Source organism: Argopecten irradians, chromosome 12, assembly GCF_041381155.1.
Source record: "Argopecten irradians isolate NY chromosome 12, Ai_NY, whole genome shotgun sequence".
NCBI classification, from domain to species: Eukaryota; Metazoa; Mollusca; class Bivalvia; order Pectinida; family Pectinidae; genus Argopecten; species Argopecten irradians.
The window spans coordinates 6,113,246-6,362,928 of NC_091145.1; the positions used below are offsets into that span (position 1 = coordinate 6,113,246).

Here is a 249,683-nt window from a genome sequence, read left to right on the forward strand (position 1 = left end):
AGGGATCTCTTGGTGCAAAATTTTAATGAAGGCGGTCTAAGAATGGTAAATGTAAAACTATTTATTGATTCCTTGAAACTTACTTGGGTAGGCTGGCTTTTAAAAAAGTCATGCAAGTGGCGAATTATTTTTAAATCACATACTGATTTGCAAAAGTTATCAATATGCGGTAGTGAGTATATTGAGGAATGTAGGTCATATTGCAGGAATAATTTCTGGAAAGATGTCGACGTAAATGGGGTGAGAGAAAAAAAAATAGATATATTATCATGTACACAGACAAAGCCATTATGGTATAATAAAGATATAACTATTGGAGGAAAGGTAGTTTTTTTATAAGTCCTGGTATGATAGAGGTGTAACAATAATTAATGATTTAGTAAAAGATCCCACTACATGTTCTTGCGTATAATATCAATATAAATTCCTTCAATTTCAGGGTATAATCTCATCTATCAAAAGACTTTTAACGAGACTTAATGTTGTAAATATGAACCATGATAATATCTTACTTTTTATGAAAAATTTAAATGGGACAAAAGATTTTAATAATATTATGGTTAAAAATAATCTCATTTCAACTGGTAGAAGAAAATGGGATGATCTATTTGAAGATATTGAACTAAATTGGGTCAACATATATAATAATCCTTTCAAGGTTACAAAAAACACAAAACTACAATGGTTTCAGTATAGGATAGTACAAAAATATTTTAACAACAAACACGTTTTTATGTAAAGTAGGATTAGCCAATAATCCAATATGTAACTTGTGCAATCTTGAAAGAGAAACCATTGTCCATATTCTTTGGGAATGCAGAGAAACTCAGAGATTTTTGCAAAGCGTAGAGACATTCCTGGATGCACTCTATATCCCGTTTCAATACAGTAAACAAAGCTTTCTTTTTGGTTTATTTTTACAAAATAGATATCATACTATAAATAGAGTAGACAATAAAATTTTGATTATTATTAAGTATTACATGTACAAAACCAGATGTTTGCATAAAATTTTAAGTCCACATGCTCTACTCAACTTAATTAAAGAACATTACATTTCTCAAAAACATATTGCCAATAGTAAAGGTGGAGGTGCTCAGCGGAAATGTGAAAATGAATGGAGAAAATTGGAAAAACTTATTGATTTAGCTGACTAGTTAACTATTTGTATGTTTCTTTAGTTAATGCGACAATCTATGATAATCTTATCATGGCAATATATACATGTAACTATGTATCATGTACTATAACGTTTTTACCATGTACATAAATTAGTTATCCTTCATTGAGCTCCTGGAGTTTATAACACCACATAAATCTTGTTTCGATCTCTAGTCCTCTCTCTCTCTCTATCTCTCTCTCTCTCTCTCTCGATCTCCCTCCCTCTTTCTCTCCTTCTCTAATATGTATCATACCCTTTTCCTTAGAGTGCTTGTGTAAGAACTTGCGTGCGAGGGTGTGTATGTAGGCGTGTGTGGCGTATGTGTGTCTGTGTGGATGTGGGAGTGAGGACCATGTTCGTAAATAGAAGCTGCTACTGCAGATGATGATGATGATGATGAATGATGATGAACAATAATGATGTAGATGAATGAAGCTGATGCATCAGACAATGATGATGGTGTATGAAACTGCGACTGTAAATGATGATGATGATGATGATGATGATGATGATGATGATGATGATGATGAATGGTGATGATGATGATGATGATGATGATGATGATGATGATGATGATGATGATGATGATGATGATGATGATGATGATGATGATGATGATGATGATGATGAATGGTGATGATGATGATGATGAATGGTGATGATGATAAATGGTGATGATGATGATGATGATGATGATGATGAATGGTGATGGTAATGATGATGAATGGTGATGAAGATGAATGATGATGATGATGATGATGATGATGAATGGAGCTGATTATGATGATGATGGTGAATAAAACTGCTGTGGCAGATGATGAGTGATGATAATCTTTTGTTTTGTATTTGTAAAATTGCTTTGGAAAAATAAAATAATTATAAAAAAAAAATTTGACCTATCACAGGCTAGCAAAGATTTCCTTTGAAGACTATAGAGAGAGCGACGCCTAACTTCAAAACTTCATAGTCAATCACAGTGTACCGTTATACGGCTCTTTTGATGTACGTAAAATGACTAAATTACCTGTTCTGTTCTGTTGCCTCCAGTTTTACTATGAGATAGTCCAGGGGTGTAGAGATTGTAAGTGATCGGAAGCCCTGGAGTATCCAGGATGATGGCGAACCTGATAAAGCTGTCTGTTTACGATGTCTGATTTAGGTATAAATAACCAGTAGCAGATTTTCAAGTAATTTATACAGGCTAACGTGTAACAGCATACCAAACATGGTGTCTCAATCTCACTGCCCTCCAAAGGTTATGTTACGCGTTAATATTTACAAATATACATGAATTATAGAAATTTGTAAACCTTTGTTAATACAGACATTAGGTTATATAATTCATCAGTTTATTTATCTTATCTAACTGATAATTTCGTTTTTCAATATTTTTCTCAGAGATAAATTAGGCCTAACAGCAAACTTAAACGTATATAACAGAACTTTTGGAGGCCAGTTTATAAGGATAACTAACAAATATGTGCTGATACTTTTCTACCTATAATGCATACAAAATAATAATTAAGATGAATACATTAAAGCATTTTCTTACCTGAACGTATGCCCCGCTCTCAACGAATGTAACGTGGTGACAAGGTTACTTAGATATGCGCAATGGTGGGTAGACAGCGAGTGTAACCAATCATGAAAACTGTATGTATTCCCTCGTAGTTTTACAAGTTTTGATTACTGATTTATAGTTACATAAACAAACTTTCTTTCCTGCCAAATATTTATCTTGATATCGTACACAATTCTATATGGAGCTACCATTATTGTTAAAATATTTCATATTTTCTTTTTGTAAATTCGCTGAGATCCCATGAAAATCATTCAACGGCACGGACAAACAGTAGCTTTACAGGCATCCATTACAACACAGCATTTATGCACCGCATTAGTTCATGTTTTTATGCTTTATGTATGTTTAGATGAGAGCATATGTGAAAAGGTCACTTTATAATCACTGATACCACTGTAAAAATGTAAAATGAAATACCAGTACCACTGTAAAAATGTAAAATGAAATACCAGACCACAACTTACCTTCATATTAATGCTACTGCACTGAAGACTCAAATATCATGAACTTTTGGCTGTTCTGCTATTAAAATTAATTTTGAAGTCTTAATTGACCCCTCTAACCGTGAATTAAGGTCAATGTCAATGAACAGCATAACGACTGTAGACATCTGTCCATACTATGTTTATGCGAAAATTCAAGCACATATTATCATCTATTTTCGAATAGCAAATAGATGCCGTTATTGAAGGAAGGCAGCTAGAGTAGTTCCCCTTTCATCTTAAATATATTGGATTAATGCTATTAGGGGAAAAGGGACATAAGAGTAATCTCCCTTACTGTACAGGAAGCAAGCACAGCGCATGTCCTTCCTTGAACTTCCTTTTCGAAAAGCAGCGCTGCTGAAGTAAATGTTTAATATTTGGTAGAAAAAGGTGTTGGTACAAAAAATATTGATTACATTATCTAATTTAGGTTATTATTATTACATTTAAGCATCGTTGAGGTAATTTAAAGCTTTATTAAGTACGATGTTTACTGATGTAGAATGGCTAGATATTTTCTGCCATGTTGGGCCTTTTGACCATGCCGGATACGGCACGTGGTATGAAAGTTTTGGTCATTGGTTAACTTGAATGTCATTTAATTTGCAAACTGTTTTAATTTATTTAGAACGAATTATAGTAATGATTTGATTTGAGCGAATGTTATGCTCTAATATGAATTTAAGGCAAAGCCTCACAAGAGCGCAGCTACGTGTAAAAGATTATAACATCATAACTTTATATTGTCTATATTTTTTTACGAGATTAACAATAAAATATTTCACAGACATGTACATACTATCGATAGTTAGAAAGAATTAAAAATAATCCAAATGGAAAAGTTCAATATACTTCAATCTTGTTTTTATCACATGCTGATGCTATCAAAAATACGCGCGAATCTGTGCCGTCATCTTTGGCGTCAGGTTTTGTAACGTCACTGCTGACGGTGCTGTGCGCTTGAGAACATACACAGTTTATATTGGACCGGTACATTTATTGCGTTGTTCTTGTATATGTGTAAATTAAAACTACTTACAGTAATTTTAATGCGTATACTGATAACACATTTAGTCAAGTACAAAAATTTCAAATCTCGTCGTGCTGATAACGAGAATTAAAACATGGCTGCCTACATGGAGGCGCGAGACTTTTCCCGCGGGACACAATTTCAAAGTCCAAGGGGTACTGGAATGTATTGGAATCTGTATGCTCACACACGTGTTATGGTTAGTAGAGCTTCGCTCTACGCGGCCTTCGGCCGCGCAGAGAGCTGCGCTCTTATTAGCACGATATCTTACCGTTTCATAATGGCTTGAGATTTTCTGCCATGTTGGGCCTTAGGTCATGCCGGCTACGGCGCGTGGTATGAAGGTTTTGGTCATTTATTAATTAAATGTCAGTGGACTTAAACAACTGGATATAATTTATTTAGAAACAATTATTTTAATGATATAAAAAAAAAAAAAAAAAAAAAAGTTAACTTGACATTGAATTTGTTTTTGAGCTGTGGCTAATTAGTCATGGGGAGGACAAGGAGGCCGTCTACAAGCCCTTACGCAAGAAATGAACCAGCCCCTCAACTAACCAGTATGCCAGCCCCTCAACTAACCAGTATGCCAGCCCCTCAACCAACCAGTATGCCAGCCCCTCAACTAACCAGTATGCCAGCCCCTCAACTAACCAGTATGCCAGCCCCTCAACTAACCAGTATGCCAGCCCCTCAACCAACCAGTATGCCAGCCCCTCAACCAACCAGTATGCCAGCCCCTCAACAAAACAGTATGCCTACCCCTCAACCAACCAGTATGCCAGCCCCTCAACCAACCAGTATGCCAGCCCCTCAACTAACCAGTATGCCAGCCCCTCAACTAACCAGTATGCCAGCCCCTCAACTAACCAGTATGCCAGCCCCTCAACCAACCAGTATGCCAGCCCCTCAACCAACCAGTATGCCAGCCCCTCAACAAAACAGTATGCCTACCCCTCAACCAGACCCTACACCGACAGTTACGATGGGAGGACTAATTGGACACTCAGGTCAAGCTCTCGAAAATGCAGGTTGTTTGGTCAGTGAAGGACCAAACCAAGGTACACCTACTTCCATACCTAGTATTCATAGTATTCTGGGTGAGAATGTGTCGTCAAAAAATAAGAGCAAAATTATAAATGGAGAATTCATTGATTTAGGTATCTTATTAGATAACTCGTTGTCTGCTAGGCAGGACACTGCCCCAAAATCACTATACTTGGACGTTAATGGGCAATTAGTAGCTAAGGATAAGAACGCAAAGAGAATCAACAATATAGCTGATTGGACTGATGCGTTCATTATCTATACCAGTATCTACTCAGCTGCTCACCCTGAACGGGTTCATGAATTGTTAAAATATATACAAACAATTAGGCTGGGGGCGGGAAGATGTAATGGCATGGGATGGAGGTCCTATGACGAGCAATTTCGCTTAAGGCGGAGTCAAGACCCATGTAGCTCATGGGCTACTGTAGATACTGAGCTTTGGCTCATTTATCTATCTCCAAGCATTAGCACGACGCTTAACACAGAGAGAAAACAGTCTCCTGTAGGTAATTTAAAATGCTTTGACTATAACTTTAAAGGTTTGTGTACCCGTCCCACTTGCAATTATGCCCACATTTGTATGAGATGTGGAGGGGTCACCCTAAAATAAACTGCATATCTCCAGGGACCATGGGAATGAATAATTCATTTCGCCCCCCAAATCCTAGGGGACTTGCCCAGACGGGGACTTCCCAGACAGGAATCCGTCCCAGGTTCAGCAACCCAACCCAAAATGTCCGCCAGCCAAGATATATGGGCCCTAGGCCATTCCCCAATTAAAGTGGGACCCCTCACAGAATATTTAGAGAAGTACCCAATAGAAACAGTAGCAAAGGAATTAAAGGACGGTTTTACATATGGTTTTCGACTTCAGTATACAGGCCCTAGAGCAGCTGGTTTTTTTCAAAAAAATTAACATCAGCAAATCAGCATCCACGGGAGGTAAAAAAGAAATTAGAGTCCGAGATAAAATTGGGTAGAATTATGGGCCCTTTTTAAAGTCCTCCTATGGCAAACTTTCATATCTCGCCTATAGGGGTCGTTCCCAAGTCAGATGGGGGTTGGCGAATGATTACACATTTATCATTTCCCCCTTCAAAGAGCATTAATTATTTCATTAACGCAGAATTGTGTTCAGTAAATTATGCTTCATTTAATTCTGTAATTGAAATGATAAGTAAACTAGGTCAAGGGGCAGTTTTGGGCAAAGCTGATATTAAATCAGCTTTTCGTTTAATACCAATATATCCTGGCGATTTTGACTTATTAGGTTTTCAATTTGAGGGAGGTTATTACATAGACAAATGCTTGCCCATGGGATGTGCCATTTCTTAATAATATATTTGAAAAATTTTTTAACTTTCATTGAATGGCTTGTCAAGTATAAATCTGGGGTGAACACTCTATCTCATTATCTTGATGACTTCATATTTGCTGGTAAGAGGGCCTCTCAGGACTGCCAGATTATTATGTCTTCATTCAAAGATACCTGTAATGAATTGGGAGTTCCCATCGCTGTCGACAAAACAGTTGGACCTACTATGGTCCTTATTGTTTTAGGACTGGAGATGGATACAGAAGAAATGGTTATCAAAATCCCTTCTCAAAAGGCAGTGGAGCTTACTGATATGCTATTTAGGTTTCTCAGTCAGAAAAAAGTCACCTTAAAGGAGCTAGAGTCTTTAGTAGGAGTACTTAAGTTTTTCTGTAGGGCGTTAAAGTCGGGGAGGCCATTTTTGAGGCGTTTGTATGATGCGATGAAGGGCGCAAGCAAATCATATCATTTTGTCAGGGTTAGTAGGGCAATGAGGGAGGACCTTATGGTGTGGCTACAATTCATTCAGAATTCCAATGGAACATTATTTTTCCCAGAATCGTCCTGGTCAGAAAGTGATGTATTGCAACTTTTTACAGATAGTGCAGGTAATTCATCATTGGGTTGTGGCGCTTACTTTCATGGGGAGTGGGTCTACTTTCCTTGGCCTGAAACATGGGCACACTCTGACAGAATGCGGGATATTACTTTTTTGGAGTTTATTCCAATAGTCCTTGCAATCTTGATATGGGGACATGATTTAGGGAATAAGAAGGTAATATTTAACATAGATAATAGTGCGTTAGTCAGTGTCCTGAATGCTCAGTCTTCCAAGGATAAGTTGGTAATGGAACTTATGCGCCCATTTGTATTAGAACTTTTGAAATATAACATTATTTTCAAGGCAAAACATGTTCCTGGTCTAGAAAATGTAATTGCAGACTCTATTTCTCATATGCAGTGGAGGCGGTTCCGGTCGGTGGCGCCTCAAGCTCAAGCTCATCCAGCTCAAATCCCAGAGAAATTCCATCTGCTGTTATCAAGGATGAAGTAGATAGGTTATTGAGGGCCTCTATTTCTAGGAATACTCATAGGTCATACAGTACAGGGTTGTCAGCATTTGATACATTCGGAGCGTCTAATAGGCTGCCAAATGTCTGGCCCCCGATGGTTGAACACTTAGTTAGTTTTGTTGCCACATTATCACTTAGGGGGTTAACTGACACAACGGCTCGCTCCTATATTTCTAGCATTGGGTTCCAATGCAAAGTATTGGGGAATTGTGATACGACACAGATTTTTTTTAGTAGGCAAAGTTCTTGAGGGGATGAAAAGGCTAAAACATAGGGTAGATACAAGGCTACCTATTACAGGGCCCATCCTAGCTCAGATTGTTAAGGTTCTGCCATTAGTGTGTTTAAATAAATTTGAGGCCTTACTTTTTCAGACAGCATTTACAATGGCCTTCTTTGGATTTTTCAGGGTTGGGGAGTTGTGCTTGTCTAAGGGATGTAATCCAAGCCATGTTGTAGGAAGGGGAGATGTAACATTGGTACAGGGCCAATATGTACAAGTACACTTAAGATATTCCAAAACTGACCAATCAGGAAAAAGAACTATAATTCAACTTCGGGCGTCTGATAATGAAATATGTCCTTTGAAAGCCACGGAAGCTTTTCTGAAAGTTAGACCAGGGGTGGGGGGGTCCTTTACTGTGTCACTTTAGTGGGGAACCTGTTGCCAGATACCAGTTTTCATCAGTTCTTCAAAAGGCTCTTAGGTATCTAGATATGGATACGGCTTCTTTTAAAACGCATTCATTTCGGATTGGGGCCGCTTCTGCAGCATTTAAAGCTGGTCATACAGCTGACGCTATTAAAGAGGCTGGTCGTTGGAAATCTAATTGCTATAGTCATTATATCCGTATCCCCATAATCACATTTCCAGATCTGTAATCGAGCATGTCAAAATAATACTATGTTTTCTAACACAGTATTGAAGATATTTCAGGATTGGAAGTTTGGTTTCTGGGGTCTTCTATAATTAAAAGAGCGGGAATTGCAGCACGATCAAGGCCAGGGGGTCTCAACTTAGGATTGCAGAGAATGAGAGCCAACATTTTCTGGCAGGGCTATGGTGGCCTTGGTATCCAACAGGTAGAGAGTAAGATCAGTCTCCTGCAATCGGTAGCGGAAAATCCAGACATCTTGCTGCTTGATTGTGGAGGGAATGATTTAGGGAAAATTCCCATTGCAAAGCTTCGATCAGTATTTCGGAGGGTGATTAGGTTTTTGTATTCCCAGTTTCCAGGTGCAAAACTAATATTTTCACAGATTCTACCCCGAATGGTAAAGATATGCGAAATGCATATTAGTCATATCTTTACCACCGCCACACCCTAGTGGCTTACAGACAACTTTCGGCACGGCTCCAGTTTCGCACAGGCATTGGTCAACATTGGCAAAGTTTACATACCTTGGACTTCTGACTAGTTCCCGGGAGAGACTTTTGCGTTAGCGCATCGCACAACTACAACTTGTCTAGATTATTTATCCGCTGTTCCCAGGGACAAATATTTTAGGATATCAACTACTGAACTTTGACCGCTGACACTCTCTTGAGTATCCAGGGTCAGATCATCTTGTGCCCTCTTGAACTTGTGACCTTGAACCTGTGAACTTTGAACTTGTGAAGTGTTGAACTTGTGAAGTGTTGAACTTGTGAACTTTTGAACTTGTGAATTTGAAACCTATGAACTTTGCCCCCTTTTGACTTTGTGTCTTTGAACCTGTGTGCTTCCCTTTAGGGCTTGCCATATTATTTGTCGGCAGCCCGATTTTAATCTTCATAAAACAGAGCCGTGACCATTTACGCCACAATAATAATAAAAGTAATTAATATGTTTTATTAGTTATGTTTTTATTGGGCTTATCTTCGATAAATAGACAAAATTGCCCTTGCTTAAGGGCGCTATCTCCGCCATTTTTAATGCGATGACCTTGAAATCATAAATAAAATTATGATTCTAGCTGCACATGGGTATTTATGTGTTATTCCTGTCATCCGTTTGTAGTCTGTCTGTGCATACGCCCTTATGCGAGACAGGACAGACTTCCAGATAAATTTCATGAAGTCAGTCAGACAAAACTACAAACACACGAAATGAATGGGCGAACATATTGTTGGATGGACAGATAGACAAGCACGATATATGATCAGAATTTGCACACAAGGACGAACGGACAGCGCTAAAAAGACATCAGGGGCCCAACTTGGTAGCCATTCCATTCAAGCATGTCATAGGCCTCATATCAGGTCTCTATGCATCTTGGTTATTAAGAAGTCGTTTAAAGATTTTAACCTATTTTACCCTGTGACCTGGAATGAAGGTCAAAGTCATTCATTTGATCAAACTTGGTAGCTCAGCATGTCACAAGTCCAATATCAGGTCCCTAGCCCTCTTGGTTATTAAGAAGAAGGCATTTGAAGATTTTAGCCAATTTGACCCCTGTCACCTTGAAGGAAGGTCAAGGTAACTCATTTGAATAAACTTGGTAAACCTTCGTCCCAGTGTACCACAGGCCCAATATAAGGTCTCTAAGAATCTAGGTAATTAATAAGAAGTTGTTTAAAAAATTTAGCCTATCAATCCATGTGACATTGAATGAAGGTCAAGACTATTCATTTGAAGAAAGGCGGTAGCCCTTTATCCCAGCATGTCACAGGCCAAATTTCAGGCCTCTAGACCTTTTGGTTATTATAAAGAAATTGTTTAAATATATTTCAGCCTATTAAACCCTATGACCTTGAATGAAGGTCTAGGTCAATGAAAAGCATAACTTCTTTAGACATCTGTCCATGCTATGTCTATGCAAATTCAAGTATATATGGTATGTATTAAAGGTGCTGAAACAAAATCTCCATTTTTAAAGGCCTATATATCCGCCATTTTTAATGCGATGACCTTGAAATTGGTCATTTTATGTGCCTGAGAGAATTTTCTTTCATATGCACTCTTCAAAACATTTCTATGGTAATGTTCATTTTGACCTTTGCTTGACCTCATTTGACCATCTAGCGAATTTGTGACCTTGACATAATCTCTGATAACATATAGTGAGAAAAAAAACGTTAATTATCGCGATCTACCTGAATAACGAAACGTACACGTTGAACAACGTATGATTTTGAATTTATGAGCATTTAAAGTTCGTTCGAAAAAAAGTAGTTTTTTTTTAATGTGACCTTGACCTTGAACGTTTTCGTGTAAAATCGAACGTACGTTTCAAGAATTTGTGTACATACATAACATGCCCAAAGTTGAGAATCGTACCTTGTTCCGTTCGTTTGATATTCTGCTTACAAGATTTGCGGAAATAAGAAAAAAAAACTAGATTTGATCGCGATCAAAACACGGGATTTCCATTCAGGATGGAGAGGCAGACACGCACGATATGATGATCACAATTTCCACACATTGACGAAAAACAGCGCTGAAAAAAGTTGAAAGTTAAAGAACGGATAACGACGAAATCAATATGGACATAAATAACACATAAATAAAATGGCGAATTTTTTCATTTTGCCTGCTGTAAAAGTACATTAAAATCTAAATCAGTAAAGTTTGGAGGGATTATCTTAAAAAGTTCTACTCATCTGGACTACGCATATACTGTAGACCATACTTGTGCTTTAATTGATGTTGTCACTTAAAGGATTTTAGTTTTAAAAGACTGTTCAAATTACATTTTAATGGAACTGATGCAATAAAATCAACTGAATGGATCATTACTTGTCGTGTCCTTGGACTTCCAAACTTTAAACGTTATTAAGTTAGTCTCTTTATAAAAAAACACTGTATAGAAAAACATATTCACAACATTCAACAATGATGGAGGACAAATTATATAACTTTTTTGTGAAGCATACATATGCATATGCATTGAACGGATCACTGGCTAAGATTGGATAATAATGTATACTATATCTATAAATAAAATCTCAACATTTTATGCGATTTATGTGAAATGAAGTCGCCACTTTTGTATAAACAAGTTCTGTATATTTTATATGTGGTTATTAATACGTAACTCTGCGCGTCTCAGTGGCGGCTAGATCTAACAGCATTTAAACAACGGTGTATTTGTTAATATTATGAAAACGTGAAAGCATATCTTTATTCAAAATTTTTTTCCTTATGCTATCCCGTAAAAGCATTCTATACCCTTGGTTTCAGTAACTAGTACGTAAGTTAACTCTTGGTCAAAAAGACGCAACTCGAGATGATCTTGGCGACCGGTCGCGATCGTATTAAACTTTCATGATCAAATTATCAATTTCATGAGCCAATATCTCTGCCATGTTGTATGATGTTATGTACAAAAAATGACCATTAAACACCAAATTGTAAATGCGCTGAGATCCTGTGAAAATCATGAAGCTTTAAGGTATTCGTTACAACACAGCGTTTATTCACCATATTAGTTCTTGTCATTATTCTTTGTGGCTGTTTAGATGAGAGCATATGTGAAAAGGTCACTTTATAATAACTGATACTGCTGTAAAAATGTATCAAATGGAATAGCAGACCACAATTTAGCTTAATGATCGGACCGTGTGTATTTGTGTGTGCACTGAAGACGTAAAGATCATGATTTTTTGACAGTTCATTTACTGCTAAATTTAATTTTGAACACTTCTTTGACTTTGTAAAATTAAGCCTATGCATTGTTAATATTGCAATTCTCAAAATGTTGGTAACTTTCGTTGGTGAATAACGTATTAAAAGCTCTTCTTGTTTCGTGAGTATGAAACTTACGACACATATAACTTGAACTATGTTGTGCCCGCGGTGCAAAATGACTGCATATATAAATCGATTGATTAGACCATAGTGACCTTGAATGCATGCCAAGGTCATTCGATTGTAAGCGTATTCATTGATACCATACATGATAAATACCTCAGCTGATGTTTCAATGAATTGTTTTAATGTAAAATGATATTTAAGCATATTATTCATTTTACTACCGTGACCTGTAAGAGTGATAGGTCACACATTGTAATGGAAATAAGTTTGTTGTTATTTGTTTATGAATAATTGTGATCAAGGCGTTGTTTTATTTTCATGCTTTTATTTATTTGGTTCGATATGCATAATTAGTATATTGGATAAAGGATCGTATAGCCCTATACATCCTGACGTAAATTACAATAATATTTCACCGTCTACTCAATACATGTTCATAAAATTATTTCAATGCTGTGGTGTTTGTAGAATTGTCCTGTTAAGTGTGTGGATTGTGTCGTGTCTGTTGTGTTTGTAGTGTCTGTAGAAATGTCCTGTGGAGTGTGTGGATTGTGTCGTGTGTCGTGTCTGTAGTGTTTGAAGTGTCTGTAGAATTGTCCAGTGGAGTGTGTGTCTTGTGTCGTGTGTCTTGTCTGTAGTGTTTGTAGTGTCTGTAGAGGTGTCCCGTGGAGTGTGTGGATTGTGTCGTGTCTGTAGTGTCTGTAGAATTGTCCTGTAAAGTGTGTGGATTGTGTCGTGTGTCGTGTCTGTAGTGTTTGTAGTGTCTGTAGAGATGTCATGTGGAGTGTGTGGATTGTGTCGTGTGTCGTGTCTGTAGTGTTTGTAGTGTCTGTAGAATTATCCCGTGGAGTGTGTGGATTGTGTCGTCTGTCGTGTCTGTAGTGTTTGTAGTGTCTGTGGAGATGTCCCGTGGAGTGTGTGGACTGTGTCGTGTGTCGTGTCTGTAGTGTCTGTAGAATTATCCCATGGAGTGTGTGGATTGTGTCGTCTGTCGTGTCTGTAGTGTTTGTAGTGTCTGTGGAGATGTCCCGTGGAGTGTGTGGACTGTGTCGTGTGTCGTGTCTGTAGTGTCTGAAGAGTTGTCCCGTGGAGTGTGTGGATTGTGTCGTGTCTGTGGTGTCTCTGTAGTGTTTGTAGAGTTGTCCCGTGTCGTGTGTGGATTGTGTCGTGTGTCGTGTCTGCAGTGTCTGTAGTGTCTGTAGAGATGTCCCGTGGAGTGTGTGGATTGTGTCGTGTGTCGTGTCTGTAGTGTTTGTAGTGTCTGTAGAGATGTCCCGTGGAGTGTGTGGATTGTGTCGTGTGTCGTGTCTGTAGTGTTTGTAGTGTCTGTAGAGTTGTCCCGTGGAGTGTGTGGACTGTGTCGTCTGTGGTGTCTATAGTGTTTGTAGTGTCTGTAGAGATGTCCCAAGTAGTGTGTGGATTGTGTCGTCTGTGGTGTCTATAGTGTTTGTAGTGTCTATAGAGATGTCCCAAGCAGTGTGTGGATTGTGTCGTGTGTCGTGTCTGTAGTGTTTGTAGTTTCTGTAGAGATGTCCCGTGGAGTGTGTGGATTGTGTCGTCTGTGGTGTCTGTAGTGTTTGTAGTGTCTGTAGAGATGTCCCAAGTAGTGTGTGGATTGTGTCTTGTGTCGTGTCTGTAGTGTCTGTAGTATTTGTAGTGTCTGTAGAGATGTCCTGTGGAGTGTGTGGACTGTGTCGTGTGTGGTGTCTGTAGTGTTTGTAGTGTCTGTAGAGATGTCCTGTGGAGTGTGTGGACTGTGTCGTGTGTCGTGTCTGTAGTGTTTGTAGTGTCTGTAGAGATGTCCCGTGGAGTGTGTGGACTGTGTCGTGTGTCGTGTCTGTAGTGTTTGTAGTGTCTGTAGAGATGTCCCGTGGAGTGTGTGGACTGTGTCGTCTGTGGTGTCTATAGTGTTTGTAGTGTCTGTAGAGATGTCTTTATTGAAGGAATGCAGCTAGAGTAGTTCCCCTTTCATCTTAAATATATTGGATTAATGCTATTAGGGGAAAAGGGACATAAGAGTAATCTCCCTTACTGTACAGGAAGCAAGCACAGCGCATGTCCTTCCTTGAACTTCCTTTTCGAAAAGCAGCGCTGCTGAAGGAATCAATTGAAATCATACGAAATTGGTTTGTTTAATATTTGGTAGAAAAAGGTGTTGGTACAAAAAATATTGATTACCCTCCCACCTCTCCCTATACATTTTTATGTTTTACAAAAATACTGCGCAGTGTTTTATACAAGTTTCAGATTTGGTAACAATCCTGATGAGAGAAGGCTTACAGACAACTTTCGGCACGGCTCCAGTTTCGCACAGGCATTGGTCAACATTGGCAAAGTTTACATACCTTGGACTTCTGACTAGTTCCCGGGAGAGACTTTTGCGTTAGCGCATCGCACAACTACAACTTGTCTAGATTATTTGTCCGCTGTTCCCAGGGACAAATATTTTAGGATATCAACTACTGAACTTTGACCGCTGACACTCTCTTGAGTATCCAGGGTCAGATCATCTTGTGCCCTCTTGAACTTGTGACCTTGAACTTGTGACCTTGAACCTGTGAACTTTGAACTTGTGAAGTGTTGAACTTGTGAACTTTTGAACTTGTGAATTTGAAACCTATGAACTTTGCCCCCTTTTGACTTTGTGTCTTTGAACCTGTGTGCTTCCCTTTAGGGCTTGCCATATTATTTGTCGGCAGCCCGATTTTAATCTTCATAAAACAGAGCCGTGACCATTTACGCCACAATAATAATAAAAGTAATTAATATGTTTTATTAGTTATGTTTTTATTGGGCTTATCTTCGATAAATAGACAAAATTGCCCTTGCTTAAGGGCGCTATCTCCGCCATTTTTAATGCGATGACCTTGAAATCATAAATAAAATTATGATTCTAGCTGCACATGGGTATTTATGTGTTATTCCTGTCATCCGTTTGTAGTCTGTCTGTGCATACGCCCTTAAGCGAGACAGGACAGACTTCCAGATAAATTTCATGAAGTCAGTCAGACAAAACCACAAAACACACGAAATGAATGGGCGAACATATTGTTGGATGGACAGATAGACAAGCACGATATATGATCAGAATTTGCACACAAGGACGAACGGACAGCGCTAAAAAGACAACAGGGGCCCAACTTGGTAGCCATTCATTCAAGCATGTCATAGGCCTAATATCAGGTCTCTATGCATCTTGGTTATTAAGAAGTCGTTTAAAGATTTTAACCTATTTTACCCTGTGACCTTGAATGAAGGTCAACGTCATTCATTTGATCAAACTTGGTAGCTCAGCATGTCACAGGTCCAATATCAGGTCCCTAGCCCTCTTGGTTATTAAGAAGAAGGCATTTGAAGGTTTTAGCCAATTTGACCCATGTCACCTTGAAGGAAGGTCAAGGTAACTCATTTGAAGAAACTTGGTAAACCTTCGTCCCAGTGTACCACAGGCCCAATATAAGGTCTCTTAGAATCTTGGTAATTAATAAGAAGTTGTTTAAAAAAATTTAGCCTATCAATCCATGTGACTTTGAATGAAGGTCAAGACTATTCATTTGAAGAAAGGTGGTAGTCCTTTATCCCAGCATGTCGCAGGCCAAATTTCAGGCCTCTAGACCTTTTGGTTATTATAAAGAAATTGTTTAAATATATTTCAGCCTATTAAACTCTATGACCTTGAATGAAGGTCTAGGTCAATGAAAAGCATAACTTCTGTAGACATCTGTCCATGTTATGTCTATGTAAATTCAAGTATATATGGTATGTATTAAAGGTGCTGAAACAAAATCTCCATTTTTAAAGGCCTATATATCCGCCATTTTTAATGCGATGACCTTGAAATTGGTCATTTTATGTGCCTGAGAGAATTTTCTTTCATATGCACTCTTCAAAACATTTCTATGGTAATGTTCATTTTGACCTTTGCTAGACCTCATTTGACCATCTAGCGAATTTGTGACCTTGGCATAATCTCTGATAACATATAGTAAGAAAAAAAGTTAATTATCGCGATCTACCTGAATAACGAAACGTACACGTTGAACAACGTATGATTATGAATTTATGAGCATTTAAAGTTCGTTCGAAAAAAAGTAGTTTTTTTTTAATGTGACCTTGACCTTGAACGTTTTCGTGTAAAATCGAACGTACGTTTCAAGAATTTGTGTACATACATAACATGTCCAAAGTTGAGAATCGTACCTTGTTCCGTTCGTTTGAAATTCTGCTTACAAGATTTGCGGAAATAAGAAAAAAAACTAGATTTGATCGCGATCAAAACACGGGATTTCCATTCAGGATGGAAAGGCAGACACGCACGATATGATGATCACAATTTCCACACATTGACGAAAAACAGCGCTGAAAAAAGTTGAAAGTTAAAGAACGGATAACGACGAAATCAATATGCACATAAATAACACATAAATAAAATGGCGTTTTTTTTTGTTTTTTTTTTGTTTCTTTTTTTAATTTTGCCTGCAGTAAAAGTACATTAAAATCTAAATCAGTAAAGTTTGGAGGGATTATCTTTAAAAGTTCTACTCATCTGGACTACGCATATACTGTAGACCATACTTGTGCTTTAATTTGAAAATTAAATGAGACTTACCTGTAAGTTGAAATTTGATTGGAATTCTGTCTTCACTCCTGATTGTACGTAGAGATCACGTGAGATGCGTGCGCATCGTTAGCAGTCATACTTTAACCAGTGAGTGAACACTTGGCATAAATACAAGAAATGTAATCAAATTTAGACTAATAGAAAACTTGAATGCATATTAAGCCCATGTAGAACAGGGAGGGAAACCCCATAACCAAAAAAAAATAATTACATTGTACATCAATCCCCTAAAAAGGGTGGGCACGTGATATCTACGTACAATCAGGAGTGAAGACAGAATTCCAATCAAATTTCAACTTACAGGTAAGTCTCATTTAATTTTCAAATTCTGTCTTCACTCCTGATTAGTACTACGAGATCCCGTGAGATGTTCAAAGACAGTGTTCACGAACAAAAAATACAAATACCATAATAAATAGATAACTCATACTATGTATTCAAACAAAAGTTATATTACAAACAATCAAAGTTCATAAACATTAAAACTTCATATGGTATACACACATATATTCACTTTAAAAAGTCACGATAAACAAAAAATACACATACAGTGTAAGTCAAAGTAAACACGCGCGAAATCACCAAGAAGATATATATATATGTCCATGAACTGGATGAAACTTCCAAATCTACTCCAGTAATGCTTTCTGATAAAATTTGGAGAAAGTCGATACGTTGCTCCAACCTGCAGTTTTCATTATTGTTGCGATTGGAACATTGGCCCGATAAGCAGCCGACATAGACGCAGCTCTTGTGCTGTGTGGTGTAAACATGTTCATGTCGATTCCAGCTTTTTCAAGTACAGTTTTTATCCATCTGGAAATGGTGCTTTTGCAAATGGGCAAATGTGGTTTTTGGTAGCTAAGAAACAGCTTAGTATGTTCTCCTCTAATTTCTGCTGTACATTTCAGGTATTCCTGCAATTGTGTGACAATACAGAGAGAGGGATTTTCCTTGAAGGCCTCGAACGACAGTCCACTTTGATGGAAATTTGGTCTTGATTGCTTTAACACTTCACCAAAAACGATATACACGCTATTTTGTCGGAAGTAGATGTTCTTAGTGTCCATCACATGAAGTGATTGGGCACGCTGTCCTGTCACTAATGCCAGCAAAGTTACCACTTTCAATGTCAACATTTTTAATGAAACACATTCAACTGTATTTAAATAGTCAAGAACTATTTGCGGGTCCCATATTGAAGTATTTCTTGGTAAAGCTGGTCGTTTTTGAAACACGCCTTTTAAAAATCGTCTCACTAAGGGCAAAGTTCCACAAGACTGTCCATTTATAACAATAAATGTTGATAAAGATGATCTGGCAGTGTTAATGGCACTATATCCTAATCCAGAATTAAACAGTTCAGTTAGGAATTCAATAACGTTTGTCACAGATGGTGAAAATGGATTAATTTCCCTTGAAGCTGCATATGAAAACCACTTCCTGGAGTAAGTGTCATACTGTTTTTGTGTCCCTGATCTCCATGACGACAACAATATTTCCTCAGCTTCTTTTGAAATTCCAAGGTTTGTGATTGTTTGCCGGAAAGGCGACAAGCCATTAACTGCATCTTCGGAAGAGTTTTCTACTGCTCTGCTGGGGTGTGACAAAATGTTCTTCTTCCTAGGTAATAAAAACACACAATCAATGAGTAATCTTAGCAAAAATGGAAACCATGTTTGTGTAGACCAAAAAGGAAGTATCATTATTACCTCAGCCTCATCTTCTCTTACTTTTTTAAGTATTTTCCCAATTAATGAAAATGGTGGGAAAATATACACAAACTTGTTCCATATCATAGAAAACGCATCAACTGCCTCAGCATATGGATCAGGCTTCCAAGAAACATATCTTTCTATTTGGCAGTTAAGTCTAGATGCAAATATGTCTAAATCAGGCATTCCCCAAATATTTACAATCATTGTGAATATATTTGGATCTATTTTCCACTCAGTATTGTCATGGTCAAGCCTACTCTCTGTGTCTGCCTCAATGTTTTGACTACCTGGGATATGAGCAGCTGACAGCCATATATCTCTCTCACTACACCAATACCAGATTTCCCTAGCTAACAAGTTACACTGGGAGTTTTTCCCACCCATGTGATTAATGTAAGCTATAGCTGTGGTGTTATCTAAGTTCATTCTAATGTGGACACTTTTAAGATTTTTACATAGTGTCAGTAAAACAAACCATGCTGCTCTAAGTTCAAGGTAGTTGATATGATCAAGTGATTCAGTTTTTGACCAATTACCACCTGTTTTCTGCATGTGACTGTTAGTCATATATAACACTCCCCCCATCCTGTTTTGGATGCATCAGAAGTTAGAGTGACAGAGGGTGGGCCATGTGATATGACATTTTTGGCAGACATAATATTGTTAATCCACCATTGTAAATCTATTTTACTTTGAGCAGATAACTGTGTCCTTGCATTGAAGTTCCCTTTGTTCTGCTTCAGTGCCGTTATTTTGTTTTCTTCAAGATATCTATAATGTAACGGGCCATACTGAACTGCAGGAAAACTTGATACTAGTAAACCAATACATTGCGCAATTTCCTGAATAGTCGGTGTTCTACAAACCAACAACTGATTACAAACACTTTGAATGTTTTCTGATTTTCTGCTTGGTAAAGTTACAGTCATGGTTATCGAGTTCAATATAAACCCTAGATATTCAATGATATGTGTTGGTTCAAACACTGATTTAGTAGGATGCACTATGAAACCAACTTGTTCTGAAAGTTGAACAGTGTCTTTCACATTTTGCCGACATTCATCAAGAGAATTACCTAATAACAAAGAATCGTCAATATATGACGTATTCATGTGACCCATTTTCCTCAATTCCGAAAAAAATGGCTTTGTAATTTTAGTGAATATTCTTGGTGCTGATGACAACCCATTAGGTAAAGCTGTGTATTGATAAAGTTTACCTTCGAATGTGAATCTCAAATATTTTTGATACTCTTTGTGAATTGGCACCGAGTAATAAGCATCCTTCCAATCAATTGATGCCATATAACAATTTGGTGTTATTAAATTTAGAGCATTGGTTAATGTGTCCATTTTAAAATGTCGGTACACAATTGACTCATTTAACTGTTTTAAATTCAGAATAAGTCGACAAGTACCATCCTTCTTAGGTCTCATGAATATGTTAGAGATATATTCCCCTTCAACATGATCTACTTCTTCTATGACTCCCTTTTGGATGAGATTCTTAATCTCGGTTTGAATCATTACTTTTTCAGAATTTTTAAACACATATTCTGGCAATATAATGTTATTTTTATAGGCACTAGGGTTATCTGTGTCAGTCTCTTTAAATTCAATCTTGACACCTTTTACATTACTTAATAGTAAAAAATCTGAGGTCAATTTCCTCCATGATGACAAATGATCACCTATACAACCTGCCTGGAATGAGCTAACACATTTTGGCAGTTCATTTTGTATAGTACTTAGAAACTTTTCCCAATCTGTTTGATTTCTTTGAGTTTGTACCCCAATTTGAGATTGTTTACAATTCTTTTCCGGTAAATGTTTTACATCACTTACCTCATTAACTGGGGACAGAGACTGTGTTACTTTCTCTCTTGTTGCTGTCCCTTTTTGTAGTTTTTTGGCTTGTGTTGTTGATTTCCATACTGTGGGCCTTTTCCCTGGTATTGGAAAGCCTGGAAATTTCTGGGGTTTCTGCCATCATATGGCTGGAAACGGCCGCGATGTCCACCAAATTTTCCTCTGTTTGAGTATTTGGTCTGTCCCTTCATTTTCCCGTACTGATAGTTTCCATAGGAAACTTGAGACGCGACCCGATTTGTTTCACTGATCTCTTTCATTGACCTGTGGAGATCGTCACCGAACAGTTGTGTTGTTACAGGATTGTTCGTGGAACACAATGATGAAAATTGGTTGTTCAAATCAGGCTTAATAAGCTCACGTCTTCGTTGACTTATGTCCTGAGAAGCTGTACTTATCAGCATGAAACTGTCGAGAGTAGCTTTCATGATCTCATCCAGTATCGCTTTCGTTTTGTCGTCCGTGATCTCTTTCCGGTCCGACGTTATTTTCTGGAGAGTTCTAGCTAAGGGAACTAACCCTTTCAACATCTTGTCCTGCGCTCTTTGAAAACGCAAATCTCGACTCTTTGTGTTGTGGCTGATTTTTCTCCATATTTCTGGGTTCATTTTAGGAGCCTGTAACATATCAACATTTGCGGGACGGAGATATTCGTCCATTTTCGTCTTCAGTTTTTCGTCGGGCATGCGTTTTGACAGCATGTCGCTCAACAGTTTTGTGAGCTTCTCATTATTCAAATCTGGCCCTGTCGCATCAGAATTTGACAAGTCTTGAGCTATTTCCCTCATACACTGAGGAAGTTCGTCATGATCATCAACAGGTCCCTGGCTAACGTTAGATGCGATTTGCACAGTAGATCTATTGGTAGTACATTCAACTGTAGTTTCGTCGTTCTCAGTTTTGTCGTCATTTTCCGAGTCGGAATCGCCGAGTAAAGCATCAATCTGCCCACACACATCAACAGAATCGTGTTCGCTGTACATACCGTCTGATATAAACGATCTCTGGTCAGACGACCTCATTTCTTCAAACATTTGCATTTGTGTAGCCATCATATGCTGTATGTTTGCTAATACCGATGCCAACGATTCCTGGAAATTATTTCCAACAGGGGAGCATGTTTGTGTACCTGAGGGCCCGGGTAGTTGTTGGTCAACTTCCATTGGCACTGTCCGATTTTGAGACGGTTTGTTTGTTTCTGGGGCCTTGGGCGACTCCCGTTCAACATCAGTTACGGGAGCAGATTTTTCAGCATTACTAGCTAAAACGGTCTTACTACTGCCGTTAGACTGTCCATTAGATTTCTTTGAAGACTTTTCCGTCTTCTTATTTGTTTTTTTCGGCGTAACGGGGCTCCATATTGTTAAGAATTTCCCCTACAAAATCGAATTCTCTGACGATTTTCTGCCGATTCAAGATGGCGGCCATGCGCTCCCGCCAAGGACAGCAGTGCGAGGGAGTCCCTCGAATATTTCACTGCGAATTTTGCCGAGTCGGCCAGTGAATGATCAATAAGCTTATGATCAAAGCAGTACAATGATAATAAACTACACCCTCGAGCGACTCTTGGGTATAAAAAATGTCTAATTACTGCTAATTATAAAAGAATAAAGTCAGAGGTCACAGTGTCCTTCTGACCACTCTGCTAACAAAGCACGCTATGACTGCTAACGATGCGCACGCATCTCACGGGATCTCGTAGTACTAATCAGGAGTGAAGACAGAATTGATGTTGTCACTTAAAGGATTTTAGTTTTAAAAGACTGTTCAAATTACATTTTAATGGAACTGATGCAATAAAATCAACTGAATGGATCATTACTTGTCGTGTCCTTGGACTTCCAAACTTTAAACGTTATTAAGTTAGTCTCTTTATAAAAAACACTGTATAGAAAAACATATTCACAAAATTCAACAATGATGGAGGATAAATTATATAACTTTTTTGTGAAGCATACATGTACATATGTATTGAACGGATCACTGGCTAAGATTGGATGATAATGTATACTATATCTATAAATAAAATCTCAACATTTAATGCGATTTATGTGAAATGAAGTCGCCACTTTTGTATAAACAAACTCTGTATATTTTATATGTGGTTATTAACACGTAACACTGCGCGTCTCAGTAGTGGCTAGATCTAACAACATTTAAAGATGCTCCACCGCTGACAAATGGTATTTTTTTCACTATTAAAACAGGAGCAGACGATTTTGTATTTTTCTTCAGTTACAAAAGTTACTTACTTTACACCATTACCACCATAGAAAAGTTTGAGCTTCAAATTTTACTTCACGTTAAAATATAAAAAAAATAATTAATTTCATCCCGAAAAAATTCCGTGCCACTATATCCTATATGAAATGAAGTACTGATTGCGCATGCACCAAAGGCGAAGTAAATTATTTTATATTATTTTAGTGTTAATTATATATATATATACACCCGATTAAACACCAATTATTGTTCAAATGATGAATATCATTTATGCTCTGTCGGCGGTGGAGCATCTTTTAACAACGATGTATTTGTTAATATTAGGAAAACGTGAAAGCATATCTTTATTCAAAATTTTTGTCCTTATGCAATCTCGTAAAAGCATTCTATACCCTTGGTTTCAGTAACTAGTAAGTAAGTTAACTCATGGTCAAAAAGACGAAACTCGAGATGATCTTGGCGACCGGTCGCGATCGTATTAAACTTTCATGATCAAATTATCAATTTCATGAGCCAATATCTCTGCCATGTTGTATGATGTTATGTACAAAAAATGACCATTAAACACCAAATTGTAAATGCGCTGAGATCCTGTGAAAATCATGAAGCTTTAAGGTATTCGTTACAACACAGCGTTTATTCACCATATTAGTTCTTGTCATTATTCTTTGTGGCTGTTTAGATGAGAGCATATGTGAAAAGGTCACTTTATAATAACTGATACTGCTGTAAAAATGTATCAAATGGAATAGCAGACCACAATTTAGCTTAATGATCGGACCGTGTGTATTTGTGTGTGCACTGAAGACGTAAAGATCATGATTTTTTGACAGTTCATTTACTGCTAAATTTAATTTTGAACACTTCTTTGACTTTGTAAAATTAAGCCTATGCATTGTTAATATTGTGTGTTGTGTCATAATTGTGTGTTCGTGTGTGTGTCTGTAGTGTCCTGTAGTGTCCTGTAGAGATGTCCCGTGGAGTGTGTGTGGACTGTGTCGTGGTGTGTGACCGTGTCTGTAGTGTTTGTAGTGTCTGTAGAGATGTCCTGTGGAGTGTGTGGATTGTGTCGTGTGTCGTGTTGTAGTGTTTGAAGTTTCTGTAGAGATGTACCGTGGAGTGTGTGGTGTGTCGTGTGTGTGTCTGTAGTGTTTGTAGTGTCTGTAGAGATGTCCTGTGGAGTGTGTGGATTGTGTCGTGTGTCGTGTCTGTAGTGTTTGTAGTGTCTGTAGAGATGTCCCGTGGAGTGTGTGGATTGTGTCGTGTGTCGTGTCTGTAGTGTTTGTAGTGTCTGTAGAGATGTCCCGTGGAGTGTGTGGATTGTGTCGTGTGTCGTGTCTGTGGTGTCCTGTAGTGTCATGTAGAGAATGTGTCCCGTGGTGTGTGTGGAATTGTGTTGTTGTGTGGTGTGTCTGTAGTGTTTGTAGTGTCTGTAGAGTTGTCGTGTGGAGTGTGTGGATTGTGTCGTGTGTGGTGTCTGTAGTGTTTGTAGTGTCTGTAGAGATGTCCCGTGGAGTGTGTGGATTGTGTCGTGTGTCGTGTCTGTAGTGTTTGTAGTGTCTGTAGAGATGTCCCGTGGAGTGTGTGGATTGTGTCGTGTGTCGTGTCTGTAGTGTTTGTAGTGTTTGTAGTGTCTGTAGAGATGTCCCGTGGAGTGTGTGGATTGTGTCGTGTGTCGTGTGTCTGTAGTGTTTGTAGATGTCTGTAGAGTTGTGTCCCGTGAGGTGGAGTGTGTGGATTGTTGATGTGTGTCGTGTCGCGTGTCTGTAGAAATGTCCCTGTGGAGTGTGTGGATTGTGTCGTGTGGTCTGTAGAGTCTGTAGTGAGATGTCCGTGGAGTGGTGGATTGTGTGTCGTGTGTGTGTCTGTAGTGTTTGTGTGTCTGTAGAGTGTGGAGTGTGTGGATTTGTGTCGTGTGATGTGTCTCTGTCTGTAGTGTTTGATAGTGTCTGTAGAGATGTCCCGTGGAGTGTGTGGATTGTGTCGTGTGTGTGTCTGTAGTGTTTGTAGTGTCTGTAGAGTTGTCATGTGGAGTGTGTGGATTGTGTCGTGTGTCGTGTCTGTAGTGTTTGTAGTGTCTGTAGAGATGTCCCGTGGAGTGTGTGGATTGTGTCGTGTGTCGTGTCTGTAGTGTTTGTAGAGTTGTGTGTGGAGTGTGTGGTGTGTCGTGTCTGTAGTGTTTGTAGTGTCTGTAGAGTTGTCCCGTGGAGTGTGTGGATTGTGTCGTGTGTCGTGTCTGTAGTGTTTGTAGTGTCTGTAGAGTTGTCCCGTGGAGTGTGTGGATTGTGTCGTGTGTCGTGTCTGTAGTGTTTGTAGTGTCTGTAGAGTTGTCCCGTGGAGTGTGTGGATTGTGTCGTGTGTCGTGTCTGTAGTGTTTGTAGTGTCTGTAGAGATGTCCTGTGGAGTGTGTGGATTGTGTCGTGTGTTGTGTCTGTAGTGTTTGTAGTGTCTGTAGAGTTGTCCTGTGGAGTGTGTGGATTGTGTCGTGTGTCGTGTCTGTAGTGTTTGTAGTGTCTGTAGAGTTGTCCCGTGGAGTGTGTGGATTGTGTCGTGTGTCGTGTCTGTAGTGTTTGTAGTGTCTGTAGAGATGTCCTGTGTGGATGTGTCGTGGATGGTGTGATGTCCGTCTGCTAGAGTTGTCCCTGTGGAGTGTGTGGATTGTGTCGTGTGTCGTGTCTGTAGTGGTTTGTAGTGTCTGTAGAGAGATGTCCCGTGGGTTTGTGATTGTGTCCGTGTTCGTGTCTGTAGTGTTTATTGTAGTGTCATGTATGAGATGTGTGGAGTGTGTGATTTGTTGTCGTGTGTAGTGTCTGTTGTTTGTAGTGTCTGTAGAGATGTCCCGTGGAGTGTGTGGATTGTGTCGTGTGTCGTGTCTGTAGTGTTTGTAGTGTCTGTAGAGATGTCCTGTGGAGTGTGTGGGATTGTGTCGTGTGTGGTGTCTGTAGTGTTTGTAGTGTCTGTAGAGATGTCGTGTGTCCTGTGGAGTGTGTGGATTGTGTCGTGTCTGAGTGTGTGTGTAGTGTCTGTGTAGTGTTTGTAGTGTCTGTAGATGATGTCCCGTGGACGTGTGTGGATTGGTGTCGTGTGTCCCGTGATGTCCTGTAGTGTTTGTGGTGTCCCTGTAGAGTTGTCCGTGTGGAGTGTGTGGATTGTGTCGTGTGTCGTGTGTCTGTAGTGTTTGTAGTGTCTGTAGAGATGTCCCGTGGAGTGTGTGGATTGTGTCGTGTGTCGTGTCTGTAGTGTTTGTAGTGTCTGTAGAGATGTCCCGTGGAGTGTGTGGACTGTGTCGTGTGTCGTGTCTGTAGTGTTTGTAGTGTCTGTAGAGTTGTCCCGTGATGTGCTGTGGAGTGTGTGTGGATTGTGTCGTGTGTCGTGTCTGTAGTGTTTGTAGTGTCTGTAGAGATGTCCTGTGGAGTGTGTGACTGGTCGTGTGTCGTGGTTGTCTGTAGTGTTTGTAGTGTCTGTAGAGATGTCCTGTGGAGTTGTCCCGTGGAGTGTGTGGATTGTGTCGTGTGTCGTGTCTGTAGTGTTTGTAGTGTCTGTAGAGATGTCCTGTGGAGTGTGTGGATTGTGTCGTGTGTCGTGTCTGTAGTGTTTGTAGTGTCTGTAGAGATGTCCTGTGGAGTGTGTGGACTGTGTCGTGTGTCGTGTCTGTAGTGTTTGTAGTGTCTGTAGAGATGTCCCGTGGAGTGTGTGGATTGTGTCGTGTGTCGTGTCTGTAGTGTTTGTAGTGTCTGTAGTGATGTTCCTGAGGAGTGGTGGTGTGTGGATTGTGTGTCGTGTGTGTCGTGTCTGTAGTGTTTGTAGTGTCTGTAGAGATGTCCCGTGGAGTGTGTGGACTTGTGTCGTCGTGTGTCGTGTGTCTGTAGTGTTTGTAGTGTCTGTAGAGATGGTCCCGTGGAGTGTGTGTGATTGTGTCGTGTGTCGTGTCTGTAGTGTTTGTAGTGTCTGTAGAGATGTCCCGTGGAGTGTGTGGATTGTGTCGTGTGTGGTGTCTGTAGTGTTTGTAGTGTCTGTAGAGATGTCCCGTGGAGTGTGTGGACTGTGTCGTGTGTCGTGTCTGTAGTGTTTGTAGTGTCTGTAGAGATGTCCCGTGGAGTGTGTGGATTGTGTGTCGTGTGTTGGTGTCTGTAGTGTTTGTAGTGTCTGTAGAATGTCCTGTGGAGTGTGTGGATTGTGTCCGTGTGTCGTGTCTGTAGTGTTTGTAGTGTCTGTAGAGTTGTCCCGTGGAGTGTGTGGATTGTGTCGTGTGTCGTGTCTGTAGTGTTTGTAGTGTCTGTAGAGTTGTCCCGTGGAGTGTGTAGTGGATTGTGTCGTGTGTGGTGTCTGTAGTGTTTGAAGTGTCTGTAGAGATGTCCCGTGGAGTGTGTGGATTGTGTTGTGTCGTGTCTGTAGTGTTTGTGTGTCTGTTGAAATGTGTTGTGTGTAATTGTGTCGTGTGTTGTGTCTGTAGTGTTTGTAGTGTCTGTAGAGATGTCCCGTGGAGTGTGTGGATTGTGTCGTGTGTTGTGTCTGTAGTGTTTGTAGTGTCTGTAGAGTTGTCCCGTGGAGTGTGTGTGGATTGTGTCGTGTGTAGTTTGTAGAGTCGTGTCTGTAGTGTTTGTAGTGTCTGTAGAGATGTCCCGTGGAGTGTGTGTGTGGATTGTGTCGTGTGTTGTGTCTGTAGTGTGTTTGTAGTGTCTGTAGAGATGTCCCGTGGAGTGTGTGGATTGTGTCGTGTGTGTTGTGTCTGTAGTGTTTGTAGTGTCTGTAGAGATGTCCCGTGGAGTGTGTGGATTGTGTCGTGTGTCGTGTCTGTAGTGTTTGTAGTGTCTGTAGAGATGTCCCGTGGAGTGTGTGGATTGTGTGTGTGTGGTGTGTGTCGTGTCTGTAGTGTTTGTAGTGTCTGTAGAGATGTCCGTGGAGTGTGTGGATTGTGTCGTGTGTCGTGTGTCTGTAGTGTTTGTAGTGTCTGTAGAGATGTCCCGTGGAGTGTGTGGATTGTGTCGTGTGTTGTGTCTGTAGTGTTTGTAGTGTCTGTAGAGATGTCCTGTGGAGTGTGTGGATTGTGTCGTGTGTTGTGTCTGTAGTGTTTGTAGTGTCTGTAGAAATGTCCTGTGGAGTGTGTGGATTGTGTCGTGTGTGGTGTCTGTAGTGTTTGTAGTGTCTGTAGAGATGTCCCGTGGAGTGTGTGGATTGTGTCGTGTGTTGTGTCTGTAGTGTTTGTAGTGTCTGTAGAGATGTCCCGTGGAGTGTGTGGATTGTGTCGTGTGTCGTGTCTGTAGTGTTTGTAGTGTCTGTAGAGTTGTCCCGTGGAGTGTGTGGATTGTGTCGTGTGTCGTGTCTGTAGTGTTTGTAGTGTCTGTAGAGTTGTCCCGTGGAGTGTGTGTATTGTGTCGTGTGTCGTGTCTGTAGTGTTTGTAGTGTCTGTAGAGATGTCCCGTGGAGTGTGTGGATTGTGTCGTGTGTCGTGTCTGTAGTGTTTGTAGTGTCTGTAGAGATGTCCCGTGGAGTGTGTGGATTGTGTCGTGTGTGGTGTCTGTAGTGTTTGTAGTGTCTGTAGAGATGTCCCGTGGAGTGTGTGGATTGTGTCGTGTGTTGTGTCTGTAGTGTTTGTAGTGTCTGTAGAGATGTCCGTGGAGTGTGTGGATTGTGTCGTGTGTCGTGTCTGTAGTGTTTGTAGTGTCTGTAGAGATGTCCCGTGGAGTGTGTGGATTGTGTCGTGTGTGGTGTCTGTAGTGTTTGTAGTGTCTGTAGAGTTGTCCGTGGAGTGTGTGGATTGTGTCGTGTGTGGTGTCTGTAGTGTTTGTAGTGTCTGTAGAGATGTCCCGTGGAGTGTGTGGATTGGGTGTGTGTTGTGTGTGTGTCTGTAGTGTTTGTAGTGTCTGTAGAGATGTCCCGTGGAGTGTGTGGATTGTGTCGTGTGTGTTGTGTCTGTAGTGTTTGTAGTGTCTGTAGAGATGTCCCGTGGAGTGTGTGGATTGTGTCGTGTGTCGTGTCTGTAGTGTTTGTAGTGTCTGTAGAGATGTCCGTGGAGTGTGTGGATTGTGTCGTGTGTCGTGTCTGTAGTGTAGTTTGTAGTGTCTGTAGAGATTGTGTCGTGTGGAGTGTGTGGAGATGTGTCGTGTGTCGTTGTGTGTCTGTAGTGTTTGTAGTGTCTGTAGAGATGTCCGTGGAGTGTGTGGATTGTGTGGATTGTGTGTGTCTGTGTCTGTAGTGTTTGTAGTGTCTGTAGAGATGTCCCGTGGAGTGTGTGGACTGTGTGTCGTGTGTCGTGTCTGTAGTGTTTGTAGTGTCTGTAGAGATGTCCTGTGGAGTGTGTGGATTGTGTCGTGTGTCGTGTCTGTAGTGTTTGTAGTGTCTGTAGAGATGTCCTGTGGAGTGTGTGGATTGTGTCGTGTGTGGGTGTCTGTAGTGTTTGTAGTGTCTGTAGAGATGTCCCTGTGGAGTGTGTGGATTGTGTCGTGTGTGTGTGTCTGTAGTGTTTGTAGTGTCTGTAGACATGTCCTGTGGAGTGTGTGGATTGTGTCGTGTGTCGTGTCTGTAGTGTTTGTAGTGTCTGTAGAGATGTCCTGTGGAGTGTGTGGATTGTGTCGTGTGTCGTGTCTGTAGTGTTTGTAGTGTCTGTAGAGATGTCCTGTGGAGTGTGTGGATTGTGTCGTGTGTCGTGTCTGTAGTGTTTGTAGTGTTTGTAGTGTCTGTAGAAATGTCCTGTGGAGTGTGTGGATTGTGTCGTGTGTCGTGTCTGTAGTGTTTGTAGTGTCTGTAGAGATGTCCTGTGGAGTGTGTGGACTGTGTCGTGTGTGGTGTCTGTAGTGTTTGTAGTGTCTGTAGAGATGTCCTGTGGAGTGTGTGGATTGTGTCGTGTGTGGTGTCTGTAGTGTTTGTAGTGTCTGTAGAGATGTCCTGTGGAGTGTGTGGATTGTGTCGTGTGTGTGTGTGTCTGTAGTGTTTGTAGTGTCTGTAGAAATGTCCTGTGGAGTGTGTGGATTGTGTCGTGTGTGGTGTCTGTAGTGTTTGTAGTGTCTGTAGAGATGTCCTGTGGAGTGTGTGGATTGTGTCGTGTGTGGTGTCTGTAGTGTTTGTAGTGTCTGTAGAGATGTCCCGTGGAGTGTGTGGATTGTGTCGTGTGTGGTGTCTGTAGTGTTTGTAGTGTCTGTAGAGATGTCCTGTGGAGTGTGGGATTGTGTCGTGTGTGTGTCTGTAGTGTTTGTAGTGTCTGTAGAGATGTCCTGTGGAGTGTGTGGAGTGTGTGCTGTAGTGTTGTAGTGTTGTAGAGATGTCACGTGGAGTGTGTGTGGATTGTGTCGTGTGTCGTGTCTGTAGTGTCTGTAGTGTTGTAGTGTCTGTAGAGATGTCCCGTGGAGTGTGTGGATTGTGTCGTGTGTTGTGTCTGTAGTGTTTGTAGTGTCTGTAGAGATGTCCCTGTGGAGTGTGTGGATGTGTCGTGTGTGTGTGTCTGTAGTGTTTGTAGTGTCTGTAGAGATGTCCCGTGGAGTGTGTGGATTGTGTCGTGTGTTGTGTCTGTAGTGTTTGTAGTGTCTGTAGAGATGTCCCGTGGAGTGTGTGGATTGTGTCGTGTGTTGTGTCTGTAGTGTTTGTAGTGTCTGTAGAGATGTCCCGTGGAGTGTGTGGATTGTGTCGTGTGTCGTGTCTGTAGTGTTTGTAGTGTCTGTAGAGATGTCCTGTGGAGTGTGTGGATTGTGTCGTGTGTTGTGTCTGTAGTGTTTGTAGTGTCTGTAGGATGTCCGTGGAGTGTGTGGATTGTGTCGTGTGTTGTGTGTCTGTAGTGTTTGTAGTGTCTGTAGAATGTCCCGTGGAGTGTGTGGATTGTGTCGTGTGTCGTGTCTGTAGTGTTTGTAGTGTCTGTAGAGATGTCCTGTGGAGTGTGTGGATTGTGTCGTGTGTGTGTCTGTGTGTTTGTAGTGTCTGTAGAATGTCCTGTGGAGTGTGTGGATTGTGTCGTGTGTGTGTCTGTAGTGTTTGTAGTGTCTGTAGAATGTCCTGTGGAGTGTGTGGATTGTGTCGTGTGTCGTGTCTGTAGTGTTTGTAGTGTTTGTAGTGTCTGTAGAAATGTCCTGTGGAGTGTGTGGATTGTGTCGTGTGTGGTGTCTGTAGTGTTTGTAGTGTCTGTAGAGATGTCCTGTGGAGTGTGTGGATTGTGTCGTGTGTGGTGTCTGTAGTGTTTGTAGTGTCTGTAGAGATGTCCTGTGGAGTGTGTGGACTGTGTCGTGTGTGTGTCTGTGGTGTTTGTAGTGTCTGTAGAGATGTCCTGTGGAGTGTGTGGATTGTGTCGTGTGTTGTGTCTGTGGTGTTTGTAGTGTCTGTAGAGATGTCCTGTGGAGTGTGTGGATTGTGTCGTGTGTTGTGTCTGTGGTGTTTGTAGTGTCTGTAGAAATGTCCTGTGGAGTGTGTGGATTGTGTCTGTTGTGTTGGTGTCTGTGGATTGTGTCGTGTGTGTGTCTGTAGTGTTTGTAGTGTCTGTAGAGATGTCCTGTGGAGTGTGTGGATTGTGTCGTGTGTCGTGTCTGTAGTGTTTGTAGTGTCTGTAGAGATGTCCCGTGGAGTGTGTGGATTGTGTCGTGTGTGGTGTCTGTAGTGTGTAGTGTCTGTAGTGTTTGTAGTGTCTGTAGACATGTCCTGCGGATTGTGTCGTGTGTCGTGTCTGTAGTGTTTGTAGTGTCTGTAGAGATGTCCCGTGGAGTGTGTGGATTGTGTCGTGTGTCGTGTCTGTAGTGTTTGTAGTGTCTGTAGACATGTCCTGTGGAGTGTGTGGATTGTGTCGTGTGTCGTGTCTGTAGTGTTTGTAGTGTCTGTAGACATGTCCTGTGGAGTGTGTGGATTTTGTCGTCTGTGGTGTCCTAACTATGGCCTGGTTATACCACAACATTTAAAATTTATTTTGACATTGATCTATCATGATACAGACGTAATTGCATGTCGATGCGGCAATCTGTCTTTGATGTAAAGATGTTCTTCAACAATTGTACTGCTCTAGCATATCTGACCTGTATGACCTTGACTATAATTCAACTTTAATCTTAATTCATGCAGGCACACATGTATGTCATAGGTATTTGAAATATGAAATCCATATGATCCGGTTTAATGACGTAAAAGAGTGATAAAGTTTTGGCGTAAAACTGCTGTAGGATGCTGTCCATGCTATGTCTATGCAAAAATTCAAGCATGTATGCTAAGTATTTAAGGCGCTGACACCTTGTACAATTTTTTGCGGGAGAACGACAAAATCACCATTTTTCAAAGTGCTATTATATCTCCGCCATTTTGATTGAGATGACCTTGAAACTTGTCGTAATATATATCTGTGAGCATGCTCTTTCAAATCCTACTTTCAAAACGTTTCTGTTGTAAATTTCGTTTTTGTCCTTTGTTTGACCCCGTAGCGAACTCTTGACCTTGACATAATCTCTGATAACATGTAATGAGAAAAAAACGCGCTATGTTAGGATCTACCTGAATAATTGAACGTGGACGAGGTTAGGAACGTTTAAATTTCGATCCAAAAAAGTTTTTTTTTTTAGTCTGTGACCTTGACCTTGACCGTTATCGTACAAAATCGAACGTGCGTTTCAAGCACTCATGTACGTGCATAATGTCACCGGGGCTAATCGTACAAACCGGGCTAAGCTATTTACGCTCGTGGAAACGCTTCTTTTACATAGAAAACTGTCGTCTGGGGGAACGTATGTGATAAATATTTGCTCGGTCTTCAATTCACGGTCAAGAATCCAAATATGCAAGTTTCCCACGGAACAGTAAAGTGTTTAACCAATGCGTAGAAGCAAAATTTATGTTTTATTGTATTCTACTTTGTCCTCTATTTCGCGCACAGTATAGACGAGTATGTCATATCATGGTTGAAAAATGTGAATTTTGTTATATATTCAAACAGATATATATCTGAACGAGAGACGGAGTTAAAACTTGATTCAGTTCATTAAATAAACATTGTACATATAGGTTTAAAGCCGCTGAAACAACTACCGCAAGGACAAATAAAAATAAAAATTTCGAATTTTGATCTCCTATATCTCCGCCATTTTGAATCATATGACCTTGAAATTGTCATTATATGTGTCTGAGAGCATGCTCTTTAACATCCAATTCAAACACATTTCTCGGAAATTTCATAAAATACGGTAAAACTTACGTTAAAAAAATGAACAAAACGCCACATTCGGAGGGCTATATTTCTGCCATTTTCAAATTCATGACTTTGAAATTAGAACCCTATACAGACAATATGCCAAAGTCTAAATTAAATAAAAATCAACACCCTACATTAAATGAGTAAGGCGCTTCGAGCTCACAAATTACTGAAAAAATGAAGGAAATCGAACAACATACGCGTGAAAAATCAACACTGTACATACCGGTTTAAAGGCGCTGAAACAACTGCCGAAAGGACAAATAAAAATTCAAATTTCGATTTTTGATGTCTCCGCCATTTTGAATAATATGACCCTGAAATTGTCATTATATGTGCCTGCTAGCATGCTCTTTGATATGCGCCCTGCAAATGATAAAGTTCATTTTTGACCTTTTTTAACCTCATTTGAGCCTGTAGCGAACTCTAGACATTATCTCTGATAACATGGAAAAAAAAAAAAAAAAAAGTGATCTACCTAAAAAAACGCGACTGCAAGTCAATGCTCCATACATGAAAATTGCTTGAGATTTTCAGCGCAAATCCCGTTATTTGTATATTTTAAAGTAAATTTTCAATTTCAACAATATTTTATTGATATTATGTACATCAATAGGATCGGACATCAGGCTACGCCTATTTAAGTCCTCTCCAGATCATATTTTAAAGTATAAACATGAATTCATTCTGCAATTCATTAATACATATATTTATATAGTATAGTGATAATAATATTAATAATTACTAATTAAAGGGGATAACTCCAATTTTATTTTTAATAGAAAATGTTTCAGAACAAGTTTAGTTATTCCTTATGATTGTAGTTTTTGGATAGGGATAAGAATCATGCTCATTTATTGACAGACTAACATACATACACACCATGAGATATTAGGCCAAAAAGTCCCTGTGCTTATGCACAATGACCCATCCCCTTGGAATATGTATGAGAGTCTGACAACAAATGAGCATTTTGTGTCCAGTTGAATATGCAAAAAAAAATGGTAGGAGATTGAATGCAATTTTTTTTATACAATTGGAGTTAACCAACAATTTATGGTTCTAATATGTACATAGTTTGATTATTCAATTAGATAATTATTATAGTATAAAAGATTCTCAATATTCGATAAACAGTATTCAGTATCCATCCAGCCAGGATAGTTTAGAGTAAATTAGAAATAAACATTAACATATACAATAGTTTAGATGTTTAATTGCACTGCTAGATAGTATTTTGACTATCAAGTAATTAGATATGGGTACTTGTTACTTGTTATTTGCTTATATATGCAGAGGGCTATGATACATGTATATAAAATATGTTTATCAGAAATCAAATCTTTTAGTATGGCGTATATATTCAATCACGCATTGTAAAATATCTTTGTTAATATCATTATTGCAAAATTTACATCCATTTAATAGTGTTTCAATGTTTAAATTATTATGATTATCTGGTAAACCTAAGTTCTGTATTCCCTCTATAAGAACTGTTGTCTGTTCATAGAAGTGCCTACAGTCAAAGAAAAGGTGATATGAATTTCCATTGGTATAATAACAGGAACAGGCTGGAGATTCTCTTAAATAATCGTGATAAAGATCAGAGTTTAAATTACTTGCTTGGTTTCGTAGCTGGCACAGAATAATGTTATATTTACGGTCGCCATGATATTTAAAAATATTAGAAATTTCTGTAATAGGAATATCATTATCAATTTTGATACTTTTTTAAAATTGTTCTAATGAATTATCAAATATCTAGTTCTATATCTGTTTGATTAAATTCTCTTAGCATTGAGGGAATAAAGCTGTTTATAGTAGTGTTTTTTAAGTATAATTCAGTTCTACAGAGGGGGGATTAAACAGGCGATTATTCCTTAATGTGTAAGGAGTATTATCATTATCATTAAAGAATGGTTCAATCAAATTAGTAAGATATCCAGGGGATTCATTATTTACAATTTTAAACATCAATATTGATTTATGTAGTTTTCGTCTGAATGCAAGTGAATCAAGTCCAACTTCAGCATAAAGTTTATTATGCGATGTTCCTCTTCTCAGGCCTGTTATAATTCTTATTCCCCTATCTGTACAGATTCTAATAAGTGTTTATCTTGGTTTGTACAATTATCCCAAATGACATCACCATATTCTAAAACAGGTCTTATAAAGGATGTATAAATTTTTAAAAGGCTCTTTCTATCTACATTATGTTTTAGTAATCTTAAAATATTTAGTCTTTTAGAGGCCTGAGTATAAATATTATTAACATGTTTGGACCATTTACCATCACTACTGAAAGTTACCCCCAAATGTTTATGAAATAGAACAGAGTTTACAATATCATCTGCATATAAAATATCAGGATTGAATATATGTCTTTTTCTTGAGAAAAGTACAGTTTCTGTTTTTGAAGGATTAAAATTAATGTCCCACTTCTTTGCCCAATTATTGATTTTACTTAGATCATTGGTTAGATTATCTGCGATTCTACATGGTAATCAGTTATTATTTCATAAAGTGAAGTATCATCAGCAAAGAGTTTAGTTTTACTATTTACACATTCAGTTATGTCATTAATGTATAATAAGAATACGAATGGCCCTAAGACAGATCCTTGTGGTACACCGGCATTGACATTTTTTAAAAGAAGATAGGAAACCCTCAGTAGATATTCTTTGTTTTCGATCAGAAAGATAATTTCAAAACCACTGTAACACTCTCTATTTTATACTATAAGACTCTAATTTGAATAATAACCCTTCATGCCAGACTCTGTCGAAAGCTTTGCTAATATCGCAGAATATAAATTTTATTTCATTGTTTTATAAATATCTAGCAACTTGTTAACTGTAGAGTCTTTAGGCAAAAATCCTGATTGGTGCTTTGTTATAATATCACACTCTTTCATATAGTTAAACATATATTCAAAAATTACTTTTTCTATTATTTTACTAAAGCATGGTGTTACAGATATTGGTCTATAATTTGAAGCATTACTCTCAAGCCCTTTTCCTTCATAAATTGCATTGATATTAGCTGTTTTCCAAGATAATGGAATAACTCCAGTTTCTAAAGTTTTATCACACACTAGAGTAAGAGGGTGTATTAGAGAAGGAATTGGGTGTTTAATAATTTTTGGTATCATGTTGTCTGGACCAGGAGGTTTTTTTTCATTAAGTAAGTCAAGTTGATCAATAATATCCTGCTCTTAAATAACAATGTTATCTAATCTAAAGGGGAAGGTATTTTCCAAAGGTGGTAATGGATCTAAATTAGCAGATGAAGTAGATATTGAACTGAAGTAGTTATTAAGACACTCTGCTTTATCCAAAGGGTGATGTATATAGTAATTATTTTCAAATAAGGGAGGCAAAGAATGTGATATAACACTCGAGTTCATAACCGATTTGGCAATTTTCCACCATTTATTTAAAGGAATTGACTAATCTTGAAGGGATTTTTTTAGTTTATCGAAATGGTTTATTTTTTCAGTTCGAATTAAATCTATGACTTCATTTCTACTTTGCCTATAGTTTGCCCAGTCAGTCTGTAAGTTAGTATTTCTGGCTCTTGTATGTAATCTGTTTCTTTTTCTAATTTGTTGTCTTATATTATTGGTCATCCAAGGTTTATCATTTGGGGGGGCGTACAGTAATAGTTTTAGACACAGGGACTTGTAACGTAGGTTGTAAGAAAGTCTGCTGTGTATACATGTGTACTATATATACTATATAAAAGTCCTTTTATATAGTATATAGTACACATATATACACAGCAGACTTTCTCACAACCTACGTTACAAGTCCCTGTGGTTTTAGATGGAATAAACAGATTTATTTGTTCATTTTTAGTATCAGTTAAAAGCTTATTGAATTCATTAGTGTCAAGGTTTTGTGTAATTACATCCCAGTTTACATTATTGATATTTGAATTCATCTGTATGAAATTTGCATTTTCGTAGAGAAAGATAGTTTTCTTATAAGATTTTTGTTTGAATACAGAGTAGGAACAAGTAAAATGGATAACTGAGTGATCACTGCATATTGGTGTACTCACTAAGGTATTTCTAATTAGATTAATGTTATTAGTAAAAAGTATATCAATAGCAGTGGAAGTAGTATCAGTTACTCTTGTAGGTTCATTGATTATACTGGTGAGATTAAATTTTGTTAATAGTCTGCTTAAATAGTGGTTGTCGGGAATATTTAACATGTTTACATTTATATCACCAGTTATAAGGATATCAGTACCTGAATTTTTGTTATAAACCTCCTCAAGAACCGTATCAAGCTTATTCCAATATTCAACATTTGATTCCGGTCTATAAATACATCCTAATAATATTTTTTTATTATCGATGAAAATATACAACCAGATGAGCTCCAGATCCTCATGTTCCAAGTCTTCTCCTATTTTAAAGTAAATGCAGCCTATAGTTTCTGAAAAAAATATTTTAAAATTGTACCGAGAAAATATAATAATTTTGTTAAAACACATCACGAGATTTAATGGCATTGGTACGCAGCCATGCAATACAGTTTCAGACGACATGACTAGACTAGCAAGTATTTCACGTGAAGGTATGAAATAATATAAAACTCTTTCATATGTGGATATGAAGGATAGGGATATTCTACCCGAGGGTCACAAAATGTTTTACAAACCGAGGCTTACCGAGGGTTTTACAACATTTTGTAATCCCGAGAATAGAATATCCCTATCCTTCATATCCACGTATGAAAGAGAATTTTTCCCTCATACTTCGACGATTAATTGCAATTTTACTACTAGGACTTTCCGTCATTTTGAAATGTATTCGAAAAAAATGCAAATTATTCCTCCTTACATGATAATTGCGTGATATTTTCAACGCAAATTCTATTGTTTGTATTTTAACTGTAAATACAGCATTATTTCCTAAAAAAAAAAAAATGTTAAAATTGTAGCGAGAAAGTAGTAATTTTGTTGACGCTGTGACGTCACGAGTCTTTATTGCATGGGAAATACATCAGTGTATTGCCCTAGACCAGCCAGTATTACACGTGTAGGTATGAGAGAAAATGCATATCTTGTAATAAATATGTATCAATGTAGTGTGTCGTAATTTCTTTGATTTCTTTGTAATGATAACAGGAATATACTCACCAGAACCTCATACACGCAACAGACCGCATACGTTGGATGCCATATACTGACATGACACTGGCTGTTCAATAGGACGTTAATTAATCAAACAAACACACAAATTAAATTGATAAGCATAAGTCCTCTAGCACATTTACACACTATCACAACAATGAAATTGAAGCAAAATAATAGATACAGAAGCAAAAGCGATTAATCATAATACAGGTGAAAATGTATATATGATAAGTTAAATAGGAACAAATGGACGCACAATCTCCCCTCTCTTACACAAAAATGAAACTTTATTTAAAACTGATTACGTTGAAACACAATAGTTATCACAGAATTACATTTAATTTAGACCCCAATACACTCACAAAAGTTTTATGATTTTCAAAATATTTTCAAAAGAATTGAGGGTTCAGATTTGACAGATACATGTAATAAGAAAAAATACTTTGTATAGCGCTTAAGTGTAGATATATACAGTACAGTATAGAAATATATACACTCGGCTAATGCATTTTAACCTTGGTCATATTTTCCCATTACACCGGTTTGTTTTGAAATTCAATACCACTTTTACTACACTTAAGTAGCGGTATGGACGGTGTGCTATGATACAGGTATAAAATGTTTACTGCTTTTAAGTCACTTTTATCACGTATGCATGGTATATAAAAGATTCGGTTCACGTAGAGTAAGGTCACATTTTCTACAAGTTTGAAAAATATATTTAAATGAAAAAAGAAAAATTTATTCAATTAATTACATTTAGTAGATTTGTTATAGTTTATATTTTATTCTAATAGGATTCGATTATATATGGTAAAGGTGTGTGTTATAATCTATTATTTCTATCAATTTTATTTATTGAATTGTATTAAATGGTAGTACCTCTTAGTACACACAAACGCAGAAATATAAACACTCGTGTTTAAAATACATAATGTATTTATTTATATGTAATCCGTACATGTATACACACATACAGAAATATACACATGTGTGTGACACACACTTTAGTTCTTTCGGTTAAATGACCATGTCCTTTTACCTTGCTAATCCGGGAAAGGCGCGAAAACCGGTCAGTTTTCAACGGGGGTCCATTTTCAACGTTACACCGGCACTAAAGTGGCAATAAAACAAAATCTTCCATTGTGATTCCATTTTGTTAAGAAGTCTGAAAAAATAATTATAAGCATTGATGTCACGATTTTTAATTTCAACGAGTTATAGTTCGCGGATTCACACAGTTTGCAACCAAAAATGCTTCATATATATTTGAAATTAAATTACAATAACAACTATAATTCAATATGTTTTTTTTATTCTCTTGGTTCCAACCACGTAGACAACAAATGATTCATGCTATGCATTCGTTAAAATCATGTTGCTACATCATTCTATTGAAATGAAGCTATATTGTATTTCAGATAGTAACAACGGTAGCACTTGGTTCTTGCTGTGAGGAGATTTCACAGAATATGTGGAAGGAAAGAGCCGAAATCTTTGCAATATCAAGTTTACTGATTATTCAGTATATAGGTATAAGTATCGTTGTTTGCAAGCAGAATGCAGCATTCTGATCAGAAACTTTTTTGTCCCTTTCATACAACTATAATAAAAACCCAAGAAAAAAAAAACCCGACGTTATCATGGAATAATCATAAGCACTAATGTCACTATTCGGTGATTTCTTCGGGTTGTGATTTTTTTCCAATCTACGTGAGAATCCGCTATATCCGATACTTAAGTGGATTCAGAGATTGCCAACATTTTTCATACCCTGATGGAATTAAAATAAATTGCGAGAATAATGATGAAGTGAAAATATTTCAGTACAAAGTATCTCAATATGAATGTACAATCAATTATTCTCTTGAAAAAAAAAATGTTTTGAAACATGCTGCATTTCAAAAGGCATTAGACAAAGAATTTAACAACAAAATAGACCGAAAAGTGTATTTTTTTCTGTATGAAAAATTCATCAATGAAAGTTCCAATGAAGCAAAATATATTATTGAAGCTTTTCTTACAGGTGCTGAGAATACAATCTCATTAAATGAACATTCATGCGGCAATCAGGTAAAATAAATGTTTTTTTGTTTTTGTTTTTTTTTTTCAAATAATTTCAATCGTTCAAAGCATAGACATAAATCATTTAGTCAAAAAATCATGTATGTTTCAATATAAATGGTATTCTATCATATAATTCAATTTTGCTTGTATCGTAGATTTCCATTGGCTTGAAATGAATCTACCAGCTCTTAATGGTAGGTTTCGCCCAATGAAATATAAAGACTACGAAATTGAAATTCATCCTATACATAGATATAATCTTCAGATCATTTTCAATGCATACAGCGAACGATATGGGTGGTCAGTTGCCTAGCTTGACCAGGAAAATACTCTTCTAAAAATAGAGCGAAGTCAAGCTTTACATAGAACATGACCTATTTTTTCCAAAACGAGGCCGCAGCAACAAACGGAAGCGTGCAACAAAATGTCAAATAGAAGTGACAGTCTTGCCACGGCATGTTTAGTTAAAAAAACAACAACAACAAATCGGAGTGCGAGGGACTGTTTATACATATCATATAATCTAAAACACTTCATGTTACTTACATACGCTCGCTAATTGTGTACACCAAATATACATGTAGTTAGTCTGCGGTTGTTTGTGCGCTGGCATATGTGTTGAAATTTAACTCACCACGTGCAATGCCGTTACACGAGTCCCAACAGATCCCGGCAAGTTCCGCTTGAGATGTGGCTTCTGTTTCTTCTATGGCTACATGCCATCTCTGAATTCAATTCCCTATAGATATCCTAGGGTGCTACCGAATCCATTATAATTTCCTCCACTTTGTTGCCGATTCAGATATATTTTTTTCATCTCACACACTTTCGTTCAGCCATTTTGTTTACTTTTAGTGCGTGACAATGCGCATGCGCCAAACTTCGACAACACAATCCATCGAAGCTTCATTTGCATATTATTTTGTCTGACGGACACCGTAATAAATCAAGGATTTCCTTCAATTTTGGATTCAAGACACATTTGTTCAATCTCAAACACATAAAGAAATTAAATTGAGATATTTTAATATGTTTTTTCATCTTTTCTTCCGCTTATCGAATTTCACAAAAAAAATATTTATTTGGTTTGGCGAAACCTACCTTTAATGGAAAAATGCGTCGGCGTTGTAACGTCGCTTTTGTTTGGCTGAGATAACGGCGTAATTATATCTTAGAAAAGAGTCCTAGAATGAATTTGGAATTTTGAATAGTTTACCTTCAGTAAGATTTGCGGTATATTTAGGGTACATTCATGTTTTAGTGTTATATCTCCATAACATAAAAAAGTTCTTAAAGTCCCACTTTCCGGAGCAAAAATTCAAAAAGATTCTAAATCAAAGACTAGACGAGTTGATTATGAAATTTCAGGGGGGGGGAGGAGTTAAAAATGTCATATTGGAATGCCTTTATCGACTTTAAATTTACATGTCTGCGAGAGATGACTTTCAAACAATGCGTCAATGAATCGGTCTGTAAAATTTTATTTTACATGGGCAGTGGATAGCGTTTAGTAATTTTACATTAACATAATTTACTATTCAGATTTATGACTTAAGACTACTGTCAGCCAACAGTGGTAATTAAACGGTTTACCTTATAAATCTTAAGAGAATCTTTTTGTTCTGGTTTACTATGCATTTAACTAAATAGCAATTAACGTACTTTTCAGATTTATGACTTGGACTACCATCAACGGCTATCGGTAGAGTGGAGGGGACAAATACTACCAAAGACATGTCGTGTTGGAGTTAGAGGAGTTGTCGATAGTGTCACGATCTGTTTTGACGTCACAGCTTTCCGTGTAGAAAACTGCGGGCTTTCTCTTGAGATCTACAAACCTTACAGTGTTAATCCTTTAAAGGTAAATAGCCAGGTTTATATACGTTGTAGATTGATTGATTGGTTTGTTGATTGATTACTGTATAGTTTTTTAAACTTCGCGGGAATTAATTCGCGGGGTTATCTTCACGAATAATCTCAGTAGCCCTAGAAAGAGTCATTCTTATGACAAGCTATAATTCGTTAAACTATGGTTTTAATTAATTTTTCAACGTATTAAATTATTTTTAGATGGATCCGCGAATTCAGTGAAATCAAAACCATCATGAATATTAGCAACAATACATTAATTGCGTATACTAAACTTCCTCAGCTAAAGATTTTGGAAAACGGTGTCATATATACGTGTAATGTTTTTATCTTTAAAACTAAGCCAGACTTGTCTTTAGGAATTAATGAACTAGTTTAATCACCATTAAGGATAATTATATATGATTTTTTTGTGTGTCTTTTTTTGTTGTTTTTTTGTTCGTTTTTTATATTTTTTTTATAACTTGTGTACATTTAAGGATTAATTTGAATATATTTTTTTACGTTATGGAGATATAACATAAAAAATCTATTCAAATTAATCCTTATAAATCAATTTAATAAAGATAATCTCTTCAATAATTAAAATTCATTTTGGGACTCTTTTGTCTTTGAAATCATTACGCCGTCATCTCAGCCAATCAGAAGCAACGCCATAAACGGCGACGCCATTTTTTCCTTTAGGGGCTGATAAAGTAAATTTTTAAGCCAATGAAAATGCTTGTAACAAGCAAAATTGAATTATAGACACACATTGACATATTGATGCTCACTCACTATCATTCACCATCATTATCATTATCAATATCATATTTGTTTGATGTCAATTCTTTACTTATATACCAATAACGTTTATAATGATAGTATCAAGAAGTCTTAACAATTAATTATAAGCATTCTTTATGCGGATTCACACAGTTTGAAAACAATATTTATTTGAAAATATGTTTTAATGCATTCACGTTGTTTGTTGGTTATATATATATCAAAGCACAAAAATCAAAACAGGTCTGTATTCTCTAGCGCTTTCGCAACTTCACTGCTCATCATGAGATTAATTATCTTCAGGAGTGAATGCTATCCGGATGAGCAGTAACTTCTGTTCTTTTAATTCCATCACAAGGAAACTTTATATTTATTTATATCATTTTTATTGATGTGGCGCAGTGGTAGAAGGCGCAGGTATGTTTGGCTAGGCGATTGGGTGCCGTAGATCGTGAGTTCGAGGCCCGGATAGGCCACGAGTCAATAAATTGTCACGCTTTGTTAAATTGTGTTTCTTTGATATTTTATATATATATATATGTATATATTGCACTTTTTCGCAGTGATTCAACTATACTTATATTCAACTATACTTTTATTCAACTATACTTAAATTCAACTATACTTACATTCAACTATACTTATATTCAACTATACTTATAATAACCAATAACATGTAATTCCTTGATATTAACAGGTATATTCTTGCAATGAACTACATCAAAAGGAAAGGTTTTGTCGTTATAGAGAAAAGACACTCTTCATGAAGTTTAGCTCCAACTATATAAGCCTGGAACGATTCGAACCTAATGTTAGAATATCCATCGAGATAGATCCAGGAGATCTGACTGGCTTGGTTGCTCCGGAAAGTAATTATAAATGGATTAGTTGTAATGGCGTCATTTCTCTGCATGAGACGACGTTTATTTTTTATTTTTGTTAAAACTAAATGCTAAACCAATAAGCTGTTATTTTACACGTAAATGCTTAAAGCTGACAATGCAAGTTGAAAAATATTTGATTAAGGTAACTAAGCAGAGCAAAAGAAAAATGGCTGCCACTTCCTTGGATACGACATTGTCATAAATAAGATAAGATGTTTCAGAAAAGAAAAATTGAAAAAAAAATATATTTCATTATATCTATATATTTTTTTTTTAAATTTTAAGTGCATGTTTTTAACTGGCATTGTCAGCTTTAAGGTTTAAGACTCCGTCGAATTAGGTCAAACCAGCGCTCCTACTACATATTATAAACACTAGCAAACATAATAACATAGTTATTTAATGACAGAAAATATGTACTGAACCCCATGGACTTGCAGAACTGAAATGTACAATTTTCCTGCATATTATGCCAAAATTTACAAACAACACATTGGCAACAATCTATGAGTCAACAGTTTACTGTAATATCTAAGATTAGGACGGATGCATAGCCACTTTTTAGTAACTAAGTTATGTTCAACTACACCTAAGAAGTGATATAGGAAAATTAGCTTAACCTGGGTCTTAAACCTTAATATCTATAACTGGGAACTTTCAAAGATGCTGTTAAAATGGCGAAAACTTTGAAGTGAAAAAATGAATGTTCATCTCAAATCTAATTGATAATTGAGGGAGTTTCTTTCTTCATGAAAAATATTCCTTTTTTTTCTTTGCAGAATCCTCACCAGTCAATATCGTAGGATTTATATTTGGCTTTTTATTTTTTTGCGTCATTGTTGCCCTTCCGTTTATCAGGAAAATGTGCTGCACCTCTGGTCAAACGCACCGCTTTTCTTTAAGAGACTGCCAGATATGTTGCAATGAAATGTACAACGAGCGTAATTACCTGCCTTGGTTACGTGAAACGGTTTCACATTATCTAAGCTGTAACAATGAAAAGGAAAGTGAATCTTCCCAACATGATACGGAATATGTAGTGACACCAGATCATACGGAGGCAGAAAAAATCGTGATTCAAATATCATCAGAAGAATACACAGCCGATACGACATCAGCGACAGATCAGCTGGGCGCCATCGGTGTTGGATCGCCGAATTTCCTGGGTAAATGTGACCTTAGTTAGTTAGTTACTAGTTTACCGCCTACATGAATCCGGCTGTTACTATTTTGTCTGTAAATATGAGCAGCCTTTTACAAGTTTACGTTGGAAATATAGATTGATTTGCTACAAAATATCTCATTACATCAATCAATACACATATTCAAAATGTGTCTTGATCACTAGATGCTCCGTGTAAATGTGATAAACTTTTAGAAGTTAAGAAATATGGACTGATTTGCTAAAATATGTCATTACATTTATCATTTGGATGCATGAAATATATAATCAATAGATATTGATCATTTGATGTTCTAAGTACACCGTAAATAAAAAAAGGCTTTTAGAGGTTAAGAAATATAGATTGATTTGATAAAAATATCTCATTGCATTTATCATTTAAATATATCAAAATATGTAATCAATAAATGGTGATCATTGATTTTCTAGGTTATATTGCCAATTAGTAATATTAAACTTATTAATTTGTTGTTTACTTGAAATTGTATGATTTTGCAGATGAATCCATCTCTGTGATTTATGACGAAGATGAACAGTCCGACATATATTACTCACTGTCGGATGATGACAATGTGCCAGATAGCCATCCTTGTATGTCCCAAAAGACCATTAGTGTTGAACATGGGATTGAAGTTCTCCCTCCCGCCGATGAATACCATATTGTATCATTCACGGATGCATCGTTGTCATCTCCAGATGATGAAAATCTGACGGAACAAAACGAAACAAGTGTTTGATAAAGTGTAATTGTCATCATTTAATGTTGAACTCATCCGAACATGATCGGTCTATCGGTATAAATACATCTTGTTCAAACTTCATAGAAGTCCACATTGATTGGAGGATACCATAGAAATACTGTTGACGATATGTCAAAACGGACCAACGAGATAATGTCTTTCATTAATCTTCAAACCAGCCTGAAAGTGTGCCATAAACCTTCAGCAACAGGCCTGGCCTCATATGGATGGAGTTTTAAAACACAGAACCAGACGTTTCTCTGATATGAGCGTCGCACCGCTACTAAAAAGACAAACTGTCAATATAAAAGCATAAACAAATCTGGCACAGAGATAAGAACAAACCAGAATTAATCAAAGCTTGTTTACCATTGACATTTCAAAAATGGTTTCATGGAGGAATGAGCTAAATAAACTATTCCTAACAAGGTACAAAAATGTTAATACCGTAGGCTTGTTTTTCCCACCACACCGGTCAAATACGAAATACAATATACACATATACGTACCTGTATTATCGACCTAAAGTAAGCCATTTCATTGCTTCTATAATTCCTTATTACTCTAAGCTTTAAGTCTTTTTATGAGACTATGACGGCATGACGGTTTATATATAGATTTCATATTATTTTGGTGCATATTTAAATGAACTCAGTGATGAAGCTACTATCGGGGTTATTTTTAGGCGTAAAGTAAAATAAAATGAAAAGATAATTGCTTATTTTATTTTTCGCTAAATGGAATTTATTCTCATTAGACATTAAGTAAAACGTCAACGTATGATCAAAGAATTAAAAAATATATGATTATTGATATTTTATGCCGGTCTAATTATGTTAAACTTTTTGGCTTGTTCACAAAGGAATACGTGTACAAGACTTCTCTTGTGTCAGGTCCGCTGCGTAAGTCGGTAAAGTAGAACGTAACATAGTTGTTTGATAGAGGTTAATAGCCATTGATTAGGAAAAAAACCAATTATAAGATTTGTCATGGTGACAGGAAAACACACATGTATGACGTGGAGGCTCAGGTACTTCAGGTATGTATGTCTTATATAATGTTTACAGTCGTCTGACTACCCATAAATCAAAGTGCATCCAGACTTTTAAAGTCGTCTGCTTAATCAGTATATATAATGATTACTGATTAATGCCCAACATGAATATGTACACAGAAAAGTGTGCACACACACACATTACGCATGATATCAACCGTTTACACATATATATACTTATACCCTAACATAAACACATTGTAATAATGTCGACATGCTTAACGAGTATTAGCTTCCCAAAATGCTTACGTGAGAAGCTACAAACAAAAGGTTTATACATCTTACGAATCCAGTAATGCATTTGTTAAGACAACATGACAGTAATGCATTCTATTATGGCAACTGGTTGAGAGGGCACTATTGCTTCTTCTCTCTTCCTTCTTAGATGTCATAGGAGATTAGTTATTGGACCTATATTCATCGGAAGTAAACACTGTCATATCCAATGTTCATACCGGTCCTTTTACTAGAGGTTAATCTGGGTCCGATTAAATACTATTGTGACTAACCTTTTACTAGAGGTTAATCTGGGTCCGATTAAATACTATTGTGACTAACTATCCTGCGGGAAATTGAATATGGCGTCAGTATTAGGCATTAAAACGCGAAATAAATTTGCTTTTGATACAGTAATTTATTCAATCACTCCTAGGGTGGATTGCGGTCCCCACATTTGAATGTAGGGACCGTAATGAACCCTGGGAGATATTGTAGTTTAATAACTTCTGCAATCATCTTTAAGCCAATGAAAAAGCTCGTTAGAAGCATGAACACATTATCAACGTATAATTGTTATTAACTGTTATTGAACCTTTATATGATAAATTATTTGGCTTGTTATGCTCCATGGTGATGGAGAAATCGTCTGAAAAATAAGTCATTTTACTTTTTCTCACTCTTCCGTTAAGCCACATGGAAATATCAAATTATAGCATAATATTTTTCAGATATTACTAAGACCACGAAGTAGGAGTAGCAGGAATAAAATCTCTGCGGGAAGGATGACACGACAGTCAAGTAATGCTAGATTCTTGGCATAATCAATAGTACTGATGGTGAAGTCCACAGGTATTCAAATACAATGTACTGTATTTATGAATATGAATACTGTAAAGCTGGTTATTTTCGTGGTTTGAACTTTGAACTTACAGCGAATCACAATATCGCGATATCTCTCGGATCAAAATTTCGATGGTGATTACCAGTGAAATGCGAAAATATCGTCCTCACAAAAATAACCAACTATACTGTAAGATATGACATCGGTAGTTAGTAGAAAACTTTGATTCCTGATTAAAAACATACCCACCAGACAATAACAGTGACGTAGCACACAAAACGTCGCTGCGTCACAAAAGATTATCTCGAACAGGCTACTGATTGATAGCATGCCTATTTTTAGATAATGTTAATTCTTCATGTTATCCTCGACTCATTTTAAAGGAAAATAAGAACATTTTTAAATTGCAATGTTTATAACCTATTTCCAAATGTAGCAATATTAAATGTTCAATGAAAATATTTTATTTTGACAGATGCTGAAACAAGACTTTCACTAAATCAGGTGACATGTAATTCTAAGGTAACACATTACGCAAACAGTATTAGAAAAGCTAAGAAGCCACCAGCTATAATGTTATATTTCACAAAATCGAAGAAAAAGAATATCGAATAAATAAATTATGTTCAGAATATTTTAGATAAACTCAGATAAATTTAAGAATTTAGGAATGAGCTACAGAATGCGAGGATGATTGAGTACAGTATGAGTGATTCACAAAATGAATGCACCAACTAATAATATGAAGAATGGGATTTTTATTTTTTTCTATTTTTTTTTTTTTTTTTTTTTTTTGCGTTAAAAAACACCAGTTATTGAAAACTTTATCTCGTATTGACGATTGATGGATTGTTTCCAAACAATTTTCCATTTTTTTTTTGTAATAATCTTTCTATTCAGGATTTTCATTCAATGCAATGTACAAATACACTCAAACACACACACACACACACATACAATGAATAAGCTCATTTATTTGACACATGCATATAGAAACATAGTATTATATTAGTAGAAACACATAATTTATTAGACATATTTTACATTTCTAATTTGCTTGATATTGTTGTTTTTCGAATTTCGATTTTAATGGATGAATTTTGTTGACGTAAAATCACACACATACCCATAGTTTGTCATACTCACGAATTAAGAAGAGTCTTTAATATTTAATCGCCATTAAAATTACCAACATTTTGAGAATTGCAATACTTACAATGCATATGTTATGTTATTACCAGCATAAAAAAGCTGAAAATGATTTTTGACAGTACTGCAAAAAATCTTCATGTTTACATCAACAGTGTAATGAAAAGAGTACATACCGTCATACCATGAAGCCAAACTGTAGTCTGTAATTTCATTTAACATTTTTATTGTGTTTTAGTAATTGTAAAGTGATTTACAGAAGGCATAAAAAGCTAGAATTTTACATTGCGCCAATTTTGTGTTGTAACTAATGTTTATAAGGCAACATACATGTGTGTTTTTGTGCCCTAGAATGGTTTTCATAGCTTAAACTCATCAAACATTATGCCTTTCGGGAGATTAGTAGTATTTCTAAGGAAAAGGTTAGCACGTCAAAGTTTTTGCGCAGTTATGGCACATGTAACTTAAAGATGCTCCACCGCCGACAGAGCATAAATGATATTCATTGTTTGAACAATAATTGATGTTTAATCATGTATGTATATATCTAATTAACACAAAAAATAATGTAAAATAATTTGTTTTGCCTTTAGTGCATGCGCAATCAGTTCTTCATTCCATAGAGGATACAGTGCATGGAATTTTTTCGGGATGCAATTAATCATTTATCATATTTTTAACTTGAAGTAAAATTAGAAGCTCAAAATTTTCAATGGTGGTGATGGTATAAAGTAAGTAACTTTTGTAACGGAAGAAACATACTAAATCGTCTGCTCCTGTTTTTGATAGAGAAAAAATACCATTTGTCAGCGGTGGAGCATCTTTAAAATATTTTTTATTAAAATTATATCAGTAATAAAAATAACTCTATTGTTAAATTAAGATACATTTCGTTGATGGAATGGACTATACAAAAGAACATCATCAACGACAACCGGTAAAAATCTCAATGGACTTTTAGACATAGAATAGTGATATACGTTTGCTTGCATTCTTGAAAGATACAAATACAATCTTTGTTTGATTTTTACACACATAAATACAGTGAACCTGCGAATTTTTAAAAAGTTATTTTTTTTTTCTTCAGTAATCTATATTCAGGTTTGATGAATAAAGCTGTGAGGGTCATTCAAATGGGCAGACAACCGTGTATGCTGCCTTCTAGATATAAGTTACAACAAGTAATCAACGCATTGTAAAATTGCTTGTTATGCCGCAAGTTTTGATGGAAACATACTTGCAGAAATCACCTTATTATTCTAACACGGTAATAATGTGAAAAAAAACTGTAGACCACAATTTGGCTTTATGGCCTGGCCGTATGTAGTAATTTTAATGCTCTGTCTTTGTAAATATAATAATTTTTGGAAGCACTCATTTTCAGCTCTTATTTGTAAAATTTAAACTTATGCATTATAGGTGACTTTATTTTCAGAATGTTGGTATTTTTGCTAATGAGTAAAATCAAAAGCTCTTGTTGATTCTTAACTTTCAAAAATACGGCACATGTAGCCCAGGGATGGATTTAACGACTATTTATAACGCAACACTCATATTCTACTTCAATATCTGATATTCAAAAACTATAAAATGTGACAAACGTAAAATTCAATAAACAGATTTGGTATTTCTTTTATTTTCAGGACCTTCAACTACAGATATTATATTTATCATATTTGGACTGTTTTTATACTTAATAGTACCTACATGCTTTGTAGTTCTAAAAGTTCTTAAAGTAGTATGCGGTTTCAAATGAAATTCACATTACTATTTACGTGAATGTTGTAACTCAAAACGAATCATGGATAAACATGGACATATAAATGTACATGACAAGGGTCGGTCAAGTGTTTTTATACTGGAGATTCAACACAACTTGCGCAACACATTGGTAAAACATCATCGTAATAATCAATTAATCAATCAATACATTTATTCCTCCAAGATGAAATTTACAAAACAAAAGAAATTTCCAAATATTTTACAATATTTGTATTTTATTTTACACATTAATTATTTCATCAGATAGTTTGGTACATAAAATTCTTACTAGAGAATCACTTTTTGTAGTTGTAAAACATTCTGGTTATGTAATTACTAAAATTCTGTGCCGTCATTTAAGAAAAATCTGTATTCTTTCTGTGATTGTAGCTTATTCCTGAATGCTTCACGATACATTCCAAGTAATTTTCTCAAAAAAATGTTCATGTGAAAGATTGCCTATATGCGTACATAATTCGTATCACTATGTTTATATTACTTAATTTGTTATGGAATTTACTATGTCCACTTTTGTAAAATGTTACTTTATTAATATATTATGTAATCATCACGTCATAATCATAATTTTTCGATGTTTTATGACAAAAAATAACATTAAAATCATATGTTTGTTATTTAAATTCAATGGTATTTGAGTAATAAAGAAAACATCAAACAAGATGCAATAAGGATGGATTTTTTGTATATTCTCATACAAGCCTGAGAAGACTGGATATTTGGAAATTTAGCCACCCGCCTGGTTGGTCTTTTTAAAAACGCGGGGGACTTTTATTTTTTGCATAACACCAACATGGGATTTTTCAATCCAATAAATGAAACTTGATAATTATATATTATACAAATATTTCATGGGTTACTGTGCTCTAGTTCATGATATTTAACCCGAGGTGATGGTAATCAACAAATGTTATATTGCACGAGGCCAAAGGCCGAGTGCAATATAACATTTGTTGATTACCATCACCGAGGGGTAAATATTATGAACTAGAGCACAGTAACCATGGAATATTTGTTTTATTACATAATCACCAGTTTCTCAGTTGAATATTATTTTTATAAAACGAATACGACAATCACTTAACAAAAAAATCAACACCGTACCGTACGGAAAAAAACCTTAATATTCTATTGAAGATTGACGTATAGCCCACGTACGTCACGTTGTAACTCCGTTTTGGATGTCTTATTGTCTGTTTTTACATTATTAGACCTGCTTGCAGCCTTTTGATCTAATACATTCATCGTGTCCGTCCTTTACTCGGTACAGTAAACGTCTACATGACGTACTTGATTCGAGATCTATAAATCCAGCGCGAAATTTAGCGTGAACCTTTGTGACGTCATAATAACGTAACTCACTGTTACTCACAATTCCTCGGAAGTTTTCTACAAAACTAGACAACAACAGCGAGGTGTTCCTAAAGCCGTGCAATATAATATCTCGAACCGTGCAATATAACGTTTCCATGGAAGCGTGCAATATAACTTCGAACCGTGCAATATAACAAGGTTTTATTGAACGGTCGGTGTAATAGTTGAAAATATTATATTTCTTCATATATAGATTGGTGTAAACAAATTATGTAATAATTATGATTATATCTAAAATACTACATTATATGCATTTTCCCATCTAAAGTTCTGTATATATTGCGCAGTGGATATCACTTATGGTTTTATCCGATGTGTTTATAACATAGACTTCACAAAACAATTTAATTACGGTTCGTGTATTTTTAACTATGAATGAATTAAGAGAAAAGCATTTATACAATTCAACCAATATTAATTTCCATTTAAAGTTCATATCACTACGTTAAATTAATAGTGATATTGTTCTCTTTCTTAGATCTAGGCCTAATAATGATAACAAAAAATGTCCAATCCTACAAATCGTCGTTTTCTTCTTGTACTGCAACAGCCAAAGTGAATTATGCGGATATAGTTCAAATATTTTCTTGTTTAAATCAAAATTTTATAAACGGAATTATGTACAAGTTGTCATAACTAAGAAAGCCTATTCATCACACATAATATTTACATAAATATGAACGTACAATATAAATATATAATAAAGCACATTATTTGAATTATATAGATAGTTTCATATATAAACACATATAGTGACACGGATGGGCAAGCAAATGTGAAAAGAAATGGTCTATTTATATCACACACAAAAGGAGAGCGACATTTCGCGATTTTATATCCTTACACATTCAGTGTATAAAATATCAATGTACAGTACCGTGCCAAAAATATTCGTAATTGTTATTTTTTCTCAATATATTCTATGTATTTTTCTGTGATTTTTCCTTATTTCATTTATTGAAGTATTTCAACCAAATTTGGTGTACTTATAAAAAAGAATTGTATACACTTTGAGCTCATGATATAACATAGTTTTTAAGAAAGCTATGTTTTAATACCAAGCAAAACTTTTTTGTTGCCATTTTGGTAGGACAGAAAAGAAAAAGACGTTCTAGAGTTTAAGGAATGCACAAAAATGATGATATTTTGAAAACGAAACATTGGAAAATTATGCAAATAATATGAACTGAAAGTGCAGATAAATTTTTACAAGTACGCCAACTCGTACCTGCCGAAACAGAGCTGGACCAGGGATGCTTCGAAGCTCTCTGTTAATCACTATATGCATTGCTGGCATATACATGTAAACAAAACATGTAAACAAAACATGAATGAAACGGAAGGCATTTATTTGTAAAATATTACTGGAAAAATTATGATGCCACTACGTAGAAAACGTTCACAATTATCTTCATAAAGTGTTCTAATTTGGGTAGTCTCACGTATTTTTACATTATATTCTAGGCAGGTATAGCGGACTAATTCAATCGATGTCATTATGAATTATTCTTAATTATTTTCTGTGCCTGAACATGGAAGAAAAATATTTTCAAACAATTTTATCAATACAATATCATTATATGAAACCTTTGTCCTGTCCGATTCTATCCTATCATGTCGATCCTGTCTGTTTTTGCCCGATCACATCAATAGTATGTTAACCGGAAGCGTATTATGGTTAGATAAAACCCGAAACAAGATAAATCCGGAAAATATTGTTCAAGTAAATACAATGTTTGTAGAAAACACTTAATTATAAAATTTAGTTATTAAACATTAAATGTACATGATAATATAACATTTTACAATCAATACACAATTGTTTGATTAGTTAGTAATGACGGAGCATGCATCTTTAATACTTGATAATAAAAGGTCAAAGGTTATATTACACACGGTAACCGAACTACATGTACATACATACTGTGTACTTACAGAGGAATTCATACGTTTTACATGTGTTGACAAGGTGTAAATACGGCATACCAGTCGTTAGTGGTAATATATAGGTAAGTGGATTACAAATCTTAACCAATGAAATGATTTACAGGCAAACAAGGACTGAAGGATATGATCTCGAACCTGATGGATTCTAGCTGTTGTTAAGTTCAATATTCATTATGGTAATAGTATAACAACATTAAATTAAAACATTCTGACCATTATAACAAAATTGTAATAGAGATTTGTTATATAGGTCAGAATATAACAAAAATTGAATATTTACTGTAAAGTATGCTGCTACTTATTCTGAATTACCTCCCCTCATTGAAATTTATTAAGGATGCGTACCCCGTATTTTAAAAGCTACGCTTATGATAAAATTGGCTCATTTTAATGAAATAATTCCACGCCATTCGTCTTTATTATACTATGAAAGTAAGCAAACATTTTTAAAAATTAATCATTTAAAAACCATTTAAAAACATTATCCATATAACTACTGAAATTAGTGTGATATTACATTTTCGACTTTTTATGTAAATTTATGTATGGTCATATATTGTCTCTGATGACCCACAAGCGCTTTATGTATAGTCGAAGGGGTCTACATGACTAAAAAATTTCAATATTATTCTCAACTCGCTCTTATTCTGTATTTGCATATTACAGAGTTATCTGCCCTTGCGGGTAGGTGTTGGTTGTGACGTCATGTGGTTTCGAGCGTAACGTCATAGTTTTCGGAGCAAACGATGTGAATTGCGCTCACAAAATAATGACGTAACAAACAAAATCTACCCGCAAGGGAGCTGACTCTGTAATATTCAAAGACGGAATGGTAGAATCAGTAACATCAATTAATCATTGATGGGAGTGTCGTTAGATACTTTACAAAAATGTGATTTTCACGACCCTAAGTTCTAAGAGTCTGTTATGGTGAAAGTGACTCTTACTGAACCCCGGGGACTGAAAAGGCAGGACCAAAATGGGTCACATTGATAAACCACGCAGAGAAGGAAGTGTCTTATAATAGGCTTTTTGTTTTACCAAAATTTAAATACTGTGACATTGTACCCATTTTATGACATAGATTCACAAATTAGTCCTGTGGGACTGATATCAAGTTGCTGGATATATGAGACTAAACAAATTTGACAGTAATTTTGTGGCAGTACGATTAATTTTTAATGTTTTCATTCTAAATATTGCTTTCACATTGGCCGTTTCTTTTTTTTCATACCACTATGAAAAAAATCCGAGAATGTCGCGAAATCCCGACGTTATTGTGACGTCACAACAGAAACATTGACGTGGCGTATTAATTCGGAAAAAAATAATTTCTTGGAAAATCTGTTGAATCGTACGTGTAAATGTTTGTATTTCATTAGACAGTCTGGAAAATTAATTATAGGCATTGATGTCATTTGAAATTTCATTCATACCCCGATGCAATAAAAAAAATTGCTTAAATAAACTGAACCATGCTGAATAGTCGTAAAATTGTCAAGACTGTTCACTTGTACATTTCAGATGCAGCTTAATCCCTAGTATGCAGAAGTTTTCAATTTGCGATGGCTTCGATGACTTCAGAACAGAGTTATTTAAACAAAATTGTGTATAAAGTACATTTGCTCATCGAAAAAGGCAACTTGACACAGCTCCGAAAAATTTTAGGGAACAAAACTTTGGAAGAAAGACAGAAAATTGTTAACGAAAAGGTTAAGAACAATACCGCCATCTTCGTCGCTTGTTTACATGGACGTATAGACATAGTCCGTTACCTTCTTAAAACCTGTAAGCCAGACTTGGAAGCTACTGGCACGCACATTGTGGAAGAGGATGAAAATTCTGAGCATATCGTGCCACCAATATGGAGTGCTGCAATATCAAATAAGTTAGAAATTGCCAAAGCTCTAATTGAAAATGGAGCAAATGTGCACGGATGTTCAGATACCAAGTCGACAGCGGTACGAGCCGCCTGTTACAGTAACAATATTGACATGGTCAGATACCTGGTTGAACATGGCGCTGATGTCAACATTCCGAACAAAAATGGTGCAACCTGTTTAATGAATGCAATAGAATGTAAAGAACTATGCGAGTTCATCATCCAATCGGGTGCACAAGTAAATGCACAAGAAACTGGTAGAGATAAGCTAACGGCGTTGCATTATGCAGTGAATTACCAGAAACTTGATACAATAGAAGTTTTGCTTCAGCATGGCGCAGACGTGAATCTGAAGACCATTGATGGGGTGTCATCTGTACTGCTTGCCGCTCTACTAAATCTAAAGAAAATAACATACTTTTTCATCAACAATGATGATCTACCTATCCCTACCGGCGATAAGATCAATGCTATAGAAATGCTGGGCGCCAAAGCAGTTGATTATAAAGCATATGATGATGCAAAAGAACTTTGGGCTGACGGGATGAAGATGCGAGATACTCATGGGATACCAAAAGAATTACCAGACTTCGGCGACAAGTATGACGACGCAAAGGAACCAGAGACCCTCGACGAACTGACTAGGCTCCCTCGGACGTCAATGAATATGTATCTACAAGCAGCCTTAGTAAAGCAACGGATTCTAGGGCCTCTGAATCAGGATTCACTTCTTGCTGCTATACAGTATGGATGGAAGCTTCATGATTGTGGAAGATTTCGAAAAGCATTGGAGATCATCTCTGATTGTTACGATGGATATATCACAAGGGAGTGGTACTTACTGGATAACTGTCTGATATCAATATCACAAGTTCTGAATCTGACAGCCATGATAATGAAGGATGAAAAATATGCTGCTATGGATGAATATTTTACCAATACGTCGAGCTTTCTCCATAAACTGGTGGAGCATGTGTTCAAAGCAACGCCAGTGCTTAAGGATAAAACTATCCACCGTGATGACAAGCGGAACTACCAACAATTACTGCTACTACTTCTGGATTGTGTTGCACTTGTGATACACATCACCACAGAGGACGGCAATATCGACCGAATTGTTTTTGAACTTAAGAGGATCCTTAAGTTTGACCCCCGAGGTAAACAAGGACAGACGCTTCTCCATTTAGCTGTACACACAGTCGAGTCAAAGAGACTTTATGATTCTGAAGGATTATATGAGATAAGGAACGATACTGCTTTAGTCAGGTTTCTTCTTGAATGCGGAGCCCAGATCAACGCAGTGGATGCAGACTGCAACTCGCCGTTGCACTATCATATTAAGGCGATCGGGAGGCATGGCGTCATGCATGAAAGGGACATTTTGAACCTTCTGCTAGAACACGGTGCTCACGTGGACATGACTAACAAGAAAGGGGACACACCACTTTTTATTGCCAAACAAAGTGATGTTGTACTACACGAAGTCAAGCATACGAAACTGCAATGCTTGGCAGCCAATGTAATCAACAAATGCAATATACCTTTCCGATTTGAAATACCTGTCAATCTCATCAAGTTTGTAGAGATGCACGGCGCACATTTAAACATTAGATGAAAGTACTATATCCGAAGTTCATGCATCCTCTATATTCCAAGGGTAACTCTCACTCTCGTTATATTCACCCCCTGGGATATGTCATACAAAAACTGAAGGCTCTGTGAGCGACAACAGATCAGCAGGTAGTTTGGTCCCTTGATGTACATCGCTGCCTCTGCAATCGTCAAAGCCTAAGTTTTGCTATGGCATATACCAGGGGTTACTATCACTCGTCATATGTACCCCTGCAGTATCGAGGATGATGTAAATGTAAATGTGTATATATATGTATACAGAGATTTACGTTGACTTCACCCATATGCCATGTCTTTTTTTCGCATTTGATACATGATACTGTGGTTGCATTGAAAGTTCATTAATCATTCGATTGGCTGTAATTCTTAATGCCCTGACTTAGATGAAATGACCTAATTTGCAGTAAATTGGCATGCGCTACAACCGTATTCACTTATCTTTACAACTCTGTGTTACTAAAATAACTGTGTATCTAAAAATATACTACATGTAGTAGCTGACATACCCATCTGCATGTTATCTAACTAAAGTTAAGTTGAACTATATGAAAGCTGTAGGGGTAGGCGCTGCATACCTTATTCTCGGTGATTAGTACTGTGAAATCAAACTTATTAATTTTTCATGGGGTTTAATTTTCGTGAATTTCATATTTAACACAAAAAATGACCAAACTCAACGAATTCAATTAATGTCTATGAAAACTTAATAATTCATGGAATAGTTGGTAGCCACTTACATAAGTTGGTAGTCTATTTCAATGTCAACTGTAATGCGTAAGGTCTTCTCCACAAATTTAAGTCCCAACTGAATTGTAAAATTGTATTATCCACGAAAATTGAGCCCAACGAAAATAAATGATTTCATAGTATTATTTGTAATGAATTCTACCTGCAGAGGAATTAACATGGACATTTAATTCTACGGGTAAGATTATTTTTCAAACCTTAGACTTGCCGAATGTGTGACAGCTTATATTGTTCTTTTATGTATTAAATATTTTTAATAAGCAAAACTTTTATCTATGAAGCATTTGATATGGCAAAACCTGTGATACATGGACTTATCGTTGTCTTTCATTTTTCTGTAATCGTATGAACTCCCGTTTCGAAATTCTTTATGAGAATAAACATTGTACACAGTGTAAATAGACATGTTGATATATCATATGTGCACGTTCTTAGTACGCACTACCGAAGCCAAAATAAAATAGGTAACATCAATGATTTATTTATATTCAGTTTAGTGTGTTTTTAAAGAAAAATGTGATATCATTTTAACATAACTTTTTTTTTTCATACTGGATTTCTAAAAAAAAAATGAAAATAAGTTATTTATCACACATGCTCTTGGTCGTCCATTTTGCCATTCATTATTGCCGGTAATAAATATCGAGAGGATACTCTTCAGACCTAGAAATCGAATGTGACTTTTATCTATTTATTCATGCACCCCTGTAGGCACATTTGGATTGTTCCAGTTCAAAGGCTGGACAAGTCAATTATGAAATCTCAGGGGGTGAATGAGTAAATTGTGAATGACTAAATTAATAAATTTTGATCTTTGATATAAATTCGTCACGCCTGTTTTGTTTAAAGACAAAATGTTGCAAATGCATGTAGACAGTTTTATTATTTTCATAAACAAATAATAAAAAAAATCCGATAAAATAAACAGATAAAAAGTTGATAAACATGCAACACCTGTAGTGGTGACTAAATCAGCGATGAAAATATTTACGAAAATGTATTTCATTCGATATGAATTTAGTGGATAGTGCATATGAGAATAATGCAAATACAAACACAGGTGCAACATGTTCCGACATGAAAACAAAGGCCCGTCGCATCCCATTGTTGGGCATGTTCTGTAGCAAGAGGCAGTAAAACAATTCATTATACACAGTGATTTCGCTTATGTAATCCCTTTCAGCTATATGTCAATTGTCAGTAAACAAAGACATGACGTCACCATTCAAGGAAGTCGTGACAATTGTGCGAAACGTCTGACATAGAATTTCTTCGAAAAGCAGGTTGTAGTTTTGTGATAAAAATATCTGAAAAATACGTTAATTTTATTTGAGATTTTATGAACCTCGTCTCGAATTTTTACGAATCTTTTTGTGAAATATTAAATAAAATGAACACGCATTAAAGGTCTTGTACTGGTACACGTGTATAACTACTGTGCGTAAACATTTATTAACAATACTAAATCTAGAATATCCTAGACACCAGGGCTGTCAAATGAGGGATAAATACCTCTGCAATTCGACACAACACCGTCTGCTAATTTTAAATGCAAAATTTGTACTACGAATACCAACATACAAGTGTTACTCTTTTCAAGGTTTAAATTTGCTTCCCGATATCATATGTATGCAATGTGTTGCTAAATGTATCTTATTAAAAGTAATTTTGAATTTTACCAATGGTGCATATCTCAAAACATATAGTCGGGTAAGCCAAAATTAAATAATGGTCAGATAACTCAAAATGACGAAACATGGTCGAGTGACTCAAAATGATGAAACATTGTTGGTTGACTCTAAATGATAAAAAATATTCAGGTGACTCCATCTGATGAAATATAGTCGGGTGACTCAAATGATGAAATACAGTCAGGTGACTCAAAATGACGAAACATGGTCAGCTGACTAAAACTGATGAAGCATAGTCGGATGACTCAAAATGTTCAGATATCGTCGGATGACACAATGTTGAAATATGGTCAGGTGATTCAAAATGCTGAAACAGAGTCAGATGACTCAAACTGATGAAACACAGTCAGGTGACTCAAAATGATGAAACATGGTCAGGTAACTCAAACTGACGAAACATGGTCAAGTGACTCTAATGATGAAACACAGTCAGGTGACTCAACACCATCTGCTAATCTTAAATGCAAAATTTGTACTATGAAAATACCAACAAACAAGTGTTACTCCTTTTAAGGTTTAAACTTGCTTCCCGATATTATATGTATGCAATGTGATGCTAAATGAATCTTATTAAAGTAATTTTGAATTTTACCAATGGTTCATATCTCAAAACACATAGTCGGGTAAGCCAAACTGAAACATGGTCAAGTAACTCAAACTGAAGAAACATGGTCGAGTGACTCAAAATGATGAAACATTATAGGTTGACTCAAAATGATGAAAAATATTCATGTGACTCCAACTGATGAAACATAGTCGGGTGACTCAATTGATGAAACACAGTTAGGTGACTCAAAATGACGAAACATGGTCATGTGACTAAAACTGACGAAACAAAGTCCGGTGACTCAACATGATGAAACACAGTCAGGTGACTGAAAACAACGAAACATGGACAGGTGACTCAAACTGACGACACAAAGTCAGATGACTCTAAATGATGAAACATAGTCGGGTGATTCAAAATGATGAAGCACAGTCGGGTGACTCAAAATATTCAGATATCGTCGGATGACTCAATGCTGAAACATGGTAAGGTGATTCAAAATGATGAAACAGAGTCAGATGACTCAAACTGATGAAACACAGTCAGGTGACTCAAATGATGAAACATGATCAGATGCCTTAAACTGACTAAACTTGGTCTGGTAACTCAAAATGATGAAACATAGTCGGGTGACTCAAAATAATGAAACACAGTCAGGTGACTCAAAATGACGAAACATGGTCAGATGACTCAAACTTTCGAAACATGGAAGGTGACTCAAAATGATGAAACATAGTCGGGTGACTCAAAATGTTCAGATATCGTCGGATGACTCAATGCTGAAACATGGTCAGGTGATTCAAAATGATGAAACACAGTCAGGTGACTCAAACTGACGAAACATGGTCAGGTGACTCAAAATGATGAAACACAGGCAGGTGACTCAAATGATGAAACATGATCAGATGCCTTAAACTGACTAAACTTGGTCTGGTAACTCAAAATGATGAAACAAAGTCGTGTGACTCAAAATAATGAAACACAGTTAGGTGACTCAAAATGACGAAACATGGTCAGATGACTCAAACTTTCGAAACATGGAAGGTGACTCAAAATGATGAAACATAGTCGGGTGACTCAAATGATGAAACAAAGTTGGGTGACTCAAAATGATGAAACATAGTCGGGTGACTCAAAATGATGAAACTTAGTCGGATGACTCAAAATGATGAAACATAGTTCATAAAAATGAATAAATGGCAAAATCAACCTCTTTCATTCTTCCTAATTGATAAAATCATAACTTTGATTTCTTCGTCATGTCTTGCTCTATTTCGATTTAGTTTTGAATTTACGTTCGTATGCGTCAAAAAGAGTCTGGTTGAATGGAGGAAAGCGGACGGAAAGTCACTAGATTGATGTTTCGCTGTTGGGTTTACCGTGTGTTGTAGCTCGCACATTGTTTACAGTTAGCACGCAGTGCATTTGACAGAACCCAGTCCGCCTGACAATGGCGTGTTGATGTTAGAGGACCCCTACAGACCCTTGACCTCGCTCCTCACCAGTCACGTGTTACCTACATCGTCTGTGCTAATGTCGCATGCTACATGTACAGATGTGCACTTGGTGATTTGTTTTAAATTTCAGTGGTATTCTGATAATGATAAATACGTCAAATATATTTTTTAAAAGTGCTTGAATTGTGAATTCATTTTTTACTGAAATTAAAAAAAAATTTAATTACAGGAAAAACAAATGCAAAAACATGTTTTGGATTAACAACGCGCATATTTTTGGGAAATGAAAGCGAATAATAAAAGAGCAGTATTTTTTAACAAACAAAATTTTTATTGGGATTCCACGAATTCATTCAATGGCATTTACAAATTATAGCTTTATTAAAAAAAGAATTGACAAATATGAAACGTGGTATCAATTAAAATATAAAATATCGATCTTAATTAATCTTCACTTATTTACCATATTTAATATTTTACAATATTTAACAAGCGGTTTCATCGCTTTCAATGTGATTATGCATCAATGCAAATAATGATCAAAATGTCGCTAAAAATATTCAAATAAACCGATCAAAATGTTTTTAACAAACATCCTAATTTTCTAAAGAATGAAATAAGTCAATAACTAACAACAAGTACATATTTAAGCATATACATGTAATTTTATATTCAACGCTATGCGAAAACCTTCCACCAATGGTCTACTATTTCGGCATTTCACTGTATCCTGTTAAGCCAAATAAAAAAGCAATGGAAACTAATATAGATCGCTTACGGCCTTTCATACAGTTTTGCAAAACGGTTATCAGCTCACAGCTGGTATGGATAGGGATGGGGCACGGGATCATAAACACTAATACACATGCACTGTATTTGTAAAATAACAAAGAAAATATATGCAAAGAGTACACAGAATGCCTCTTCAGGACCAACGAACATATGGCAGAACTTATTTATCATTACGTAGGAATCAGAATTATTGTAGAACAAATGTGGCACAACAATAGAATTAGAGAGAATATATGAAGTTTTGATACTGCAGGAATATTACCAGAGTAAATGGGCAATAATTTATTTTAACACCATTTAATAATGTGAACTCGGAAGAAATAAAACTCATTCGCACAGTACATCAATATAGCATATGCCACGCATCCTACCAACTGTAGACCACGAGGCCTCCGTCTGTTGTGCAACCACGCTAAAGCTAATGTGCAGTGAAGAATATGTTAGCCATGCAGTAGGCCAACTCGTGAACCAGTTCTCACATCAATCACGGGTTACCATGAGACAAATTCTATCGGTTCTCTACAAACAATATAAAGCATATAATTCATCAAATAAAAATAGAAGAATAGAATCTTAAGAAACGTGAAAAAAATGAAAATAAATTGCTAAAGGACACGCCACTCTTCCAGGGAAACTGGCAGGAGATATCATAATGGTGAAATGTGAAAAAAAAGAAACTATTTCATCACTTTCATAGAAAATTTCACGAGATGTCATACATATTGTTCATATCTATATGTTGTTATTTCTTGTCCTGTAGACAGTATTTCTGGTTTGTCACATAATAAAAGCAATTTAAAACGTCAACTACACTAACATTTATATATTAGTAACAACAACGTTAACCGCACTAACATTAATATATACTTTAGTAACCACAACCGCACTTATAACCACAACCACACTTATAACAACAACCGCACTTATAACCACAACCACACTTATAACAACAACCGCACTTATAACCACAACCACACTTATAACCACAACCGCATTTATAACCTTAACCGCACTTATAACCTCAACCAGATTTATAACCTTAACCGCACTTATAACCTCAACCGCATTTATAACCACAACCACACTTATAACCTTAACCGCACTTATAACCACAACTGCATTTATAACTACAACCGCACTTATAACCTCAACCGCATTTATAACTACAACCGCACTTATAACTACAACCACACTTATAACCATAACCGCATTTATAACCTCAACCACACTTATAACCACAACCGCACTTATAACCACAACCGCACTTATAACCACAACCGCATCTATAACCTCAACCGCATCTATAACCTCAACCGCATTTATAATCACAACCGCATCTATAACCTCAACCGCATTTATAATCACAACCACACTTATAACCTTAACGGCACTTATAACCACAACTGCATTTATAACTACAACCGCACTTATAACCTCAACCGCATTTATAACTACAACCGCACTTATAACTACAACCACACTTATAACCATAACCGCATTTATAACTTCAACCACACTTATAACCACAACCACACTTATAACCACAACCGCACTTATAACCACAACCACACTTATAACCACAACCGCATCTATAACCTCAACCGCATTTATAATCACAACCACACTTATAACCTTAACGGCACTTATAACCACAACTGCATTTATAACTACAACCGCACTTATAACCTCAACCGCATTTATAACTACAACCGCACTTATAACTACAACCACACTTATAACCATAACCGCATTTATAACCTCAACCACACTTATAACCACAACCGCACTTATAACCACAACCGCACTTATAACCACAACCGCACTTATAACCACAACCGCACTTATAACTACAACCGCACTTATAACCACAACCACACTTATAACCACAACCGCAATTATAACCTTAACCGCACTTATAACCTTAACCGCACTTATAACCACAACCGCACTTATAACCTCAACCGCACTTATAACCTCAACCACACTTATAACCACAACCGCACTTATAACCTCAACCGCACTTATAACCTCAACCGCACTTATAACCACAACCACACTTATAACTACAACCACACTTATAACTTCAACCACACTTATAACTACAACCACACTTATAACCACAACCGCATTTATAACCACAACCGCACTTATAACCACAACCGCACTTATAACCTTAACCGCACTTATAACCTTAACCGCACTTATAACCTCAACCACACTTATAACCACAACCGCACTTATAACCTCAACCGCACTTATAACCTCAACCGCACTTATAACCTCAACCGCACTTATAACCACAACCGCACTTATAACCTCAACCGCACTTATAACCACAACCGCACTTATAACTACAACCGCACTTATAACCACAACCGCACTTATAACCACAACCGCACTTATAACCTCAACCGCATTTATAACCACAACCACACTTATAACCACAACAGCACTTGTAATCACAATCGCACTTATAACCACAACCGCACTTATAACCACAACCACACTTATAACCACAACCGCACTTATAACCTTAACCGCATTTATAACCACAACAATACTAACAATAGTATATACAGTAGCCATAACCTCGCTAACAATAATATATACTTTAGTAACGACAACCGTACTAATAATAATATATACTTTATTAATCACATCCTTGCTAGCAATAATAAAATACTTTAGTAACCACAACCGCACTAACAATAATATACTTTAGTAACTACAACCTCGCTAACAATAATATACTTTAGTAACGACAACCGCACTAACAATAATATACTTTAGTAACCACAACCTCACTAACAATAATATACTTTAGTAACCACAACCGCACTAACAATAATATACTTTAGTAACCACAACCGCACTAACAATAATATACTTTAGTTACCACAACCGCACTAACAATAATATACTTTAGTAACCACAACCGCACTAACAATAATATACTTTAGTTACCACAACCGCACTAACAATAATATACTTTAGTAACCACAACCGCACTAACAATAATATACTTTAGTTACCACAACCGCACTAACAATAATATACTTTAGTAACCACAACCGCACTAACAATAATATACTTTAGTAACGACAACCGCACTAACAATAATAATATATACTTTAGTAACGACAACCGTACTAATAATAATATATACTTTATTAATCACATCCTTGCTAGCAATAATAAAATACTTTAGTAACCACAACCGCACTAACAATAATATACTTTAGTAACTACAACCGCACTAACAATAATATACTTTAGTAACCACAACCGCACTAACAATAATATACTTTAGTAACTACAACCTCGCTAACAATAATATACTTTAGTAACCACAACCGCACTAACAATAATATACTTTAGTTACCACAACCGCACTAATAATAATATACTTTAGTAACGACAACCGCACTAACAATAATATACTTTAGTTACCACAACCGCACTAACAATAATATACTTTAGTAACCACAACCGCACTAACAATAATATACTTTAGTAACCACAACCGCACTAACAATAATATACTTTAGTAACGACAACCGCACTAACAATAATATACTTTAGTAACCACAACCGCACTAACAATAATATACTTTAGTAACCACAACCGCACTAACAATAATATACTTTAGTAACCACAACCGCACTAACAATAATATATACTTTAGTAACCACAACCTTTCTAACAATTATATATACTTCAGCAACCACACTGCACTTATAACCACGATCCTAATATTCATGGGTACCTCCTTGCATATTTTTTATTTCCTGGCTAGCGATCTTCGTAGTTAGACGATGGTATAATAACAATAATACCAATGACTTGAAAAGCAAATTCTGTTTTTATAAACATCGAAAACTGCTTGTTATAGAGTATGGAATTCTTTAGTAATCGAACCGCCTGACTAACAATGATCTTAATACACAAATACCATAATGCAAGGGATCGAGCAACGGATCCACTCACAAATATACTAAACCAATGCCTCCAAACACTCGAAACACGTCGATGCTATTCCCTAAAATACAACCATGCTAATTCTTAAAACAAGGCCATAATTCCTAAACACGCTCATGCTTATCCTTAAAACACAATTTTGCTAATCCATAGATATGACCATGTTTATCACTAAATGCATCCATGCTAATCCCTTAAACATCCACGCTAATCCCTTAAACATTCATGCTAATCCCTGAAAACAGCTATGTTAATCTCTTAAACATTCATGCTAATCCCTGAACACATCTATGATAATCCCATAAACACTTATGCTAATTCTTTAAAACATTCAAAGCCACTCCCTTAATTCATCCATGCTAATCCTTTAAAGCATCCATGCTAATCCTATAAAACATCCATGTTAATTTTTTAAAACATTCAAGCTAATCCTTAAAACATCCATGCTAATTCCTTAAACATCTCTGCTAATTCCTTAAAACATTCATGCTAATCCCTTGAACATCCATACTAATCCTTTAGAACTTCATGCTAATCCCTCAAAGCATCCATGCTAATCCGTTGAAACATCAATGTTAATCCCTTAAACATTCATGCTAATCTCTTAAAATATTCATGCTAATCTCTTAAAACATCCATGCTAATCCCTTTGAATATTTGCGCTAATCCATTAAAATCCATGCTTATCCCTTACACATCCATGTTAATATCTTAAAACATCCATGTTAATACCTTAAACATCCATGCTTATCCCTTAAACATCCATGCTTATCCCTTAAACAGCCATGCTTATCCCTTAATCATCCATGCTAATCCCTCAAAAATACATGCTGATATCTTAAAACATCCATGCTAATTTCTTCAAACATCCATGCTAATCCCTTAAACCCTAAGACACAGGTACTCATGTTTATCCCAGAGTCACTTTAATTTCATAAAATTGTCTTCGATGCGCAATCTTGCATGTACTTTTAACACAGCTATGTTAACCATTTCTGCTACACATTCATTATGTCTTACACACACTAATCCAAGTAAAAACTCTTAATTCCAAATGTGTTAATTCATAATACTTACATGTAACACACTAATTCATGCTGTTACTAATTCATGAATCACGTGATACCCGATAGCGTTTGTGCGGAACTAATATCTCCAAGGGTTATGGAACGTAACTTTTTGTACATGTACGCTAATTATTCCCATTCACAACTACAGTGAAGTTCACTGATTTATAAACCACATTATCTGAGATATCCTCTTTCACTGATACAGTGAATTTTCATTTCTAGAAATATATTTCTTATACATGAAAATAGGGTACTTTTTCCCAAAATATTCCCTTCATATACGATTATTAAATAATCTACAAATTGAATGTAGGGGGAAAATGTAGGGGGAAATATTTGGAAACAATTAGTTTAAAATTTTGTGGGATTTCCCCCATTGTCGTGGTCACGTGCTTGTTGAAGTAAAAAATATCCGGATAAAACAATATAGAAGGTGTTAAAATGCAAAACATAAATGCTCCATTTATAATAATGAAAAATCGAATGGAAACGTGAGTGTTGTTCATAGAATGATAAAAAGTAAACATATAATTTCATCTTTTTACATGAAAATACCACATTTAGATTTTTGGACATAACACATATAATAATGAATAATTTAAACGTTTTCACATTCATGCTCTTTATTCAATTTTATCAAAATCCAAACCCTTATTCCCATTACGTTTTATAGTGGATCTAACAACATTTAAATGGGGCCACAGACTCCACATTTCCTGTCGGAGAAGAAAACGTTTGCAAGAACCGTCAAAATCATAATCCCGGGTATGTGTATAAGGACGACTCGGATTTATTACCCTGTTACATATGTAAGTGAATTTGCAAAAAGAGCACAACAGAGTTTCATGTTTACAGTATAACAATGTTCTGACGAAATATCGTTTTCAGCAGATGTAGGTAGGTGAAGTATTTAGTCTTAAGTATTCCGAATTTGCATATTACAGAGTTATCTGCACTTGCGGGTAGGTATTGATTGTGACGTCATGTGTTTGGGAGCGTAACGTCATACGTTTCGGAGAAAATGACGTATATTGCGCTCACGAAATAATGACGTAACAATCGATACCTACCCGCAAGGGAGCTAACTCTGTAATTTTCAAAGACGGAATTCCGTCTTTGCATATTACAGAGTTACCTCCCTTCCGGGTAGGTTTCGATTATGACGTCATTATTTTGTGAGCAAAATTCGCTTCGTTTTGTATGAAAATGATGACGTAACGCTCGTAAACACATGACGTCAGAATCAATACCTACCCGCAAGGGAAGATAACTGTAATATACAAATGCAGAATAACGAGTATAAAGGTCTTCAGAGCGTGACCCCTAATGGTATGATGTCACATCCTCTAATGAATGAAGTGGAAATAAGTAGTTTGGCTTATTTTGTTAACAAATATTCACTACATGCTAAACCTTATCGACAACAACACAGTTTGTATGATCACTGATTTCAACAACCACCGGGATCCATCCAGAAAACGGATCCTTCATCTTCATTCGCACTTTTATCGATGTTTCCTGTAAATAAATATTCAACACGTCAATCACTGTTTTATCATTGCACCAATAACTGGTTTATTTAAGCATTATTCACAATATATATACAAAAAAACGGACGGACATATTCTCCACAGACGCAAAGCGTAGTTTGTCTATGACTTCATAAACCCAAATGATATTGAGAATCATGCTTATAATTTAATATAATTAACTCAATCAGGTACTAAGACATAAATTTCAGTGATTTTACTTATTTACTCTTACAATAAAACAAATTTAGTTGTGGCGCATCGATATCTTATCCAATAATTCAGTTTGGCCAATGAATGTGCCGCTTTTAAAATATTCCGCGAAAACGCTTCGTATGTATGAAGTCATAACACTTGACGTTGACGTACAATTCATTCGGTCTATTGAAAAATAACCTCAAAGATCTAACCAATAAAAATTAGTGTCACATATGAAATTAAATTATTACTGTACCCCACCTTATTGTCGCGTGCAAATAAATTTCGCGTATAATTCACGTAAGAATCGGAATTTCGGATTTTCATCACCGCAAAAATCTGACAAATAATAGTAAGAGTAGTGGTCATATGCCCCTGTATAGTCCCAACAACGCACAACAAATGAGAAAAAGAGGAAGCAGAACAATATGTCAAAATATATCGTAAACACGTCCAAATGACAACGACAATGTCTCGAAAATGTTTGTTTACATTATAGCCATATAGCCGGTTATATTCACAGATCAATCCATGTTTTTCTTGTCTGGTTTGGACTCAAGCTAACAGTTTGTCTGACTTTAACTAATCTTGTGATTTTGTAGTCGGTGATGATTGGGTTTGTTGGTTGTGAGACTAGTATGTGGTCAGGTATATTCGTTTCAAAGGACTAGGTATGGTAAGGGTCTTTTGTGACCCCCAAATCCGCTATGTTTCAAAGTCTGTTATTTTAAGATGTTAATCTTGCATTTCAAATCTTAACTACATACCTGACATATTTGATAGTGTTATTAGGTAATATAGCATTTCTAGTTGCCATGGCAACCATTTTTATTACACATAAATCATGCAAAATGTGAAAATTTCATCAAAATTGACCTTTTTTATGCAGTTTTTCATCTAGTTAACATAGAGCGCATTCTAGAACAAACTTTATATTTCTCAAAATGATGTATTCTTCGTATCTGCTAATTCCTTTATAAAAAAATATATAAAGTTTGTTCTATGTTGTGCTCCATTGTTTTTAAAAGAAATACTATCAAAAAATATGCCAAAATTGACCAAATTTTCAAATTTGCATAATTTATGCAAAGTTACTATGGTTATAGAGCAAAAACATACTTTCTGTCAATAAAAATATCATTAAGTTTTTATCAGGGCATTTTCAATATTTCAAACGCAGCAACTTAATTTCTAAATACTTAATTTGAATTTTGTTAGATTTAGGGGCCAAAAAGAGTCATTGCCGTATTTAGTCCTTTGTTAGCTGTTAAATAATTACACAGGTTACAATGGTCAGTGGTTGGCCTCGTTAACTTGGTTAAGCTAATTGGTGGTTAGAAACAGCGGTTATAAATGGTTAGTGGTTAGAAACAGCGGTTATAAGTGTATATTTACATTGCCACTGCACAGTACCTATATGTTGTTACTAGGCCCAATGTATGATAATTTCCAATATTTACATTGGCAGTTACGCTCTGGTGTACTAATAGCACAATCAGAGTTCAAGAGGTCAAGAAATGACAGGGTTTAACGTCAGTGTGATAATTCACTGAAGAATATCATATATTCTGAAAATTGTTCAATATAGAAATATATTCTTATGAAAATATTTGAAATGGAACGAATTGTTGTACTTATCGTTGTATATATATCCTGTTTTATCATTGGGACTATTTCATCTACTGTTATTGTTTAGTCGGTTATCCGTGGCAACACGCCGGAAGTTGCTAGAACTCAACTCTTTTTCGCCATATAATTGTCTGTTCCATCAAATGATATTTTTCAATATACAAGCGTATAACTTTTATTTTTATACTTTATTCTTCTCTCCTTTTCCTATTATAATGAGAATGACTATATAAATGTATATCTATCATGATGGGCTAACGCGCACCATTATCGAAATGCTTAATTAGTGTTAGAAACAGCGGTTGTAAGTGTTAAGTGGTTAGAAACAGCGTCTTTAAGTGTTTAGGGGTTAGAAACAACGGTTATAAGTGTTAATTGGTTAGAAACAACGGTTCTAAGTGTTAAGTGGTTAGAAACAACGGTTATAAGTGTTAAATGGTTAGAAACAACGGTTATAAGTGTTAAGTGGTTAGAAACAACGGTTATAAGTGTTAAATGGTTAGAAACAGCGGTTCTAAGTGTTTAGTGGTTTGAAACAACGGTTATAACTGTTAAGTGGTTAGAAAGAACGGTTATAACTGTTAAGTGGTTAGAAACAACGGTTATAACTGTTAAGTGGTTAGAAACAGCGGTTTTAAGTGTTTAGTAGTTAGAAAGAACGGTTATAACTGTTAAGTGGTTAGAAACAGCGGTTTTAAGTGTTTAGTAGTTAGGAACAACGGTTATAAGTGTTAAGTGGTTAGAAACAGCGGTTTTAAGTGTTTAGTAGTTAGAAACAACGGTTATAAGTGTTTAGTGGTTAGACTATACTGGTTAGACAGGATCGTGTTAAAGCAGGTTAACAGAATTTAACTCCCATAGTAACACACGAATGTTTATAACTGATGAACGTGTTAGTGTTTAACTTTGTAATTGGTTAGATTATACATTGGTTATAATCGGTATATAAGATGTATACCTTCAGCAGCTGCTGTAGTTGTTGACATGCGTTAAGTTCTCTTTTTGTTCTGTTTCGCTTTCTTCTCCCAGGCGATTTATCTCTGGATCCGCCTTTGATAGTGTCCTCGAAACTTCTTGCAATTTTAGAATCCTGCTTGATCCCGTTACTCGTTTTATTGACTCCTTCTATGTTTAATTCCAATAAAGATGTTAGATTACTTTTCCCCATCATGAGATCCGAAACGCCTTCCATGTTAATTTTTGTCACCCTGTTATTTTCAGCACCGTCATCATAGTCATTTTCAGCACTCTGATTATAGATATTAACAGCACTCTCATTATAAGAAAATGGTTTTGTTTCACATGCAACATCCACAAGCCGAACACACTTTGATGAAGATGGTCTATATCGGGATTCTTTTTGTCGCTGTTGCTCCGCTTTCACTTTATCAAACACCATCTTCTCAAATAGAGACCCAAGCTCTTTGCTTACGTTTGATGCCTTGTTCGACTTTATAGCTTTGTCGGACTGAACAAGCAACACTTTGTCCTCGTGTGTTGTATGGACAAATACAACCACTAAAGTCAGTGAAGTAATGGACGCCCCAATAATTCCGAGACTGAAACTTAAGGCCAGGTACTTTGCATTATCCATGTCTTTCTTATCTTTTCCATAGCGCGTTGCTCTCTGATATGCAAGTACTGCTAAAATGCCGAATACGGGATTGGAAATAATCGCCAACGCCAAAGACACTGCGGCGTACCCCGGGGAAAATCGTCGACTACAAAAAAAGAACAATTCACTTTTTAACATTCAGTATGGTTGTAATGCATTTTTTCTTTATTTGGAATCGTAAAAGAAGCAGCAAATACATAGAGAATATTCCTTGTTTCTTGATGAATACCAGTTATATATCCACCTCATGAAATGAAATATTACTGGTATTCATCAAGAAACAATAATATTATAAGGGCATGAAGTGCACGAAGTGCGAAGCACTATAAGGAAAAACCCATTCCTTAATATCCAATCGTACATATTGGGAGGGGAATCATGGGTAATCACCAACGATATGTTGCTTATAAGTAAGCTAATAATATAATCGAGTGGTTCAAACGCTTTCATGATCTGACAAACGTAATCTTCATCCGGTTGAAGCTATGTGCTATCGCTCTTTATTTTCAAGCGTTTAAGTGATTTAGGCCACCTTCCAATATAATCAGCTGACCAAAAACGGAATATCTGATACGAAAAGCATTTTCCCCTTCTCTAATGAGGGTTCGATCCTTCTGAAATTGGGGGTTTTGGGACAAGAATAGAGTGTGAATATAAGAATGAAAAATAAACAGAAAATTCTGCTCCATTATTTCCATAAATTGCACTTTTTAACATTGCATAATTAATGGTTACTGAAACATGTCTTCTTTTGCCTTCAGTTTCACTATGATATAGTTTAGGGGTGGATATAACGTCAGTGATAGTAACCCCCGGACTATCGAGGATGTTTTAAGGATGGATCTGTCACTTACCGTTCTGATCCAGTGATGGTGCGTTTAGAATTTCCTTGCGGTTGTTGTGGTAAGTATGTCCCCATGGTAACATTGCTCACCGCTGACATAACGCTATTGGTACCAGCTATTGTCGGTAAAACTGAGACGGTAGAAACAGTTGATGATACTGCAATATAATCCATAGATACAAGTATAGGTATTTAAAATAAGACAAAAATAAACAAATAGACGTTATCATAATGGAAAATTATTAAAATATCAAATCGATTATATTTATGGATCTGCTCTGGTGAAAAGTAAAAATTTCTGATGACTAACTTTTCTTCTAATATAGATTTTTGGAAATTGGACGTTATGCCATAGTTGAAAATGAAGTAAAAGCAATATGGTGATTGTTGATTTTGAGCTACTGTGAATCAAAGACAGCTATTTCACCCCGACTGTGATTTTTTTTTTTTTTTTTTTTTTTTTTTTTTGGGGGGGGGGGGGGGGGGAGGGGGGATTTCACGGTTTTGAACATACACACGAAAAACTAAAACGATATTTTCCAAACTGGTCGTCTGAGAACTATTATTGAATATTTTCAAAATTGACAAAACCGATTGTTTTCCTTAAGAAAATAACAACATCACACAGTAAAAAAACCATCGTTTTTGCTCAGAATAGCAGTAGATATTATCCCTACCCCCTAAATTTTGAAGGTGAAAATACAGGTTCTTCATTTTTTATTACGTTTTTTTCACAGATTCCAATTAGAGAAAAGCTGAAGACCAAAAGCTCATGATAATGTACAAACGACAATTTTATGAGAGATTCGCAATAAAGTTATTTTTATACCACATTGAGAAATGTGGAATCAATTTCAAAGAGAATGGCTTTATTGCGATAAAATTTTAGAAACGCAGAGACAATACTGCCTTTGCAAATATATAATGAAGCCACAGTCCTTATGTGTTTTATTTCATGAATTTTTGGTATGGGATGATCATTAATAAAAATGATATTGAAAACCTTATCATAAAAAAAAAAATGTACAAACGACAAATTTGTTCACGCCCGACTATACGTAAATGTCACCAAACATGTGTGATGTCACAGAAAAAGGCCAAAACTTCACATTGTTATTTTATAACCCTGAGTCTGACCCTTGGTGTATGTGATGTGGTGGAGAACAGATTATTCACAGAACGCATTTCTCTCATATTCACTCCTCTATTGTGTTATAGTTTTACTTTTCACTTATAATAGTTTTCTTAATTACGAAAGCAATAATTAAATATATATCAAATCAGTACTACAATATTAAGTTATTTTTGTTATAAAATAAAGAAGAATGTTCGATATATTTCAATTGACCGATCGTGTACCTATCCAATGTTGAAGCATGAGTCTTAGCACACACAGTGCAAAATGCTCAGCATACAGGGAGTGGGACGACTGGTTCACCCTTTTTCAGTATGTGACCGGGTGGGGTGTGTTGCTTGGTGTCACCAAAAGCAAAATTTTAATTGACCGATCGTGTACCTATCCAATGTTGAAGCATGAGCCGTAGCACAAACATTGCAAAATGCTCAGCATACAGTGAGTGGGACGACTGGTTCGTCCTTTGTGGTTCGTCCTTTGTTAGTATGTGACCGGGTGGGGTGTGTTGCTTGGTGTCACCAAAAGCAAAATTTTAATTGACCGATCGTGTACCTATCCAATGTTGAAGCATGAGCCGTAGCACAAACATTGCAAAATGCTCATCATACAGGGGGTGGGACGACTGCTTTGCCCTTTGTCAGTATAATGTGACCGGGTGGGGTGTGTTGCTTGGTGACTTCGGTGGCATGCTTCAGTGATATATCGCACTATAAAAGGGCAGGAATTCTACATTACAAGAGAGCATACCATGAATATACCGCAGTCTTTCAAAACACGCACCTCGCACTTCATATACATCCCATACATGGGGGGCATCCTTACATGACCCTGGCTGTTCATGGAACGTTAATTAATAATAATAACTTAAAAAAACCAAGTAAAATGTAAAAGCACAAGTGATACCTTGGGTTTTTGATTGACAGCTGGTGAACCGTCAATATTGATAATGCCAAGGCCTGGGTTTTAATTTTACAATATCAAACCTTTCATGAACTTTTCAAAAGTTTTCCTCTATGAATGTTTTTTTTATTTCTAAATGGGAGTTTACAAAATTTTTGAAAATGAAATAAAAGTCATATTGTGGTTGATTAAACGATTTTGAGCTATTGTGAATCAACTATAATTATTTATTTAAAGATGCTCCACCGCTGACAAACGGTATTTTTTCACCATAAAAAACAGGAGCAGACGATTTAGATTTTTTTCTTCAGTTACAAAAGTTAATTACTTTACACCATTACCATCATTGAAAAGTTTGAGCGTCTAATTTTACTTCAAGTTAAAAATATGAAAAATAATTAATTGCATCCCGAAAAAATTCCTTTGCACTATGTCCAATATAGAATAAAGTAATGTTTGCGCATGCACCGAAGGCGAAATAAATTATGTTACTTTTTTTTTTTTTTTTTTGTTAATTAGGTATACATATATTAAACACCAGTTATTGTTAAAATGATGAATAACATTTATGCTCTGTCGGCGGTGGAGCATCTTTAACATTATGTGTGATTTAATATGAATTTCACTGTGTTGGCCATCAACATTACAAGATGAAGCTATATATTCCAAAATGATTGTCTGATAAGTATGATTGTTTGCAGCATTTATAAAACCGGTGTTTTCTTTTAAAGTGATAAAAGTTAAAGATGCTCCACCTCCGACTGTGCACGCATGCAAAAACGTAGTCCGCTTAACCTGTCTATATTATTACGCTTTTTTATTTAATAATATAGGCAAGTTTAGCGGACTAGCAAAAACGATACTCATCATTTGAACAGTAATTGGCATTTATTCGTATATATTATGTCTAATTAAAATAAATAAATAAATCATTTTGCTTTTGTACATGCACAACCAGTACTTCATGCCAAATAAGACATAGTGCCACGGATTTGTTTTCATGGATGCAATAATTATTTTTAATATTTCTATTTTGAAGTAAAGTTAGAAGTTCAAAGTTTTCAATGGTAGTAATGGTGTAAAGTAAGTAACTTTTGTAACTGAAGAAAAATCCTAATTTGCCTTCCTCTGTATCTGATAAAGAAAAAAAATACCATTTGTAAGCGATGGAGCAACTTAAAAACACATTTGTCCTATTCTATTTGCCCATATTAATAAGTTGCATATATATTACTCCTAGCCCTCAATTTTGAAGATCAAAACACCATCATTTTTTGGACGGGAAACCACAAAAAGATTTGATGATTATTTTTTCTCTCAAATTTTGCAGCTTAGAAAAGAAAAAAGATTGGGGATCACTGTATTTTTTGTTTGTCCCACTATAATATTTTTTATTTGTTTATAATCCAAAATACTACAACTACACTAAATTGTAAGCAAACATGTAAACGTGGATATTTTTTTGCGAGTGCTCATTTTCGCGCTTTGTAAGAGTAGACATTTCACGTCGGTCTCACTTTAGCGATATAAATAACTTCAGCCTTTTGACTATAACATAGTTTATATCTTCACAAAACTTTACGCGCGATGGAAATTCTCGCGGTGGAACAACTTAATTTGCGAAAATCCCCCCTCGCGTAAATTTCCAAGTTTACAGTATGATTTCACACTAAGGCTATAAATAGATTCTACAGCAGACATCGTCGCACTGGTGATTTAAGTGAACATTTTGAATTTACAAAAAAAAGTGAAACGCAGAAGGGAGACAGCGGTATGTTCATGGTGTGTCTCTTTGTTATATTGGAATTCCTGCACTTTTTATAGTGCTAGCTCACTGAAGCATACTGCCGAAGACACAGAAAAAGCACGCCCCACCCGGTCACATTATAATACTGATAATGATTTTTTTTTTTTATATTTTTAATCATTATATTTTTCTATATCTGTAACTGAACCGATATGCTTGAAGAAAAAAAAAGCCACACAAATATATATTTTTATGTATAGAATCGAAAATGGAGTTATTAGTTACTGGTATTGAAAAATGATTATTTATGAAATATAAATTTGGACTTACTATTAGAGGTATGGAGATCTCGACTGGAATCCTGCTTCGCCATTGTTGATGGAGGTCTGTGTACAGTTGACTGACAGACAGGCTATAACGGTTCTACCATCATACCATTGTATAAATATTTGGTGACACAAGGACCACCGAAAGGTCACCATCATGTGCTGACGTCACAGCGGTACTCAGTGAACTGGGCTATTTTTGATCGAGACGGAAAAAAACACATACGGCATATTTTTGTGGAAAAAATCATAAATGGAAAAAAAAAGTTTTATACAATACTGGTTGGTTTCTAAAAGTACATTAAATAAACACTTCAATTTGATTTCAAAAAATCTGTCTAGTGGCATTTTCATGAAAACGCTAGAGATTTGACCATATTTTTTTTTTTATTAAATTAACAAGTCCTATTAACAGCCAGGGTCATGTAAGGACGGCCTCCCAAGCAGGCGCGTAGCTACCATAGACTCCCGTGCATCACACATCATTTTATTTTAAAATTGAATCACTCAGATACCGTTTACACAAAATCTATGAGAAATAATATGTTTACCTGCATTGCAAATTACATGGCCATTGTTTTGAAAATTCGTTATAAATCAAATTGTACCCGTTAAAAGTTATACGCCGAACGTAAAAATATCTCCAATGGATGGTGTATAATTTCCTCGCCGATTCATTTCCCGACTTAATTTATTATATTATGAAAGAATGCTATTGCATACATTACGTTAGCAATATTGTGTAATTCAGTTATTTATGATACACATAAATCAAGGGTTTGAGTTAACTCTTAATATATCATTTATTTAAAATACATATGTACAAGAAAATATTATCATATATGTCATCAATTGTTGCCGCTATCGGTGGCGATAATTCGATAAATTACAGGGGTTACTAGTTATCACTAGTATCACAAGGGTATACGGGTATAATAGAAAGAAATCAGAGTTACAGGGATTGCCTTCACAGAGAAAAAATATAAAACGACAAATATCCCAACATTACTTTTAATTACAAGTGACGAAATAAATCCAAGTTAAATTTATTTAATGTTTCTAAACTTACTTTAGAGATGTTGCCCACTGTTTAAAATAATTAAAACGCTAATCTCGGACAGAGATGCAAAGATATATGTATTAAAATTATAAAAATCTAGAAAGATCGATTTTAGTTACTATATATAATGAAGTTAATTTCTGGTGGTATGTTTCTTTCTTCATTCAAACACAGGTACATAATGTACCAAGGTGTAATCAAAGCTCCCCTAACCCCTGATTGGCCTTCCCGTATTTATGACCTGATGCTAATCTAGAGTGTTACATGTACATTGCACTTATACTACACGTACGTCTACGTTTGTCTGTGTCCTTCTTAGGTAGGTGGATGAGAGGTCCCTAATATGTACTGTAGGTCTTTTCTCTATTTCTATCTCCTTTTCTTGGTTTCCCTTTGCCCAACTTCATTCATTCCATTTTCTCCTCATCATCATCTTCAAGTACCACGAAAATATTATTAAATATATAAATAAGCGAAATAAATAAACATAATAATTAAGTTAATAATTGAAAACTTTGAAGAAATGCTGGGTTACTTGATCATAAGTGCATTTTTTGTGAGGTGCTTTGTGAAACAATTGGACTAGGGCAAATAGTTAACAGACAAAACATTGCAGATATATGTAGAACGTCTCCATATATATCAAAACCTTGACCAATTATCATATTGAAAATTTGAACTTTAGACTCCATTTCTAATTACATGCGCACGCATTTTAAGCGCAATGAATATACGAGTTATCTCCCTTTACACAGTTGATGAGTACATCCGTGGTCACAAACAGACGACGCTCATAGCACGTGCGATGCAATTGTTACACGCGCATGGAGGACGTACGCAAGTCGGAAAAAAAACAACTGATTTTTCGCTCAATAACTTCCATGTATTCTTACTTTTTTCTTTCGTTTTTTCTTTGATTTAGCATAGACAATCGTCTATATTTTCAGCTCATCATAATATTTTCATAATTTTCCGAAGTTTAATTTTTAGAATAACAATGTTTTTGTGCTTACCAAAATGGCAACGGAAACGCTTTGCTTGCTGATAGCGACGATTTTCTCAAACAGTATATTAACGGAAACTTATGTAAAAGTCTAGAAAGTTCCAAGTATAACAAATTTGGTTCAAATTCGTGAAAAGATGAAAATAGAGGAAAAATCAAAGAAAAAAAAGTATAAATACATCAAATATACGGGGGAAAGGTACAGTGGGGATTTCGTCACGGCTATAAACGCGGTCTGCACGTTGCGCACGCACTAAAACGTGTCCTAGAAACATTGTATGACGTCCCTCATCGACCATCGACGTGTCCTAGAAACAGTTGTATGACGTCGCTCATTGACGGGTCCTAGAAGGACTGAACAGTTGTATGACGCCCCTCATTGACAGGTCCTAGAAGGACTGAACAGTTGTATGACGTCCCTCATTGACGGGTCCTAGAAGGACTGAACAGTTGTATATGACGTCTCTCATTTAACAGGTCCTAGAAGGACTAAACAGTTGTATGACGTCCCTCATTGACGGGTCCTAGAAGGACTAAACAGTTTTATGACGTCCCTCATTGACGGGTCCTAGAAGGACTAAACAGTTGTATGACGTCCCTCATTGACGGGTCCTAGAAGGACTGAACAGTTGTATGACGTCCCTCATTGACGGGTCCTAGAAGGACTAAACAGTTGTATGACGTCCCTCATTGACGGGTCCTAGAAGGACTAAACAGTTGTATGACGTCCCTCATTGACGGGTCCTAGAAGGACTAAACAGTTGTATGACCCATTACAGTCTAGAGGACAAACGTATGACGTCCCTCATTGACGGTCCTAGAAGGACTAAACAGTTGTATGACGACCCCTCATTGACATGAGTCCTAGTCAGAAGGACTAAACAGTTGTATGACGTCCCTCATTGACAGGTCCTAGAAGGACTAAACAGTTGTATGACGTCCCTCATTGACGGTTCCTAGAAGGACTAAACAGTTGTATGACGTCCCTCATTGACGAGTCCTAGAAGGACTAAACAGTTGTATGACATCCCTCATTGACAGGTCTTAGAGGACTAAACAGTTGTATGACGACCCTCATTGACGGGTCCTAGAAGGACTAAACAGTTGTATGACGTCCCTGCTGTCATTGACGGGTCTTAGAAGGACTAAACAGTTGTATGACGTCCCTCATTAACAGGTCCTAGAAGACTAAAACAGTTGTATGACGTCCTAAAACTAAACGTCCTGACGGGTCCTAAAGGACTAAACAGTTGTATGACGTCCCTCATTGACGGGTCCTAGAAGGACTAAACAGTTGTATGACGTCCCTCATTGACGGGTCCTAGAAGGACTAAACAGTTGTATGACGTCCCTCATTGACGGGTCCTAGAAGGACTAAACAGTTGTATGACGTCCCTCATTGACGGGTCCTAGAAAGGACTAAACAGTTGTATGACGTCCCTCATTAACGGTCCTAGAAGGACTAAACAGTTGTATGACGTCCCTATGACGGGTCCTAGAAGGACTAAACAGTTGTATGACGTCCCTCATTGACGGGTCCTAGAAGGACTAAACAGTTGTATGACGTCCCTCATTGACGGGTCCTAGAAGGACTAAACAGTTGTATGACGTCCCTCATTGACGGGTCCTAGAAGGACTAAACAGTTGTATGACGTCCCTCATTGACGGGTCCTAGAAGGACTAAACAGTTGTATGACGTCCCTCATTGACGGGTCCTAGAAGGACTAAACAGTTGTATGACGTCCCTCATTGACGGGTCCTAGAAGGACTAAACAGTTGTATGACGTCCCTCATTGACGGGTCCTAGAAGGACTAAACAGTTGTATGACGTCCCTCATTGACGGGTCCTAGAAGGACTAAACAGTTGTATGACGTCCCTCATTGACGGGTCCTAGAAGGACTAAACAGTTGTATGACATCCCTCATTGACAGGTCTTAGAGGACTAAACAGTTGTATGACGTCCCTCATTGACGAGTCCTAGAAGGACTAAACAGTTGTATGACATCCCTCATTGACAGGTCTTAGAGGACTAAACAGTTGTATGACGACCCTCATTGACGGGTCCTAGAGAAGGACTAAACAGTTGTATGAATCCCTCATTGACAGGTCCTAGAAGGACTAAACAGTTGTATGACGGTCCCTCATTGACGGGTCCTAGAAGGACTAAACAGTTGTATGACGTCCCTCATTGACAGGTCCTAGAAGGACTAAACAGTTGTATGACGTCCCTCATTGACGGGTCCTAGAAGGACTAAACAGTTGTATGACGTCCTGCTTCATTGACAGGGTCCTAGAAGGACTAAACAGTTGTATGACGTCCCCTTATTGACGGGTCCTAGAAGGACTAAACAGTTGTATGACGTCCCTCATTGACGGGTCCTAGAAGGACTGAACAGTTGTATGACGTCCCTCATTACAGGTCCAGAAGGTCCAAATTGTATGACGTCCCTCAAGGTCCTAGAAGGACTAAACAGTTGTATGACGTCCCTCATTGACGGGTCCTAGAAGGACTAAACAGTTGTATGACGTCTCTTGCCCTCATTGACGGGTCCTAGAAGGACTAAACAGTTGTATGACGTCCCTCATTGACGGGTCCTAGAAGGACTAAACAGTTGTATGACGTCCCTCATTGACGGGTCCTAGAAGGACTAAAACAGTTGTATGACGTCCCTCATTGACGGGTCCTAGAAGGACTAAACAGTTGTATGACGTCCCTCATTGACGGGTCCTAGAAGGACTAAACAGTTGTATGACGTCCCTCATTGACGGGTCCTAGAAGGACTAAACAGTTGTATGACGTCCCTCATTGACGGGTCCTAGAAGGACTAAACAGTTGTATGACGTCCCTCATTAACACGGGTCCTAGAAGGACTAAACAGTTGTATGACGTCCCTCATTGACGGTTCCTAGAAGGACTAAACAGTTGTATGACGTCCCTCATTGACGGTTCCTAGAAGGACTAAACAGTTTTATGACGTCCCTCATTGACGGGTCCTAGAAGGACTAAACAGTTGTATGACGTCCCTCATTGACAGGTCTTAGAGGACTAAACAGTTGTATGACGTCCCTCATTGACGAGTCCTAGAAGGACTAAACAGTTGTATGACATCCCTCATTGACAGGTCTTAGAGGACTAAACAGTTGTATGACGACCCTCATTGACGGGTCCTAGAAGGACTAAACAGTTGTATGACGTCCCTCATTGACAGGTCCTAGAAGGACTGAACAGTTGTATGACGTCCCTAATTAACAGGTCCTAGAAGGACTAAACAGTTTTATGACGTCTCTCATTAACAGGTCCTAGAAGGACTAAACAGTTGTATGACGTCCCTCATTGACGGGTCCTAGAAGGACTGAACAGTTGTATGACGCCCCTCATTGACATGTCCTATAAGGACTTGGCAGTTGTATGACGTCCTGCTGTCATTGACGGGTCCTAGAAGGACTGAACAGTTGTATGACGTCCCTAATTGACATGTCCTAGAAGGACTAAACAGTTGTATGACATCCCTAATTAACAGGTCCTAGAGGACTAAACAGTTGTATGACGTCCCATATGATGTGTCCTATATAAGGACTTGGCAGTTGTATGACGTCCCGCTGCATTGCTGTCATTGACGGGTCCTAGAAGGACTGAACAGTTGTATGACGTCCCTCATTAACAGGTCCTTAAACACGACTTAACAGTTGTATGACGACCCTTATTGACGGGTCCTAGAAGGTTTGAGATTGAATCCTATGTGTGGCAGTAGCTAGCTTTTGACTGCAGATCAAAATCAAAGTTTTTCTCCTGATACTCTGGCTTTTCTCTACCTCCTGAACCTCAGAAGTCCCTGACATTTTATATGATATAGATAAACTAATGATATTGGTTTGAGTTCCATTGTACCTTTGTTAAGACCTTTCATTTCACAATCAATTTTCTTTTTTAAATACGGTATAGACAGTTATATTTTCAGATCAAAATTTTTGCGATTTGATCTAAAAACGAGAAAACGAGAAAATCGACATGGATTTAAGAGAATGAATCATACAACCATTTCTCATTATTTCTCGGATCAAATTTTCTTGATCATAACAATGTGACACAAAAATCGCGAAAATATCATCCCCGCAAAAATAACCGGCTATATAGTATTTCCTTTTCCAAAGCCACACATTGCCAGTATTAACATGACCTTCAATATGAAGAAGGTTGATTACTGTACCAGGTTGATAATCTTGGATTTAAAGATAAAAACAACAAAGCACCTGTTTTCTCCGGCATACTGCAATTTTTATTCTTACTCTGGAAATGATTATTCATGTTTGAAAATGACATAAGAATAGACACAGTATCAGAAAAAAAGGTGAATGAATGAAATATAAATGCACCGGTCTATGAGGGGGTGATGTAAAACCTTATGTGATTGGATGATTCAACAATAGATAAGTGAATGATCATGTAACGCCTGCTGTAATTGGTCCAAAGAAAAATGTCAACATTTGTGCAAAGAAATCATTAAAAACGATTGTAATTATTTTAAATGACCACGTGTAAATAGTACATGGCTAGTTTACTTATTGTCACATGATCGAGTGTAGGAGTCACATGACTGTCATATGGCTGACAAGGTCCAATATGGTCACATGACCACATTGGTGACAGCCAGCTTTCATATAAAATGGGTTTAGAACAACCATAATCCCAAACGTTAAAATGTGTCTGATGAAACTTTTTTAAGAAAAAAAAAGACAAAATTTCCCTATGGAAAAAAAAAACAAAAATCAAAACTTAAAAACAAAAACACCCTACAGTACAAGTTTGTAACTTAGCAGTTCAAATTGATGAAACAACTCAGCGTTCCCATGATTTTTTTTTTTTTTTGGTAAATATTTTAAAAATATTTCTTTTTATAAAAGTCCTGTTTTTTTTATTTTTCCTGAGACATACAAACAAGAAATTTTTAATTGATTTGAATATTCACACAAATGATGCAATAATTTAGCAAGCAAGTATTATGACTAGACAGAAAATACATAGAGCACCCAAGAAACCATACTGGAGAGGGGGGAGGGGGAAGAGAAGAAGGGTGGGGGAGGATGGGGAGGGGATGGTAGTGGTGAGGATGAAGCACTGGACTCATATTAAAGCACATTACTAGCCAGAGGTATGTCACAATGGTCCCGGGTATTTAAGCCCACCACTGAATGGTCCCTGGTATTTAAGCCCACCACTAAGTGGTCCCTGGTATTTAAGCCCACCACTAAATGGTCCCCGGGTATATAAGCCCACCACTAAATGGTCCCGGGTATTTAAGCCTACCCCTAAGAGGTCCCGTGTATTTAAGCCCACCACTAAATGGTCCCGTGTATTTAAGCCCACCACTAAGTGGTCCCGGGTATTTAAGCCCACCACTAAGTGGTCCCGGGTATTTAAGCCCACCACTAAGTGGTCCCGGGTATTTAAGCCCACCACTAAGTTGGTCCCGGGTATTTAAGCCCACCACTAAGTGGTCCCGGGTATTTAAGCCCACCACTAGGTGGTCCCGGGTTATTTAAGCCCACCACTAAATGGTCCCGGGTATTTAAGCCCACCACTAAATGGTCCCGGGTATTTAAGCCCACCACTAAGTGGTCCCGGGTATTTAAGCCCACCACTAAGTGGTCCCGGGTATTTAAGCCCACCACTAAGTGGTCCCGGGTATTTAAGCCCACCACTAAGTGGTCCCGGGTATTTAAGCCCACCACTAAATGAAGTCTAAGGACAGGTGCACAATGATGCCTTCCAAAGGATGTACACAACAATTTCTCCAAAAAAATCTCCAATTTCTTTAGAAGAGCATCGGTGCTACACCTCCTCCCCAGTCATGTTAATCTTTTAACAGTAATGAAGCAGCATGGAGGACAGAAGAAGGTCCATTTAAGGTGGTCACTGATCAGGAAGAAGTATTTTTCTCTTACATAACTAACAAATGAAATAAATAATGATACATATGCTCTCCCCTCTCAGTCAACTATTCATTATCTAAGGGAGGTAATTATCATGAATGAAGAATCTAGAAAGACCATGTCTGTGGCAAACGCAAAGAATGAAAATTGATCTATACAGCGACACATAAATACATTAATGACAAGTAAGAATCATAAAACAACACTTTTCATTAGCTTTGACAATGTCTACGGTTGATTAAAACTCTTTTCTTTTGTAAATTAAAACATGTTTGATTGTCAAATAAATTCACATACAACTCTTAAAACAAATTATAGACCCAGATACACAATAATATACAATGAAGAGGGGAAGTGCCCTATGCTCAGTGCTGAATGCAAGCATAACTTTGTACTTCGTGGGGTTTCGGCTTTCCACACAAATAAAGTGTAACCCTACCGAATTATACACCACATATCTATAGAGTTATCCCCCCTGATAGTGGACCCAGACTACTGATAATCTTTCGTAAAGTAAAAAGTATCAAACCTGATTGTGAATTCTGTCTCCCACATGCTCTATAGTCAATAACTCTTGACTAAATTATTCCATCCGTCTGAACACACATCTAAAGGGAGCTAACTCCGTCCACAACCTACATCTATTATTTTTTATGTTTTACATGTAAACGACACCCTGTGAGCCGTGTAGATTAGATCTACTTCTGAAACCTTGAGGAATCACAAGGAACATTACACATGTGACTATATAACACGGCCACAATTTAAAGTTGGCTTTAATGCTACAGTTATATTTATAGAGGGAATAATGCCACTTTCAGCGCTACATGTAAATATATATCATAGCTGGGTTCCATCTAAAATGTAAATGACTTCTGTTATAAACTTGCAATTTTCAATTGCCAGGTGTGTAATTCACCTGTATGGTCCATAATGTATATCAGAGGTAATTCTTTGGTTATACTAACTATATATACCCTTCTGTATCCATATATACATCACCCTCTGCTTCAATTCATTAAAGCAGACTACCATTCCAAATCAAATTATAGAACTCTTATATTTAATATATAAAGCTACAATAATCGGGGAAATTATTTCCTTTTAATTACAAGGAAATAAAAATGCACTCAGATCAAGTTGTAAAAACAAACACAGTTGTCTTCCCTCTTACATAACAATGAGGAAAGCTGTTTCAGTGAAAAGATTTTGAATACTAAACAAAAATACTCAAATACTGAGAGAGAGAGAGAAGCAGCACTTTCTAATTAAAAGACTTACATATATACACAAGCCACAGGAATATATCAAACCTTAACAGTGTGTCTCCTCTGGTAGTGTTAAAATCCTACTACCAGTATAAATGTTTTAAACTTATATATTTACACCCCACTCATTTAAAAAAAAAGAATTACTGGACTACCATACAAATCCATAGTCAATGCACTTCTATGGAAAAGACTAAAACACAAATTGAGATCCAAAATCGACTTTGTATAAACACGAACACAAAAGAGTTCACACGGAGCATTATATGTACCCATAACTTGGTCACACTCTCCGTCTGACTTTACATAAGTAAGGTAGGGCATCCTCACACGCTATCCAAGACACGTACGATGTGCAAGTCCCTGTCCAAGTGTTGATACAAAAAATATATATATACAATGAACACAGCATTAAATCACACACCAGTGGCACATTAGGAGATAAAGCTAATGATATATTAAAACATTAGCTTCATTAAAAGAATCATTTTGCATTATTTTGATTTTCACATAATATTTGTAGTCATCTACAGTGTTAGACCTACAGGTTTTTAATACAATTAAGTCATGATTCCGACAGCTTGATTTTATATCTACTACCTCGACCAAAATTCCTGAATAAAAAGGAACTTTGGTGTTTGAGAAAACATTCATGGACTTAAATATGTAAAACCCGACAAATTCCTTTTATTTAACCTAATATATGTTCATCAAATCTAATAAAACATGATTTACTGATGTGGCTTAAGGTCCTTGTTTCGAACGGTTATAACCGAGTTGAGGACATACCTAAAAGGACCAAAGAATCAATTTGTTTTGATCCGAGGTATTTTAAAACATTGCTAGCGTGTGTTCCCAAACCAGTGAAAAAAGAAACAAAAACAAAGTAACTTCAATAATCAACAAAGCTGACAACAAAATCATAAGTGTACGAATTCTCAGGTGCTTGCCAGCTATAACATCATATCATAATTTTTAATTTCAAATTTTAATGAAATTCAGTGACTGTATTTCGCAATGGATAAAATTAATGCAGTTTGATATGAAAGGAAAGCTTATTTTTTGTAAGCAAACATAGATTAGGATACAGGCAAGTATTTTTTGGGAAAATTTTGAAGTTGCAGGTTTTTTTTCACCAATAGAATTTAACAGTATGTTTAATGAAATATCAACACTATTATTTAAAAGACAAAAAAAAAATCCAGTAATATTGTTAAAAGGTTTAAACAAAGACTTAGATTTGATTCTATATCAAATGATTTATTACATGAAAACATCTGTTAAAATCCTAAAATACAGAACTATTTTAAGATTAAGAATTTAAAAATTCTTAAAAATTCTTATATATCCCAGCCATAAATAACTTAATATTGTGCTGAAAACCTGTGATGATAATTTTAAAGATTAAGATTTGGTCTTACTATTTCTATGATTGCCTATATTGATTGTTATGGCCAACAAAGATAAAAGCAAGAACATATCAAATTAACAAAATATATTACAGTCTGATATTATTCAAATACAATTAAAATAGCAAAATATAAATTCATTCAGTGCTGCTTCTGTATATTTAATTCCTAAAATAAGTCAATTAAACTGTTGAAAGCCAGGTGCTTTGTTCACGTCAAACAAGTGTTACAAATCAAAAAATTAAAATTTTTGATGTGTCATCTCTCACTATGGCAAAACAATCCTGATTAATTCCAAACTATTTTGCTATATGCATACGCGAGAAATAAATAGAATAAACATGAATTATACACGACAATCCATCAATGTTTCTCGTGTCTATCGATCACCTATCACCTATCTGTCATGCAGTTTATATATATACAAGTAGCACGGCACCATCAAATCAAAAATAGAATACAAAATTAAACAAAAACTTCATTGATGACTCATAAGTAACACTTTTGCACGCGAAGTGCAAATTGTTTTTTCTTTAATAATTACTATGAGATAAGAAGAGATTAAACGATTGCACCAATTATCTTGGATGCCCAACAGGTGTTTTGGGAAGATTAAACAAATGTGCGATCATGACTTAAATATTCAAATTCAAACAAAAACTTCATGGATAAAACTCAACAGGATTAAAGAAAAAAGATCAACAGAACAAAATGAAAAAGAAAGAGCACTGTGAGTGTGTTTATATCATGAAATTATTTCCATAAGATGAAAATTTAAAATAGCAAATTTCAACAATTTTATAGTGAGAGAACAAATCTATTTGTTTTTAGAATAAGAATCTCTCAAATTGCTGATATAAAGCTCAAAAATATTCTGTTAAACCATATCTATAGAAATTCAATTCCAGTGAGGTTTTTTTGTGTGCAGATAATGGCTCTATACCTCAATAATGTAGCTTTTCAGACAAATATGAGATTATTCTAGTAGAACTATTATAACTTTTATGTAATTAAACTTCCCCTTAACCCATTCGACCCAGAAGACATACTTAGATTCTTCTAGTTCAAAGGTTGGAATAGACAATTTTGTAATTTCAGGGGTGACTGAGTTAATTGTGTTTCATGATTTTTTCATTCATGTGAAAGAAAAGGATATAGAAAAAAATAAATAATGAATAAAGGAAAAAAAAAATATTGCAACAGGATTTGGTTGATTATTGCACTCCAAAAACAGCACACATGATGAAAAAAAGAGATGAATAAAATTTATTTAATTCTGTTTTGAAAAGCAAAACATACAACTGACTAATGAATTATTGGATTTGAGCTCAATTACTAGGCCAAAATGACTGTTCATGAACTGAAATTTGTACTAAAACTGATTTCTGTGCAGTTATAGAATCGGGTAATTTTATCAATACATTGTTGAATATAACAGAACATTCTTCCTGTAATTTTGGGAGGTTCCCAAATTAGAATGCGTCTTATTTTTAAAATTGGAATCTGCCTTTGGCCTGAATTAACAATATATATATTATCATGTGTATATAGATAAAACATCCTTAATGATTCAAAATTTAAAATTAACAATCAAATCTACCCAACTGAGAGCACTACAAGAAGAATACACCCAAACATTGTTTACACACGGTAATAAATTCCCCCCCCCCCAAAAAAAAATCTTTGATTGACTTGCACATATATTACACTATAACACACTGCAGTCCGAACAAATCATTAACTGCATCAAATACTCCATAAGTTATGTATCCAGATCTATGATAATAAAAGTCGGTCTAAAAATAAGAGCTAACAGTCAGTATCTGCAGACACGATTTTAGATAAGAAATGTGGTCGTCAGCGTCTCACGATGATTCCATCGTACTGGTGGTAACAGTGTGCGAGAGCACGGTTTCCTGGGATTGCTGCGAAGGCAATGACTGTAAATATAAGTCCTGATTGGGCGATAATTGTCTATATGGAGACACTGATTGTTGTGATTGTGGCACATCCTCACATGCGACATCCATGGCTGCCTCTTCGTCGTCGAACTCCTCCCCCGACCCCGTTAGACCGTCCTCCAAGTCTCGTACTTCCTCACGATCTTCTCTTCGCAGTGGGGAGTGGCTGTTCTCACCTACATCCCTATCAATTGGAGAGTGACCGTTTTCGATGTCTCCATGGTCTCGGTTCACTGGAGAGTGACCATTTTCCAGAAATGGATACGATTCCATATCCGGTTCCGACTTAATCCCTAATAATTCATCCCTGGAAAAAAATGAAACGAAGATTAAAGAGCTAGCTAAGGAAGTGATACAGATTCGGAAGAACTTATATTAAATCATCTCATTTTTCTAAATGTTTTTCAAAAACCTTATAGAAATGGTCAGCATGAATTAAAGGAATAGAAATTTAAAAAAAATTATGAATCAACACATCTGCATTTCAAACCGAATGAATATCAAAATATTAAAAATTTGTCATTTTCTAGAAATTAATTTTTTGATGCCATGCTTCGCAGTACATTTGTACAACTTTGTGGTTAGGACATTCTAAAAACGGCTGATTCAGATATTTTCTCAGGAAAATAAAATGACTCAATTTTAGATTCCAAATAGAGATGAAACATGAAATAACACATTTAATAACATTTGTATGTGTTTTTTATTTCCTTCTTATTTATGAGTATAACATAAAGTGATAAGAAACACTACACTAAGATCAACAATATGTCTCCCTCCCAAACTTTTCTACAGCGTTTTAAAAGCCTAAATAAAAATATTCTCTTCATCTTATCCAAACTGATCTTTTGAATCTAAAATTGCACAATTACCTGTATGAGCTTCAATAGCATTGAAATAAACACTTGGTTTAAAGGTTGTGCTTTTCGATAAACGACAAAAAAATGGGCAAGATTATGGGCCCTTAGGGATCTACGCTTCAGTGGTTTACCGACTTGTGCGCTCATGTGAATCAGACCACAAACATTAGTGTAAATAAATAAACAGAATCTCAGCAGGTGGCGTAGTTCATTGTGATCCATCTCACTTTTTCCTCAATCATTATCATAATGTAGTACTTCAACAAGCAAACATGATTTTACACTAGGCAACGATGATTTTACATTTTGCGTCTTCCTGACATAAATAGCGGCTTTCCAACAAACAATGTGACTTTAAAATTCAGTAAAGAGACAGAAAACCTCCAGAAAAGCGTATATTAATAATTTAAAATATCTGATGGCTTTGATAAATATGGATATTGTGTACAGTTCGGTAAATGTATGTATTTATACATGTACTAAAGTACCGGATGACCTCCATATAGGTGTGTATTTATGTAAATAAAGTAAAATGCTTTAGATGACTTTGAAATGTGAATGATTTGTGATTGTCACTCAAGAAATGCCTTTAAAAAATGGGATTTTTTTTTTAAAATGAAACAGAAACAAATGATCTTTTACTCTTTTAACATGGGTATAAAACAAAAATGTTTAACATCATACAAATCCAAGTATCTTTTTCGTAATTTGAAAAAAATAATAGATTTTTAAAAAATCACAAAGCCTAAAAAGTTTGACACAATGTCTAAACATGAAATGAGTCCATAAATCTCTTTCCATAAAGTGTACAGTTTATCTAGTAATATCATTTTTCACTTTTAAGACAAAGTTTCTAAAGAAAAATACATTCAGATAAGCTTAATAATATCTTGTAATTTTATTTTTCTCTTTTTTATTGTGAAAAAATTTTAAAAAAATCTTTTTTCAAGTAATCTAAGTAAAAAACAACCCAACCATACCTACGATGAATAGAATCATTATTGTTTTTACAAGAGAAAATTATTTTACATGAAGACAGGCGCGTCCTTATTACCTTTTGAATAATAAGATTAAAAGGTTAGCCTTGTATCTGGTTTTTTTATTACACAAAGTATAATGGTTTTATTGATGTTACCAGGGTCAAAACAAGAATTAGACAACCGCCCTCGCCTTGTCAAAAGTCTGTCATAATTTTGTTTCCGCATAAGCACTCATAGAAAAAATTAATTATGTACACGCGTATCGAGATCTCGCTGATAAAAATAGCCTGTCTCATTCATCATCTTAATTTCTGATATTTATGAGATGTGATTTTCCATAAAACTAAGATTTGCCAACTCATCGTTTATCATTACATACCTAAGATATATTTGTATAACATTCAGTATATATAGCTTAGGTATACTCATAACATAGGTGAAATTTTTATTATTTCTCATTAATTATGCGACTGAGCAGGCCAGCAATATGCAAATGTCGACATATCCTTATGAAGTTTATTTATTTGCGATACTTCTCGATCTACATAAAAGCTCCATGACTGTCGTATCGCTGTCAATACTGACCAGGAGAACAAAGTGAAATGTTTGATCCGTATGACACATGATAAACTCAACACGTTCTAATTTACATATTGTTATCAGTAAGCAAAGAACAAGGGTGTCAGCACCGATTTGACATGCCCACTTCCTCTATCCAAGCCTCGACATCCATCAATAAGTGATTGACAGCCAGTTGCCCACCAATGAAATCTGTTTGAATATTCGGCCCTTTGAATCATGCTAATTAATTAAGCCCTAGTCATGCTGCTTTCGTCCATGCTGAATTAATGGATATATTTTGTTTTTATTTTTAAATACCTGTCAAAGCGCATGATTCTCCCCGATGAGAAAAGATTTCCTTTTGAACTCCTTGAATATCAATGAATTCTACTTAACATCGATGACATTTGTTTGTACATATGTGATGTACACCGAAAGCAACAAATCCTGTTTTTTTTACTTGGTAATAAATATCTCATGCAGTCGTTTGAGTGTTGAAATCTGAGCAGGTAAAAGAGTTATTGTTTTGTCGATAGCGCTATGTCATGAACTTGTCACTTAATCGCAGAGATTAAAACCTAACAGGTCAATGAGTACCTTAGCTTATACAGTCGGCATCAATCTTCACCACATATTAATTCTTTTAAGATACCAAATTAAAGATTACCTACGAATGAGAGAAAGACAGAATGGAGAGAATGTGAAAGATTGAGAACATAACAGAGGTAGCATAAACAGAAAGACAGCAAAGTGCAAAAGGGAGAAAGAAATGGATACAGTGTAATTTGTCTATAAACCAGATGTCGCCAGGAACAGCATATTTTGTTGGTATAGCAAGGTTTCCAAATTATGCAGGTTTTAATTACTATGAGTTTAGAAGAAGAATGTCATATATAATGTTGGAACATACAGCGATACATTTTAGACAAGGGCTGGTTATGAGAATTTATACTGTATATGATTTTAGTTGAATAAGAGAGGGGAAAATATGCATGTAATATTAGCTTGGTAAGTAAAATGCATGAATTGAAGAGGGAGAAATGGATAATAAATATTAGCGTGGTAAGAGGAGAATGTGTGAATGAGAGAGGGAGAAACATGGCCATGTGATACATACCTGGCTGGTAGTTCTAGCTTGGCTAGACTGTCTGAACTGCTGTTACGACTGGACTTCATGGAGAGGTCTTCCACACCATCCACAGACACATTACCATTACACAGTTGATGGTTCATCATATTGTTGGCCTGTTCTAACGCCACCTACAAACAAATCGTTGCATTATTCAACAATCTGATATCTTAATATTATTCAATAATCTCAATTCTCAATGTTATTCAACTATCTCAATTCTTAACATTATTCAACAACCTCAAGTCTTGACATTATTCAACAATTTCAAGTCTTAACATTATTCAACAACCTCAATTCTTAACATTATTCAACAATCTCAAGTCTTAACATTATTCAACAATCTCAATTCTTAACATTATTCAACAATTTCAAGTCTTAACATTATTCAACAATCTCAATTCTTAACATTATTCAAGTTGTTAACATTATTCAACAATCTCAATTCTTAACATTATTCAACAATCTCAAGTCTTAACATTATTCAACAATCTCAATTCTTAACATTATTCAACAATCTCAATTCTTAACATTATTCAACAATCTCAATTCTTAACGTTATTCAACAATCTCAAGTCTTAACGTTATTCAACAATCTCAATTCTTAACATAATTCAACAAACTCAAGTCTTAACATTATTCAACAACCTCAAGTCTTAACAATCTCAAGTCTTACTCTAACGTTACCTACAAACAATTCTTAAACATTGTTCAACAACCTCAAGTCTTGACATTATTCAAAAATCTCAAGTCTTACTCTAACTCTTTTCTTAAATTGAAAATCAGATTTTTATACAAAAAACATAAATTCATAATGAAATATAAAACACAAATTTAACACTATTTTTGAATGACTATATCTGAGATACCCACCCTTAGGCTGGCGTTGAGGTTTTCACCAAACACAGAATGTTCACTCTGCATTGAAGGGCTCTTAGACAAATTCCTGGAAAACATGGATTTAAATATTCTAAATTCCGTTCAAACAGAAACAATTGGAATTCAACATGATTCATAATCATAATATATACATACAGACTATTTTATAACCTCCATTTGTAAAGTGTATACAAGTTCTTGAAAAATCGTTGTACATCTCATTACATAATTAGCAATAAATTATTTTTACGTACTTTTTTTCCAATTAATAATTAAGCTTTTATAATTAATAGCAACTACATTATGAATTAAATTCCTCACACACAGAAAATAAATCTGTGACCTAATTAACAATGTGAAATTAATTTATTCTAACACAAATGATGCTTGTTAATTGACAGCATGCTAATGACAAAACCTAGCTTGATAATTACTCTATACCCAATCTTTCGTTATGACAAAAACTCACATCACGCTCTATGTATAGAATTTAATTATTCAACTGAATATAGTGATTTTACACGAATACTAATTAGGGCGCGTCAATATTGATATGTATCGAACACATAAGGTCATCGTTTTGGACGACAGTCTAGAATACAGCCTAGTTTGTGGACTAACCACATCGTAAATAAACTCTAAACTAAGACCCGTTCTACACGGAAATGAATTAATTTGACTCTACTTGTAATAGGGCTAATTTAATATGTAGCAAGGTGATTACAGCCAAAAGCACAACAAATTGAAATAGGGGCAATGATTAATCAGTATTATGGCCGACAGGTGAGACAAACATAAATCAAAGGTAAATTGTTGGTATTTCATATCAGGTGTAGGACAGATCATCAAATCCAATATTACATGTTTTAAATTATTCTTACTAATTCCAGGTCATATTGTACCAGATTGATCATAGAGAAGGTTCATAATTAAGAGAATTTGGTTAATAGAAACACAAGAGTCTCATGACATGCAGAGAGTGATACCTTAATTCATGTGTAATATTTTAGCTGGTCAGCAAGAGGCTTGCCGAGCACCAACTCCCTAAAATATTACACAAAGGGTTATTAAAATATCTCTGACCATTTTATATATCCAGCATTTTATTGCACCATCGTCACAGGAAGAAAATTATCATGCGTTAAAACTGCTGATATTGTACACCGTATGTATCGGTAGTTAATTCATAAATTAATATCATACCCTCCCAGCTTCTGTGGTCTGCGTTTGTAGAATTCAACTTCGTCGACAGTCCATACAGCCCCTTTTACATTCTCAACTCTCATAAAACATTTGTGTAGACTAAGGTTGTGTCGCACTGCATTCTACAAAACCGAACAAATTGTGTGAAAAATTAAAACAAGAACAGATTCGAAAACTTTTATACTACACCAAAGCCACATCATGATGAAAAGTGTAAAACATATCAGCATTCATCACTTGAAATCAATCAAAATTTATTGATTATTTAAGTATATTGATACAAAGAAAATATTATTATCCTCATTTCAGGATATTGAAATATCAATGGCTGACGACTTTGAATCTTTATGTCAATCTGAATACCTTTTTACACTTATAAAAAAAAATGAACCCATAAAATACAATGTTTCAGGAGGACGGAGAATAGAAATACTGGTAAATATGATCAGTCTTTGGAAAAATAAGTAAGTTTCTAATACCTTCCATGTTGCCTCATTTCGGCGGAAGTAAGCGAATGTGTTTTGGAACCATTGGTAGATCTCGTTTAAGGTTAACTGTTTGTGAGGAGATTCAATGATAGCCTGAAACACAAAACATAGATGATGTGTTGTATAGTTTTTCCATGGACAACAAGCTAGTTCAAGGAATTCATATCCTCGATAATACACATCCACTGACCATATTTTGTTGAATTTGGTCAAGATTTATATATTGTATAAGTTTAAGACTGAGGAAACAAATCAGCCATTCAGATTTGAAGTTCCTTTTGAATATACATAGATACTTTAAAAACAAACCTGGCCTCAAGTATTTCATGATACATCTACTGATCAAAATTTGTTGATATCGGTCAATATTTATCATTTTAAGAGAGACAGATACAACAAATAAATCCAAGTTAATATCCCCCATTTTGGTGAAAGTGGCAGGATTTTGTCTCCCTGTGTAATCTTTCCAATTTGATGAAAAGGTGTAAATATAGAAATAAATACATGATATTTACCTGCCGTATAAGCGAGGCATATGTAAACGGTGGACGAACATCCGTGCTTTTGTAGAAGTCTCTGTTTCTTTGGATTTCGGCTGATATGGGTAGGTTACACTTGTCGGACACCCGTCTCCGCATTGGACCGCCGCTGGTAGGCGTGGTCGGTAGAGACGACGCCTGTGATAAGGGTGTCGATGGTTTTGATATGGGCGTCTGTCCGAGGGGAGGGGGGATCAACAAGGGCAGTGACATAGGATTAGCAACGAGTCCCGCAGGCGTGGGGGGAGCGGAGACAGACATAGAGAGCGGGAGGTGGGGAAGCTTTAGCGGACTTGAGGAAACTGGTTTACTGGGACTGGGTAGCTGTGGTAAGAGGTTGGATGTGGGGATCGGAGGCGACTGGGTCGTCAGCGACTTCTGAAACAATTACATCATTATAATAACTTACATCATCATTATAATGTATAATTACATCCTTATCATAACATATAATTACATCATTATTATAACGTATAATTACATCATTATTATAATGTACAATTACGTAATTACCAACTCAATAATTATCTTTTATGTCAACTTAAAGTAATCCACAATATGGTTAACTTTAAGAACTTTTCTTTTAAACATGTTCGGCCCTGTACTTTTGGACACATGAATAAGCTGAGAGTGAATACCTGTGATGCTTCTGATGACCCAGAAGACCCAGACTGAGGCTTGCTGTCGGTAGGTTTCATGTGTAAATGTTTCATCATCTCTTGGAGAAGGTCCTTTTCTCGTGTTAACTGTAACCAAACAGATAAGTCTGGTCTGTACCACATGTCAACGAAGACATTAACTTATTTTTTCCCTCAGAAATATTCTATAAAGTCTGTTAACAAATAAATTCACCTTTAATTTATTCACCCCTCAAGACACATTTGAACTCTTCTGATACAAAGACTGGAATGGTTCATTTTGAATTTTTAGGGGAGAATAAAAGGATACATGATATGTATACCGTATACCCATATATGGCATTCTGTAAAAGTCAATGAATTTTGTCTCCCTGTGTTTTTTTTAAATCTCAAAGTACTCTTCAGTCATATAATCTGGGTTTTTTAAATTTTTTTTTTACTAAAGATGGTTGTGAAAAAGGAAGGACCCTTTTTTTAAATGCCAAAACCCTTCTATCAAGAAATATTCCTGATTAGATACTGAAAATTGAGAAAAATATTTAGTAATAAATCATTCATTTCTTAATGTTAAGTTGATTTTGCAGCCGTGTCTTATAAATTATGGTTTGAAAAATCATACCGTTTATGTAGCTAATTCATTATCGTTTTTCCTGTCTATTTGTTCAGTTAGAAAGATCATAATATCAATCTGTCCTCCATTTTACAGAGCAGGTTCAATATTTAGTTCTATGTATTTAACGATGACGTTATTTCTGCTGCTAATTGGACCAAATTAGGTCAGATTATACGAGGTCAGTAGAACAACGCGGGTCGGAGACAATGACGTCTATGAAAATCGTTATCACCTATCAGAACAGCAGGTTGTTAGCGAGTCAGCAGTTACCGGTACCCACCACAAAGAAACAACACTTTTATAAACAAGATTTCTAAATCTGAGGTGTAAAATACAAATACTCTCAGTAGGTCAACAGACAGGAATCTCCTGCTGAAAAATAAGAGTCGCTAAACTCTGATCAGAATGGGTCCTATTAATGCTAAGGTCGTTTAAGAATGTTATGAGGAGGAAAGCCAGAGTACTTGAAGAAAAACTAACAACTCGCGGACATTACCTAGCAATAGCCCCACGTAGGATTCAAATTCGAACCCCAAAGATGAAAGCTTACCCATAAGAATGATTAAACCAGTGGTTATTACAATCAAAAATGACCGCAGGTCTCAAGGAGGCAGGAAATTCAGATAATTTTATCATGACTGGTTCAGAAATTAGTAGGTTATTTAAAGCAGTTCAGTCCCACATGGAAATCAATAAACTCACAGCTGCAGGTATTCATAGGTTAGTGAAATTTTCACCCGCGATATAAATTGTTATAAACAATTGATGTCCTCCTTCCCACCGAACTATTAGCATCAGCACTCCCTGCTCTGACCCACTGCCCTCAATAATATATAACCAATTTTCACCTACATTATGACCTAGTTACTTTTAATCCACCTGGATTACACATTATACACCTCCAAGCATGCATACCTGTATCTCCAGCTGACTGACAACTTGCATTTGGACACGTGCCTGTGCTGTGCTTCGGTCATCAAGCGTATGCTCAGCACTTAGATGTCTGCAAACAAACAATAATTAAAGTAAACAATTGAAAAATTTAATGTTGGAAATATCAAATTGTTGTTGTCAATCAATACCATTTTTAAAATCTATTATAAATAATTGTAATTTTTTAATGTCATCAATGATTTAATGTTTCAAAATCAGAATGCGTTGGTATAAACTCAGGTGCTGATGTAGTTCAGAACATTTATGATTGAGGAGCTCCTGGTTCCATTTTTCTAGTGCTGTTTTAGGTGTTTATGTATACATGGAGTTTGGGTTATATTCTTTCTCTATGACGTTAATGTTGAAAATCACTTGTTTTAAGTGATTGTTCATGCTAGAGTGAATACTTACTTGAGGAAGGATACGTAATCTTCACAATGTGTATCACAACCTGGCCACTTACAGAGGCAGTGGCGGAATAATGCATGATAGGAGGAGGTCGGGCTTGGCTGCTCCTGCTTTATCTGTGCTGGGGAATGGCTGAGGGAAGAATTGCCTGAAAACAAAAGCAAACATCAAGTAAACCTCTAGAAACATTCAGACACTTTTATTGAGCTTCTTACATTTTCCTGTTAACTTATAAAATTCACCCCTGAAAATTAATAATGGACTGTTCCATCTTTAAGTTGGAAGAGTTCAATGTGTCTTCAGGGGTGAATGAGTTAATGTGTTCACGGTTTTTCTTCTTGCCTAACTCGTACATGTAATGTTCACATTCTGTTTCTTAGATTCCAGAAGATCTTACCTTGGTTGAGGTAGGTGTCTGCAATGCCATTTGATGCCCAGCTGGTGGGCGGTGTAGGAAATGAGAGGGAAGGCAGACCAGCGCCCAGTGAAGTTGGAACGGTGCCGTTAGCGGTGCTCTTCATGACAGACTCGGCATCCACGCCAGATTGACTGGCTACCTCCTTCCATAGCTGCTGTATTTCACCAGGTGACATCATGCCTGGGAAGAGAAACAATTGGCTCTGATAAGCTAATAAAGAAGACAGGGCAAGTCTCTTTTTCATCACAAGTGACATGATTTGCACAGATCACATGTAGTGCTCACAAAAAACAATCTCACTGTTGACCCAAAATCTTTCTCAGATCAAGGCTCTTTTGAGAATTTCCAATATTGAAATTCTTCTAAATGTCTGGATTGGTCAGTGGAGGTTCCTGATCTTTGAACTTTGAACTTCAAAGATCTATTAAACTTCAACCTGTCAATTAATATCCATTTGACGTAACACACATGGTTGCTTTGTTCAAAGACTGTTCATCCTTCACCTTGACCAAGTGACCTAGAAAATATGTAGGTCAAATTCCAAATGACCTTCACCTTGTTAACATATTACAATGCCATGTGCTAATTTGTTCAGCTAATTACAACAAAACGCTGACTTTGCACTTTGTTGTAAAATGTATATAGTTGCTACTCCAGCTGTAAAAAATAAGTCACACTAATTTAGCATCACTGCCCACGGTTGCCCCGCCAGTGTTGAATTTTGTTCATCAGGTGGGGCTCCTGTATCCCAAGCTGGTTTGTTTAATCACAGTTTGGTATCTGTTTGTTTTAAAGCCCTCTGGATTGAATTATAACTTCTGCACAAAGTTAACAAACAGAAAATTACAGATTTCCTGTTTGCTGGTACTGTGTATTTTTCCTAACACTTGGCACAAAGGTTTTTAAATCTATGCTCGGGATCATTACCATCCGACTGACAGACAGGAAAGCCCCGTGATGGCCTCAAGCATACAGCCGGGGTGTGCAAATGTTTCCCGAGTGACAACAATGCTGGAATTTATAGAAATTGTTTATAAGTTGAACTGTTTACAAGATATACACAGGAAAAGGGCTGTCAGATGCTAATAGGCTATGTGTATGGAAAACCAAGCTTTTGTAAACAAGCCCGGTAAACAACCTCTCTTGAACGACTAACAACTGTGTAAACAAATTGTTAGGCCACCCCAACATGGCGTAAACAAGTGCTGGTATAAATAGCTTAGGCTGCACTGGCTCTCTATTGAAGAAATAAACAAGCGCTGATGTGAGGAACTGATGACCTGGAAAAATAATCAGCCCCTCTATGTATTCAGCTGCTCATGTTGTATTTCCTTTCACATGGTTTTATCTTAAAATTCTAGGTGATGTCGGTTATTGATTTCTGTAACATGCTGCTAGTGTAAATAGAAGCAGGAGATGTACTACACCTTCAAATCCATCATAACCTTCACTGGCGTTCATATTTATTATATATAAAAAATGTGCCACAGTATATTCGCCCCGTAGGAAATTTGTAAAAGCTTTTTTCATTATTTTTGACAAACAGACATGAAATCAGACATGCTGACGTTGAAGTGATAATTAAAAAGAGTCTGTACTAGAATAAACATTTAAATCAGGATCCCACACAAGTCGCAGCCCTCCTGTAACGATAGATATTATCCTCTAACTATAGATACCAAACTCAAAACATAACCAACAGATTATAAAAAAATTAATTAATTCTATCAGGATAACATGACTTACCTAATACATTTAAAGAACTTAAAGAAGTAAAGAATGCTCTAGTTCAGATTCAATAAGTTAATCTGCTTTATGAATGAAGGTAACTCTCACTTTAGATATGTTATTGATTTTTTTGCAATTTCATGAAATCTTTGAACACTTTATAAAACTTTATTGAAGTTACATAAAATTCGACAAAGTGTCTATTAAAATGTTTTAGCATCTTAATGAATTTGAATAGTTTTAATTTTAAATCACTTCATTTCTTTAAATGACTTGACTTATTTCATTAAAGGAATTTATCTCTATTTTGTTAGATATAATAAAACTTTGGGAATATTTCCTAAGGATTGTTCAGAATTTTGTTTAGAACTACAGTAAAACCTGCCTTAGCGACCACCTTTGTATAAAGACCACCTGCTTTATAAGACCACTTTCTCAGGGTCTCAAATATTCAATTCAAACACAATTTGACTTGTGTATAGAGTCCACTTGGCCAAAGGACCATTTTTATTTTGTCCCTCGCGTGGTCTTATTGACAGGTTTGATTGTATATTGTTCTACATAACAAGTTGTCTGCTAACAAGACAAAAACAATATTATCTGTTACATATGCAAACTAATGACTATAGTTAGACAATAGCGGCCATCAATCCCAGTAATTGAGGCAGGATAGTTATGAATATTTAATAACTGTAGATGTGTGTGAGTGCAGTACTTTGTAGAGTTATTTGTGCTGGTAATACTCAAACTAGGGTACAGCGACTGGAGTACCTACCGACTGGAGTACCTACCGACTGGAGTACCTACCGCCTGACAGGATCAAACAGGGCAAGGGAGGGATCCGAGTGGGGTAGGGGGAGGTGTGGGGAGGGAGGGATCCGAGTGGGGTAGGGTGAGGTGGGGTAAGGGAGGGATCCAAGTGGGGTAGGGGGAGGCGGGGGGAGGGAGGGATCCGAGTGAGGTAGGGTGAGGTGGGGCGAGGGAGGGATCCGAGTTGGGTAGGGTGAGGTGGGGTAAGGGAGGGATCCGAGTGGGGTAGGGTGAGGTGGGGTAAGGGAGGGATCCTAGTGGGGTAAGGTGAGGCGGAAAATGGGTAGGGTTATCAGATAAACAGGGATGAATTGAGGTGTTAGGATGGTAAATTTGATTGACTACGAGTAGCAGGGAAAATTTTGTCAAATGACTTAAGAGATTCAATTAATTCTTTTTTTTTAATACACTTGTCAAAACAAGCAAGAGAAGGACCTAAAACAAAAGGAAAGGAAAATTTGCTGGGAAAATCGCTAGAGACATGGAATGTCAGAATAGCATACCAGTCTATTGATTGAATGATAAAAGTACCAAACTAAACATGTAAAGTCCAAAATCTTGTCTGAAGTGTCAGGTGGCCCCTAATTATCTTATTATGTACTTATAATCATGCTCGGCCAATCAGGCCACCACATCAACAGTCCAATCAGTCGGTAACATACTTATAATCGGACAGGTGAAATGTTATTGTACTTTTCTTCACCTGTTTGTGATAAAGCCATAGACAATTGCTAACAAGCTTTTTTAGTACAATCGGTTGTATGCAATAACTACTAATAGAATAAAAGAGTTCCCCCGATGAATATTTCATCGTATGTTATGATGCTACTGTAGTTTTTTTGAAAGCGATTGTTTCAACAGCATTAATTTATATGTAAACTTCATGATATATCGATAAACACACAAGCAGGTATTCATATTTAATAAACCTGTTTGTGCAAATGCTTAATGGTGGCGTCAGGAAAAAATGTTAGCAAGTAGTCATAACTATTTGTCATTGTTTCGTCTCCACGAAGATTGGTACTTAGACCAATGTGTATAAATCATTCATTAACACAAATGTCAATTCGAGACTGTCATGATAGTTCGCACATCCTTAAAATTGGATCACCAAGTGCTAGCTATGACGTTTTGTAGGTAGTGATGGAGAAAGCGTTATCACTGAGGGAAACTGTGAAAAAATGACTGACTAGTTACCTATTCAATCAGAACATCTGCTCTTCATACTGCTTCAGCAGAAAGTGATAATTAGAGAAAACAAAATCATAAATCAGTTTTATATATGTTAAGGCTTTCTAACAGTTCATAACTGTATAGACATAGCTTGAACATTTTCAGTACATATGCACTTTTAAGACTTAAATCTTACAGTTCATAACTTCATAGACATAGCTTGAACATTTTCAGTATATATGCACTTTTTTATCTTAACAAGACTTAAATCTACCAGTTCATAACTTCATAGACAAAGCTTGTGAACATTTTCAGTAAGGGCAAAAATTAATGGAGTATTTTAAGTTTTACTAAAAAGTATGTACATAGGCATTCTTACCAAACCTATCATATGTTTTAGACTATTTCTAGGTAAGCATTGTTAAAATCAGGATTGCTATATTGTTAGATGAGAACTGAATAATTTTTAAATAAAATTTTAGAAATGTTGTATGAAAACATAAATGAAGGAGAAAGAAGAGGAAAATGTCATTTTTCTACATGATTAAGTGAAAAGGCTCCTTCATGAAAATCTCTTTGAAATCAAATTAACAAGCGTAAAAAAGCCCCAGTGAACATGGCTACAACAAAATTGTGGGAATATAACATAGCATTATTCATTCATTGTCAAGTTTGCAAGAAGTTGTTTTTATATAATCTGTGTATAATAAACAATGCTGTCCAGAAAGTAATTTCTTTGATCGAAAGATCTGTTACTTTATAACCATATTTTACTGTACACAAGGACGGCTTGTGTCAGAAGGTCCCCAAAATAAGAAGAGAACAAATATAAGCTTACCCTGAGGGATACCGAAGGGATGGCCAAGACAGGCCAAGAGGTATTGTCGCTGCTGAATTTGTATCTGTTGGATCTGCTGGACAAGCTGCTGCTGCTGGAGCGCCAACTGCTGGAGTTGACCTTTCCCGACCTTGGACTTGTCCGGCTGCTGTTGCATCAACTGCGACTGTTGAAGCATGTTCATCTGTAGCTGCTCGTTCAGTTCCTGAAGGACTTGGTCCTGGAGTTTCTGCTGCTGCTGCGAGAGAAAGTCAAGTAGCAGTTTTCTGAACAAAATTCTCGTCATGTATGGAACTATTTAAACATGATAAGAAGATAAGAATTTGAACTTTGCTGCAAAAATTTCAAGTCTTATTCTCTTACACCTTGTGGTAGGTAAAATTTTATGACATAATATTGAGGTTTTGCTTCGATATTTGTTTAAATATTTTTTCACTCAAAATGTGTCTAGTACATTGACAACTAATGGTAATATTGTCATCATGTTTGTTTCAAATTCCCAAGAATAAATTTCAAAGTTTTATAAATTCATATTTTAATTTTAAAGCTTATCATATGAACAAGGATATAACACGTATTCTTAATTCAAAATAATAGCTGAATAGGAATGACAATGAAAACAAATTAGCATTTGGCTATTTTGAAATGTTTCTACTTAAGAAACAATTTTATACTAAAAATCCTTAAATTCAGCAGGAATTATGCAGGCGATGAAAAACATTATTCTTATTTTTATAACTCATTATGAGAAGCCTGGGTATGATTAATTAGCTTGTCTTTACCACAGCGTTTCACCGGACTGTTGACTTTCTAATTAGAATTAAATACTAACTTCATGAGCATAAATTTTGTTTATTCACATAATTATGCAAAAATTTCATTTAAAAAACAAAGAAGGAAATACAAATGGAGTCTAATATCTTAAAAACATGTGTCATTCATTTGGACAGTCTGACAATGAGTCGTATAAATTTTGGTTCATGAGAATAAAATTTTGTTTATTCAGAATTATGCATGTTTTCACGAAAATATTGGCCTGTACTTCTATATTAATGAAGTGAAGCCTTCGAAGTTTTGAATGATGGGGTGCATGGCTCGATGTCATATGCCAGAACATGTATGTAGATTGTAGGCACAATTCTCTTTAATTATCTCATCTTGTGGGCCCTAATTAAATAAACAAATCTAAATATGACGTTAGGAATTAATGTCCATAAGTTTGTGATAAATACCTTGTCCCGTGACACCTAGTATGTAGAGCTAACTTTTACTGCACTTATATGTAATAGGCCCGATTTATGTGCTAGGAAGTTCCACTCATCATCTGACAGCCAGCTGACATGGATTTTGAGAAACTGTTTGTCTTCGTGGCACGCCGGAAAACAAACTTTAAATAAACTGACAGGTTTTACCACATTCTTAACAACTCCTGGACAGTAAATGACAGGTGTATTGTCATAGCAACTAATCAATGAAATACCAAAAATAGAAGGAACAGGATATCTCTGAAGAATCTACAGATGCTAGGATTAAATAATCTATATTGTCTTATGTAAGGCATGCTTTTCTACCATGAGAATCCAAGACATGAAGTCAATTAGGAACTTTCTGAAATAATGAATCTAATGCTCATAATCTTACAAGGGCATTTGGTCAATTCGAAATCACACCCAAAACTCAGTCGATCGACTTTGACTGAAAACTCGTAGAAACTTCCTATGACATCTACAAATTATCTATTAAGGGTTTATACTCTAAAGGTGTCCACTTAACAAATATGAACAACCAGGTATGTTTTTAGTACAAATTAAGCCAAGACAAGAACTTTCAAAGAAACCTTATGGGGTCAACCAATTGTTTTCCTTCTAGGTCCAAAAGTCAACATACCGGGTATGCATCAAAAGTGACCAAAAACATGTTCTTGACACAACTATGACCACTCCAATACATGCTTATTGCCTTGACCATTCAAATGGCCAAAGGAGTGACAATGACCACAAGTTTGACCACACTATTGACAGTTGCCATGAACACTCCAATAAACAATTCTGGTCATCATTAAGTGAGCAGAAAGACAATGAACCAGTGATACACCAGACTTGTTGGTGTGTATGTCAGTCTGACCCGAGGGCTCCTGGAGTGGCTGCTGCACCTCCAGGCTGTGTTAGTATTACATCACGTCTACAAACATTCACCTGTCCTGATCCTACTACAACAGATATTTAGCCTAATACACCACAACAGGACAATGTTCTCGAGGGACCAAACAGGCTAATTCCTCAACAGATCAGGTTCATCACCAAACTTCTGCAGACCAGGTAGCTCAGTAGGTAGAGCATCCCTGGCAACCAAGCAGCTCAGTAGGTAGAGCATCCCTGGCAACCAGGCGGCTCAGTAGGTAGAACATCCTTGGCAACCAGGTGGCTCAGTAGGTAGAGCATCCTTGGCAACCAGGCAGGTTAGCAGGTCGAGCATCCCTGACAACCAGGCAGCTCTGAAGGTAGAACATCCCTGGCATCTCAACCAGGCATCTCAATTAATTGGGAAAACATAGCTGGCAACCAGCTGGCAGCTTATTGGTAGAGAAAGCAGTTCAATTGGTAGAGTATCTGGCTAGTGTTAGTAGGTTCCAAGTTTGAGCCTGGAATGCATAGTCAAGTATTTTGAACAAGTGTAGGTATTACATGGACGCTTAATATGGAAGTTTTAATAATTATCTCTTTTCCTTATAGTGTTGATTTATTATGGAAATTATATGTTCTTATTATATTCTACAATGATGTTTTGGTGATGCTTTGGGCCATATAAGTATGGCTCACATTCAATCTAATCATAGAATCATTTAGCTCTAGGGGATAATGACCAAATCCATTGATTGAGTCATGCATTCAGACATATGCAAAAAATGTAAATTGGAAATTATTTGTTAAATATCTAATGCTCCTAGATGTGGATGCAAGAATATTCTTAAAATAGTACTCTTTCAAGTGAGCTAGCTTTCACAGAAAGAACCTTTTATATCTGAGGTTCATGTGAAATAGCATAAACATCAGGTAAATCATTCGACTTTTTCTACTTATGACAACGGTAGCTGTACTAACACCTTCAAGCTGAGAAGAAACAGACAGCCATGACAGTTTACATGTGTACCTATTGATGGACAGTCTGGCTGACCAACAGACCGATCAAGCCTCTGGCCATAGCTGGTCACCTTTTATGACCTGTCAGGGTCAGTCTGACAACACACTACAGCAAACACCAAGTACACTAGGTCTTATATAACTATTGTTTTACCCTCATATTCTTATCAACAAAAAAGATTGTCATGACATCGTACACAATATCAACTTGTTCTGGGAAAAATCTCAGATTTCTGAGCATATGAAGAGCTTAAGGTATATATATGTGCATTAAAAGTAGATAATGTACACTTGTCAGACGAATGACAGGTTCATACCTATATCTCGTCAGTTGTATGATTTTTGACTGCATGGTGCTTATTCTGTATTAAATATGATAATTCAGAACCATATAAATTTATGACTATATATCATATATCTTGTCCCTCCATCCCCCACCCTCTAACAAACCATATCTCTCAGCTCTTCTCTCATTTTATAATGACCATGGATATTAAATTTCAATCTAACTGTCCCCATTTTTATCTCCTCACTAACTTTTTTCTCTTCTCCCCTTCCATTCCTCATGAAACTCTTTTTCAAATCTATAGACGAATCACGTTTGAATCTCCTTTTTCATTAGCCGACTTAAAACAAATTACTCAAATGGTAATTTCCCCCTGAAAGATACATGTGTAAATTAGCATGCATTTTAATTTTATGATATCTGTCAAAGAAACGTGACACAACTGAAATTATTTTAAACAAGAAAACAGACAACACAGGAACCTATAAAATTCTTAACTGTCGGTTTTTTTCTGGTCTTCCAAACAATTATCAGAAAGGTACAATACTTTATCCCTCCAGGCCGACACACCAGGGCGACACAATGATGAATAAAGCCATTGTATTAAATCTATTCTAAACTCTATTTTCCTAGTAACCAGAACTGAAGTTTAAGCGATAGAAAAATTCAAAATTTAACCAGAACAAAATTAGTTTAATTAATGGAAAATTCAAAATTTAACCAAAAAATTTAGTTTGAATAACTGAAAATTCAAAATTTAACCAAAACAATTTAAGTTTAATTAATGGAAAATTCAAAATTTAACCAAAACAATCTAAGTTTAATTAATGGAAAATTCAAAATTTAACCAGAACAAGCTTCATAAGTGGTCTTATTTCCGTTAGCTTTATATTGTATTTCTACACCTGTTGTGCTAGCTAGATATTTATACTCATGCTATTTCTAAACGTGGTGGTAATTTCCCTGAATGATATAATGTGGTACCATTTTCTAAGATTATGTTTTCTTCCTTCTTGTATCGTATACATGTATATTGAGCTACAAAAAATGTGCTGTTGTATCATTTCAGATGAGTCATTGAAAGATGTTTCTCTTTTCCTGGTGCAACTTTTTGACATGTGTGATTACTTGGTTCTGTATAGTGGTACTTCCCCACATGTGGTTCTGTGTCTTGTTTTTCATTGCCATTTACAGTACTGTCCAATTCCCCACAAGCGGTTCTGTGTGATTCAATTCTTGGCCATGCACATACAAAGCTATTACTGCAAATGTTGTTCAGTGTTCTATCCCCACATGTGGTTCACTGTAATTTCCCCACATGATGTTCAGTATTATTTCCCCACATGTGGTTCACTGTGATTTCCCCACATCAGGTTCAGTGTTATTTCCCCACATGTGGTTCAGTGCTATTTTTCCACATGCAATTCAGTGCGATTTGCACACATGTGGTTCAGTGCTATTCCCAACATGTGGTTCAGTGCTATTTCCCCACATGCGGCTCCCCTTGTTGTACCCACCTGGTGCTGAAGCATCATGGACTGGTGCTGCATGATCTGCTGCAGTTGTTGTGGCGAGAGGCCCTGGTTCTGCTGCTGGAGAAGCTGCTGCATCTGATGAGGTATCAGTCCCTGTTGGGCCGCGGCCATCATCATCAGGGACGGGTGTGGTCCCGAGGGAGTTATACCCACCCCTAATTCCACCATACTGTTAGATTTTGTCTTTCGCTTAGCAGCCCCGCCCCCTGTTGTGGCCTTTGTATGAGGTGAATGTGGTAGTTGACCCTGAATGAGAAAAATTCTCTTCTTCAACTTCAACATTTTAGCCATTATGTCTCATTCTCCAGCTACCGGCTTCATTACAGAGAATCCCTCTCATCCATCGTGATACTTGGATAAGGGGAGGATTCTACAAGTTTTCTACTACTCATGCATGTTTTATAAGATTTTTTATTTCAATCTTGATTCTAAAGATATAGTGAGGCAGTGACCTATAAGACCCAAAGTCAAGAACATTCTTTAACTTAGCTCATCACAAGTTAGCATCACAGACAATAAGGATTTTTTTTCACTTAAGATTATTTCCTTAACTTCTGTAATACTTTAAGTTAAGGAGACTTTCCTTAAGCAAAATGATATCAGTAAATCTTCGGCCAGTATGAGCAGCTTACCTGAGATTCTATATCCCCGTTTTCTGTGGTGTGAGCACTGTCGCCATTATGTGCTGGCGGGGATGGTCCTTCTTTCGTCACCGTGGACAAGTTAATGACACCTTCGTGGTCACTTGCTTTCTCCATCATGCCATTGCTCTGTCAACAAAATAAAATTTTATTTCACTGTTAAAGAATATCATTTACATGCATATTGCATTATACACACATCTCCAGGCATCTACTATTTATATATACAATATTACTGACGCATGTTCACGAGGGGGCCATAACATGCAGGCAGCATGTCGTAATAGTCACAAATCATCACTTGTCCGAAAATATGGATCAAAGTTATCATTGTGAAAATTGTAGGGAAGTGTTGATTCTTATTTTGCATCTGTAGACAAAACATTTATCAATAAGAAAAGTTGTATATGGTATACTGTAATCAATAAAGAATGTTTTACTAATTTTCAGCCAGCGGAGATATCAAAGTTTCCTGGAGTTGCCTTGTGAGGTTATATAATCACAAGGTAGTATCATGGCATCAACCCCAAAGATTTTTCAATTCAAGTGTTTCAAGGATTTATTCACTCTTTCGGAGCAAGATTACACATATATGTTATACCAAGGTCAAAGATAGTATTATTCAAACCAATAGTATCACTGCACCAGGTAAAAGTGCAAGGTCAAAGGTCAATGTTTGAAAAACAGCATATATAGCTTGAAGTAGCCTAGCTAGATGACCCACCAAAACTTGTAGAATATGGCAGCAAGTTATAAAACCTTGAATTGAAACAGATCATTCTGAAATTCCTTGGTCAATGAACTACTCAGAAAAATATACATTAACCATTGTAAGTGCATAGCAAATAGTGTTTCAAATAGTTTTGACAAGCATTATTTAGAAACAAATTTTTTATACGGTATTCAGCCCTATAAGCGCTCATGTCCCTATAAGCGCCCCTTCCCCTTTTTGATGCCTCAATTTCAATTGCCCAAGCATTAATAAAGACCAAAACTACACAAAACCGTATAGATTTGCAGTAATAGCGTCTTATTAGCACTTTTTCATTTTTTTCAATTTTTTAAACGCACTGGGTACTTATTGGGTCGAATACAGTAACGGTAAGTATCTTTCAACATGGCCACCCTTTGCTAATAAGACAAATATCTGAGCGTCATTTGTGTATCTATGTTACACAATAAACCTATATATCCCTCATTATTATCAATCATCAGGACAGAAATAAAATCTTACACAAGAAAACACTGCTCTGTTCACCATGACAAATGCTTTTCTTCGTTATTTTATGGCAATGTATACCGGTACAAAAACGAATCTTAATCAATCAAATTTTAACAGCGTTTAACCCCATTAGCGCCATTTGAAACATCGGCAAATTGTTTTATTTGAAAATCTGTCGTAAACATGTCAGATCAGTTACACTGTTTGTATTAATTACTGGTTTCAAGTCATTTCTTCATTCAGGTCATAAAATCCTCATAACTAATTCTGCATGCTTAAGTGTATGACATTATATATGGCATCAAAAAATTAATACGATAATTAATACATGTAGATACGACAGTACAGTATATTTTTTTCCAATTTTCTGTATTCATTTGATTAAATTTTCAATTCTTTATTTTTATTTGATTATTTCAATAAGTTAAGTTGAAATAGCAAATCTTATTCTTTTGAATGCTTTTATTTTTGAAAATGCATATGATAAAAAAACAAGTATGAGTGTTTTAAATATATTAATTTAAAGTGAACAGTCGGACAAGGATGGCTAAAGTCGGTAAAAATGGTGTGAATGTATCCAGTATATAAAGTTTCTTATGAGACAGAAAAATAAAATCTCTCGCCAAAAATCTGTCTGCGTACGAAGAAATTAATTTAAAGTATAGGAAAAAGTCCTAAAAAAAAAAATCCTAAAAAGTCCTCCCGGCTGAATATGTCCGTGGTTACATTTACACGCAGCCTCGCTTTCAATGCTTTCAACTTTCCTTTACTTTAATGGCCAGAACTAGGAAACTAAGCAGAACTTGGCCGTCGTATCAATATGTGAGAACTTTTGGAAGGCCAATGAACGCATTTAGACTGGTTTTCTTTGCCCGACTATTCACTTTAACATAAGATAAACAAATATTTCAAAAAATCTTACTTTTCACTGTTAAGACCTCCATAGAGCTTTGTAAAGAAATATTCAATTAAAATCAATTAAAAATTATTTTTAAAAATTATTTACTGGTAAACAAATTTAAAATATCAGAATACTAATAGCAGACATACATGGTAATGTAGATAGAAATTTACGTGTATACTTCGAAAATCTTTATATTAATTATCAAGACAGTGATAACCTATATAGTGGTAAAAAGATGGGCCGAGGAGATTGGAGTCCGAGGACACAAAGCCAGTCGAAGACTTTGTATCGTAATTAAATAGGGAGCATTGTTATTGGTTAGTATTGTTTACTAACAGGGTATTTAGTGTGTGGAGCGCGACAGAATGGAGAGGACATCTTATATGTGGTGTGTGTATGTAGCGGGTATACATGGGCAATGGTCCGGTAAATCTTAAGACACTCGATAAAAGATGTTGACTAGATAAAGCACCTATGTATATACACCGCTAAAAAATATCACACACAGTAGGGTATTTATGTGGTATATTAACCATAAGGAGACAACAGATTTTGGAGTATATAGTCGAAATCTATCAACTTACAATAATATAGGTAAAATCAAATTAAATCTGACATTAATATTGCCTGATGTCAAATCCCATAAATTGACAGGTTTAAATTGACAAGCAAAACTGTCTGAAATTGAAATCAAAATGTCTATAATATGTAATTTATCTTCTTAGATTAATATATAATTAGTCTGACAGTGGATAGATATATAAGGACCTTTTATAATTATTTAAGAAAAAGAATAGCATTGAAGCATTAAACGAGAGCCATCACAGGTTTTAGTTATTTTGGTTACAACAGCATGCACTTCAAGGATTCAAATCCGAGCAAAACTATCCTTTAATAGATATGGTTATAACATTACTAGTTTAACCTTGCAAAAGGTGAAATTTTGACTTTATATTGTCATTTAGTGGTGAAGTTTTGACCTTATAATGTCATTTAGCAACAAACAAACAAACAACAACAGCTATTTAGATGATAGATATATATCAGGTCACAAAGTGTCATGTAGCGGTGGGTATAAATGGATGCTTTTATTATATTTGTTTGGTGTAACCGGAGCTGGCAGTTTAATGATATCTAATGAAAAACAATGGACTTATATATATGGATAAATAAGGGCAATGTTCTGCTGGGCATCCTGCGATCTGGTGAGGAAGTGTGTCAGTAGGTCGTCCAAATATAAAAATACAAATGTGAGGATGCTATCGAGATTCTATCCTGAAAGCGGACACCAAGCCACTCAACAGCCAGGAGCTGACTCCCACGAATCTTCATTCATGATGTGAATCACAATTGAAACTCTACACAAACTGGGAGCTACAGGATGCAGTCCCTTGTGTATTTACATTAAGTGGGGTAGTGTAAGGCAGTTGTCCTCATTATCTCATTGATATGTACATTCTTATTCCTAATTAGAACATACTACTTAACATGCCCATTTATTTTAAGAAGGAGGAGCACCGAAATACTTTGTAATGCCGCCTAAATATGTGTCATTCAATTCGACCTCATGTGCACTCAATATCTACCGTATGTATCCAACCTGATTTGACCGAATATCAACCCTCATGTACACCCAATTGCAATATCTACCCTCTGTATCAGACTTTGTATGCACTCGATGATTACCCGGTATCCGACCTCACGTGACCCTTAGTCTATGTATTCAACCTCATATGACCCCAATATCTACCCTATGTATTTGACCTCATATGACCCCAATATTTACCCTATGTATTCGACCTCATACAACCCAAATATCTACCCTATGTATTCGACCTCATACAACCCAAATATCTACCCTATGTATTCGACCTCATATGACCCAAATATCTACTCTCTATATCCGCTGTCATGACTCAATATCTACCTTATGTATCCGACCTCAAGTGACCCAATATCTACCCTATGTATCCGACCTCAAGTGACCCAATATCTACCCTATGTATTCGACCTCAAGTGACCCAATATCTACCCTATGTATTCGACCTCATATGACCCAAATATCTACTCTCTATAACCGCTGTCATGACTCAATATCTACCTTATGTATCCGACCTCAAGTGATCCAATATCTACCCTATGTATTACCGACCTCAAGTGATCCAATATCTACCCTATGTATTCGACCTCATATGACCTAACACAATCGAGAGGTCAAGGTGTTACAACACATTACTATGCACCAACCCATCACCTCTGGGTTGTGAGTTTGAATCCAAGTCAAGGCATATATGAGGCATTGGCTGTAGGTCTGAGGTTTTTCACTGGTACTCCAGCTTGTTTATGAACCAAAACAACATCAATGGGCACTTGTAGTGATTAAAATAACATCTTTCTTGTTTTAAAAGATGTAAAGTTGCAAAAATATTTCCTCAACAAATTGTATACAGGAAATGTAAACATGGAGTTGATCTTGAGGTGGCGGGGGTCGCTGATGCTACCAGGTAAAAAGCCTTTGATCAGTTTGTCTGTCAGTCGTTGACAGGTGGACAATTAATTAGGTGATTATAAAACAGGACAGGTGAGACTAATGTAAAGCTTTAGTGTTTCCGGCTCGATTCTTACCATCAAAATTTCCCAAGTACATTTTAAAGAACGAGTCTATAGGGTAAGAAAACACAGAGCTCCTCCAGTTTCTGTTACAACGGCTGTAAAACACATCTGCTACAAACAATTCTGGCTTATTAAGGTTTAAAGCTCGTTAATCTTTTAATTGTCTGCACATTCGTGTATCTATATAACTAAATATTTTCACAGATGTTGACTGAACGTAGCAAATGATGCTGAATGCAGAAATTGATTTTTTGTATATAATGCTTGAAGTTCAATTAGTGTAGAAAAGTCTTCCTGTAAAAGAAGCTGCAGCAGAAAATTACTCTCTACAAGTCTGTTTGTATGATTTTCTGTTTGGGTTTTCTTTGGGTTTTTTCTTAGCAACAAATCTCAAAAGTCACTTAATGAAACAATTTTTTTTTTTTTTTGAAAATTACATGTCTTAAAATGAACCAAATTACACCTTTTTAGAAAAATGAAATGAATAATAAAAACAAAAACATTAATTTCGGTAGACAGCATCAAGTGGTTTTTATCCCATAAACTGAATGCATATAAATATTACAAAAAATGGTTGTCAATAAATTAGACTAATGTAGTTTGATTCAAACATTACATATCAATTGCAACAGATTTATTATATAATTCAGAGAGAACAGCATGTGAAAGTCCACCCCCTCAATCTCTGGTTACTTATGTAACCGCATGTACTTCATATCATTCGATAGGTTGTGGTCGCTCACAACACTGTGTCGCCGGTAGTAAATACTTCAAAATCTCTTTAATGAAAACCGCCACCGAAACAATAGCACCTCCAAACAAAGTGATTCATAGAGCACTGGAAAACATTCAGGATTAATTAATTTTTCTACTTCTGTTAATGACGTGTAATTATCCCGAAATTGAATCTATCCATCACGGAATACGAAATTGCGGGGGAATCACTAGATGATCTTGTGTCTCTGTATATACCTATAGGGCCAGACATCTGATGTACTTTTAACTCGTTAAAGTGAAAACAAATAAATACCAGTAAACTTACATAGCCTGGAAGACCTACAACAAGTCCTGACTCAGATGGGAGGGGAACAGTGGCGTGATCCCTCATAACATGGACAAATTCATCAACTCTCCTCTCTATCAAATCCTCACAGGTCGTCCGTGAGAGTAAGCTGTCAATCATTAGGTTCGCTATTCTATAATTGTGATCTACCTGAATTATAGTGAATCACTACACACAACACTTAGGACTATTGTTCCCTGTTACATCATTCATAAATTAATGATTGCGCTATGTCATGTTAATTTGTATGTACCGAAAAAAAGGCAAGCCTGCCGTTGATGTGCGTCTGCTCACAAATTTAATTGTGACTTGTCAGACGCTGGGCTTTATTGGATCTTAAAATACAACAGGATGGTTTATCAAGTTTGAGAAATTAAAACGATTATGAATTACTCAAAGTGTTGACAGTAGCAAACACGGCCATAATTTCAACACATCCTGTCGAGGTTACAACTCCGCCTATTATCATGAAAATGAAATAGAATTCTTCAAAACAATACTTTGTTAAAAGTGCACTCATCAATTCTATTAGCTTTTTAGTTTCAGTTATTAGGCTGAATGAAGTGTACATACATCATGAATTACTAATCTTGTTTTCCAAACAATCTGTCAGGTAGATAAGACACATAAACATCCTACCTTCAAGGACCCACTCAGGGGAAATGGATGGAAATCAAATTTTGTATAATCTTAATCATGGGGAAATGGATGGAAATCAAATTTTGTATAATCTTAATCATGGGGAAATGGATGGAAATCAAATTTTGTATAATCTTAATCATGGGGAAATGGATGGAAATCAAATTTTGTATAATCTTAATCATGTAAATAAACTTTCACAGAAGCATTAACAGAAAAGCTATGCCCTGTACAATCTGAATTTCTAAATAAACCTGCAGGCAACTTCCATACCATTAAATACATTTCTATGTAACCCTGTATAATCTGGATACCTGTATAAACCAGACAACTAGGCCCCACTGCATACATTTCTATGTAACCCTGTATAATCTGGATACCTGTATAAACCAGACAACTAGACTCCACTGTATACATTTCTATGTAACCCTGTATAATCTGGATACCTGTATAAACCAGACAACTAGGCCCCACTGTATACATTTCTATGTAACCCTGTATAATCTGGATACCTGTATAAACCAGACAACTAGGCCCCACTGTATACATTTCTATGTAACCCTGTATAATCTGGACACCTGTATAAACCAGACAACTAGGCCCCACTGTATACATTTCTATGTATTCCTGTATAATCTGAAACCTGTATAAACCGACAATTAGGCCTCAAAGTATACATTTCTGTGTACATTTCCCTGTATAATCTGGACACCTGTATAAACCAGACAACAAGGCCCCACTGTATACATTTCTATGTATCCCTGTATAATCTGGACATCTGTATAAACTAGACAATTATGCCTCAAAGTATACATTTCTGTGTAACCCTGTATAATCTGGACACCTGTATAAACCAGACAACAAGGCCCCACTGTATACATTTCTATGTATTCCTGTATAATCTGGACACCTGTATAAACCAGACAACTAGGCCCCACTGTATACATTTCTATGTAACCCTGTATAATCTGGACACCTGTATAAACCAGACAACTAGGCCCCACTGTATACATTTCTATGTAACCATGTATAATCTGAACACCTGTATAAACCGGACAAGTAAACCTGATATGTAGACATTACTCATTCACATGAGCAATTTGAACCTGTGCTGAAACCAGGACATATTTTTTTTCATTAGAGGAATTTCGATTCATTTTGAACTTGAGGAGACCAGAGAATACTGAGTAATAGTTTAAAATAGAATCATGCTTATTTATAGATTAAGAAACATCATTCATACACTGAACTGCCACTTAACATACAGACAACATCTAGATTTTGAATGAATTAGAGGAGACTAATTGCTATAAGGGGAACAAATTTTATTTTAATAGCAAACTTACAATTTAGGAATATGGTTAATAATTTTAATAATTACCTAACTGTATTATAATTTTAGATTAAAATGAATTACACTGCACAATATTAGTCCTAATAATGGTGTTTTAATAATAATATCTGTATAATTTATATATAGCTGTGAATTTATAATTGATTAATTATGAATTTCCAAGACAGGCTTTTATAATTATATTACAAATTAGCACACAACTCTTATTGCACATTTGTTTGTACTTTGCATATTTTCATTATAAATTGTCTCGTATGAAATATTGTGAGCAGTTATAATGTTGAAATATGCCTCTGTATATGTATATCTCGTAGGGGAAGAAATGCCAAGCGTTAAACAAATTTTCGTATCACTAACAGAGAGCATAACAAAAAGATTTGCCAATAATAACAACTTCATTAAGAAAATTTAAATAATGGCATTAATTTTGTTCATATCAAAGTATATTTCAAAAATTACAAATTATACGTTTTTTTTTTTATGAACTTTATCTATATTTCTGCCTCTTAACATATCTATCAATGTAAGGAAAACGTTTGATTGTGTCAGAAAATGTAATCTCACAACTTTTCAATTCCCGTACCACTTCTAAATAAATAAAAAAAAATCTCATAAACAGTAGAAGGACTTAAGGCGTAATTAGGGAGTATTTACTTGACGCTCATGTGTAACAACTTATTATTTGTTTGAAGTCTCCGACCAAATGAGCTGGCCCCAGGTTGAACCTTAACTGCCTATTTCCTCAAGCCCAAGTAGAAGTTGACACTACTGTATCACTTTCTTTTGTTAGCAGCTCACTGGGATGCACTGTGGCCGAGGACCTGTACCATGTAGCGTCATTAAAACTGATACCAAGTGCATGTGGTAGAGGAACATAAGGTCAGCTTTCTGTAATTTGTCTGCTAGCTCCCACCGGTACTTAAAAGTAAAATAGATTTATACCCAACAATAGAGTGACCCTTCCCCCATATACATAATTATGAAATTTAAAATGGGTTAATTAATTTGTGTCACCAAATAATGTCTATGATACTCATCTATGTCTGGTGATCCGAGGAAAGAATTGGTTGCACCAAGATATAATATAGATCTAGTGTAAATGCTAGCTACTAGCTATTAGGATAGCCTGCAATTGAGCTTACATACAGCCTCTCACACTTGGGTCACATAATGTATGACATGTTTTATGATGAATTCAACAATGTACCTTGTAAATTTACTAATTTTTAATCTATAATGAATTTCAGACAAAATTATTTTCATTTTTTTTTTATTCATTTTTTCCCTCAGCTGATTATTCCTATATCAGGTTATGTCCATCTAACTTAAAAATAATCAAACGAATCCTAATACTGGATTATCTCCCCCTAGTTTTACATTTGCAACAAAATAAAGACAAATTTTAACACTGGATTATCCCCCCCTACTTTTATATTCACAGTAAAATAAGACAAATTATAATAATAGGTAATCTCCCCTTAGTTTGACATTTTGTATCAAGAGGCCAACTGAAAACGATAGGGACAAGTTCATTGTTTTAGAAATTAAGCAAAATGCTGATACATTTTCTTAATATTTCATGTACCTTCAACAGAATTATTTACATACTACAATTTGTTTGTCAGTACCATTGTCGAGATCATTAATTCTAGAAATAAAAATATTTTGAATTAAACGGACCAAATATAAAGTTCCTTCAAATGAATGTCTTGGAAGCAAAATCAAAATAAGTCACAAATTATAATGACTGAGAATAGTAATTAACATTAAGTTTCAGCTAAGGTGTATTATTAGTATAATTTGTGGATCAAGGTCTTTAAATTCAGGTGAATGAACCGAGGTAGGACAGATTTTTGTGTATGTGAGTTTCTCGTTTAAATAAACAAGGTTTTAACAGCGATGTGATTTAATGGGGAAATGTATCACTTCAGTAACACAATGTCACTTGTAGCTGGCTTCTTTTAAGTCCGACTCTTACCCTACCTGATAAACGATAATGATAACATATCATAAATATCTCCCCCCCCCCTTAAATGTTTTTCGGCACACATCAACAAGAAAGCAGCTAATAATAACAGGATGCTCTTGCTTGTTTACTCCTCCAACCGTGCATCCCTTCTTTTCAGACAAATTTTAACACTCACATGAAATAGCACATAAATCTCACATCACCAACAAAACATGACATTTACTGACACATCAGAAAGTCGCTTTTCTTACCGCCAGTTAAAACATTCAAATGCACACTTGTAATGCGGTTTTATCACCAAACATGTTTAAAAGTAATTTCATAGACAGCAATGATTTTCAAAAGATTTGCATGCTGATCACAAGACGGTGTTAAATCTAAAATAAGAATGAAAATGTTTTGTTGGACGATTTTTCAGATATTATGAAGCTTAGATAAGATGATTTTTGGACCTGTTTTCAAGACGTACCTGTACATACCACACAAGTTTGTCAATAAACAACTACCTTGGTGGTCTGTTTACGTATTATTGCAGTTTTTTCCACACGATACCTGTCATCTAAATAATTCATCGAGGCTAATAAACTTTACTGTGAAATTCAGGCAGAAAAGGAAATTATCCTTTGATTCCCGAAACAACTTTTATAAAATATTTATCAGAAGCAAAAAGCCTACGTTTACACTGAATAATTAAATACAAAGTCATCGTTCTATAAAGTCTGCTGCATCTGTATTAAGGATGAATTAATTAACAAATTACGATCCTCAAGATTAGCTAATGTCTTTGATGTGCTTACTCAAGCAAGGATAATCTATTTATTTTGACAGATTTTGTCACGTTTCATGATAAAGGATAAATCCCAAGAATTAAATTCTTTACTAAATCAATACAATGAAGACATAGAATAAAAGCATACAATGAATAATTTTACATATTTTTTTGTTTTTTTGTTTTTTGTAATGAAGATATTACCTTATTTCCTATCAATTAATGAAACTTTCACTTTAGTTTTGATGTAGTTGATTTAAAATATTTCAGACATTATATAAAAAATATATCTACGCGATTGATTTTAAATAGTATCTTTTAAATTTTATCAACAAAGATTATATATATGGTAAAACAATTTTTCATCAGTAAAACGTAAGAATTAACCTTCAAAGGGCACAATGTATGTCACACTGCGATGGTTGATTTACATTTCATTCTTTAAAAGATTTTTTTTTTTTAAATTACATTACTGGTTTAACCAAACTATAAAACCAAAAAGCTATAAATCATTTTAAGGTTACAAACAAACATACGACAATAGACTGAAGGAGAAATAAAATAAATCTGAACTTAATTAAAGGCTTGCCTGCAGTTTTACATGCTATCATTACAATACCTATTTCATTGTGATTGAAACAGGTTATACAAAATTGTGACAGTTCTGTATGGTTTTTTCCTTCACTCTTATTAGTTCTTAAAATTTCATAGAATTCAGTTCCTTTGAAACTTTTAACAATTTAGATTTTTCCCACAGTTGACGGGAAAATAATGCTTGAATACAAGATTTAGTCACTATTGACATTTTATATTGGTCAGGTGAAAAAAAAAAATTATCATGAAATAGAATGAAATCATGAAAAATATATCTTTAATACGGTATTGAGTGAAAACACAGCTTATTGCTTTCACCTAATCACATGATTTAAAATATAAGTTTTGCCAGGTGTTCATTATTTTAACCAGTATGATCCATATATATTTTTTTTTGATTGAAGAAGATTGATTTTACAGAAGGTTAACTGACCTGCTTCATTATCTCATCGCGTCATATGTCATACATCAAATATTGGTGTATATCTGATACTAAAAGGACATCCCATTGTGGAGACGGTCCAATTCCTCTCCGTGGGGTGTTCGTATTTATATGTATTGGGGTATTGTTTATGTTTATATAAGCTTACATTACCGAGATAGTTGCAGATTGTCGTTGCGATAGATCGTCCTCTAAAACACACATATCAAGAACTCTTTGCACTATTCATATTATGATATCAATATTAATAATAAAATTTGCAGGCTATCATATTGATACCATCTGTATTCCACAACAATTCTGGCTACCCCATACATGTGTATCCACACAAAGCATCGCCACGCTTTATTGCCGCATAAATACCTGAGATAATAGGGAATTTATCTACTAATCTTGGAACTACCTTTATAAGTATACAAATCCTAATGTCTATAACTACACATGTTTTATGATAAATGATAGCTTCTGCCCGCTTCTGTTTATCATCGTTAATTGGTTATTGTTTAAACAAACTAAGTCGACATAATTAGTAAAGTAAACAGTCATTATTCGGCCTGTTATACACTGCCAACTGATATGACTATATTTATGAATGATATCAAGATGTTGAGTGATTAAGATTGTGATCTGTATCAGTAAAATGTTTTATTAGTTTTACGTTCTGCATGTCCAGTAATGTTTGCTATCTGATTTGTAATTGATATAATATATGATGTAAAAATGTAAATGTTCTAAAAACACGTGGCTATATGTGGTCTTAACAAAACTCAACATTAAACCGCAATCGTGTTTGTCGTACCTTTTGCGGACCTTAGCAAAAAGGCTTCCAAAAAAGTTAAATGTAATTAATACTCAGTGCTAAACGGAAAAGACCCCTTGAAACATTTTTATACCTACAGGTGAAAATATATAATAATTAGATAACTTTTAATCATTTAGCTTCATTATATTAATTTTAATTTTTTTTTTGCAATTCCATCTCCTTGACTGTGATAATTGAGAATATATGAAGTAAAATTGCAAGGAGAAAATAACCATTTAACAGAGTTTAAAAAAAAACATTCTTTTTAAATTACTCTAGTTTCATTAACATATAAAATATTTAACTGTTGCTCAATCAAATATTGTCACACGCACTCGTTCAAAAAAGGGTACAAGATGATATCTGATATATCTTAAACAGATGTAAAAATATACCTATCAATCAACAAATTCATCTGTCTGTAATTACATGCACTAAAGTAACAATACAATAAAATAAATACAACCTAATTGACATTGAAATTAAAGGACATGTTGAATTCAAACAGCTTGATGACACTATTTTTTGATAAATATATATAACTTAGTTTCTTTCAAATACATGTTTACTTTCAAAAGATTAAAAAGCTTTTGTACTTTGACATGATTTTAGTAGGTTTAAAACATTTAAATCATCATATCATCATTGTGATTTAAATGTTTCTGACCTTTCAGGTTTAAATGTACATTAAAATCCATTTAAATCTCCAAATGTTATGCAATATCATATGCTCCAAGTGCTCAATGAATACTTCAGGTAATTACTTTAAACATCAATTGTTCAATTACATTTTTAACCATATGACAATTTTTTCCAAGGTGAATCGTATTCAATGATAATGAGTAAAAGATCACTTTGAAATTAAGAATGTTAAACAACAAAATGTGACGAAGTACAATTCCCTTGAGCACACTAGATATCTGTACCTAATGCCACCAGGGACAGATGTAACATAACACGTTAACGATTACTTAAATCTTCACCTTTTTCTTCAGACAATCTTAACAACCATTAATGTAGCCTCGCAATAAGACCACATAATTATACAAGACAAAGTTTAAGTTCATGTTGTGCTGTTACCGGATACTTAGACAATATTTACAGGCGATGAATATTTTATTTTAATTAAAAAAAATATTAACTTTCACACAAACAACTGTCATAACAAATTTAGACAAGCACAGACTCGGCAGAATCGACTGAAATTACCACGAAAAACAGGTAATTTACAAATATGATAAATAATTTCATATTTTACTTTTGAACTTAACACTGAACAACTGTGCAGCATTTTAAAATGCAATGTAGATAAAAATATCATGATCATTTTATAAACTTCAAATAAAAATATTTCAATCCTTTTCTGTCTCAGCAATTTAATTGTCAGAATAGATAATCTTGAAGACCTCTATATATTTCAAGATTATATTTCTTACTAATTGATGATACAACTAAATAATAATGCATATTTTTTTTCTAGTTTATGACTTTTGTTTCCTTCAGAAGGCATCATTCTGAGAATAAGTTACACTTCACATCCGGATCTTGAACACTCAAAACTTAAGTAATTAGCAGTGATACTAATGAATCCATCATTTCAGATGGTCCAATACCTTAAGACAACAATAGATGAACTACCCTAATCAATATAAACAGAATTCTTGTTTGGCATTTCTACAAGAATCTACCGATTCATGTCATTCAACAGTAACAGCTGAAACATACAAGGGTCACCCAAGACATTTTTCCAAAAGAGATTTTTGCATACGAGACACCAAGGGCGATGGGAACAAGATTTTCAAGTCAAGCAGAAACCTGTCTCAATTAACAGAGGATGGAATATTTGCTCAGAATTGACAGAAAAAACATTTGGAAAAGATGACATCACACAGTAAGGAAGAAAACAAGGTCCAGTTAAGATAAAGAAATCGTGAAAATTTCCAAAATAAGTTGGACAGATATGATTAGTTTTGTTAATAAAGAAAGCATTTGTCTCACCTGTGGGGAAGTTGGGGACTTGTGTTTCGTTACCATGGAGTTGACATCCCGATAGTCCGTATGTCCCAGTTCCTGGCCCCCTAGGGGGCTGGTTCTCCGACTACTCGGTTGGGACTGACTTCGTTCCCAGATTCTCATCACACCTGTAGATTTGGGAAATGGTTCATGGCGGAGTTCACTATAACTGGCTTGACGAGCCAGGTGCTTTTCGTGTCGCTTACGTGTACTTGTGCTGTCATTTTCGGAATCGGATGATGTAGCTAGGGCCGAGAGGGTCTGTTCCTCTTTTCTGAATAATGGTGGCGATACATGCTCCTGAGTCTCGGTCCGAGGTGGAGAGGTCATGTGCTTACTGCGTTTTTTGTGTGGCAGAGTCACATTTGAATTGTTGTGCCACAATTCATCCGCCAGATATGCAAGATGGTTATAAAACTGGTCCCTAGACACATGCATAAGGGGAGGAGGGGGGTTAGGACTGTAGAAAGGAGGAACGTCACCATTAGTAAAATGGGGAGTGTCCAACTTCAAACTCATTTTCACAAGAATGGCTTGAAACAACACAGAGAAAAAGTTAAAGCTTCAGATTAATATGTCAAAATACAAAATTGTCAAAAAGCAATGTCATAATGAAATAACTTTCCTTGAAGGTAAATAATCCAGCTCACAATAAATGTTGAAATTCAGTGTCCTCTCCTTCAAGAAAATTAATCAAATGTCAGACAAATCGGTGATTAATCAGCAAAGTACATTGAAATTATGAACAGTAGCAGGCAGGAAGGAAATGCAAAAAACACAAGACTTCTGATAGGCACTCGGTTAACTGAAGTAGTGTTCACAATAGGCTCTCAAGACTTTAAGCAGAGACAAGCCGATCTCCATCCTGTGTAGCAACCAACTGACCTGCATTTAAACAAATCTCCGTTGAGCTTTTCGAGTGGTGATTTCTTCATGTCACAGTTTGTTGGTTTTATGTAGAACAGATTATTACACAACCGTAAAGAAGTGGAATATCGCACACAAAATACTAATACCTACAAAATGTATAAGTGACCTTTTTAGAAGCCAATCAGCATCTGGTTCTCCAGTTGACAGTATTCTCAATAAGTGAAAGTAACTGTTACACACATCAAGTTCTCCGCAAGATGACATCCAAATGATTTTTTTCTCTCTTCTTTTCTCATTGGTACAGCGTGTATAAGTGATAATGATAATATATATCTATGATTGGCATCACACAGCGCCCAGCGTAATGATGAGAGGCCACATCGTGTGTGTGGATTACAGGTGTGAGTGTACAGGTGTATACACAGTAGTCCTTCACACTTGGCCTAAAGACCTACTGTACTATACCGACCAGCCTAAAGCCGTATGTAATGCACTCAGCTTGTCAATCAGTCGCTAATTTCCGACTGACAGAGGAATAAATACAGCATACAGAGGGAATAATCAAAACTTCCCTGGTTTGTCAGCCGCTGGTTACCATTGGTCAGATTGGACTGAAGGTCAAAGGTCGACTGGGAATTATATATATATATGAAGATATATTTATATAGGTATAGCATTTCCTAAACATGTATCAGATTTAGACCAGTGTACATTAAAAACATAGATCTGTGTTGAATTAAAGTGTGTCTGTCAGAGCAATAGTTAATGAAGTGCCTCCTCCACAATGTTTTATCATGGTAACTATGTTCACCCTCCTTCAGCATCTGGAATTAAAAGCCTGCAGGGCTACCAATAAATTTGAAGGGGGTCAGGTTCCTCAACATCCTGACAGCTCAAGAAACAGGTCCTGTTTCCAAACAGAAAGGCCAGAACATACAGCTATATGATTTTGGTGTATAACTATGTTATTGATTTGTATTAAACTGTAGGCAGCTAGCACCTGTTGTCTCCCTTACCATAAAACATACCTCGCCCCGCACACTATAATACCTATCACTTTAACGAGAAACTTAATAATTGCTTTCAATTTTATCAATAATCACACATTTTTAAAAATTTTAAAAACATTTGTTCCATCCCTCAAATAATACATGACTTTATAGTAATTTTAGGAATACTATTTTCCTTCTTCTAAATTTTTTTTAAGTTGATGTGTTTTCTAAAATATCATTCTTTCTAATTACTACCACTTAATATACTACTTTAATTAAAACTTAATATCTTACAATTCGGATACTGGGGGTATATATTTAAATAGGTAGCAGCTTAAAGTGTAAGAATTCATTTTTATTATATGAAATATTTAAGTTTGGCAAATGTTATTTTCCAGGCACATTTTTCCTTTTACTTGTTAATTACTCTAGTTTTTGTTTACTCCTGTTTTATTTGTTGCTTAATTTCTCTATAATTCCTGTTTTAAAATTTCTGTTTTTATAGCCGTTTAAATGTTGCTATCTGACCATAGATTGAGATAAAACTATATATAAAACAGACATGTCTGTTTTGCATTCATAGAAGGGTTCATCTAACAGAATAAATTGTTCTAAATACCAACATCCTGGCTGTGAAACACTGGTAAAATCAAAACACAGCACGCTATTCTCAAACGATGATTGCCACCGGATTCAAATTAGCCCGGTCTTCCTCCAGATTTTTATGAATTATTTCAATACGCGCCAAAAGGAGCAACTTCTGTTTTACAATGCGGAAAAACTTGGAAACAAGCGTTATTTTGGAGTTAACTTTGTATTTATCAATTTTGTGGTTCATCAGATTTGTATTTGAGGTTACATAAAATGACGAAGCGATGACATAAAACAGTTGTTTGCCAGCTCACACCTCAATCTCCTCGCTCTACAACTTGTTATTCTAAATTTTATTGGATAATATACTCATGAAATATATCATTACAGCAAACATATTTTTCTACTTTACTACAATATACGATAAAAGGATCCAGAAACATGACCTCGAGAATCCATAATACATTTCAGAGAGGTTTTGTTTTGAGATAAAAGTATGAAAGAGAACAGATGATATAGAGTTGTGTTCGGTTGAAATTTCAAAAGCAAAAGTACAAATAGGAAGGAAAAGAAATAATGCTTGGTATATTTCGGAAATTACTTTGTTTTCTCCCAATTTGTATGTATGATGCAAAAATCATTGGTACAAGGATGATGGATCTACATTAAAATGTAATCATGTGAGGTTTATTTAGTAGCGGATTTGAACCGGATCGGTGATCAGGTAGCTCAATCAGTATTCAATAAAGCACCCGGTTAGTGTTTAAAGGTCTCGGGTTCAAACCCAGATAGCTGCTACAGACAGCTTGTGCAGCTGATGGAAGCAGACACCTTCTAACAAACAAACTGATAATGATCTGATATCTATACACATGTTTACATCATCATCTGTGTTTAATTGTATTAGCCACGACAGTTATAGCCACCCTACACACAAATGTATGGGCCCCCGGGGCTGTTTAGGACCATATGTTTACACAACAATTGTCCTGGAATCTCGTCATAATCATGTCTGATGATTCAAATCCCTTCAGGTGACTTTATCTGGTTGATTATAAACAGAATCCGGACTGGTAGTTCTGCAGGATAATAATCTTATATAAATATTCTGAACCAGGAACCACACAATATTATAATATCCTTAACGTGCTGATCACCTTTTCATAATTATGTCTTTTTAAACAAATAATGAATATTTTATGTCATTTTAACAAATGTGGGTATATTGTAAAGTGATCACAAATAAACTTAGAAACTCAACTTCATAATGGTGATTACTCTGAGTTTTCGACAATACCCAGCTCACCTCAAAGGGAAATAACTCCAGAAAATCAACTCGAATTCATAATAATGGTTCTTTGATCTCATGTTCCCTCAACAACCCTCATCTATTCTAAGATAGGAGGGGAGCGTTTATTTTTCACAACAGTTCATAAATTCTCTTAAATGGAAATAACTCTTCTCCCTTAAAATTTTTGAAATCAAACAAGAGGCCAAATTGGCCTTAACGGTCATATGACTATTGATACAATAGACACAAAGTACAACTGAAGTACATGTAGTAAGCTGTTAAAGAGTTAGTCTATTTGATCCCTGTGACCTTGAATGAAGGTCACAATCATTTTGATGAACAAACTTGGTAGTCCTTCATCTCAGCATGCCCGATACAAGGTCCTAGAACTTATAGTTATTGAAAAGAAGTTGTTAAACGATTTTAGTCTTTTTGACCCCTGTGACCTTGAATTAATTTAAGTCAAGGCCATTCATATGAACAAACTTGGTAGCCCTTTATGCCAGCCAGCATTCTGTAAGCCCTTTATGAGTTCCCTGGGCTTTTCGGTTATATAGAAGAAGTTGTATAAATGAAAAAATTACAGATGGCACACAACGCGTGGCAACGAACGGAGCATGGTGACTTCAAGTCATCATGACTTTTTGGGTCAATGACTTTAAAACTGAAAGTCATAACATATTTAGTAAATAATTGTATTTACGTCATTGTTACAGAAATGAAACAGTAAGAAAAGTGATGTGTAAAAGTGTTAATAGTCTGTTCCAGTCTTAAAGATCAGTGGCTTATCGATGACATCATCTGATCGAGAATGATGTACATGTCCAATCTGCCTGTTAATCAATCTTAAATAATTTTCATATAAGTCTCTTCAAGGTAAATACATCATCATTGTAATACATAATTCTTTCATGTGCAAGAATATTACAGAAACTTATAACTATATGTCTCACATAATACAACATGTCTCAAGGTATATGTATTACCAAATGTCACAGAACTTTTTGTCTTTTGTAGAAAAACATAATTCCAAATCTCTATTCTGTATTGGTAAATGGAAAGAAAGAGGGAAAAAACCTAAAAAAGTGACCTATATGGACCTTATCTGTGAATGTTCAAATTGTTACCTGAACAGATTATTACCTGTTACAGCTATAGATGAGATGGCTTATTAACAACAGAAATGTCAAAAGCTCGTTATAATTAAAGTTCAAATAATAAATCAAGCACCTGAATTATTTGATAATTAACTTACAATTGCCAGGTAGCAGTAGTTACAGGGAATCGGTAAAGGGCAGTGGTCATGTTGGCTGAGTGGTGAAAGTGTTCTGACAAGTTATAAGCTACTAGCCCTTCACTTCTAGGTAGAGAGTATTAAAACCTACATCATAGGTCAGTGGTTTTTCTCCTGGTACTCTGGCCTTCCTTCATCTACTAAACCTGACATTTCATCTTTCGCTGTTATGGACTTAAAATACAAACAAACAAACATCTGAACATGTATATGTATGTTACATTAATTTACAAGCTGTGTTACAGAAATCATATAAAATTTGTATATAGTTTATGAGATACACTACAGTTGACAGGTAGCAATCATAAATAATTATCACACATTTCATTCTGAACAAAAATTACTGTCAACAGTTTTGCATACGTAGAAATTACCAATCTACACCTCGTTTCAAAAATCCATTTAACAGTTAATTAAAAGCAGACAATATTTTGTTAGTCCTGCTGAGCTACAAAGCACGAAGAGTAAAACTGTTAGATGTATTCTGTTCTTTCATACCACTAAATATATACATCAAAAGAGGATCTAAACAAACAATGGTCACAGTACATAAAATACAAAAGCTTGTGGGAAACTAAAGCATTTCACTTGAAATCAATATTGATGACGGATGTTATAATTACCTCTAAATATTTCATTTAAAAGTGTACACTGGGTACAATGCGCCTGTACTACAAAGGCACTGTATCCTCTATGTGGTGTGATATATGTGGAAATTTTGGAACCAATAGCTTTTACAGAAAAAAAATTGTAATACTAGTACTATCACCAAAACAAAACGATAAATATGGTTATTTTTCCAACGAGTAAAATTGGTGTGGAACATGAATGAGCCTCAATGGAATGGGACTCATTCACGTACCACATGATACCCGATAACGTTTGTGCAGGACTATACTGTTTCCATTGGTGATGGAATGACGTCAAATGACGTTATGGCAGGATTACGTCATTTCAGCGGGAAGATTACAAAGAGTTACGTTCCATCACCACAGGAGATACTAGTCCCGCACAAACGTTATCAGGTATCACGTGGTACGTGAATTAGTCCCATTAATCCATCCGCCATTAAAATTGTCATTATCTTATAGCATTTTGGGTATTCAATAGGTTAAATGTAAGGTGTAGATACTAATCCTTTCTTTAAACAGATTGACAGATCATTGAACTAGGATATATTAAAATTATGGTTTTTTCGAGACATAACGAAAAAAAATGGGATAATTAACAAACTTTTCAATGAATTGGGCGCATGGTTTTCAGAGCATCTTGCTGATATACACAGGAGATTCACTCCATGTATCACAGATAAAGATATGAGAAAATATGATTGAGGTCAACCAGTTAATATGTAATGATTATTGATAAGCTCTTTCTGAGAACTAATAGAATTGAGAACGTTACATATAAACATCATCTAAACACATCAATGAAGCTAATGTATGCCTGAAGTGGAACCTTTTTTTCTGTAAGGAAGGCTTTTCTCCTAAGTAGGCTAAAAATGAGTCCCTGCACTATTTAAAAATTGTGCTTTTAAGGCTTGTGAGAATTAATCTAGATTCAAGAAGAAATCCTGTGTTAAAAAAATCCACACCATTACTGTATTTATATAGTGTTGGTTATATTTGCTGTTCAAAAGTTTCACAATTTTGATTTAGATGTGAAAACTTAATTTTCACAAATTCACATTTTGCGCTCTGACTATAGGTCAATTTATATCATTTATGCTTTACTTTTCATTTCAGTGCTTATTTTATTTTGTGACAACAAATTTTCAAACGGAATTGATCCCTACAAAGATTAAGTGATAGACTGATGGAAGGTTAATTACATTAGGATATCATATACAAGTGCACAATATCTTTATTTGGGATCTCTGATTATTTCTTTTGTTCAACTGGATTGAAATATATGTCATTCCATTGGTAACATAAATTGAGAAATGCATTAATATATATATATAAATACATACAAAATGATATTACACAGTATAAGTTTGGTTTATAAATAAATAACCTTTGATTTCTAGACAGTACATAGCTCTATACCTAGACTATAATGACAGCACACCCATGCCAAAGAGTAAGATGACAGCTCGAGCTGATGAATGGACAGAAATGCAGGAAGAAGTGTTTTCTCACCAGATATGTGATAAGCACCAGTGCCCAATAAACACTAACAGTAACTGGACACATATGTGATTTATGTCCACTAGTGACCCACTGGCACAGTCGTCCCCATAAAACTCATGATGCTCATTGTCTCATGGTGTGGACACATCTGTACTGCCCCAGGTCACTGCTGGCCAGACTGGGTGACGTAACCCCGGCCACAGAAATGACCACTGGACATAATCCTACTGATATGTTGATTGTTTAGATTGGCCGTAACAAACATCAATACTTCATAAGAGGAATAAGAGATTAGACGAAAATAACAAAGGCAATATGTACAAGACTGATTTCAGACTTCTCAACCTATAGAGGTCGACAAAGTTTAATAATTCAACCTAACTGATTGTAATTTTAACTTGACAACCTAATATAATTCAAAGTATATTTCAGTCCTGAACCCACTTCAATTCAAAAACTACGCTTGAATTCTAGGATAACTCCAAAAGTTAGAGACTTCGCTTTAATTAGTTCTCAAATTAACAGGCTTTGACCATCATTCATGAAAAGTCGTTAGTACACTTTTGTATTTGTCATTTAAAAAAAAAAAAAAACATCCTTAATTATCAAATTGCTCTTTTTTTTTTTTTAATTTTGATAGCGAGTCTTTCAACTACATGATGTGCACTGCATATGGGGTATATAACACAAGAATTTTGTAAGAGCTGAATTTTACTGCATGAGCAAATAGTTGATTTGGTTTGATAATTTACATGTTAAACAGGCAAGGTCATTTAAGAGATGTGCCAAGTTTAGGAATTTAGAGTTAAGCTGGAGTATCCAGAGGAAAACCACCGCCCAGCAGTCAAGCACCTGGCAACTGCCCCACATGGGATTCAAACTCGCAATCCAAAGCAGAGGTGGAGGGCTTGTGGTAATATGTCTCACCACTGAGGCCCGAAACAAACTTCATGAAATTATCTACATGTACACAGTACATTGATCCTATATACCTCAGCTACACAAACACATGTATATCTCTTTGTTAAGAAATCTTATCTGCTGTATTTTGTTGATTAATTTAACTTTACAAAAGGTTTATTAGTTCGGCTGACAAAAAATCAATACCATACATTTGTATAGATCATGTGTGCTGTAAATCCTCATACACAAATGGAATATGTATACATACATGTTAATTGATGCTAATAATGTATATATATAACAATAAATATTATAGTCTATTTGACATAGGATACACTTAGGGAAAACATTCTGTAATACACTAGCTGACACATATATTAAATAATCTTATAAAATACAAAGCTCTGTGATCACTACCTTGTTTTAAAATACCTGGTAACATATTATTTGAAAAAACACTTACAGTGATGCAATAAAAAGCTAGCACTTAATACACCGAATTATATATATAGCTCTTAATACATTGAATTATAATATATTAAGCACTAAATACACTGATTAATAAATATATATTGAACACTAAAGATACTGGATATTATATATACAGCATTATATATATACTGAATCCTGATATTTTGACGGCAACACTAGCTGACTGACATTTGAACAGCGTGCATTTTTTTATTTTTGTTTATTTCTTCATACGATAAATGTTTACATGTAGATAGAATGGTGATAGCTAAAGTTAAGGCTGACATATCAGGTCAGGTAAATGGAAAGTATCAATTCTTTATTACCCCTGGTAGTTTATGAACGGCTATGTGTAGGAGTGCTCAAGTCTGCAGTCATTACAGACTTACCTCCCCTGGTTAAAGCAAACGGTCACAGCTCATATTAACTGAATTTTCATCTATGAGCTTTCATCTTCTAAAATTTCATAAGGCAAATATTTTTCCTTTTTTGAATTTTGATTAAACTGTTTTCCTGATTACAAAAGTAAGACTGGTTTTCTGTTCCTAATAAATGTACACATTTTTTCCAACTTCACCAGAGTAAAGTAAAACTTAATTTATACAACTGTACTATGCACACAAGTATTTGAAGCTTAGTTATAACTGGTACATTACAAGACCATAATCCTCATCAATCTATGTGTACACAATTTTTCATTTGAATAATGATTTTTGTAAAAGATGATAAATAATTCCATCCGAGAAGAAAAATTACCAGCTCTAGAAGTTAAGCTGTAAGTACTCAGATGTGTATGAAGGGCAATTCAAGGATATCTTATCATGATTATGTCACTGTAACATATTGAAATTTACATAACATGGTACATTAACTGAAGTCAAGTGTATTATCAATGTCTTAAATAGCATAACTTTTACCATATTGTTTCTGACACACTGAAATTAAAGATGTTTTTATCAAATTTCAGACAGTGTCTTAGTGTAGATTTGAAGGACTCCATATTGTTTTCAAACAGTACTGCATATAAATTATAGTTATAAACATATTCATGATTAAGCATAAAAACTTCTGGCTACAAGCTGTGCTGTACCCATATGTGCATGGTGTTGTTATGTATGGAGATATTTTCTTTCTGAACAAAATCCTTTGGCGACAACAACATAAATTGTCAAAACATCAAAGTATCAAAGTTTTCACAGCGCAGTGCACACATGCCATAGACAAGACATGTCTATCAGTCAAAATGTGGACGCGTGGTGTCAAAACCAGAAGATCAGGCTAGAGTTATGCTAAACCGTAGATTAGATTAGAAGTTCAATTCAAAATAGATGGTCCGATGTAAAATATTGAATCAAGGCAAAGAATCTGGTCCAAAACTTTACGTTCTTTGATGTAACGTTATAGACAAGTCTTATCATAAATTATAAAAAAAAGTCTTGCTATTTTTTATTAATAATGTCAAAGTATAAATTCAGGTATAAAATTAAGTAAACTAGATTTTCTTTTTGGATCGGAATATTTGTTCTAGCTATCTTTAATTACCAAATTGAATGAATAGCCTACGATACTGTAGTGATAGGTAATGAAAGTCAGACCGCCTAAACAGCAGGTAGAAGTAGGGGTCAGTGGGTCAAACTGGATGAAGAACATGCAGAGAGAGAGGACATGTACAAAGACAAGCTTAAGGAAGACCACAAAAGAAACAACCAATAAATAATCAGAGAGAAGACTAACTGGAGCTGGACCAACATACAGCAAGGCCAATGGACACAGAGATAAACTGAAAGATGAGCAAAATTAATTAATGACCTAATGGGCATATTGATAGAAATAGAAAAAGAAGGAAGGACAAACAAAAGCTTAAGGACAAACAGACAACTAGACAAACAAGAGGCCCATGGGCCTTAACGGTCATCTGACTTTTAGCACAATACAACATAGTCGTTAAAAAGATTTTAGCATATTTGACCTCTGTGACCTTGAATGAAGACCAAGGTCATTCATTTGAACAAACTTGGTAGCCCTTCATCCCAGCATGTCACAGGCCCAATATCTGGTATCTAGGCCTCCGAGTTATTCTCAAGTATAGTCGTTTAAAGATTTTAACCTATTTGACCCCTGTGACCTTGAATGAAGGTCAAGGTCATTTATTTGAACAAACTTGGTAGCCCTTCATCTCAGCATGATGCAGGCCCAATATGAGTATCCCAGGCATTTTATGAGTATTCCGGGCATTTCAGTTCTTGAGAAGAAGTCTTTTAAAGGTTTTAGCCTATTTGACCTCTGTGACCTTGAATGAAGATCAAGGTCATTCATTTGAACAAACTTGGTAGCCCTTCATCCCAGCATGTCAGAGGCTCACTATCAGGTCTCTCTAGGCCTCCTAGTTATTCTCAAGAAGTCATTTAAAGATTTTAGCCTATTTGACCCCTGTGACCTTGAATGAAGGTCAAGGTCATTTATTTGAAAAACTTGGTAGCCTTTCATCCCAGCATGTCACAAGCCAAATATGAGTATCCTGGGCCTTTTGGTTCTTGAGAAGAAGTCGTTTAAATATTTAAGTCTATTTAACCCCTGTGACCATCAATGAAGATCAAGGTAATTCATTTGAACAAACTTGATAGTCCTTCAACAAAGCATGTCACAGGCCCAATATCAGGTCTCTAGGCCTCATAGTTATTCACAAGAAGTTGTTTAAAGGATTTTTAGCATATTTGACGCCTGTGACCTTGAATAAAGGTCAAGGTCATTTATTTGAACAAACTTGGTAGCCCTTCATCCCAGCATGCTGCAGGCCCAATATGAGTATCCTGGGCCTTGGTAGGTTATTGAGAAGAAGTCATTTAAAGATTTTAGCCTATTTGATCCCTGTGACCTTGAATGAAGATCAAGGTCATTCATTTGAACAAATTTGGTAGCCCTTCATTCCAGCATACTACATGCCCAATATCAGTACCCTAGGCCTTCTGGTTCTTGAGAAGAAGTTGTTTAAATATTTTAGACTTTTTGACCCCTGTGACCTTGAATGAAGATCAAGGTCATTCATTTGAACAAACTTGGTAGCCCTTCATTCCAGCATACTACATGCCCAATATCAGTACCCTAGGCCTTCTGGTTCTTGAGAAGAAGTTGTTTAAATATTTTAGACTTTTTGCCCCCTGTGACCTTGAATGAAGATCAAGGTTATTCATTTGAACAAACTTGATAGCCCTTCATCCAAGCATGTTACGGGTTCAATATCAGGTCTCTTGGCCTCTTAGTTATTCACAAGAAGTTGTTTTAAGGATTTTTAGCCAATTTGACCCCTGTGACCTTAAATGAAGGTCAAGGTCTTTCACTTGAAAAAACTTAGTAGCCCTTTATTCCAGCATGCTACAGGTCAAATATCAGTACCCTGGGCCTTCTAGGTCTTGAGAAGAAGTCGTTTAAATATTTTAGCCTTTTTGACCTCTATGACCTTCAATGAAGGTCAAGGTCATTCATTTGAACAAACTTGGTAGCCCTTCATCCCAGCATGCTACAGGCCAAATATCAGTACCCTGGGCCTTTAGGTTATTGAGAATAAGTCATTTGAATGAAAATTTTTACGCACGGCGCACAGCGGATGGTGCATGATGACAAAAAGTCATATTGACCCTTCGGGTCAGATGACCTAACAAAAAGAAAGAGAAACAGAAGAAAGAACACACAGAAAGATGGACAAACAGACAGATGGACAAACAGAAGGATGGATAAACAGAAGGATGTACAAATAGAAGGAAGCTACGACAAACAGAAGGAAGGATAAACAGATGGATGGACAAACAGAAGGATGGACAAATATAGAAGGATGAACAAACAGAAGAATGGACAAACAGAAGAATGGACAAACAGAAGAATGGACAAACAGAAGGAACGACAAACAGATGGATGGAAAAACAGAAGGAAGGATAAACAGATGTCATAAGGAAAAGTAAAGAGCATTCCAAGCAGACATGAAAGACCAATCAAAAGTCAGAACAGCAGGTATCAAAATGACAATTACACCCCCCTTCATTAATAAAAAGCTTAATTACAATAGACAAGTGCTAACTACACATTCACTAATTATATAATAAGGTTTATACAAAGTGGGAATTTCGAGCATCTTATTTTCAACCTTATCAAAATCCCTGGAGTAAGACAGATTCAAGCTCATTCCAAAAAACATGTGGTTCTGATATTTCTGATTTTACTAATTTTGATAATCAGGACGGTACACAGCCTCTCCATCCTGATGGTGTCTATATATTTAGCATGCCTCAGTGAAGGATGTATACATTTATGTAAAAATTCACATCATAAATCTCGCTGGCTACAGGATTTTGTTTAGCTGTTTTTCTAACCCTGTTCCGTATTTACCTTGCAATAGTAAATAATGGCTGAGTAAACATCTAGGCTATCAAACAATATTAACACATGTGTCTGGACCCCTTACTCTCAGCACACGGTTTCAGGTTTTTATGTACTTTTTACGAGATAGGGTTTCAGGCTAAAATACACCAGGGGTTGTCAATGATATCCTTAGTAAACAGAATTGGATCTGTTGTTTAGTTGATAATTCATACACATAAGATCAATTGTTGTGCACAAATAACGTGGATATACAACTTAAAAGTTTCAGTCTTATTGATTTTTGTTTTATAATAAAAATGTCAGACTTAAAAGATGTTAATTCTTTGAGAGTGAAGCTCAATATACTGTCAGATTGTGTACAGCAGGGAAAAGTTTATATTTATTTTTGTGAACAAAACATATGTTTCCACTTCTACTAATAACAGTACAGAGTATTTTCTTATGCTCAAGTGACCTTTGATGTATTACCTTGACCTTTAGCCAGTTGACCCTTGGTTTTATTTCGACTTTATATTCCAATCAATTACAATTTATGATGTCGTAAAAAATATTCAGTAGTGAAGTAATAACAAATTTGATCCTTATCTTTATTTACCTCTGATGTGTCACCTTGATCAATACGAACAATTTGATGCATATAACGAAAGAGATACATTAATATTTGACCTTGACCTATCAACGTGTAGTCTCAATCCGTAAGTAGTGGTTATGATGCTTAACATATTTCTACAAGCCCTCCACCTCTGATTTGCAAGTTCAACTTTCATAAGGGGATGTTGCTAGGTACTGACCGCTTGTCAGTGGTTTTTCTCCGGGTTCCCTGGTTTTCAAACCTGGAATGTCCGTATATGATCCTGGCTGGGTAAAAGGACGTAAACTAAACAAACCTAACCAAGCAAATGGTACAGGTAAGTTGACTAAATTTAAATCGTATCTGCTTCATAATGTCATTAAGAAATCAATCATTTCTAAAATGATGCAAAATTTGACCTTTCCTCAAAAGCCTTGAATGTTGATCAGATGGCTCCTTGTTAAATATTGATCAACTCTGACAAGCTTTATCTAAATATCTTACCTACGAAATAGAAATGACCTGTGACAAAATGTAAAATTTGCACATACATTTGACCTTTGGCCTTAGATCAAGGTCACTTTCAGCGACAGATTAATCTTATCAAAGCCATGCATGTACCATCACTCCCATCTTTGCTTCATGATGTCACATATTTATTAGTAAAATTGACCTTTGACCTTGATCTTCACTCTGTGACTTTGACAGTTGGCAAGTTAACGCCTAGTTTGTTTAATTCTGATGAATTTCTAGACATTTTGTCAAAATATCATTCTTAGTCCAGAAACTATGCCCAAGAATAATTGTAAAACTTGCACTTAATTGACCTTCGACACTGCATGGGGTCAGGGTACACATACTGTGATGTAACGTGATGTTGTGGAATGGAGGTGATGTACATATATATAACCTTAAAGTTCATCTGAGAGTACTATTGACTATTCAACACTTTAAAAATTATCACCAGGTATTTAATTATTGAAATTCTTGGCACTTATTTGACCTTTGACCCCAAGGTCAAAGGCACAGTGACCTATCAGTAGTGCACTAGAATAGCATAGAAAGTTGGAGGAGGATATATCTGATGAAATCAACTCGAAAAGACAAATCAATTGTCTTCAATCTTGCTAAAATTATAGTACCAATAAGAACTGTAACCAGAGGAGACGGCAAATACCCCCGCAAATTTAGTAATAACTTTATTAATAGGGGACATTGCAGAACCCTATCAACTTTAATCAACTCCCCTTTATGTCAGGGTTCTGTGTACAAAATCTTATTGAAATCTGTCAAGTAGTTTAGGAGGAGTTCACCGGACAAAGTTGTGTCAGACAGACAGATGAACAACCCGATTCCAGTATACCCCCACCTTAACTTTGTTGCAAGGGGGTATAACAAGAGGCTGAAGATGACAGCAGTACATATTAGATTATGTATAGGCTGACTGGGGGACTCATCAGAACTGAGATTACACATGACAGAGTTTCTATAACAATTGAAAATGATTGAATTTTAAAAATATCTTAAGACGAAAGGTTAATAGAATATCTTAATATAAGAATAATACGAATAGTGATTGGATTATTCAGAAACTATATTAAAGGTGATTGAATCATCTACACCGAAGCTAGCTGGAGTTTCTATAAGGTGACTGGAATATCTACAGAGATGGTAGGCGAATGGATTATCTACAGAGATGGAAGGTGACTGGATTATCTACAGAGATGGAAGGTGACTAGATTATCTACAGAGATGGAAGGTGACTGGATTATCTACAGAGACTGAAGGTGACTGGATTATCTACAGAGATGGAAGGTGACTAGATTATCTACAGAGATGAAAGGTGATTGGATTATCTACAGAGACTGAAGGTGACTGGATAATCTACAGAGATGGAAGGTGACTAGATTATCTACAGAGATGGAAGGTGACTGGATTATCTACAGAGACTGAAGGTGACAGATTATCTACAGAGACTGAAGGTGACAGATTATCTACAGAGACTGAAGGTGACAGATTATCTACAAAGATGGAAGGTGATTGAGATAATTTATTTAAATATTTGATTATCTAGAGACTGGTATCGTTATTTATGGTCGAAACTTGACTGATGATGAATGAATTGTAATGACTGAAATGTTTAATTGATATGTACATCATTTATTGATTGTTCAATTGAATTTAAGATATAGTATCAATTGATGATTTAGCTTGCACACAAATAGTGATGTCAAATCAGTTGAAAACCATATTCAACTATTATCATAATACATAATAGTCAAACGCGAAAGTAACTTTGCTTAAGTGCCCTGCAGATAGGGTACGACATGTTTGAATTGTACTTTTGCTGTCCCCATTGCAGTGACTAAATTTGGTATCCTGTCTTCCCCCTCTTCCTAACTGACTTTCATCTTCCTAACATCTCCCTTTATACTGCTTTATCTTTTGGCGTTTCAGGGCAAGAAACTTATTTTGAAAACCACTTGCCCAAATTTAAGATTTCAGTCTAATTTTACCCAAAACAGGGTAATTAACATTGAAACTGGGCAAGTTTACACCAATTTTCACTTGCCCGGGACCAAATTTTACTGGTCTAGGGCAATCGGACCTGGGACATTTCTTGCCCTGCGTTTGTTTGAGCATTTACCCCGTGTGCAGGCTCTGGGTTCTGTCCCCTGGCTAAATGACCTATGCCATTGTCTATAAACGCAGTAGTTTCTACTCAGTATAAGAGGGAGTGGGACAACTGAATTGGCCGTTGTCAGCATAATATGACCGGGTGGGGTGTGTTGTTCGGTGTCTTTGGTAGCATGCTTCAGTGAGATAGCACTATAAAAAGGGCAACAGTTCCAACTATAACAAGAATATACAACACAAGATATACTGCAATCTCCCAGAAACATACAGACTTTAATTCACACACACATCACATTGCATACAGTGGAGGCTACCTAACTTTTGTAATGAGACTGAAAAATAATTATTGATGCATTTATTGCTGAACTCCTTATCCATTATGAAATGTTGTAATTGTTTTGAATAAGAAGGGTTGTTAACTGATCATCACAGTTATAGCAATCACCATGTACTACATCTACAAATATCATGGTGAGCTGAATCATTCATTAAAGTTCACATTTTTATAAAGACTTTTTAAGTGCATCCTTACGTGAAATTTCTTTAAAAAAAATATATCTACTAACATGTAATTTATGCTGTGCTATTTTTCGTAACCATGCAAATAGAATTTCGAATTCATTATGATAACACTATATTACAAATTTCGGTCACAAAATGAAAAACGAGAATATACTATAAATCTTGATATCATATAGCACATCGAATGCATTATCAGTTAAATACATATAATATTGATCCTGTTCTGCACAATCAAACGTATTGATCTTCAAATGGTTTGATTTCTCTTATTTCTCGATACACAACGCTCCACGCCCCAAGTGCGAGTGTAAAGTAAACAATGCTAATCGCTGCCTTATAATGATAGCCAATCACATGTGTTAGGAATAAACAGTATTTATAACTGTTTTTACTAGGGATCTAATCCATACTTATAATCAATACTCACACACAACAAAAGCCGACCAACACTATTCAGGTCAATAGCTCAATGCATGTTTACTAAACCAGTAAACAAAGCACTTTCATATAATTTACACTGGACCTAGAAACAGGCCTAAATAAGGCAGTGTTTATGTGGCACCAATGGGTAGTATATATATACCATTGCAGCATTTGTTTGCTGTTCTTTAAATCCAGCCCATTTGTATGTAGTCTTATCCTGTGAAAAAGCCAGTGTTTTGTCTGTGTTTTATCAAGTGGGGACGTTCCACTTATCTCTGGCCAGCGAGAGCCGAGGCAGTAAAACAAACTTCTCTGGGTGGTGGCATTTTCTCCAAAAAAGTAAACAAACACCTGTGGATTCTACCTTGCTTTTAACACTGGGACTACTTTTAAATTCTTTATAAACTTGAGTCATCATGCTAAAAATGATATGTGTCTTTTAAACATTTATTGATTCCCTTTCTAAAAAATTTATGGTAGTTAATACAATTATGATACATGTAATGGAAAATGAATAATTGAAGCTTTGAGTAATTTAACGTGAAATCATAAATTAAACTGCAATAGCATGCATTAGTAATTATAGTATTAATAATAAATCAGTGAGTCTTTTAATGAAATGTCCTATGATTTCAATTAAACTTATTCTTTGATTACTGAAAGAGAATAGATTTTAAAATAAATTCATTTATTTCTTAATGATCTGATGGTTATAAATTCAAGTATTATTAGAAATTATTTAAATATAAAATTTAGTAAATGTTAATCAGCTCTTTATAGTCAGACTGGTGGCAGTTTAAATAAATTGGGAGTGGAGGGAATCAATCCAAAAAGAAATACAAAAAATATAATCAAAGAGTGTATCAATGTAACCATATGTTTTATAAAATGGAATAAGCATAACTTCTGATTGTACTGAGGAGCTGTAAAAGCTTAAAGTTAATAAAAGAATTTGAATTTGATTAAAGCTAAGGTTCAATCCATATTAAACTCTGCAATCGAAAGGTCAACAAGATGCGATGCATGATGTAGTGATCGGTTAAAATACACTATCAAATGCAGCTGTCTTTCGATTTCTTATTCACACCTTCACAAACACACAGTCCTGTATGAAAGGTTGACACCAGTTTGTCAATGATGGATATACACTCACCATATCCTATACAAATAATGCATTCAGCATACAACTATAAAATACTTCACAATCACATTACCATATTAATGTACACTGATTGGCACATGATACATATCTCGAGACAATGATATTACAATTATCCATCAATGAACAGATACAATTATCATGTGTTTCAGGAAATAAATGTTTCTTAAAATAATATTGATTATTTAGTAATTCATAAGATATATCTCCGTCAACTTATATAAAAAGAGGTTTGGTGAGAATTTCATAGTAACAATATATGAATACAAATATTTTTTTTTTATATTCTATATAAATGCATTTCCATATGCCTGATTTGATAAAATAGTCAGTGATAGGCCTAATTAACTGATCAACTTTAACATGGATATTATAAGTAACAATTAATTGTTCTGTATTTAATCAGTAACAATGGAAATAGCAAACTATAGCAGATTCATCACAATGACTTTTAATTTACAAAGTAGTAAACTTTGCACCTACAAGAATAAAAAAAAATCTATCTGTTTTAATGTTAATTATGTTAATCAATAAATCTCGATGTAATTTGCAAGTTATTAATTAATGTCTTCTTAATTTCATTCTTTTAATTCAAAATTTCCAAAATTAGAAATCTAAAATGATTTGTTAAATCATCATTAATGTTAAACTGACACCATAAAATAAATTACCAAAAGGACAGGAAATTTGTAAATTATACATGTATGCTAATTTTTGTAAATTAATTGATCTTATTTAATCTTTTAATGCATTATTTGTATTTTAGTAGGTTGTATGATTCATCATAAATAAAACCCCATGTGTGAATAACAAGATAGCATCTCTTGCTTCCCTGTGATATTATCATTTCTCTATAGTGTTAATGTTGCCTATAAATTTAACGACTCGAGTTACTGTAAGGTCACGGTGGCCTGAACACAATCGACCAATATGCTGACCTTATGCGACTTAAAGTGGTGACACAGTGTTACAAATTAATCATGATCTGTGACAGTCGGCAGATCGCCAAATATCAACATCCTCGATATCACTAGCGTTAGTACAAGACAAAGAGTATTATTCATTGTTAACCCATTCAGAAAAATTTCAGTATCCCATTCAACGAGAAACACAAAAGCTACAAGAAAAAGCATGGCTTTATCTGCAAGGGGCAGTGTGCATTACGAGAATGACAGAATAAACAAATGTCAGGAATATGTAAGATTGAAAATGTAAAATATGACAGCATTGGTAAAATTTGTGAAAATGTATTTTTTCTTGTTACATCGATACGGGGATAAAAACTGCTCCATCGCTTACCTCATTTGCTATGCAAATTGTTTACTATCGGTGGACTATCCCGACCCCAAAAAACAACATGTTCAGCGCACCGATTAATGTCGCTGCAAAAGCACAGATTAACAGCTCAAAATGGCAATGTCATTCACAAATCCTGCAACAAAACATTTTAATTCTTACCTTTTTTCACCGCTAACGTTCTCTTTCTCAACAGAAAAATCGGTGAAAATTACAGCATTGAAAGACAACACTCCAGCACCCAATCACAACCGTAAACATAAATATATTCATACGCACAACATCTGTCCCGTTATGAAAAACGAAGCAACGAGTCGGGCGGGCATTTCCTTTATTTTGAAACAATAAATATACATATACAAACAGTTCCTGATTGTAATAGTGTCGTCTATCTAAGATTCGGTAATTGCGTTTTTTCTTTATTTATGTAGCGCATGTATTCTTTGTTATTTAAAGGGGTAAAGCGCCTTCGCCGGTGACGTCACGGGCACCTGCTGTGTAAACAGAAAATAACAAACAATGGCAAACATTGGAGTTTCGTCGTGTTTAATACCGAAATTACAAACATTGGCATGATCTGATCTGACTGAAATCTGTTTGGAGTTACACCCAAACATAAAGATGTATCTCAAGTGATATAATACAGTAATATAAGATTATTTGATGGTTGTTTTAACCTCTCTTAGTCAAAAGTTATCCCTGTGTACCGTTATCACAGCTAATATAGTGTTTCATATAAATTAATATTAAATTATTCAATCGTCAAAACCCTTCGTCGGGCGTTGAATAAAAAAACTATTTTAAGATGCAGACCAAATGGTATATCTGTTATTTTGTTTGGATCTTAGTTTGTAATGGTGTACATCTCGCCGGGTTGCTTTGTTTATACAGCAGCTGAAAAAGTAGGGCACTGGAACAGCAGACGACACAAGTTTAAAACCCAAGGCAGACAACGCGAATGATTCACGGCGCTTCACATGGATTAGGAGATATTCCAACCTGAATAATGTTGCGCCAATATGGTAATGTATGGCGGGAAAGCTATAAACTACTTATTTTGGCCTTTTATTTCGGATTATTAATATACTAGCTTTATACCGTTTTTCCTCATTATGCTATAAACTACAACAACCAATTTATTAGATCTATTAGAATTACAAGGGGAAATAATTCAGAAATTAACTTTAATGACCATTACATGTATTTGCATAATCAAACTGAATTTAAAATGTGTCACACATTTTGAAAAATAAAAATATGTTTTCTACCCGATGATATATTCAGAAGATTTGTTTCTACTTTTTAATACCTGAAAGTAAATTAGAAACCCACACCATTAATTATTTTTTTGAAATAATAATTAATACAAACTTAGACTATAAATCATCCAAATACCAAATGAACTCTGATCAAAGTAATAGATCTACAAATAACAAGAAATATCTAGGTAAGTTCTTGAAATAACAAGAAATATCTAGGTAAGTTCTTCAGTTCCAGTCGCGATCGTTCTCAATTCCTTTGAGAGTTAATTAATTGTGGTGCGGTATAGATAACTAAAGGTAAATAACTAAATTTTCAGCCCCTGCAACCAACAAATCACAGGAAAATAACAACTAGGTGGTATCATTGGTAACTACATTAGTAAACAACTGAAATACCTGTATCCTAATTAACAAGTCGCAGGTAAAAACCCACGGGGAGTTTACTCAGGTAAGCTATCAATTACCTCTAGCTATATAGTGTAACAACCAAGAGATGTTTCCGACGATATTATGAACAGAATATGCTATTTCTGAATAAATGTTGCATAAAAATCGACTGACTCTTATGATGGACCAAAGCTATAGGATAATGCATGGATATACATGTACGTAAGTTATTGAATTCAAAGAACGTGTTAGTTTATATATTTTTTATATAGGACGGAGAAAATCTTTTTGCTTCCGACCAATATTTTGTTTTTGCAAAAAAAAGAGTAAACTTTGAAATAGAATGCATAAAAAACTATATACACAAAATAAATGGTGGTAATGTCAAGATTTTAATTAATTTATTGATGAAGTCATACATTGTTACATGGATACAAATGTTTTAATATGCAAGAGGATTTCCACATTCTATAGACTAAAAATATTATCTTTTTCTTTTTAAACGCAGATTTATGTTGTAATTAACTAGTTATTGTAAATATGATATTATAGAAGAAATCCTTCGCTTGAAAAGGTTTTAGGATGTGTAAATTCAAGTTCAAGGGTACATATATGTGAATGAAATCAAATGGGGAGGGTGAAGTAATAATGCATTATCAGCAATAAATACAATTTTATATACTCGGTCGAAAGTTCTAAGTATCAAGTGTTGAAAATTTGTGATCTCGACCTGAGTTACTGCTTAAACAGCTTAGATTGACATTATTTGTTGACAATTTCTCGGTTCGTAATAAATGACGTCAGAACATCTACACAAGAATGTGTATATTTGATAACCCAAGATGAAGTTACAACATCAAACAAATTAATACATGCAGGCTAATAACTAATTAACTAAGTCATTTTACCATAGATTTCGATAATATATAAGTCCATGGTTTTATATTATCGTTTAAAAAAATCTGTTTCGGTTTGAGTATGTACCCGTAACATTGATTTTTTGTTTTATAATTATTCTCCTAGATTGAAAATGGGCATTACTGTCTTTCTTAAAACAAAATACTTGTGTCTGTGGGGCTTCAATGAAATCTCAGATGGGTTTGATACTGGTCAAGATTCGTCAATATTTGCAAGAGTTACGGGACTTGATAACTTCACCTAATTATAGGAGATTTCAGAAAAGATGGCGTGACGTCACAGAAAGTTTACATCAAACGCGTGCTACATGATTTATTCATAGGAATCACGATTAAAAAACTAAGATCATGAACAGGATTAGCTTTTTAATATATTGAAAAATAAAAACAAGGACGTATAAATGTATCACTTATAAATCGTTGGTAAAAATCACAAGGTCGAGAATTATATTTTCACAATGAAAAATTGTAAATAATATATTAACAAAAAATTATATTAAAGCCGGTACACTAACTTCCCGAAGTATTATTTTAAGGTTTATTGAAACATTTATAATATATGAAAATACTTATCGATGGCCTAAGATGAAGCAGCAACATCGAAAAAATGCAAAAAATGAAGCAACAACATCGAACAAATACAAAAATTGAAGCAACAACATCGAACAAATGCAAGACTTCCTGCGCAATCGCTGTTACCGTGCTGTATTTAGGACGATGGCGGGAAATATAAGACGACCCGCGTTATGAGAATTAATTTTTTGTTTATTTTAATTAAATTTTTCAGAAGATAATGATGAATGTAGTATTGACGTTAAGTTATTAACTTTTGCGACTCTATAAAATCATCGATCTCATTTTATGTTCGCATTTTGAAAATTAAAAGCCGTTTCGAGAAGGTAGTGGGCCTTTAAATTGTTTGAAGCCAGTAACCTCCGTCGTTTGGCATTGGGAGTGATTTTTATTTGGTACATAATATATGTTACATACTGCAAATGTGGGATGATTATATCGGAAATATGATTCCCTCTATTCTCCTCTCGTTGTAATTTATTGACATTAATTCCCATTGTCCCATTGTCTCTCTATATATGTATGTTTACTGTTTTCATGTATGAATCAGGATATTGTAAACTCATATTTATGTAAACAATTAATTGTAATGAAAAGCGTTCTTGAATTGTACCAACCCTAATCCTCGTTGCTAATTAAAATATGTTTTAACTAAAATTTGTTGAAAGGATGGAGTTATTTTTATGAATTATTCATCTCTTCATATTGGTGTTGTTCATGTAATACCTGTACCTATTCGATAGAAAGTGGAAGTGAATGATGAAAGAGTACTAAGCTGATCTAAAGCTGGCCAAGTTATACGATTTTTTATTATCAGAATCGATGACATATTTAAATAATGATTATCAACCAGCGACAATTGATAAAAGGAAATTCGATCTTCAGTCATTTCCATAACTGAAAAAGTTCATATTCTATAATTCCTATGTGAATTCTTGAATCAAGATAATTACGAAACCATGTACATTCAAAGTCAGTAATTTGTTTATTCGTGAATTATGTAAATAAACAAAATGTAATGGTCCTTTTGAAATGCTACCTTGATATACATTTTCGTCTGTTATTAAGTATAGTAATTATATAAGTCTTTGAATGCATTTGAAATACATTTCCATCTTCTTGTTGACGTCCTTTCTCCACGTGATATCTACTTTTTTCTCCGTGTATATTATCACAGTTTTATATATTCTATATAAATCTATTATCTTTCTTTTTTAATCAAGTAGAACATTAAAACCGCAAATTTGCCTGCACAAAGTCTGCGTTAAAATTTTCGTACCTTTGTCGAAAAAAACGAATTTGATAAAATTTAAAAGAAAATAATCGAAGACTTGTTTACAATTTCTCATTTTAAATTGACGCATTGCTGAATGTGTTTAGTGTCAATAACGATATTCTGACCAATCAGAGCCTTTGTTTCACTCCTTCATTAATTAGTGGTGACGTTATTAAAATGTCATACTTTTTAGCAGAAACAAAATGACAAGCCTACATTTATCTACAAATACCTAGAAATAGATCCACTTCATCATATTGGAGATCATGTCGATAATAGTAATTTGTGGTTATGTACAGGAATTACAGAAAAGAAAAAAAATAATTAAGATATAAAAGATGTGATTTCCTTTATTATTTTTCTTATATTTTTCCAAAAATAAGATATGAAAATGTATTTTTGATTCTCCATGTACAGTTGAAAGTTATCGTGAACAATTAAAAGTATAATGGTATTAATGGAACACCCTGCATGCCCCCGGAGATGGTAGGCGGAATTACTTCTCGGCATGAGGAATATGTAGCAACCGACCCAATGACGTAGATGAGTCTCACTTGTAAATCTTTGACATCCACATTGACTTTTTTTTTTTAATTATCTGAATTATCCTATTGCAATGTACATTATCCAACGGTGATTCAGCAACACTCCATTAATATCTTATGGATTTACCAAAGATTTATAAGTATTTTTATTTATATGACATTATATTTATTTATCTACGTCCTTGGTTTCATAAACCAGCTGGATAATAACTATTAAAGAAGGGGAAACTTTTACCATGAGGTAAAGATATCGATGCAAGCACAATGAAAATCTTCAACGCTTTGGAACACTGTATACAGAAGAACCAGGAGAACTTAAAAAAAGCTCGTAATAACATGTAATTCATTGAAAACAATTATATTTAAATAGTATTCACTTTTTCTATTAAATCGGACGGTGTACATTTTTATCAATCAATTTAGAAGGAGAAATGTAACGTTCATCCAGAAATGTAGATTATATCATCTAAATCTCTAGTTCATCCATAGGTACAGTACATATATGATGGAAGAGTGTTATTTGGCAAAAACATATGTATGTTTATTATATATGTTTCTGGTTTTTTTTTCTGTTTTTGCCATTTTTGTCTTCGAATGCATTTCTTCCAAAAGATTCATTTCTATTAAATAAGGACAGTGTGGAACTTATCCGAAAAATAACGCAGCATTTGACATAATTAATAAATAATAAAATGAAAAACTGGATTATTATAAAAGTATAAAAGCCTATAAGAGATTATATCATAGTGTAATTATTATAAATTTGAATCTTGGTAGAAATTCGTTGTAGCATTCCGCATTTTATTTCCGGACTGTTGATGATATTAGTTGATGCGTTGGACTTCCTGTTAATGGTAAACAACGTGTGCTAGGCGTAGACAGAGAAGGTCTATCCGTTTCATGCGAAGGTACAAGTATTGACAGTTTGAAACTACAATGCCACTAGTCTGACAAATCAAGAAAGTTAACTTACATTAACATTACGTCTCGATGCCATCTTGATAGAGCGCAAAAATGCCAACATATTACCCTGCATATTACAGAGATTGAGTCCCGTTCCCAAACGTTGAGTCTTCTATTATTTTGTCTTGGTAAAACAGCCCTATATAAATTTAATAGTTATAGGCTACTTAGAATTGTGTTACAATGGAAGTGTACAATCCAAAGTTATAGTTAAATGATTATGTGTAATTTTCAGTTTTCACACTACCATCCAACAATCCAACTGTGAGATACACAACTGTAGAGTTATATAAACACCCCCATCCTATGGGTTTAACAATGTTTTACAACATGTGATGCCTCTAACATCAGCATTGTATCCCATATAATATGAACTTGCGAGTCTTTTACATGTGAATTACGCCATGATAATACATTTCAAAGGATAAAAGGCATATACATGTTTACTGTAACTGATCAACGTATCATGAGTACAGAAATATTTTAAACATGATTGACTTTTTTTGTCCACATCTTACTTTTTTTTTGTCCACATCTTACATTTTGGTTCATTAATAACAACTCCCCGCTGGGTCCCCCCATTTGTTACAATTATTTAAGCACCCTGGGTGCTAATTACGGCGAATACGGTACAATGTGCACCAGTAAATGGAGATCAGAAAAAAACATGAATTTTATGATGTGTGCTTTTGGCTGAAAAAAAAATATAAAGATTCATTATCAATGTTTTTTAGAATTAAAGTACACATCACAATTTTTGCTTCAGATTGATGAAAAATAATCATAATTTAATTTCATTGTCGTTACCTTTTTTCACAGTTAACTGATACAACAAATGGCAGCTGTTGAAGGGAGAGAGGAGCATATTAGACTTGCCGGAATTATGAAGGGTCTTCATGCTGACCTGAGAAAGAAGTTCAAAAAATGTAAAGGTGAATTGTGTACTTTATTCAATAATTTCTTGCTTAATGCTTTGAATTCAGTAATTTTGCTCCAAACAGAGACATAGAGTACCACCCAGCATACTTTTCTGGAGAGGGTTAATAGAATCTTACATGGGTCTGTCAAGTGGACAGGATATCTCAACCCGAGTGAAAGATTTTGGCCGTCGACCCTCGGCAAGCCTATTGTCCTACTTGAAGAGGGGATAATTGAAGAGGGGATAATAAAATGCATCTTTCAAAAGATTTCTTGCATACAAATAATTTACCTGATGACATCATGGTAATTTTGCTTTAAAAAATTGGTTTTATAAAACTCACAGATCAATTTGTCTGTGATCCTCTTCCATGTCATTGAATGACATCAGGAAAAAAAAATACCGGTACTACCCTGTATGATGTTGAATATTTTTTTATCATGATTATCTGCTGATCCTCTTGGGAGTGAGACATGGTTGACCTCTATAGAGTTTTGCTTAAAGTCCCATTATGTTTTGGTAATATTTTAATCGTAAAAAATAGTTAAAGGGACAATTCAATCTAAGACAACATTAAAATTTGTACATATATCGTGGAAAAAAACCGGTTCTAATGGAAATTAGATCAGTCGGTTTTACTGTGATTTGCTCGAAAAGCTCATGGTGGTGAAATGTGTGTGAACTTTCAAACTCGCTCGCTGTCCGCCATTACACATTGTGGTCGAACATCTTGTATGCCGAACCCTGTCCCTTGTCCTCGTAGAGTAATGCAACTTTTGTCTAGAACTGCTCAAATCGCTCTGACAGTAGTGGTGTTTACCTTATTAGATGAATTGTCTTGCCTAAAAATCATTTTATTACCTCCTCAGTGGTTATGTAGTTCATTTGTTTAACGTGCATGACTTTAGCTCGGGAATGGGTACAGAGTACATACTGTACCTGCTTAATCGTATTGATCAAAGATTTGTAGTTACAACGGTATCAATTAAAAATACTTAAAAATAACGTGGAATTTGTCAATATATTATTGAGTTAAATGTTTCATAAGAAATGTAGAACAATACATTTATGCCATATTTTTGCATCTTGGTTATGTAAGTGAATTGTCCCTTTAACTATGAAAAGCCAATAACTTGGAAATAAACATGTATTAATATATATATTTTAGTATGCATTTGTGTCGAAACTATACATATTTGAACACAATTAAGTAAAGATAAATTCATAAGGCTTATCAGTATTTAGTTTGTAGAACCTTCATAAAAACATAATGTGACTTTAAAGATATAGCAAACAAATTTGTTTTATAGTAAACAATGCCTGTTGTTTAATCCTTTTTCGTTTTTCGAAAAAAAAATTGTTGAAATGAAAAAAATAGTAAACAAATATTTTTTGAGGCTACTGAATTTCTCATTTTTCCATTCCAATGAAAATGATTTCAAGAACGTTTATCTTTACAGTTTAAAACAAACTGAATGTAAATTCTTTCAATATACATGATGTTGATACATACATATTATTTCATTGAGATACATGTACATACTTGGCATAGCTCATTTAAAACTTAAATTTAGAGATTTATAGTAATTTACAGGTTTTCAACCCTTGTAGGTAAGGCAAAGCCCCATGATTATTTAAATTTTATTACATTTCTCTTTCTGATAGATGCTAAGGACTTTGAACAGATCTGGAAAGAACACTGTGGTGACACAGAAACTCTAAGACAGTATGCAGATGCCATGCATCATTTAGCCACAGATCATTGGACAAAACTTCCCGAGACCAGAATTGATTGGTGTCGAAAAACAATTCTGGAATATTTCCATGGTGGTGGACTGAAAAAGGCCCTAGATAAAGTTTCACGCAGGATTCAAGTTCACAAGGCAAAGAAATTGGAGAGAGAACGTTCGGACCAGTTAAGGAATGAAACAGATGAACAGACAGATGGAAGTTTGGACTGTAGTTCTGATCAAGTCTGTTACGACGTTACTGCTAACAACCGTCTGAGAGTCAGTAAAGAAGTTTCTGAAACTCATACAGGTCTATCAACAACAAAAATAACAACAGACATGTAAGTAGTTTTACATAGAATGTATTTATTGTATTTCTATAGGCCTTTAGCCAATAAACATCCCTTTAGCACAAAACTACCCTGTTTAGCCATGTCATTAATATTGTAAAACGTACCTGTAATAATTCTGTTGTGACGTCACAGGTGATAATGACGTCATAATCAAAATATGACGTCGCTCGATTATCTTGATAGATGGAAACATGAAGTTCGAGCCTGATTTCGCCACTCTTGTATAGAAATGAAATTGAAAGTTGTGTCTATATTTCCATAAATACTAGTTATGCGATAAATAGAATCTTACACTCGTGGCTACGTAGTATGAATTGTGAGAAGGAGCGATTAATTAGTACACAGGTCAGCACTGAAACTAAGTTTATAGAATCAAAACTTTGGTTTAATTTACATAATATCTTATCTCTGCACCGATCAATATTTCCTCCAGTTTATATAGGGATAGAGTTCTAATGTTGATCAGCTCCAAGGCCTGTATAAAAAGATGATAGAGCAATAGAATGATAATGCCCTCATCCCTAGGTATGCAAGATTGAATACATGATGATATTAGAACATACTGGACCAAGAGGCACAACATCAAAATAGCGGACAGGCTTTGATATGTATACAAGCCGGAAGGGAAGAAAACAAATTTTGCTTTTCTGAAGAAGACATTTATACAGTTTGCTTCCAATGTTCATGATTTTCAATATTGAATCAAATTTTAAGAAACATAGAAATTTCAAGTTATTTTAAGTTTTTAAAATATGTTATAGCTTCAACAAAGAAGCACAGTGTGGAATTGAATTGATACATATCACTGCATGGTGTCTCTTAACATTGTTTGTATTCTGATGTAGAGAAAAACATATTATTTTACAAATGTAACAGTGATGTACTTAATTCATTATTGGTGTTGCTTACTATAGTAAGATATTTTTGCGGGAAAGATCTTTTTGCGATTTTGCCGGATATTGCTACGATGACAAAAATATGATACATAATGTACATGAATTACAGTAAAATAAGGTTCTAATGAACCTCTGGGGACCAACAAAATCACTTCGCTATAATCATTGTTTGTTATATGCATATCGCAGATGTCTTTTAGGAACCTTGATGGGGAATGAAAATTCCTACATTATAACCATGAATTTGTCGTAAGTGTGTTCGATTTAGGCTTATTTTACTGTATTGAGAAATGGTTGCATCATACTGTAAAGCCGGTTATTTTCACTGACCAAAATTTTCGCGATTTGATCTAAAAACATGAAAATCATATGTTAGCGGTTTTAAATTTTCGTGATATGGATTTAAGGGTAGATATCATTCAAACATTTCTCATTATTTCGCCGACTAACTTTTCACGATCATAGCAATGTTCCATGAAATCGCTAAAATTTTATCCCAACAAAAATCCTCGGCTGTATGGTATAAGTCAAATTGTGACAATTTAAAACTGGTAAAATTCAATTTCAATAAAATTGTTTTTATTTAAAATCATGAAAAAAGATCTGCATAAAAAGTACATGATATCAATCCTATGGAGAAATGTTTGTTGTTTTTGTCATCAAATGAACTTAATGATATTATCTAAAAGCAGCTGGATGTATAAACATGTAAATTATTTTGTGTAATTCTTATCTTTCAAGGTTCTTATACATATATCTGAACACCTGAATGTTCAATGAATCAAGTTGTTGTGACATACATTCTATTAATGGTGTTACAAAGGCTGTAATGTACATGTTTGATATAAATGTGACATGTATTGTCCTACAAGAAGGACGTTATGTTTCTGAGGACTTAATGCAATCCAGCACGTACACATAGTCCTTGTTAGCAGCTTGTGTTATAACAGGTTTACCGAACAAATTAGCAGATTTCAGAAATTAGTTGTATTATTAGTTATGTAAAGCTGTTAATTTAGTAACTGCATGGCCATTTACTGTAGGTAGAATATTCAGGTTTTTTTTCTCGACTGTTTAGGTTCAGATGACCCTAAAAAGGATAAGAGTTCCACCAGACAAATATACCGCAGCCTCCCAAAATATACAGACATTCACATACACAACACATTGCACACAGGGAAGGCCGTCCTTAAATGACTCTACCTGTTGATAAAACTTTAAACCTTAGCTAAACCATACCATTCAAACTATGTAGCCAGTATATTAATGTTCTTATTAATGATGCATCTGAACTCTTTCCATACCGTTGTCGACTATAGTTGACAGGATTTTACCCTCTCTTCCCTTCCTATGTTGTCAACTATGGTCGACTATAGTTGACAGGATTTTACATTCCCTCTTCCCAGTTGTTGACTATAAGCGACAGGATTTTACCCTCCCTCTTCCTTGTTGACAATAGTCGACAGGATTTTTCCCCCGACAGTTGTTGACTATAGAGTGACAGGATTTTACCCTCCCTCTTCCTGTGTTGTTGACAATAGTCGACAGGATTTTACCCTACCTCTTCCCCAGTGTTGACTATAGTTGACAGGATTTTACCCTCCCTCTTTCCCATTGTATATAGTTGACAGGATTTTACCTCTCCCTCTTCCCCATTGTTGACTATAGTTGACAGGACTTTACCCTCTCTCTTCCCCATTGTTGACTATAGTTGACAGGATTTTACCCTCTCTCTTCCCCATTGTTGACTATTGTTTGAGGATTTTATAGTTGACAGGATTTTACCCTCTCTCTTCCCTGTTGTTGACATTATAGTTGACAGGATTTTACCCTCTCCTCTTCCCTGTTGTTGACTATAGTTGACAGGATTTTACCCTCTCTCTTCCCTGTTGTTGACTATAGTTGACAGGATTTTACCCTCTCTCTTCCCCTGTTGTTGATATAGTTGACAGGATTTTACCCTGACAGGATCTTCCCCGTTGTTGACTATAGTTTGACAGGATTTTACCCTCACTCTTCCCCATTGTTGACTATAGTTGACAGGATTTTACCCTCCTCTCTTCCCGTTGTTTGACTATAGTTGACAGGACTGACAGGATTTTACCCTCTCTCTTCCCTGTTGTTGACCATTAGTTGACAGGATTTTACCCTCTCCTCTCTCCCTCTTGACAGGATTTTAACCCCTCTCTCTTCCTGTTGTTGATATATTGACAGGATTTTACCGCTCCCTCTACCCCAACTATAGTTTGACAAGATTTTATTTTTTACCCTCCTCTCAGATCTCTTTTGTTATCATCATAAATATTTAACCCTCTCGCTTACATGTTGTATATTGACAGATATAACCCTCTCTCTTCTATACAGACAGGATTTTATCCTCCCTTTCCCTTGTTGTTGAGTATTATAAGTCACACTCCCTGTGGTTGACTAATAAACCATTCCCTCTTTCTCTGACAGAGTTGATGCTAAATTTAGTACATATTTATTTATTGACCATGTATATCGATTTTAATGTTGACATAGGAATAAGTAAAACAAACCAGAAGTTGCATCATATTGAACTATATTTACCATAGTAAGCGGATTTTTACAGGAATATACCCTCTCTCTTTCCTCGTTGTTTGACTAAAGCAAACAGGAAAATGTGCGGCTTGCACCTTCGCTCCAAAATAAAATTTTAGCGCAAGTTTTTTTACAATGTTAAGTTTTTAACTAAAGATTGCACTAACCTAAGCAGGTTTAAATTAAATGAATTAGCACAGAAACACTGGACATTTTGTCAAGCATTTTCTCTGCAACTTCTGATGGCTGCCGAGACTAATAACTGCTTCCTGTTCAGAATTCAGAAAAGATACAAAGTACAGAAAAAGTTAAGTAAATATTTTAACGTTACAAGTGCCATAAATAAATCAAATTTTTAACTTTAAGATGGTTGCCACAGCCGCTGTTTTGAAAACAATTTTAGCTCCCCTGATCTGAAGGACCACAGTGAGCTTGCCCGGGGACGGTATATGATGTATCGTAATTGGCCTCCAGCCACTTTCCGTCTCCCATCCTTCAACAATTGACAGCTTCTTCATAACTGCTGGTCAGAATTGAACCACTTTGTAGCATCTTTAAGGGTTTGGGGACTCAATATTGTACAAGTGGTTGGTCCCTTATTGCTATGACATTACTGCATTGTTGCCATGACATTATGCAATCTCTCCCGGAACCACACTTAGAAATTTCACATATTTCATACTCTGAAAAAATTCTTAGATATGGATTTGAAGTTTTCTTTAGTGTCATTTACTTGTAAGCAATATTGCTATTAATGACTGAATATAATTTGATAATTCAATACTTAAACAAACAATATGGATTATTTCGGATATGTTAATATTATGAAATATAAATATTTGCTTGTATAATTTAAATTGTCACGATTTGTATACAACATCCAGATCCTGTGGGTAGAATCTACAGAGCAATGTACTAAACAATCGTGAGACATTGACAGAGGTGAATGATCAAGGGATCACAATGAACCTTAGAATAGATTATGGCATCATGTTGCCTGGTTGTCATGGCATTTTTGCTGTGTCATTGTTGGAATTGTTATCATGGTACTGTTGCTATATGTGAATCACATTTTTAGGTCATATGACCCAAAGTGTTATTTGGCTGAAACATGCATGAAATGATCCTGACAAGGTTCCGACCAAGTGTTGATCCGAAAATCAAAGATGGCCACCACAGCGGCCATCTTGAAAACACATACCGGTATTTAACTTCTTCTCAAGTTCTACTGGTGAGATTTAGTGAAACTTGCATGAAATGATCCTGACATGGTCCTGACCAGTGTTGTTATTTTTCGGGTCTATCAGAAATCCAAGATGGCTGCTACATCCGCCATTTTGAAACCACATTTTGAATTTCTTCTCAAGTTCTACCGGTGCAATTTGACTTAAACTGGCGTGAAATGATCCTGACATGGTCCCGACCAAGTGCTGTTATTTTTCTGGTTGATCCGAAATCTAAGATGGCGGCTATCTTGAAAACACATTTTGAACTTCTTTTACAGTTCTTCTAGTGCGTTTTTGCTCAAACGAGTGTGTGTGTCCTTAAATGATCCTGACATGGTCCCGACCAAGTGTTGTTATTTTTTGGGACAATCCAATATCCAAGATGGCCGCCACAGTCACCATTTTGAAAAAAACATTTTGAACTTCAAATACACTTCTACCACTGCGTTTTGGCTGAAGCTTGCCTGAAACGATCCTGATATGGTCTTGACCAAGTTTTGTTACATCTCTGATTGATCCCAAATCAAAGATGGCTACCATGACACCATATCTAATTAATTTCCTATATGACTATTGCCAAGGTAGTCAGATGAACGTTAAGGCCCTTGGGCCTCTTGTTGTCATAATGTCATATGATTGTTAAAAATGTATAAAGATCTTGTCAAGTTAGTCTTTCTACCCATGATAAGAAAATTTTCTAACAATAAAATTACAGATATGCACTCTTGGACAGTATAAGAGAAGTCTCTGTCTATAAATAGACACCCATCATTGACATGCTCTCCCACCTGCTTGTAAAAAACTGCGAGGTTTTACTCAATTTAAGTAATTATGTTGCTGTTTCCATTTCGTAACATTGTTTTAGGAATAACATTACGCAAGCTGTGAATAACTACATGACACATGTCTTATTTTATACATGTATAACATTTAATTTTGCTCTGCGAGATTATCCTGTGATTCATGTATGAAAATTAGCACCAAACATTCAAACAATGACCAGATGTACTGTAGATATACTTATTTTAGCGATAGCTTTATTTTAGGGCTTTTCCAGTTCCATTCATATCATTGAACTCAAAATTTTCTTCAGAATCATGGTTCTTTCACGCATGAATGGATTTCAACAAAATTAGCAAATTTAAAAAAAATACCAAAGGAATTAGAAAGAATACTAAAAAATGGCAAGGGTTAAAAGGTTGTCTGTAAGTATTTCATACAATAGATTTGTTACTTGAACATTAAGGTCTATGGGCCTGTGGCTATGGGTTAAAGTTAAATTCTTGTGGCCCTACAGTGATTCTTAAGACTGTCTCAAATAGGCCAATTTCTAACTTTTGGTTATACCTAGAGAAAATGGAAAAGGAAATTTACATGCCATCTCCTTTGCCTAGTGATGGACAAAATGGATTTTACCTTTTTCTTTGCATCTACATGTATATAACTTTTATCATAATATCTCCTTTGAACTGTGGCTGTTTGCTGTCAACCCAAAGTAGGGTTGATGGTTTTTCTTTGAGTACTTTGTCTTCTATCTTTTCATTCTAATTCTGGCAAAGACATTTTGATCCTTTGGAATATTCCTGCTGTTCCTATTCTTGGATTTAGTTTAACATTTAGTGGGTGATGCAGCTGTGCTTTTTGCAAGTACATGATGTACACGTATGTAAATCCACTGATTTTTGCATTAGATTATTTTCATGTTTTCAAGTCTCTCAACTTTTTCACAATGATTCAATATGTCATGTGCAATTTCTTAGCGTCTGTGAAATCTAATCTCACCCAGTGTTTGTTTACAGAATGATGTGATGAAGAAGGCTGTTTTGCTTGGTGTCTTTGGGAGTATGATTCAGTGGGATCACACTATAACTGTTCCTGAAATCATGTTCACCCCTGAAATCATGTTTGAGCTCCTCTTAGTCTAAGCTTGGAATAGTTCATTCTGAAATTATAGGGGTTTAAAGAGTAAAATGATCAGAGCTTTTGACAGACGTGGCACCAAACAAATCATAATTAATCTCATTCTTCAAATGCATCTGCCCAAGGTGTTATAAGACCCAGAATACAGGCTTTAAGAACGTTTGACTAGAACAGTAATATTCACCTATATATATCATGGTTTGCAAAGATTAGAATTTCACAGTTGCGACATGTTACCAGTAATGCTGGCAAATTTCACACCTTCATTTGAGAGTGAGCAACGCACTCTATTAACTTTCAGATTACTAGTTTTAAAGTTTAGCTCTAACAAAAATTTTGTTTGATGATTTGTAATCTTGTTTCAGATAATTATATACATAAGATATGAACGGCAAACCTCTTCAATGGTTCGGAAACAATGACGGATGATCTTTTTGAAAGCAGGAATTGTTTAGAGAGAGATAATAGTATCAGATCATGTTTTGTACAGAGTGTCACTCTCACCGTCCTGAGTAAAAGACCTTTTCTACACGAACATTGGACGGTATTGTTGACAAAGTTTATTTAGTTTGTGTACACACTAAAGCCAGAGGACAGTGGAGGAGATATTTTTATTTATTTATTAAATGTGATCGCTGGGATTTTTAGCTCTCTGATCAACACAACAATTGAGACACTCATTATTTTCCATACAGTTAGTTCTATAAGCCCACCAACCGAGCTTTTTGTCCGGGGCTTTTATACTAAAAAATAACGACAGGTTTCATTTAGGTACTACACATTTCCATGTGAATTGGAGATGTCGAACCAACAGTACCAAGGTGTAATCAAGTCTGTTGTCAGGTCTTTATTGGTAAACAATTCAGTCCTAAAAACGTTTGTTGTTTATGGGGTTTTCAGTGAGGAGGGATTTTTTATAGGCTCGTATTTCCTTAGGGCTGGTTTTGGTATCGGTGTGTTTGGATTAATATTGTATTGAAACAGGCAGCTGTTATTAATGTTTACTTAATAAACAAGCTGGCTGCAGTTTTGTTTACTGTTTGTGGGGTTTTCAGGTCTGAAGAGGGAATGTGGGATGGTTACCATGGCAACAACAAGTACAAAGCACAAAAATCCATCTGTGTTATAGGCAGGGCACGCTGGAAACCTCCATTTTCTTATTTATATAAATTGAATATGACACAGCTACCGACACAAAATCGAATTAGGAAAATATTTACTCTCCCGAGCTATATTTTAAAAAATTGACAGCAGTAATTAAGAAAACACAAGATAAGGATTTTGTGTATGAGAAGGGAAAGGTTTCACAGTTAAGATTATGGATCTTTGTTTATCTTGATTCCTATGGGGATCACACTGCTTAGAAATAAGTCTTGGTCTGTCAAATGCTTATTTTTACAATTCTTTCTTGAATAACAAGTATAGATAATTACTTTGTGTGAAGGATCAGTATACACACCAATACTTTATTACCTGTCAGTGTATTCAAATTGAATGTCTATTATTTCCTTCATATTAATCCAAAATAACTATCATATATCAATCTTGGGGCTCTGAACATTTAGTGTAATTATAATATGTGTTTATAATTGTGTTTTCTAGCTGTTTCACTTCTTTACAGCATGTACCGTACTTAAAAGCTCATGATCAATCTTATTGCGTTGTAATTATAGGTACAGTACAAATAACCTAATTATTGTTTGCATTTAATTAGATCTAAAATCTCAGAATTGTAATATTTAACATGTTGTTATACACCCATATTTTTTTTACAAGGGCTCGATCATCAAGTAAAATGAAAGAAAGATACAATTTAAAACTGACACATCATTTCCTATTTTCACCTCATATGTTTTTGTTCATTTTATGGTTACAATAATTAAGTAATCTCTTCTTTGACATATCTTCTGGAAAAAGAATACTTGTTAAAATTTTGTGAAGGAAATATTGATATTTTGTTTCATATTTAATTGCACTTTTTCCCAGTTCTAATCCAAACTCATGAATTGCAAGAAGAATAAATAGCCATAATACTCTCTAAACATTTACTATTAGGGACCATGTAAAATGGCTAGTATAATCACTGTAAATTAGCATTATTGATTGATTAATTGGTTGCTTGCTTGCCTTGCCTTGCCTTGCCTTCTTGCTTGCCTTGCCTTGCTTGCTTGCCTTGCTTGCCTTGCTTGCTTGCTTGCTGGCAACATTTGATTGGTTGGTTGAATGATTTATTGATTTATTGATGATCAATGCAATTGATTGATTTATTGACAATCATTACAATTACAATGATTGATGATTGATTGATTGATTGATTGATTGATTAATTGAATTTTTGACTGATGGATCGATTAATTGATTTATGATGACGATTTTGACATTTAATTCGTTGAATGATTGATTGATTGGTTAATTTAAATCAATTTTTCTTTCGCGGCTTCTAAATTTCGCAACTTCCATTTCAAAACAATTTCTCGCAAAATTAACATTCGCGGATTTGAAAATTGGCTGGACATGCATATCAGTATCAATGATGTAGATACTAATGGGTAGCGATAAACATTTACAAATGTACTTGGATCGCAAAGCTCACATAAATAAGTGGCATGTGAAAGAAAATTTGATTTAAAGTAAATCATTGATTTGTTGATTGATGATAATGATGATGATGATAATGATGATGATGATGATGATTATGATTACAATGATGATGATAATGATGATGATGATGATGATTATGATGATGATGATGATGATGATGATGATGAATGGTGATGATGATGATGATGATGATGATGATGACGATGATGATGATGATTATGATGATGATTATGATGATGATGATGTTGATGATGATGATGATTACGATGATGATGATGATGATGGCAATTGATTGATTTATTCATTAAATTATTGTCTGATGACATCATGCTCAACTCAGATGTGTCATTTCTCTCAGTAAAACATTGCATTTCATTAACTGTCTGTCATATTGCGATTGATCATTTTCCCATTACTTTCTCTCATTGTATAAGATATTCAATATTGATCCCATTGCTAACAAACAAGTTATTAATGCTTTTTAAGAAAGAAAATATTTATACAATATTCAGAACTAAGCTTTATGTATAAGCCATATTCAATACAGCAAGGCTTTGCTGTTGATTTCATCAGAATTGATTTCAATGCACACAGCTCTATCACTTTGATGTATACATGTTAAGTAGACTCAACATACTGGCGTTGTTTACAAAACCAACGCATTGATGTTTACCAATACCAAGTCTGGGACAAAGCTCCGTGTGTAAGGCTGTCATTTACCCATATTCCGTAATATGTCCTAATTCTAGGTGCAACAGGTGCTGCAGGAAAGAAAGTCGAATTAATGAGCAATTCATAAAATATTCACTGTATATTGAATAGATTTCAAAAGTTCTGCAAATTCTGTGAATGAAAAACTCCGATAAAAGAGTCGGGGAATAATTGAAAAATAATTAAAGACTACCTTGTCTATTAAGTTTAAGGTAGAATACATTGTTAACATAGATAAAAAAATTGCATGACTGCTACGGTACATGCAGGGTAGCATACACTCATTTAAAAGTCAAAGGTAGCATAGGAAATCTACATCATATATAATCATCATCTCTTTCCTTTATGCTGAACATCTCTCTTTATCTCAATCTCTTTATGCTTAACATCTCTCTATTTATCTCTTTATCTAACATATCTCTTTATGCTTAACATCTCTCTTTATGCTTAACATCTCTCTTTATGCTCGGCTTCAGCATATCTCTTTATGCTTAACATCTCTTTTTATGCTCTGAACATCTCACTATCTTTTTCTCTTTTTATACTTAAGATGTCGCTCTCTTTTTATGCTTCAATCTTTTAAAAGAAAACAGTAGAGGATGCTTATTCTCTTAAAAAAAAAAAAAAATTACAGATATAAAGATACAAAAACGAAGGAATCATTGTTATGAGGAATTCATGTATTATGTATGGTGAACGAGTTGGTGTAGATGTTGGGACCAGTGCCGGCCACACAGACGTCTGTAAACAAGCGAAAAAAAATCAATAGCCTCACAAAAATGGATGTTTGTTTGTAGCATATCAATGTTTATAGAACAGAAGCCATTAATTGTGGCACACAACAACACCGATATCGACAGACTAGGGTTCTCAAACCACACGGGGCCCAACGCTAGTAACTACACAGCCAAATGTCTATCATTGCTATCAAACTTTATTCCTCTTCTATGTTTATCGTCATCGGTTAATATAACTGGCAGTCAATACACAAAGTTGTTTTTAAAGAAATATGATTTATTTTTTCCAGATTTAGTCATTAATTTCTGTTTTTGCTCCATCATGATTAAAAGTACAGTTTGAAAATTTGTTAACAACATATATTATGGCTATCAGAAAAAATGTCCATATCATGATGATCGAAGTATTATGGATGTTTATTGCAGTTTAAAAGAAACAGATATTTATTTGTTATAATTTTTTCAGTTTGTTGCAAATTATTAACAGGTATATGTAAAACATCATAAAGCTGATATTGTGTGTGTCACGTTTTTCATTTTTTTTTTTTTTAAGAAACGTGTTTGATTATTACAATATATAACATTTTATTTATTCCGACATAACTGAGGTAAATTGATGTGACCCAGTAACCTCGTGAACGTTTGAACCTTACGATAATGGGTTGATATCTGTGGTTACTCGAGGTCAAGGTCGCTGCAGTTTCGGGTTAAAAATCTAAAAGTCAACTAATACGTCAGAAGATTTCTAACTACGTCAGCATATACGTCAGCAGAATGCTGACATAGGGCTCATCTATAACCAAAATCATTGTGTGACAGTACAGTCAATTTTCATACCCTTCCTTTCTGTATTTACATTTTTTTATCACCCTTCCCCCTCCCCAAAATGAAGTTAAGGAGCTATAAGGGTTGTCTGTCTGTCTGCCTGTCTGTAGACACAACTTTGCATAAAAATAAAATATAAAATTTATTTATTTTACATCGATTGTGAAACAAGTTATACAACTTATACAAAATCACTCTCGATGGCCCGGATATAAGCACGCGAGGGATCTTAGTGTGGGAGGAAACCGGAGTGCCAGGAGAAAACCCACGTCATTGGGCAGGTGACCCCTAACCTTTTCACGTCCGTGCCGGGGATCGAACCCCGGCCGACTAGGTGAAGGGCGAGTGGCTTAAACATTACACCACCCCATCACCCTTCACACAACTTTGTCCAGCAAATTCCGCCTAAACTACTTGACAGATTTTGATAAAATTTGGTACACAGAACCTTTGGTACACAGAACCCTGACATCAAGGGGAGTTGCATAGTAAAGTATATATAGAGTTCTGCAATGTCTCCTTTTAATGGGGTTTTTACTAAATTTGTGCAGCGGAGGGTATTAGCTGCCCACTGTGTGACAGTTTTAGTTGTTTTAGATTGCAAAGAGAAAAAAGTCAAACATATACCTGTCTAAAAAGACCACCCAATGTACAAAGAAAACATGATCTCTTTTGCCAAATGGTTTTTATACACAAGTCAAATTATGTTGGTCTATTGGCCATTTGGGCCGCCTAGAAAGTTGTCTTATTGCACAGAGGGTTTTTATACAGAAGTGGTCGCTTAGCCAGGTTTCACTGTAAGTCTTTTTGACAATGATTTAGCAAGTCATTCCATGCCATTGGGCCTACTATCTGTGAGATGATTTGGATTATGTAATGTTTGATTATTCTTTATTTTGTAGTGGTGTTCCTGTTCGAGGGAAGCTCCGACTACTGGACGTTGGCAGTTGCTACAACCCATTCGCAGCTTATATGAAGAGTTTATGTCCATCGGCCTTGACATCAGCCCTGCTAATTCGGTTAGTATGATCTGAAAACTGTCAATTCTGAAATTCTTTAATATGATCTAAAAACCTGTAGGGCACCATATGTAGATATGAAAGAGGTTAATTTTTTTGTTGCCATGGTAACCAGTTCTCTTTTCACTTTAGGTACTGTGAAATGACCAATTTAATTTTGAGATGTTAAAAAATCAGTAGGTTTAACATTTGGATGCCGATAACTCTGGGCCTCTTGTTCTCTTTTTATACTTCAAATGTCAAACTGCTCTCTTTTTATGCTCCAATCTTTTAAAAGAAAACAGTAGAGGATGCTTATTCTCTAAAAAAAAAAAAAAAAGAATTACAGACATAAAGATACAAAAACGAAGGAATCATTGTTATGAGGAATTCATGTATTATGTATGTTGAACGAGTTGGTGTAGATGTTGGGACCAGTGCCGGCCACACAGACGTCTGTAAACAAGCGAAAAAAAATCAATAGCCTCACAAAAATGGATGTTTGTTTGTAGCATATCAATGTTTATAGAACAGAAGCCATTAATTGTGGCACACAACAACACCGATATCGACAGACTAGGGTTCTCAAACCACACGGGGCCCAACGCTAGTAACTACACAGCCAAATGTCTATCATTGCTATCAAACTTTATTCCTCTTCTATGTTTATCGTCATCGGTTAATATAACTGGCAGTCAATACACAAAGTTGTTTTTAAAGAAATATGATTTATTTTTTCCAGATTTAGTCATTAATTTCTGTTTTTGCTCCATCATGATTAAAAGTACAGTTTGAAAATTTGTTAACAACATATATTATGGCTATCAGAAAAAATGTCCATATCATGATGATCGAAGTATTATGGATGTTTATTACAGTTTAAAAGAAACAGATGTTTATTTGTTATTATTTTTTCAGGTTGTTGCAAATTATTTAATTAACAGGTATGTAAGACATCATAAAACTGATATTGTGTGTGTCACGTTTTTCATTTTTTTTTTTTTTTAAGAAACGTGTTTGATTATTAGATTATTTAACATTTTATTTATTACGACATAACTGAGGTAAATTGATGTGACCCAGTAACCTCGTGAACGTTTGAACCTTACGATAATGAGTTGATATCTGTGGTTACTCGAGGTCAAGGTCGCTGCAGTTTCGGGTTAAAAATCTAAAAGTCAACTAATACGTCAGAAGATTTCTAACTACGTCAGCATATACGTCAGCGGAAAGCTGACATAGGGCTCATCTATAACCAAAATCATTGTGTGACAGTACAGTCAATTTTCATACCCTTCTTTTCTGTATTTACATTTTTTTATCCCCCATCCCCCTCCCCAAAACGAAGTTAAGGAGCTATAAGGGTTGTCTGTCTGTCTGTCTGTAGACACAACTTTGCATAAAAATAAAATATAAAATTTATTTATTTTACATCGATTGTGAAACAAGTTATACAACTTATACAAAATCACTCTCGATGGCCCGGATATAAGCACGCGAGGGATCTTAGTGTGGGAGGAAACCGGAGTGCCAGGAGAAAACCCACGTCATTGGGCAGGTGACCCCTAACCTTTTCACGTCCGTGCCGGGGATCGAACCCCGGCCGACTAGGTGAAGGGCGAGTGGCTTAAACATTACACCACCCCATCACCCTTCACACAACTTTGTCCAGCAAATTCCGCCTAAACTAATTGACAGATTTTGATAAAATTTGGTACACAGAACCTTTGGTACACAGAACCCTGACATCAAGGGGAGTTGCATAGTAAAGTATATATAGAGTTCTGCAATGTCTCCTTTTAATGGGGTTTTTACTAAATTTGTGCAGCGGAGGGTATTAGCTGCCCACTGTGTGACAGTTTTAGTTGTTTTAGATTGCAAAGAGAAAAAAGTCAAACATATACCTGTCTAAAAAGACCACCCAATGTACAAAGAAAACATGATCTCTTTTGCCAAATGGTTTTTATACACAAATCAAATTATGTTGGTCTATTGGCCATTTGGGCCGCCTAGAAAGTTGTCTTATTGCACAGAGGGTCTTTATACAGAAGTGGTCGCTTAGCCAGGTTTCACTGTAAGTCTTTTTGACAACGATTTAGCGAGTCATTCCATGCCATTGGGCCTACTATCTGTGAGATGATTTGGATTATGTAATGTTTGATTATTCTTTATTTTGTAGTGGTGTTCCTGTTCGAGGGAAGCTCCGACTACTGGACGTTGGCAGTTGCTACAACCCATTCGCAGCTTATGAAGAGTTTATGTCCATCGGCCTTGACATCAGCCCTGCTAATTCAGTTAGTATGATCTGAAAACTGTCACTGCTGAAAGTCTTTAATATGATCTAAAAAAAACTGTAGGGCACCATATGTAGATATGAAAGAAGGTTAATTTTTTTTGTTGCCATGGTAACCAGTTCTCTTTTCACTTTAGGTACTGTGAAATGACCAATTTAATTTTGAGATGTTAAAAAATCAGTAGGTTTAACATTTGGATGCCGATAATTTAGCCTCACATGTTTCCTTCAATAACTGTTGCCACGCAAATATAAAAGAGACATCTGATTGGTCAAAATTTACATGTCTACCAGATACTGGTAAACTGTGTTGCTATATATAGAAAGATGACAAATACAACTGCTAAAGTTTTCAAAACATCAAATGTTGTATGGTTGCCATGGTAACGTTTGTGAAATTAAACAACATAATGAGCATACACCAATTTGTTTAAGTTAAATGTGCCATGATTTTCATACTCGTGAATCAAGAAGAGCATTACATATTTTACTCACCACCAAAAATTACCAACATTTTGAGAATTACTTAAGTGTTATTAGTAATTATGAAGTGATTTCTGCAGGGAAGATTTCATTGAAACATACTTAAGACAAGAATTTCACAGTGCATAAGTTCTTTGTTGTATTTTATGCTTGTAAGGTATAATACACGTTTGTCCATTTGAATGATTTTTACAGCTAAATTCATCAAACCTGATGCTTTGCAAAAGATAACTGAAGAAAACATATCACATCAAAATTTTTGCCTAGTTATGGCCACATGCAACTAATGGATCATTAGTTTTTAATGATGGCAAATACAATAGTTTATTTATTTTTTTTTTTAATTATTTCTTCTTTAAAAAGTAACATTCTTGATCCCAAATATTAGGTATCAGGAGTTTCAGTTTACTCATTGGCCTACCATTCTACTTTCAAAATCATTAAATAGTTCTATAAGATATTTAAACATATACAAATTATGGATTGTAGAAGAAGATTAATTTTTTGAGAAATGTCTACAAATGACATACTGCGGGTTACAATTTTAGTTAGAATTGATTCAGTGGTCCCAGGGAGGTCATTATTAAGGCAAACATAAATGCCAACAGTGCTTATTGCAATAAAAATAAACTATTTCTGACATCATTCTCAAGTTTGAATTAAGAAGTAGGTTGCTATCAACTTCCTTACCAGTGTGAGCATGGATATTTTAAAACATGATTCCTCCTCGACACGTTTTCTCAGTTTGAGTTCACAGTTAGATATCAAAAATTACTTTATTACGAAAGTATCATTGTTTTCGGAAGGCACACAGTAGTCCAGCTGTGAGCGGTTCACACATTCCTTTAGTGGCAATTGTCATTATAGGAAAATCATAGTTGCGTGTCTATCATCTGAAAAGGACACTGTTGCTTTTTTCTAGAAATCAATTCTCAAATAACAGTAATAACAATTCAGGTTATCAGACAATTACACTTGGTGTAATTTAACCTGCGGCAAATGCGGCCATTGATGCCAACTAGACATCCATCCTCCTATAACATTAGCTGTTGGTGCCCCCCCCCCCCCTAGACACCCATCCTCCTATAACATTAGTTGTTGGTGCCCCCCCCCCCTAGACACCCATCCTCCTATAACATTAGTTGTTGGTGTCCCCCCTAGACACCCATCCTCCTATAACATTAGTTGTTGGTCCCCCCCCCTAGACACCCATCCTCCTATAACATTAGTTGTTGTTGTCCCCCCTAGACACCCATCCTCCTATAACATTAGTTGTTGTTGTCCCCCCTAGACACCCATCCTCCTATAACATTAGTTGTTGTTGTCCCCCCTAGACACCCATCCTCCTATAACATTAGTTGTTGGTGTCCCCCCTAGACACCCATCCTCCTATAACATTAGTTGTTGGTGTCCCCCCTAGACACCCATCCTCCTATAACATTAGTTGTTGGTGTCCCCCCTAGACACCCATCCTCCTATAACATTAGTTGTTGGTGTCCCCCCTAGACACCCATCCTCCTATAACATTAGTTGTTGGTGTCCCCCCTAGACACCCATCCTCCTATAACATTAGTTGTTGGTGTCCCCCCTAGACACCCATCCTCCTATAACATTAGTTGTTGGTGTCCCCCCTAGACACCCATCCTCCTATAACATTAGTTGTTGGTGTCCCCCCCCCCTAGACACCCATCCTCCTATAACATTAGTTGTTGGTGTCCCCCCTAGACACCCATCCTCCTATAACATTAGTTGTTGGTGTCCACCCCTAGACACCCATCCTCCTATAACATTAGTTGTTGGTGTCCCCCCCCCTAGACACCCATCCTCCTATAACATTAGTTGTTGGTGTCCCCCCTAGACACCCATCCTCCTATAACATTAGTGTTGGTGTTCCCCCTAGACACCCATCCTCCTATAACATTAGTTGTTGGTGTCCCCCCTAGACACCCATCCTCCTATAACATTAGTTGTTGGTGTCCCCCCTAGACACCCATCCTCCTATAACATTAGTTGTTGGTGTCCCCCTAGACACCCATCCTCCTATAACATTAGTTGTTGGTGTCCCCCTAGACACCCATCCTCCTATAACATTAGTTGTTGGTGCCCCCCCTAGACACCCATCCTCCTATAACATTAGTTGTTGGTGCCCCCCCCCTAGACACCCATCCTCCTATAACATTAGTTGTTGGTGTCCCCCCTAGACACCCATCCTCCTATAACATTAGTTGTTGGTGTCCCCCCCCTAGACACCCATCCTCCTATAACATTAGTTGTTGGTCCCCCCCTGACACCCATCCTCCTATAACATTAGTTGTTGGTGTCCCCCCTAGACACCCATCCTCCTATAACATTAGTTGTTGGTGTCCCCCCTAGACACCCATCCTCCTATAACATTAGTTGTTGGTGTCCCCCTAGACACCCATCCTCCTATAACATTAGTTGTTGGTGCCCCCCCTAGACACCCATCCTCCTATAACATTAGTTGTTGGTGCCCCCTAACACCCATCCTCCTATAACATTAGTTGTTGGTCCCCTAGACACCCATCCTCCTATAACATTAGTTGTGTCCCCCCTAGACACCCATCCTCCTATAACATTAGTTGTTGGTGCCCCCCCAAAGACACCCATCCTCCTATAACATTAGTTGTTGTGTCCCCCCTAGACACCCATCCTCCTATAACATTAGTTGTTGGTGTCCCCCCTAGACACCCATCCTCCTATAACATTAGTTGTTGGTGTCCCCCCTAGACACCCATCCTCCTATAACATTAGTTGTTGGTGTCCCCCCCCTAGACACCCATCCTCCTATAACATTAGTTGTTGTGTGCCCCCCTAACACCCTCCTCCTATAACATAGTTGTTGTCCCCCTAGACACCCATCCTCCTATAACATTAGTTGTTGGTGTCCCCCCTAGACACCCATCCTCCTATAACATTAGTTGTTGTGTCCCCCCTAGACACCCATCCTCCTATAACATTAGTTGTTGGTGTCTCCCCCCCCTAGACACCCATCCTCCTATAACATTAGTTGTTGTCCCCCCTAGACACCCATCCTCCTATAACATTAGTTGTTGGTGCCCCCCTATAGACACCCATCCTCCTATAACATTAGTTGTTGGTGTCCCCCCTAGACACCCATCCTCCTATAACATTAGTTGTTGGTGTCTCCCCTAGACACCCATCCTCCTATAACATTAGTTGTTGGTGTCCCCCCTAGACACCCATCCTCCTATAACATTAGTTGTTGGTGTCCCCTCTAGACACCCATCCTCCTATAACATTAGTTGTTGGTGTCTCCCCTAGACACCCATCCTCCTATAACATTAGTTGTTGGTGTCCCCTCTAGACACCCAACCTCCTATAACATTAGTTGTTGGTATTGGAAAACACATTTTTGAGCATTTTTTGGTAATTTGTAATAGGAAAAAAGTCAAAGTTTGTCAGAATTATCAGCATGAGATGGCCATTGAATCCTATTAACAAATTTTCCATGACTGACCCCAGAGGTCATAGGGGAGGGTCAAAAGGGGTCAAATAGGCTAAAACTTCAAAATCTTCTTCTGAAATTCTGGGAATGGTAGAATCAAACACTTTTCATAGATGGGAAGGTCTTAAGGTCCTTATGAAAATTGTGAATTATATGACCCTAGGGTCTCACGTTTCCCCATGGGGAGGGGGTCAAGCTTTCTATAGTTTATATTGGGAAAACACATTTATGAGCATGCATTTTTGCTCAATTTTCATAGGAAATGAGTCAAACTTATTTAGAATTATTAGCTCGCAATATAGCATTTAAACAGTGTCAAAATAACTAAAATTTCAAAAAATCTTCATCCGAGTTTACAGGAAGTAAATACTTTTCATACATTAAAAAGTCAAATCGATAAAATCACTGACTGACTTCCAGGGCCAGTATATAGTGTTTATATGTAATTGTTTCATTCTATATCAGAACTCAGGTGACTGTTAAGGCTCATGGGCCTCTAGGTTTTTTTTCAGTTTTACAATACTCGCATACATTTAAAGTTATACTTGAATAATTGTTACTTTGACCTTGATGTATTTGGGTTTTTATACCAAATGCGGGGTGCAGGGGATAACGCAACAATCTGCGGCTCCTTGTTTTTATTTGTTTTTACACTAAATCCGGCTTTCTGATTGGCAAAATCTTTTTCTTCATATTACTGTGGGAAAAAACCTGAGAATGGCACGAAAATCCTACGGTACAAATTAATTCGGAAAAAATAATTCATCGGATAGTCAACGGAATCGAATCAAGTAGTCTGAAAAATTAATTATAAGCTACAATTCTCACAAAAGTTGCAAAAAAATTTATTTCATAACCCGATGAAGTTAAAAAAATAGTGACATCAATGCTTAACCCTGTTATAAAAAACCTCTTTTTGATGGCAGTATATGTAAAAGTATGTTCATTTACTTTAAAAGGTTTTGAAAAAATGCCCTTGAAATTTTCAGTTATATGTCTTTTTCCTCCTAAGGTCCTTATGACCACTATATAGGCACTTTCTAACCTATCCTCTATGCTGGACATAAGGTTCTTATACGCAAATAATACCGCACAAGAAAAATGAGTATACTAGTATGTGGGTGGAGTCGTATGAACAGGTGTAAGGAAGTCAGTAATTACTCAGCTTCTCCAGAAAATCACAGTTTGGGCAGGAATTGACGTCTATACAACGACCTAATAAATAAATGAACTTACATCAATGTTCATATGACATGAAATTTATTACATGAGTTTAATAATTTGATATGCCATGAGCCTGTAAGATACTGTATAACAACTTCCGTTTGTGTGCAATTTACTTTTGCGATTCAAGTTAATTTGGAATGCATATCTTTGCTAATTAATATATATACATCACTTAAATTTAAATTGAGATTTCCATTCATTTATTTTTAGATAGTTGTAGGAAAGCTGGAGTATCAGTAGAAAAACCACCAACCTTTGGTTAATTCCCTGTCAACTTTCCCATGTGGGTTTCATACTGATGATTCAGAGGTGGGGGGCTAGCGGTAATATGTGTGGTCCTCATAACCGTTCAGCTTCTTACACTCTCAAATGATAGTAATTAAGTCATGTATGAATTTAGAAATTTACGTAGTCTTTGGACTTGAACATTCCTGTGCATTTTCTGAATTAATTCTTTGAGCTTACTTTTAATACATGCAGGCACAGATTTAGTTCTAATATGCATTTTCAATCTTTAATTACATTTTGCTCTGTAGTATCTAACATTTTTTACAACTTTACATTTGAAAATCATTCCAATTTAATCAATGGATAGCGAACAACATTCCTGATTTATTTATCTTTGATAATGCTGGAAGTGAAATTTACAAATATAATTTTTTGATGCAATATGAAGATAATTGTATTCTCTAACAGACAAAATCATTAGAAGGTATTCTGAAAAATGAAAAAAAAAATCTATATTTTGAACTTTTGATTTGAGAACATAAAGATTTTATGTTCTTTGAGATCTAACGTTTTGTTTAATTGCAGACAACATGTAATATATAATTAGATTGTGGAGGTAATTTTGTATCTAACTTAAAAAAAATATGAACACGAACTTGTTCCTTGTAATTAATATGCATTTAATAGAATTAAGTTGATCTCAATTGCCTCAACACTTTTGGTTAGAGATGAATAAGGCGATCGGCGACAACACAAGAAATTGACAGTAGGGGGGACATTCGATCCTCAACAAACTGGACCGCAGGATTATCTGAGTAAATTGACAAACAATGTATTTCTATTTACGATCGGGCTTTTCAGCTTGTTGGGTAATTATGATGCCATCAGCCGGACAGTTTTTTCGTGCAAACATATCTGGGTTACACCACTTACGATAAATAAATACTAGTCAAGTCTTCGTCAATACAAAGACTTTGTCCGCAAAAACGTCATGTGATACGATTGCAACCTGATACATAGTCATCAATACGGTTATTATAGCACCAGTGCTATGATATGGTATACGTTTATTTCAAAATCGTATTATTAATTTTGTAACCAATTTTCTTTAAAGTAGTCAAGAGGTGAAATTTGAATCATTAGGTTTAATTTCTTAGTGTATCATGTTTTATTTTTTTTTACGCAAAACGTATTTAAACATGTATTTGATGCAATTTTACCTGCAGATTATCAAAATCTGTTTGCGATTAAGGTAATTAAATTTCTCATTGAGATTAAACATAATTTGTGGTTCTACATTTGGAGTGTCACTATAGACTGGAGGGCTTTACAATGGATCCACAGATACTTTACACCAATTACACGGAATTTATAGAGAAATGTTTTTAAATGATATCAATATTCTTTGTATTGAAGTTTAAAATGGCTTATCTGATTCAAAATTGTTTGCTTAAATTGAATATGTATGTCTGTCTGATATTATTTTCTTTGTTTTCGTATTGTGAGTAAAACTCGGTGCAATGTTTGAGGGAGTCTCATTCGATATAATAACTATATGACCTTGCAGTATTATTTCTGTGTAATGACATTTATCGGCTAATTTAAAGGGTTGGGTGTTTGGGTGCAGTTGAAGAAACACCCTTCAAAATGTTCTCTTTAATTGTGTCTTTTCTCAAACAGAAAAAAAAGGCTATATTTGTTTACAGTGTAGGATTTGTATGAGGCGATAGCTAACAACACAAAAGTATTATCAGATGTAGCCAAAAATAATAAATCCACAAGCTGCGAATAAATGGTAATTATTTATTTAAGTGTCTCTGATCAAATCTATGGTCTATTTAAATGCGTCCTTGTAAATACTGATTTTGAATATGTTTGCTACCAGTGAGTCGAAAGCCTATGTAACTAGATCTACTAACATAGATTATATGTAGCCATGTTGTTGACAAAGTGCCGTCGCTGGCACATACAAACAAACAGCGACCCAGTGGTCTGTTTATCTTCCACGATCGAATTTCAAGTCATCGAACCTCATGCAAACATCGATGGTTTGTGGCTAATGGTCGCAGATTAGGACGTTTTTTGTGATAAACGATTTAATTCACTTATGCCAATAGGGAGCAGTTCTATCTTGCTCTTTAAAAATGCTCTTTGCACCACATCACAAACGAAACACTAACAACCAGAAGACGGTGTAAAAGGGCTGAGGTTATTAAAAGATTAAAGCTTTAGAACTATTTTCGAACTATTTATGCCTTTTGTTTTCGTAATTGATAATGATTACCTAAGAGGCATTGAGAGATATTGATCTTTACTTTGCCTGACAGCATTTAATTTCGATCATGACATTGTGATATATATACTACTGTCACTTCAAGTATCTTTCAAAAAGTTCTTTTAAGTTCACAATAATTTCAGTTGCACTCACTGAATGTGGTTAAATGAAGAAGGTATTGAGCATTTATAGAAAGAAAAAAATTAAATTCACAATCATTTAAGTTGCACTCCTTAAAAATGTTTATTAAAAAATAAATTTACCTAATTTCAAAGTAAAGATATAATGTAATGTATTTGAGGCTGGCCTGAGGTTAACCAGAAGGCTACAAGTTTAAACAGCTGCAAAGAATTTGACCTTCAGCTAACCTTGAAAGGCCACAAAGGCAAATAAATTTGGATTCCGATATTTTTTCTACTGATTAAATATTTTACGATGCTACCATATTACTTTCATGTCTGATCTTAGAGTTTGAATCCCAGGTGGGACAGTTTGCCATGATGTACTGACCATATGTCAGTGGTTTTTCTCTGGGTACTCTGGCTTTCCTACACCACCTAAACCTGGTATGTCCTTAAATGGCCCTAGCTGTAAATAGGGCATAAATCGAACACCAAGAAACTTGTGTTTAAAATTAGTTCATTTTGATCAATAAAAGTTACTTCCCTTTGTTGTTTTCGAAACAAAGGGAAGTATCTCTAATCGATCAGAATGCATTTGTTTGAGAAATGGTCATACTAGGGTCTACCAAAGTTACAGCCGCTATCCGACTTTGTGCCCCTCGAAGAGGAATTAAAAGTTGGATAAATGTCTAACAAATTGGACTGGGTAGATGATCGGTGACCAGGTAGCTCAATTGTCTTATCCGGCTAGTGTTTGGAGGTGCTGGATGTGAGCCTCTGTCTGGCCTCTACATTTTCTCCGCTTCTTTTACAAAATTAAAAACCCCCATTTCAAGGATTTTGAATATGTTTAGCAGGGGGATATATATATGTGTATGTAAACCTAAGACTTGTTGTGTCATTGGTAGCAATGGCCAACTTGAAATTTGACAAAGCTTTTTTATGTACATGTAGTTACTTTATAAAAAGATTACCAGTAATCTTCCCTTTAAATTATCTAGATCCACAAGATTACTCTGGGATCTCTAGTTTACTTTGAAGCTAGAGACAATTTTCTTTAATTGTAATTTATCAAAATTTTTGTTGTATGTTGCAGACGGTTCACCAATGTGACTTTCTACACCTGGAACTGACAGATCCTGATCCAATTGCCTTATCCAAAGAGGATTCATTTGACAACCTCCCTGACAAGATTTCACAACTTCCTCGCCAAAGTTTCCATGTTGTTGTGTTTTCTCTTCTGCTGGAGTATCTACCCTCTGCTGACCAGCGGTGGACATGCTGCTGTAACGCTTATCATCTTCTAGCAGGCAACGGACTGCTGGTCATTGTCACTCCCGACTCCCATAAGCAACACCGAAACGCAGCCATGATAAAAAGCTGGCGACAAGCGATCGAGTCGATAGGATTTGTTAGATGGCGATACGTGAAGTTAGACCACATACATTGTTTGGCCTTCAGGAAACTTCACACTGGGGAGGTGAGAGACAAAGAGGTTGGTCCTGCTTCTTCAGATATGCTATACATACCACAGGATTTCCATGACGATGATCATGAGGATGCTGAAGTTGTAAGACACTCGGGTACGGAGTCTGACAATGAAAACAATTCCAGAACATTTGAAGAGCTTCCAATTTTCTGGGACAGTGATAACAGTAATTGATATTAAATTATTTTATCTACTTCATCTGATTTTGAGTTTTACTTTTTATTATTCCCCCCTCTATAAAAGGATTGAGATTGATTGGATAATTTTCGCTTTGCTTACATCTGGTTCTGTTGACAATTCAATTTCAGTTACACCAACTTTAAAAGAGATCTTAATATGCAGTATATTGGTATCATATTACAGTTTAAACAAGGCTATAACGACCAAACAGGCTTACAATGAATTCATGGTTATAACATAGTAATTTTCATTCCCCTCAAGGCTTCTAATAAATATATATAATATGTGCATAATGAATTATGCTTAATAATATAACAAAATGATTTTGTTGGTCCCTAGAGGTCCGTTTTAAATGTGTTTTACGGTAGAACTATCCTTAATTTCCTTTAGATGATGTTATCCTATCTTTCAGTGATAAACAGCCACCTCTATAAGCCAATCCTTTCTATCACTGGTGAGTACTTAAATTCCTCAGCAAGTTTTCACTTTATGGTTTTTTTTAAACTATTAAACAGTCTTGCCATAGAAAATAAATGCCCAGTCTTTCAGTATGTACATCAGATTAGATAGACCTATGTCAAAATTTAACTATATTTCACACAGTCGATTAAATAAGAAAAAAATATGTGCAAAATATAATGTGTATATATATATATATATATATATAATGGAAGTAAAAAATGTAGTATGTCCTTGTAATAGAAAACAAATCTGTGTTCCTAAGTCCAAAACCCGCTGCTTCAGTCACTCTGCAACAGAATTGTATATGTTTTTATGGAAGGATATGAAAATTCCCATGGAGAAATTTCTGAATATTTTCTTCGGTTTGGAAAGTATAGTTTATGTAATGGTATTGTTACACATCGTATGAAATTGGTATGTGTGATGACTAGAGCAATGTGTTGACTATCATCTTCATCAGACATATCGTATTATATTATTAATACTATTTATGTAACAATACCATTACATATTCCATGAAGAAGGATCCAGGTGTCCCAGAGGAATGAGCCTTCTCTGCTTTATGGTCCATACCCATTATAGAAATCTAGGTAGATTCTGGGCCATGTCAAAATCTCAAATGGAAAGGATATGGTGATAACAGTTTTACAGATGCATTAATCAACAGCTTGTATTAATATGCAAATCAAGGCATTTATTAAATTAATCTGGTCTTGTATCTTGTTCACTCTTTAATTATTGAAAGATTTATTTGAAAAAAGCATAAAGTGTAAGAACATACACTGCAATCATCAATCTTGTTTCTCCCTTTTACAGAAAAAAATAATGTATTTACATAAGGCAAACGTGTTTCAATCATTATTTTGACATACAGGAATGAGTCATATATTCATAGATTTTGGTTTTCGAACCACAGTACTTTCAACTTTTTAGAGGCAATAAAGTCATATATATTCAACTCTGAAATTTTATTAAAAGGTGGAAGGTAGAAAGAAAATATTGTACATGTGGATATTTTCATGGCATAACATTTTCATGATATCTTCATTGGTGGATATTTTCATGGGTGATATTTTCATGGGTGGATATTTTCATGGGTGGATATTTTCATGATATTTCCTTGGTGGATATTTTCATGTGTGATATTTTCTTGGGTGGATATTTTCATATTTCAATGGATGGATATTTTCAGGAATATTTTCATTGATTGACATTTTCATGTTTCATTGGGTGAATAATTTCATCAGTAGATATTCTCATGATAATTTCATGGGTGGGAATTTTCATGGATATTTTCATGGGTGGATATTTTTGTTATGTCAGTTTTAAAATCGTTTTAAAATCGTTTTATATTAATTTAACTCTATATCTATAGTTGACTATACAAAAATTATTCAGATAGAGTAATAAAAGCAGAAATACAATAAACATACCTATTTTGTTGCAATCAAGTTTTAGCAGATAAGACTGATTTTGAACGAGTTAAACTTAGAACAATAATGACTTTGCGATTCCCAATCAATATCGCAACAAAGAAGTACATTAAAACAAGACAACAACGCATATTTTAGTGCAAAGTTTATAGCTCGAAAAAAAATATTATTGCAGCTAAATATATATATACAATCACAATAAATTTTAATTTCTACATCTTGAACAATTAAAATCATTTACCACACAAAAAAAAACTATTAATGAATATGTAAAGCATAGATGTGCATGACAATTCAAAATAAATTACAGCCAATGAAATCAAGAACTAATATGATATCTAATTGATTTGTTCACGAAAAGGGGTTCAAGCATTGTTCAGGAAGAAACCCGAACGAACTGGTGGGGTTAGAAAGTAGAACAGGTTACTTAAGGAAGGAGAAAGGATTAAATTGATCAATAGTTATAAAAAGACCAGACAAGTCAAGGAGTCTGTATTTAAACTTGTTATAGTACTCTATAGAAAATTTTCTGAAGGATTATATAATTTTTATAGAGATATAGAAGTTATAGATTTTTTCGTCAAAAGTCAATTCGGAAGTATAAAAATTGAATTTCAATGCACTAGACAATCACAAGATTAGACAAATCAACAATACTTTAATTGTATAGTTACACTTTAGTAAGAGGAGTGGAAAGATGTATAGCCAAACCAGGGTTCTATCCAGGAACCTCTATACACTAGCTGTCTGCCCAACCGATTGAGCTTCATGATGGTTAGCGATTGTTCATGTCTAGAAGGTCTTTTTGGCTTCATATAAGCAATTCTCCAGATAGATCAAGTCTACAATTTATGTTTTGTATACAGAATTGAGTCCCACTACACAAATGTATTAAAAATATAAGGTATTACAAAACCAAATTCAACAATATTAACAAAATTGAATTTGACAAAATAATACATTACCAAACTCTAATTTAACAAAATAAGATATTAACGAAACGTCTATGTATGAAATTGTATACCGATGCACTAATAAGCTGATGGACTGCTACACAAATTCTAATAAGAAGTACGCTGTATCCATCTTCAGGACTTTAGACGATTCTTCGCTGACAGAGAACATGTCATCCACAGAATCAGATGGTTAATCTAATATGGAGCTGTATCCTACAAGCCCCAACTACTAACGCATATCCAAGGAGGCGATGTCTTCTGAGAGCCAAAAGACTGATCCTGAACAAAAAATTACCTTAGCAAAGACATACAAGTCCACGCAGTCTTTGGATTTTTGCAGGCAATCAACAAAGTCCTGCACCAAAGACGTATATGCAATCACCACTCTCCACCAGAAACAATAAGAGTTTCTCATGAAACTGTCCTCGGATCCCCACTGCTCGATATTCTCATCCCTGATCGTCTACCTTCACTGAACGAGTTCCTCATGAAACTGTCCTCGGAACCTCACCGCTCCCAATTCTCATCACTGATCGCCTAGCTTCACTGAACGAGTTCCTCATGAAACTGTCCTCGGAACCTCACCGCTCCCAATTCTCATCGCTTGTCGTCTGCCTTCACATGTAACATTCACTCATCGTATTTCTACCCATAAACTATTTTCAGAGCTACCAGGACGGGAATTCATTTTAAAGACAATGTTTCAGTTGCACGTCTAAAAGGACGATCGCTGGAATGGTTAAATTGGTTTAAGACGTTACAGAAGGGAAAGCACACGTTTAATGGAGAAACGATATTAAAGAAGTGTTGGTTGAGAAACGATATTAAAGAAGTGTTGGAAATCAAGCAGATGGAGAAGAAGAGAAGGAGGGGCTTTGTCTTTGTGGTTAAGTGTGCTAAAAGAAATCTAACCCTTGGAGAAATGGGATTACGTTGTCCTTCGTCAGTAGAATGTGATCGAGGATTTCTTGTAACATTGTCTTCGACAGTTCACGTAGACCAGGCCAGACGTTTGACAATAAAAAAGAAAACACGACACGAACTGATTGCTGTGTCCCAGAAATGAACTTTAATGCAATGCATGGAACAGAAGTAGGAGTTGGTGGCTTTTCCACAAATGGCTTAAGCTTTCGATGGGAAGATGAGAAAAATGTCAAAACCGAAAAACCAAAGACTTATGAAAACCTTCAATACCGTTTTTCCTTTGTGAAAAAAACACATTTTAGGTTTATATTCAGGTAAATCTGGGGATATTTCCAATGCCTATAAATCAGTATGCATCTTACTGTTGTTTTCAACACAGAAAAAACAATCGAAACAATTCGAATAACATGTCTTGCACCAAATAACCCTACCGTTCTGCTTACTAGCGACAATAGCATAAACAACTATACATGTGCTATTTGCCTGGTTGAAGCATAGATTTTTTCTTTTTCTTTTATTTTAGGATGCAAATGATGGCTGTAAATTATCACAGGAATATACCGGACATGTAGACGTTCAATCGATGCCAATAATACATTGAATCGTACTAACCAGTGTTACGGTATTAAGACATCATAGATACAAGCTGTTGAATTCCTATGAGTCATTCCTACGAATCTGCTGATTTTGCCAGGACGTGTCACGTTATTACAAAACTATGACAAATAGACCAAAGACGCAAGTGGTTGTGTGGGAGTGTCTTCAATCCAGGCGACAAAAGTTTAAATGATACTGTTCACATTTTGAATTCACATGAATATCTTTGAATCTTTTTTTTTTCATTTTTAAATCATGTTAAACTTCCTGACGATGCTTCATCTGTACCTTTAGGGGAATAATCGTTTCAGGAAGGTGTTGGATATTATGTCGCTATCATTACAACGTTCTTTATGGGAAAGACTCTAAGTTTTGTTGCCTTAGAAGAGAGCACTGTTGCTTTGGGAAAGAAGGGGTTGTGTTGCCTTTATTTTAGCATTGCGTTTGATGAAGACTGGTTTGTGTTGCATTTTAATTGAGGCAATTTCTTTGAAAGTTTTGATTTACCTTTGAGGAAGACGTCGGGTTTTGTTGCCGTTAGTTGAGCGTTGTATTTAAGGAATACTTTGGGTTCTGTTCCATTTGATTACGTGTTACCATTGAGAAAGATTTGGGATTCTGTCGACTTTAGTTTACTTTTGAGGAAAACGTTTGACTATATTGCACTTAATCGAATATTGCCTTTGGGGAGGCTGGGTTGTGTTGCTTTAAGTTGAGCGTTACTGAAGTGCCTTGGAGGAAGATTTTGGGTTCTTTCGTGTTTAGTTGAGTGCATTATCGAAAACCCGCGAGTCGCCACTCTGTCGTTTGACAAACGATAGAGCTTCCGACGATGAGATTAGGGTTGCCCTTGAGGTGTCTTTGACTTATGTTGTCTTTAGTTTAACGTTACTATAGTATCTTGAAGAAAGACTTTGGGTTCTTTTGTGTTTAGTTCAGCGTTGTCCTTGATGATGTCTGAGCTATGTTGCCTTTAGTCGAGCGTTGCCCTTGAGGGTGTCTGAGCTATGTTGCCTTTAGTTGAGCGTTGCCCTTGAGGGTGTCTGAGCTATGTTGCCTTTAGTTGAGCGTTGCCCTTGAGGGTGTCTGAGCTATGTTGCCTTTAGTTGAGCGTTGCCCTTGAGGGTGTCTGAGCTATGTTGCCTTTAGTTGAGCGTTGCCCTTGAGGGTGTCTGAGCTATGTTGCCTTTAGTTGAGCGTTGCCCTTGAGGGTGTCTGAGCGTTGCCCTTGAGGGTGTCTGAGCTATGTTGCCTTTAGTTGAGCGTTGCCCTTGAGGGTGTCTTAGCTATGTTGCCTTTAGTTCAGCGTTGCCCTTGAGGGTGTCTGAGCTATGTTGCCTTTAGTTGAGCGTTGCCCTTGAGGGTGTCTGAGCTATATTGCCTTTAGTTGAGCGTTGCCCTTGCAGCGTGTTTGAGTTAAGTTGATTAAACCTGTGGGTTGCGCGTGAATTATCCTAATTGGTGTCCTCTATACATGGTTTAGCAATATTAATTTGGTAGACATTACAAACACTGTCTACAGAGAATAAAACTGAACTTGCTGCAAACTCACAAAAAACTTCTAAAAAAACCAAAATGGAATGAACCTCACTTCTTTATCAAAACTTCTCCTGAAATATCCGACATGTTGATTTGGGATATTTCAAATTTACTGTAAGCGATGATTCAAAATATTCTCCCAGATATTCTAGAACATTTATAGAATTTCGGAATCCTTTTTCAATGGTTTTACGATACTCGTATAATTTAACCTATCAGAAAGTAGGGTCAAATCGTTTCAATAGCACGTCCTATTTGTTTAACAATTAAGAGTTAGTGAAATGCATAATTTAAAATCGATTGGAATTGTGGGGAAAGTAGATTTTATTCTATTTTTTTTACCATTTCTAATTATATTCATTTTTCTATTGGTTTTATTAAATAAAAATTACTGTTCGACAATTTGTTTTTCAAAGTTTTTTAAAAGAAGTTTGCATTTGTTTAAAGTTGAAAGTTTGCCTTGTAACAGCTCGGGTTAATATCTGTGAACACACATTTTATAACTTTTAAATTGGAAGTTAAACAAATATTACAGGTATAGCCCCCACACTTTGTACCGGAAAACAAAGTATGTATTTCTCATGACAAAGGATTTTAATCCTTAAAAAACGAAAACACTATTTTTGGTATTATGTCAACGAAAACATATTCACAAGTACAAACAAACTACGGCAAGGTAAACAATCGCTTCGGCGTTTAACATGTGTTAATATGAAACCTAATACTACAATCTATACACCGAAAATGTAAATTTACTAAAAAAAAACTTGCCTAAATAGCAATCGTAATTTAAGCAATATTGAAAGGAATACGGTAAGACGTTGTGTAAACAGAAAGTTTATTTGGACCCCGTGTTGACTGGTTTTGTATCACCGAGTGAAGAGTGACGGAATTGTTTGTATTTCGACATCTGTTATCAAGAATGGATTGGCTTAAACAAACAACATGTCAGCCGTACAAAATTGATAAACAAATGTTTGTTGCCTGGCCTCAGACAGCGAGGCAGAAAGGTCATCTAGGGACTCGACTACAGTCCGTGTAATAAAAGAAAGTAGTCCCGGGGGAGGTAAAAGCGCGTTCTACACAGAGCTGTTCCATTCCACTCCCCAATCATATCAAAGTTAATTAATGTTTTGTTTATTATATATACACACAATAAACTTACTTTTCAGAAATTTATATAAAAAAAAAATGCCAGATTTCGTCAAACTTTGAACGCCCTAAAAAGGCTATCAGCAACATTATCATGTAAGGTCAATTAAGGTCGACTTCCCTGTGTACAATAAAGGTTTGAGCGTGTGTGTCGACAGTTATCCTCGAAACTCCAGGGGTTACTGTATATAACTGACGATATATCCACCCCTTGACTTTCCCGTAGTAAACCTGATGGCAGTTCAGGAGAAAACATCTGAACCAATCACAGGCCTTCAAAGATTTCCATTCAAGACTACAGAGAGAGTGAAGCCCAATTTCAAATCCACACAGTCAACCACACCAGTGTAACGTTATACGGCTATTTTGATGAACATCAAAGGTCTAAATAACATGTTCTAGTTTCACTATGAGATAGTCCAGGGGTGTATATAACGTCATTTATAGTAACCACTGGAGTATTGAAGATGGCCGACTGTAGAACTATCTCATTCCGAATTTTCTTCCGCTATTCCGTCTTTGCATATTACAGAGTAAGTTCCCTTGCAGGTAAGTATCGATTGTTACGTCATTATTTTTTAGCACAATTCACGTCGTTTTTTCCGAAACGTATGACGTTACGCTCGCAAACACATGACGTCACAATCAATACCTACCCGCAAGTGCAGATAACTCTGTAATATGCAAATTCGGAATAGAAGTCTGGAATTATAGTGTTGTCTCACTGTAGCGTTACTAACACTTAGTCTGGTTTGCTTTGTTTATCGTCATATCAACAGTCGGTCATCTAACGACATGTCAAGTTTAAAAGGTGAAGCAAAACCGGAGTATCTTGAGAAAAAAAACCGACCGACGGAAGTCATGGAGAAAAAATTCAAGCATTTATCACGGAGATACATGCTCAATGCAAAACGCAATTCAGGTCAAAACTGGGATGGCGTCAAAGAAGCATTAGGGAAAGAATAGTAGAAGAGAAAAGAAAAGAAACCGGACGTTGTTGACTTTTATCTTTAGATAAATAGCTGCTTGCCTTTAAAAGTGGTTAGTTTACGACCCTCCCTACGGAAACCGCTATACATTGCTCTTTAATTATCTCACACTTTAGATTTTAGTTCATGTGAACACACTTCTTCGGAAGTCAAACCAAGTTCTATAATAATGTAAATTGTTTATGAATAATACCACGTACATATATATATCTGTCTTCATAAGTGTAGGTGGATACAGGTACAAAATGAAGCCAAGAAGGAAAGGAGTGTGGAATCACATTTCACGCGGACATTCCCCTTCCTTTCACTACACTCTCAAGCTACTTCCCCTTTCACACCTTGTTAAACCCACGCCCTTTGTCACCCAGTCCATTCCCTCAATCCTCTCACTCACACCTGGAGCTTATATATCTTCCGTTTCCCCCCTCTCTCTCTCCCTCTCCTCTCTCTTTCTCTCTTTCTTTCACTCTCACTCTCCCTCTAATCGTTCACTCACTCACTTCGTCCCTCTATATCTGTCATTCACACACTCACTTCGTCCCTCTATATCTGTCATTCACACACTCACTTCGTCCCTCTATATCTGTCATTCACACACTCACTTCGTCCCTTATTATCTGTCATTCACACACTCACTTCGTCCCTCTATATCTGTCATTCACACACTCACTTCGTCCCTCTATATCTGTCATTCACACACTCACTTCGTCCCTCTATATCTGTCATTCACACACTCACTTCGTCCCTCTATATCTGTCATTCACACACTCACTTCGTCCCTCTATATCTGTCATTCACACACTCACTTCGTCCCTCTATATCTGTCATTCACACACTCACTTCGTCCCTCTATATCTGTCATTCACACACTCACTTCGTCCCTCTATATCTGTCATTCACACACTCACTTCGTCCCTCTATATCTGTCATCTGTCATTCACACACTCACTTCGTCCCTCTATATCTGTCATTCACACACTCACTTCGTCCCTCTATATCTGTCATTCACACACTCACTTCGTCCCTCTATATCTGTCATTCACACACTCACTTCGTCCCTCTATATCTGTCATTCACACACTCACTTCGTCCCTCTATATCTGTCATTCACACACTCACTTCGTCCCTCTATATCTGTCATTCACACACTCACTTCGTCCCTCTATATCTGTCATTCACACACTCACTTCGTCCCTCTATATCTGTCATTCACACACTCACTTCGTCCCTCTATATCTGTCATTCACACACTCACTTCGTCCCTCTATATCTGTCATTCACACACTCACTTCGTCCCTCTATATCTGTCATTCACACACTCACTTCGTCCCTCTATATCTGTCATTCACACACTCACTTCGTCCCTCTATATCTGTCATTCACACACTCACTTCGTCCCTCTATATCTGTCATTCACACACTCACTTCGTCCCTCTATATCTGTCATTCACACACTCACTTCGTCCCTCTATATCTGTCATTCACACACTCACTTCGTCCCCTATATCTGTCATTCACACACTCACTTCGTCCCTCTATATCTGTCATTCACACACTCACTTCGTCCCTATATATCTGTCATTCACACACTCACTTCGTCCCTCTATATCTGTCATTCACACACTCACTTCGTCCCTCTATATCTGTCATTCACACACTCACTTCGTCCCTCTATATCTGTCATTCACACACTCACTTCGTCCCCTATATATCTGTCATTCACACACTCATTCGTCCTCTATATCACACACTCACTTCGTCCCTCTATATCTGTCATTCACACACTCACTTCGTCCCTCTATATCTGTCATTCACACACTCACTCACTTCGTCCCTCTATATCTGTCATTCACACACTCACTTCGTCCCTCTATATCTGTCATTCACACACTCACTTCGTCCCTCTATATCTGTCATTCACACACACTCACTTCGTCCCTCTATATCTGTCATTCACACACTCACTTCGTCCCTCTATATCTGTCATTCACACACTCACTTCGTCCCTCTATATCTGTCATTCACACACTCACTTCGTCCCTCTATATCTGTCATTCACACACTCACTTCGTCCCTCTATATCTGTCATTCACACACTCACTTCGTCCCTCTATATCTGTCATTCACACACTCACTTCGTCCCTCTATATCTGTCATTCACACACTCACTCACTTCGTCCCTCTATATCTGTCATTCACACACTCACTTCGTCCCTCTATATCTGTCATTCACACACTCACTTCGTCCCTCTATATCTGTCATTCACACACTCACTTCGTCCCTCTATATCTGTCATTCACACACTCACTTCGTCCCTCTATATCTGTCATTCACACACTCACTTCGTCCCTCTATATCTGTCATTCACACACTCACTCACTTCGTCCCTCTATATCTGTCATTCACACACTCACTTCGTCCCTCTATATCTGTCATTCACACACTCACTTCGTCCCTCTATATCTGTCATTCACACACTCACTTCGTCCCTCTATATCTGTCATTCACACACTCACTTCGTCCCTATATATATCTGTCATTCACACACTCACTTCGTCCCTCTATATCTGTCATTCACACACTCACTTCGTCCCTCTATATCTGTCATTCTCACACTCAATAACGTCACACACTCACTTCGTCCCTCTATATCTGTCATTCACACACTCACTTCGTCCCTCTATATCTGTCATTCACACACTCACTTCGTCCCTCTATATCTGTCATTCACACACTCACTTCGTCCCTCTATATCTGTCATTCACACACTCACTTCGTCCCTCTATATCTGTATTCACATTCACACACATTCACTTCGTCCCTCTATATCTGTCATTCACACACTCACTTCGTCCCTCTATATCTGTCATTCACACACTCACTTCGTCCCTCTATATCTGTCATTCACACACTCACTTCGTCCCCTCTATATCTGTCATTCACACACTCACTTCGTCCCTCTATATCTGTCATTCACACACTCACTTCGTCCCTCTATATCTGTCATTCACACACTCACTTCGTCCCTCTATATCTGTCATTCACACACACTTCGTCCCTCTATATCTGTCATTCACACACTCACTCGTCCCTCTTATCTGTCATTCACACACTCACTTCGTCCCTCTATATCTGTCATTCACACACTCACTTCGTCCCTCTATATCTGTCATTCACACACTCACTTCGTCCCTATCTATATCTGTCATTCACACACTCACTTCGTCCCTCTATATCTGTCATTCACACACTCACTTCGTCCCTCTATATCTGTCATTCACACACTCACTTCGTCCCTCTATATCTGTCATTCACACACTCACTTCGTCCCTCTATATCTGTCATTCACACACTCACTTCGTCCCTCTATATCTGTCATTCACACACTCACTTCGTCCCTCTATATCTGTCATTCACACACTCACTTCGTCCCTCTATATCTGTCATTCACACACTCACTTCGTCCCTCTATATCTGTCATTCACACACTCACTTCGTCCCTCTATATCTGTCATTCACACACTCACTTCGTCCCTCTATATCTGTCATTCACACACTCACTTCGTCCCTCTATATCTGTCATTCACACACTCACTTCGTCCCTCTATATCTGTCATTCACACACTCACTTCGTCCCTCTATATCTGTCATTCACACACTCACTTCGTCCCTCTATATCTGTCATTCACACACTCACTTCGTCCCTATATATCTGTCATTCACACACTCACTTCGTCCCTCTATATCTGTCATTCACACACTCACTTCGTCCCTCTATATCTGTCATTCACACACTCACTTCGTCCCTCTATATCTGTCATTCACACACTCACTTCGTCCCTCTATATCTGTCATTCACACACTCACTTCGTCCCTCTATATCTGTCATTCACACACTCACTTCGTCCCTCTATATCTGTCATTCACACACTCACTTCGTCCCTCTATATCTGTCATTCACACACTCACTTCGTCCCTCTATATCTGTCATTCACACACTCACTTCGTCCCTCTATATCTGTCATTCACACACTCACTTCGTCCCTCTATATCTGTCATTCACACACTCACTTCGTCCCTCTATATCTGTCATTCACACACTCACTTCGTCCCTCTTATATCTGTCATTCACACACTCACTTCGTCCCTCTATATCTGTCATTCACACACTCACTTCGTCCCTCTATATCTGTCATTCACACACTCACTTCGTCCCTCTATATCTGTCATTCACACACTCACTTCGTCCCTCTATATCTGTCATTCACACACTCACTTCGTCCCTCTATATCTGTCATTCACACACTCACTTCGTCCCTCTATATCTGTCATTCACACACTCACTTCGTCCCTCTATATCTGTCATTCACACACTCACTTCGTCCCTCTATATCTGTCATTCACACACTCACTTCGTCCCTCTATATCTGTCATTCACACACTCACTTCGTCCCTCTATATCTGTCATTCACACACTCACTTCGTCCCTCTATATCTGTCATTCACACACTCACTTCGTCCCTCTATATCTGTCATTCACACACTCACTTCGTCCCTCTATATCTGTCATTCACACACTCACTTCGTCCCTCTATATCTGTCATTCACACACTCACTTCGTCCCTCTATATCTGTCATTCACACACTCACTTCGTCCCTCTATATCTGTCATTCACACACTCACTTCGTCCCTCTATATCTGTCATTCACACACTCACTTCGTCCCTCTATATCTGTCATTCACACACTCACTTCGTCCCTCTATATCTGTCATTCACACACTCACTTCGTCCCTCTATATCTGTCATTCACACACTCACTTCGTCCCTCTATATCTGTCATTCACACACTCACTTCGTCCCTCTATATCTGTCATTCACACACTCACTTCGTCCCTCTATATCTGTCATTCACACACTCACTTCGTCCCTCTATATCTGTCATTCACACACTCACTTCGTCCCTCTATATCTGTCATTCACACACTCACTTCGTCCCTCTATATCTGTCATTCACACACTCACTTCGTCCCTCTATATCTGTCATTCACACACTCACTTCGTCCCTCTATATCTGTCATTCACACACACTCACTTCGTCCCTCTATATCTGTCATTCACACACTCACTTCGTCCCTCTATATCTGTCATTCACACACTCACTTCGTCCCTCTATATCTGTCATTCACACACACTCACTTCGTCCCTCCTATATATCTGTCATCCCTCTATATCTGTCATTCACTCACACTCACTTCGTCCCTCTCACTGTCACTTATCTGTCATTCACACACTCACTTCGTCATCACACACATCACTCGTCCATCTATCTTATCTCTGTCATCCCAAACTCACTTCCTCGCTCGTCCCTTTATATCTGTATCATTCACACGGTTTGATAATGTCGTCCCTCTAGGATCTGTAAATCATTCATTATAAACAGTTTTAATGAAATATCAAACCTCATTGTTCTTTGTACCATCAAACATTTACATTTCAAGGATCTACTCTGCTCTCCTAGTTTCACACACACTATATCGTCACTCTATTCTCTCTATACATCTACACGAACTCTTGAACAAACATTCCCTAACATCTAACATGTTCATATTGACTGGTTGTATGAAAAATACCTCATGTATTTGAACTGTCATTAATTAAATACTCTGTTATATGATACTGCGTCGCCACACTGTTACTTACTTTATACATGTAATGAAGTGAAAATTGTCAAGTTGTTTTATTTGGTATTTCCACATGGAAGTCGCTTGGTGGTTGTCACGCGATTAATACGTCAAAGACATTCACAAATTTATAGGTTTTTATATATGAGTTTGCCTTAAAACGTTTTTCTATTTATAATTATTTACATATATATATATGTCATTCACACATATATTGGATATAAGTCAGAATTATCAGCTGTCATGTCTTACCAATAGTATAAAGGATGGCAACTCGTTTATCCATAACGCAATTACTCCTCAGACCTATCTACCTGAAGACTGTATAAGTCTCGTAGTATAATGAATCTATCTAGTACAGTAAATTATCCCTCATCTACAAAATCGGTCGAAGTCCCTAAATTATTCGAGAGTTATTGACATAAAATAACAAGATTAAACTCTAGATAGAAACGGCCATTAAATACTGTATTTTTAAACGGTTGAGAATGCTGAATGAAATCAAGGATTTGTAAATAAATTTATTATAAACAAAAAAAAAGTTGTAAAGAAATATCAACATTTCATTTTATCTTAGATTTGAATAATATATTTTCATTTCAAGGATCTAATCCGCTATGCGTTGAACACTTTATTACCGCTTCAAGGCCCACTACACACCTTTCCGAAACGGCTTTTAATTCTTAAAATGGGAATGTAAAACAAGATCGATAATTTTGAGTCGCAAAAGTTATAATCTTACCGTTAGATTCTACAGTCATCGTCATCTTCTGAAAGATTTCTTTAAAAAAAAAAAAGTTAATTTTCATAACGCGGGTCGTCTTATGTTTCCCGACGTCGTCATAAATACCGTGCGGTATTGACTGTCACTGCGCTAGACGGCAAAAAAGCGAAATGAATCTCCACAGTTATTGTATATTACGCAGGAAATCTTGCATATGTTTGGCGTTGTTACCTAATTTTAGGCCATCGCATCCTCTATACTCCAGGGGTTCCGATCACTTACGATCTCTACACCCCTGGACTATCTCAAAGTGAAATTGAAGGCAGCTCAGCGGAAAACATTTGACCAATCACAGACCAGCAAAGATTTCCTTTGAAAACTACAGAGAGAGCGACGCCTAACACAAAGCACATCGATACCCATTTTCTTATCTTATTTATGTTTTATAATTCTCATTTCAAAAAGAAAAGCCATTACAGAAAGGTAGCGGGCCCTTAAAGAAATTTTTGAACACTGTGGTTGACTGCGTGGCTTTGATGTTAGGCGTCGCTCTCTATGTAGTCTTCAAAGGGAATTTTTGCTCCTCTGAGCTGCCTTAATCGTGAGTGATTGGAACCCCTGGAGTATCGAGGATGTGTAAGGACGGCCTCCTATGTATGCGATTAGCTGCAATATTGCATCACAAAAGATGTGTTGCGTGTAAGAAATCACGGTGTGGTGCGTGTTTTGAGAGACTGCGGTATATTCGTATTGTGTCTTCTTGTGTAATGGAATTGTTGCCCCTTTTATAGTGCTATATCACTGAAACATGCCGCCGAAGATTCTGAGCAACACACCCCACCCGGTCACATTATACTGACAACGGGCGAACCACGATAACGCTGTTATCAGTACAATAGCGATAATAAGTTAACCTAGGAAACTGCACAAACATATTAGTTAACCATTAAATAATGCAGTCTTGTCTCAAGGCGTGAATTAAACTAGGATGCTACTTTTCAAAAGACTGAACGCATTGGACAATTATATTTAGGCCAATATATATATATATATATATATATCTGTTTAGGGTTACATTGGAAACAAAAATCGGGTCGGTAGGTCGGCATATTTTTTTTTTTTTTTTAGTGTCTTTCACTCTAAAATATTGGCCGGAACCGGAGTTTGAGATCGAAATCCCGACTTTTAATATTTTTTTCATAGAAAAATGGGTAAAAAATTAGGGTCGGGGGTATAAAATTATGATCGGTCGGGTACCCCTAAACAGACATATATTTTTTTGGCCTTCTCACATAATCCGTCTGATATCCAGTGACTACGCCCGTGTAAAATCAACACTCATGCTAGATCCTATATTTATTTCAAAGATATTCGCCCTACTAAATTATTCACTTAATAATTTTGTGTTATTGGTTGATTTTTTTCTCTCTCTTGTAATAATTTATCGATCTCTATTCCTGTTGATGAGGTACTATAAAACTGCGGCATTCAACTTGTTGCTGATCGACATATACCTTATCTCGGATCGACCGATTATCATTAGAGTTTTACACGGGTGTGTTACGAGGGTAAAAGTTTGGCCGGTATAAGCTTCCTAAGTACCGGTTACCCAAACTCCTACATAGACTCGGAAACAACCCTAGTAACGGCACACGTAGTATTGGATAATGTTTAAAACTGTTTTCAAAAATTGTATCAATTTCAACATGTTTTTGGGACATATGACTCTTTGAAAATATTTTGAGGGACGTGCGATCTGCCCCTCCCAAACCCGCGTGCGGTCTTTTCCCATAAAACGAGTTTTCTTTGAAGTTTGTGGAAAAAAACCCATTAATTTGTAAATATCTCCAGGACAAAGCGATATGGAAATCACGAAGAAGTTCCGATTGATGACTTTGATCATAATGTGCAATTTTTGGCAAGGTAAGTGACAAGTCATTGTTTATAGATGAGTTTTTTGATAAAAATAAGTAAAAAATAAATAAAAATAAAAATATATATAAAAAAACACACATATATATATTTAAATATTTTTGATTTTAAAAATTCGTAGATATCTTTGATGTTGTTATCTATCCAAATTTTCAAACCAGGAAAATCATATACATGTAAATTATTGTATTCAGATCGTTGAGTTTTTTTTTATTCTAATTTCCAATTAGATGGAAAAAACTAATTTCATGGAAACACAATACAAATAATAATGTTTTTTTTTTTATTATGAGGATACATCTACCGTGTTTCAGTGAAATATAAAAAAAATACAATGTGGCTTAAAACATTTTTTTTATGAAACAGCTTTATACCTGAGAAAATTGTCTTACATTAAAAATTCCTTTTCAAATGAACATTTGACAGGGTTAATTCAGCATATCTATGTTGCTGTTACAGCCAGTTGCTTCAAAAGTATTACCCATGTCTTCATGGTAGGATTTCCGGAGAATTTCGCACAGCTAGGTACCTCGCTTCGTATAACTGTGACAAACGCATTTAAGAAAGAGATAGAGGTTTTGGTGGCCTCAAGCCATTGGCAAGACAGCTCCTACTACGTGGCGCCAGGAACAAGCCTCACGGTAAATTTAGACAGCGAGTTTATGGTGACAGGAAGCACACAGACGACACAGGGAGTTGAAATCACGACAAGCGGTGCGGCTAAGGTTTACGCGGAGGAAGTTCCTTTGATCAGCCCCATGGAAGGGACGCTCGTGATTCCGAAACGTTTACTAGGACGCTGCTATATAGTGGTGACTGGAACACCGACAGAGGGAGCCACACATTCAGAAGTCTTAATCGTAGGTGTTATCGATAATACATTTGTTACTGTTATAATTAAAAGTACTACCCCTGTTGTTTATAACGGGGTAAACTACTTTGATGGCGATGTTGTTGATATGTTCCTTGATAAATTTGATACGGCTCAGATTCAAAGCGAGATGAGTGATTTAACAGGAACCTACATCGAAGCTTCGCAGCCTGTGAGTGTTATCAGTGCGAACCAAGCGATAGTGATTGACGGACAAGATGGATTTATGTTGGAGCAAATGCTTCCCATCGAAGTGTGGCATACCCACTATGTAACGGTCCCTCCGATTGGCTCATTTTATTCCTGTAGAATGGTCGCAGCATCGCCTGATACGTTGGTATGGTATCGTTGCGACGTCACTAGTTGGCAGTCCATATCATTACGTCATTTAGGCTCAGACGTTACGCTTGAATTTGGTGACGTAGTCTGTGAGGTCATCGCTACACAGCCAATCATGTTAACCATGATTATTCATTCCGGGTCATATGACCCATCCATGGTCGCTTTGCAACCAATTAAGGACATACAAAGTTATTTGATCTTTCACGTGTCTGACTTGTTAGATCATGCACAACTCATCTTGGTGACGCTTGAAGAGGATTTAAACTCCATTCTAATTGACGGCCAACCAGCCTCCAATCGTCGCTTTTCCTCAGTTAATACAGACGTTGTCTCTGTAGTCGAATACGTTGTGAGTGGGGTACACACTATTATAACATCAGGACAATCCCTCAGAATTTCCGGATATGTGTTCGGGAGATTTAACAACAAAACTGTTGCGTACTCTATAGTACTCGGAAGAAACGGAGTAAGTATATTTCATACCCTTTACGATTCGCTACTCTCCATCCACCACATAAGCACCTAATAATCTCCTCCACGGATGATTTATTTAAGCTTTAACTTGAATAGATTTTTTGTGTTATGGAGATACTACAACACAAAAATCATAGTACACTAATCATAAATTGATTCGCGGTTTATTTAGAGTACACTCAGATTTTTGTGCTATGTCTCCATAACATGAAAAAATTATTCAAATTCACCCTCATAATTCAATTTACAAAAGATAATCTCTTCAAAATTCTGAATTCATTTTGGGACTCTTTTTTTCTATGAAATCATTGGGCCGTTATCTCAGCCAATCAGAATCGACGTTACAAACCGCGACGCCATTTTTTCCTTTATGGGATGATAAAGTAAATTTTTCAGCCAATGAAAATGTTTGTTACAAGCAAAATTAAATTATAATTATAATAAAATTAAAAGTCATTGTCTTTGAATAGACATTTAAAATGTTCACATCCGATCCTCACTTAAAAGCGTGCTGCCTTAAGTCAAGTTAATTCATAACTAATCGTATCTATGATGACCTCTTGCAAAATCTATTCTTTTTGTACTTTCATCGTTGGATAATGCAAATCCATATTTCATTTTTATTTTCCATTTTCAATCAATTTTAGTATCTCATTGTGATATGATTACTGAACCTGTATTCGTTATTAGTACAAAATGAGAGTTTGTATTAACCAAAACCTAAAATTATATTTGCAGACAAATGCTTTTGACCCGGGAATACCTGGATTTTTAGAGACTGATTCTTCTACTAGTAGGATGATGCAGGAACCAACAACAACTCAAGTATTGGCGAAAGAGACTACAAACACGACAACAGTCACGAACATGACCTCTGTCGTTGGGACAATAAAGTCAGATACTGGAACCGTCATGGTCGAGAGAAGTTATGGACCAGGAAACAAAACAGAATTCACTAACAATTACACTTCAGCTGGTATGGAAGTAAATGTTACCGTCGAACTAGGAAAACCTGAAACAACGTCTGATGCATTGGATGCTCAAAGTATTACAGCAGCAACCTCGGGTTATGTACACATTGTACAAAGTGGAGAAACAACAACTTCAAATGATGGATATGATACAGCTACCGAAACAACATCTAACGCTGAATTCGCCACAACCACAGGAAATAACATTATAGACATTTTGACAACCAGAGCAAGCACTGTTAAAGGAGTTTCCATGGTTACAGAAGATGCAACAAGAACGACTGCGGCAACCACCTTCTCAGTTGTCATGTCAACCTCAGCAAGACCAGAAACAATCACTTTAGAAGTGAACGAAGTTAAAACTCAAACAGCTGCACTTGGAATCAGCACTGGGGTTTTGGCGACTGAAGAAAACATCAAAACATCAGAAACATTTGTCAAACCAATTACCAACCCGGAAACAATTACACTTCTGAAAGCAACAGAATCAACCATGCGCGCGACGGCAACTGGGACAACCATAGGAGATTCTGCTGTTACTGGAGTTTCAAGGTTTGTCCGCCATACGACTGCGGTTATCACTGAAAACGCATCAGGTACACGGGCACCAGATGGAACATCATTGATGGCTGGAACAACGGCAGGTCCTACGAGTGGAACTACCATTATTGACGGAAATACGTCAACAGGTAAACAGAAAAAAGCAGGGCACTACAATGGTCCGATACCTCCAGGCGATCGCACTATATTACGCTACATATATCAAGTGTAAGTACGGTCAGCCGTGGGTCTCCGACGATGTACAAAGATCACAATGTATACCTACTTGAGTTAAAAGTGAAAAAAAGTTTTTATTGATGCTTTAAAGATAAGCTTCATGGTTATAATAATACTGTAAACCAACTTTTAGCGTGCAGTTAAGTTTCGTGTATTTCACGGCTCATTACAAATTGTGGAAATGATTCCTCGAGAAAAAGTGTCAAGAAATGATCCTGAGGGGTTGAAATACTGAGATAGAATCACTGTGGAAAAGATGTAAGACATGAAAACGCGAAATTAAGTCGCCGTGAAAATGGGTTGGTGTACAGCAAACTGGTGAGCAAAGAGTACCGACGAGGACATGGTTTTCCTACTGCAAAATTCTTTCCACGAAAGCTTTAAAAGTGCCATCAGTATGATGTAAAAGTAAAGATCATTTGTTGTTTGTTACGGTAACATGATACATGTACCTTAACACAAAGAATGAATGTCTTAGTAAACGTGTTTTCGCTCTTCTCCCGTTCAATCACTACATCAAAATTAATATTCACTTTATCAATATTTGCGACATTCTTTCACAACTTGCTAATGTGAAAGAGTCGACCAAACTTGAAATCTTAATTTTGCATCCTGAAAAGCTGATAAACAAAGAATTTTTCTTGTTTATTTTTACAGCTTCTGGCAAGTCAGATATCGAATACTGTGATCCAGCTTTTAAAATCACAAACTGCTTCACATATTGCAGCAATTACACCGAAGAAGGCAGCATCCGTTTAGAGGACATTCGCGCCAACCTCATAGACCGGAAGAAGACGAGGCGCTATATACGCACTCTGATGTCTGCGCAGGACGACCGGATGTCGGTGCAGACTATCGGATATACGGGTGTGATCGTACTCGTATCGACCTTTCTATTTATCGTCATTCTAGACTTGAAAGCATGTAAACCCAGGAAACGGAATCAAAGTTATCCGGTCTAGTATCATTTCAATACGACAAAGAGGTCTGCACGGCTGTTAGATAACCGACGGATTGTTTAAAATAAGATAACACAGTTGTTTAAACCAAGTCATAACTGTTTTCTGAATAGCATATTTTTAAAACACATTTTTCGACGGTCCCGGCTTTGTTTTCCTTTCCAGACGATAATTCTCGAGGGAACTTGGCAAAAGCATCACATTAAGCTTATGTATATGTACTGGTACTTGGTAATTGTGGCTATGACCATGGGGACTAGGGGGAATCAAGTGCATTTATCTCGATATTTATCACAATGCTGGACGTGCCGAAAATTATTGAAACAATTTTATCATCCACGAACCACGTCGACTGCAATGTGAATCAACGTGACCCTACCACAAAATATTTTAAAGTAAAAAAAAAGTACATGGACAGTCATTAAAATTTTATCGTAGTTTATATGGCAAATATAATGAACAAACCAGCCAATCATACGCTATCGATGACACCAGAGTTTCCAGCAATTTATAGCAGCATAAAACTTCTTAATCACAGTAAAATCGATGGCTGAAGTTTATATATTATATTGACTTGTTTCTCTTTTAACTATCAGTTCGTACCAGATAACCAGGATAGCTCATGGATACTGCGACGGAGTTATGATTTGGTGACCCATTTACTTATCATATAGTCATTGTTGTAAATGATTTTAATAATTTTTGTCTATAAATGATTTTATTTCATCACAGTTGGGAGTTGACAAGAAGATTTATGAAGTAGCATATGTTGATACTGATCGTGATTTGAGAAAGGCGCTCTGTCTTAACAAACACGTCAGAAAGTAATCAAAAGTGTGTAATGATCATCATGATGCGTGCAATATTGTTTGCTGATCACACTTATATGAATAAATACGCAAATAAGCATCGTCTATAGTAGAACGAATACACATACAGACCTATATGCTTTTCGGTCTATTTTTCTCTACATACATCATATTGTCTAGAAGTCTTTGGAGCTACACTATTGCAACAACACCACAAAGGGGTGTAATGAATTGAATAATTTGATATCGATACAAGTTTTAGCATAAGAAGTAGGAAAGTATGTAGATTATGTGTTGTGTTTGTGACTGTTAATCCCCATTATTTATAAGATACATGGACATCGAATGACAGACAATAGAGTTAAATTTCACGATTTATTCATCATTATTAATCTTCTCGCCAGAAGTTTTCAGCTATCAATTTCATCGGCTATTATGGAACAATACGCATCAATTTTCTATACCATTTATCGCCCAGAGGTCGTGTCCTGGTGTCAACGACATTGACAAAAACAATCGTTTGGACAGAATGTGAGTAGAAGTTCATTAATGTCTTTGAATTCGCGTTAGTCTGAATGAACTTTGGCCATGAAAATAAAATAAACTAGCCATGTTGTTGTTTGTTTAAGTTGCTTATTTGTTTTCTGTATGATAAATATCCACGGCAGGTGAAGCCACATGATCAAAGGGTATCCTACAAGGCACATTTTAGGCCTGCTTCAGGCAAGAAAATTTACTATAATTAACGTTTTCCTCATCATTTTATAATTAATGTTTATTTGTTTTCATGCTTATTCCAACTCTCTGATTGGCAGATTCTTTTTCTTCATATACTGTGAAGAAAAAATCCCAGAACGGCGCGAAAATCCGACGTATTCATGACGTCACAATAGAGTCGTCGACGTTGGGTATTGATTTAGAAAAAAAAATAATCCATTGGAAAATTAAAAGAATCGTACATTTAAACGTATTTTATGTTATTAAGTAGTCTGAAAAATTAATTATAAGCATTGATGTAACTATTTTTTAACTTCATAAAGTTATGAAATAAATTTTGTTTGCAATCTTTTGGGAGAATCTGCTACGCGGATTCACACAGTTTGCAAACGAAATTTCTTTCATACCTCTATGAAGTTAAAAAATAGTAACATCAATGCTTTTAAATGATTTGGTGCATCTGATTAACAATCTGTATATACCAGAAAAATATCACTTTTAAAGAAAAGTTTTTCGGACGACCTCGATACCTGAAACTGAAAATCGATTGCAGGATCTATGTCTAAATCATAAATATAATCGTGTTCGTTTTGTGTGTCTTGATAAAGGGGCAGATCGACTCGAAAATTTGACTTTTTTTTTTACTTCTTTTTCCCTTCTTTAATAAATAATAAACTTTATTTATGTTACATGGATTGCTCAGCAAGTTATATAACGTATTCATATATACAAATTACTTTCGGTGGCCTGGATGTTAGCGCGCGAGGAGGCTTAAAGTGGTAGAAAATCGGAATGCATGGAGAAAACCCACGTGATCGAGCAGTTGACCGATGACCTTTTTACGAAGAATGAAAGGTGAATAGCTTAACCAGTATATCACCAACCATGTCTTTGACCTACATTATCGAAGTTGACCAAACAAATGCACTATTTTGAAAAAAAAGTTTTATAGGAACATATAGAATGTGTTTGTGGGTACGGTGCACCACCGTAAAACAATTCTCCTGACCTGAATTGGAACCTGAAATTTGACGTGCACGATATTTTGATTATGTGACTCAGCACAATAAGCAGCGAACGATACATGGAATCGAATATCCAAAATATAAGGATGAAATCACCCTCCAGTTGTGGTTAGCTAGATGCAAAATGTCTGAAACCTCAATCGCCTAATTCAATCACCAAAAGGTGGTTTTGTAAAATGTCTGGAACATCAATCGCCTAGCCCAACCACCACGAGGTGTTTTTGTAGAATGTCTAAAACACCAATCACTTAGTCCCACGACCAAGATATCACCTAGTCCCACGACCAAGAGGTGGTTTTGCAGAATGTCGGAAACACCAATCACCTAGTCCACAGTCACGACCAAGAGGTGGTTTTTGCAGAATGTCGGAAACAACAATCACCTAGTCCTACCACCATGAGATGTTTTTGCAGAATGTCGGAAACACCAATCACCTAGTCCCACGACCAAGAGTGGTTTTTTGTAGAATGTCGGAAACACCAATCACCTAGTCCCACGACCAAGAGGTGGTTTTGTAGAATGTCGGAAACACCAATCACCTAGTCCCACGACCAAGAGGTGGTTTTGTAGAATGTCGGAAACATCAATCACCTAGTCCCACGACCAAGAGGTGGTTTTGTAGAATGTCTAAAACATCAATCACTCAGTTCTCACAGATAGAGTAAATGTTTTTATCTTTCATTTTGGTTATAAATAGGTTGATATCGCACTACACATCTATCGACAAATAACCCAAATTATTATAATAATATTTGAATTTATTGACATGTTCGCCGTCGATATATTCATATTGATATGGAGTAAAAAGACAACCATTAAAAGAACCATAGTATTTTTTTTTTTATCTCAAAACGAATATTTTAACCATATTGGGAAACACCGTGTAAGTGTAATATTGGATAGATAAATAAAGTGTTGTGGTCTTGATCTCGACCATAACACTTTCTCGCAGTCTTCAACAAATTGCGTAGTGTGAGGAATTTAGCCCCGGGCAACAAGCTAATTCAATTGAATTAAATTATCAAATGTTAAACAATATTCAGTGTAGTTCGTATTCTCTTCTGCTAACGTTGTTTTACCTGGCTGCGATTATTAAACATGAGGCACACGTATTCTCCCGTGTAGGTATTTAGATAAACGTGTCATAATCGTATGATATTGGATATCACGACTGTTTTATCACTTTGATAACGCATATTTCCATCAATTGTATTTAGATGTATGTATTGTTATTTTTAAAATTAACAGCTGGAGTAGGATATTTACTAAAAAGACTTTTCAATAGGACGTTTTCGGGCTAATTGGGTTAATGTTATGTTAAGTAAATCACTTTCTGTTTGCATTTTGCTGAATGCAACTGGTTTACATATCATATAGAACAATAGATATCTCACTGAAGCATACCGCCAAAGATACCAAGCAAGGGATAGTTTGATTAAAATATCTATTGGTTTTGATTTAATATATAATATTTATTGTTTATCTTTAATAAATACATGTATATGAAATGAAAAGATAGTGTGTTATACCGAAGGGGCCGAGTGGTTAAGATGTCCCTACATATTACCACAAACCCTCTACGTCCTGGATGCGATTTCGAATCCCATGTGAGGCAGTTGCCAAGTACTTACCACTGGTCGGTGGTTTTTCTCCGGTTTCTCCGCTTTCCTCCACCAACAAACCTGGCACGTCCTTACATGACACTTGCTGTTTATGGGATGTTAAACTAATAAAACCCACCACGTGTTATACGGAGCATGTCAATGACGTTACTTCTTTGATCAATATAAAATAATATAATGACATCAACAAAATTATCAAGTTATATTTTATAATACATGTTGTTTACGAAAGAAAATGAACAATGAAACAGCTTCTGAGTCTAAGTAGTGACCTGTACAGATTTAAGGTAATCCACAGTCAACTGTCATTTTCTGTTCTTTAGGCATATTGAAATCATATCCAAACTTAGCTGAAACTTGTAAAAGGGTTTCTAAGTTATGGAGTATTCATCCTGACTGTGCTAGTTACAGGTTATTTGCCTCAGATGCTGCCGTCCACCGTTTCTTAGACAGCAACATTCCTGAATTAGTTTCACTCAGAGATAGTTTATGTACAAATAAAGTTAATGTTTACCAAGTTTATGCTTATACTGGCAACATTTCATCACGTGAGATTGTTCATGTGTAATATCCGTGAAATTCACGTGAATAAATATTGCCTGTGTATGCACCATACTTCGTCGTCCATCATACGATATTGCACTCGCTCATGGTGATAAACACATAATTGTGTCCGTAATACGCGACTGTCTTGTATTTACTGATAGATTTATCTTTTTTTTTAAATGTGAACATTGCTTATGCATATATATATATATTTGTTTTCTTTCTTGTTTCACGTTTTTTTATATTCATTTTCTATTTTTGTTTTTAATTCTTCTTTACTAAGAAGATTTTGTTCAATTTATGTAACTTCAAAATATCAAATATAAACTTTATTCATTTTAGATCGATTGCGAATCAAGTTATACAAATCACTTTCGATAACCCAGATGTTAGCACGCAAGGGGTCTTAGATTGGGAAGAAAACAGAATTCTCGGAGAAAACCCACATTATCAGGAAGGTGACCTCTAGCCTTTTCACGTCCGTGTCCGTGCCGGGGATAGATCCCCGGCCGTATAGGTGGAAAGGCTCTTTGATTTGGAGGATTAAAGAAATGAAAATATAAATGGATACTGTGAAAAATAGGTTATAAAATACCAAGTGAACTTTTATTTTAAGCTTATAGATAAAGATAAATCATCCGTGATAAGAGGATCTTTTTTTAATAAAGTAGATAATTATTCATGTGTTAATTAATCTTATCAATCCGTTGTTAAAAGTCATATTGTTTAAGATCATCTGATTTTGTTAGATACGATCGTCTACTAACAGTAGTAAGAGGTTACATAAATGTGCCGTCAATGCACTAGTAATCACTGTCATTTATTTTAGGTTAGGTCGATAGCGAGATAAGATATGGTATGTACCAAGGTTATACACACATTATTTTACAGAATACAAATACTGCATTATTTTACAGAATACAAATACTGTATTGTTCAATTCCAAATATCTATCTTTATTAACATTGATGAAATTAAACAATTGAAATAATAATTGATAAAGATAGCAAAAGATATGTATATCAATGACGCTATAATGCAGTAAACATTGATATTTACATCCTGAAATGAGGTCAAAGTGATATTTACATCCGGATTTATCTTACCTGTCAGCAGTCGTGCGATGATGGCGTATCTCTTGATCGAGTACTGATATAACCCTTGTTTTATCTCATAACAATGGTGATACCTACCTCAAGTGGCTGTTCAAGTGTCACAACATGGCCTCCGTCATAAACAAATCCAGACTTCTGATTGTTATAACATTGTGTTTGGTAATTGAAAAGGTAAGCGAAACTTTATAAAATGTTTTCATTTGGCTTAATGGGTATCATTCGTTTTGTAATTGTTAATCAATGATTGCAGATTTTAATTAATGTTTCCGTTCTTCTTTTTGTTATGTCCAGGCTCCGAAATGCATTTGCCATACAATAAAAAAGACAACATTTTCATTCCAATCCAATTCGAATTTCCATTTCTGAAATCAATAACATTCATATTTTGAAATGTATTTCAAATATATTTGTGAACTCTGTTTTAGGTTTTAAATTCATTACAATATATGCTAAATCCTCATGCATATAAATCCATGGGTTTTTTTTACCTCAAGGTTGGTCTGATTTTTTTTGTCCTTTTTATGATTATAAAATAACTAATGGATATTGCCTCTTCTCACTTCTATCTTGACACCCCTAATTTTTCAGTTTTATTAGAATGTTTGTCTCTGTGAGAAAACTCTTTTATTCTGCCTTCTGACAAAAACAAACACTACTCATGATTTTTGCTGAAATCCTTCAGAAAATCAATGGAACGACTGATTCTTACCAACTTAGCAAAATGATTCAGTTACGAAATTATCCACGTTTACAATATTATAATGTCACCATTTGTCTATTACAAATTTTGTTTTCATTCCTAGGGATAAATATCCAGATGGTCTCTTTTGTCGATGTTAACCTTATTTCTCATCCTATGTATGATTATTTGCATTGCTTATGTTTTATTAGAATCAATGGTATATAGTTTTCATTTAGAAATGTGTTCCCTCCAGAAACTCATTTGAAATTGTAGTTTAACGTGTATTTGACCTAGATGTTTATGACGTCTGTCTTGAAAACAGATTGAAACAGATGATAGAGAACGCTTATACCCTAGGAACACATGGTTCGTCATCCTTGTACCATTTGCAGTAGTCCCTATACAAACCTATATCATTACAAATAGTTTAGATATACCGTAGAGCCGGTTAATTTCGTGGGGATGATATTTTCGCGATTTCGCGGCACAATTGCTATGATCGCGAAAATTTGATCCGCGAAATAATGAGAAATGATTAAATGATACCTAACCTTAAATCCATATCGCGAAAATTTAAAACCGCCAAAATTTAATTTTCTTATTTTAAAATCAAATCGCGAAAATTTTGAACCGCGAAAATAATCGGCTATTGAGTATTCACTAATGTTTAATTTTATATTTCGGTTTTTTTTTTATTTTCTTTATCTGTGTCAGGTATTGTCTGTAGCGGTGGTAGAAGTGACTGTGAAGACTTACAGGAATGACCATAATTACTACCAGGATGGCAATGGGTTTTTATTCAACTCCAATCCCAGGATTTGCTGTAACCCGACCGAGAAGTATCCCAGGTGTGTCACACGATGTCCTGTAGAAATCATCTTCTGTCTCACGTAAGATTTTTTTTATATATTATTCAGTATTATTTGATTGACACATAACCTATTTTAGAATTTTAAATACTTGCATTGGCTGTTCTGTTTATTTTATAGGGACCGCCCATGATTGTAGTTTATATGCATTCTATCAAAACAGACATTTTGTTTCGCTTGATTTTTTTAAATATGAAATTATGAAATAAACTCATACATCAAATGCATATACAGTCATCTCTTAGCTATCAAAGTTAGATCTAAATATTTCTAAGTCAAATTAAATTCTATAATGAGTTATTTTTTAATAAACCCTGAAAACGGTAGGTTAGTTATTGTCTATCATGTCTATTGAAATTACCAAAGACCGTTCAATGCATATAGTAAATATTCGATTACATTTTTCAGTCGCCGTCATTATGGGCAGCAATGTGCATCTCAGAAACTCACAACTTCGAAAATAGTTCCCACCGGTCAAACCACGACTTTCGGAGATCACGTGGGAAACCTGACGAACCCCTTCCAGATTAAAATACCCACGTGGTCCGTAAGTATTATAGGACACTTTCATAGGTGGACATGAAGGATATTCTACCCTAGGATCACAAAATAGCCAAAGTTTGCCGAAGGGTTAACAACCTTTGTGATGACGACTTTTTTAATTATATTTCCCCATAAAAATATTCCGCCATTTTGAAAATTCTATAATTAGTTCTACGAAAACCGTAACTGGACAGGTATTCTCAATTCATGAATATTGTGCAATATTGTAAAGTACAATTTAATTGTGTGTGTGTGTGTGTGTGTGAAAATGACGTTTATATCTTACCAGAAGACAGCCATTTGTTGATGTCGTTATGTTACGAGGTTGTATTTCATGGGTAGCCATGTAATACAGCCTCAGACGGCATGAGTGCATTGCATGCTATACATGTAGCTTTGAGAGAAAGCATTGTATACTATTCTGTAACATCTGATAATCAGTTAAATGGATCAAATCAAAATTATAACATATAAAAAAACTATAGTATTTAAAATTGTTTTATCATTTATTTCTTAGAAAAGCCTTAAAAGATCAACACAATACATCTGGAAGTGTTTATATTTGTAAGATAAACAGAAGGCTAGTAACATTAGTAGATTGATTTAAATTTCTTGGATTGAAAATACAAAATTAAACAAACATGTTACTTCTGAAATGCATTGCTTTTCAAATTTTGCCAATATCTGCATTCTTGAAATTTTTTTAATTTAATAAATCATCGCTCTTATTCTCTCGATAACCAAGACGTTTTAAATTATTTTCAGAGGAATGGTTTCTATTTGCATCGACTGCACAATCTACCTTATATGGTAGTACACATTTACTACTGAGTGGGACACGATCAATAGTGGTCGACCCAAGTTCTACTCCTAAATTAATTGACGGATAAAAGTGAATGATTATCTACATGGAAGTAGGTAGGTGTTTTCTATCGCGTATTGGGATATTTTGGCTTAAGGTGTTTTCTATCGTATATTGGGATATTTTTATCAAAATGAACCCTACATAATTATCTCTCATTATTCTTACGATAATGGCTTTATGAGATATGTTCTGTTTTGGGTTAAACAACTTAGCCATGTTTAAGATATTAAAACTAAGGAAACCTAAGATCGTTAAAAATTGACAAATTAAATTTGTGCTTTCTTTAGAAGCGTCAAATAAGCTAAAACAGAGCCTCATCCGAAAAACCCAACATACGGAGCGTTTCTGCATACATGTACATACTTTGTTATTTTTCACGAATTTATTCATGATAGGGTTTTCCTCGAGAATTTAATTTACACATTCATTCACTATATTTTCATTAAACGCGAGCAAAGTTTGCCAAAACAGGTATTGTCAAAACATATTTGTATGGCGACTCTTGGAAGATGAATAATAAAACAATCTCCTGGAGAACTAGTGTCTCCTGTAAAATCGACGATGTCTTCTGATTCTTTCGATGTAGTCTAGACTAAAGGAAAAATTCAAATCGGTAACAGTAATATTCAGAAGAATTAAACACACGTTACAATCATCATATCCCTCAAACCTTTGAGCGATTCATTTCCATCCAACACCTCTCGGTTTACAAACAAAACTGTGATATTCTGTTTCTCCTGGCTGTTAGTAGATATTGAAACTTTTAACAAATTGTGTACATTGTACAAAAAAAATATACATGGAGCTGACATGTTATGATGATAATTTACTCAAAAACAAACAAATTTCTACAGAGTATAATCCTCGGTTCATCAACCAACGGTGATTAAACTTGAAATTCTGGTCAAGACATCTTGATATATCACTCACCTAGAATTGGCCAGAAAGTCTAGTCAATTTCAGGTCAATTTCAGGTTAAGATTTTTTTACCTGAATTTCAGGTCAACTTTTATGAGCAATTCAGATCAATTTCAGGTCCATTTCAGGTTAGGAAATAATGATTATGTACATGATATTGCCATCTGTTATAAAATATGCATACTTTTGGCAACCTTTTCAAAGACATGTTTCATTGTCGTTGCGTACAAAGTCACGTTATTAACATTGCCTTTTAAGTCTATCTTATACCTTCAAAGTCTACTGTGGTGAGTGTTCCTCGGGGCGATCCTGTGAGAGACAGTTCACTCCAAGCAGTCATCAAGTCTGTCTCCCTGGGGGACAAGGCACAGTAGCCTGCCAGAAAGGTAAGACTGGATATTATTTTCTTACTTCATTTTTCTATATGGTAAATGTCACAGAAGAAAGCACCAGTTTCTTATACGGTACTTATATCCATAGTTTTATTACAATAATAAACATCATATTCCATTCCGAGTTCCGTTTAGCTTAAACGGAACTCGGAACTTGGAACCAACTTCAGCCTCCCATTCCATTTCTCTTTTATGAAAACATCCAGTGCTTTTACAATGCTGTACATTCTAATACAACAAGCAAACTGCTCCGATTCACAAATGATTTCGTCAGGATTAAAAAAAACCACGAAAATTGAACTCTCCAATTTAATTTTAAACTAATTTTTAAAAAACGAGTTAACCAAGGCTTGGCCTGGATATGTTTAAAAAGTGTCGTCGATAGTGCAACGCTCAATCTTCCTATACACATGGTTCTCTAAACTTTTTGGTTGTTACATGATTTTCTATTGGTTAGTGTTTTGATAATTTTTAATTTAGCTTTATTGTCTCGAACGAAAGTGATAATACATAAATGTACATGATTTCTTCATTTGATACGAAAAAATATTAAAGGAACGGGTCAGTGGGGTTTGTACATAGTACTGAATACGGTTTCTGTCACTCAGCTGATGGAGCATGCTTCTTTGGCTCAGTTCGGTAGAGCCGTTTATTTTTTCACGGTTTTGCAGAGCCGGATACATTGAACCTTGACAATGATGTGAATTTTCCCCGTTTTCTACATTACTGTTACTCTATTTTTCATATTTTGATTCTGATACAATGATTTTTTGTTTATTTTAGGGTATACTTACTCTGATTCCTCAAGAACATGCACGAATATTAACGAATGTCTTACACTACGAGCTTGTCAGAACGGTGCGCGTTGTGAAGACACTGTCGGTGGATATTCGTGTGTCTGTGGCGGAGCTTGGACTGGTCAGAACTGTACAGAATTTATAGACCAATGTTTAAGTGCACCTTGTAAAAATGGCGCGACTTGTTTCACTCAACAAGGAACTTATTCGTGCGCATGCGCCAATGGATGGACCGGAAGTCACTGCGAAAACGACATTGACGAATGCTTATCGCTACCCTGTGAAAACAATGGAACATGTATAAATGATAGGAATGGGTACACGTGCAACTGTACGGACGGTTGGACTGGAACTACCTGTTCTAAGGATGAAAATGAATGTCTGTCTACGCCATGCCAACATAACGGACTATGCATAAACACACAAGGCGACTATTTGTGTAACTGTACCTCTGGATGGTCTGGGCTGATATGTGACCGAGATGTAGACGAATGTCAAACCGTACAATGTCTGAACGGGGCTACATGTGTGAATACTCATGGGGGGTATTTCTGTAACTGCACGACTGGATGGAGCGGCGCGTCTTGTGATCAGGATATAGACGAATGTCAAACAGTGCCATGTCAAAACGGGGCTACATGTGTGAACACGCCCGGTGGCTATATATGTAGCTGTACAATTGGATGGAAGGGAAATAACTGCAAACAGGATATCAATGAATGTAACTCGGTTCCTTGTCGGAATAATGCTACATGTATCAACAACGACGGATGGTTCAGTTGTAACTGCACTGACAACTGGCAAGGAACCACATGTGGTTCCGATGTGGATGAATGTCAACAAAACCCATGTCTTCATGATGGACATTGTATTAACATTAACGGTGGATTTATTTGTAACTGCACTGACAACTGGCAAGGAACCACATGTGGGTCCGATGTGGATGAATGTAAACAAAACCCGTGTCATCATGATGGACAATGTATTAACATTAACGGAGGATATTTCTGTAACTGCACTGACAACTGGGAAGGATTCAGGTGTGCCGATGACGTAAATGAATGTCAAGACAATAACCCGTGTTTCAATGATGGCAGATGCATAAATACAGAAGGAGGATACCATTGTAATTGCTCAGAAAGATTTTTCGGAATTGACTGCTCCACTGACATTAATGAATGTCTAAATTCACCGTGTGGCCAAAACGGCAATTGCACCAACACAGTAGGCGGGTTTGTTTGTGAATGTGACGCAGGATGGAAGGGTCTTAGATGCGACGCTGACATCAATGAATGTCTAAATTCGCCATGTGGTCAGAATGGTAACTGCACCAACACAGAAGGCGGGTTTGTTTGTGAATGCGGTGAAGGTTGGACGGGTGTTAGATGCGACGCCGACATAAATGAATGTCTAAATTCGCCATGTGGTCAGAACGGTAACTGCAAAAACACAGTAGGCGGGTTTATTTGTGAATGCAATGGAGGTTGGACGGGTCTTAGATGCGACGCCGACATAAATGAATGTCTGATTTCGCCATGTGGTCAGAATGGTAACTGCACCAACACTGTAGGCGGGTTTGTTTGTGAATGCGGTGAAGGTTGGACGGGTCGTAGATGCGACGCCGACATAAATGAATGCCTAAATTCGCCATGTGGTCAGAATGGTAACTGCACCAACACTGTAGGCGGGTTTGTTTGTGAATGCGGTGAAGGTTGGACGGGTCTTAGATGCGACGCCGACATAAATGAGTGTCTAAATTCGCCATGTGGTCAGAATGGTAACTGCACCAACATAGTTGGCGGGTTTGTTTGTGAATGTGATGAAGGATGGAGTGGACGGATATGTGAAGAGGATATTGATGACTGTACTTCTAATCCTTGCAAAAACGATGGGACATGCTCTGATAAAGTGAATGGGTTTGTTTGTACATGTGTCACTGGTTACACAGGAACAGGATGCGACGAGGCCATCGACGATTGTAAAGATAACCCTTGTCAGAATGGCGGGATTTGTCATGATATGTTGGCTGGGTACCGATGTGACTGCCCATCGAATTACAAAGGCATATCGTGTGAAACAATAATTGTCACATCAGCGTCAACATCCATCCAAACTCTGTCTTCCGCGAGTCATATTACAACAGAGAAACCACACATGCCATCAATCGACTACAGAAAGACATCTTTAGGTCACTTGGAAACCAGTACTCCACTAAATCAAGGAATTGATGTCGTGAATACTTCACCAAGTCCTTTTGTGGTGTCCACATCGTCCGCAACAACAAAGACCCAACGATTAACATGTAAGTACGTGTAATGCAATTATGTATTTGCATATTACAGAGTTATCTGCCCTTGCGTGTTGGTATTTATTGTAAAGTCATGTGTAACGTCATTCTTTTCGGAGAAAACGACGAAGTGAATTGCGCTCACAAAATAATGACGTAACTAACAGCAAGGGAGCTTATTCTAATATGCAAAGACGGAATAGTGCAGACTTTTTTATGTCTCATGCTATAAAATACTTTATTAAAGATACTCGAAAAGAAGAATATTAGTATATGTAGGTAACTCATTGTTTCACAGTCTGATATTTACGATCTGCTATATTTTGGCATGGATGTAATAGGGCATCTCGCGAAGAACTCTAAGATATATTTCATTTTTTAGATTATATATATATTCTTTTGTAGCTGTGACGTCACACAAAACCACTACAAAATCGGTGATAGGATCGTCGTCCGAACAGGTCGATCAAAGTCAGGTGAATATGTAGTTCATGCGAATTCAACTTATCAGTTCATTACATTATAAACATAATTTATTGAAATAAAAGGCTTGGCAACATAAAACCAAAGTCTTACATCAAAACATTGGAATACGACAGCATTATTAAATTTGATATATAACATCCAACTAACGATCTACGAGCGAATCCGGAATTCCAAGTACGAGTAAGTAGCAAAATCTCTAGAAAAGGTAGCACAAATAAAATTTTCTGCAGCACAAATAACTGTATCGCAGACAGAGCCAGAATGATAAACAAAACACAAAACATATTACTTAAAGTTAGTCATTGTAAAATATCCAATGGTATGATTCATTTCATGTGCATGCTTATTTCTAATTTACAGGGATGGCTTTCTGACAATAAGTATATCGTAATTGCTGGGGCTAGTGGTCTTGTTGCTTTGATATCGCTAACGGCTCTTATAGCGGTCTGCAGAAGGTAGGTATAACTGTAATGCTGATGTAATGCTAATTCTCATTCATATTGATGTAATACCGGTAATGATTGCCATGCATGCTGATGCAATGTTGAATCTCGTTTATATTGATTTAATGTAAAATCTCTTTCATATCGATATAATGTTGAAAACCTTTCATGCCGATGTAATGTTAAATCTCTTTCATATCGATATAATGTTGAAAACCTTTCATGCCGATGTAATGTTGAATCTCATTCATGTTGATGTTATGTTCATTTCTAATTCACATTTTTATGTTGATTCTGAATCATGTCGGACACAAATATGAGTATCTGTAATAAACCAAGTATCACTTTATTTTTAAATCGAAATCGATTAAATAAAATGTTCGAGAATACTTAATTTGAAATTATCAAGTGGGCTTGGAAGATAAATTATTTCACTACATAACAATAATTATGTCTGCAGATAACGAATGTGGAGAAATGCCCTAAACATTTTGATGAATAAATAGTTTACAGTTGATTTAAATATATGTCCATTTTAGGAAGAAACGAAACTACGGAAGAAGACAGACGTCTGTTGATTCACAGCGGAGTCTGAAGTTTGAAAACCATTTGTATGGGACTCATTCAGAGGCTTTCGCATGAGGGAATTGAGCTTCATATCGCTCCACAGTCTCATCTTATCTTTTCTTTTGGATGAAGAAGTACCGTGAAACCTCGATATTCCGGACACATTCGATCCCAGTCTGTACCGTACGGATTACGAATATTCCGGACTGTCGGGTTTTATGTTCTTAGTTAATATGTAACGTTACAGCTATTCGTTCCCTAACATTACAATCCGGACTGAGAATTTTTCGAATATTTGGCGCCCGGAATATCGAGGGTTCACTGAATTCAAGACCGTACCGCAGACTTTAATCATCTAGATACTTCCTTGTCCTTGAAACAGGCCAAACAATTGCTACAAAACATAGTTATACTACAATAAGAGAAAATAGTCTGATTAAAATTATATATCGAATATCTATTTGATTCATCAAAATACGTATCAATATGTTTACATTTAATTTGTGTATTTTATAATATGTGTGAAGCAAGTTATAGTCATTTATATAAATCACTTGTTTTCTCGAAATTGAAGTATGTGATGGATTGTGGGAGAAAGCCAGAGTGTCCGGGAGAAATCCCCACGATTGAATAGGCATTCTGTACAGTTGTTAAATTTTGGGGGTGTACATTTTCGCGATTCGTGGGGTTTCTTTTCGCGAATTATTTATGTAACATTTAAAATTGTCATTGATGTGACAGCATGCATGTGCTATACAAATCAATGACTTTTGAAAAATTCCACGAGGTATAAATTTCGCGACTTTTGAGGAAATGTATTAGATATAGGTTGAATCGATATTGTTTATTGATAATATTTGTTGTTTATTTGTTATCAATTTTGTTTATGCTTTTGTTGTTGACATTGTCCCTCATTTATTATAAACAATTAAATTGTATTTTCATAAATGACATATCACCACTATACTGCTTATTCTGATTTGCTAAAGGAACTACATAGCGACGGTATATGGAAATACTGTGTAGTTTGAAGTAATTTACTCTAGAGTGCAACTATTGTTTAATGTATTTCAATGGTACTTGAATATTCCGAAAGTCAATTGACGTAAATTAGTTTCAATTCCAGTAGCGTAAGATATATAATTCTTAGCACACTAATGCATGGCTCAAAATTACAAAATCATCGAAAGTTATGAATACTTGATAATAAGGCAACGTGTAACGTACCCGTTAACATTTTGCTGTAGGATTACTTTAATTTCTTTTGCACTAAGATATCAAAATAAGATTGTGACGATAAGAAGTTCTTATGATTGTTAATATTCGTAATGGCGATAACAAGCAAGAGAGTAAGAAATAATATTTTACGTGCTGGGTGTAAAGAAACGGTATTTATCGTTCAATTTGATAAATCCACATTTTGTGATTCGTATATATCCTTTATTTCGTCTTTGCCTATAATATAGTTATCTGCCATTTCGGGAATATATTTCATGTGACGTCATGTATTTGCGGGCGGAATATCACACTTTTCGGAGAAAACGACTTGAATTGCACCCATAAAATAATGACGTCACAATGGAAACCTACCCACAAGGGATCTAACTCTATGAAAGAAGGAATTACAGACAGGGTAGGAATCCGTTGTTGTGAACAAAACTAGCGTCGTTTTCTTTGAAAAATATGACGTTACGCTCGCAAGTCACACATGTCACAATCAATACATCTAGATGTATCTAGCCAGAGCAGATAACACTTTAATATCCAAAGACGGAGTATCCAGAGGAGAAAAAAGTGTTTTGAACTATAATCCAGTCAACAAAATACTCATATTGTTAGTTGTTTTTAAGTTAAGTATGATTACAATAAAATGATAAAAAACTTTTCAAGATTTTACTTTTTGATTAGTTACTGCTGTATTGAGTTTGTCTTAAACTTTTTTTAAATCTTGAACTAATCCAGTCAACAAAATACTCATATTTTTAGTTGTTTTAAAGTTAAGTATGATTACAATAAAATGATAAAAAAAAACTTTTGAAGATTTTACTTTTTGATTTGTTACTGTTGTATTGAGTTTGTTTTAATTTTTTTTTAGATCTTTAACTGAATTCAACATACAGAACAGCATTCAAAATGAGCACAATGACGGATAAGATTCTTACGATGACACTTTAAGATACAAATATATAAAATAGGCTTATGGAAAAAATGGTAATCGTAAAGTCTTCATCTTTGAGAAGAAAACGAAAACAAATACACACTTTACGTAATTGTTTAATTTTGACCAATTTTATTTGTCATTGGTTACTTCATGCATAGCGTCAGTTATTTGGGCTATGGCGTCAGATTTCGAGACGCATAGACACAGGATAGTGATCGCTGACCGCCCACATCTGCAACACCGATTAAGATATGTTTTATAAAATACTGCAAACGCACAAGACGTTTCCAGATATGACGAAAAGGGACGATTAGAGTCAGTCATCAGTGTAGTATAAACAGGAAATATGTATGTATAGATATATAATATATCAAATAACGGCAATATGCAATGACGAAGGAACCAAGTGTCCCTGAAGGGTGAGCGTTCGATTATTTTTGACTTCAGCCATCATATAAAGTTAGGGCTATACCAAGCCATTTCAATAGATTTATTACATTCTATACAATTTTCTACATACAGTAGCAGCATATTAAAATAACCATATAATCCCTTATTGAAAGTTCATCTACCGTCTAATTATGGTTTTGATGAAATAGTTCATTTCTTCCAACATTAATCCTAATATTTAAAACAGATGACATATATAATGGAACGTACCTCGTCAAAACTTAGGTTGTAGGTATCCTCAAAATGGTACACATATGAATCTGCTACGGCATATCTCAAATCTCCAGTAACAACAAGTCTACAAGGCAAAACAATTCAAATATAAATGTAAAATGTAGAATGTAGTTGAGAAACGATCAAATATAAATGTAAAATGTACAATGTAGTTGAGAAACGATCAAATATAAATGTAAAATGTACAATGTAGTTGAAAAACGATCAAATATAAATGTAAAATGTACAATGTAGTTTAGAAACGATCAAATATAGATGTAAAATGTACAATGTAGTAGTTTATGCAAAAAGTGCAGATTGTTATCAGCTCCATCATGGCAGACTACTTTAACTATGACGTCATCAACATCACTTATTACGTCACATTACCTGTCATATGCACAGTCGGTGTTTTGTGAAGTTGTCGTGTCTGCCTCCCAAGGTGTTAGCCATCGGAATGTGTTGTCGGAATAGAAACGAAGTGGCTCGAGTTCCTCTTTCCGGGCGTAAGAGCAGTCGGCGTTGAAATCTCCCATAAGGATAACATTCTGCGAGTCAAAATAATTTCTTTGCAATCAAATCAAGTAATAGAATTATCTGACTGATAAACTGATAATTCATGTCAATAGAAGAGCGGAAATTGTAGTGAGCAGACTGGAGTTCGAGCCCCAGACCTCACAGCACTGGCCAGATGCACTACGGATTTGGATAATATTTCATTCTCCATTACAAACCAATAATATTCACAATAAAAAGTCTCTCGAAGAGGAAATAAAAAACAGAACATGATGCGATATACGGACATAGTTTAATACGATCCCTATTTTGTCATTGCTGAAATAGGCATTTAAAACTGGCATAAGGTTGACAACACATATTTGACAGTCTAGAGTAATTTATTTCTTTACAAAACTCCAGAGTTTGTAAACGAAAAAAAAAGTCTTCGATATAGTGTATATGTTTGCTGACTGTATACCAAACATCCAAGGTATTGGGATGACACGTATGAAGTGAAAGTACACCTGTTCATTTTACATTAATATTACTCCTCTCTACACTCATGGATATTTATTAACTGTTATAAACCTTCAATGAGGTCAACGTTTAATTTAAACTACCTGTTAGAATCAAATATTGACAGACAGAAGTGGGACAATATGCATGTTGTAAAATGTTTACCAAATACGAACTCCTAATTTGTCATTGTATTTATGTGTTTATAGAGACGTACTTGACGCTATTTTTTTTAAAATACATCACCAGAGCAAAAGAGACAGAATCTGACGTTTCATTGCTTTCACTATTAGGAAAGACACTGCCTATCTTTGGCTTATCCTATTATTTTGATAAGTTACTAAACCATAGATTCAAAGAATTGTATGGAATTGACTTTACGATAACATAATCTTACCAAAAATGGTCAACGTGCAATGTTTATTTATAATTTTCGTTAGAAGAGGATGGTGTTGGTGGCCTAGTACACAAGATGAATGCCAATAGAACTTATGACAATATCATGAAAATTAGATTATCTATGTAAATTGTAACAGCATCCTATTTCAGATAATATTTTTGAAAATAAATTTATCATCGTAAACATTTTTGCGGGGATGGTATTTTCGCGAATACGCATAATACAAATTGTATTGGTGTGTGGTTATCTTCCGTAAGTCACTAATGTATCTTTTAAGCATATCACAAAACGGTCAATTCGTTTAAAAATATAATTTTCCGTTTTATGTCAAGATTGCGAAATTGTGACTTGCGAAAACCTATTTACGGTATCTCTAGTCAATGAAACTAAGTCCTGGTCGTACTATTGAGACTAAAATTTTAATGATTTTGTTTCTGTTTTGACCTTGAGTATTAAGCCTATATTCTGGACCTATTTTCGTCCAAGGCTTACCGGATTGTTGAATTCATTCAGGACATCGTCATATACTTCTGCCATCAGTCCGATTTCTATTACAGCTGCAGCAGGTTTGGCGTGCAGTCCCGAAACAACAAAGGCTGAAATTAAGAAATCATCGAACTTTTAACATACATGATGATTTGCTAAAGACGGTATCACCTAGTAGTGTAGCAGTTACCAATTGTAACGACAGATTTGATTAGCTAAGCGAGACGCCTTTATAAGATTTGATTATTTCCAAATAAAGGCGATATTATGATTCTATTTGATGTAAGTATTTAGATAAACAGATAGTTATGTTTAAAAAAGGGGAACTTGGTAACAACCAGGAACAAGAGTGGTTGTGTTAAGGATAAACTTTGATCGTCAAAAAACGTAAAGTTTTTTTTTTTTTTTGTTTTTTTTTTTTATTCGTTTGTTTTGTTTGATTGATAATTATATATATGCACATAAAAGCCAACGTAACTGTTATGCATTTAGAAATGATCATAAATTGCCGTCGAAATGTGCAATAATAAATCGAAAGTAATATTTCTGTATCAAGATTATATAGTATCTGTTGTTACAAAATACCGTACTCTGAGAGCTCTGTTTTGACCGGAATAACGCACTGAACGGCTCACGCTCAAACAAATCGTCTGGATCGGAGTACTGGTGACTGGCCATGAGTTCGAGGGAGGATTCCCTGGTAATGAAAAAAAGAAATTATTTAAATAATATCTGAAATTTAAGTCTTCTAAAATCATAATAAATGATGGAAAGTCTTCTGCAAATCACTTTCAATGATGAAAAGTCTTGTTCCTAAAATTATCATCAATGAAGACAAGTCTTTTCAAGCCAATTTCGATCAGTTTTATCACAAAAGCTATATAAAGCTGCTAATTCTGTGTTCAAATTAAAGGTATTAATAAGCTTAACAAAATCGTTACCTGTAAAAATAAGCGTACTGCTCCTTGTAAGATGACCTTCCAAGTCGCTGGCTTATTATCATTCCATATGGCTCCTCCCTACACAACAGACGAAATAAGGTAAAATCCGGATAAATTGAACGGCAGTAGTCATAATGATTGAAAGACTATGGGCAACCACGAAACTGATTTCAAATATACTACTCAAAATTTACTAAGGATCACTTTTATTTTTATTGAAGCTAGGGGACGTCACACAATATGCTGAAATGAAAATTACACGAGGAAATTGTTGTAACGCGAATTTCATTTTCGCTCCCATTGCCGTGTTTTTGTAATTTTTTGGGGGTAGCTCTGTTTCGCAAATAATGTATCGAGCACACGTGAAAATTTCATAGTTTTTCTGTTGGAGCCTGTGTTTAGACATCCTAAAGACATCATTAAATCATTTTTATGAATATTGTACAATTACATAAATATGATATACTGAAAAATAAAAGTGATCCTTAGCAAATTTTGAGTAATATACAATGAAAACAAATGCAAGAAGGAAGTAGGTATTTCTGAAATTTGCAATATACATGTAAACAATTGTTCCAAAAGGGAAAGATATTGTAGGAATAGTCTTCATTTTGACAAGTGAACGCAGTTGGCGACGAACATATTCTATGGAGCGTTAGCGCCTTGAATATTTGTTTTTAAATATCAACCAAAAAAGTTTATTTTGATATTGATATTAACTATTAAGCCATTCACCATTATATTGGGAATAATATTGATTTCTTAAGTGTATCATACTGTTCCGTAGGAAAGCGGAAACAGCGAGATTTATTTTTATAAGGAAATTGTGTTGATTTCATTAACGTTATATCCAAGTTCTGAATCGTCTACAATTCTATGTATCTTAACAACTTACGCATTCAACATACTGAGAAGTTTTGTGAAGGATACGTTGGTGATATCACGAATTTCCTGGATCAAAATCAAGTCATACTCCAGGACGATCTGAAAACAAAAATGTTTGAAGGTGTCTCTTTAAAGTTATTCAAGCATTTGGCCGCGCAGATTTCCCTTTTAGCAAAGACAAAAATATTTTTGCTGAATCGAAGTTTCTGGTTGTAACAGTAAATATGCAATAAAATAAAAGTATAATTACTAATCAACACATAATAATATCATTTTATTCTTTTGGTACTACTTCCTGACCTTTCAGTTTGGAGCAGTTTCTTTTTCATGTATGCTGCATGTAAATGTATATTCCTAATTTCCTTATTGAAAAGAGTACAGCTTGTCGCATTATAATATCACAAAAGTCCCTAGTCTTATCTTAAAGATTTTGTTATCGACATAATATTACATGGTAAAATAATAAATAAGTAATAGAAATTGATATTGGCTAATACTCCAATTTGACGTACATTTTTTATGATCTCTGCAATTTCAGGGTCACTCATCTTGGATGCACCAAAGGTCTTGATGTTGAAAGCAGAAATATCAAGAAACCCCGTCGACCGGGATCCCTTCTGATCATGCGCAGACCTTATAGCGGAAGCGGTACACACGTGCATGACATAGCACGTGACCACCAGTGTCGCAATCAGTCGAAACATCATCCTCTTATGTCACTTCCGAAGGGAGTAAGTAAAGGTAAAAAAAGAGAAAATGAATTATACAAAAAGCACTGCTCTAAACATAATATTATTTCATTTAATTGTATTTTTTGCCTTAGGTCTCGATACATGCTTTGAATTAGCTTTCAATAAATTGCAAAGTTATTTTGAAAAAGTTAAATGGATATACTTATTCTGACACATTTGATTTTTAAAAAAAACGTTTAATGTTTGTGTTTCGTACTGAAATTGTAAGAACTAGCAGCATGAAAAAAATTTAAGACAAAAATCTGAAGATATGAGACGTAAAACTTACATTGCGGTAATATAATGATCGATTCACGTTTTCACTGCTTTTAGAGATGGTAACAGAAGCAACGTCATGATTACATTTTTTATATTGATATATTACGACAATCGTTCATCCTTAAATGACTGAGCATCCTGTAGTCTCAAAGAAGTATTTTCAAACAAATAAAAAATTAAATATCATACCATACTAATTCATTTCTTTTATAATTCCTTATTCAATTTCTTTATTTGCATATTTTGTTTACTTAAATATAGTTTTATAATGCGTATTATTAACAATATCACTTTACTGATGTGCAAGGTCTATGAGGTGTGGGAAATCAGGTGTGCTCGGAGAAAAACCATCGACCTCCGGTCAATAACTTAGAGGTAAGATCACAATAATGAATTGAACTGGTTGTGAATTTGAAATAAAAAAAATGACGACAAAGATCTTCCCATTTTCCAAAATTGTTTAGAATAAGAAATAATTAAGGAAGCTACTCACCTCAGTGCGGTATCTGCTGAGAAACAGGGAAAACAAATTGCACTTGCCGGGTCTTTACCTTACTTATATATCATGGCTATTGTTATTAAGTGGGATCAAGGACCCGTGTTTACGATGGAATAAAGACAGGTGCAGGTCATAATACCTCGTGCATGTTGATATTCTGCTGGAAAGACTGACCCGGACTGATGATCTGTAAGTGATGCACTCATGTTTATATCCAATAAAATCAATAATATACTGGATTAATTCAAACCTAAAGATATTCTCAGTACTTTTACACTCATGCTTTCACTACCGATGTTTGTTTGTTTCAGTTTAAGAAGCGACTTAAAACCTTGACATACAAATGACCCACTTTTTAAAGTTTAAAAGTTCCCATTTTATGCGAGATTTATAACAGCTTGAATTGCTTACTAATTCTCACATGTCAAAGTGAATCTAAAACAAAATTACATTTTTTCATTCCATAATATTTTCAGAGGCCATGGTCAAAGATGTGTTCGTGTTCGTATTGGTAAAACATTTTGTTCTAACGGTATTATAACATTTGTATCGGATTATAAAATGTTCAAACTGAGTGTAATGCTAAGGATTGTTCTATGTATGTAAAATGAACTGGGTGACATGTATGTACTTTCTTAGTACTAATTTTATCAACTAGGCTGCGTTCATAAATATAATTTATACGTTGGGGACAATAACGATAATTGTTATTTTACAGACTACACTCGTTTACTGATATGGAAAAAAATACCTGAAGGTATAGAACATAAACTACAAACCAGGGCACAGTTGTTCAAAGGGTGATGAGGCTAACCACATTTTAAAAACAATTTTCAAATTTAGACGAAATAATTCCAGGTAAAACAAATTTTGTAAAATCTTATAAGATTCTTCAGAACTTAATTCTTTACCTGCTTGCTGAAATTCGTGCAAATTCAATTACAAATTTTACAGAAAATGATATAATGTAAATGAAAATTTCACTAAACATATGATTAAGCTAACCATGCTTTGAAATATCGGGCCCGGATCATTTCTGCGTGCTATTCATTTACACGTATTTTTCGATAAATTCACGAAAATAAACTGCCGCGAAATAAAATTAAAACTACAAGTACAGTGTTTGTCCCGAATGTTGCGAAATTAAGTCAACGTGTAAATGTTATTGGGTGAGAAAGGCGAAATTACGTTACCGCGAAGTAAAATTGTTCAAAGTATACAGTTGTTGACTGGGGTTGAGGAAAACAGATGTTTTGATGTACCCGAAGACGAACTGTTTGTGTGAGGGTGCAACTAATCATCTGTTGCCCGAAACCCCAGTCGATAACTGTTTAGTTTAACCTTTGTGACGTCACTCTGGTCCTACAGCACATTTTAACAGTCGATTTTTACAGCTCTTTGGACCGCTCGACGGAACAGTTCTGTGAATGGTATTTTTACCAATAGAGTTTATATAGAAAATATTTTATAAGGGTGCAATAATAACAACTGAGTTACATGTGGCCCCATTTAATTTGAATAAATTGTAATTATTTGTTACATTAAAATATAAGATTCCATTCATGGATTGCTGCCATTGTTTTACAACTTGAGATAATGTTGCATGATTCTCATAACTATCAGTGCAACAGCAACAAAAATGAATTCAATTATCTGTCGCAGATTTCGCTCCGAAAATACAATCACACAAATACTGTTATGTATAGCAGAAACACGTATTTGTGTAACCAATACTTGTCCTTTCGTATCCCTCACAATAACTTATATTTTTCACTTTTTAGATAAAGTGTATTTTTGCGATAGTCTTCATAACTTTAGTTTTTTTCATCAAATATTTTGAAGTAAATAAAAAATTACTTGACTTAAGCAAAGTAGTTTATTGTATGTTAAGTGCACTAAATAATCGAATTATCTTAACAGTATCACCACTCTAAATTCTGACCGATGTTCGGTTATACTCAATATAACGGTTCATGAGAAAATGACATTAGTAAACTTGACAATATTCTATGAAAGTGTGATCACGTTATATGTTGTTTAAAACTATAGCGTTACGGTAAACCTGATACAATTTATAATGTAATTGAGAAAATTGTGTATTGTAAAGCAGCACAAATTTATATTCTAAATATAACGATGCCGTCGATTGCAAAGCAAAAATGTTCACTTTCCGCATCCCACGACCTAGGCAGCGCAAAACTGTTGCTCGAGTTAAAAAAAAAATACACTACAGGTAAAATGTCACATGACGTAAAATGCGTCATGTGACATTTTACCTCTAGTATATTCCAAAATAGATTTTCATAACCTAATTTTTTTTTCTTTTCATAGTAAATCCGACTTTCTGATTGGCAGATACTTTTCTTCATATACTATGATGGCCTATTTACTCGATATGTATGCTATTTATTATCATTGTGACCGATTAATGAAAATGAAGGTTACTTTTCATTTACATATATGTAAATTGCTCATTTAAATGTGACATGCAATTTGGGCATAATAACGACTAAATTTATTTCTGGTCACATCTCCCCCACCATCCACCCTTGGGTAACTTATTTATAAAGCACTTGTGAAAACCAAGAATCGGATGACTAGTAATTTGCATGTATTATATCACGAGTTAAAAATAAATGGTTTGATCCGTCATTTTCTAATTTTATCAATGTGCATGTTGTACAGATTACTCGATTCAAATTTTGTTGAGGTATTTGACGTAAAAAATATTTGTAAAGCAATGTATTTTGGGAAAAGCGCTATTTTGTATTCTGACGTGTCGAGAACGTTACAAAGAGAATCAAAAGGAACAGTGGCGTAGGAAGATGAAACGTAATGGGGGGGCAAAGGTCCTCAATATTTTGTAACCCCTCAACCCCCGCCGCACCTTCAGGAGGAGATTAATTCAACTCCTAACCATATATGCTTTATGTACATTTTTCATATATCATTAAATTTAATCATTGTACATAAATAAAGACAGTGGGGTCGCTAAAAGGAAATTAACGAATACGCAAATTGGCCAAATTAACTTGTGAGTGTCGAAGGCGCGAGATTTTGGTATTTTAGGGGTCTGAGGGTGACCCCAGGGAAAAATATTGTAATTTAGAATGGCTGAGATGAGTTTTACAAGTATTTTGATGATTTTGCGAGCGCCCGAAAGCGCGAGATTTTAGTGTTTGGGGGTCCGGGGCCATCCCTGGGAAAAATTTTACGATTAAGAATAGCTTAAATGAGATTTGATAAATTTGCGAGCGCCCGACAGCTCGAGATTTTGGTGTTTGGGGGGTCCGGGGAGTCTCCCCCGGAAAAAAAAATACGTTTTAGGACGGCTTAGATGCGTTTTCCGATGCATTTTGATGTATTTGCGAGCGCCCAAGGGCGCGAAATTTTGGTGTTGGGGGGGTCCGGGGGTCTCCCCCGGGAAAAAAATTACGATTTAGACTGTCTGAGATGAGTTTTACGATGTATTTTAATGATTATAATTTTAGCGTTCTTAACATGGTAATATTTCGATTTAAAGCTACCTGCATTTAGAAATGATAATTGTGTCGTCATAAAATTACCGACTTCACACCATCGGCACAATTTTGTGTAACATAAGAAAATGAATTAATTGTCTCACTAAGACATATAAACAAATTCATCTTTTAAGAGACATTTTTTAAATAGTACATAGAATCCCTTGATGGACATTTTTAATCTAGTTCGTGTATTGATTATAATATTTTCTAAATGTACAATATATCAAAAACAAATCCCAAACTTAATTAGAATTCTCAATGAAATTTATGAAATTGTGTACTTTAAAGCAATATTTGTCTTACACCACCATGTCACACAACTCATCCTAAATATAACGATGCCGTCGATTACCAGTTGATTGAAATTTGTTCCGAGACCAAGAGTGAGATTCGTAGCCAGTCTAGGTTGTCACTTGAAACAAAGCTCCCAAACCAGTACCTTATTATCCCATTACTCGCCCTAATAAACTTTTCGATATCCAAACTTTGTTTTATAAATGGAGTCACAATGAAAGCGATTCGGTCAAAATAGCAATATGTTACATATACATGTACTTTTAACATAGCTTCAGGTCTTTTTTCCGTATCAGTAAACAAGTGCTGTCTGCAAAATAACAAGTATCGTTATTGCCGCTAGGGTATACATACTATTATATATAGAAGATACTATAAAAGTAAATTTGCAGTGTTCCATCAGATATTTGTCATTTTCATCCCCTCGTAAAACGGTAAGTTAACAAATCATTTTAATGTATTTTCGTGTTTGTATTTATACATTATTTCCCAAATGACGTCATTTTATTGCAATTCATCGAAAAGAGATTTGTTTTCGTTGAATTTATCTTTTGAAATAGTAAGAAGCTTTTTCAAAATGATTTGAATTATATTAACGCTGAAGATTTCAAAGAGCGATGAACATGCGCACTTTGATATATTTCTGTTTTGCACTAGTCTTCTATTGGTAAGTTCCTACATATCTTTGTGTTTAATTTTTACTCATGGGACATAAAAGCTTCCAGCTCGTCGACAGACAACAGAAAAAAACACAACTATGGCCTTATATAGATTCTTATTTTAAGATTTTTGCGCATGTTCATTGTCATTTTCATTTGTTTATGTTTTCCTAGGATTTCCACAGATCAACATGACAGTCTTGATCAAGCTGGTACTGATAACGCTTATCTCCATTCAAGTATTGCAAGCACAACAGTAAGTACATTTTATATCTTTCAAATTAGTCAAACAAAAAACATGCAATGTTAACGAGATTTAACAAAGAATGGTCAATTTTGATAAGTGTGCATTTATTAAAAAAAATATCAAAGAAAATGTATGAATGTTTAATGAAGATTGACAATTATAAGCATTTCGTTATGTTATTTTTGAAATGTCGATAGCATCATATCTACATAATAATATGGAGTAAGACATTTTTTATTGATTAGTTAACAATTCAATATGTCCCTTAATACACGTTCCATTTACTCCAAATACCTGTCATTGTTTCTTTTGCATATTTATCAGACTTGATTCACATAATATATGTGCAATCAGACGATGGTGATGGGATATATAGGGAATGGAAACCTACTTGAGTAATTCTGAAATAAGCATCATACTGATAACATCGTCTCTAATATTAAGTAACGGTGATAAGTAAACCACGAAAGTCACTTTTACTTTATGACTATATTAACCTGATCTAATGCACCTTAACATTAGACCAGGATTATATATAGATAAATGCCAATTATGGCGGTGACTTGTCAAGTATATCATACGGTGGCTGGGAGCGGACATGAAATGAATAAAATGATTGCGTGGGAACGAAATATTATTGCTTGGGAACGAAATATTATTGCGCGGGAATGAAATATTATTGCGCGGGAACGAAATATTATTGCGTAGGAACGAAATATTATTGCGTAAGAACGAAATATTATTGCGTTCGAACGAAATATTATTGCTTGGGAACGAAATAATTATTACGTTCGAACGAAATAACTATCAAGCTCATTATCATACATGGATGATATGACAGTAATCATGCCACCGTAGTAAACGGCACCTTATCTAAAAAGATGTTTTCCTTATTTTTAACGATTTAAAGTTTTGTTTATTGTATAATACTTTAGATATTCAATGAAATAAATATAATGGTATTTATCTTGTACGTGCAACATAGTATTTTGTACTAACTTAGTATATAAACTTGTACGTACAAGATAATAAGTTGTACGGATATGATAAATAAAATTATATATTGGTCCTAATACGCTCCCGTAATTATGTGTTTTTATATTACTGTATATATATATATATATGACTGTAATACATCGGGTTATTATGTTTCAATATTTCTATTTGAATTTGTGCAAATTGTGTTACAACGAACATTATTTTGTATCAATACTTAGTCAACTAATTTTAAAAAGTAAAACAATGAATTTCCATGACTTTTTCTGCAATTTTAATGCAAGTCAAATACTGAAATAGAATACAAATCCAAACAATAAATGCAATAAACTTTAAATAAATGGTTTTAAAGCAAATGTACTATATAAAATATACTTTATTAAGAAGGTTTACATAAAACCACTTTAAATGACCAATTACAAAGAACATTTGAAATAGCCAAAGGCGAGCCGTTGATATTTCGTTCGAACGCAATAATTATTTCATTCCCACGCAATAATATTTTGTTCCCACGCAATAATATTTCGTTCCCACGCAATAATGTTTCGTTCCCACGCAATAATGTTTCGTTCCCACGCAATAATATTTCGATCCCACGCAACAATTTTATTTATTTCATGTCCGCTCCCAGCCACCGTAATATCATTCACTCCTGAAGAAAGACACATACATGTAAAGACTCTTCTAAATAAAAAAACTAGACCAGCCCATTATGAAATTTATGGGGTGAATGAGTTAAAACAACTGACCTGGGGCTGTTTGCTCATGAAATCAACACCAAATTAAATGGATACCTTTCTCAGTGAATATCTACACGGGTAAATCTTCTACCATACAATATAGTTGGTAAGTCAAAAAAAGTTAATAAGTAAATACTTCATTACAGATGCTCCACCGCCGACAGAGCATAAATGATATTCATCACTTGAACAATAATTGGTGTTTAATCGTGTATATTTGTGTCTAATTAACATAAAAAAATGATATAAAATAATTTATTTTGCATTTGGTGCATGCTCAATCAGTACTTCCATATATTCCATATAGAATATTATAGTGCCACGGATTTTTTTCGGGATGCAATTTTTTTTTTTTTTTTTTTTTTTAATTTTAACTTGAACTTGAAGTAAAATTAGAAGCTCAAACCTTGTAATGGTGGTAATGGTGTAAAGTAAGTAACTTTTGTAACTGAAGAAAAATACTAAATCGTCTGCTCTTGTTTTTTGTTAGTGAAGAAATACCACTTGTCAGCGGTGGAGCATCTTTAAGTATTACTTTACTTTAAAGACAACTCCTATGACTATTGAAGAAAACTTTTCCATAGGATTTTTATCATCTCTTCTACCTGTAAATCATACGAGGAGCTAATGCGTTGTTATGGTTGAACTAAGATTAAATTATGGACTCGCTTGTAGTGAAACACAAAGACGTCTATTTCCTCCTTATATTTATTTGCAACTGTCATAGGTACAAAACAATTGCCGTTGATAGCCAGACATATATATTCCGGAATAGTCCATAATAACATACAAAGACGACATCAAAATTCCGGATACACACTGAGAAATAACTTGTTGTTAATGTATCTTACAGGTGTACTACTCCGGCCGATTGTCAATCTGGAGGCTACTTTCATGATCAAACTATTACAGAAAAATGTGGTCGCTGGTGGAAACGGGAACGATGTACCAAGTAAGTATAAATATATATCAGAATTGCACAACTTTTCCAAAACAAAAATGTTTAAAGTTTCTCTAAAACGATAACAACATTGTAACAATTATATCGACGGCCTAAATTGAGTTTACAAAGCCATTGAATTGCAAGTTTTCCTGCGTTATTTTTATGCTTATAAGGCGGGTAACATAATACAACCCGAGTTATGGAACTAAGCATTCAATCTATTTGCTTTAATATGTTCAGAACGTGATGATAAATGTAGTTTTACCTTTAAGCAATTATTTTGTATTTGCATATTAAAGATTTATCTGCCCTTGCGGGTTGGGATTTATTGTGAGGTTATGTGTTTGCGAGCGTAACGTCATACTTTTCGGAGAAAACGACGTGAGTTGCGCTCACAAGAAACAATCGATACCTACCCGTAGCTGACTCTGTAATATGCTAAGACGGGATAACGTTTGCACCTCTACAAAATCATCTTGTTTAACATTTCCATTACAAAAACCAAAAGCCTTTCGAAAAGGAAGCGGTCCTTAAATATACTTGATTTATATAGTTAAGCTTGATAGGTTTAATTTTATAGGAAGAAACTATAGGGTCCATGGGAACCCACGTAGTCGAGTTGGTCAGCAAATATATTTCGGGGTCCGATGGTGTAATCGCAAGGGGTAAATGCAAACCGTGATGTATTATTCACTAGGTCAAAATAAAATATTTATTAAGGAACATATTATCATTATGATTTTTTTATTGAATGCGTTTTTTTTAAAATAGGTTGGTAAGGGTATGCGTGTGTGGTGAGTATATATCTTAGTGTCAATGTTGTAGATTTATTGATTAAGATGCTCCGCCGCTAACAGAGCTTTACTCATGTGTATATATGATTAACACAAAATAATTCATTTTGCTTTTGGTGCATGCCCAATCAGTACGTTATTTTATATAGGGCATAATACCATGGATTTTTTCCGGGATGCAATTAATAGTTTTAATATTTTTATCCTGACGAAAAATAATAAAACTCAAAACTTTTCAATGGTAGTGATGGTGTAAATTAAGTTACTTTTGTAACTAAAGAAATACATTAACCCGTCTGCTTCTATTTTTGATTGACAAAACAGTATAATTCGTCAGCGGTGCAGCATCTTTAAAGGATCATTAAAATTCCTTGATAACTACATATCTTTGCATTAAACAAATTTCTAATTAATGCCGACAACTTTTCAAGATTGTCCAAAATGAAAGTTAAATTGTTAAAAGTTCTGGGAGAAGCATTGTGTTTATATAACGATATGATAAGACGCTGCACGCCGTGGGCCGCGGTGGCCGAGTGGTTAAGATATCTCGACATATAACCACAAGCCCTCAACCTCTGGGTAGCGAGTTCGAATCCCACGTGGGGCAGTTGCCAGGTACTGACTGATGATCGGTGGTTTTTCTCCGGGTACTCCGACTTTTTTCCTCGAACAAACCTGGCACGTCCTTACATGACCCTGACTGTTAATAGTAAAACTAAAAAACCCAAAACCAAACTGCACACCAGACTTAACTTTAGATGGAACTAAAACAATATGTAAGAAACTGTTAATTTAGAAATCGACTGTTAGTTATATCGTGATGAGTCTGTCAGTTTACATTTCATAATTTCAGCCAAAGTGAGGTCACTTCGATGTCAAAATCCTATATCCGGAATGTTCAATCAAACGTTGATGTCAATTTAAAGTCTCAAAATATATTAATGATGTCATATATTTGTATGATGAGCGAGTGCCCTCCCGAGTGAGGACAATATTGTTCGGGGAGTTAACCCCAAGGCACTCCAACCCTGGCGACTACTATCAAAAAATAGATATGCATATATATTTGTTTCTATGCCATCAATATATTACATACATCATTTTTCAGCTGGGGGGGGATAAAATATTTGCATTGTTTACAAAAAAACGATGTTATAAATAGTTTCTTTGGTTCTAAGTTGAATGTTTAAATTCAAGATTAAATGACATATTGAGTTTCGTTACATCCCTTTCTGTTTTATTTACGTTATTATTCCCACATATTGTAAACCATTTTAAAAGCTTCTCCATTTTACTACTTTCTACATGCTCTGCAAATTTTATTTATTTCGCGAGTTTTGACATATTCTCAGTTTTTCGGCGATTCCACGAAATTATATTGCACCCGAAAACAAGTTGGTTAATACGACCTTATTTTATGTCTAATTGCAGTAACAGATCCTGCGAAGTTCATCAGAGACCTTTGTGGAAAAAGGACAAACAAGCAGGTGTTTTATCTTGCCGACCCAAGGAACAGTAACCGTTTTATACAGTGTGACGTGAGCGGTCAGGCATTCCAAATGGATTGCCCGAGTGGAACAATATGGGACGATACAAAAAAGAGATGTGATTTTCAATAAGTTTGTCAGGTCTTTAAAAGAATATTTTGTACCGTTGATATATTTAATTACTGAAGTAGTATCTTCTAATTTTATTTTCTTCACTGACTGTCGTTAACTTAAAGGTCTGTACGTAAATCTGTACAACTATTTGTCGTACATTGGTGTAAACAAACCTGTTTTCACATCATTTTTCAGTTCAAAAACTTGATTAGACTTGTCACAGCGAAACGTTTGCGAAATTAATTATGCGCAATAGTAAATTTGTCTGAATAAGGTTACATTACTTTGTTAGTTTAACTATCTCTAAATGACACTGGTACATTATCACAAGCTTACATTGTGAATAGTGAAGTACATGTATGTTATCAATTATGGTTTATTTACTCCGATGTGAAAAATCGATATGAAAATTAAAGATGCTATACCGCTGACAAATGGTATTTTTCTCTATCAAAAACAGGGGGAGACGAATAAGTATTTTTGTTCAGGTACAAATGTTACTTACTTTACACCAACACCACCATTGACAAATTTGAGTTTCTAATTTTACTTCAAATTCAAAATACCAGAAATAATTGAGTGCGTCCTAAAATCATCCATGGCACTATGTTCTATATGGAATGATGTACTGATTGCGTATGCTCCAAAAATAAAAATTTGATATTTTATGTTATATATTGTATTAATTAATCATACATGTATATATAAACGATTAAACACCAATTATTGTTCAAATGACGAGTGTCGTTTATGTTCTGTCGGCGATGGTGTCTATTTGAGTTTCAAACAATCTCCGAATGAGTGGTTAACCGATTTTATGTCGCGTTATTAATTTCCTTAAGTAAAATGTGCCCTATTTTTTACTCACGAATCAGAAAAGGGCTTTAAGTATGTTGTTCACTACCAAAAGTTACCCAATATTTTGAGAATTTAAATACTTATCATGCATAGGTTTTAATTTTACGAAGTCAAATAAAATAAAATTTTGTCTGTATTTCCCAAAATCATGATATCTATACCTACAATGCAATAAATTGAGTACATACGCTCAAACAAAGAAGCCAAGCTATGGACCACCATATCGTTTCAATTCATATTTTATCAGTGATGCGACTAAAAGTGACTTAGATATGTTTTCATCTAAACATACATCAAACACACAAAAACAAACTATTACAGTTCATAAATTCTGTATTGTAAATATGTCTACAAACCATCATACATGTTTGTCCATGCATTTGAATGAGTTTCACCTCTTATTCATCAAAGCTTATTGTTTTCAAAAGATCACTGAAGAAAAATGTGTCAAAAGGTTTTACTAGTTTAGCTTTTATTATTCTATAAGTGTTAATAAATGCTCAACACTAGTTTTAGCGGTCAAGTCGATTATCAATGATTGATAACATTTTTCATCACCAACATCTACTCAGACAGTTCTTGGTTATGCCTGTAAAATCCCGGGGTTATACGAGATGGCTCGTTAATTCCAGGTTATCTTAATCAAACAACAATCGTCAGGTGGTTCTGCATGGGTGATTCTGCATGGATATTTAATGCCGTAGTATCTGTCCGCCTGTCTGTCTGTTTGCCTGTTTTATATGAAACACAACAAACGAGAAAATGTATAATGCAACAGTGTATAAACTTCAAGAGATCAAAGAAGCATGTCATACAAAATAAGATTGCCACTATACATCATTATTCATTATGCTATAAACGCAAGGATAATATAGAAATATCATTATGAATTTGTAAAAATAAACTTCTTAAAACATAAGATATGTTACATATTAAAGGGAAACTTTGTTTTTTATGTCTATTGAATAAAAAAACAAAAACTAAAAAAACATATATTTTGCCTTCAGGGCTGTCTAAGTTGCTGCATGGAAAACCCTTTCAAGTAACAATAGTCAGAGAAAATTATGAGCTAGTATATGCAATTTAAATGGTCGACAGGCGACATTCCTGAAACGTTTGAAGAATCCTGTATAGACCGAGTACAAGTGAATACACAGCTAGGTGAGTCCTAAATTCTTCTGATGAATCTGGTGAGAAATGGGTCTGAACTAAGTATCTGGTATAACCGAATAATTTGGGACAAAAGTTCCAAAATGATCATGCGCAACATGATAAAGCCCCAAATGCTGTCTGTTTGCCTGTCTACCTACCTGCCTGCCAGTCGGTCGATTTCCAGGCGATATCTAAAGAACGGATTGATAAATTTTGTTCAATCTTCAACTGATGAGGTAAAATTGCTTAGGATTTATTTTTGGGCCGTACGGTTCACTGCAAAGGTAACATTACTAAAACAATACATTGTTTGGAAAATGTTGGTTTATAGACCATAATATGAGAAAGAATTAAAACTTGCTATTCAATGGCAGATTATGAGGTAACACATAGTAACATGAATTCGTCAAAATAAACAATACACGTCATAACAATTGTCATTACAAAAATCTGCTGTGTTTATCATCCACTGTCATAAGACTGCAAGTCTCCTCAAACCTCTATTAAAATGGAATTGCTTGAATATATAGAGTTTACTCAACGAGGGGCTGTTGGATATGTTATTTATTTCACGCAAGTGAGCTACTTTTTGAAAGTTGCAAAAGACACAAGATTTCTTTTGTAACTTTTGAAAACTGACTTACGAGTATGAAAAAAATACTATAACCAATAACTTTCTGTGACATGTTTCTACTAGTTGAGGAAATTGCTAACTTTTGAGAATAACTTTTGAGAATTTTTTGTTCTTTATGGTGCCGGACAAAGATTGAGGTGAACGTTATTTTCCAACATATGTAAATAATGTGTAGTAATAGCTTCATAATTGAATATGCCCTTAAACAGTATTCTCAATACCTTTAAGTTTTATAAAGTCATAGTAAAAATGAAAGGAGATTAAAATGAATGTCAATCCATTTTTGTCTAAGCCATGGAGATAAGTCGAAAAACTGTACAATACGTGGGAGAGAGAACTGTGTCGAGGCCCTTCAGGTGTTGTTTAATGAATTAGTTAAGGGTGTGTATTCTTCTGGGGTTTCGAACGAATTAAGTAACGAATTAAAAGATTTCCATGTAGTATAATTTTCATACTTGTACTGTTATACATAAATGATACCCATACAGAATAATTACAATAGCACAAGTGAAATTCACAATAAAACACGGGTAAATCCAGGCTAACTTCTCTGAAATAGACTATAATCTTTGTCACAACATTCTGCTAATTATCAGATTATAAAAAGTGGGCAATGGTGATACAGCCATGGACGGAATGCATGAAGCATGCATTTGGGTTGGACAACTATCTGTAAATTCACTTCACCATGTCCATCGGGAATGATGGAGGGATATTACTTTCTCAATTTAAGCGATATTTCTAATGTCTGATTTGGTAAAGAAATGACATATGAAACTACACATGCAATATAGGCATTTGTTTGAAAGTGTCTAGCTAAAATGATCACAATGATTTCCAGGCCAATTCAAAACAGTCGGTGCCCCTCAGAACTTTTATTGAAATTGGAGGATTTAAAAAAATTGACCTCTCTAGGAACAATCTTTGATTTAGTTGGAAAATACTAAATCATTATGCACATATACATTATGTATATCTTCATACCATGTGCAATTCCATTCAACAAGCCAATGAGATGTAGGTGAAATTCTGAAATATTGTGGAAACACTATCAAAATAAAGGTAAAACTATAGTGTAGATGATTAGAAATTTAAAGTCAAAAGTGGTGTAAGGTTTCAGAAAACGGGAACAGGAGTTAATGCTGTAGACAAGTGTTAAATGGTGAATTCACAATAAGGAAGAAAAACTCGATCTGGAATATATACAGAAATTCTGTGGATGTGTTTATTTTCGCATCAATAGAGGATTCAATTCTCTTCATATTCATAGTGTGGGATGTTTTCGTAATTTAGATTAAAAAATAATGGAATATTCCGGCAGGTTGTGTGTTGTTTTTTCAATATAATTATGGGATTATGCCCGGAGACATACTCACCCGTATTGTGTAAATCTCCAATAAGTTACCTTTTACCGTCTTTAAAGTGATTGTCTTATGTTAGAGTCACATATAAGACAGTAAAAGGTAACATATAAGACAGTTACAAATAATCGTCCGATAGTGCGTAAGTTAAAGTACAGAAACAACAATAGATGACATAATAACTATGTTTTAAGACTTTATATTCATTGATCTTTTTAATGTATAAAGGGGTTGGAAGAAATCGAAGAACGGCAGCATGACGTCATATGAGAATTGATGACGCAAGCAATTTGTGACGTGACTGTGAGAAAAAAGAAAGTTTAAAGTCTCGACCAATCAAAGGAATGTCATATTTCACCAATAGAATATCAATATATTTATCCAACACCCGTAACATTTATACGATGGCATGGGAGCGGAACTACATGACGTATTGTGGAAGAAAGATATGTTAACTAGCCTATCAGACAGATTAATAGCGTTATGCTTCACCACTTTTGGGATTGTAATAGCGACAGGCCTTCCAGGTGCCCTCAAGCCTCAAACAACATCAAACTTACTACAAGGCATTGTTTTGTAGTGACGAAAATAGAAATAGGTTGTTTGCTTCATTGTTTCACATTTATATTTGGCTTAGTTTAGCTCGAAGTTAATTTCAGGTTAACTTATTTTGCGTTTTTAATATTTTGTGTCAAGTGTTTATAACGTGTCTTGGAAAGCTGACTTAACTGTATGATACTCTGTAGCCCTATTTCAAATGTATTTTGAGTTTTCAATCTGAATTAGTTCCCTTCATTTCACATCTTGTGTCATACTCGATACTCCAGGGATTCACATCACTTACGAAATCTACACTTCTAGATAATCTCATAGTAAAACTGAAGGCAGCTCAGGTGAACACATCTCTGAACCAATCACGGGCCTGCATAGCTTTCCGTTGAAGATTACAGAGAGAGTGAAGCCCAACTTCAAAGCCTCACAGTCAACCACAGTGTACTGTTACACGGCTCTTTTGATGTACATCAAAGGACTAAATTATCTGTTCTGTTGCCTGCAGTTCTGCTATAAGATAGTCCAGGGGTGTAGAGATCGTAAGTGATCGGAACCCCTGGAATATCGAGGATGTCCTTGTGCATAAGTCATTTTTGCCCTACAGGTTTGGCGTTAGAACAGCCTACCTGCAAGACACAAAATTGATATGCTGATTTCTTACTACCATGTGTGAGATCGGTTCATCTTCTTTAAACAAATGTTGTAGGAAAATTGCCTTTTTATATGTGAGCGCGGTTCATTTTCTTTAAACAAATGTCGTAGTAAAATTGCGTTTTTATATGCTTTCTATGGTCTTTCATTAAAAACGTTAAATGTCATCACCACCTGGACCACTGAAGCTCAAGTTTTAGTATACAGCACGCTGAACTCGATATATCACCAAAAGGAAGCAGAGAACGGGGTTTTACTGTAGTTTGTTTGCTATAATTACAAATACTTCTCATATATATTTATAAAAATCGGTTTTTTAACCTTTTACCTAAAGCGATATTTTTATATATTTAAATTTATTATTATGTCTGATATAAAGCAGATAAAAAATTACAGTTTGAATGAACTATCCTCTATAGTCTAGGGGTTACTATCACTGACGTTATATCCACCCCGGACTATGTCATAGTAAAACTGGAGGCAAGAGAACAGAACATGTAATTAAGTCCTTTGATAATCATCAAAAGAGCTATTTAACGGTACACTGTGGTTCACTGTATGAGTTTTAGGTTGGGCGTCACTCTCTCTGTAGTCTTCAAAGGAAGTCTTTTGTAGGTCTGTGATTGGTCAGAATTTTTTTCTGGAACTGCCTCCAGTTTTACTATGTGATAGTCCAGGGATATAAAGACCGTAAAAATAAACCCTGGAGTATCGAAGAATGCGAGAGAACTAAAAAATAGTTTGGCCCTCAATATTCTCGATTTCTCAGGGATTTATTACCACAGTCCGCTTAACATTCACCAAAGAATTGAAGTGCATTGTTTAAGAGGTGGGGTGATGCCGAAGTACCCTGAGAAAAACCCTCGATCTACGGTCAGAACATTTCAACTGCATTAACTGGGATTTGAACTTTCTTGTAACTCAGAGTGGAGGGCTAGGGCTTATGTACACAGGCAATATTTTTCACGTGAATTTCACATGAAAATTTCACGTGAATCGGGGGGAAATCACATTGTTGATTTAACGTGAACTTCACGTGAATTTTTTCACATTAATTTTACATGAAAGGAGATAATCACGTGAAATTATCATGAAGATATATTCGAAACATATATACCACTTAGTCAATGCTGCCTTTAAAATAATAAAAAAATAATAAATTAACATCATGATTTATTAAGAAAAAAAAATATCGTACTACACAGAATTCATCGGACTGCAAACCATGCGTATAATTACTCTGTGTCACTTTTTATTTTATATCGATATATTTCATTTTTCTCTCTATTTTAATTATCACATAAGCTGAAAAGTCTCTAAACAATTTCTGTACCTTGTAATACACATCAGAAATAGATGTTGTTTAGAATAATTATTTCATTGGTTCTGTTATTACCATCTGATTCTCATTGGCTGTTCGCTACTTCAGTATGACAATCTGTCAACATATAGCTTCCAGAGCTTTGCTGACAAATGTAATATTGCACGCTTGTACAAATAAAAAAAAACAATTATAAAAAAGTGATGTTTGTTTTTCGGTTGTTTATTAAGTTTAACTTTCAATTAACAAGTAGGGTTATTTAAGGACGCCTTCCCTGTACGTAATGCGTGCGTGTTGCGTCTCTTTGCGATAGTGGAAAGTCTTGCCCTTTAGGTAGTACTATCTCATTGAAGTATATCGCCATAGACACCGGGCAGCACGTTCAACCCAGTCATATTATACTGACAACGAAAGAACCAGTCAACCCCTCCTTCTATAATGAACGTGAAGCAGGTGTGAAAAGTAATGTTCACACTCTTTACTTTGAGAATCTTTATAGATTGTGATGCTAAACCAAGAAAACAGTTCAGCATCGATGATTTAATCTAAAAGATTAAATACCAATTTTGACCTTGATCACTATTAATGATAAAAATCTTACATCGAGCGCCATAGTCAACCTTAAAGCATCACTTTGTTTAAATCTGTTCATTCAACATTTTTGTAACGCCGATGGCATTGAGGACGCCGATTATTTTGGAGACCCTAGTCAATTTCATTTATTACTTTAAGAAATCTTACTATAAATTAACATTTTGTCCAATGCTTGATATATTGTGTATAATTTTGAAATTGATATTAAGATTTTTACCAATTCTGACCTGTATTGCTGTTGATTATAAATTCGTTTTGTTATAACATGTTAAAAAAAACCACAAAGCAAGATATTAATTTGCAAAAGTTATTGAGAGTTTATTAATTGAGATACACAATGGCGGGTTGAATGACACGTATGCTTATATAAGCAAATATGAATTTAAATATAGTAGTTTAAGAATATCTTCACAAGATTATATTATTTGACAGCTGCTTCTTAGATGCTGCGTAGATCAAATTTCATATTTTATTTATTCAAAAATTGTTTGCCTACGCAGGCATGAAGGGTTCTGTGCCAGCCAGTTGTAGGGGGACAGGCCCTGAGATACGCTCTTCCGGCCAAGTCACATTGAACAAACTTAGACGCGTCTTCGGGATACGGTAAGTAATAAGCATTCTCGGGACGTGTTTCACAAATATTTCTTATGAGCGTGGCGGTGTCAGCCTCCGAATTCGTTTTTGATACTACTGTTGCTTTTGAGGAAGGTTGTGTGGTCTGTTTCCTCGAAGTTTTCGCCATGTTTGTAGCTAAAACAAACAAAAGTCATGTCTCTCTTACAATAATTGTTAATATTTCAAAGGTAACGGTAATTGTAATTATCTTAATTTTAAATATTTTCTCCCATCTCACGTAGAAAATACAATAACTGATGTAAATGTTTGAATGCGAGGATTGTATCAATCAGGCATTTACTATGATTTTGCAAAATGAAATAAAATATACCCTTGCACAGAAAAATTGCCAGCGGTTTATCCATCGATATAAACCTTGGATGTGCAATTGCAGTATATACTAATAATAGCATGCCAGTCTGTTATAATAAAGTGTTTTCATTTGGAAAAAAAAGATATAGGTATATTCAAATTAAAAATAACATGTTTTGTATTGGTTAGACACGGTGGCCTAGTGGTTAAGATGTCCCGACATATTACCACAAGCCCTCCACCTCTGGGATGCGGGTTCGAATCCCATGTTGGGCAGTTGCCAGGTACTGACCGCTGGTCGGTGGTTTTTCTCCGGTTACTCCGGCTTTCCTTCACAAACCTGACTCGTCCTTACATGGCCCTGGCTGTTAAAAGGGCGTTAAACTAATAAATCCAAAACCAAGTAATATAATTGTACGTACTCGCTGGTAGGGCTGTGGTGCTTCGTTTTGTTGATTCAGTTGTCGATCCTGTTTCCATGTCGATCTGGTTTGGTCTTTCGTTAGAGCGGAGAGTTGTCAACTGGTTGTCTGTGGCTGAAAACATAAAGCATTACATCAATTCCACGACAAGTTGGACCAAAATAATATTTAATCATTATGTACTCGGTGTAATTCTACTCCGATTACCCGATCTAATGCCAGTCATATTATTTTCGTAACAAAAAATCTTTTTTATTATCTATTAACCTTATTATTTCGTGTCAAAAATGTTTGGTCCGTGCGTAAACTTTTCATTCTAACGACTTCTCAAGAACCGAAAGGCTCCGGGTACTGATATTTGGCCTGCAGCATGCTGGGATAAAGGGATACCAAGTTTGTTCAAATGAATGACCTTGACTTTCACTCAAGGAAACAGGGGTCGAAAAGGCTAAAGTCTTTAAACGACTTCTTCTCAAGAACCAGAAGGCCCAGGTTACTGATATTGGGCCTGTATCAAGCTGGGAAGAATGGCTACCAAGTATGTTCAAATGAATGACCTTGACCTTCATTAAAGGTCACAGGGGTCAAATAGGCTAAAATCCCTTAACAACTTCTTCTCGGGTCAATGCCCGGCATATTTTTACTCAAATATATGAATTTACATAGACATGAGTGAAAAAACCGTCTGAGAAAGTTTTATGGTGCTGTGCCTAGATGTTCAAACAAGGAACTATGCCAAAGGACCTCTTTCATAAGCCAAGGGATTGTGAGTTTTTGTTAGTCGTATCTATATCAAAACTTAGTGTAATGTCTAAAGCATAAATGATAAACTCGCGATAATGGAATTAATTCCTGACACTTTGACTCAACATGTAAACCGCTTTATAGAGAAGATTTCAATTATGAGACAATAACTCAACCATCCATTGGATCGAAATTATCAGTTGATTTTTATTTTTAGTAATAATACTCACCACAAACACAGACTTTCACCGTTCTGAAATTTAGAAAGATATCATTCAATATCAATCAAAAAGTCAACATGGCATTTTGGTACATTGTATTTTTAAACTGAAAAGGAACTGAAATATCCCCACCTCAAACACTTTGATGGTGATTTTGTTCTTGTTTCTTATTCTATTTCATTTTTTTTTTATCTTCCATTACTTTTTTCATATTTTTACAAAATGAATTTCTGTAAAATGTATATCAAAATCTTGTTAAATCTTCATTAAGAGAACATTTATTTTGAATATCTGACCTGGTACATCGTGACTTGAAGAGCACGAAGGTCCGACATCCCTTTGTTACTGTCTGTTCTTCTATCGTGGTACCGTACTGACAACCAGACGGACAGCTGCCAACAAACATCGAAATAACAACAGTTGGTAATAACCAGCTCGGTATCAGCATAACAACAGTTACTAATCACAAGTTCACTATTAACATAACAACAGCTGTTCATCACTGGATCACTATCAACATAACAACAGTTACTAATCACAAGCTCACTATCACCATAACAACAGTTGGTAATCACAAGTTCACTATCTATATAAGAACAATTGGTAATCACAAGTTCACTATCTATATAAGAACAATTGGTAATCACAAGTTCATTATCACCATAACAACAGTTGGTAATCACAAGTTCACTATCTATATAAGAACAATTGGTAATCACAAGTCATTATCTATATAAAAACAGTTGGTAATCACAAGTTCACTATCTATATAACAACAGTTAGTAATCACAAGTTCACTATCTATATAAGAACAATTGGTTATCACAAGCTCACTATCACCATAACAACAGTTAGTAATCACAAGCTCACTATCAACATAACAACAGCTGGTCATCACAAGTTCACTATCGATATAAGAACAGCTGGTAATCACAAGTTCACTATCGATATAAGAACAATTGGTTATCACAAGCTCACTATCACCATAACAACAGTTGGTAATCACAAGTTCACTATCGATATAAGAAAAAAAGGTTATCACAAGCTCACTACCACCATAACAACATTTGGTAATCACAAGTTCACTATCGGTATAAGAACAGCTGGTCATCACTGGATCACGATCAACATAACAACAGCTCACTATCGATATAAAAACAGTTGGTTATCACAAGCTCACTATGGACATAACAACACTTGGTAATAACAAGTTTATTCTCGACATAGAAACAGCTGTGATAACAAGCTCATTTTCAATATAACAACAGTTGGCAATAACGTAGCTCACTATCCACATTACAACAGTTGTTAATCACAAGCTCAATCTTATTTTCTTTACTCGACAACAAACATCTACCTAACAATAATTGGTTATTACAAGCTCACTCTTTTTTTTTCTTGCTCGACAACAAAAATAAGACACACACAACAAAATATATATATGTATTAGGCATACCAGCAAAAATCTAATATATAGACAGGTTTAGCGGACTATTTCATAAACGACGCGGTACGTTTCCGGAACCGCAATTAAAAGTATATTTATAACCAGTTTAACGGCAAAAAAATCTCTATTCATGGCCTCAAATGATATTAAAATGCCGTGTAATTCTATGTTCAAAACCATAAAAGTTTGCCGAATGGTTAATTGCGATCCATTGTGCTGCTTATTATTTGTCTACTCCCATTGTTCCATATTACTGTTTCTATCATGTAATCGTGTTCGTTGTGGTGTGTCTTGATAAAGGGGCAGATCGCCATGATTTTTTTTTTTTTTTTTTTGTCTACACGGTTGGAATCATTTCTTTGTCCCATATTTACCATTTGACGTTATTCGTATCATTCATACTTACGTTTGATGGGATCTCATGTCATCTGGAAAATCCGGTTAATATTATTTATTTGACCCAAACAATAAAGGTTAATATCCTGACGCAATTGAAACATAAAACGGCCCCGTGTCATGGAAATTAACGTTTTATTTATTTATTTCAGTGGTCATAAGTGTTTTATTATACCTTCCGCGATCCTACACAATTTGTCATTTTAAAAATCAAATGTAAGAGAAACATACCTCAGAGCTCCAACTCCGCTGAAGTAAAGCATTATGCCCAATGTAACAGTTGTCAAAACCATCATATCGCTGCAGAAGCACGTCCACTGCATGATAAATCAAGTGAAAAAGTAATATACAAGTCAAAGTTGAGAATTTTTACCAGGAGATGGTTAAAGATGCTCCACCGCTGACAAATAGTATTTTTTCACCATCAAAAACAGGAGCAGACGATTTAGTATTGTTCTTCAGTTACAAAAGTCACTTTCTTTTACACCATTACCACCATCGAAAAGTTTGAGCTTCTAGTTTTACTTCAAGTTAAAAAAAATGAAAAGCAATTAATTGCATCCCGAAAAAATTCCGTTGCACTATATCCTATATGGAATGAAGTAATGATTGCACGTGCACCAAAGGCGAAATAAATTATTTCATGTTATTTTTTATGTTACTTAGGCATATATACACACGATTAAACACCAATTATTCTTCAAATGATGAATATCATTTATGCTCTGTCGGCTGTGGAGCATCTTTACATACAAAAGTTAAATATAAATGTAGATTGGTAAACTATAATAAATAAATGTAATTTGGTGAACTTCAATATATAAATGTAAATTAGTAAACTTCTATATATCAATGTAGATTGGTGAATTTCAATCTATCAATGTAGATTGGTTAATTTCAATATAAACTTCATTATATCAATGTAGATTCTATCAATGGAGATTGGTGAACTTCAATATATCAATATAGATTGGTTAATTTCAATATGAACTTCATTATACCAATATAGATTGGTTAAATTCAATATACATGTATTAATGTAGATTATTAAACTAAAATATATAAATGTGCATTGGTTAACTCAATTTTTTACTTACGTGTACTCGGTAAAAACTTCACAGTCAATCAGGGTTTTTTTAAATATAAAAAATGACAAATATGATTATTGTTATATACCTTGAGTAAGTATATGCATTTGCCAGAGGTTATATGCAATGGTTCAGTAAACGGATCTTAAATGTGGAATAAACCAGAGTATAAGCCGAAAGGGAAGTAAGGATTGATTTTTTTATATGATTTTTCTATACAGGAGTTAGTAAATGTATTATAAATCATAGCATCTGTTCCTCTGGAGAATGTCACGATTTAACGATCACAATCGGCGAATACCATAGTTAGAGTACATGATATTTAGTACTTTTAAGCATCTAAATTTGACATAGAGAGAGTAAAGTGCCATTTTTGCTGCCTTACCCTGTAATGCATATAGTCTACTTCACGTAAGAACTCAATATTAATTAGTTGTAAGAAACGTAACATTTTGCTTTTTAAGGATTTTTTTTTAGTCCTGTGGTCGTACACTTTCTAATACCAATGTAACTCATTAATCGAAATAAAACTAACTGATACAATATTGAACATTGCTTACGAATGTACACACCTAATAAGCTTATCATTTGGATGCCCTAGAGATGTGTAACAAAAAAGTAAGAATATATGTAAGATTGCTCGTTCCACTCTCCTTCAGACCGGCTTAAGTTTAGACGATTACGTATCAATAGTTATAATGTCTGTAAAATAGCGAAAAATAAATATTTCAGCAAACTTGCATTTCATCTTCGTGATATTGCTAACCTGTCTGGTAAATTTTGGTTCAATAACATCAAACTTTTTATTGGTAACCCAGGTAAGACATCTTCCACACATACCCTGTTACATAACTGCTCCCGTGATGATGAAGCTAAACTCATTTATTATAACTGTAAACCAACTTTCTTTCGTGTGCGATTTATTTTTGCAAATTTCGCCATCAAGGTAAATTTTCCGATAGTTTATCTTTGCAAAATAATATCTTTCTTGCACAATTGAATTAAAAAATATTTCAATTCAATTTTGAGTCCGCGTAATTTAATCTCCGGAGAATGTTTTGAAACGGAAATTGCGAAATTTATTAGCCGTGAAAGAAAGTTGGTTTAAGTATAATTTTTTAATATTTCAATTGTTTTATTGATTTTCATAACGTAACATAGTGCAATTACATTGGACAAAAAACTAAACCTTGCATTACGATACAGACATTATTCCGTATTTGCATATTACAGAGTTATCTACCCTTGCGGGTAGCTATTGATTGTGACGTCATGTGTTTGCGAGCGTAACATCATACTTTTCGGAGAAAACGACGTGAATTGCGCTCACAAAATAATGACGTAACAATCGATACCTACCCGCAAGGGAGCTAACTCTGTAATATGCAAAGACGGAATACATTACGATGATTGCTAGACTGGCTACCAGACGCTAAGTTGTTGAACTAGAGTACATCCCCCTGGTTTGAAACTTAGGAATCAGTCATGAAGTAGAAACATAAATTATGAAGCCAAATTTAAGTGATTCTTTTTTTCAATATTCTAGAGGCTGGTTGCCAGTCTAAATGATTGCATGTGTATCACTCTTGTACGGTGGCTGGGAGCGGATATGAAATAAATATAATTATTGCGTGGGAACGAAATATTATGAAATAAATATAATTATTGCGTGGGAACGAAATATTATTGCGTTCGAACGATATACTATTGCGTGGGAACGAAATATTATATTATTGCGTGGGAACGAAATAATTATTGCGTTCAAACGAAATAACTATTGAGCTCATTATCATTCATGGATGATATGACAGTAATCATGCCCCCGTAGTAATATTATATGGCCTACAACTTATGAAACCGCACCTTATTTAAAAAAGATGTTTTCTTTATTTTTAACCATTTAAAGTTTTGTTTATTGTAATATGTATGAACAACTTAGTATATAAACTTGTACGTGCAAGATACTAATTTGTACGTACATGATACTTCGTTGTATGTGCAAATGTACAAGATAATAATTTGTACGTACAAGATACTTAATAACTTGTAAGATATTAAGTTAAACGTATAAGATAATAACTTGTACGTACAATTAAAATACTAGCTGTACGCACATGATACAGCGATGTATGTACTAACGTACAAGATAATAATTTGTGCATACGTACGTACAAACGTACACGATACTGTAACAATAGATACTAATAAATTACTAAGTTATACGTAAAAGATAATAAGTTGTACGGACATGATAAATAAAATCATATATTGGTCCTAATACGCTACCGTAAATAAAACTAGTTGATGTGCCGTTATATTACTGTATATATATGACTGTAATACATCGGGTTATTATGTTTCAATATTTCCATTTGAATGTGTGCAAATTGTGTTACAACTAACATTATTTTGTATCAATACATAGTCAATTAATTTAAAAAGTAAAACAATGAATTTCCATGACTTTTCATGCAAATCATTGAAGGCAAATACTGAAATACAATACAAATCCAAACAATATATGCAATCAACTTTAAATTAATGGTTTTAAAGCAAAATATGCTATATAAAATATACATTATTAAGAAGGTTTACACAAAACTACTTTAAATGACCAATTACAAGGAATATTGATATGAAATTGCAGAATGCCACATTTGAAATAGCCAAAGGTAAACCGTTGATATTTCGTTCCCACGCAATAATTATTTCGTTCCCACGAAATAATTTTTTCGTTCGAACGTAATAATATTTCGTTCGCACGCAATAATATTTCGTTCGAACGCATTAGTATTTCGTTCCCACGCAATAATATTTCGTTCCCACGCAATAATATTTCGTTCCCACGCAATAATTGACTATATATTGATATGTATAAAATCACCCTTGAATTAAGGTGATTGTCTCAACTACAAATGTATAATGAATGGTTTAAAATATTTATTGATTCCCAGTCTACTTTTGAGAATTCTCACTTTCATGTTCCTGTGAATCAAACTCCACATAATGAATGGAACGGTATAATGATGACAGAAACCGATGTTTTACTAACTCTTCACATCCAAAATCCACAGGTCTCGACCCGATAAATTCAAGGTTTAGTGAAAGAAGTGATAATGAACTGTCCCCGCCTTTATGTGCTCTCTTTAATCCGTCCATCTCAACTGGGATATTATCTGGTACCTGCAAAATAGTGAAAGTCATCCCAGAATATTAACAGAATGAAAGGAGTGATATTGTTAAATACTATCGTCGTATTTCGCTACTTGTTTTATCGGAAAAGCGATGGAGCGTTATATGTTGTTAAATATGTTCTTTTTTTCCAAATAATTTGATAATCTCGTGTCAGAAAAGATTCCACCCTGGAGACTTGACAGTTAATCAATTACTACGCATAAAAGATTATTTGATATACAAAAATGTACATATACGGTATGTTAAAACCTTATTTTACAGAAATCCAAAAATAATAATATTAATAAAAAGACCAAAGAACAAAAAACGGTATTTGGAATATTGTGAAATTTAAGAGAAATTTTAATAAATGTGTTTATCATTAATGTGTTTCCTACTCCTCTAATCGCAATCTTTTTGATAGCCGCTCGGATGATACTTTTTTACCATGTTAAATTACTGGACACTTCTATCATTTGTTTCATGATTTTGTTTGTTTTTCCACATTGTTAAAATGTCACCCCTACCTCCTTTTCTTAACTCGAAACCGACAATATTAAAGTTATATGTGCCGTATTTTTCATACTCACGAATAAAGAGGTTTTTCTTAAATATCTTATTCAACACAAAAAATTACCAACATTTTGAGAATTTCAATACTAAGTACATGTATGCATAGGATTTAATTTTACAAGTACAAATAAGACCTGAAAATGATATTTTGCAGTACTGCCAAAATAATTGCATTTACATTTACTTCTGAAGTACAGTGAAATAAGTACATATGGTTTGACAATGAAGCCAAGTTGCAGTTTACAATTTCATTTCACATTTTGTTATTAGTAATTGTAAGATGATTTCTTTAGGTATATTTCCAGCTTAACATACATATGGCATACAAAACAATAATTTTACAGTGCATAAATTCTGTGTCGTAACTAATGTTTAAAAGGCATCATACATGTTTGTCTGTCCACGTGAATGATTTTTACAGCTGAATTCATGAAAACTTATGGTTTTCAATAGATTACTGAAGACAAAATAACATGTCAAACTTTTCGCTTAGTTATGGCAGGCACATATTAACATACCCGATTTAAGGTTTTGTTTGACAATTTTCACAAAGGTAGATTTTTATGTAGTTTTTAAGCGCTATTCATCTTTTTAAACAAGATAAAATGAAATAAATTCAGTTGCAATAACATGTAGTGAGGTTGAAGCCAAAGGCAAATTAATGAAAATTATCTATTCTACCATATCATTGAGTTTTGATGGCTGTTCAGTTTATTTTTAAAAAATTAGAAATTGGTTTTATATTGTTTGTCGAGCCAGGACATGTATCATGTTAAGGTTTCAAAATAGGGGACATAATCCAGTATTAGAATTCTGCTGAGAAAAAAATCTTATTAAGTGTCATTTTATGTTAGAGTTATCCCGCTTTCTAAGTGACCTTCTTTGATCATAACTACATGGATACATGTTTGTTATAAATATATTTAGTTTTAATGTGACGAGAAAAAAATCAGAGAACATATACTTTTAAAGAGTTAACTTCTTACGAATTCTACATGTATGTTAGTCATGGATAGTTAGACTTTGTAAGGCTTCTTACTAAAGAATATTCAAGGAAATATTGCGGACATCTAATGCGGACAATACATTACTTATTACTTGGAATTTTAGTTCCTGAATTTTGTACGCAAGATATACATTTCAATTAGGATATTGACCTGCAGCTGTGTCATCCGTGCTATCGTTGGCCATGTAAAGACGAGTCAGATTTAAGTTAATGGTGAACGAAAACCGGAGTACCCAAAGAAAAATCGTATCCTACGTCCAGTATATAATAATGTCAATTGCCCGACGTGGGCCTTGAAATAGCCTGTCTAGCGAAGTTGAGGCTATCATACCTAACAGTTTTATCTAGCGGTATGTACAAAAATAATACGGATTCGAAGAAAAAAACCGCAACAACGCCAAGGCGTAGGACTTCAGGATTAAAACAACATGGATGCAATGTTATTCCCCCCCTCCCCCTCCTTTAATCAAGTGGAAACCCAACCACATGGCAGGCAAAACAACCGGTTATAATTGCTATTTGGATATTTTCAGATCCCTTGATTTACGAAATACTAATACGCAACCACTTTGCCATCCTCGATACTCCAGGGCTTCCGATCACTTACGATCTCTACACCCCTGGACCATCCTCAATACTCCAGGGCTTCCGATCACTTACGATCTCTCTACACCCCTGGAGACCTATCTCATAGTGAAATTGAAGGCAGCTCAGTGGAAAAACATTTGACCAATCACAGGCTAGCAAAAATTTCTTTGAAGACTACAGAGAGAGCGACGCCTAACATCAAAGCCACACAGTCAACCACAGTGTACCGTTATACGGCTCTTTTGATGTTCATCAAAGGACTAAATTGATACCTGTTCTATTCTGTTGCCTCCAGTTTTTACTATGAGATAGTCCAGGGGTGTAGAGATCGTAAGTGATCGGAAGCCCTGGAGTATCGAGGATGCCACTTTGCATATATACTGTATTTGTGAAAGTAGTTTTGAATTCGATATCCCTGTGAAGTATGTGTGAAAAGTTCATCCTTGTCTACCAAATAAATGTCATTGAGTATTTTTTTAAGTTTCAATCATGTCGTTCCTCATCCGTCTATACTCTAAGGTTGCAAGACAAAATTTTGTTTAAATTTCTGGGTAAGTTATGCGTTCTAAAAACCTGTAACCCTCTTTGTGGCTCTCCTTTGTATGACCTTATTCAATAGCTATTTTTTCAGTACTGACTTTACCTGATTACCATTCTAAAAAAACATCAGCAAAGACATCGAACAATACACCCCCCACCCTGTAAACACGCCTTCCTTAACTGTCGAAAGCTACGCAGGAACAGGGAACTATCAATTTTATAGGACTATGGTGTATCGCAGGGTCCCTTCATCACAAAGGCAACTAACTATCAACTCAAAGTCAAAAAAGTGACTCGGTGGTGTCAAGGTGTCAGGCAAAAAAAGGTATAATTAGACCCCCAAATTTAGTCGCCTTTTCATAGCCTTCATCTACGCACATTACATATACGTATCAGAATTATAATAAGAGAGACTTAAACTATCTTATCGTCCTCGTACAACAATATTTTTGCGTGCACGTGATTGGTATTCATTAGGGTCCTAGATAACTTCCTAGTTCAGTATTTATGATAACAAGTTTACATGTTTTAATATTCTCAACGGCAGACTTTTTGTCTTTTTGTATACACTGTTGAAAATGAAACATTTACATTTTTTAGCATGACCGATACATTTATTGATAACCTCCGTTGAAAATTGAATGACCCGAATGCCGTTGAAATTGAACACTAGGGTCAATCCTCAACGGCAGGTTTGTTGAAAAAACGTTGAAAAATGACCTCGGCAAACTATCAATGGATGGTTTTTTGAAAAGATTGTACTTTGTGGTGTTCACTTCCTAGTACCAGTGGATAGTGTTACAAAACTATAATTATGTGATATTATTA

At 35.4% G+C, this 249,683-nt stretch overlaps 11 protein-coding genes and 1 pseudogene across 18 annotated transcripts; 7 read left to right on the plus strand and 5 right to left on the minus strand.

The window, feature by feature from the left end:
* The first annotated feature begins 4,752 nt into the window (after positions 1 to 4,752).
* LOC138336603 (tetra-peptide repeat homeobox protein 1-like) lies at positions 4,753 to 5,970 on the plus strand. Its single transcript, XM_069286124.1, has one exon. The coding sequence runs from the start codon at positions 4,753 to 4,755 to the stop codon at positions 5,917 to 5,919; it is 1,167 nt and encodes a 388-aa protein (XP_069142225.1). The 3' UTR covers positions 5,920 to 5,970.
* An 808-nt stretch (positions 5,971 to 6,778) lies between these two features.
* LOC138336604 (uncharacterized) lies at positions 6,779 to 8,961 on the plus strand (annotated as a pseudogene).
* Positions 8,962 to 25,614: 16,653 nt separating this feature from the next.
* LOC138336605 (uncharacterized) lies at positions 25,615 to 37,747 on the minus strand. The gene is made up of 2 exons (XM_069286125.1): positions 37,694 to 37,747; positions 25,615 to 27,252 (listed from the first exon to the last, which is right to left on the minus strand). Exons 1-2 carry the CDS (start codon positions 37,745 to 37,747, stop codon positions 25,615 to 25,617), a joined length of 1,692 nt encoding a protein of 563 aa, XP_069142226.1.
* A 1,855-nt stretch (positions 37,748 to 39,602) lies between these two features.
* On the plus strand, positions 39,603 to 46,096 carry LOC138336134 (uncharacterized). The gene is made up of 6 exons (XM_069285454.1): positions 39,603 to 39,694; positions 40,188 to 40,234; positions 41,898 to 42,089; positions 43,560 to 43,731; positions 44,526 to 44,912; positions 45,428 to 46,096. Exons 1-6 carry the CDS (start codon positions 39,634 to 39,636, stop codon positions 45,664 to 45,666), a joined length of 1,098 nt encoding a protein of 365 aa, XP_069141555.1. The 5' UTR covers positions 39,603 to 39,633; the 3' UTR covers positions 45,667 to 46,096.
* Positions 46,097 to 46,480: 384 nt separating this feature from the next.
* On the plus strand, positions 46,481 to 58,157 carry LOC138336133 (protein fem-1 homolog C-like). 3 transcript variants are annotated; one of them, XM_069285452.1, is made up of 4 exons: positions 46,481 to 46,708; positions 47,671 to 47,791; positions 48,259 to 48,305; positions 55,557 to 58,157. In XM_069285452.1, the coding sequence occupies exon 4, from the start codon at positions 55,598 to 55,600 to the stop codon at positions 57,527 to 57,529; it is 1,932 nt and encodes a 643-aa protein (XP_069141553.1). In that variant the 5' UTR covers positions 46,481 to 46,708; positions 47,671 to 47,791; positions 48,259 to 48,305; positions 55,557 to 55,597; the 3' UTR covers positions 57,530 to 58,157. The 3 variants fall into 3 exon arrangements, with proteins under 3 accessions (XP_069141553.1, XP_069141554.1, XP_069141551.1); XM_069285453.1 differs by lacking the exon at positions 46,481 to 46,708 and having other exon boundaries at positions 47,340 to 47,791; XM_069285450.1 differs by lacking the exons at positions 46,481 to 46,708; positions 47,671 to 47,791; positions 48,259 to 48,305 and adding an exon at positions 53,962 to 54,094.
* Positions 58,158 to 62,843: 4,686 nt separating this feature from the next.
* On the minus strand, positions 62,844 to 77,964 carry LOC138336404 (uncharacterized). Its single transcript, XM_069285890.1, has 4 exons — positions 77,757 to 77,964; positions 73,655 to 73,802; positions 72,144 to 72,906; positions 62,844 to 69,347 (listed from the first exon to the last, which is right to left on the minus strand). Exons 1-4 carry the CDS (start codon positions 77,797 to 77,799, stop codon positions 69,237 to 69,239), a joined length of 1,065 nt encoding a protein of 354 aa, XP_069141991.1. The 5' UTR covers positions 77,800 to 77,964; the 3' UTR covers positions 62,844 to 69,236.
* A 6,104-nt stretch (positions 77,965 to 84,068) lies between these two features.
* LOC138336985 (forkhead box protein P1-like) lies at positions 84,069 to 144,365 on the minus strand. 5 transcript variants are annotated; one of them, XM_069286641.1, is made up of 15 exons: positions 144,258 to 144,365; positions 129,569 to 129,781; positions 110,177 to 110,314; positions 109,527 to 109,790; positions 104,584 to 104,821; positions 100,014 to 100,214; positions 99,620 to 99,764; positions 99,191 to 99,278; positions 97,663 to 97,770; positions 97,001 to 97,402; positions 96,477 to 96,578; positions 95,998 to 96,119; positions 94,789 to 94,861; positions 93,904 to 94,046; positions 84,069 to 90,692 (listed from the first exon to the last, which is right to left on the minus strand). In XM_069286641.1, the coding sequence occupies exons 3-15, from the start codon at positions 110,303 to 110,305 to the stop codon at positions 90,290 to 90,292; spliced, it is 2,418 nt and encodes an 805-aa protein (XP_069142742.1). In that variant the 5' UTR covers positions 110,306 to 110,314; positions 129,569 to 129,781; positions 144,258 to 144,365; the 3' UTR covers positions 84,069 to 90,289. The 5 variants fall into 5 exon arrangements, with proteins under 5 accessions (XP_069142742.1, XP_069142740.1, XP_069142739.1 ...); XM_069286639.1 differs by lacking the exon at positions 129,569 to 129,781 and having other exon boundaries at positions 144,258 to 144,348; XM_069286638.1 differs by lacking the exons at positions 129,569 to 129,781; positions 144,258 to 144,365 and adding an exon at positions 124,555 to 125,970 and having other exon boundaries at positions 97,001 to 97,399.
* A 5,526-nt stretch (positions 144,366 to 149,891) lies between these two features.
* Positions 149,892 to 177,303, plus strand: LOC138336412 (S-adenosylmethionine sensor upstream of mTORC1-like). Of its 2 annotated transcripts, none has more exons than XM_069285897.1 (5): positions 149,892 to 149,963; positions 150,838 to 150,950; positions 152,603 to 153,008; positions 167,676 to 167,790; positions 176,708 to 177,303. In XM_069285897.1, exons 2-5 carry the CDS (start codon positions 150,854 to 150,856, stop codon positions 177,272 to 177,274), a joined length of 1,185 nt encoding a protein of 394 aa, XP_069141998.1. In that variant the 5' UTR covers positions 149,892 to 149,963; positions 150,838 to 150,853; the 3' UTR covers positions 177,275 to 177,303. The 2 variants fall into 2 exon arrangements, with proteins under 2 accessions (XP_069141998.1, XP_069141999.1); XM_069285898.1 differs by having other exon boundaries at positions 150,838 to 150,944.
* Positions 177,304 to 193,644: 16,341 nt separating this feature from the next.
* LOC138336606 (neurogenic locus notch homolog protein 2-like) lies at positions 193,645 to 213,731 on the plus strand. The gene is made up of 9 exons (XM_069286126.1): positions 193,645 to 193,663; positions 194,132 to 195,351; positions 205,297 to 205,472; positions 205,860 to 206,002; positions 208,056 to 208,163; positions 208,953 to 211,268; positions 211,659 to 211,729; positions 212,100 to 212,194; positions 212,722 to 213,731. Exons 1-9 carry the CDS (start codon positions 193,645 to 193,647, stop codon positions 212,822 to 212,824), a joined length of 4,251 nt encoding a protein of 1,416 aa, XP_069142227.1. The 3' UTR covers positions 212,825 to 213,731.
* LOC138336620 (mucin-22-like) lies at positions 196,108 to 199,681 on the plus strand. The gene is made up of 2 exons (XM_069286141.1): positions 196,108 to 197,019; positions 197,765 to 199,681. The coding sequence occupies exons 1-2, from the start codon at positions 196,158 to 196,160 to the stop codon at positions 198,067 to 198,069; spliced, it is 1,167 nt and encodes a 388-aa protein (XP_069142242.1). The 5' UTR covers positions 196,108 to 196,157; the 3' UTR covers positions 198,070 to 199,681.
* A 1,276-nt stretch (positions 213,732 to 215,007) lies between the features above and the next one.
* On the minus strand, positions 215,008 to 220,937 carry LOC138336778 (deoxyribonuclease-1-like). Its single transcript, XM_069286342.1, has 9 exons — positions 220,803 to 220,937; positions 219,812 to 220,018; positions 219,310 to 219,398; positions 218,415 to 218,492; positions 218,064 to 218,170; positions 217,480 to 217,583; positions 215,964 to 216,121; positions 215,571 to 215,658; positions 215,008 to 215,142 (listed from the first exon to the last, which is right to left on the minus strand). Exons 2-9 carry the CDS (start codon positions 220,004 to 220,006, stop codon positions 215,092 to 215,094), a joined length of 870 nt encoding a protein of 289 aa, XP_069142443.1. The 5' UTR covers positions 220,007 to 220,018; positions 220,803 to 220,937; the 3' UTR covers positions 215,008 to 215,091.
* Positions 220,938 to 237,787: 16,850 nt separating this feature from the next.
* On the minus strand, positions 237,788 to 242,632 carry LOC138304702 (uncharacterized). The gene is made up of 5 exons (XM_069244931.1): positions 242,118 to 242,632; positions 240,340 to 240,435; positions 240,053 to 240,075; positions 239,079 to 239,192; positions 237,788 to 238,479 (listed from the first exon to the last, which is right to left on the minus strand). The coding sequence occupies exons 1-5, from the start codon at positions 242,207 to 242,209 to the stop codon at positions 238,199 to 238,201; spliced, it is 606 nt and encodes a 201-aa protein (XP_069101032.1). The 5' UTR covers positions 242,210 to 242,632; the 3' UTR covers positions 237,788 to 238,198.
* Positions 242,633 to 249,683: the final 7,051 nt, after the last annotated feature.

What these genes read in the sequence shown, in the direction of transcription:
- LOC138336603 (XM_069286124.1), top strand. Translation starts at nt 4,753, where the DNA reads ATGGGGAGGACAAGGAGGCCGTCTACAAGCCCTTACGCAAGAAATGAA.
- LOC138336605 (XM_069286125.1), bottom strand. Translation starts at nt 37,747, where the DNA reads ATGAAGGATAGGGATATTCTATTCTCGGGATTACAAAATGTTGTAAAA. An exon ending in AAAATGTTGTAAAACCCTCG is followed by an intron (nt 27,253 to 37,693) that starts GTAAGCCTCGGT and finishes CAAACACTACAG; the next exon opens with ACACGACACAACACAATCCA.
- LOC138336134 (XM_069285454.1), top strand. Translation starts at nt 39,634, where the DNA reads ATGTGGAAGGAAAGAGCCGAAATCTTTGCAATATCAAGTTTACTGATT. An exon ending in AACATTCATGCGGCAATCAG is followed by an intron (nt 40,235 to 41,897) that starts GTAAAATAAATG and finishes CGTACTTTTCAG; the next exon opens with ATTTATGACTTGGACTACCA. An exon ending in TGGCTTGGTTGCTCCGGAAA is followed by an intron (nt 43,732 to 44,525) that starts GTAATTATAAAT and finishes TTTTCTTTGCAG; the next exon opens with AATCCTCACCAGTCAATATC.
- LOC138336133 (XM_069285452.1), top strand. Translation starts at nt 55,598, where the DNA reads ATGGCTTCGATGACTTCAGAACAGAGTTATTTAAACAAAATTGTGTAT.
- LOC138336404 (XM_069285890.1), bottom strand. Translation starts at nt 77,799, where the DNA reads ATGGCGAAGCAGGATTCCAGTCGAGATCTCCATACCTCTAATA. An exon ending in ACCATCACTGGATCAGAACG is followed by an intron (nt 72,907 to 73,654) that starts GTAAGTGACAGA and finishes CTTTTTTTGTAG; the next exon opens with TCGACGATTTTCCCCGGGGT. An exon ending in AACTACAGCAGCTGCTGAAG is followed by an intron (nt 69,348 to 72,143) that starts GTATACATCTTA and finishes ATTTATTTACAG; the next exon opens with GAAACATCGATAAAAGTGCG.
- LOC138336985 (XM_069286636.1), bottom strand. Translation starts at nt 125,088, where the DNA reads ATGAGTTTGAAGTTGGACACTCCCCATTTTACTAATGGTGACGTTCCT. An exon ending in AGTCCCCAACTTCCCCACAG is followed by an intron (nt 110,315 to 124,554) that starts GTGAGACAAATG and finishes TTTTGTTGACAG; the next exon opens with AGCAATGGCATGATGGAGAA. An exon ending in GATTACGTATCCTTCCTCAA is followed by an intron (nt 99,279 to 99,619) that starts GTAAGTATTCAC and finishes GTTTGTTTGCAG; the next exon opens with ACATCTAAGTGCTGAGCATA.
- LOC138336412 (XM_069285897.1), top strand. Translation starts at nt 150,854, where the DNA reads ATGGCAGCTGTTGAAGGGAGAGAGGAGCATATTAGACTTGCCGGAATT. An exon ending in ACAAAAATAACAACAGACAT is followed by an intron (nt 153,009 to 167,675) that starts GTAAGTAGTTTT and finishes TTTATTTTGTAG; the next exon opens with TGGTGTTCCTGTTCGAGGGA. An exon ending in ACATCAGCCCTGCTAATTCA is followed by an intron (nt 167,791 to 176,707) that starts GTTAGTATGATC and finishes TGTATGTTGCAG; the next exon opens with ACGGTTCACCAATGTGACTT.
- LOC138336606 (XM_069286126.1), top strand. An exon ending in AAAGACCCAACGATTAACAT is followed by an intron (nt 211,269 to 211,658) that starts GTAAGTACGTGT and finishes ATTCTTTTGTAG; the next exon opens with CTGTGACGTCACACAAAACC. An exon ending in AACAGGTCGATCAAAGTCAG is followed by an intron (nt 211,730 to 212,099) that starts GTGAATATGTAG and finishes TCTAATTTACAG; the next exon opens with GGATGGCTTTCTGACAATAA.
- LOC138336620 (XM_069286141.1), top strand. Translation starts at nt 196,158, where the DNA reads ATGATGCAGGAACCAACAACAACTCAAGTATTGGCGAAAGAGACTACA. An exon ending in TGACGGAAATACGTCAACAG is followed by an intron (nt 197,020 to 197,764) that starts GTAAACAGAAAA and finishes TTATTTTTACAG; the next exon opens with CTTCTGGCAAGTCAGATATC.
- LOC138336778 (XM_069286342.1), bottom strand. Translation starts at nt 220,006, where the DNA reads ATGATGTTTCGACTGATTGCGACACTGGTGGTCACGTGCTATGTCATG. An exon ending in TTGCAGAGATCATAAAAAAT is followed by an intron (nt 219,399 to 219,811) that starts GTACGTCAAATT and finishes TTTTGTTTTCAG; the next exon opens with ATCGTCCTGGAGTATGACTT. An exon ending in CTTCTCAGTATGTTGAATGC is followed by an intron (nt 218,493 to 219,309) that starts GTAAGTTGTTAA and finishes TCTGTTGTGTAG; the next exon opens with GGAGGAGCCATATGGAATGA.
- LOC138304702 (XM_069244931.1), bottom strand. Translation starts at nt 242,209, where the DNA reads ATGCAGTGGACGTGCTTCTGCAGCGATATGATGGTTTTGACAACTGTT. An exon ending in AGCGGAGTTGGAGCTCTGAG is followed by an intron (nt 240,436 to 242,117) that starts GTATGTTTCTCT and finishes GTTTGTTGGCAG; the next exon opens with CTGTCCGTCTGGTTGTCAGT. An exon ending in CACCACAGCCCTACCAGCGA is followed by an intron (nt 238,480 to 239,078) that starts GTACGTACAATT and finishes TGTTTGTTTTAG; the next exon opens with CTACAAACATGGCGAAAACT.